The sequence below is a fragment of the Electrona antarctica genome (assembly GCF_951216825.1).
Source record: "Electrona antarctica genome assembly, chromosome: 3".
In the NCBI taxonomy this organism is placed as follows: Eukaryota; Metazoa; Chordata; class Actinopteri; order Myctophiformes; family Myctophidae; genus Electrona; species Electrona antarctica.
Genome location: NC_136808.1, coordinates 17,275,565 through 17,506,154, shown reverse-complemented (window position 1 = coordinate 17,506,154; position 230,590 = coordinate 17,275,565). Strand labels below are relative to the sequence as shown.

Sequence of the window (230,590 nt, the reverse complement as noted above, 5' to 3'; positions counted from 1 at the left end):
TCTGCACACAGTTGAACAGTGGGGAGACGACTGTGTTCCCAGTTATTTCAGGATGCTCTAAAACCTGAGACGCAGCTAACAGTGATGCAGAAGAGGTGATGATCAGCTTCTGTCTCACCTTTTCTCCCCGACACATCAGAGAGCAAGCGAGCATATGGTGTTATAAGCAGGATTAAGGCGCACATGGAGCACTTTAGTGCCAAAAACATATGTGCCCGCAGCACGACGAGCCGCTGAGGAAACGTCAGCGGTGATGTTGAGGAGCCGCCTCCTTTTTATGTCACGATCTCAGTGGGTTGGTGGTCCTTGGGTCTGATAATCTAACCTTGTGTCGTTTGTGTGTAATTTCTAGCCTCTACATGTCATATGAATACATTAGGCTATAATATTTTATATATGTGTGTATACAATATAAATATATACACATACACGCGCTGCTGTCGGGTGGAAACCTTGTATGAACAAAAGAAGAAGTAGGTTGGCTTATTTTCGGTATCATCCGGTAATACGCGGTATATACGAGTCTGTCCCCGTAACAATGTGCTAGACCCCTGGGAGATTGCTGAGGTGGAGCGCCACACCTACCATCAGCTCCCAGTACTTCCCGCACAAATTGCCGCACCCAAGCCGTGCCCGTGCTACTCATGCGCTGAGTTGGCGGTGCCCGGGATCGAACCCATGAACTTGTGGTCCAAAGCCAGGCAAAAGCTCTACCGACTGAGCTAACCAGACACATCATGAACAAATCCATGTATTCTTTTTATAATAACAATAACCATGTAAAAGAAAGTGAATTAGTGAAAATAGCTGCTCTACAAGCGCACTGCATCGCGCCACGTTGTGAGCTTGTAAATCTTCTATTTTCACTACTTTTGTGCAATACTCTTGCATGATGAATTAGGGCATTCATTTACAAAAAAAATAAAGTTGAAATATGGTGATGAATATGGTTTCTACCCAACAGCAGCAGTACAGATATACAGTATAATAGCCTAAGGACAAGATTTGTATGTTTTATCTATGGTTGTGCAGATCAAGCTCCTTTGCAACATTTTGCCTACTATTCACACAGTGCTCACCTCTAATAATAGATTTGCCACCTCCCAAAACAAGCAAACAGAAGCTAAAGCTTCTATTTACGAGTTTTTTTGTCCAAATCACTGCTGCTTCCTGTACTTAAATGACAAAAAATATATATTATATTTCTTTGTACATCTGTATAATTCTATACAGAATAACAACAGTAAACAATGTTGTTCAGTAAACGGGAAAAATAGAACTCAGTGCAGATATACACACACAGGGACTCACAGTAAATACATACAAGCACACAAACTAACATTCAAATATTGACACTCGTACACAAACACATACATCCAAGAGACGAAAAACAAACAATGGAATGTCATTTTTTTCCCAAGATATTATTACTCTTGTATACTGTCATTCAGCCACTTAACAAATGTCTTTGAGGCTTGGAGGAGGTCACATTCACACTCTGGATCAATTAAAACAGACTTACAGTCATGATATCAGTTTAACCACTTAAACCCTATATAGGCCCTACTGTACTTAGTTCAAATCCATGAACGACAACTATGTTATTTTGTTGAATTTATTGATTTGCTACCTCCCTGCATATATAAAACAACCAAAAAATTGGAATTAAATCTGACTTGTCATATTAATCATTAGTACTTAACCTGGTGACCTCCCCAAGGCATTATTTTTCTCTTTGATACATAGAATTTTAATAAAAGCTTATTTTCACTACTATTTTCAAGGGAAGATGATGCGTTCATCATTATTTTAGCAGTGCAAGCCAAATAAACTCACACGAGAGGCATTTCACACAAACACAAACTTTCAATAATGCATGTGTACATGTACACTTTCTCTCTCTTTCTATTTCTCTATTGCACGCACGCACAATCACACACATACATATGTACACATGCATGTGTACACAACTATTTTCTACAATCTATGGTACACACACATGTACACGTCATATGCATGTGTGACGTGCGCGCGCGCACACACACACACACACACACACACACACACACACACACACACACACACACACACACACACACACACACACACACACACACACACACACACACACACACACACACACACACACACACACACACACACACACACCACTTTTGGAAGCTGGCTTTTTGCTTATTTTGTCTCTGGAAGAACATGTTGATTCTCGTTAAGTTCTTTTAAAAACAAAAATATAACACAACATTAATTACTTTACTCTTTACTATCCTCAAGGGATTCCTTTCCCTGAAAATAGGAATGTATTTTTTTGCCATTGTTCTCATTTTATCCTTTTTTGTCAAAGAACTTCATTTGGGTTTACAGCACAGCACCCACAGCACGCACAGACAACAAGGGGTTCCAGCCAAGGGAGAATCATTACAGTGGTGTCAGGGAAAAGAAAAAAGAAAGAAAGAAAAAGAGAGAGTGATCAAACATACACGCTGTCTGGGAGGAGTGACACAGTCCAATTCAAGTCCGATTCCACTGTAAAAACGGACCGTCACTCTTCTATTGCCCGTGACGGTTGTCTTCATTTTTCAGATTGCATTGTGGGTAATAGAGGAGGGAGAACATGAAACAAGACTCTGAGTAGTTTGGCAGTGGTAATATGGAGACAGAGAGGAGATGGATATTTCCTGTGAGTCAATGGCTTTACTCAGGTCAATACCTGTCACACATGTATTTGAAGGCTGTCCCCTCACCCCTTGTCACCTCAGAAGAACAATGGATGGTTATGACATCAGTTTGATCCTGTTTGGTTTGGTTGTTTGTATCCATAGATAACAGTTGGCACTGCTGCTCAGAGCAGTCAGAGCGACTTACAGGACCTGGAGAGAAGAGAAGAGAAGAGAAGAGAAGAGAAGAGAAGAGAAGAGAAGAGAAGAGAAGAGAAGAGAAGAGAAGAGAAGAGAAGAGAAGAGAAGAGAAGAGAAGAGAAGAGAAGAGAAGAGAAGAGAAGAGAAGAGAAGAGAAGAGAAGAGAAGAGAAGAGAAGAGAAGAGAAGAGAAGAGAAGAGAAGAGAAAGAATAATGTGTCTGAGGATTGTTTGAAAAACAATTTTGTCTGTGGCGTGTGGCACAATAAAATGGTGGTTTTGGATGAATGTCCTGCAGCCAGCAAATCAGTCTTGTTCAATAACGCGAGGAAGGGGGAACTGTGTTCAGGCTCAGGTGTGATAATGCAAGTCGCAGAAGTCCAAGATTTAGGACTCAACATAGTAACAGAAAATGTACATGGACTAAGGGCAAAGGGGCAAGAAAGATGCCTGAGAATGTATAAATGACAGTTTGTAGCTCCAGTCCCTGTAGACAGGGACTGAGGGACTGATGCGTGAGTTTAGAGGGGACGTACTGTATTCTAGGCAGTTGTTGCTGGGGTCTCTCAGGCCTTGAGAGAATGCCATTGGGCGACGGCAGAGCGAGGTTTACCCATCATATCTTTCCAGTGTTTCACCTCCGCAGGGCCGCTCTTCCATGACAGATATATCTAGCAGAGAGATGGAACGAGACAGAGAAAGGATGAGAGAAAGAGATGTAACCATGATCGATGATACAGAGATGATTACATCTTTAGTTTTTTTCAACCAAGGTTCATGTTTTAGGTTGTTATTAGAGAAAGTCAAAGATGAGTGTTAATTGTTTTTCATTTGCTGCTTTCTTTCGTTTTAACGATTTTAGCTAGCGGGGCGGGGGCAAAATATGTATTTTTTTTACACAATTTTATAGCGATTTTTTATTTATTATTTACTATAGTCCTACTAGACCCCAGGAAATTACATCTGTCCACAAAAGATCACAGAATCTACTGAATGTGAAGGGGGGTACTATAGGGGGCTGCCATACTGTGTTGTATGGCTCAACATGTCAGTTTGTCACCCCTTCATATTCAGTATAGATCCTGTGATCTTTTGTGGCCAGATGTAATTTCCTGGGGTCTAGTAGGACTATAGTAAATAATAAAAAAAGTAAATCGCTATAAAATTGTGTAAAAAAATACATATTTAGCCCCATGTTCGAATGCCCCCCCTGTCAACAGCTAAAATCCCTAAAACGAAAGAAAGCAACAAATGAAAAACAATTTCTCTAATAACAACCTAAAACATGAACCTTGGTTGAAAAAAACTAAAGTTGTCCTTTAAAGTCTGACGTCAAGTCCTGCTACCACCCGTCATTTAACCTAACGTGAAATTTAATTATCTAGAGCAGGGATGGGGCAATAGTTGGGAAAAAATATATAGTTGTCACTGGAATATTCTGATGAGAGAGATATATCCTATATAGTTTTAACATACAGTATAGTATGATTAAAAAGCAGCCATGTCACATGGCTCAGCAAGGCTTACTACTCGGTGGCTAATTTAGAAACTGACTGACAATATGTTACAAAGTGTATTCCAAAGAAAAAAAAAAGTGCCTGTTGCGCTAATCTCACCAGATCTTATGGAATGGTAAATGGTGCATTACAACTCAAAGGAGTGATCCTGGGCTCTACACACCCTCCGCCAACCTGGGGAGAGCAATGGACTTGAACTCATGCTTCCTTCATGCATGAGTGTCCAAGTTGCTCCTTTACACCTGACAGGGGGGAGTTTCCCTGGTTGGACGTGGAATTATTCCAACAAGTTCCTTTCCCCTCCATCAGGCCGCAGGCGCCCCGACTGGCCAGGGGGAGGCAGTTTAGATTACTGTATGTTTTTTGTGAGGGTACCTACCCTAGGGGACACGGGGAGAACATGCAAACTCCACACAAAAAGGCCCTTTCGCCAACCCCGCCTCGGGTATGGGCACCGATGACGCGGAGGAGAGAACACACCGCCAGCACCCACAGCGTCCCCAGCGGGAATCGAACCAAGGACCTTCTAGCTGTGAGGCTACAGCACTACCGACTGTGCCACCGTGCCCAAAGGAGCAATTTCTGATCAGCTCAGTAGTCACATGTTCACTCCATGTAATTGGGACAGGCTATTTAAACCTCCCTGATCACTGCTCATTCCTTTTTGCTGCTGCTCTGCCATCTTGCTGCTCTATGCTGCTGCTCTGCTGCTGCTTTTGTGCTCTGCTCTACTCCACCTCCCACCACCACCCATGCTGGGAAAGACCTACGCTGTAGTCTATACCATGGGTTTTCAACAGGTGATCCGTGGACCACTGGTGGTCCGTGGAGGTATTGCATGCGGTCCCTGACCATGCATTTAGTAATGTAGGATTTGTTGATTTTTTTAAATGTTCTTTCCACTAGTTGAGAAACCGTGAACTGAATGACCTGGTGACCTCTAATACACAACCCAAACCTCTTGCCCTTTAAGTATGAGTGAGCAGATGTGATTATTTGGGCACATTTCCTATTAATGATGACTCAATCAGGCAAGCTGGTACACTTCCCCTTCTTGAGATTCAGTTTTGTGTGGAATTTCTTGACCTCAGATTTTCCAGTAACTGATAACATTGACGCATCATCATAAGTCATCATAAGTCACCAGGGTTATTTTGTCACTACCCGTATATTCACTTTCACGGAACAGTGCACTAAACTTTAGTGCACTGTTCCGTGGAAGAAAATAAGCAAAAAGGCTTGCCTACATTACTAAACGCATGGTCAGGGACCACATTCAATAACTTCACGGACCACCTGTTGAACGTCAAATATGCCTATGATTATGAATAGTTATGATAAATATATTTATCTTGATGCTTAATAAATATATTTATTCAATCCAAGAGTTGTCTGACTGAAATGGTACCTTTCTTCAAAGCGTTTTACAAGGTGCATTAAATCCACCCATTCAAATGCCTCATTGATCATTGGGAGCACGTGAGTGTTCGGTGTCTTGCTCAAGGACACCTCAACATGCAGCCAGGAGGAGCTGGTGTGATCGAACAGGGAACCTTCCGAGCCACTCTACATCCTGAGCCACTGACACACAAATGGACATAAAGGGGCAAGGCCTTCTACCAACCTATGGTTATATACGCCATTAACCTTCACATTCATATTGGGCACTAGGGACATATTTTGGGTTTCATTGAGGGCTAAATTTGCCATTTTCTAGACAGAGAACGTGCGTGTTATTGCATAAATAAACGAGTAGCCTGCTTCATGCATCTACTACAGTAGCCTATATTTAATCAACATGCATGTTTCTGGAGAGCATTGCTATGTCTGTGTGTTACCAGCAGGTGTCAGTGTAGACTGGATAAGGGATCAGTTGGTGGTGGTCTGTTCTGGTGAGTGAGCAGACATAAAAAGAGAAGGAGTGGAGATGGAGAGAAGGAGGTACCTTCCCAATGACATCATTGCGACTGAGCTTGTCCTTGTCCATGACGGTGATAATAATGGTGGTCTCCCTCAGCACGTGGGCGGGCACGTCGAAGGGGAAGGACTCATTGAAAACGGGGTTCAGACAGCGCTTCATCACCACTGTCTTTTTCTTCTCCACTTTCTTGTCCTTGTGCATCAACCACAACTTAACATATGGGTCTGAGGGGAGGGAAACAGGGCTGTTGCATGATTATACCATTTACCTCACACTGCTGGCCATTACACAATGTAGGCTAAAACTAGAAAATATTTGTATTACCACTCCCTGTCTATGAAAATGAACATAGGCCTACTCTCTAAAATATTATAATTTCCTAACTTTTACTTTTACCATAGTATGAAAAAATGAATGTGCAGACTAGAGGAAACAATAAATGTATGTTTGAAGTTGAAGGAGCTTCTATACCAGAGGTGCCTCCGATGTCCATGGCTTTCAGATTGCGTGCTTTGATAATGCTCACAGTGATGATGTTGGCAGTAGGGTTGTAGCAGAGAGACACCAGAAGATCGCCTCGACTCCCCTGAACCAAATACACACAACAGAACATTATAGTCACTATTCTCAAATGTTTCTTCCTACTTGCTTGTGTTAATTGAATTAGAGAGCACAGCCAGGATGAGAAGGAATTTCTCATCCTGGCTGTGCTCTCTCCATATAGTCCAACCAGCCGCCTCCTCTCTCTCTCTCTCTCTCTCTCTCTCTCTCTCTCTCTCTCTCCCCCCCCCCCCATTTCCTTCTCATCCACTTCCATCTCTCCCCCTCTTCTTTACTCACGCTGCCATCACTGCATGGTTTGAGCTCCTTCCAGAAGGTCTGCATGTTGGCCAGGTCCAGTTTGTTGAGGGGGATGGACACCTCTCCTATAGGATCGTTCCTGCTGAAGCGGTCGTAGTCCAGAACTTGCAGGTACAGGGTCCGCTGGACCACTTTATCATAGGGGAACCCTTTGGGAGAGATAGGCGACACACTATTGTTTAACAACTGTGCTATATAACTTCAACATGGTCACATCTATTAATGCCAGGGGGGCAATTGGAAACACACATGAACACACATTAGATATATATTTTTAGACCTTGTCTTCTAAATCCTGTCTTCTAAATCCTAAAGTTTTCTGACAAACGTATTTATTACAAGATTACATGTATATATATGTATACACACACACACACACACACACACACACACACACACACACACACACACACACACACACACACACACACACACACACACACACACACACACACACACACACACACACACACACACACACACACACACGTGTGTATATTTATATACACACGTATTTATATATATATATATATATATATATATTTTTTTTTATCATTTTTTTTCTTCTAAAACGTTCAAACATTTTCCAAACATTTAAAAAATAATATATATATATACACACGTATTAATATATATTTATATATATATATATATATATATATATATATATATATATATATATATATATAAAAATATTAAAAAAATATATATTTCTATCATTTATTTTCTTCTAAAACGTTCAAACCTTTTCCAAACATTTAAAAAAATATATCACATCTACAATATGTCTATATGTCTGCATCATTTTGCAATGTGGTCCGCAGCCACAGGTTATGGCAGTTGGGATTCCTTGGCAGAACCCCAGTATTAACGCATGCCATAATTACAGAACAGCTTACAGCTCAGTGTGTCTGCCCACGGGTCTTGTGGGCACAATCTGAAAAGGAGTGCCTTACACATCCATACCGTGGTATAATCATAAATACAGTATCACACAGCCTTGAGTGTATAATTACTTTTATAACAGTTGCCAGTGATTACAGTAGAAATAACATTCACCCACATGTATACACAAATCTCTCTTGTGTTATGCATGCAGTGGGTTATCGAGATAGGATATCAAACCTTCAAACAGGAAGGTCTCATTCCAGTGGGGATTGAGGTTCTTTCTCTTGACCTTGGTCTCCAGTTTGTGCTTCTTGTCAGGCAGAAGGTAGAGTTTGACAAAGGGGTCAGATGTGCCAGAGAAGTCTTTAGCGGGCAAATCTTGGCCCTTGAGAACCTTGACAGTGAGGGTGGAGTCCGAGAAGTTGTACCCCACACTAAACTGGATACGTCCTAGCTTCTCTACCTCTGGACCATCGTCCTCAGAGCCAGGAGACAACTAAGAAGGACAGAAGAAGTGAAGATATTTCACTGAAGATATTTGGTCCTCAACAAAAAAGTATATTCCTTTCTTTTGTTTAAATGTATTTATTTTTCTTCATTTATTTTATATATTCTTTATTTATTCTGATGCTGTCTCTTATAGTGAAAGGCTGACTGCCTTGTGATTTATGACGTTATAACGTTTTCATGTATTAACTCCAGGGAGATTTGCAACCACTATGGCGGAAGCTAATGGAGTTCCAATAAACGAGAGAGAGAGAGAGAGAGGGGGGGGAGGGAGAGAGAGAGAGAGAAGACAACTTTTAACAGCATCATTCCCTATCATATTGCCACTGTTTTTCTCAGACTTTCTTAGAGCTTCATGGTGCAGGAAGGCTAGAGCAGAACCTCCAAGAATGAGTGTCACCATGGTGAGCTCAGATATGCCATTCAACAACCCACATAATTACACATGGCTCATCTCCATGCCTGCAATATTCACACAGAACAGATTGCATGTTCTTCCACTGCTAATTAGCCACGTTTGCTGAATAAGGCATATACAGCGTTTCACCCACTCTGTGTCATTCCACAGTGATAATTATGTTTCCCTTTGCTAAGATATTACCATTAATTCTAGGCCTTGTGTTGCTCTAAGGCTGCATCAGCTGAGGGAGGCTGGTGATAGACGGCCCACTACCTAGATAGACGTAGGAGGGGAGGTAACAATTCAAGTAGCCTCTTCATAGGATTACAACTGAAATATATCATGCTGGCACAGAAATCCTTTGCATACTGTATTTTCCAGAACCAGCAAAACATGGCATACAGATAACCTTGCTTGCTTAGCTGATGGCTTTATACTGTATTATCATGTTAATGACAATAAATAATGCTTCAATCAAACTCATTAGTGTGCCCTAACTTCTGTATTATCCGTAGTAACAACAAACATATCTCTCTCTGTTTTAGCACAACCACTTTCTCTCTACGCCAGCACGGAAGGTAAACAAGAGAACAATCCCATAACTCCTTGCCAGCAACTAAAAGGAACATACCACCTGTGAATATAGCATAGGGTTACAAGTAGGAGTATGGTATGGTGTTCATGTAGGCCTACCACGAGCTGTTCGCTGGTGACAGAGTTGGCCAGATCAGACACAGAAGAGTTGGCGTCATGGCTCGGTCCGCGGCGGCGTCCTGTCTCTTCAGGAGCCTGACCCTTAGGGCTGTTGCCTGGCTTGTTACCTGGAGTCCTGCTATTGACCGTGTGAACGCACGCACACACACGTACGCGCGTACACACACACACACACACACACACACACACACACACACACACACACACACACACACACACACACACACACACACACACACACACACACACACACACACACACACACACACACACACACACACACACACACACACACACACACACACACACACACACACACACACGTAACCACCTGGATTAAAGCTTGGTTCTCCTGCATGTGAAATAAAACATTTACTCCTGAGTCAAAGGGGAATTCCCCTTGGCCAAGGAACATTTTAGGCTTATGATCTTCAGACTCTGCTACATTTAAGCCCCTTTGACTCCCCTCCACTGGGAAACCCTGGTCTAGTTCATGGCCCGCACGCACGCGCGTACACACCCACACACACATAGGAAACAATTACCACTATTTGCACACACACACGCACGCACGCACACACGCACACACGCACACACACACACACACACACACACACACACACACACACACACACACACACACACACACACACACACCACGCACACGCACACGCACACGCGCACACACACACACAGTAATATTTAAATCATTATGATATAATCAGAGAGAAAGAATGAGGTAAAATGTGTTAAATAAAAAACACACAATAGCAGAAGGTAAAGGGAATATTTAACGTTACTCCTAGACCACACAGCGAACAGGCTTGGCAAACAACTGGGGACATGCAAACAGCTGACACGATGCTCACTAAGGCACTACGGCTAAGGCTCAGAGAAGGGAGACTGAAAGAGATAGAGTGCAGAGAGGTGAGACACACAGAGAGAGTGACAGTGCAGGTGATCTGTAAAAACAACGGTTGAAGAAGTAAGATTAGGACAGGGCAGAAAGGATGATCTGAGGAGTAGAGATAGATGGATAACGTCTGCGCACAGAAAGTGACAGTGTGAAGGAAAGGATCTATCTGTGTTAAGACTTTGAGGATTAATAGAACAATGTGAGGTTATAACGGAAATTAATGTGAGGTGGAGACGACTAAGCTACGACTATTTTTGCAAGAAGAAAGCTCTAACATAACAAGAAAATAATTAAGCAATGAACACAAAAACCAGCAAAATAGAAGGAATCTGGTGAGGGAGAGGAGAAATGATGGATAGAGATTATCTAACAGTGGGAAAAGGGAACTAGGTGAGTGAGGTAATATGGAGAGCAATGGTAAAAAGCAGCCTTTATGATTCCACACTTTTCTTTTCTTCTTGTGATCTGTCGTTCACGGTAAACATTCCAGCACAGATCAAGAACCGGTACAAAATACCGTATTGTTCAGACAATATCAGAAGTTAATTTGAAAAATGGATTCAACAAGTCAACTAAGAAGGACACTACGGGCTCCATTTTCGTCACCGCTAAACCCTTTATCCCTAAACTTCTTTGCCTTTTTTTTACTATTTTGAAAAACATTTTTGAATAGTTCAACTAGCCAATCTACATTGACACATTGTGAGCTTGTAGACTGGCCATTTTAACTATTCAAAAATGTTTTGAAAAATAGTAAAAAAAGGCAAAGAAGTTTACTACTGAGCTAAATATTGTAATAAGAAGGCAATCTATCAGAAAACAAAGGTCTGATTTTAAAAACTGCTCCGATCATTTCTCCTGACAAGGAAATAACCCTATCACCAGGGCTGCTGATTAATGTGTTCTTGCGCAAACATGCAGTTCATTATGTTGTTATAAACCACTCTTAGCTTCATATTCTGGAAGCAAACCAGTTGTGTGAGATCCGGTACATCCATTTCCCTTCCAGTACAGGTTGAACTGCATCCATGCCCTTTAAACGTTAGCCACTTGCTTTGCACAGTAGATAAATACATACTTGTCAACTGTGTCACTCTCTTACGAGTCCATAAATGCTTCACTTCTAGGTCTGGTTGGGCTGTCATGGAGGTCTACTACATCAGCTCCTAATGCATGAGAGACTCCATAAATCTTGAACAATCTAGAACCTCACATTAACACATCTGACTCAACCAACACTAACCCCAACACACCACGCATGTCCTCCTTCTCTCCTCTTTCCCCAGACGAGGTCCTACAACTAGTGACTTCCACTAGACCTACCACCTGTCCTCTCGACCCTGTCCCGTCTCCAATCTTCCAGACCATCGCACCTGATCTGCTCCCCTTCATCACCTCCATCATCAACACCTCAGTAACCTCAGGCTGCGTCCCATCTGCCCTCAAGTCAGCCAGAGTAACACCACTCCTCAAGAAACCAACCCTTGACCCCTCAGATGTCAAGAACTACAGACCGGTATCACTCCTTTCATTTCTATCAAAAAGCATTGAACGTGTTGTCTCCAACCAGCTCTCTCTCCATCTCTCACATAACAACCTGCTAGATCCCAACCAGTCCGGATTCAAAAAAGCCCACTCCACAGAAACTGCCCTGCTGGCAGTCACAGAAGCACTACATGCTGCCCAGGCTGCTTCCCACTCTGCAGTCCTGATTCTCCTAGACCTATCAGCAGCATTTGACACAGTGAACCACCAGCTGCTCCTAGACACCCTAGCGGATCTAGGCATCGGCGGGACGGCACTAAAGTGGTTCTCCTCTTACCTCACCGACCGGACCTACCAGGTCTCCTGGAAAGGTCTGTTATCATCCCCCCGAACCCTCCAAACTGGGGTCCCACAGGGATCTGTACTTGGTCCCCTCCTTTTCTCACTGTACACTAAATCCCTTGGCACTATCATCTCTGCCCACAATATATCCTATCACTGTTATGCCGATGACACACAACTGTTTCTATCCTTCCCCCCCTCTGCCACCCAGGTGGAAGAGCGCATCACTGCTTGCCTGGCTGACATCTCACAGTGGATGTCCTCCAACCACCTCAAGCTGAACCCAGACAAGACTGAGCTTCTCTTCTTCCCAGCTAAGTCCTGCCCGATGCGGGAGCTAACTATTTCCGTAGACAACGCCCTGGTAACGTCTGTCCCAACAGCCAGGAACCTTGGTGTTGTCCTGGACAGTCAGCTCTCGTTCAAAACTCACATCACAGCTGTCACTCGATCCTGTAGGTTCACACTCTATAACATACGACGAATTAGACCGTTCCTCACCCAGGAATCATCCCAGCTCCTAATCCAGACAACAGTCCTGTCAAAACTTGACTATTGTAACTCTCTCCTTACTGGCCTACCGGCATGTGCACTGAAGCCTCTCCAACTGATCCAAAATGCCGCAGCTCGCTTGGTCTTCAACCAGCCAAAATTCTCACATGTCTCCCCCCTGCTCCGCTCCCTGCACTGGCTCCCGGTCGCTGCCCGCACAGAATACAAAACTCTGATGTTGGCATTTAAAGCAACCAAAGGTATGGCTCCCCCATATCTTGCCAGCATGATTGAACCCTACAAACCCTCCCGCGCACTCAGATCAGCCAACGCAGGGAAGCTGGAAGTACCCTCACTAAAAACGCCGGGACAACGCTCCACACGTCCCAAACTCTTCTCCCTTCTGGCCCCAAAACTGTGGAATGCACTTCCCGTTGCAATCAGAACTGCAGCATCACTCCCGATCTTCCGCCGTAGTCTGAAAACCCACCTTTTCAGACTCCATCATGGCCCATAGCACTTACCCTACCCCCTTAGACAGCACTTCTTAGACTTATATAGCATTTGAAACAGACTTATAGCATGTCATGTAGACAGCACAATAAGTGCATTGTATGTAGTCATAGCACTTCATAGTATATATGTACAGCATAGTATAGCACATATGTGTAGTTTATATGTATAGTGTCATTATATAGATATGTTCTAGTTATAGTTTATATGTATAGTGTCATTATATAGATATGTTCTAGTCACGGTCTTAGCTTACGCATGTTTCGCGATAAATGCATTTTGTTACATATGTGATGTATTCCCATGCTTTTTGTTCTTGCCTATTGTAAGTCGCTCTGGATTAAGAGCGTCTGCTAAATGCCTAAATTGTAAATTGTAAATTGTAACACAGCCTGGCTGTTCCTCCATTATTTACAATAGAGCAACATGCTCTGGGACTGCGCTATATGTGATCGCTTGGCAATATACCAGCTGAACCCGAGTAGCACATGCAATGCCTGGCACAGTTCACATACAAACTGGAGTCCTCTGTACTGTGTGTCTACAATATATTATGCATGCCCATTTTCTTGTGCAGACACTGACTGCTCACTGCATACTGCAGCATACAGAGGATTACTTTATTGTCACATCGGTCTGTGGAATAATTTCACCACATAATGTCAGAGACACACAAAAGCTTTATGGAAGCAATATAGAAGCTATATGGCACTAGCTAAATGGAAGACAATAGACAAAGTTGAATAAGCAGTTAATGCAGAAATCGATCATCTTATCAGTCCTGTCTCTTCAAGATCAGACAGACAGACTTTCAGAGACTGCAGACAGGGACACAGGCACATAGATGGAGGGAATGCAGTATGACATATAATGAATGCTAATGAAGGCAGCCAGTTGGTCAATCGGTCAAGCAGGCAGCTGAATGCAGTGATCCATCAATATCCTGAACAGCCAGAGAGACGATTTATAAATAAGAAATACAGGCCAAACATAACCCCTTAGATTCGGGTGAGTGAGCTATACCCTGAATATGAATACATTATTAACCCAGAGTGTACACTCTATGTATAAAATGATATATATGAACTGTGTATGTAGCCTAATGTATAAATCATCTCATCTTTATTTTGTTAGTAGTTAGTTAAGTTGAAACCAGAAAAATCAGTATTTAATTACAAATTGTATTTATTTATAATGATTAATGAACCATATCTGTTTTTTTTAATTCAATATGTTTCAGTGTTGATGTTTGTCCTTAACCATCCATGTTCTGGGCATGTCATGATAGGCCAACATTCTGCAAATATTAGGTATTCTGTATTTTCAGTCAAGAAATTAGAGTTTAACCACTTATATAATTACTTTGTCAACACACGTACAGTAGGGTTTAAGCACGATTTAATAGTAAAAATAGCCTATCTACAGGCTCACCGTTTGTCGCATCGCAACATGTAGCTTGTAGATCTTCTACTTTCACCATTTCTTAAATGTCTTATTAAATTTAGCGACTGAAATTCTCTTCCCTGACCAACAATGGTAACCTGGAATCCAGCCAGTAACACTGGCTGGATTCCACACACTAACTACAGGAAGGTGTCCACTTGTTAGTGGTCCTTCTGGCTCAACGATGTGACATGAAGCTACCATGGAAGGCATAAGTACCTACTGACTGTGTAGGCAGCGCGCACACACACACACACACTGACGCACACACACACACACATGCACTCACGCACGCACGCACGCACGCACGCACGCACGCACGCACGCACGCACGCACACGCACACGTACACACACACAGAGGATTGCAAAACAGCAGCAGACATGCCTGGCATCAGTGGCATGACACAACAGGACGGAAGGACGAGTGGCGAGTGCAGGTGGGGTCATCTATGTAAATCCACGCACGCACGCACGCACGCACGTACACACACTTCAGCATGATGTATCCTGTTACCTTATTCCAGGCCAGAATGGTTTGTGTCAGATTGGAGAGAGAAACAATGGCTCCCTTCCCATCCCCAAAATATCCACAACACTCATCGTCTCCTCACACCATTTGCCATCACTCAAATTTGATGACACACTCACTCCAGCATAGCTGCACAAATATGCAAAATAAGGCATATTAACACAAACAGATTTGTGTTTACTGTACATAAAGATGTGCATACTGTACATATGTGGTGTTCAACATCCATCCACCACCCCTTACTTATCCACATACACACTTTGAACCGCAATGGTACAGAGTTCATGTACAGGTCACAATGCAGCACTACAATAAAGACAACTTTAGAGGTCAACTTTTAAAGTATGACAATTTGGTAAGAAGATTGTAACCACTGCTCTCTTTATTGCCATGGTGACTAACTAAAACACAAGAGTTACATAATTTATCCTTTAGGGGTTGTAGTAACCATGGCTACTGAAATGTGCACTTCTGAAGGTTGTACCGTCAATGATCACGTATTTTACTAGGGGTAACCGTAACCATGGTAACTGGAGTCTTGAAGAAAAGATGGGTTGTTAAAAAACAAGTTGAGAGTCTAGTGTCGCTTACAGAAAATAAGTGATATATTTTTTTAAATGCTTTTAGAGCAACTTTTCCCCACCATTGTTAATAGTACCATGGAGTTAGACACCAGAGCACCCACAGGGCAAAGGGCCCAGGAGTTTTGAACCTCTCGCATCAGGGTTCGTTAATTTCCACCATACCTACTGTAAAGTCCTCCTTCCTCCCCAACATGCTAAATGTCCTCCTGGGCATGATGTGATCTCATGCTAGAGAAGGCTGATTCACTATAAATGCCAAACTCTATAGAAGAAAAGTGCATGACAACCTCAAGCCATGCTGTCACACTCGAAACAACAAGCAAAATCAACATCAGTGTGAATTCTGCACTGCCCCTTTTCTCACTATTCCTCACACGTCTATCAGCAGTTCAGGTATTAGATGGGACATGGTCTCACTCCTCAGGACATTAAAAGACTATAAAATAATAGAAACACTGACTGAGCACTATCAGTGGCGTGCACAGATAGACACTAGGGGGTGCTAGAGCACCCCCTGCCCTTTTGGCAATGTGCCCTTTTGAAAAAAAAACAAAAAAAATAGCAGACCTACAAGCTCATAGCGCGCCACTCGGTGGCGCGCTATGAGCTTGTAGATCTGCTATTTTGGATTAAGGCAACCGGCCGGTTCCACGCGCTGCACAAGGTGCCCTTTTTTAACTTGAGCACCTGCCCCTCTAAATGTCTGTGCACGCCACTGAACACTATACACATGCAGACACACACACACACGTGCATGCATGCACATATACTGTATGTGCGCGCAGGCAGGCACACAGGCACAAACGCACGCATGCACGCACAAGGTCCAGCACAACAACCCCAGATAATTGACCCTTTAATCCACACTCACACTGTTTAAAACTGAATCCAGACCTCTGACTTTATGACAAGGACTACGGTACCATGTTCTTTGTAATCGACCACAACAGCTGTTGGAATACATTCCATGTTACAGAGTAAAACACTGTAAAGAATGGTCTGCATTCGCCTGGGCCGTGGCTCAGCGGTCCAGGCACCTTGGCTGGTAATCCAGTCTGGCAGTGTGCCGCGGGTTCGACTCCCGATCCCGACGGCCTTTACTGCATGTCACCCCCCCCCCCCATCTCTCTCCCCATTTAGTGTCAGCCTACTATCTATCCCTCCATAAAAAATATAAAATATAGGCGAAAGCCACAAAAAAAAAAAAAAAACATTTAAAGAATGGTCTGCATTCCTTTTCCTATAGTGCATCCAGAGCGCTTTACATTCACCCTGTCACACATCCAGAGCGCTTTACATTCACCCTGTCACACACACTTTGACACACTGACGACAGAGGCCTGACAGCAGAGGCAACCATGCAAAGCAACAACGTGCTCATCAGGAGCAGTTACTGTAGGGATTCATTGTCTTACTCAAGGACACTTTGACATGGAGGAGCCGAGGATCAAACAGACGGCTACACTACCTCCTGAGCCTGAGCCAAGACAATACTAGGTGGAGAGAATTCATCTGAACACTAAATCTCTCTACGGTTGGCCTGGGCCGTGGCTCAGCGGTCCAGGCACCTTGGCTGGTAATCCAGTCTGGCAGTGTGCCGCGGGTTCGACTCCCGATCCCGACGGCCTTTACTGCATGTCTTCCCCCCATCTCTCTCCCCATTTCCTGTCAGCCTACTGTCTGTCCCTCCATAAAACATATACAATAAAGGTGAGAGCCACAAAAAAAAATCTCTCTACGGTGATTTGATTGAAAACACTAGGTCGATAGGTAAACATAACAGTTCCATCTATTTTTCTGTCATGAGTTAAGTATTAATTTACAGGCGCATGTACAGAGCCCTGCAGTGGCCATTGAGAGAGATTTTTTTCTTTGTTATCTCGTGATCTCAAATTAGTAACTTGTGGCCTCGAATTATTAATTTGAGGCCACAAGTTACTAATTCGAGATCGCAGATTATTCATTTGAGGCCACAAGTTACGGGCAGGGGTTGTGCGCAACAGCAGCAGGCGCCATATGTGCGTATGATAGCCATGGATAGAGACAACTTAATCAAGATTTTCTTTGCGTTTTGCATGATTTAGGCAGACATTGTGTCAACACTTGTTTGCATGGGATTATTGTTAGTAAAAGGCAATAAACCAGGATATTGAGAGCATGGGTTATGTCGTCTGCGATATTCTTAATGATGCCATCTACTTTATAGCTGGTCATTTGGAAGGAACTGGTAAACTGCATGGATCAATATAGCCTACCGGCTCGCCCCAAATGTCAAGCTTTTTTTAAAAGTGTTACACACACACTCTTCCACTTCCATGTCTGAACTGTCGGGCTTTCATTAGACTATACGCACGCCTCCTCTGCAGTTCCGACCCCAAAGCGATTGCTCTAATTAAAATTGGGATTTAAATTGAAATGTATCTGATCTACAAGCTCACAACGCAGCGATCAGCAACACATTGTTGTGAGCTTGTAGATCTGTAACACTGACGCCATTGTATGATTAATGACATTAATTATTATTATTATTATTATTATTACCCTTATTATTATTATTATTATTATTATTATTAAATAACTTATCGTTGTTGTATCATCTGCACCACAGCGATCGAGCAGGCTCTGCCTGCTGCATCCATGATATCAGCCTAGGCTACAGTATAGGCGTATATTATGAATTCATTATCGTCATGTCGTCATCATCATCATCATCATCATCATCATCATCATCAATGGACATATCGGCCGCTGTTGCAGAACGTATCCCCGCGTACTGTCAATCTATCTGCCAATCTATCTGTCTGTCTGCCGTGGCGCAGACGCACAGAGCGCGCAAAGGGCTCCATGGATAGCCGGACTGGAAAATCACTCTTTAGTCTTGCTGAGAGAGAGAGAGGGGGGGGGACATATCATTTGATGACATACAGTACAGCGCATTTAGGGATTCAGTTCTCTCCTTTAACCTAGAAGAATAACTCACACAAATCTCAAGATGTTACAATAGTTCAATGTACTCTCTAATCTCTTACGTTACTTCTGTGTAGCCTATCAATTATGATTTGATTACCACTTAATACAACGAATGCGCATGTTGAAATGTAAGTGTCGGGTCAGCCCGCATCACGTTGTATAACTTTGCTGCCCAAAAATAGCTGATCTACCATCTCAGACCGCTCACAGCATGACGCTTTGTGAATTAAAGGAGATCAGATATTTTCAGAGTAGCTCTATAGGAAATAGGAGACTATAATTAAATTTATAAATTTGTAGAGGACAGCTATTATCACAGATCTCTCCTCAATAAAGTAGGCCTATTATGCGTAGGCTGTTTCTATTCTTACTCTCATCTCATGTCTGTGAGTCTGTCTCATCATCAGTCATCAGCTAATACCCTTATTTCTCTTAATTCTCTCCCCTGTGTCTCTCTCTCTTTCTCTCTCTCTCTCTCTCTCATAATGCTCTTTTAACCCAGCACAGCTGATGTGTGCATTCTATCGAAACTGTTTTTGCTGTCCGCACTGTAAAATCATCAGTTTGAATTTAGGCCTATACCTCTGAGAATGTAATACAGGACTATTGCCATGTGTGAGAAATAGCTTTCTTAACACAATTCATCTGGAGATGGCACTTACAAATCTATGTCTTGTCTTTGTTCAGACAGCGAAGAGCAAATAATATCGTATGCAAAGGAAAGGACTGTTCAATTGCCAGAACATTGTCACATTCTAGGTCCAGGCTACATTTTAATAGGTCCTTTAAATGGTAAATGGTAAATGGTGCATTTATATAGCGCCTTTATCCAAGGCGCTTTACATAGATTGTACATTACATTCACCCATTCACACACACATTCATACACCGATTGCGGCGGAAGCCATGCAAGGTACCAACCAGCACATCGGGAGCAATTTGGGGTTCAGTGTCTTGCCCAAGGACACTTCGACATGTAGCCAGGAGGAGCCGGGATTCGAACCGCCGACCCATGGATCATTGGACGACCTGCTCTACCTCTTGAGCCACAGTCGCCCCCGTCCCGGTCCTTTGACTGAATCTAAACAGATAATAATACACAACCTCCGAATTAATGTTATAGAGGTCTAGTGTTACAATAGATGTGGCGTTAATGTGAATTAACATTAAAATTATGTTATGTTTTGATGATAAAAAAAATAACTTCAGATATAGATACCTTTATTGATCCCGCATGTATGTACAATAGACAGTACAGAAGTAAAAGTTACAGATAGGGCAAAGAAGTACAATAGGTACAGTGAAGAAGAATAACATCACAATATAACATATACAGATGTATACACCATATACAAACATCCTGCATGGTCCTGCATTGTGCAGAACAAGAGACACCGTCAATAAATATAAGTATACAGACGTACACTTTAGTTTACACTATACAATCCTCCTGCCTGATACATAAGGCACCTATGACATCAGCACAGACCACATGTACCCTTAAGGTGACAACGCATTGGATTTTGCAAATTAGTCACACAATGTCGTAATGCTAATAAGTCACACAATCAGTTATCGTTGTCCTTGCCTTGTTTTACATTCTCATAGCAAATGGAAAACCTTTGACTAAAGATGCTGAAAAGAGTACGTTATAGTACTGTCACTAACAGGCCAGGCGCTGCCTAATTTATTGCTTGTTCATTAGTCAATGGATCATTCAACAGGGAAAACTAGAAGCTTAATTGTAGAGTGCTAGCAACTATCATCCATTTAGTTCTCTACCATTCTGCTCCAATAATAGCACTGTCAGTTAAAGTGGTGCATGTCCTCCTATTTGTCTTGTCCTGTGAATGCAACTATCCAGTGGGAGTAAGTATACTCACAGCCAAATGTTAACAACATAGACAAACAGACATCTTTTAATCTATAGACAGGAGGACAGATGAATGGCTCTGCCATGTGTCCTATACTTAGTGATGGGAAGTGTCAATTGCATCCATAATAATAAGTGTTTTTCTAGTAACCGAAAGTTGCTTTACATAAAAGGAAAAAAAAGGAAGCAACATCATTAATATTCATTAAAATTCAAGTTCAAATTAACCAAAATCAAAATCAAGTAACAAAAGCAACTATCATTTTTGATAGTGTGATGAGCAGATTAGAATTTTGCTCACCTCAGTCAGTACATTTTTCATTTGGTTTGGCACAAATTACCACTTCGCCTACTGTAGCTCAGACACCAAATCAAAGTAAAAAAATTAGAGAATGAGAAGTGAGGGGCACTTTCATCATCATACATCATCACATTCCGGCCAATCACAATTGGCCTCCTCACTTTTCTGTCCTCATTTTTTATCCTCAAGTCCAATCCGGCTAATCACTTGTGGTGTCCTCCCTTTTTTGTCCTCATTTTTATTTTTTGGGGTGAAAAGATTCTAATAGCGTTGCTGCTTCGCAGCGGCTGATTATGCTGCACGACACCAACATACAATGGCCGTGGTGTAAACTGTATAGTAACTAAGTACATGTACTCAATACTGTACTTAACGGCCGCAGTGTAAACTGTAAAGTAACTAAGTACATGTACTCAAGTACTGTTCTGTAATTTTGAGATATTTTTACTTCAGTATTTACAAATTTCAAAATATTGTACTGTACTGTAATTATATGAAAACTTTAGTTATTACTTACTACCGGTAGTTACTTTGTAGATTTTGATTATTATTACAAAACAAACTAATCACTTCAGCCCTATATTTCAGTCATTTGAAAATAGCAAAGCTTGTATATCGGCTTTTTACAAGAGAGAGAGTGAAAGAGAGAAAGAAAGAGAGAGAGGCAGAAAGGGACAGAGAGAAAATGTGTCTGTGTGTAAATGAGCAGTCGCGACAATGAGTTGCATTGCTGAGAGACAGTATAAGCAGTCATAAAAAGTATATGGGCCATTCTACCGAATTGGTTCAAATTGCAGTCCCACAATGAAAAACACATATTAAAAAACAATTTAGTGTTCAGACTTTTCACTGTAGTAATGTCATAGTATGGTAGAATTATTCAATTATTCAATACATAATTGAGATAATATAAAATTAAATATATAAAAAAACATCCTTTATATGTTACTTCCTATTGGAAGGTGGCTGTCCCAACCTCTAACCCCTAAATTTCAATTCATGAAAAAAGTACTTAAATGATTTTTGTCACTTTCCTAAATATATATTTTTTAATACCCCCATTTGATTTCTTTTATAGGGAAGTTGAAATAATGCAATTGATTTTGTAGATTTTTTTTTAATTAAAAAACTTTATATAAAAAGAGATCCATAGATGGAACCTGGTTTAAGCCACACCCCCACACTCTTCACCAAGAAGTGACATTGGCCAAATGATGAGTAGCTAGTTTACTTCAGTCTGAAATTAATGTCTTCCAAAGTCTGAAAATCAGTGTGTGGTTTTAAGGAGTGTCACTACTGAAACACATCATTTCTCATAAATTATAAACAATTTTGTTTTTTCTGCTAAATGTGATGTTTCTATCCATGTATCCATTGTAGAGTTAAGCTAAAAACTAGATAAAATTGTCACTACCGAAACAGTTACTACCGAAACAATTAGTCACTAATTAGTGACATGATTGTTTCGGTACTTAATTCTGATTTCCATTTCATCATGTGGTCCAAAATACCAAAACAAAATGTAAAAAGTGTGGCAGAGAGAGACGTGATCAAGCAGTAGTAGTAGTTTAGTAGTAGCTTGAGCAAATGTAAAGCATCTTATGAGTTAATATTTAGCAAAATAGTTAAGTGACTATGGCACCACATTGTAAAGACAATGCTGTGGTCACTACCGAAACAGTGCAGTCACTACCGAAACACTGGTTGTTTTGTCTAAAATCAAAGATAGTGAGTTATCAATCAATATTTTAAGATCATGATTGGTTAGGTGTTGTCAACTACCAATAATGCTGAAATCAATATAATCAACTTTATACATTTTACATTTTATTTTTTGATTACTCTCAATAATTCAACCACCTACCTAAATTCTTAAAAATGGTCTGTACAGGGGGGGAATTGAAAGAAAAAATAGATTAAAATAAGTATCTTTAGTCTATGTTTCGGTAGTGACAGATTTTGGGAGAGGAAAGATATTCCAATACATTATTAAAATACAATATGATGAATTGACTGTGCCTTTACTAAATATGTGTCCCTTAGATCTGGTGCAACATGAATATGGTCTGGTAAAAGTTCTTCCAAAATAGCATACAAATTTCACACAATTTCCAACTCTGAATTTGAACCAATTGGGTAGAATGGCCCATATAAGGGCCTAGGTCTAGGTGCTTGCGTATAGGCACATGTGTTTGTTGGAGCTGCATGATGTGCACGTGTGTCCAGGAAGAAATCTCATTCCCTAACCCTGATATTCAGCGATGATGCTAATGTGTCCATGTGCCTGGCTGGGCTGACAGTCATTTACTTTAACAGCGGCGTGCTGCGCTGACATCATCCCATCTCAACCACAGTCAACAGTCACCCAGCACCCCCCTTCGCACAAGCCCCCCCAGGGGACACGGGATTAGATGAATAAAGAGATAGCGGGATGGTGGAGAGCATAGGGTGGGGGTTGGGGGTTGGGGGGAATGACACAAGGGAGAGAGGAAAGTAAGGAAAAAAGCCTTAATAGATAGTTTCAATAAAACACGGAGGAGAGGCCCAGAGAGATGGATGATGGATCAATGTAGACGATGCATACGACAGGTAAGAGACAGGAGGAGCAGTGGAAAGCACAAGGTGAGCATCAGGAAGGTTGCGAGAAAGGGTGCAGGGTGAAGTGCGGTGGATTGATGAGCGGGTAGTTTTTCACAGAGCAACGCAGACGTACGACAAAAGTATAAATTGGGCCTAAGAGCAGGGCCTGGCTCGGTGGCGTGTATCCATAAACACTATACATGTAGGGGGACTGACTGATCGCACACTGCCCCAGGAGACTGTGCAACACAATATAGGGTTCCTGCCGTATGATGGATGACGCCTGGGTGCCAGTGTCAGCACACTTGCACCTCCCACCGATGGGGACAAATCACTCAGCTGCCTCCCCATCACGAAACGCAACCTTAATACAACTAATGGAGTCATCTACAATACTTGTCTACGTTCCTGGTTTTTGAGCACACTTCTCCGGCCTTGTGCCACTGATTAATTCATACCCACTGGGAGTTCCCTGCGATTTGAAATCTTTCAAAAGCTGTCTTTCTTGGTCTCCCACTCTGTTTCTGCAAAAAGAAAGGCCAAGAACAAAGTCGTAGACAAGTCATACGCTTTTTGTAATCAAGACAATAGTGAACATATTGCTTGTGTTCAATCTCTCCCATCCCTCACGTTTCTTCAATGGGTTCTCTCTAATCAGCTCTCCTGTTCTCAGCCACTAGCCTTGGCCAGGAAAATGGTCAATGAGCTCCAGACATAGATCTGACAGTTGTTTAAAAAATGCCTCCTTTGTGCTGACCTACATCGCTGTTCTTTTCCAATCATCTCTCCTCTTGTGCCACTGCCTGCTCCAGTGGCCACCTTGGGGACCAGTTGCCAGCCTGGAGAGTCATTAGGAGGCTCCAGTTATTGTGATCGCAAGCCCAGACACACACTTTAAAGGTTTGGCTGTGTGCTCACTGATAGAGGGTGGCAGACATTTCCTTCTTTGTTTAGACCGTTCAATGTTGTCGTGTGCTGTGCAGCTCAGTCTAAAACTAATACGGTATAGGAACAGAAATGTGATGATCCAAAATGTAGCGACCAATATCCCAAATGTATACTGTTCATATATGTATCAAGAAGATATTACAAAGCACTTCTGAGTCTCTGCATCGGAGTACATTCTAAGGCTGCTCTCTGCCATCCAGTACATAAAGGTTCTCTCAGTTAGTAATGATTGTGATAGCCTCAGAGGAGTTTATGCAGTTGATGACCACAGGCAGGTGATAAAGTCCAGTCAATTGCATGATTACTGTCTAATGAAATGCCTCAAAACCATTGGTACAGTAACTTAAATAGCTCTGTGACCTCAATCTAAACAGCTTGGGAGAGCATTCACATGAGACAGATATAATAACGCTTTCTCAGACAGATCGGCTATATGGGGGTACATCTGCCTTGATCTGACTTGATGTAATTACCAATAGCAATTCCAAAACCTCTAATTCAAATGAGGCTCGTATGGGATCTTATTTCTAAGATGAATAAATAGTGATGTAGCAAGGATCAAAAGATAAGACTGCATTTCTACAGCGTTAGACACTATTACTGTATATATTAAATGTGATAGTAGTTAACAACATTGTGTAGTACATGTGATATTTCACTGTCACTGACATAAGATTTTCACATATTCCAATAATACATCATTGTTCAAGAGCAGACAGACAGAGCTCTTCCTCATGCTGCCAGTAACTGAACACAAGGAGCTAAATAACAGATTGTTTCTCTGCAGTATGATCCTCATGCAGCGTGTGATGATGAACAGGTTTATAACTGGTGCTAGACGACGCTGTCGTTCTGTCAACAACATGTTACACTCCCTCTCAATTCAAAGAATGTCCAAGCTTTAATATACACCTTTTAGGATTTCCTTAGACAGAGAAATCGCTTGGTAAAATGTTTATAATCCATGAAAAATACTGCATAACCTTCAAGACAAAATAATAATAATAATATCTGTTCTTTCATTGGATGTGGTGATACTTATCTAGATTATGTGAATGAATATTTTTTAATGTTCCAATTACTTGTGGGAACAATGCCGTTCTGGCATGGTACGATACGATTTGTTTTCTTTTCAATGGACTGTTTGAACTGCAATACACTTCCGGCGCTGCACAGTGGCGACGAGTGCCTGCAGTTCATCAGGTTTGTTTGTTTGTTTGTTATTTGTTTTGTCTTTATGTTCACTGAGCACTTTGCTCACACCGGTCATAGAATCACTACTTGTATTTGGAACAACCAAATCTGGCTACAATGCATCTAGCCATTGTCGTGTATATTGCTGTTTATGCCATCTACCTGCTGCTGCCGAGGGCACTGACGTTAAACACCGCTGAACACAGCGCCACGGGGGGCCACCTGGTTCTCCGCTATGGCTATGAACAGCTATGTCAGCTGAGGGAATACAGCGATCGTGGCAACTTTCCACTTAATGTACCGGAGGAATGCATGAGGAGAGATCGCCGACGATCACCAACACGGAAAAGGGGCCGAAGAGGAGGGTTGCGGCGGAGAGTTCGCAGCCACGGCTCAAGGCCACCACTGCCGACAATAGGCTACTCCTCGCAAACGTGCACTCTCTCCCGCAGCAATACGACCAGCTACAAACTGCGGTGAGGAACCTCTCGGAGTACAGGGAAAGATGCTTGCTTTGTTTCACTGAAACGTGGCTTAATGATACGATCGTTAGTGATTCCATCCGTATTCCAGGGTTCAGTGAACCTATTAGACTTGACCGAGGCCTTGAGGTAACGCAGAAAGAAACGGGAGGAGGAGTGTGTATTTTTGTGAATGAACGGTGGTGCAGGGATTACACACTGAGAGACTCCTATTGTTCGGAAGACATCGAACTCCTTTCTGTCTCATTTAGACCGTTTTACCTGCCAAGAGAATTTGGTCAGATTTTCATTACTCTGGTCTATATTCATCCCTGTGCGAATATGAAGGCAGCCGCGGGGGTAATATATGAGGCAATATCCAAGTTAATACTGGGGGACTTCAACGGATGTTCGCTTAAACAGACACTGCCCAATTTCTACCAATACGTGACTTGCCCAACAAGACGTGAAAAGACTCTTGATTTATGCTTTGGAAATATAAAGGTACGGTAGCCACCGAAAAATGGAGCTCGGGAGCTCCGATCACAATGCGGTCCACCTGGTCCCACGTTACAAACAGAGACTCAAAGCAAGCAAACCTGAAGTGAAAGACATTCTAAAGTGGAGTGAGGAGTCACTTGACTGTCTTAAGGGGTGTTTTGATTGCACTTTATGGGACATGTTTAATGACACATGTGCTGATCTTGATGAACTTAACTCTGTTGTGACGCAATACATTCAGTTTTGTATAAATAGCGTTATCCCATCCAAACGGATCAAAGTGTTTCCAAATGATAAAACCATGGATGAATAAGGAAATGAAAGAAGCATAGGAAAAAACTTGCTTTTGAACAAGGGGACCTAATTCAAGTGAAACTAATTCAGAAAGAGATCAAACGGATAACTAGTGAATGTAAACACAACTACAAATTTAAGATTGAGAGGCAAATGAGGGATACAAATGTACGTTAAGCTTGGAAGGGGTTGCATACAATGGTAGGAATAATGGAAAAGAAAGAGGTCATTAACACTAGTGATGATATGTCTTTTATGGCAGATTTGATACTTCAGATTTTTCCACTGAAGGGAACAATACAGCAGTAGTGAGTCAATTATTATTACAGAGGAGGAGGTGCGTAGAACCCTCAAGGGAATTAACCCACGCAAAGCTCCGGGTCCCGATGGGATAAGGGGTTATGTGCTTAAGGAGTGTAGGGAGCAGCTCAGCCCTGTACTGAGACACATGTTCCAGTTATCGCTAGATACACACTATATTCCAAAAGCGTGGAAGACCTCGCTTATAGTTCCAGTGCCGAAAATGTCTAATCCCAAAGTCCTTAACGACTATCGGCCGGTTGCCTTGACAACATTGTTAATAAAAAGCTTGGAGCGCATTATCTTAAATAACCTCCATAATAATGAATGAAATGGACCCCTTGCAATTTGCATATAGAAAGGGGAGGGGCACTGATGACGCTCTTCTTCTTATGCTTAATAAGATCTACTTCAGGGGAAAAGGCCCGCTCTACTCAGACAGTTGTATATAGTTTCAGGCGTGTGCTGGGTGCAGATTCAAAATGAACATATAGAAAATGAATAAAATCCGCACATCCAGTCGAGTAAGAGTCTTTGTTTAATGATCAAAGTGCTCCGCAGCAGCAGTCATACCAGACAGACAAACGCGTTTCGGCGCGCAGGCCTTCGTCAGTGTCAAAATTGGCAAGCAACGGAAATGACATAGCTATATAGAATTTTTTGTTCAATTAAAAGGGACTGTACAGCCGTGTCTCATTATTAAAGACATACATAGTAGTGAACATACATATTATTATAAGAAATCAATGTCTCATTTCAGAATCCACATTACAAAAAAAGTTATTCATAGAAAACAGTTTAACACCAATTCTTCATTTAGACCTTTAGGAAATACAGTGTTTAAGAAATGGATCCAAAATGCTTCACGTTGCAATAATAATAATAATATAGCTATGTAATTTCCGTTGCTTGCCAATTTTGACACTGACGAAGGCCTGCGCGCCGAAACGCGTTTGTCTGTCTGGTATGACTGCTGCTGCGGAGCACTTTGATCATTAAACAAAGACTCTTACTCGACTGGATGTGCGGATTTTATTCATTTCTACTACTACTACCATCTAGATAAACCTCAAAATAAACGATATGCTCGGGTACTCTTTGTATACTTCTCCTCGGGTACACAATGAGACCTCATATTTTGATGAGGAAACTGTTTGATATGGGTGTTAACACCAATATCATCAGGTGGGTGGAGTCATTCCTAACTGAGTGGGTACAACATGTCAAGGTGAATAAAGCAATATCTCTCCCCATTACGACCAACACGGGGGCTCCGCAAGGGAACGTGATTTCACCGGTATTGTTCACACTGTACACAAGCGACTGTAGGAGTGAGCCAGACAACACCTGTATTGTTAAATTCGCAGATGACACAGCTATTGTTGGTCTGATTGAGGATGATGAGATAAGCTATCGAAGAACAGTGGATGAGTTTGCCGGTTGGTGCAGGAGTAACTTCCTTCAGCTCAATATAAAAAAAACGAAGGAGGTCATATTTGACCTTAGGACTGGTGCTCATGCACACCAGGAAATAATCATTGGTGGGGATGGGGTAGTGATTGTGGAGGAATACAAGTACTTTGGTACAACGATTGATTCCAAGCTGACATGGAATTCCAACACTCATTCCATCTATAAGAAAGGTCAGCAGAGGCTGCATTTTATGCACAGACTGAAACAGTACAACGTGGAAAAAAATGTTATGGCACTTCTCCATCGATCCTTTGTGGAGAGTGCATTGACATTTTGTTTTGTTTCCTGGTATGGCTCATTAGCATTGGTTAATAAGAACAAACTCGATAAAATCATCAACGTGTCCAGCAAAATAGCTGGGGTACGATTTGAGAGTATGACCTCAATGTATGAGACCCGGGTACTCAGGAAGGGGAAAGCTATTACTAGGGACAATACACACCCGTTACACAGCCAATACCATCTTTTATCATCAGGGCGACGGTACATGGTACCTTCTCTGCAGGCTAGGGCCTCAAGATCGTTTGTTCCTATAAGTATAGGACTTATGAACAAGCAGGCCCCATCTCTGGCAGCGGTGGCCGAACGGATAGCGGAGCGGTCTTGATACCGGAAGGTCGCCAGTTCGAATCAGCGGTCCGACACGTTAAAATTACCACCGCTGAAGTGCCCTTGAACAAGGCATTGAACCACTACGATGAAATGTGTTCTATGAGCAGGGCCTGGCTGGAAACAAGTTCTTGAGCTTAGCCCAGATACCCTGGGTAAATATAGTAATCATTTCATTTCAGTTCCGTGCATAAAGTGTGATTTGATGCCTCTTGGAACTATGACTGGTGGCCTTCTGTTGGTATTGTTTCTTTATTGTCATTGTCAATGTACTGTGTGATCTGTTTGTTTGTATATGTTTTCTGTATCCTGATGATTGCTGTGCACAAGACAAATTTCCGAAAGGACAAATAAAGTATCTCTCTTTACATACAACGATACAACGATACTGCAACACATTTTTGAATATCTATGGCATTGGAACATTTTTCTGGCAGATTGAGAGTGATGGTGTTCCAATTTTCTCTATATGTCTCTCTCAGTGTCTGAAAGTATCTGTCTGTTAAGATAATGTCACCATCCGGCAGGAACCTTGTATCTGCATATTTCATTTTTTTTTTTTTCATGAATGAATTCTATTTTATACTTGTACAACAGTGCTGTGTAAAAGTAGTGAAATGTGTGCGTGCGTGTGTGCGTGTGTGTGTGTGTGTTTTTTACTATACAATAATAAGATGCCGGAGAGGAGAGAGAGGTAACATCTGTCTATCTGTTTTATAAATATGAAACTATGAAAAGCATTAACAAGAGCTTGTGACTAAATAATGACATACAGTACAAGGATACCGCCCCGACAGCAAAGATATATCCATGAAGGGATTATCGGCCCATCATTCTCAGTCTACTGGGTTCTATCAAAAAGGTTTGGGGGGGGGGGGGGGTTGTGGCAAGCAGCTGGGCACACCTCAGGGACCTTCGCTGGTGTAACTAGAGAGACAGAGCGATGGACAGAGATGATGATTGAGAGTTGTTATTAGCTGTGGAAGGACGCTAGACATCTTGGCCATGCGACCCCTGAGGGCAGTAGCTGGCACTGGCAGTCTGTGATTAAAGCAAGGCTTTTGACAGGCCTCCAGGCAGGAGGAGAGAGGGAGTGGATTAGGGGGGGGGGGGGGTTTGTTAGGGGCGAAGGGAAGCCTCACACTACAGCCTAAAGTGCACTGTGGGCATTTCAGGCCTGTAGAGGCCATCGCCGTAGCTTTTAACAATTCAACTCACCTCTTCCTCTCTGACTGATTTTGCATTCATTGCACGTGAACAGTTAAAGGCGAATACTTACTATGTCATTAATATACCTTAGAGCAGGCAGCGGTGGCTCAGGGGTAGAGTGGCTGGATGGTAACCGCAAGTTCGAACCCGGGCTCCCCCAGAGTTAGTGTCGAGGTGTCCTTGAGCAAGACACTGAAACCCTAATTGCTCCTGATGTGCTGGTTGGTGCCTTGCATGGTTTCCTCCGCCATCGGTATATGAATGTGTGTGTGAATGGGTGAATATAATGCACAATCTATGTACAGTAAAGCGCCTTGGATAAAGGCGCTATATAAATGCACCATTTACCATTTAGAGCTGTTGTGTGGAAATAATAAAAAAGTCCTCCCATTCTGTGTTTCCTAGAACTGGAGGTATGAAAAAATCATACAAAATCTAATTTGTAAACGCCATTAACAATAAAGAGGCAATATGACGTAATGAGTTACATTATGACGTAAATCTTCCCTTCATTAAAAATGGCGTTTACAAACTAACTAACTAAAGACAAACATTAAACAAACATTAAACCTGTGTATACACCCCTCAAAAATCATTAACATTGTGAATCACATCTTGATGATGTCATCAAGATGTGATTCACAATGTTAATGATTTTTTTCATACCTCCAGTTCTAGGAAACACAGAATGGGGGGACCTTTTTATTATTCCACATCCAAACAGCTCAAAGGTATATTAATGACATAGTAAAATGTTGAAAATGAATGGTATTCCCCTTTAACAGAAACACATTTAATTCGGAAAATCAGTTTAGACAATCTTAAACCAACAGCCCTTTGCTAACAATTTAAGTCCAGTCCTCTTTCCTGCTGAAGCAGGTGTCAGAGCAGACAATTCCAATCAAGACTCATCATGCAGTCAGGTTTAGTGCAATTACTGAGCCCCAAAAGCCTATGGTGTAGCTCTGCAAAAATAGCTATATCTACAAGCTCACAACGCATTTCATCACGACACATTGTGGGCTTGTACAGTAGATCGACTATTTTCAGCAAGTGAAACCGACATATGATGAAATACAAAATACACAGTATTTTCTAACCACAAGAGCTGCAGTTGTTGTTTTCCTCCAGCAATGAATTGTTGTCACTGACAGTGATTGTGGGATCACTGGCAGATAAGGAGTTGGTGTATTTTTAGGGCTTTTAATGTGAGGAACCATTCCCCTGAATAATGAGCATCCTCCTACCACTGCGCCCTCACAGATCAAACCCCTTTTGAGCTGGTGAGGAAGAGTGGGAGCTAGGCACACTAACGAAGGAGTAGATGCTGGATGACATGAACAAGAATGAGGGGGCATGAAGTGTTGAGTTGGTCAGAGGGAACAGACGCAAAGAGAGCAGAAAACAAGGCTAATTAGGAAAGGTAAACGCAAGCATGAGAAATAAAGCCACTCCCATTGGAAAGATGGGGGCATATTTACACAATAAAAGAATGGTGGAGGCATGGAAGTGAAAAGGCGAGAATGATGTCATCAAGACCCACTTACAGAAGCGAAAATGTCTTCTTTTTGAGGATGCTTTCTAAAGATGGTAAAATGTTTAGGAAAAAGGCTTTTCTTTGTAAGTAATTAAATAAATAGGCAGTAGTAAATCTATAGGTATCTGTAGTAGCCATGATACATCGTAGATCATTGCTGAAACAGCCGAGATGGTAAAAAGGTTTACTTATTGTACCTTTTCTCCCATTTTATACGAAACTGTCTTAGCAACAGATTTTTCACCTATTCATTGCACTCCTCCCTCCCTCTCTCTCTCTCTCTCTCTCTCTCTCTCTCGTCCAGTACCTCATTTCTGGTGAAGACTGATTTTCCTGGCATGCTGGTGCTTCCTGGAGATCTGGGAGGTTGGCAAAGTCATCCTGTTCAGCCACCCCAATTGCTAGAGACAAAACAACCATCTTCCCCTCACTGGGCACACAGACACACAAGACATACGGATATAGGCAAACAGACACCAACATACAGACATACAAACAAACAAACAGACTCGCACACAGACCATACCACGCACACATGCGATGCAAGTACACAAAGAGAGTAGGGAGAAGTTGCATTATTTTGAAATAATAATAGCACAATCCATTCCAGTGTATCTCAACCAGTGGAACAAGGCACACCACTGTGCTGTGGAATGAGCTCAGCTCAGGTGTGCTTTGGGATTTAGCTATCATTAAGGAAATCCATGCCAAACACAATTACTACTGACTACATCTTGGTCCATCTCAATATATTTTGGGTCAAATCCAGTAGTGCATGTGTTGCTTGGCCTTTTGTATACAAGCCTTGTTGTCATGCATCATACAAGCAATCAATAATTCTGTGCCTTGGAAATTTGTTGCTTTACCAAAGTGTGCCTCAGCACCAAAAAGGTTGAGAACCACTGATCCATTCACAGTTCACATCGTCCTCTGTTTTCTGTTTCATAGACACAGAAAAGTGTATAGGGAGTGAAAAGAGAAAAGACAATTGAAATTAACTGAAAACAACAACAAACAACAAAACAGGAAATATATATTATGAATAAAAGGAAAGTAGATTCAGGAAAGTTTAAGCATAAACAAAAGCAAAGAAGCACATCCAATTGATTTGTAATTATTGTTCTCCAGCCTGAAGTAATTTAAATAACGGTTTACTGAAGTATGCTGCAATGTGAATTCTACAGGCCGTGACAACAATGACCTTAACGAATACGCATTTACACGCCACCATTCCTAATGTGAATTCACACAATAACTACACATGCAATGCACTCTCTCACAACACACTCCTTGGGACCTGAGCTCTGTCCTCATTATTTTATCAAGCTGGAAAGCAGTACAACAGTCACTGTAGAGATTCATTCTCACAGTTTCTCTAGCATCCTAGCTTTTACCTCACAAAAGCCTATTTAATCATCGTAAAACGGTGTCGCTGGCTGGAAATAGCCGATCTACAAGAAGTATAATTTAAGCGATATTCGCACTGATCCCATGTCTAACATACATTTACCATGTGTTTATTCCACTCACTTCCTTATTTATCATCGTTGTCATGTGGGGCTCTTTCAAATACACAAGTCGCCGACATGTGTATTCTCGCCGACAATATGTGTATTCTCGCTGTTCTCTGACAATACCGACATGATATTGTCAGAGAACAGCAGTTACAAAAGTAAGTGTGTTGTTTCAGTGTCTCACACTATGGTGTGAAATGTCACTCATATTATCAGTGAACTGGGATTATAAAAGCAACCTCTCAAATGCTTGTTTCAGTGTCTCACTACGCTAAGATTCGTGGGGACCCGAATGGAATGTTATGCCTTTAGACCAAGTCCTTAAGTTGAATGTACTCTGTTTGCAATTCTGTCTAATAAAGTATTCAATCAATCAATCAATGCCCTTTGCACCAATCATTTTGCCCCCATAGCTGTGATTGACATCTCAGAGCTCACCACTCGCAGAACTCTTTCTTAACAGCTGGACTACATGTGCTACGGCAGTTTACCGTACACTGCAGATCTGACCAGTTAGGGACTGATGGATATTTATATTGAGGGGTTGCTGGAGGAACTTTAAGTGATCTGACATAAAAAGACATGACCCTCGATCCCTCTAATAGAAATAAAATTTCCCCACCCAAATTTAACATATATAACATTTTAGATTGAAAATTATGTTGATAAAGATTGTGATCCACACTGATTATAAACGTAGATATATGTAGTAGCCAGCTGTCTGCTTACCCACTAGCATCGGTGGCAGAATGGTTAAAATATATGCCTGACGCCAGATGTAAATATCTTTGGATGTGACAACCAGGTTCACTTCCTGTCCCCGGTTTAACAGTTGTCTGTTTTCTGGTATTACTTGTTAATCATTGTGGAACAGGGCTCGCCACATTACGTGTGACCAGTCCATTACGCACAGCTGTGCATATTTATAGCTTCCAATTAATCACATGTACATCATCCTGAGTGGCTTCAAATGATTATTAATCAGAACCTCGTTATTTTAGCCTTCTACCTGTCATGTGATTCTATGAGCAACATCCTGCAAAGAGGATCTCTCTCTGGGTAAGGGCTGGGATAATTGAAACCTGTTTTGTAACAATGTTGCTTAATTGTCTCGTTGAGATGGGTTAAAACAGCAGTCAATGCCCGTTTGTCAACCAACAATATTGTAGAATATTACAATGTATAGCCTACTGTTTTGATGTTTCGTTTATTTCTAATACAAAGTTACAAACCAATCTTGACTATACATGCTGGGTATGCATGTATAGTCTATGTGCATACTAATGACAACGATGGGGGTGTGGTTCCCAATGATGGGCTGTGTGGTTACTGTTGGTGCAAAAGGCCTACACGCTGGTGAGATACCTGGCTCATATTATTATAAGAGAACAGGGATCATGAAAGTAATCTTAAATTCCCTCACACATATCAGAAAACCGAGGCTAAGAAAGTAACCTTAATTGTCTCACATATTCCCCAATGTCTTCTATTAGCCTGAGGTTTTGCATTACCTGATCATCTTGGGCTGTGCATGTTAACAGAGATTTATCCATTATATATCACCCATTATGAAACGGAAATTATTTCTATCACAGCACAAAGCTGTACTTCATCCGAATATTAAAATTGATTAGCGTAGCAGATGGGTTTTCCTCTAACACTTTAGCTTTTCCTAAATCTTCCTCTGACCCATATACATCTTTCATCTTTACTCCATTGATTTTCTATCTCTTCACACTTATTATCCCTTTCCCAGCTTGTATGTTCTCACACTCTCTCTCTCTGTGTCATGCTTTCTCCGTTTCTTCCTCACTCTTTCTCTCCCCTAACAAAGGGCAGTCTGATGGCTCTTTACTGGTGACACAAGGAATGTGGTAACATTTGAGAGACAACAGCCCACCAGAGATACATTAACGACACCAGCTTGAGTTTCATTGATTGGGTCGAACATAGAATGGATGACCTAAAACAAGGGTGTACTTCAGCTGGGGGGGATAATCATTACCACCTACACTAGTCACATCGATTAGAAATGTAATTGGGGGTGGTGGGGTGACTACACGGTGTGACAGGCCTGCAGACATGTGGTCGCTAGTTGGATAATGGAATCTGTTTGGCTGCTCACACGCCAATGATCCCAAATATATAAAATGGCTCTCTTTCTTTCCAATTTGTGTTTGCTGTCAGGTGTTTGGTCCGGAGAGATTCATGAGCACCGGGACAATGCAGGACGAGGCCACCGCTCCATGCTCTACATACAGAATCTGCTCTGCGTTTATTGAGCCATGATTCACTGAGTAGGGAGGTCACTGGCCTAATGGCGCAGAGACACTCTAGACTAGACTAAAGTATAGGGGTTAGAGCACACCGTTAGAGGGTGTGTGCTACTGTAGGTTCGATTTGACGGGGTGATAGGGGGGAAATCCAGGATTCTGCTTTTGATATCCCCCTCTGGTTATTCATTTTTGTCTCTGGTGGATATGATTTACGCCTGATTTTGGTCAGATTGAACCATAAACGTTGCTTAGCTTCTTTAACTTAAATAAAGCTGTGCTCCAGTACCATGCAGGCTGGGCAGCGTGTGGGTATAATTATTATTGTTGATGATCACTGTATATTTGCCTACACACCTGTCAAATACTCCAGCACAACCGTTTTCTTACCTTAATCTGATGTTATATATCCAAGAACAAATGGTACAGGTGAACAATTATATGACTCCCTCCCGAGCCCACCGCATGCCATGACACTGCAAAGCCTGGCAGTGCTGGTGCCATTGCTATCAATCAGTGTCTTTCATAATGTCGCATATCTCTTCATTGTGTGTTTTTGTCCCAAATGGGCTGCCGTAGTGGGCAATCTGCCGTTAAACCCACCGCGCACGGTCAGGGGGTTATGTAATTTTTCACCTGTACCACTCGTTCTTGGATATAATAAATTAATGCAAAAAATCGGTTGGTCCAGAATTCTCATTTTGGGCAAATTTGCCAAAAAGAATATGTATAAGCACACAATGTAGATGCATTATGAGCTTATAGATTGGCTAGTTTAGCTATTTGTACAAATAAATAGGAGGGCTTAAATGGTTAAGAAAATGTCCACCCCTCTGTTTTTTGTACAAACCGAACCCTGTGTGTGTGTGTGTGTGTGTGTGTGTGCGTGTGCGTGTGCGTGTGTGTGTGTGTGTGTGTGTGTGTGTGTTTGCAGGTGTATGTCTGTATGCTTGTGTGTGGTATAGGCTGTAAGAGATGTGGGGCCGATAACCTCCAGGCTTTCCTGTGGAGCACATCATCTCTAATCTATCATTCCACACACGCAGTAGAAGCAAGCTGTCAGTGCTCTTATAGGGTTGCACCAGTCATCTGTGAATCCATTTGTAAATCCATCACAGTCCATATTAACATCTTAGTAAGTTAGTTTATTTTAAACACAGTGATTTACAGTGAGGGTAGATGAAATGGCATGGATTCATGCATGACAATGCATTGCTTCGTGCATTATATAAATAACCAGGAATTTACATAAGTACACACTACACAGTGTCATTTATGTCTTCATGCCGGAACAACAGATTAATTAAAGCATTAATTAAGATAATTCTATTATTAGGAATGATGACTTATTAATCATGCATGATCAATAATGAGTTATTCATACTAGTTCATAACTAAACGGACTACAGAACTAAAGCTAACCAACCAAGCACAGAGCACATACAGCGTGTCACTGTTGGGTGTGGAACGCTGGTATGTAAAAAACAAAAACTTTTTAGGAAATGGACCTGTGTTCCAATGCATCTACTGTACTAGTATTAAGTCATAAGCTGTTGTTAATACGTTTCATTCGTTAAATGCTTATAGAACCCAAAGACAGACTTAACCACTGTGCTGGCATCCCTATTTTCACATCGCAATGCATTGCGATGAAATGAAATATGGAGATACAAGGTTTGATTTTAGATTTTATTTGATTTATTATCTACAATTCTGTATAAACTACAAGAAATGCAATTACATTTTAGAATGTGCCAGGAAGAGGCAAGAAATCCAAAAGTCATTGAAGAAAAAAAATTCAATGACGAATTACATTACGCAATTACATTATGATGAAAAATTACATTACGCAACTCACCCTAATACTGTAGGCCAAACCCATTTCCACCTAACTAGATTTTTCCAGCAATAATTTGATGATGTACTTTAGTACCTAACAGTCAAAACGAGGGCACACCCGGACCATACCCCCGAACCATTTGGCTATTGGGTCGTCCCATACTTAGTTTACTGTATAGCTAATGCTTTAATAGATGTGTTGTTCATGCATGATTGAGGACATGAATGAAGCACAGTGAATTCATGTACATTCTTGATTATTCATGAGGTAATAATGCATGAAATAATGCATTGGCATACATGAATTCATGTCCCCATAGCGAAGTGTTGGTGTTCATTGGTTGTGCTATTAAGTCAAGTAACATACATAAGTAATAATGGGGGCGGAACATCCTAGTTCTTGCATGCTGATAAACTTGTAAATTTACTTTTATTGTCCAACTATGCCTGTATGTCTGTGGGGCATGTGCACTGACTGAGGACAAAATAAGGCATAAACACTTTATATAAGCTAAAGAAGACATGTTTCACTGATAATAAGTGAAAGGTGAAATACGGCTGGATGCATACCATCTTGCAAAGTAAAAAAGCAGTAGAAATGCAGAAGAGAATACATCATGACACTCACAGGAAAGACTTGACATCCAGACCTCTGTTACGGATCTGTCCCATCACGTGGTCCCAGCTGCCTGGGTTTGACCTGGATCGGCCCGCCCCAGCCCCTCTATACCGCGAAGCTCCGGCCGGACTCCCCCGGACCCCCCGTGGGCCTCCTCGGTGGCCCCCGCCCCCTGGGCCTGTGTGTAGTTGGCCCAGGCTCTGGGAGGTGGCCGGGGGGTCGTTGGGACCCGGCGGGGGCTGGTGGGTGAGGGGCTGTTGGAGACTCTGCTGCCGCACCAAGGGCCGAGGGCGTGCCACAGCTGAGGATGGAATGTGCTCCAGAGTGGAGGCTGAGGACAGGGAAGCGTCCCCAAAACTGACAGTGGAGCACCAGGGAAAGAGGTGGTAACGACGAGGGATACAACAGGGTTAAAGATGGAGAATGAGATGGAATGTAAGGAGGGTGGATGGACAGGAGAAGGATGGATAAAATAGTGACACAGAAGTGATACAGAAGGGTCATGATATGAGGATCAGAAGTAGAGAAGATAAAGAAAGTACCAGCAACACAGACGATCAGGTGAAGAGGAGATGAGAGAGAGGAAGAGAGAGAGAGAGAAACAAAGAGAGAGGGGAAAAGAGCAACAGACAAGTGTCCATCAGCTATAGAGCCAAAAGAAGCAAAGTAGTTGTACAGTAACAGTATGGCAGCGTGCCAATGGGCTGGCATAAAATATGCAAACAGCATATAATATACAGTATGAATTTGGTGCTGGAGATTGACCTCCTCCTTGAGCAGAATGAACTTCAAACTGGAACTGGAAGTGCCGGTCGCTGTCCTCTGAAGCACTAAAGTGTTTCTCTACACTATCTTTCTTTCCAATCTGCCTCGACCTCTTGCTACCTCCCTCCTATATCTATCCCATCGCACATTTCCCTTCCATCAATCTCTCCACTGTCTGCTTCCACTCGGCCGTACTTCTAACTCTGTGCTCCTGATCTCAACTCGTCTCCATCTCATCTGCCCATTAATCTTTTCCTCACCCTTTGGTTCAGCCCTCCCATCAATCTATCTTTGCACCACCTCCAAACCACCGCCCTCAAACCCTGCTCTGTAATCGCCCTGTTGTCTGCTCTTACAATCGTTTAATAGTGCCTCTCTCCCTATCCTCACCTCAATCTCTGCCCTGCCTGATTACTGTAAGCTGGTGCTAAATAGATCTGTCTGGCGCTAATGCTGGGCGGGGGGATTTACTGCCTGTGTAGTACTAGTGGCAGTGGATGTATGGGACGTAGGCTGTGGTGGCCAGACCCTTCAGTGAGAGCTTGGCTGCAATTCTACTGGAGAACAAGTCCCTGAAGTACGCAAGTCATTGTGATCAAATAATACAAGGCCGTATTAATACACACAGATGCGCAGTCACGCAGGCACGTATACAATATATGCACACACACACACACATCTCACATGCTACGCACCATTGCGTGCACCATTTGGTGTTTTATTTGGTGGCGGTTTTGATGAGAATGTGTGTGTACAATGTAACCACTTGTAATGAAACAAAATGCAAAATAATGCATAATATGAAAGGGAGTCGATGCGTATCTGATGAGCAACATTCTGCTGATGCGATTCTGTTGCAAGTGTTATGAGCAGGATGTAAAAAAATAATTATTATGTTGCTTGCAGTTTGACTCTTCCTCCACATATAACTTCTATGACAGAGGTCAAGGATAATGATGAATGAAGATGTCCTTGAAGAGTAATGAACATAGTGGATGAGGGTGACCATACAGTACACTATACTCACTGTTACCTGTTAGTCCAACAAACATTTTATCACAACTGACATCATGATAAATCGTTAAATCTGGTTGGATTCACTACGGCTCTTGGCCAGACATCTGGGCAGCCAGTTTATGTGCTAATACATTTTCCCAGTCTGCTCAGTGTCATAAATTTGGCTTGGGGCTTTTTTCTGCTCATTCTGAAATATACAGAACTCTGTCAAACAGTGTGCCCAGCCATTGCTCATTGTTTTCTTTGGGCTATATTGTAAATAAATACTAGAGGCTCTATTTTCATCAGTGCCTTTACCCACAACACTGCTCACAAGTCAGCCGCTGCCAACAAATTATGGGTATAGCAGCTTGCACTGCCCCTAAATGGTATTTTGGTCCAGCGTTACCCACTATCCATTATGGCGACACCTTTATTTGCTCCTAGAGGTTGTGGGTGTGTTTGGCACGCTTTCCCCAAAATTGCTATTTTGGCCACACACATTTGGGAAAGCTCATAGCAGAGTTTAAAATCACCCATAAGCCGTAATGCCACATCCGTTTGGTATAGAGCGGCAGAAGTGAGTGTCAATTCCTTGTTTCCATTGTGTTTATATAACTAGACCTAATACCCATTCTGAATATATGAACACCAAGTTATGGACAGTGTGGGTAATGCGATGTAATAGATCACATTACTGATTGGGAGGGAATTGGCCTGTCACGTAGGCTCTGCTATCGCAAATATAGCGGAATTATCCCCCAAAAAGCATGTTTTTGCAATACATGTTTTAAAATTCCGCATTTGCGGCGCCCCCTATGGATGAAAATGGAATTGCTTTGGGCTCTCCGTTGGTTAAACCACCCTCGACATGTGAATGAAATTTGGGGTGGATTGGACATTCCGTTGGTGATTTGTGTCATTTGTTGTATAACAGGCCCCTCCCACTAACTTTGGACGCCGATTACAGCCGAACGATACGGACTATGAAAATTCTGCCTGTGGTGTTTTAATCGGATAGGGCCAGAGATCATGTGTACCGTTTTTTGTGAGATTTGCACAGAAGCTGTAGGTGGAAGAGCAAAAAGTGTGTTTTGAAGAAAAGTAAAAATGGCTGGAAATCTATCCTGACGCAAATGGGCGTGGCCCATATGGGGAGACCCAAGGTGAAATTTTGATTTGGCTGACTGATGTAATTATTTATTACATTACTTTTAATAATTATTATGAACCTACCCTCCAAGTGTTGTAACTGTAGCTCCGATGGTTTCTTGATGTGAGTTTTCGCATTTTCCCATGTAAGTGGGATGGGTAATTTTAATGCACTAATAAATTCATTATTAATCAATAATTTGTTAAAGTGAAAAAAGGACTTCGTTAAGACCTCCGCAATATTATGGTCAATGCCTGTGTGAAAAGTCGGATCGATTGGTGCATGCAGTGAGGAGCTACAACAGTGTTTCAGACAGACAGACATTGAGTGAATTATAGTATGATTATCTATTCAAAGAAGTAATTTAATTTGTGCTGTGCATTCCATTCGCTCATTCAGTTTCATCCATTCATTGCGCAGCAAATAATTAGTAGATTACAATAATATAAATTCCCCATAACCAGTAACACGTAGATGATACTTGTGTCAATAAAATATGGTTTTAGTGAAAGGCAATTAAAGGCTAGATGGTAAGGAAGCAACGGGTGTAATTTCCAATGTTATTTTGCCTCAGTTCAGAGCAACTCTGTTTAATTCATCTGAACTTTGCTTTTCGCTTGATAACGTTTCAGAGAGACAATAAAATCATGATCTATACCAAATGAAAGCTGAAACCTCATAGATTACACAGAACTTCAGAAAATGCTTCAGATTTGAGCGAGTGTTCTTGGCTGTTGCGCATTCTGTGAGCAGTGCACGGCACAACATTCACAGGTCTGTTCTCTCCTAATAGTATCCTAAAGTTTATGTGATTCTAATTGTCCTATATTCAGCAGAAATGAGTGTCAATTCCTTGTATCAATTGTGTTTTTATATAATGATAATCTATTAAAAGACAATATTTATGCCGTGTGTCGTGTTGATACCATCCGGTCCGTTCAGTTTCATTAATTATGTGCATTACATAATTAACGGCTTACAATAATATAACATTCTATATAATCAGTAACATGTAGGTGATATTTATCACTATCAAATAGTTTTATTGAAAGGCAAATAAAGGCTTGATAGTATCAAACTAACTTTGGGTGTCCAATCTTAAAGCATCTCAGTGACACCAAACTAATTTGGCATACGGCTTACGGGTGCTTTTAAACTCCACTATGCGCCTTCCCAAATGTGTGTGACCAAGATAGCAATTTAGGGGAAAGCGTGCCAACACGCCCATGACCACACTTCTATAAATATTGGTGTCGGCATAATAGATAGCGGGTGACGCTGGACCAAAATACCATTAAGGGACAGAGCAAGCTCCTATACTCGGAAATCGAGCCCCTCTTGCCCAATGCTAAATCCCCAAATAGCCGCTTTAGCAATCTCTGACCAAAATAGAGCCCTAGATGAACCAGGATACAATTGCTACAATTCAGAATCCAGAGTGTTTTGTTGTGTACATCCTATAGTGTATGCTGACTGTGACTTTCAGAAGAAATATTATCTGCTTCATCCCATCACTGACTAATGGATGGATTTTTACATTTCTGATACCTTGAAAGTCAATTAGACTGACTAAATACTAGAGTGATTTGTAATTAAAGGACCATGAGGAGCAGAAAAACAATAAGACAGAGGCAGAATGAGAAACAGAATCCAACAGAGTTTGTGAGAGAGAGAAAGAGATGGGGAAAGAGAGAGAGAGAGAGAGAGAGAGGGGGGGGGGGGGGGTGAAGAGAGTGAGAAATAGAAAACCAAAAATAGAAACCAATTCCAAGGGGAAATGGAAATTGAGGTAGATCTGAAAGGGGGAGGAAAGCAGAGGAGTGAAAGGAGTAGAGTGTGAGAACTGATCAGTAATTCAGATGAAGCCCAAATTCTCAGATTGTGTTGTGAGAGCCGTTTAAAATGAAGAGCAGTTAAGTGTCTGACTCACTGAGAAGTGTGTACAATTTGGTTCAAGAGCATTCATCAGGGTCCAATGAACCCAAATGAAGGCTCTTGAGCCAAAACGTATTGGTCGTTTTTTTGTTTTTGGAGCGGTGCCTAGCCGCTCCAATGCGAAGCTATGTGTGTGTGTGTGTGTGTGTGTGTGTGTGTGTGTGTGTGTGTGTGTGTGTCTGTGTATGTCCATTTCAGCACAGACAGCTGCAGTACCGCTCTCTGACCTGGGGTGGCACTGTTGGGCGGCTAGTGCTGTGTGACCTGGGGTTTGCACTATAAAACAGTACCTATAACAATAACAGCATAGTTGCACCGCTATTTTGTTTTCTGTTTGCCTTTGTAAAAATAAATGTAATAGCCATATTATTTCTAGCATCTAAAATAAAAAATAATCATCAAACAAGGAATCTATTTATAACTAAATAAGCTTGCTGTGTCAGAACTCTCACAACTGATTACTGTCTTAGTGAATGTTTTGAATGAGTTTTTAGAGCAGTGATACACCCTATGAATAGAATTGACTTGTAGATTCTTTTGGATTTTATAATGTCAGCTAGAAGGGTGGAGAATGGAGGTGTTTGTGTATGAATGACGTTCTCTTTAGTCAGGGCCTTAAACCATGAAAAACATGTTTATGCATAAAGAGAGCAGTTACATGCTCCAAAATGCATTGGTTCTCCTTCAAGCAATCCTAAAAAAGTCAGCTTTTCCATATAAGCACCCCTTCTTTCCTTTAACTGTAGAGCAGTTGGGCTCTGCTCTGCCCCACTGATACAGTACAGTACATGCATATCATTGCAATCAAGGTGCCCTTGCAAACAGACGTTTCCCCTCTGCGTCTGCTCCATGCCGCTGTTGTGTACAATGCTACTCAACATGCATGTCCTCATGCCCATCACTGTCACTCATCTACATAAGACTCACTTGCTAGACCGCAGACCTCCGGCATGCATGTGGCTCTGGATGGTCTGCCACCGCCCAGCTTTGAGGCCCCCAGTCACCATGCTTCGCAGGCTGTCACTGCGACTGGGCCCTGCCCCAGTCTCAGAGCCAACGTACCCACCCCTAGCCTCAATGGCCCCCGGGGAGGCTCCAGCACCTCCCTGCCAACCCTTATTCACAGCCCCACTGAGGGGGGGAGGGAGACGCAGGAGGGATTACAGACATAAAAACACAGACCAACGACGGAGAGAGAAAGAGAGACAAAGGATGGAGAGACAGACGGACAAAGAAAGAGTTGGGAGAGCAAAATAATTATTAGTGATGTTAGTCAAACCAGCAAGTAAAAGCATTTTGCAGAGATAGAAGGAGGAACTTATCCAACCACAAGGGTCCAGTATACATTGCAGAAAGTGAAACGGCAGCCAGCCAAAACAGCTAGCATTTCAGCCAGTCAGTCACCAACTTGTGAATGGCATATGTTAGCAGTGAAGGTACAGTATGTCCTTAGATTAACTGTGTAACCGTGTCACTAAACTGAGAACAGATTTGTCTTCTTAATTTTGGATATCAGACACACATTTACATCTTTCAAAGTAATAGCAGTAGCACCCATATCAAAATAATAAAAGAATAAGAGACTGAATTGTATTCTTAGTTATGCTGCAAGGAATAATATTTTATTGCAGTGGATTAATGAAAAAGTACCAACTGTAAAATGCTGGTAAAAAGCTATATTTAATTTAGTGCCAAGCATAACTTACATAGGTTGTTATTGTAAATTATTTGTATTGTTTGTCTGTGTGTGCGGAGCTAAGCCACGTTTTTCAAATACCAGCCCACTTTACGTTTTGGCCTATAACCGTTGTCGGGCAACTGTCAGAGTACCCGTTGTACCTGTCTGTCTGTCTGTCTCTCTTTTATGCCCATGGAGTTCCATGTCAGCCACGTCCAAATATGGAGTCTAGGGCAGTCGATGTTGATGACATTAGGGTACACCAGGGATACTCAAATAGCATGTAGGCCACATTATGAAAATGGCAAGGGGCCAGGGGCCAGTTGATAAAATGACAACATTAATGTTACTTTTTATTTGCCTTATTTCCACATGACGTATGAAAAGACAAGTGCAATGTGCATTCTTTTATGGCTTGCCCATTTTCTCTCTTTTGAATAATTATGTGCAATTAGTACATTCAACACAAACAACTGTTTCCATAAAACAAACTAACATAGGCTACTTCTGTATAAGTAGAATCATGAATAGGCCTATTTAATTTATGCAAAAGGAGGAGAAGAGAGAGAGCGAGGACATGTGTTTGTGACTCAAACTTTGTCTAATATTGTTTTAGAGCAGTGGTTCTCAAACATTTTCATGCCAAGAGCAAAGGACCCCCAATATTATTTAAATCTACAAAAATAATCCCAAAATCGCTTATAAACAGATTTGGCAACACTGGCCAGAAAGGACCAGTGTTGCTTCTTTTTGGCTTATTTTGTATAGACCTGGTTGCTTGTTTCTGCCATAGAGCTATACTGGCAACACTTCTGGCTTCTAGCTTTGTGGATATGAACGTGCTGCTCCTCGTCGCATCTGTCAGTCCCAGCTCCGTGACTGGGAGATGGGACTGTGGATAGTCTGAGTCAGTCCCAGCTGAGCTCCGTGACTGGGAGATGGGGCTGTGGATGGTCTGTGCCAGTCCCAGCTCCGTGACTGGGAGACGGGACTGTGGATAGTCTGGAGTTAAATCCATATAAAAGTACCACACAAGTGAAAAGTATCGCGACTGTGACCGCAAGTTAGAAACTTTTGTGGCTATAACGAGGCACAGCTGTTTACAATGCGATGCAAAATTAACAGCGGGGGCTTTGCTTTTGGTCTGGATGAATTGCACTGGTTTCTCAAGCGCTTTTTTTGGAGTGGAACGTACGACAAGAGCAAAACTTTTGTGAAATGTAAATGGAATGGAAGGTTGCTAGATATTACTCCACTGGAGTAAACATCCTAACAAGGGGTCTGAGAAGGGAGTGCATTGCAAGGGGGGCTTTGATAATGGGCGCGTTCGGAAATAGCGCACTGAGTGCAATGTGCAATGCAAACTAACTAAGGCCAGTGTGCTCCGGTGCGGTATTTCCGAACGTGCCCGAACAGAGTCGTGTTTGTCAACCCAGATATTTCATGGTGCTGCTGGATCGATACAGCAGCTGCCTTTCTAGAGAAGAAACAACTAGCCCACGTTAAACTAAAGAGGTTTTCAAGACGTTTTGGCCATTATCGCTCAGTGTGTTGGATACGTGACAATCAGGACATTAAGCACATTGGCGGGCCAGTCAAAATTGTGCCACGGGCCGGAAGTGGCCCGCGGGCCGGAGTTTGAGTATCACTGGGGTACACCATATATAGGGATTCATGGATGTATCCGTATTTTTGGGTCATTTTTTAAATCGATCGGTTGGGTGGTCCTCAAGATACATGGGACATGCACTCACACCCACAGAGATTATCTCGCATTTATGGAAGAGAGAACAAATAATTTGAATATGCATTCCACAACAAAACAATTCTATAGGCCTACTACTATTTGAACTATGTAGACGTGCTGCAGGGCTTCTCTTGATCGTAGACATTGTAATCACTGTACATCACTGCCTGTAACCCATGGTTCTGTGTATGGGAAACTGAGACATATCCTTTACTGTTTTCTGTTTTGTGCTTTCTGTATTTGATAATTTGTTCTTATTCGTTTTTGCTTTTGATAATGGATTTGTCTTTTTCGTCTGGTAAAACTGAAAAAAAATGCTTTAAAAAACAAAAACAAACGAAGCTGCCGTTAAAAAAACACCATTACATTTATCATCTGACAGTTAAGACCCTGCGGCTTAGAGTGAAAACAAATATGATTATGATTCAAATGTTTCCACAAAAAAGTGTTAAATGCTTTTGATTTTTAGACGGCACACAGTTAATCTTTTTGATACATACTTTACTCTTCGACCACGTGACCTAGGCCACCCAAGCTTAGCTAACCTAAACCTTGCATCACAGAGATGAGGGCCGACAGCATTGTAACTTCATTAGAGAGGCACTTCGTTCAGTGAAGACCGACGAGACAAGACAACGGACAGGACAGTAATTCTTAATGACAAATCCACATAGACATTCAGACTTCGGACGTGGTGCAGGAAAGAGGATCACAGTGGGGTTCTCTCTAAAAGGTAGCTGGTCTCTGTGCTTATCTGAGAGATCTCTGCTGGCTCCATGCAGGTGGATCTACAGTAGGCTGCTCTGGCATAATAGTGTTAGTGGTGTTATTGTAATTGGCACTATCACAGCATTCTCATTTCCAAAGTGAGCAATAAAATAGAATTGCGATACAATATAAGATTGAAAACCATGGTATCTAAGAGAATGGATCCTAATCACGCCAACCAACGACTGCATAAAAACTGATAATACTGTATATTCTTCCATCATTTAGTCTTCAGGCAATGTACTGTACATGGCTTGATATCATAGAGGCTCTGTAGACCAGACTAATGAGAACTATAAGGATGCCTTATAGCGAGCACAGTACCATGGGTGGCAGTGTCAAATAACCACAGAAACTCAAAGTGAGTGGAGGGAAGGGAGTGAGAGAAAAGAACACAAAACAGCAACTCCTTTACGTTCACTTTCAAACAACCACAACAAGACGACACCCTAACCACACCCCCGTCCCCCCCGTCCCCAGACAAAACAGCAACAATAAATAACCAACGGTCAACCCTCTCTGACAAGCCTTACAAAGTGGAAAGCACCGAGGTTGGGGCACACATGATGGTTAATTGTGTTGGGTAGAAGATCGGGAGAGGGTTAGCGGGTGAAAGGGTTCTGCTGAGGGTTGTCCGTCTCCATGGTAACGCTCCATGGGCTGCAGGTGAGACCTTACAGGTTAGAGGGCTTGATCAAGCTGGCAGGGCTGTAGGGAATGGGGCTATCCGACCTTATCACTGGTATAGCCACTACACACAGTGGGAGAATATCAACCAAAATGTTATCAGTTATCAGTTCTATGAGTGTTTGAGTCATGACTCATGAGGCTTACTGACAATTGTATTGCACTGTCCATTAGGATGATTCTAAAATGTAATCATCAAAATATGATTGGTTCCCGTTGGAATCTTACAATTATAATTTCATATTTTGGGAGCAGTTTTTAAGTCCACAATTGTTTACCGAACAGGTTTTCTTTTACAAGAAAAAGCAGCAGAGGAAAGGCTTGCTTTTATAGGTAGAAGAGATCTGTTGGATAATGGGCATAATTGCTGTCTGCAAAAGTCAGATTAGGGCTGTCATAAAGATCTAAACATCACTGAGAATGTTCTGTACACCTCTGTTAGGTCTTGCGTGGCCGGCACTGCATACTAAACACAAATTACACCTGTCAGTAGAGTTCATCTAGGATGAAAACAGATGTTTGCAATAAGACAATATTATGTGAACTGGATTGTGTTACAAAAGAGGTACTTTCTTCCCAGAATGATGATTAGCTGTGTTGTGAAGTCAAAAACTATAGCAATGAGGCTGTCTGTCTCTGTCTACAGTAGTGTACTGTATGTGTGTAGTGTAGTGTACAGTAACAGTACGTATGTCATTCTTTCCACAATGGCTCTGTATCATCGTCAAATCCAGGCCATAATACTTGATATAATTAGATCTAACTCAGTATCTGACTTTAAATATTTTTTTATATAATTTGGTGGTAAACGGTCAAGGTCAAGTGGGTAAATTGTTAATTAACAAATTGTCCAACTACTCACTGTAGAATGATAACACTGATTACATTTGAAATCTTGTCTCAAGTTATTTAACTTCCCTGTGTTTCCTAGATGATGTAAGAATGATCTTATATCATCGTTGTACACTGACGGCGAACTTTGGCTTTTTTGGCTCAACTTTGCAGTTGATACAGATTTGTAAATAACCACAAATTGTCCCTGGACATTGATGAGCTTCCATTTTTGGCATTGTATGGCTAACTTTGTGTGCAATAAAGAATAATTGTATGATGCTATCATGTCAACCAGAAAAGGTGTGTGGTTAGAAAGCCGGGAGAGACGCATAGAGCTCAAGCCCCTCTTCATTACAGCCCTGCCAAGAGAGAGGGGTCCCTTACCAGCCATGACCGAGACTCACTTGGGCGTGAGGCGAGGGTCTCCGTAGGGAGCATAGGGAGACATGTTTAAGAGGAACTCCTTGGGTGGGTAGGAGCTCCATCTCTGCTGCACGTTTCTGCTGTCATTGTTATTCCAAAAGTCTCCGTCTAGATCACTGTGGCCGGACAGAGAGAGAGGTAAGATAGGTAAGTGAGAGAGCTGAGACAGACAATGTGGGATGTATACTAGTTGCGTGCAGAAGTCACGCACCGATAATAACGGATCTACAAGCTGACAACACGCTGTGCTTCGACACATTGTAAGCTCATAGATGATCTATATTCGGTGCACGACTGAGCACACAACCATGTGTAAATTAGGCATAAGAGCAGTACAGAACTGGTCAAAAGTCACAACAGAGCAACATGGTTCATGTGTAGGAGTCAGAACTGCAATTATCACTGTATCAAAAAGTTATTGTCAACATGTCGGATACAGCAAAATGTACACATATGTTTATTCATTGCTGCATCAATAAAAATAAAAATAGTGTAAAATAAAAATAAACCATTTATATTTGTCATGCAATATCCCATATCCCAATTATTTTAGACCTAGAATCAAGCGATCCAGGATCCTAGTGAATCATGATCATAACACCTTTGATTCTGTGAAGAAAGAAAACTGCTAAACAAAGGGTATTTATTATATGTAGTATATCATACTATCATACATTACTCAAACCTTTTTTTCCCCACAAAAATAAATAATGAATGGCCGATTTTTCAGTGTAGCTGGGAGGGAATTCGTGAAAATCGTGCACTTGGTGAAAAGTTTTTTATTTTTGGCATGGTGTTAGGTATGGGCATAAGGTTTTAAAAAAACAATATTAGTAGTATGTGGTTGAAACTAACTAACCCAAATAAATGATAGAATAAAAATCTCAATGGATTATATTACTATAGGGTATGCTAAATAGCATATTAAAACTTTAGAAAAATCTAAGTTCTGGAAAGGCATCATTTTCAAGATGGCGTCCACGATGGCTGCCAGGAGTTTAAAATGCCTATAATCTGGGATTTAATATGTAAAAAATCGTAACAATTATGCACTTGGTGACAAGTTTTGGATTTTTGGCATGGTGTTAGGTATGGGCTTTTTTTCAAAAACCATCGCAAACCAGTTCGGCTCTCCCCCTAGTGGTCTGTTTGCAATGAATCCAATATTAGATAAGACTGTATTGAAACCCCAAATAATTGATATGAGAGATTTTTCAATAGATTAACAGTATATTACTAATGGGTATGTGTATGCTAAATAACATACTAACAATTTAGGAAAATCTAAGTTCTGGAAAAGCATAATTTTCAACATGGCGTCCATGGCCCATTTCCAGAATGTATTAGTATGTTATTTATCATACGCATACCCAATAGTATAATAATAATAATACATTTTATTTCTTAATGCACTTTACATTTGAAACAAATCTCAAAGTGCTACAAGCAGAAATAGTTAAAGGAAAAATAAGAATAAAACAATTAAAACATTCTGTGATTACCGAACAGCTAAAAGTTTTAAAAGAAGCACACACTTCCATTATAAGGCCTGTGTTCAAAGCTCTGTATATCAGAAAGGACATTGAGGGGGCCGTTTCTGGTAAATAGGGTTTTCAACGGGCTGTAGCAGGCGGGCTGACACTCGCGGTCGGGTTTTTCCAACACCGACCGAGACAACAACATCCGGGCATGACACCACACGCAGTTTGTCATTGTAACATCCAGTTACGGATATTTGCCTCTTCAAAGTAAGTGTTACGCACGATAAACCCGTGGCAATACGCTATCGAGGGATTAATTAATGCTGGCGTGAATTGAGCTAAAAGGAAGGTCCTATTTGGGGTTTCAACCATACTGACCTATCTAATATTAGATTCATTGCAAACAGACCACTAGGGGGGCGAGCTCAACTCCTTTGCGATGGTTTTTCAACTTCCATTGAAATTAATAGCGCGGGGGGCGGGGCTGTCGCTCCGCATGCACGCACGCACACAGAGAGTGGAGACAAAGAGAAAAGACTGGAGCCCACTGGAGTTGGAGTTGGTTAAATAGATGGATGCTGTGTAAAAGCCATGAAAAACAATGCAAGAAAAGGTAATATCCAACACGGGGGCAAAAAAAGAGAGAGAAGAGGATGGACTGTCCATTATAAGGCTCTGGGCAGTATGGTTGCATCCATGAAGGAGGTATATTAATAACATGGCAACTATCAAACACGGTTCACCACACAAAACCATCAGTTCAGAAAATGTACATTACATCCACTGCAGATGCACAGTAAAATCCTCAGTGTTCATTTAACTCTGAGAGTATCACACTCAGAGTTACAAATGGATAAATGAACACTGAGAATATGACTATGTAGGAGAGACAGTAGCTGTATGTATCCACCCAGTGGGAGCAAAGAGGGAAAGGTAAAGTGATACTACAGCAACAATGTATTCTCTTTAAGAGTACCTTTGAAATAGCTTGGCTGTCTTGAATGTCTGACAGTAATATGACAATATGTATGCCAAGAAAATGGTTAAATACACGGTAAAATCCTGTTAAATGAATGCCACACACTGTGTGTTTGATGGCCAAATACACCACCATGCTGTCACCTGCTTCTTTTGGCAGGGAGAGGAAGGAGACAGGAAAGAGGTATTAATTTGAAATATCTTTTAATAGGGCTTCCTGCTTTTCCTTTCCTCGAATCCTACCTCTCTTTTGTGTGCCATTTGTTAGTGACCCCGGTAAAGGTCTTTGACTGCGTATTCATTTGCTCACAATTCACCTGCCCAACCTGTGCAGGTTTCCCCAGTGGATTTTCAAGGCATTTACATAAATAGACAAGGCAATTATATTTCCCTGGCAATATTTTATTCTATTCATTCCAAAATGAGTTCCACTGACGTCCCACTGGTGTTTGATAAACAATAAATATGTAAATAGACACATGCAACACTGTCTTCGAAGCATCTTTCTTCAGCACTTTTTTGATGTATTGTACAGTAGCCTATATGAGGTATCAATGTATGAACTGTGAGTGTCCAAATGTAACCATATATGGACCCGTAATGGTCCATATATGGTAACACATTATTGTAACAACATTTGCAAACATTTGTCAGAGTTAAATTAGCACTCAGAATTTTACTGTGCATGTGCCCTCCAAAACACCCAATACTACCCAGTCTGACACCTACTTGATGGCTTTATTTTCCCCTCTGCCTCTCACAGATTCTGGAGAGCTGGCAGGCTCTACCCCAGGCTTATTCCTCTTCCCCTTGTGAGAAATAGAGGGGGGTTGGGGAGAGAAAGAGAGAGAGGAGACAGAGACAGAGAAAGAGTCATTGAGGTACATCCTTCTGAAAACATTTTTACAAGTGACATTCTCATCCTAATATATCGTCATAAATTTGATGAATATTTTACATTTTACATTATATTACATTATTCTAAGCACAAAGAAGTGAGTGATACTTTGGATGGAGGCCACAAGGCACAGCTTTGCACTCAGGATCAAACAGTGATGGAACAGCCAGGGAGCACTCCATTACAATGAAATACAAAAATATACTCTTACTCCACACTCACTCACGCACGCACGTATGTACACAGGCACGCATATGCACATGCACACGCACAGTATTGGATGAGCTGTACAGCAAACACAGACATAATATCATAATTATTCTGTTGCTAACCACAGGTCTATTAAATACTCAAATAACATACATGTAATATGCAGAGAGATAAAGCAACTTTAATCACAATTTAAATGGAGCTGTCACAACACTGCTTATCAAACTCCTGCAGAGACATGGAGGTAAACAAATTAAAGCTGGTGTCACTTTTCCTTTCTCTGCAAGTAGCTTTTTCTTCGCATTAAAATTTAAAAAGCGATGTGCTTTTGAAACGGACTGAAGAATGTTTTTCTTTTCTTTTTAAAATATATGTTTATTGGTAGCAGGTTTCAACAATTTAAGTTAAGTTTCTCCCTCCCCCCACAGTTATCGTCATCATTAAAACAATATAAAAAACCCACACTGTGTGTTTGATGGCCAAATACACCACCATGCTGTCACCTGCTTCTTTTGCAGGGAGAGGAAAGAGACAGCTAGGAAAGAGGTATTAATTTGAAATACGGGGCGGCGGTAGCTCAGGGGTGGGAACCGCAAGGTTGCCAGTTCGAACCCGGGCTCCCCCAGAGTTACTGTCGAAGTGTCCTTGAGCAAGACACTGAACCCCTAATTGCTCCCGATGTGCTAGTTGGTGTCTTGCGTGGTTTCCGCTGCCATCGGTGTATGAATGGGTGAATGTAATGCACAATCTCTGTAAAGCGCCTTGGATAAAGGCGCTATATAAATGCACCATTTACCATTTACCAAATATCTTTTAATAGGGCTGCTTCCTGCTTTTCCTTTCCTCGAATCCTACCTCTCTTTTGTGTTCCATTTGTTAGTGACCCCGGTAAAGGTCTTTGACTGTGTATTAATTTGCTCACAATTCACCTGCCCAACCTGTGCAGGTTTCCCCAGTGGATTTTCAAGGCATTTACATAAATAGACAAGGCAATTATATTTCCCTGGCAATATTCTATTCTATTCATTCAAAATGAATTGAAACAGACTGAAGAATGTTTTTCTTTTCTTTTTTAAATATATGTTTATTGGTAGCAGGTTTCAACAATTTAAGTTTAGTTTGAACATACCATTTTTTTCCATTTTCTCCCTCCCCCCACAGTTATCGTCATCATTAAAACAATATAAAGAAATAACAATAATAATTGAGTACAGACACACAAAAACAACAACAACAAATAGTCCAGTCCAATCAAACAACCATGCATATTTGACCAAGTGTAAACAATAGGACACAACAAAATAATTTAAACACAGATGACAAAAACAATATAAACTAGAAAAAGTGCCCTTCTGGGCACAGGTCTCCACCAGGAGGATAGGACTGTGTGAGATGTTTGGCAAAATGTTTAGGAGTAATATAAACATGTTTTTTTGTTTGTTATTTTTTTGCAACAATTTTCTTCATTTTGTTGAGGAAATGCAGAGCCAGATCACTCATAGCATGAGGATAGAATTCTGGATGAGCAGGACATGTGCAGCATTTCGTACAAAACGGGCCACTCCTGAAAACTTTGGAAGGCAATGTTAGCCAATCAGTGTAGAATCTGAGAAATCCAACAGACTCGTCTTGATCACATGACTACAGAGATCATGTGTACCGATTTGCGTGACATTTGGATGAAATCTGTGCGACTAACATAAGCAATGTGTTTTGCAGAAATCGGCCTCATGGTGGCGCTATAACCGGCAGATGTGGAGGGATGCAGGGACAATGTTTTTCCATGGCCTCTAGGGAGTGCGCATACATAAGTTGTATACAGATCGATGCAGTTATAGCTAAAAACAGGAATTGGCCTGTTATAGCGCCACCTTGAGGCTGATTTGGGGAAGAAATGAGTGGCATGTCGTCCTCGGCCTAGTGGAAATGTGCGTGTATAATTTCACGGAAATTGCACACTGTTTGTGATTTGTGGCATTTTGTTCGAAACGGACCAATCATGTGAGCTTTGGAAGGCAATCTTAGCCAATCAGGATGGAAGATGGGAAATGGTGCAGATCCGTGTTGATCACATGATACACTAGATAGTGTATACCGAATTGTGTGATGTATGGATAAAATGTGTACGAGTAATCTACAGAAATGTGTTTTGCCTAAATCGGCCTCATGGTGGCGCTATAACAGGCCGTTGAGGAATATTTGGGGCAGAGGTTCATCGTTGGCATCCAGAGAGTGTGTGTGCAAAGTTTGGCATGGATCGGGCCAACGGTGCCGGAGATTAGCTGGTAACAGACGGACGGAAGGAAGGAAGGAAGGACGGACGGACGCACGCACACACACACGCACACACACACACACGGACGGAGTGCAAAACATACTCTCTCCCCATGCCTTCGGCCTGGTGGAGACAAAAAGAGTCCGCTACTAGATTACAGTCAGTGTGGGAGTTGAGACACTATGTACAAATGGAGAAAGAAAAGCAGAATGATGAGAGAGAAAGAAGGGAAGCAAGAGAGGAGATCAGAGGAGAGCATTAGTGAGACATTGGAATCTCATCACTCAGACGGGAGGGCACTGCTGCCAACCTCTCCCTCCAGAGTCCTGGTGTCCTTATGTCTGTCACACAGAGGTACTCAACACCAACCCTTTCTTTGTCTGTCTGTCTGTCTGTCTGTCTGTCTGTCTCTCTCTCTCTCTCTCTCTCTCTCTCTCTCTCTCTCTCTCTCTCTCCATCCTCATGTCCAGATTCCTCCCTCTGCATTCTGCGCTCCCATTTCACCAACTCCTCCCTCGCCTCGTTGTCGTTGTCCTCCTCATCCTCCTCCTCCTCCTCGACCACAGAAACAGTCAATGGCATCAGACCAGCTACCCATGTCTTCATCTTCATTATCATCATCTTTGCATGAACAAATGCTGTTCTCGCTATAGTCCATCCATCAGAGGGCTTCTGGATCCAGGCCACACAATCACTCGCTGGATGATGCTACAGTATGATGAGTCGCAGGATATTAGTTAAATATCTGCTACAGTACATGTTTGCAAATACAAGAACTTCACTTCAATAATCATATTTCCATGTTGGCCATCGGCTTTACAGATGGTTGTGTTGTTTAGTTGAAATTCCATGAAATAAGGACGCCCACACGACTCCAATCCGTCTTAGTTTCTCTGAAAATTCTTACCGGGTGCGCGGCCGAGGAAAGTTAACCTTACAAGAAATTCTCTAAGGAGAGAATACCAGCACTCACGGTCATTTGGTTTAAGGTACTTTATATTCTTTTATAATCATATTTTCTGCAGAGACATGGAGGTAAACAAATTAAAGCTGGTGTCACTTTTCCTTTCTCTGCAAGTAGCTTTTTCTTCGCATTAAAAAGCATTCCATCATATGATTTGGATGAATAGAGGAAACATGAGGTGAGGTTGAACAACAGAGCAAAAAGGACATAATCTGAGTTTAACTGGAAAAGGTGCTTCTTGACAATTAGAAAGGGGCACAACACAGAGCATATATCTCCACCAGGCTGGCTGGCGGCAGCCATGTGACATTGGCAGGGATGATGTATGGCATTGCATCAACCCAAAAAGCTTGTATGTTGATATATTATATCATGCTTAAAGCATGCACTTATAGTAAGACCATAATACATTGTGTTAGTAAAATGCCTGGGTATGTCATCATGACAGGATTGCATTAATCAGAATCTGTACTAGGCATAGGCATACTGTATGTGTTGATAATGTGTTTTTAAGTGGTGCAATTAACCACTTCCTGTAGCTTTGTGTGTGCATGGCTGGGTGGCTGCATGGCTGGGTGCCTGGCTGGGTGGCTGGCTGGGTATGTCTGAGCACGGAAATTGCATTTGGTTGGTTTTCAAAACCAAGTGTCACTGTCGCGCAGCCTAACACACTACATATTACACACTACATATTAACTGTATGTATGATGATTTCAGGTGTATCAGTACAGTACAGTACAGTACAGTACAGTACAGTACAGGGACCCCCTGGGGACCCCCACATGGTAACTGTCATTTCACAACCGTTTTGGACACGGGGCGGATCGCCAGAACCGGCCCGTCCCCTGGGCGTTCCTGGGGGTCTGTATTAAGGTCTGTAATAATTATATTTTATAATCTTTTTTTTTTAAATTATTTTATTAGTGGTTTAAAGTTAAGGGTTAAATACAAATTAATCTTGTGCTTATTCCTAAACTCATTTCAATGGTGCCCCTTTAAAAATTGAGATTGATTTTGACTCTTAATTTTGAAAACTCATAATTCAGATCTTTGATTAATTATTTAATAATAATTAATTCCACTGATATAAAATCTACAGGATTAAACTCATATGATTACTACAGTGTGATAATATTGCCCAGCCTATATGAAAGCAGCATTGGTTGAGTAACGGAGATAAAGCAGTTACAGAGTGGTGGAATAAATGCAATTGTCACAGAAGCATTGGATGGCTGAAATTATACTGTATTATTGCATGTAACAAAATTATATAATGTTCTTCCTCACAGCAAGGACCAGGAGACGCCCCAATAATAATATTTTATGTGATGAGTAATGCCATTCTGCTTTCTCTCTTCCGCTCTCTGCCCCTCTGTGTCCGGTGCACGTGTACCTTTATAGATGTGTGGGGTATGTTGGCATGTTGTCTTGTCACATTACATGGGCTTTACCTGAACGCTGCGTCTGTCCTTAAGTATGCACATGCACGCATGTAATACTGTACAGTAGGTGCTGCGGCCTCTTTATCTCCATCTCTGTCTCTGTGTGGGGTGCGTGTGACTGCAAGTACATCGTAAGGGGGTATGATGCGAGACCCGAAACCCAGATGACCTTGGGATACATCACTGAGGATACGTTTTTTCGTTGTAGTTATTCTATTTATAGTGACTCATATAGGAATAGACTATGTGACAACCAGGAATAGTCAGGTGACCACCGGAGAGACGGGTGACATCCGGAATGTAGATTGTAGATGGCACCCGGGAGGCGACTGGATATCATACAGTATGAACTGGGTTGCGACTGCGCCCCGATAAGGCCTGTATTACAGCCAATGACAGCACACTGCTCACAGCACTGCTGTCTGTCTGTCTGTCTGCCTGTCTACTGTATCGATAGATGATAAGATAAATAACCTTCATTCCGTCGGTAAATCCCTGTGTCGTACATATTGGTATATTAGCCCAATATTGGCGTTACGCATTTCACTTGAATAATGTTGATAAAACCGCATCGGAATCAACAGTGCAGAGCAAACTTTTGGACCTTGTGCGCTGTGTGTGTTTGTTTGTGTTGGCTATTCCTGTGTGTGTGGCGTGCACGCAGAGAGAGAGAGAGAGAGAGAGAGAGAGAGAGAGAGAGAGAGAGAGAGAGAGAGAGAGAGAGAGAGATGCGCCCTGTGTGGGTCTCGCGCTTGTATCACGGCATCCTGCACGTGCGTGAGATGAGATGTCAAAATGAATTGGAATAAAAAACAAATGATGTAGCCTATATGTATCGGGTCTGGATCGCATCTTGGTGAACTCTTGCAGTGTGTGATCCCTAGTCGGCGATCAATCGTTTAGTGTGAAAGCCACAAAGATAATATGACAGCCGATTTAAAAAAAATGACTCCTGTAGTGTGAAATACATAACGATCTGATGACTTGCCGACAACTTTAAAACTCCTACAGTGTCTAGAGGCCATTAGGAGGGCCACTCAAGCTGCAAGCGGAGCCTGCAGCACCACCGTTGCCCAGGTGGAGCCTGCAGAACCATTGCGGCTCATGAATCCACCACTCCTGAATGAAGTGTCATGTGCTGGGAGTCTGGTAACGCACAGGTCCTGGACCTGGTGAGAGCAGGAGTGGACCTGGTGAGACGTAGGAGGGGCCCGGACAGGAGATCTACCTCCCAGTAGTTCCGGAGCAACAGATTCTGTGGCCCTGGTCTTTCGACACAAACACTGAGGGAACTTGTTGTTGTTTGATTAAACATAATGTGCCACGAAAAATAGCTTCCAATAGCTTATTTGGATATTATCGCGTCGAGGAGGTATGTGTCCATAATATCGCCACGAACGGCCAACAAAATACATCTCTCTTCCACAGTGAGTGAAGCGCAGTGATGCCTCATTTGGAATAAAGTCTGCGGTTTTATATGGCTATGGGCTGTGGCAATAATTAAAAAAAAAAAAAAGAACAAAAAATAACTATAATAGTTGATGTGATATGAACGGAACTAGTTAATTTTTGAATTTTTGAACTGTGAACTGAACTAGTTAAAAAAAAAGAACTTTCCCAACACTGCTGAAGATATGTCCCAGGTGCATCCATGCAATGTTTTTTGTTTTCGTTTGTAAGGATTGTGGTCTCTCTGTGTCTCTGTCTTTGTCTGTCTCTCTGAGGAATTGTGAAACAGTGGTGTCACATTATACATGCTCACTGTTGTTAGGATTAGCCATCCAATATGCTGGATGGAGATTATGAATTTACAAAATAACATAATTGTCCTATGTGGGTGTTTCTTGGCCTCATATTTTACTGTGCAAATGGAGAGGAGATGTATGAGTGGTCAAACGGTGACAGTGGACTTGAAACTACGTTGACGTTAGAGAAGAAAGAAAGAAGGGATGAATGTGCTTGCGTGAAAGGTCAGTGACCTTCTCACAAGGATTAAAGATGTAGATAAAGCAGAAAATGGACAAATGCATGCTGTGCTGTATAAACATGGAGTGAGATAAACAGAATCACATACATAATGAGGGTGAACAAAATAAACCATAGGTTAATGGGTTTGCTACTGCATTTAATAAGATTGTTCTGACTGTGCCCACAATGATGAGCATGCATATTTCATCTTTATTGTCTCTGCCCAGCGATTTACATGAACATTTGCACACACATTCCCACTAGGCCGAGGACGAAATGCCACTTGAAAATGTTCAAATCAGCCTCATATTGGTGCTATAACATGCCATGCCATGATTGACATTTTCCCTAGAAGCCAAGGAAAAACCTTTGACCTGCATTTTTCACATAGATCTGCCTTTTATAGTGCCACCAGGAAGCCTTTTATTTTGTATATTACTAGATTCTAAAACATTAACGTTAACTAAAATGTTTTTTTAATTCTAGTTTTCGTTTTTTAGTTCGTTTTAGTTAACTATTATAACCTTTGCCACCACCTAAATCCTTAAAACACCTCCGCTACCCATTACATTATGCATAGGTGTGGTTTGGGCGTTACGCAACTTAAACCAATCAGTGTGCCAGGTGCCATTCCCTTTAAGAGATCTATTATCCATAATCCATTATGCCCTGGATCTTGCCTTATGGAAGAGCAACGCGTGCTGCCTTGTAATACATTTATATTACATAGATACAGAGGGTTGTTTTGTGTGTCCAGTATCTGACTATCTGCCATCCATTCCACGACCAACACAGCCAAGTTGTGCTGCTCCACCGCACACAATGTGCACCAAAAACACACGTCATTTCATTGACTCACAGCTCGCTCAAATCTGGACCATTTAAAAAAAATCTAAGTGCTGTGTAATCTGTAAACTTTGGTCTTTCATTTGGTATATACTGTAGCTCGAGTGTACTGCCTCATCAAGCGAAAACGATCATTCGGGAAATCTGATTAATTAAACAGACTTACTGAACTATGGCGAAATCACATTTGATATTACACCCATCTAGCATTGAATTGCCTTTCTGGGGAATGGGGAAATGGGGAATTTTACATTATTTTAAATCCATTACATATTTGCTGCGTAATGGGGTGATGAGGTGATGCAACTGAACGAGGGAATCGCGCACAGTGCGCCTTGGTAGGCTACAAATCTAATAACTTCTTTGACTAGACAATTAAACACAATGAGCACAAGGAATTGACACTCTGCTGATTAGTAGAGGGAAATTACAATCACAGATTTGTAGAGAATTAAGACAGAACGAGACCTCTGAGCTGTGAATGTTTTGCAACATGCATGAGGCAGCTCCAACTCAGGTCGCACCATCTGAGGAGCACATTCTTTTATCAAACGGATTTGCATTACGGGTGGTTTGAAGAGGCACTTTCCGTTGTCCTAAACCTGTGTACATAAGATAGCAAATATAGGGAAAGCGCATCGACACGCCTACAGACACACCTATAGGTGTCGGCAAAATGAATAGTGGGTTGTGTGGCCGCAAGATAACGTTTACGCACAGTGGAAGCTCCTAAATGCGTAATTCACGGAAAATGTACTTTTGGATAAAGAATGGCACACGATCGAGCCCAGTATCTCTATAGTCATGTGATCAAGAGGGATCTATCCGATGTTTCATATTCCATCCTAATTGGCTGACATTGACTTCCAAAATTTGCAGGATTGGCCCGTTTTGAACAAAAGGCCTACAATCATGAATGCAGCATGCAATTTTGCACACATATACCTAGTAGGCTGAGGAATAAATCCCACCCTTTTCACATTGGCCTGCCAGGCTAGAGCACCACCAGCAGATGGATTTTTGCAAAAGACATTTTTGTAACAAATTCCAATTGCCATCAAAGGTATAAGAAGAAATGGCACCCTTTTCACATTGGCCTAGCCCCATAGCGCCACCAGGAGGCCACAATAACCTACCTGACCTGACCTGTGCTCCGAGGTGTACTTTTTCTAGTTGGTAATCAACTCACTTCTTATGTCTGGTCTCATTCTTTTGTCTTTCTTTGTACGGCCAGTATAATAATTGGATGGGGGAACACTACAAATACAGAACCTATATGGTAATAGTTTGTAACTTCAGGTAAAGGGTATGCAAGTGTGATGTGTTGTAATCATCTGGATTCAAACATGGGTCTCCCATGCAACCAAGAGAGATACTGTATTTCTGGGCTTCAGACTGGACTACATAGACACAAGCTTTACATGATGTATGTCCACTATTCCATAATATTGTGTCAAAGGCTTTGCTAAGTGCTGTGTACCACTGACTCCTCAAATGCAAATAGAGTGAACAACCTATTTTCTTGGGTGGGAGTGTACTGGGCGCACACATGCAGTTAAAAACGCGCCCAGGGGGGCGGCACAATTCCAACGAGCCCACCCCGTCCAAAACGGTTGAGAAATGGCCGACTGACCTACCGTCAGACTTACCGACAGACCGTTGGACTTACCGACCGACCGTTGGACTAACCAACAGACCACTGTACTTACTGCCGACCCGTCGGACTACTGACCGACCGTCGGACTTACCGACCAATGTGTCAGACTACCGACCGACCGTCGGACTTACCGACCGACGCGTCGGACTACTGACCGACCCGTCGCACTACCGACCGACCCGTCGGACTACCGACCGAAATCTTTTGGATTTCGCCTTTGCTGGGAATGTGACTACCTACTATATGCATTTAAATACATACAGAGGATATTTAGCTTGTGACAACAAAGAAACAGAAACATTATTCACTCATATTTGTTTTCTATTGCTCTCCACAACTAAATAAACAATGAAAATGACAATGCACAGTAAAACAGTCCAGACCTACGTTGCATCCCATGACAATTATTTATTAGCATGCCCATAGCCTCAAACACCAGAATACATTCACTTGAAAAACAATGTGGATGCATGCATGATGACCACAGCACCATTGCGTTTATCAGATACAAATGGTCGGAAATTTCCATGTGTAAAATGAATAAACATGCAAGTGCTTACTATTAGCATTTTATTTATTACAGGAATGTAAATATATAGCGAGTGTACGTACACTCCCTATGTTGTGAACAAAAATGAGTGGCACCAAGAATTATGTTATTTTAGAGCTCAGTACGACAGTTCTAAGTCCTACTGTACATTTCTCAAGTGATGCATTCTGGGAGGGCTCATGTCTCTTTCAGGGGAGCCGAGTTCCCTGTAGCTCCTCTGTATTCTGAACCCTGGTAACGAGTGGGAAGAGTCAGAAGGAGAGGACCCGAGAGAGAAAGAGATAGATAAACTGACTCAAGGACAGACAGATAAGGGATAAAAGGGAATAATATGTGCAGAAAGAAGCAGCAGGTATTTTCAGAAAAAGGATGGCACACATCAAATGTATAAGTTGCTCTCAGTACTCGTCTCAGTTGCTCATGCAGGAACCAGCCAGTATATATGTACGTAGTGTGATGACCCATCCTGGTTGTGTTTGCTGTTAATACTGTTCTCTGTTCATGTGCAGGAGGAGGGGACCAGCCTGCAGGGGTGTGTCTAGATGATGAGGCACACCTGACTCCAATTTGGCTCAGGAGTATTTAAGCAGGCTGGTCAAGGCCATTCTCCCTCTCTCCCCTGCCAAGGAACATTGTTTGCTCTTTACTACTTTGGGTTAGTTTTGACCTTAGTTACTGCACTTGCACATACATTACACTTTCACACATCCACACAGGCACTACACTACTGATACAACTGATGACTCACACCCCACGTTACAGTAAAGTATTCTTTGTTTTGATTAAGTTTATAATAAATACCTGTTTTTGGCATTTACTCCTGTGTGTCGTCTCCCATGTTTGTCATGGTTAAGTCCGTTCATGACAAGATGGGGGCTCGCCGCTCTAGCTAAGTTTGTTGGTAGATATGGTTGTTATCTCCGAGTGGAGTTTTTTTCTATCAATTGTTTTGATGAACTTAAGCTTTGTTTGTTTGTTTGGGAAACAAATTGTTTGGGGGACACACATAGGAGTTGGTATTTTGTTTTTGGGGGGGGGAGAGCATTAAGAACCTTTTCGTTTTTCTTGTATTCTCTCTGTGTGCAGGTTTGATGTTTTAAAGTGCTTAGTCCTTGGGGTTCCAACTCCCATATAGCTTTTGAACAGTGGGTCTCCATATGGGACTCACTGTTTTTATTTTCTGGGTTTAGACTGTGTTCCACACAAGCTGGAATGCGGTGGTACCATTGAGAGGCCCTTGTTGGAGGGGGGGACTCGGGAGGGCCACTGAAGACTAGGGTGGAGACAGTCAGTCAGATTTTGTAGGCAGTTTAGGTAGGGGAGTTGGGCTCTGGGGTCTTTTGCTACTTTTGGTTAAAGCCTGTGCACAGTTTTTTTTGTTTGTTTTTTTTGAAAAAAAAAGGAAATATGAGTTCAGTTGAAGAATTTGTTCAGGCTCCATCTGTGGAGCTGCTGGATAGATGCACAAAAGAGCAGCTATTAAAGATAGCAGAACACTACAACATTCCTGTCCGGCCTACACAGTCAAAAGTTAGGGTAAAAATAGTTCTGATCGACTGTTTGGTGGAAAAGGATGTATTATCAGAGGAGGCGGTCCCATCGGAGGATGAGAACCCAATTGAATTGAGGTCTGGTAAAACCTTTTCTTTTTCTTCAGGGCAATTAACTTTTGAACAACAAAAGGAATTGCTTCAAATTAAACTTGAACATGAGAAAATTAAACTTCAACATGAGAAAGAGATTGAAGAGATGAAGCAAAGAACTGAATTGAAAAGGTTGGAACTGGAGCAAGAAAAGTTTAACATGAGTGCTCATGAAGCCAAGCAGTTTAATGTTGGTTCTAACCTACAATTACTTCCCAAGTTTTCAGAAAAAGATCCGGATTTGTTCTTTTCCCTGTTTGAACGTGTGGCAGATGCCAGGAATTGGTCTGATGGTGAGCGCACTCTACTGCTTCAATGTGTCCTCACAGGTAAGGCCCAGGAGGCCTATGCTTCTTTATCAGTGATGGATAGTCAAAGATATGAGGTTGTTAAAGGAGCAGTGTTACGTGCATACGAGTTAGTAGCCGAAGCCTACAGACAACGTTTTAGGAATTGGAGAAAAGAGGAACACCAAACATATGTGGAATTTGTAAGAGATATGTTAGTCCAGTTTAACAGGTGGTGCGTAGCATCAGAGGTTAAAACCTTTAATGGGCTTCGTGAGTTGGTTACTCTGGAACAATTCAAAAACTGTGTGCCAGTTAACATTGCTACGTATATAACTGAGAGGAAAGTGAAAACCCCCCAAGAGGCAGCCATTTTGGCTGACGAATACTGTTTAACACACAGAAGTGTAGTTGGTGACTGTATGTCTCAGTCTGGTGGTTCCCTTCGTACAGGAAAGTGGTTTGGGGGGCAGGGGGATTCAAGTCTTTCCAAGTCTGAACATGGTTCCGGGAAACAGGACGATGCTAATGTTTGTCATTTTTGCCATAAAAGTGGACATTGGAAAAAAAATTGTTTTGCTCTTAAAGCTAAGGAGAAGATGTTAAGTGGTGCACCAATCAAACCATCCGCGTTGGCTGCACCGGCAGTTCCCTCACCGCAGCTAATGGTTAACATGGAAGGTGTTTCTGATATCAGGTGTTCCACTGGGGGTGACCATAACGCTGAGTACACAGCATTCCTTTCGGAGGGTTTTGTATCACTGCCTGGTGGAAAGGCAGTTAAAGTTAACATCTTGAGAGATACAGGGGCATTACATACTTATGTCCGTCACAACGTCATTCCATTCTCCTCCATTTCAGACACAGGCGATGTCATTTTAATGCGAGGTATGGGTATGCAGGTAATTCCGGTACCCCTACATAGAATGAACATTGTCTGTGGGTTGGTCAGTGGGGAGGTGGTGGTGGGAGTCCGTCCTGAGTTACCAGTGGAAGGGGTGGATATAATCCTTGGAAATGATTTGGCTGGGGATAAAGTGTGGGCTGAGGCTAAATCTCCAAATGTGGTTACCCAGGTCCCATTACAGTCTTACACAAGTACCCACCCAGGGGAAACTGAGGTTTTTCCGGCATGTGCCGTAACTCGCGCTATGAGGAAAAAGGATGAGTCTGCTGAAGAGGGAAAAGAGGGTGCAAAAGTGTTGTCAATACCTGTACCTCTTCAGTCCATTTCAATTACGGAGTTAGTTCAAGAGCAGAAAGCGGATACTTCCGTGAGTGTTCTGTTTGACTCTGTGTCCCCTGCAGAAGAGATGGATGCTGCAGCACAGGGTTATTTTGTGATTAATGAAGTACTCTTGCGTAAATGGTGTGTTCAAGGAGAGACTGGCGTGGGGGAGCCCATTTTGCAAGTTGTGGTGCCTACCAAATTCAGAGAAATGGTGTTGAAAAGCTCCCATGATGGAATAGCTGGGCACATGGGGGTTAGGAAAACATACAGTCGCATCCTGCAACATTTCTTTTGGCCACGTTTGAAGAAGGATGTATCGGCCTTTATAAAAACCTGCCACACTTGCCAACTGACGGGTAAGCCCAACCAGTCCATAAATCCAGCACCGTTGTGTCCTATTCCAGCGTTAGCTCAACCATTTGAGTATTTGATTATGGACTGTGTAGGGCCTCTACCTCCTTCGAAATCTGGTTGCCAATACTTATTGACACTGATGTGCCAGGCTACTCGGTATCCAGCAGCTTATGCGCTACGGTCTATTACAACAAAAAATGTGTTGAAGGCCTTGACTCAATTCATTTCAGTCTTTGGCATTCCGAAGGTCATTCAGACTGATCGTGGGTCAAATTTTTGCTCGCATATGTTTGCACAGGTCATGAAGCAGCTTCAGATTAAACACATACTGGCATCAGCCTATCACCCTGAAAGTCAAGGGGCTCTGGAACGTTTTCACCAAACTCTGAAGTCACTTATGCGGGCTTATTGTATAGAGCTTACTCGGGACTGGGAAGAGGGTCTGCCTTGGTTGTTGCTGGCTGCAAGAGAAGTGGTACAAGAGAGTACTGGATTCAGTCCTAATGACTTGGTTTTTGGACATTCAGTGCGTGGACCTTTGGCAATTTTAAAAAGTGGTTGCAAACAGTCTGAACCTCCCAAGAATTTGATAGAGTATGTGAATGGGTTTAGGCACCGTCTGTATATGGCCGGGCAAATGGCAAAACGTAATCTAGCGCAATCGCAAAAGAAAATGAAATCCCTGTTTGATCGTAAGGCAAAACACAGACAGTTCAGTCCTGGAGATCAAGTGATGGTTTTGATGCCAATGGTGAATTCTCCATTTCAGGCGCGCTTTACTGGTCCACTGACAGTGAAAAAGCAAGTCTCTGACCTGGACTATTTGATTGTGATGCCTAAGGGAAAGTCTAGGGTGTGTCATGTGAATCTGTTGAAACCATACTGTGCTCGGGTGTCGGCGTCTCAAAACTCCAGTGACGTCCCTTGCGTTGAGCCTTCATTGTGCGTAGGCACGGTTGGGTTTTCTTCAGTGGGGGAGGTTCAGGGAGGGGGAGATTGGCCGGCAGATGAGGCTGTGTTACAAGTACGCCTGAACAACTCTGAAGCATTAAAAGCTTTACCCAAAGTACTTGGACACTTGGATGAGACAAAAATGAAGGAGTTGGTCTCTATGGTTAATAGCTATCCTTTGCTATTTTCAGATACACCATCACAGACACATCTGATAGAACACGATATTGATATTGGAGATGCAAAGCCAATTAAGCAGCGATTTTATCGTGTTTCTCCCGAAAAAAGAGCCCATCTGGATAAGGAGGTAAACTACATGCTAGATAACAATTTGGCAGAACCCTCCAATTCTAGTTGGGCCTCTCCATGTCTCTTGGTTAAAAAACCTGATTCCACTTTTCGACCTTGCACCGATTTTAGAAAAGTCAACAGTGTTACAAAACCTGACTCCTTCCCATTACCACGCATGGAAGACTGTGTGGACCAGGTGGGGTCCGCCAAGTTTGTGAGTACGTTTGACTTGCTTAAGGGATACTGGCAGGTCCCATTGAGCCCTAGGGCCCAGGAGATAAGTGCTTTCATAACACCTGCCGGTCTGTATTCCTACAAGGTAATGCCGTTTGGTTTACGTAATGCTCCAGCCACTTTCCAACGGCTGATGAACATTGTGGTGTCAGGTTTGTCGGGTTGTGCTGTGTACCTCGATGACGTCGTCATTTTTAGTGACACTTGGGAGGAACATGTACAGAGGATACGTGCACTGTTTGACAGGCTGGCGTGGGCACGGTTGACTGTAAATCTGGCTAAGTGTGAATTTGCCAGAGCTACTGTTACATACTTAGGCAAGGTTGTGGGTCAGGGTCAAGTGCGCACTGTGGAGGCTAAAGTGGCAGCCATCAGGAAATTCCCAATTCCATTAACAAAGAAGGAGTTAATGCGTTTTTTGGGAATGATAGGCTACTACCGAAGTTTCTGTAGAAACTTTTCTTCAGTGGTGGCACCTCTTACTGATCTTCTGAAGTCCAAAGTAAAGTTCATTTGGTCAGATAAGGCGCAGGATGCTTTTGATAATGTAAGAGCTCTTCTGTGTTCTTCACCTGTTTTGGCAGCACCTCAATTTGACAAATGCTTTTTGTTGCAGGTAGATGCCAGTTATGTGGGTACAGGAGCCGTCTTGTTACAAGCTGATGATAATGGGGTTGAGAAACCACTAGGTTTCTTTTCTAAAAAGTTCAATGCCTATCAGGTAAATTATTCAGTCATTGAGAAAGAGGCCTTGGCCTTAGTATGGGGGTTACAGCATTTTGATGTGTATATTAGCACTGGGAGTCCTCTGGTGGTGTACACAGATCATAATCCCCTTACCTTCCTACGTTCCTTGCAAAACCCAAACCAGCGTTTGATGAGGTGGGCATTGTTTTTGCAGCCATACCATTTGGACATCCGGCATATAAAAGGCCATGAAAATGTAATGGCTGACGCTCTGTCGCGTGCATTCTAGGGTAATGCTCTGATCTATTTACAGTGGAACTATATATATTTTTTTTGTTTGTTTCCTATTTGGTAATTTACTGTCATTCACCCCTCTTATGCTACTGCAGGTATCAAGGTTGCAGAGGTGATGATTGGAAGGATGGGTCAGGTATCTGTATAATTGATGGGTAACTGTAAAGTTAAAGTAAAAGTTACGGAGTACCTGCTTGGTCTCCGATCTTATGGGGGGGGGTGTGATGACCCATCCTGGTTGTGTTTGCTGTTAATACTGTTCTCTGTTCATGTGCAGGAGGAGGGGACCAGCCTGCAGGGGTGTGTCTAGATGATGAGGCACACCTGACTCCAATTTGGCTCAGGAGTATTTAAGCAGGCTGGTCAAGGCCATTCTCCCTCTCTCCCCTGCCAAGGAACATTGTTTGCTCTTTACTACTTTGGGTTAGTTTTGACCTTAGTTACTGCACTTGCACATACATTACACTTTCACACATCCACACAGGCACTACACTACTGATACAACTGATGACTCACACCCCACGTTACAGTAAAGTATTCTTTGTTTTGATTAAGTTTATAATAAATACCTGTTTTTGGCATTTACTCCTGTGTGTCGTCTCCCATGTTTGTCATGGTTAAGTCCGTTCATGACAGTAGCGTTGTGCATCAGTAGATGATTAATTCGCATGGGACTGAAGCCTGGCAGCAAACAGGCACGCCACAATGCAGGGCACAGCACCGTGTTTACATAACGTACTGGAGGATTCTGGTCATGGTTTACGGTCATGGTCACACAAACAACATCTCCCTGCCTCCAATGCATCCCAGTGTATTGTGTTCATCACAATACAATGTTGTGAATTGTGTTTATCACACACTGCAGAATCACCAAGAAGCAGCAGAAGAATGATGGCATACACATGCACTGCCAACTTCAGAAAAACACTCTATAAAGGCTTCTTTTCTTGAAAAGTATTTCACAGAGGAAGATGAAGGTGAAAAGTTTTATCTTCGGGCATAGGTGGAAGCCACGTGAGGGAAGGTGTTCAGAACATACATTAATTGTGATATGAAAAATATGCATGGAGAGCGAGACTTTTTTTTACATTTTCTGGCATTTCGGCAGTGAAAGAGCAAACATTCCAGCAAGCCGGGAGTTGAACCTGGGAAACGCAGAAGGCTTTTTGCGTGGTATGTGTCCTAACCATTCGGCTATCGGGTATAAGTATATATACTGTAAGTATATATATATCTCTGCTGTCAGGGAGAAAATGTACCAATGGGTGCGAAGAGGGGCACAACCACGGGCGGGACTTGACAAAGGGTGAATTGTCTCAAGAAATGTGTGTGTCCATATGAAACCACGAAAACACGACACACCCACTGAATACGCCTGTAATATAAATGCCCGGCCTGTAAGTGGCGCAGTAGCTGCCACAAAGCACAAAAAAGAGAGACATGGAGCATGCGCATACAACTCATGCTGTGACGTAAAGAGACAGAGAATGCTGTTGTTCTCCATGTCCACTTGTTGCGGATGGTGGTCGTATAGGTTGCATAGGAGTAAAAGCCCTATCGCGCTCAGTAGCTTCTACAGCACGAACACGCCGCTGATGGGGGGGGCTATGGTGTCATCGGTTCAGGAAATATGCGTATTTGTTGTACACACGGAGACGCAAGGTTTGCGTCTTCAGATTGATTAGAAAATGAGCGTATTCGGTCACCCAACACTGCTTGCTTTAAAGAAATGTCATGTGGCAGCCACACTGGGCGCCCCTCACTTCACACGAGTGTGATTTTTATATAGGCTACATATTGGAAAAGAAGAAATGTGATCATGTAAATGAAGGAATCCCCAAACGTAAAGTAATTAAAAATAAATAAAAAACTGCAAAACTGTTGTGCATCAAACAGCAATCTCAACCTGTGTTGCATGTTCTTGACCCCTCTCTATCCTGCAGTTTCTCTACTGTCCTAAATAAAGCAAAAACTATCCACCAAAAATACTACTACTTTTTATATATCTTTGAGATAAGGAGGAGTAGGCCTAAGATATATAAGCTTTGTTTTGTTTTATGTGTGATGTGACAAGCAGAGTAACTTACCAATTTACGTTGACACCAGGTGCAGATACCACACAGAGCCACGAGCCAAATGGCACATACTGTGAACGCAACAGACACCAGGAATACACTGAAAGACACTGAGCCTGAGAGAGAGAGAGAGAGAGAGAGAGAGAGAGAAAGAGATTATTTAACAGTACTCAATAATAAAATGAGACTAGAAAAGGTGCCCCTCTCGGCACAGGTCTCCACCAGGATAATAGCGTTTGTGTGATGTTTGGAGTAGGCCTAATATAAATTATAAACTATAAACTGTTATGTTTTCTTCTTATTTTTTCCTTTTTTTGCAATAATCTGTCGTCTGGTGGTGGTATAACAGGCCAATAAAAATAAATATATAAAATGGTAAATGGTGCATTTATATAGCGCCCAAAGATTGTGCATTACATTCACCCATTCACACACACATTCACACACCGATGCCGGAGGAAACCATGCAAGGCACCAACCTGCACATCAGGAGCAATTAGGGGTTCAGAGTCTTGCTCAAGGACACTTTGAAGATAGTGTATACAGATTTGCATGATGTATGGATAAAATGTGTGCGAGTAATGTACAGAAATGTGATTTGCCAAAAATCGGCCTCATGGTGGCGTTATAACAGGCCGTTGTGGAATAATTCAGGCAGAGGTTTGTCATTGGCATCCAAGGAGTGTGTATACACAGTTTGGCATTGACCGGGCCAGCGGTGCCGGAGATTAGCTGTACGCAGACGCAGACGCACACACACACACACACACACACACACACACACACACACACACACACACACACACACACACACACACACACACACACACACACACACACACACACACACACACACACACACACACACACACACACACACACACACACACACACACACACACACACACACACACTCTCTCTCTCTCCCCATGCCTTCGGCTGGTGGAGCCAATAATTCAAACTCAAAGTTATTAACCAAAGACGGTTAATAAATAGGTTAAAAACTACATTGTAAAACAAAATATCTTGAGCTGTCACCATCTGGCTGCTGAAGGTAATCCGCATGACAAACATGGATGAGAAAGAATCTGCACCACTAAACACGGTTGCTGTTTGGCAGAATTCACAGATGAGGAGACACTAGAGTACATCTTGGCACAAAGGAACCAAAAACACAAGGCAGAAAACAGAGACATTTGATGGCTGACAGATTGGTTGCATTCCAACAAAGACGATACCCGCCAGCAGCCTGGTGTATAATCATTGTGAGGTTTTGTTTGCCAGTCAGTTCCTCGCACTGACAGTAATGTTGAAGTATTTATTAAATTAAATTATTGATCAAATGCTATTTTCTTTGTGAATATAAGACGTGATATGTGATAAACATTGCCCTCTGAATCCAACCTCGAAGCGCAGCTTTATCAGCCTACAGCTCAGGCTGATGCCTGGGTGAATATACTGTATCATAATGGGAAGAGGGGATTTATGGGTTTGTAATGTGCTTTTCCCTTCTCCACTCTGTTATGGCTGGTAATATGCAACAGGCAGACCAATTTATCTCAGAACAGGGGAAAACATTGCACAAATTGAAATTGCGTTACTGTACTGTATGTGCACAATGCATATTCCCTGCATGTATCAAGGCTCTGTAATAATAATCCACAAGACGCATATAAAAGAACAAGAGGCCACTTTGCCTTGGTGTTGCAAATTGTGTTCCAAGAGACTTATAAAAGAACAAGACCAGGCCTGGAATTTCACCAAGGCCACTTTGCCGCCTTGGTGTTGCAAATAGTTTCAGGGCATAAAGGCCAAACACCTGCAGTGCAGCAAGGCTATCAAGTAAATAAATAAAAAATTACATTCACAGAAATAATACATGTAATTTATTCTCTTCAGTGAATTCTGTCTTGTCTTGTCCTTCTGCCTGCACAATTCATTTATTGTAAGTTTCTTCTCAATATCCCCTCCACCTTTTCCCTTTTCTTCCCTGTCTTTTTTTTGTTTCATTACTTGTACGTTTATCAGGGCCAATGCACAGGAGTGGATTAGTAAAGACATCCTAATCCACCTCCGTCACCCACTTCTTCTCACATCTTTTCATGTGCCTGGGCCTCTTCAACCTGTATAAATCTGCTATCTAACCCTCTCCCTCTCCAGGTCTTGATGAACATTGATTTTATCACGTTTATAATAGTCAAATAATAATAATGGTAATAAAAAATAATAATTGTATCCCCTAGTGTCACTATTCTGGGGCAAATATTCTGCTAAAATAGCAGATCTACAAGGTCAGATTGCAGATCGGCTATTTTCAGCGAATATATTTAGTCTAGTATAAAGCAGTGGTTCTCAACACGTGTGTGCGCGCGCGCGTGCGTGCGTGCGTGCGTGCGTGTGGGGGGGGGGGCTATAGGGTCTCTGGTCAACAAAGTATACGTCGGTCTAAGTGGTTTTAAGAGGCGACTCTTTGTGTCCCTCAGAACAATCCTCATTTTGAACTCAGGGGAGGAGATGAGCAGTGATAATGATCGCTGCTCATCACTGCTGCACTCAAAAAGCCATTCAAGCTCAGGTGATCGTGGTGCTGATATTCATATTAGATGTTCGTCAGCCACATCTACGCTTATCTGGCATCACTGAACCAGATGGCTCTTGTCTTACATATCTTTTTCCTGTTATGACAGCGTCACAGTCAATTTTATTTTTGTTAGCTGAGAGAGAGTTGCGGCTCCCCTCGTGCGGCGGCGGGGGGGAGGGGGAGGGGCTGTATTGATATAGAATTAAACATAGAATAGAATTGAATTAAAATGAACTTTTTGAGGCACAGGCCACTTATTAGCTTTTAGGAGAACAGATCAGAGTAGAGACTGCTTTCCCCTCACTCTGAGAGGTTGCTTTCAAGCTGCCGTCCTAATTTTGGGGCGTCATTATAGTTTATACTGCAGGCGAAAACTTTACAAAATGTCCAAAAATAGCATATCTACAAGCTCACAATTTGGCATGATGCGACATGAGCTTGTAGATCAGCTATTTCCGCTATTCTTCGTACAATTAATCTTAAAGGGTTTAATTAAGTTTTTAATTACTAAAGGCAGTGTGCTTGCCGAAGTTGTACTAGTGTAGGTCTTCAACGTTTTTCAGACCAGTAGTGACTGAGAGATGAAGCATGGACCCACACCAAATTGCATACATTTGTGTTTCAGATTAAACTTTTTCATAGATAGCTTCAATGACTATCATCACTGAGTGTTGTGTAGATTTATGTTTTTGTTCATTTCAGACATTTTACTACTTCAACCTTCAATACTTCAGTACTTGATTTGCTCCTCTTCCTCCCTACACTAAATCACTTTGCCAAAAATAGCTGATCTACAAGATCACAACGCCTTGCAGCGTAAAGCTCTGTGAGCTTGTAGATCTGCCATTTTCGTTAGTGTTCCTCAGAATAGAGGTGCTGGGGTTTAAGTCAGGGGTATTCAACAATTTCACCGAGACAATTTTTGGGCCACAATGCTTATATGAGACGATTTTAAGATGACCCCATGTTATTCTCCATAGAGAAATTACTTCCGTGAACCAGAGGATGAGCGAGGGACGTCAGGACTTCGGCGCTCTATACCACATAGATATTGAACATATCACATGATCATAATACAATCCTTAAAACACATTATAATCACAGATACCCATAACAGAACTAGATACCACATATAGTACAATCCATAAATCACATTTATAATCACAGAATCACCCATTACAGACATATTGCCACAGGGAGGAGGCCGGGGAGGTGGAGGGAATTTGAACGCTGACATCTGAACACACACAGAGTCAGCTAGCATGAAGACCGGGTGGGTGAAGGGCCGGGTGAGATATCGTTGCCCTAAAAAGGGACAAGACATATGTGGTATCATTTTGTTCGTCTTACATCCAGGAGTGCTAAATTGTGTGATAGCAGTTTCAGAAGGGCAGCTGAATATGATTTTAGGGGTATAATCTGATTATGCAAAACCATATAATTCAAAAACATATTCACTTTTATGCACATTTCTGATGTTTGTACCATGGATGGGCATGACCAACATCATAATAGAACAACAGACATGCTGAATTATACTTCTTGTAGCCATACCGGGAAAATCCACAATACCTGCCTCTCTGAAACAGGGTACATCTTAAACTTCTGAATTAAACATCATAGAATCATGAGTGATACGTCTTTTTATGGGTTTATGAGGATGTAGAAACCATTTAGACATTACTTTGAAGAGTCAGGAACTCTCAAACTCAAGGCACACAACGCAACTCAGGAAAACATGTAATAAACGAGTAAATGAGGACCACACAACTAGACTTAACTTAGAGATAGCACACACACACACACACACACACACACACACACACACACACACACACACACACACACACACACACACACACACACACACACACACACACACACACACACACACACACACACACACACACACACACACACACACACACACACACACACACACACGCTGTATTATGTTACTTCTGGAGATACTGATGAAATGGTTCTCTGTTTAGCATTCCAAAAACACATCCCTTGTCCTATCTATCAGAAGTATGGTACACAAAACCGCACACAGTTTGTGGCCTTGGTTTGGGAGAGAACCTCTGTGAGCTGTCACATATTTACAGGATGTGACATTGTGAGTGCCTTTGCTGGTCATGGAAATCTGAATGCACTGAGGTTATTGAAGAAAACCCCTGATTTTCAAGAGACATTCAAACAACTTGGCCAGACTTGGGATGTTTCAACACAGCTCTTTGACCGACTGCAGCAGTTCACTTGTAGCTGTCTGGGACCAACTCCAGTGACGTGAATGAGATCCGCTACCATCTTTTCTGTGCCAGGAGAGGGGAGGCTGATTCCAGTGAAATCCCACCATGTAGAGAATGTCAATTTATCCATGCCCTCCGTGCCAATTACCAGACTAGAATATGGAGATGCTCTCTGCAGACTCACCCATCTGCACCAGATCCCATACAGAGTGGATGGACAACTGTTGATGGTGGAGAGTTAGCAATTCAGTGGATGCGCACAGCCCCTGCACCAGATGTAGTCCTTGAGTTTTTGGCCTGTAAATGCAAGTATGCAAGCTTCCTAACTGCAGTTGTCTCAGCAATGGTTTGAGATGTACAGACCTCTGCAAACTCCAGAACTGTACAAACCAAGCACCTGAGGAAGATTCAATGCCTACAGTTGAACAGGACAGTTCTGATGAGGAAGAGGTTGCATAGTTCAATACAGCCATTGACATCTATAGACATAATTTGGTGTTTTCAGTGTTTACGATAGAGGGCGCTCTTCCACAACCTGTGCAACGTTAATCTACGGCTTCCGAATCAGAGGTAGACAGGAGAAAATGTGATCAAAACCAATCCAAGACATGTGTAGTATTATAGGACATTTTGGATTCAAAATGACCTTGACATTGACCTTTGACACATGACCCTGAACTTGAATTGCTTCAGTCACCTCTTAAATCAACTCAGCACCCCAGAAAATGTATACTTTGATGTCAGAATCATCCAAATCGGCCCATTAGTCGTTGAGTTATGCCTTTCACTATATACCATTATTTTCATCATATATCAGATATAAGGGCCACAAACAAGTAATCAGCTGCCATTTTGACATTGCTATCACATCATTTCATACAGACATGTAGCAATACAAAAATCACATTGTCGCTTTGTCCCTTTTTATGGCAACGATATCCGATAATAAGGCCTCTGGCCTAAGGACTATAGTGACTGCTTAAAAGGAACACCTGATTGAATGTTGGCATGAGTGAGTTAGCTGGCAGCGAATGAGAGTGAAGGGAGTTGACATGGAGAGAGACAGCTGATATAAAGGAGCAGAATGAGTGACTGATAGAGAATGAAGGGGGATTATATGATAAACCTTCTGACTTCCGTGTCTCAATGAACTATCGTTGTGGTGGATTTGAATACCCCTGGTTTAAGTGGTATATGTAATAATAATAAAATCACACGTGTGAAGTGAGGGGCGCTCTTATCATCATACATCATCATATATCATCTCATTCTGGCCAATCACAATTTGCGTCCTCACTTTTGTCATCAATGTTACACAATGTTTGTACACAAACACTCAAAACTGGCCATTCATTATCAATGGGATTTAATGTTTGTGTTACTATGTTTGTGTTTACACACACACTAAAAGCTGGACATAGGAGGGGCTAGCACCCCTCAAACAAATCACACTTGTGTGAAGTGAGGGGCACCTGGCTGGTAATGTTTGTTTAAGGTGCTGTAAACAAACATTAAAAGTGCTCTAAACAAACATTAAAATTCCATAGATTTGGCTACCATATGACATAATTCCATTAAAGCCATTCCTATCACACAAAGATTTGGTAGACCCCCTATAATAACTCTGAGGACCCCCTAGGGCAGTGATTCTCAAACTCCGGCCCGCGGGCCACTTCCGGCCCGCGGCACAATTTTGACTGGCCCGCCAATCCAATGTGCTTAATGTCCTGATTGTCACGTATTCCAACACACTTTAAACTGAGCGATAATGGCCAAAACGTCTTGAAAACCTCTTTAGTTTAATGTGGGCTAGTGGTGTTTTTTTTTCTTCTCTAGAAAGGCTGCTGTATTGATCCAGCAGCACCATGAAATATCTGGGTTGACAAACACGACTGTTCGGGCGCGTTCGGAAATACCGCACCGGAGCACACTGGCCTATTAGTTTGCATTGCACAGTGCGCTCAGTGCGCTATTTCCGAACGCGCTCTTTATCAAAGCCCCCCTTGCAATGCACTCCCTTCTCAGACCCTAGCCTGGGCACCATTTCATTTAGGGTATATGATCCTGTCGGGAGCGGATGATATCGACAGGCAGGAACAACGGGGTGGCAACTTCCTTTTCCCTCACACCGATCTTTCTCAATAAAAGCTACAGGCTACGAGAAAAATCGGTTTGAGGGAAAAGGAAGTTGCCGGCCCGTTGTTCCTGCCTGTCGACTACAAAACAATACTACAACATGACGTAACGATATCATCCGCTCCCGACCGGATCATACAGACTTTTGAAACAGAGACCAGGCTTTCCTTCGAGGTGGTGGAAAGCCTGGTGAGGCGAAGTTACTCAGACCCCTTGTTAGGATATTTACTCCAGTGGAGTAATATCTAGTAACTGCCTTCCATTTACATTTCACAAAAGTTTTGCTCTTGTCGTACGTTCCACTCCAAAAAAAGCGCTTGAGAAACCAGAGCAATTCATCCAGACCAAAAGCAAAGCCCCCGCTGTTAATTTTGCATCGCATTGTAAACAGCTGTGCCTCGTTATAGCCACAAAAGTTTCTAACTTGCAGTCACAGTCGCGGTACTTTTATATGGATTTAACTCCAGACTATCCACAGTCCCGTCTCCCAGTCACGGAGCTGGGACTTGCACAGACCATCCACAGTCCCATCTCCCAGTCATGGAGCTCAGCTGGGACTGACACAGACTATCCACAGTCCCGTCTCCCAGTCACGGAGCTGGGACTGGCACAGACCATCCACAGTCCCATCTCCCAGTCACGGAGCTCAGCTGGGACTGACACAGACTATCCACAGTCCCATCTCCCAGTCACGGAGCTGGGACTGACAGACGCAACGAGGTTACGAGGAGCAGCATGTTCATAAAGCTAGAAGCCAGAAGTGTTGCCAGTATAACTCTACGGCAGAAACAAGCAACCATGTCTATACAAAATAAGCCAAAAATAAGCAACACTGGTCCTTTCTGGCCAGTGTTGCCAAATCTGTTTATAAGCGATTTTGGGATTATTTTTGTAGATTGAAATAATATTGGGGGTCCTTTGCTCTTGGCATGAAAATGTTTGAGAACCACTGCTCTAAAACAATATTAGACAAAGTTTGAGCCACAAACACATGTCCTCGCTCTCTCTCTTCTCCTCCTTTTGCATAAATTAAATAGGCCTATTCATGATTCTATACTTATACAGAAGTAGCCTATGTTAGTTTGTTTTATGGAAACAGTTGTTTGTGTTGAATGTACTAATTGCACATAATTATTCAATTATAATGTTGTCATTTTATCAACTGGCCCCTGGCCCCTTGCCATTTTCATAATGTGGCCCACATGTTCAGATATTTGAGTATCCCTGCCCTAGGGGTCCCGGACCCCCTGTTGAAGACCCCTGCTCTAATCCTAAGAGAGGGCTGCTTTGCACCTTAAAGCAGAGGTTAACCAACCACCGGTATGTGGACTAGTGCCGGTCCACGGGACATATTCCACCGGTACGCGAGAAGGGAAATCCAAGTTTTCCCAACCGTGAATCCACCTTGTGTCACCTGGATTTTCCAAACAGCGGTGAAAAGTTGACTCGGTCGCATGAAGATACTCAGGATTCGTCAGTGATATCACTGACTTTGGTTTATAAAGAGCTTTGAGTCCGTGCTACTTCAAGTAAAAGTTAAAGTAATGCATCACACTGTCTGTGGGTTTAACTACAGTTTTCCACATGCATGTCCAAAGACGTCATTTCTGATACAGACATAACCTTTTTAATCACCATTTCCTTGTTGATATAACACCATTTAGGTCAATGATTTAACATTATGTTGTGATATAATAATATAGCAGCGGGTACTTGTGTCATTGATTGCCAGTCAACTGTCTTCCGTGTTTTGGTGCATGCGCGGGGCACTCACCCCCAACCCCCCACCATAGGGGCGGCAGTGGCTCATGGGTAGAGTGGCTGGATGGTAACCGCAAGGTTCCCAGTTCAAAACCTGGGCTCCCCCAGAGTTAGTGTGGAAGTGTCCATGAGCAAGACACTGAACCCCAAATTGCTCCCGATATGCAGGTTGGTCATTGGTGCCTTGCATGGTTTCCTCTGGCATCGGTGTGTGAATGGGTGAATCATGTAATGCACAATCTCTGTAAAGCGCCTAAAAAGGTGGATAAAGGTGCTATATAAATGCGCTATATATGCCGGTCTGCGAACATTTTATGAACTGTCAGCCGGTTCATGGTAATAGAAAGGCTGGGAACCCCTGCCTTAACTGATGGTTTGCCTCAATTACACACCAAACCAGAATGATGAGCCTTTTAGACTGATAGCAGAGGGGCTGTGTCAGATTGAGTGGAGATGCACAGCTATAATTGGAATACCTCAAGGATAAATGGGTTTTATCTTACCAAGGAGCAGCAGAGGAGGAAAAAAAAGTATGATAAATAATTTAGCCATACAAATATTGTCCATTACAAGGTGTATGAATGATTGAAATAACATTACTGTAACTATCCTTGGATAGACTCCAGTGATTAATCTGATTACAGGTGTTTGTTCATGTCAGGAACACCTCAGTATTTGGACCCTTATGCAGAATAACCCAGGCAACAACGACTTGCACTCAAGCACTCTTTTATTTAACTCAGAAAACCCTCCCAGGGAAATATAACATAAACTCACAATCTCGGGACAGCATTATAATTGAGCAACCTAACCAATAACACAGAGTCCCTAATATACCTCATTAACCAAAGTCTCTTCAGCTTAGAAGCACAGGTGGACACAGTCTCACAATCAGCCAGGGGAAGGGAGAGGGGCAAAGTCAGGGGGGCGACCCAGGCATGGCACACTCGGGCAAGAGTGTGACAGTTCAGAAGATAATATAATGTATTGTTCTGATCAAGTTCGATTAGACCAGTGGTTCTCAACACTATGACTTAAATGGGGGTTGAAGGGGTCCTTGAAATTAAAAAGTTTGGATTATTAGACCATATAGTAAACATGTTGTAAAATATTGTTTAGCCTATATGCCAGCAGTAAACTACATAATGGAATTTGAAAGATCATTGATATCTTCTATTGTCAGTTACTGCTTTTGCTTTTCTACGTTTTGATAAACATCTTGCATCAAGATGCTGCTTTCAGATGTAACAATGCTGTAAAACATAAAAGTAAAATTATCTTTGACAGATTACCCTTGACTTCATCAATGTCAATGGCTCGTGTCATTATCATACATTTTATTTTAAACATGGAAAAAGAGAAAAAGCTAACAGTCGCAGGGCTTAATGTGCCGTCATCATGCACCACTGATTGTTATGAGGATAGATTACAAGAATCAATCTTTACAGTACAATAAATTGCAGTCACAAATGTAGCAGCCGTTACTCACCATCCGTTTTTTGCATCATCCATTATCTCTGCTCTTTACCTCTACCCCTTTAATTGTTATTCTTATCTCCTTCCTTACAATGTATCTATCAATACATTATTCTCAATCTGTGGGTAATTACATAATTTAATACAGAGTTGATTAAAACTACTCATCTGAAAAATAGCCTCCATAAAACACTCTTGCGCTTTACATCCAACCCCCTCTCTCCCCTCCCCTCCCTCTCTCCTCTCCCCTCCCTCTCTCCTCTCTCACTCCCTAAGTCTACTGAGATTGTCGCACCAGTATATCACTGCTGTCGGGCAGAAACCTCTTATCTCCATATGTCATAAAAAACAGTGTCACAAAAAAGTATAACAAGTAGCACATCCACAAGCTTGTGGATCTGCTACTTTTGATACTTGAATTCGATTCATTGACCTGAGATCAGATTCTAAAAATGTCTTCTACATCCTGACAGTTTTCCGAAAAAGCTATGTTTCTATGTCAGTCGTTCTTCGATTTTTCAAAAATAGCAGATCTACAAGCTCGTAGCGCGCCACTCGGTGGCACGCTATGAGCTTGTAGATCTGCTATTTTTCAATAGCTAAAGCATAACATAATGCTAACGCCAAAAGGGGTTCCCGCCCAAAATGGGTTAAAAGTAATAGTTTTGGACATCATTTTATGAGGTTTCCACCCGACAGAGACGATATGTGATTATGATATTACCCCACACTGATGCTGTTATATATGACAGCAGGGCCCACACATTCAAAACCTAATTACAGTAGTAGCGTAGGTGATGAATAATAATACTTTACACGCAGTACAAGATCTCTTGGGGGCTGGAATTTGTATAAAAACAACAATTTCTTATTGTTGTCTAATTATGTGTGTTCTAAGTGTCGTGTGGTCTATGAGCAACCCATCACGCCTAATTGCTTATATTTGCAGATTTATTTGTTCGGCTTCATGACACACTGAAGCATTCATTAACAACACAAAACTAGAAAAAGTACCCCTCGGGGCACAGGTCTCCACCAAGCCAGGTCAGGTTGTGGCCTCCTGGTGGCGCTATAATAGGCCAATGTAAAAAGGGTGCCATTTCTTCATACGCCTTTGATGGCAATTGGATGATTTGAGGCATTTTGTTCCAAAAATGTGTTTTGCAAAAATAAACCTGTTGGTGGCGCTATAACAGGCCAATGTGAAAAGGGTGGGATATATTCCTCAGCCTAGTAAGAAAATGTGTGAAAGATTTCACGTAAATTGCACGCTGCGTTCATGATTTGAGGCTTTTGTTTAAAACGGGGCAATCTTGCAAACTGAAAGCCAATTATAGTCAATTAGGATGGAATATGAAATATCGGACAGATCCGACTTGAGCACATGACCATAGATATGCTGTGTAACGATTTGTGAGATTTTTGGACAGAATCTGGAGGAGTAATATCAAAAAATGTGTTTTACAAAAGTCGGCCTCCTGGTGGCACTATAAAAGGCAGATGCTGAAAATGCAGGTCAAAGGTTTGTCCTTGGCCTCTAGGGAGTGTGCATGCAACGTTTCACGCAGATCGTTGCAGTTTTAGGTAAAGAATGTGAAAAGCTGCCTCATGGTGGCGCTATAACAGGCCGTTCTGGAAAATGTGGGGCAGAGGTTCATCGTTGGCATCCAGGGAGTGTGTGTGCAAAGTTTTTCAACCGGGTTAACGGTGCCGGAGATTAGCTGGTAACGGACGGACGGAAGGACGGACGGACACACGGACGGAGTGCAAAACATACTCTCTCCCCATGCCTTCGGCCTGGTGGAGACAACAAATGCTACGTAAGCAAGGAGGTTTGACAATGTTGTGCCCTAGAAGTTATATACTGTAGGCCTACAGGTGATTAAATAAGGTGTACAGTTTGGACATGACAGACCCCTAACGGCTCCCTCCGAGTGCTCATCATTCATTCTCCAATCTCTCTCTCCGTCAAACATCTCCTCCCTTCTCCCTCCCTCCTCTCTTGCACCTGCTGTGCTTATCTGCATGTTCAGCTCACTCAGCCCCCAGTGTTGGCAGCAGGGCTGACACAGCGGAGCTCACTGCCCTCACTGTTGGCACCAGGGCTGACACAGTGCAAGTGCTATTAGTCACAGGAGACCTCCAGAGGAGCAGCTCAGATTGATACAGCATGTTGAGAGTTGCCATCAAGGGAGGTGACCCCTGGTTGGCTGAGCCGGCTGCTCCAGAATGGTGGTGACGTCACCCATGGGAGGAAAGCAGACATCCATATAGACAGGAAATCAGAGAATGGTGAAGAGGTGATTTCAGTGCACAGTATCAATGCTTATCATATCCTAGTGTAAATCATAACCCATACTCCCATAACTAGTCCCTTATTATTCAACTCAAAGTTGATAATTGAGTAACATTCTTAGGAAGCCCATATATTTAGAATACATTCAAATAAGATTATAACACATTATCGTTTGAGTTATAATCAGTCAATACTCAATACTAGTCATATCACAATAATAATAACACATTATAAATAATTGTATAACGTATAAGGTCAAGTATCACACTGCTTCATAATGTCTGGTTATTAACAGACTCAAATTATTATTGTGACTGCAGGTCACATTTAGCCTACTATGAAATCGTACATTTCCCGTCAGTTGTTTGGTTGGTCACGCCCCCATATATGGTTATGCCTCGTGACATCACGTGATGTCATCAATATTAAGCCCATATATGGAGATCCCTGATGTCATCAGTATTGGCCAGCAACTCTACATCTGACCTCAAACCCTTAGATCTCCATATATGGAGTTGACCTGTTCTGACATCCTTCCTCTTCGATGTCTCCCTTTTGACTGATACCTGTCCATTTAAACTCTAGACGGGCCTGCCCCAAAATTATTAGTGCAGCCGCGCCCGGAAGCCGGCGAAAACTAGAGTTCTCAACAGGCCCGAAAATTAAGGCCCGGCCATACCTGGGCCCTCATCAAACCCTGTACACTCAAGACACTGCCCCGCTGCCACCCTTAGATCTCCATATATGTTGCTGACCTGTTCTGACATCCCATACAGTAAGTATGTAGGACTAGTAGCATGCCAAAGTTTGTGCTATTGCCATTGAGAATGCATTGGGCGTTTAAGTTAAACACTGGGGGTCATATTTTTTTTTTTCAATTTACGTTTTATTGAATTTTAATCAAACATAAATGAAAACGAAACGACTGACAATACATACAACCGAAAACAAAACAAGACAATATACGTACAATACACACAAGGGGAGATGTCTGCCTCTCTTCTCTATCGATGATCATTCATAATACATAAGTACCTCAAACAGGTGCATATACAGGTTAAACAGGTTTAACTGAAACTATACCAAATCAGGTCTTATGGTAGAAACATGAGCAATCCATCTAAACCAGTTATCTGTGAAGACTTCAACTTGACCTCTGAAGCTGAATGTAATTCTCTCCATAATAAATATACTATAGATTAAATCAATCCATTCATTCATAGTTGGTATAACATTTGTAAGCCACTTTTTTGTTAAGGCTTTTTTGGATGCCACCAGCAGTACCCTCAATAGATACTGATCCTGCTTTGCAAATTGAAGTCCTTCCAGATCTGCAAGATACATGGTTTTAAAATCAAAAGGAATGTCAACACCAAAAACTGCTTCCAGACACTGTGGACACTTCTCCAAAATGGAACCACAGAAGGGCAACTCCAGAACACATGAAAATGATTTGCCAACGTTTCCCCACAGAGTCTCCAACAGTCCGACTGATACGTGTAATGTCTTTTCTGGGCTGGAGTGCAAAAGAAACGACTCACATTTTTCCAGCTGAATTCTCTCCATGTGGGGTAGCCCTGAAACATGACTGCCATGATAATCATCATGACAGTCATGACGCAACTGCAGCCTGTTTTACGCGATCGCTACATTTACAGTCCAAACGTGTATATAAACATTCCGTTTTCAAATATAAAGTACTCACAATTTGTCCCACGGGTGTTAGAGATTTGTTGGTACAGCGATTAGCATTGCTGCATCCCGCGTTGTTTAATAAAAAGCATTTGTATCCGAGCTGTTTTTTTGCCATTGGCTTTCAACTACGCGCCCCTATCGGTCGGGAGGAGTGTGGCAGTCTGAAACACTGGGTGTGTTCGATATAGGCACGCTGACAGCACTGCCAATACAGACTAATAGGCGAGTGCGCTCCCGGTGTGCAACTTTGTATTTCCCAAACGAACCCCGTTTGAGAAAAGTAGCCGGGGAGCTCGGATAAAAATGCTTTTTATTAAACAACGCGGGATGCAGCAATGCTAATCGCTGTACCAGCAAATGTATAACACCCGTGGGACAAATTGTGAGTACTTTATATTTGAAAACGGAATGTTTATATACACGTTTGGACTGTAAATGTAGCGATCGCGTAAAACAGGCTGCAGTTGCGTCATGACTGTCATGATGATTATCATGGCAGTCATGTTTCAGGGCTACATGTGGGGGAACTACTCATTTTCCACTGATGTTTACATATTCTTTGGGGGGTCATATTTTGACAGCAGAAACTGCCTGTCATAATTTATTATGATAGGCTATTCCAAAGCCCCCCCAGGTACATTATATATTTAAACTATTTTCAGCAATGGTACAATTGTTTTTTCAGTGGGTAGATCTTGTTGAGCTCGTCATTTTGAAAGTAGATCTCACGTCATAAATGTGTGGGCACCCCTAGGACTAGTAGCATGCCAAAGTTTGTGCTATTGCCATTGAGAATGCATTGGGCGTTTAAGTTAAATAACTCAGAAACTACAAATCACTTTCACCTAGAGTTTCTAGGTGAAAGTGATTTTTTTCGTGCCAATATCTGCCATTGAGCCCCATTGTGAATTTCTCAAATTTGAAAGCACTATATTTCTAAAACTATGAAACATTTCAAAGATTCCTTTTCAGGCAAACATGTCCAAACATGTCCACCGTAAGATGAACCTAAATACGTTTGAATGGGGTTTCTAGGTGTACAGTATGTTGATACTGACCTGACAAAGATCTAAGATCGAAACGTTGTTGTTTATTCAATAAAGTAATTCTTTACCAAAATAATGGTGTGCGGGCCCTACCTCCTTCCATCCCATATGTTGATCTCACCTCATCAAACCCTGTACTCTCAAGACACGCTCCATATACGGCCAGTACAGAATTCATTCCATATGTTGATCTGACCCCCCATGCCAAAGCGCCCAGCAGTCTGCTGTCACCCACGCGGATATGTTGATCAGGGGGCACAGAAAACAAAATAAATTACGTTTAGACGTTCAAGCATCACTTGCAGGTATGTGGATGTGTGTGGGGAAGTGGGGAAGTAGGCATTGGTGATCTATGGTTCAGATTGTAGCTTGTAGATAGTCTACTTTTGATGTGCGACACTGGCGCACAACTAGACTATACTGTATAAATTGGGCATGACAGTATTGTAGGTATGGATCAGCTGTGAGTAGTCCAACAGTACAAACACTGTATGGACACTTTTGTAAAGAGCATTCACTTGTTCCATACTGTAGTGTAAATGCCCAGGTGTCTGTGTGACAGTCGAGTTGCCACTGCCACCCATCCAGTTTCAACAAGCTGTTGAATGTTTTCTTGCGTCAGTCAAATTATAACCACAATTCTGTAATTGCAAAATGCTGTTTACTATTTGCTAAAACTTTGAAAACATCAAATAATCGCAATTTTTTTTTATTTTATTTTTAATAATATGGCATTATCACAAAACACATATCACAGTACTGTGTAATAGAACAAGTGTGGGCCTAAACTGTATGACAGTCATTTCCCATTACTGTTGACAACACTGTAACATGCACAACTCAAGGTACGGCCACGGAGCCGACTTGGGGACCCAACACAAGGACAACACAAGAGACGGTCACGGCCACACAGCCAACTCAAGGTACGGCCACGGAGCCGACTTGGGGACCCAACGCAGCTCCTCCAAGGAAAACAAACAAATTAACGGAGCTGAACGTGAATCCCCCCCACCGCCCACCCCTTTTTTTTCCCTCACTGTATATGTTTCTTTTCCCTTTTTACCTCCTTTATGATGAATTCCTGTTCTGTCTATAGAAGTGTCTATTTGTACGTCTCTAAATGTTTTGATGATTTGAACATGGTGGACCCTATTGGAAACAAGTGTAATGCTTAATTGGGTCGTCCACTCACAGTTAACAGCCTTTGTATTGAGTTTGTGCTTGAAATGTACTGTAATTCTGCAAACTGTTAATACATTCTTCAATCAATCAATCAATCAATGCTGGGAGTGTAAGCAAAGATGGAGCTCTTGGACAGTTTCTAAAAGCACCGTGCACTGAGGATATGTGCTGTATTTTGTCAACACAGAAACTGAAGAGGCTGTTGCTTGCTATGTGCAAAGATCAAACAGCTGCCTGTGCCCTGGCTTTGGCACAGTGACATGCTATAAGCTAATTGATTGACTGGCAGGTATGTTTAGCCAAGTAAAACATCTTAACAGGACACAGGGACTATGATTAAAAGGCACACCAATACACTAATTACTTGGTATAATTAGGTTATGGAAACATTTTGAGCATGAAGCATGGAAAACAGGATGAATACAAAAAAATATTCCGTATCCGTACAGGACTTTGGTACAATGAGAGTTGTTTTTAATGCGCTTCATCAATTAATCAATTGGATAGAGAGAAGAGGAAGCGCTGCTGAAAAACAGGTGTTCAATAGTAGGTAAACAAATGTGAAGTTCCTTCCCTTGTGGTATTAAAGTGGGCCGACATCCAAAAGTGAAAACAAGAGTGAACTCAAAGAAAATCCAGCACTCCGCTCAGTTGAATTTAAAAAGCCTTTATTGCCATCTGGCTAAGCTAGGCAAAGATTTCAAAAACGATTTATGTGTTTCAGCTATAGAGCCTTCATCAGGGTGCAGTGGTCCACTTTTGAGCCCTTTTATAATAATAATAATGATCTGACCAGTAACTTTCCACCAAGTACAACTAAGTACTTTTACTTAAGTACTGTATTTGAGCAATTTTTTTAAAATATATGTTTATTGGTAGCAGCTTTCAATTCAACAATTTAAGTTTAGTTTGAACATACCATTTTTTTCCATTTTCTCCCTCACCCGCGCAGAGAATAGGCTTTCAACACCATAATACCTTTGTTTCAGTGAGTATAGCAAAAGTATATTTCAAATTTTTACTGAAATGTAGACAGACAGTGTGTAACCGGGTCAATGGGGAAAATATGCAGTACAATTGTACATTGGCATACAGTAGTGTTATGGACCATGAGCTGAGTATATCCCAGTAGTAGAGTCCATGCGCAAATGAGCCAGAGTCAAGCAGGAGTAAGTTCAAGTTCTTTATTAAATGTCCCCGGAGGGCAATTTGGTTCGTAGAGGTTTGAAACGTAAAAACAGCAACAGACATGTGACGACATAGCATGAGCACATCTGTGCAATTGATAAAAAAGGATAAGAAAATAAAAGAGTAGCCAACCAAGTACAGTACAAAGTAATTCATCCAAGAATATGATAGAAAGTAGTATGGGGGCTTGGTTGTGGATCTTGGTGGCTACTGGCCCACTTAAACCCTATACCTAGTTGACCAGGGTCGCCAATGGCTATATAATAAGCCCCCTCCTATTTTCGCTCTACATACAGTATCTAAATATCTTCTCAGCAAAAAGCCAGTCTGCAAAATCACAACACGTCATGTTGTGGCACGTTGCAAGCACCGAGAAAAGGGAAGCTAGGGTTCAAGTAGTGGTCATCAGGGCAAGATCAGTGTGTGTGTGTGTGTGTGTGTGTGTTTGTGTGTGACTGTGTGTGTGTGTGTGTGTGTGTGTGTACTGCACGCACGTGCGTGCCTGTGCATGCATGCGTGCATACTGTACATACATGTGTGTGTTTGCATGGATTGTGATCTGTTGTTTGTAAAGAGACGATCCAGAGGTTTATTATGAGTGACAAGGTGGCCTCTGGCTGAATAGTCTGAGGAGTCATTATAGCTCACAAACAGATGTTGATGAGATGAAACCCAACAAAATGGACAATGAAATATATTTCACTAAAGGCCTGTACGCACTGTGCGATTTTAAGCCCGATTTTAGCCCAATTTGTCACCCCTGACAAAATTCCTGCGTCAGACGCGATAATGAACTCCCGAAAAATGAACGTAGGTCTTTTCATCTTGTAGTGCAGGGTTCCCCAATTAATTTTCCTCAAGGGCCATATTTTGACTAGGGTACCAGGCTGGGGGCCGAGTCCGCACGCACGAGGTCGAGGTCTTGCCCTGAAAATTCTTTTTCAGGGCAAGACCCCATTTGAAAAGGATGCCCAGTTTGACATGCATAGGCTACTAACCCCCATTTAATGCCATTTATATCTGGGACCCCCTAAAAATAAACTTTGGAAATTCTTCCAGGGGCCACAAGGGGGCGCTCCGCGGGCCGCAAATGGCCCGCAGGCCGCCTATTGGGGAACCCTGTTGTAGTGTGACATATAAAAAAGACAAATATTCGGCCGCTGCAACACCCACGACAACAAGTCATCAATATTAAACATGTTAAATTTTTTGACATTTACTCGCCTAGTGTGACATCCCCTACGACGTGTTCATTGCGATGGCAAATGCAATGACCAATACAATTACAGCTCTTCGCATATAATTACAGCTCTTTGCAGTGATAACACTACCCGGCCCGTGTCCCCACGGTCCAGAGTTTGGGATCATATCACTGTCCGTGTGCCACTTGGGCAACATTCAATTTCGAGTAGACCTTATATCACTCATTAAAATAATTCTGATTCTGATTGAGAGTCCAAGTAACAAAGTAGCTCCAGCAAACGTATGATACTGTGACATGTGCTTCAAATTTGGGATGGCATTCCGTTCGTGATTTGTGGCATTTTTTGTAAAATAGGCCCCTCCCACTCTGATAACGATTACGGCCGAACGATACGGACTATCACAATTCTGCCTGTGGTGTTTTAACCCAATCCGTGCTTTCCACGAGAGATCTCAAGGAACGGTATTAAGGTCACTTGGGCCATGCACGAGCAACACGAGATTTTATTAAAAATTATTTAAAGATATTTATATAAAGAGCGTACATCCCTTTTAAGTTGTTTATTAATTATTTCTGTGAACATAACCATGTCATCCCTTTCTTTGTATCTTAGTTATGTACTCAACCTATTGGTTTTATACCTGTATATATGTTGTGTGTATCTTAGTTATGTACTCAACTTATTGGTTTTATACCTGTATATAATTTATGTTGTTTGTATGTCTGGCCTCGTGGGGAAAGATGGTGGGTGGGTGGGGAGGATTGGGAAAGGAGTTGTGGGAGAAAATATAAAAACAAAGAGTTGTATTTTCTTTCTGTGAAACTTGCATAATATGATGTCATACTCTTTGAATAAAATTTATTAAAAAAAAAAGAAAGAGCGTACATGATAATCCGCGGTACTCGTGCACGTGGTTATTAAATGGTAAATGGTGCATTTATATAGCACCTTTATCCAAGGCGCTTTACAGAGAGTGCATTACATTCACCCATTCACACACCGATGCACCTAACCATGCAAGGCACCAACCTGCTCATCAGGAGCAATTAGGGGTTCAGAGTCTTGCTCAAGGACATTCTGGGGGAGCCCAGGTTCGAACTGGGAACCTTGCTGTTCCCATCCGATCACTCTACCCCTGAGCCACTGCCGCCCCATATTAGTCTTATTTATGCTCAGAATTGCATAACATGCCATGTTTATAGCTTATTCATTGTTAATCCAAGCCGCGCTGATCAACATGGGGACGATGGTCCGTCCGTTCCCTAGGCTTACCGTAGCAAAACAACACGCGGGCGGAACTGACCCGTTTCTAAGCTTATTTTGGGGATTTTGCTGGCACTAGCGCCACCCTCTGGCCTGGAAGGCTGCGCAGTAATGTGTTAATCGGATAGGTCTAGAGATCATGTGTACCGATTTCTGTGAGATTTGGACAAAATCTGTAGGTGTTTTGAAGAAAATTCTAAATGGCGGATAATCGATCCTGACGCAAATGGGCGTGGCCTAAATGGGGAGGTGTGTCATGAGCCACGGAATCCAGGGAAAAAAATATTTTTTATTTTACGACCTTCGTTTCAAGAGTTATAGGCCAAAACGAGTGGGCTGTTATAGCGCCACCATGAGGCCGACCGATTAATTAATATACATACCTGCTGTATATATTACTTAATCTGTCGGCCTCATGGCCTCCCTTTGCCATCATCACTGCCTCGATTTTGGTTTTTGGTTTTTGTTGGCTGGCCAGTCAAGCACTGTGATGGCATGGGCATCAAACCAGGTTGTGGTGCTTCTGGCGGTATGGGCAGGGGCCAGGTCCTGCTGGAAGATGAAATCTGCATCTCCATACAGATCCTCAGCAGAAGGAATCATGAAGTCCTCTAAAACATTCTGGTAGACTGTTGTGGTGACCTTGGATATAAGAAAGGAGAGTTTACCAACACCTGCACTGGACATTGCACCCAGTCCAGTGGATATTTCACACTGGACCTCAAGCTACTTGGATTCTGTTCTTAACCCTGATGCTTGCTATCAGAAAGTGTGCATTTCGTTTGGGAATGAAGGTCCAAGGGTTTGGAGGAAGACGGGTTAAGAACAGAATCCAAGCAGCTTGAGGTCCAGTGTGAAATATCCAGTCATGTGTCAGTCATATTGATTTGGGGTGCAATGTCCAGTGCAGGTGTTGGTAAACTCTCCTTTCTTAAGGAAACCTGGGCTTCCATAACTCCCGATAAACGGGAAAATTAGCTTAAGTTATGGCAAATCTGGAAAGAATATGCTTACCACTAGCTTTCTTCACAGATGTGTTCATAAAGGTGTCTACTATCACAGAAAAATGTGTTCCAAGCCAACTCCCTTGGGAAATTGTGTGGGAGCCAATCAAAGTTGGGGTACCCGACAGAAGGACATTTTAAAATTGGCCAATATCAGCTTGTGAGGTGTGTAAATAGGTTTTTTTTGGGGTGCTGAATCCGTTCCAACCATTCATTTTCAGTAAAGATTACGTCTGGCCATAAATTTGGCCATGCCTGCTTTTGTATGTCCCAGACATACTAGTGTAATAACTAATAATCCATTTTATGCATATCTCAATGGATGTCTATGGTGTTTTCTTGTTGGTGTGGGGGGCATATAAAAATATAAAAATAATTGTATTAATATAATCACAAATGAAACTAACTGTTGAAACAGAAGTAGATGGACAATCTTTAATGGATTTAACTGATTTATTCTTTTCAGAATCAGAAAGACTTTATTGTCACACCTTAAACCCCAAATAAGGGGGAAATTAATGTGCAGAATTTCAGTTCATTAATACAAATAAATAAACAGAATATGGCTCTATGATATCACAATATAAAAGATCAACACATAATAGAGAGTGCTGTGCTGCGGCTCCTGTTGTTGGGGGCCGATTTTCTGGTTTGATACTCCCAGTAGCGGTAGTAGTTCTGCAAGACTGACAAAGTGGAGAGGGCTATGTAAGTTTCGGACATCCAAGCAAACAAGGAGGACATCATCACAGCCAGCTGTGAACTCAAGTTCATGTTCCATGGGAAATCGCACAAAGGTTTTGGGGACTGGAGATTTGACATCTTCAGCAAGCAGGCCGCTACTGGGAGTATCAAAACTGAAAAACTGCCCCCAACAACAGGAGCAGCAGCACAGCACTCTCTCCGAGTTTATATCCAGACCAGAGATTGGCAGCTTCCATTCATACTCCAGTACATACTGGAGAATGGATAGAAGCTTGGTGACAAAGGTGACATTACGCAGTTATTACGCATGTCTGGGATATACAAAAGCAATGTCCCAATTTTATGGTCAGGAAGTCATTTTTACTGAAAGGTAATGCCTGGAACAGATTCAGCACCCCTAATTACACACCTCACAAGCTGATATTGGCCAATTTTAAAATGTCCTGCATTTATCATAGGCCCTCCGGGTACCCCGACTTTGATTGGCTCCCACAAAGTTTCCCAAGGGAGTTGGCTTGGAACAAATGTTTCTGTGATAGTAGACACCTTTATGAACACATCTGTGAAGAAAGCTAATGGTAAGCATTTGTTTTCCAGATTTGCCACAACTTAAGCAAATTTTCCCTAACTACGAGCAATGCCACAGGCTGATTGCCTCAATGCCACAGCGTATCGAGGCAGGGATGAAGACAAAGGGATTCTCAAACAAGTATTGACATTTCTGTTTTGAAAGGAATCCCAAACGACTCGCCCCTTTACCAACTCGCCCCGGGCGTACAGCCGGCGGAACTGCACGGCCTGGTATTCCTAAAGTAACCTAAGTAAATTATGCTTAAACGGTTAAACCTAACCTTATTCCTAACCTTAACCTCAATAAAACTATGCCTAAACCTAACCCTATACCTAAACTTAACCCCAGTAAAACTATGCCTAAACCTAAACTTATTTCTAACCTTATTCTCAGTAAAACAAAATGAATACAAGAACCGTCGGACCGAGCAGTCGACGTGAGGTCGGTGGAAAAATAGAGGGCGAGATGGTTTAGGGGCGACCGTACCTGATACCTTTGAAAGTACCATATTTTGATTGATTTGATGTGATACTAATTTCTTAATGTGGCACAGATTAAAACATTCATGCTCTGCAAAAACTGAGGAGTAAATGGTGATTTCTTCACAGTATTCAACTTTTTTGAAATTCTGTTTTAGTGGGTTTTTATGAGCTGGAAGCTAAAATTGTGTAAAGATAAGCAAATAAATACTTGAATTGAAATCATTTACATTTTGTGCACTGAATCTATAATCTATGAAAGTTCAACTTTTTGAATGGAATTATGGAAATAAACCAACTTTTCCATGATATTCATTTTTTTTGGAAAGGTGCTATACAGTATAGGCCTATACATGTCATTTGTAATTATTATGAACCTCCCCTCCAAGTTTTGTAACTACTTAAAGTACTTAAAGTGTCAATGCTGCTCACAGATCAGTAGAAAACGTAAAGGGTAATAAAAAGCGTTTTAATACATCCAATGGCAACAAAAGGGGAGTTATTATAAATCAGTGACATTTGTTTTTGAGAACATCATTAAAGATCCAGATGGAGTTGAGTTAACCAATTAGTTCACATAGCATTAAAATCAGTTTAACCACTTTACTTCTACGATCTACAAGCCCACAATGTGTCTCGATGTGGCACACAACCTTCAACATGATAGCCTGTTGACGGTCACATAGACCGAAACGGTGTGTTTTCCTATTAATAATAATACACTTTTCAACCGCATTTGAAGACTTTTTCACTATGCCAGTTTACACAAAGCCCTTAAGTCATTCTGAATATAATAGTTTGTCATTTCTTTATAACAAATAAAGGGATCACTGCAGATAGTGTGTTGTGTGCTGCCAATCACTCCTAAGAGCAGATGGAGCCCAGGGAAGATATGGAGCCCAGAAGATATGGAGCCCAGGGAAGGCAGACAGCTTTTTCACAATGGGCCGTCCAACTGTGAGCTGTATATCATTTACCAAAATGTGGCTTCCATTCTCATTGTGATCACATTATTTATAGTAGTATCTGACTGTACAATGTAAATGTATTTCACCCATAATTTGTGTTACAGTCAAGAAAGGGAATGGACAGAACTAAGGTTCCAGTACAACTATTAACAGGAATTATTAAACAAAAGAAATAACCAGAAATAGAATTTATATTAATTGTATTTTTCTTGCTCTCCTGTTTATACTGTATATCATCTTCCCTAACCAATAGTGGTTGTGTTGATCATTTCAGTGTCGCTATCTTGAATCAAAATGCTAATTCTAATGCACGATAGGATCAGTCTTCCATCTCCGCTCTTCCGCTGTCTGTCCTGTTCATATCTGTCAATTTCTCTTCATCACTCTTCCTGTCTCGTCTGTCTTCCTCTGTCTCTCTCAGACAAAAACACTTGCATAATATTATTGCATGTGTACAAACTCAATCAAAAACACACATGCACATGTGTGTGCGCACACGCACGCGCACGCACGCACGCACACGCACACGCACACACACACAGTACAGTGTCAAATGCATTGGTAGTTGTTGGTACTAATGTGCATTGGTCAAAGATACAGAGGTGTCTACCGCTGAAAGTGAGCCAACACTGAATTTGCTACCCAGACAAACATGACTGCCCTAAATTCAACTGCATCCTGAATCAGTGTAGACTGTTAACAAAAAGAGAGTGTGGATGGGCAAATCTAAAACCATGTTAAACAAGAACAAAGCAACAGAGCAACTGAACTTTGGTCCTTGTTATTGCTGATCCCTTTTACCGTGGTAGCATAGCAACAACAGCACTGCTTATGCTACCTTGTGCCCTGAAGCAGTGTGACTGGCATTTTCAAACCATCCAGTCTGTCTGTGTCTTAATCACATTTAACACAGCAGGAAAGTAGGGTAAGTATAACACTGCTTTCCCAGCCCATTAATTCAGATACCTTGTGGGAAAAGAAGGCATAATCGGACGGGGTGTCATTCTTTCAAAATCGAACCATTCAAGGTTTGATTTTGAAAGAATGACACCCTGTCCGATTATAGGAGGATTTAAAAAGGCATGTGTGGATAAATGCCCAAATGCCATCAGGCAATTGTGAAGGACACAAAAGTAATTGTCATAATGGGAAAACATACACATGCATACTTTTTAATGTAACATGATGTGAATCCTGCCACACCATGGACACATGCTGGGCTTAATAATCCCAGGGCTAGGGTAATCATCTAGTTCATGTGGCTGTACTGAGCTCCGTCCAGTGGTGAACTGTCACTTCAGTGTCCCTGGTGAGCATGTTATGACTTCATTATTCCTCAGAACAGTGTTAGCCCTGCCCTACAGCATGATGGATGATGAGTGCTCATGACAAGGGACTCCGTTAAACCTAAGCCCAAAATGGACTCACCTCCTTTGGCCCTTCTGTGTAGGTTCAGAGATTAGAGAGTTTCTTGAGGCCTGACTGTGTGGCTTTGACAAATCTGGGGATAGAGTGGCATTCCGACACACGGCCATTCCGACTACGTGGCTTCTATTAAGCCAAAATCCAAAAGATATCTCACAATCTAATGGACAGATTGCTTATTCATACTCCCTGATTAGAAGCCTAATGTTTTGAGTGACCCTATATGCTCTTTCCTATAGCGCCTCCCTAAAGCCAAACTGTCAACCTGGCACATAATTACACTAAGATTACAATTACACTGTTGCTGTGTGGCAAGAGAGCCAACGAGAACTAGCCAATGAAAACCTGTGGTCTAAAAGGGGGCAAGGGCATGGACTAAAGTGACGCATACAGTAAATCACTACAACTGCTTTTCTGAATTCGGTGTAAGGTCTAGTTTGATGGTAGTAAACTGATGCAGTCCAGTGCAGAAGAGAGTATTGACTTATATGTCTGTTTAATACTTGCCCCTGGGCTACTGTTACAAAAACCTGAATAAAAAGATTTTGAAAAGAAAGAAGAGAGTATTGACTGATTTGTGTGCGTTGGCAAAATTCCCCAGACAATGTGCAACTTTGTTAATGACGCACATAAAATGCACAGAAAAGTGTTCTGGTGGTGTGTTGCCCCTTTTCATTAGGCCCATCTTTTTAATGTTAGTACCCGCTGTGCCAGTATCACTGCTGTGTGTCAAACTAGCCAAACCATCAACTGCACTGCTGATTAACATTAATGTTACCACCCTCAAACTAGAGGCATTGTCTTGTTGTCTCTTTGATTATCTTTGTGTCAATCCATGAATCTGTTTGCTTGCCTTGAGTCGTATATGAGCGATGATATTCTCTGTCCTTCTATGGTGATGACAGATGTACATGAGAGACAATGTGAGACAGTCAGTGTCAGGACAAGAGACAGAGAAATAGAAACATTGAAGGGGAAGAAAAGATCAAACCGCCTAAGGACCTGCCAGTCATCTTAAGAAAGTGTACTGTCTACTTGACAAAGTTGACAGAGAGGTTATGGAAAGCGAGTGTGGCAATCCACTGCTTAAGTTTACACCCATTAAAGTTATTCTTTCTGCATTTTTATGGTTTATTTTAGATAGGAGAGTATAGCGAGACAGGGAACCAAGGACAGAGACATCAACTTCAACTTCAGCTTTCAACTTGATTTGTCACCGGAGGGCAATTGGTTTTGCAGCAAGACATAGATACAAGACGATAAAGTACAAAAAGCGTACATAGGGTACATTTGTGGGTAGGGGTTTAGTGGGGGTGCACTGAATATAGCAGACTCAGGGAATAAAAAATAAAAAGCTGCAGAGAGAGGAGAGACATGCGAGACAAGATAGGAGTCTGATTTGATCTCAGGTCCTTGTGCATGCTCACAAGGACCTGATCTCAGGTCCTTGTGCATGCTCACAAGGAGTAGGCATACATGGTCTGTGCACTTACTGGCTAGGTCTCGTCTTGGAAGGTCTCGTGACCCGAGGTTAGGTGCGTCTTCTCTTGAAAGGGAATGCGTTCTAGTGTGTATGTGCGTGCACCATTGCGTGTGCACGTCACAATTATTTTGGTATCACAGCCTGGTACTGCGTTCTACAAGCATGACACCACATGGTTAGGTTCCAAATATTCAATAATGGACCTCCTAGACATTGACCCTAGGTATTTATTATTTAGTCTAGTAATTATATCAAGACGAATCATACACCAAATATTGTCCTTTGTTATACGGTATGTTATACCGTAAACACAATTGTTTTGATTTCACATGGACATTTCTGTCGTAGGTTCAGTGGTTGACTGACAACACCATGCAGCATTTAAACATGGAGACTGTAAGAGTTGGGAAACTCTGAAAGAGTCAAAGAAGCTATTCCCATAATGTCCTGTCTCGAGTTGGAGATGTTAAGGTTTTCAATTGCCGGCTCTGAGAAAAAGTTTTACAAGACCTGGGGCCCGTTTATGACATTCTACCACAACACACAAACTGCATAGTGTGCCGGGCCTATGCCTCGGCCAACGCCAAACCACAACAGAAACAAAATCTGCTCTGCTATGAAAAATATATATATTATTATTTTTTGTAATTATGTATGCATGTATTTTTGTGTATGTGTATATAGAGTAGATATATTTATTTGATTTCCTCCAGACTGTTTTTCCGACTATCCTTGGGATTGTGGGTGGGGGGAGGGTGGGATAGGGGATTGAGTTTTATTTTTACATTTTATATGTCTGTTTAATACTTGCCCCTGGGCTACTGTTACAAAAACCTGAATAAAAAGATTTTGAAAAGAAAGAAGCTATTCCCAAACGAAGCAGGAAATCAATACATGTGGCATGTTTACGAATCTGGCAATCATTTTCATCATTGGTACAACATGCTGCCTGTGAAAGCTCAAAGCATTACTTATAAGCAATACTGTACTTACATTTACAAACTGTTGGTATACTGCTGGGTCACAATACTACTTGCACATGTCCTCTATGCTGGGAGTGACACTTGACATTATCACAATATCACATTATGCATCAAATTGGCTCATGTTACATAAGGGACAGGACTCTGGAAATAAATATTATCAACTGAGCAGAGGTTATACTGTAGGAGGAAAGGAAGGCCACACAGAGAAAGGGGAAGGTGAACAGGTAGGCCTACAGACAAACACAGTTCTACCAGCGTCTTCACTAAGCTGAGATACTGGTTCAGGATTTAGGTTTTTCACTTTGTAAATCTCAATATGCCATGGGTTGATACAGCAGGTAGAGGTAGAGCTTAGATATATTGAGCCATGATGCCAAGGCTGAACAGCAAGGCTGGAAAACCGAGACATATGCCTTGTTGTTGATGCAATCTGTCAACAGTTAAGTTATGGAGTTAGAGATTTATGGCCAGGGAGTTAGGGATTTATGGTCATGGTTTATATCAGGACATGCTTCAGAAAAAGCAGGAAAAAAGTGCAACTGCCTCTGGTTGGAAAGGAAATGGAATGGCATCAAATATCTGCCTCATAGACAGATTTGTCTCATTTGGGGGGGATTGGGCATACCCCAAGTTACATGCGTAACTGCGTTCACAACAAGTTGTCTCAAGACACTTTACGTACTGTATGCTGTAGAAGTGTAGATGCACGTGCATGAACGTGTCCGGACAAATATGGCCATATGGACAACAATATAATCCCATACTGTATATGGACATCAGCCCAAACCGGCACTGTTAGGCATCACGATTGCTAGGCAGGGCTGATAACTGCCCCTCCTATGCCCAGCTTTGTGTGTTTCTGTGTACCCCATACTGATGATTTGATTTGCTGAGCACCAAATAGCGATGATTTGATTGGCTGAGCAATGTACGTATTGAGGATAAAAATCACACCTGTGTGAAGTGATTGATTAGGTGATGTAATGGTGATGTAAAACAAACGGTGCAAACACAAACATTAAACGCCATTAACAATAAAGAGACAATATGACGTAAATGACACATTATGACGTGAATTTTCCCTTTATTGTCAATGAGTTTACTAAACAAACTTTGAACTAAAGACAAACATTAAACCCCTCACTTCACACAGGTGTGATTTTTGAGTGGTGCAAACCACTCCAACAACTGGCTTTGTACCCGTGTACGTTCGTACCAAAAAAACGAGCATGGTTGCTATGGTTAGCAACCAAAAAAACGAGCATGGTTGCTATGGTTAGTATGTGACGTCGTAGTTGCACCACTCAGTTCACACGGGTGTGATTTTTACTCTATTGCTTGCTGAGATTATTAGTGGTTTACTGTAGTTTCTGATATGCTGAGCGGGTCATTTGAAACCCACAGCTCTTTGTAATTATTTGTGGGCAGTAAGAGTAGTGTTGATGAAAGCAAGAACCATTGCCTACAAAGTGGCTACTAAAGGAGGTGATTATGAGGCCACAATTGACAGCGGAACATTCCAGGGCAATTTCCCCTGCACTTTCGAATGTTTATGTGTAGGCATGTACTGTACTTTATATAAAAGAAAATCACACTTGTGAGGGGCGCTCTTATCCTCCTTTATTACAAGTGAAAGGTTTGAGGGCACATACGGTTCAGAACCCAAAGTCAATAGCTACGTCATGCCTAACCCGTTGTTCTACCCACTGCACTCACACGTCAGTGATGTTACAGACTTACCCTATGCGTTGTTCCAACGCTATATCGCCTCATGCCGCGACGGGCGCTAGGCCTCAACGGCACTCGCGGACCACTGCTCATTGAACTGCCACCAACATAGACTCCCTTTCACCATCTTCCCCGCCAATAGCTCCCAGCATCGCCATCATTTCCTTCCTCCTCCTCATGTGACACCAGATATAAGACTGAAGCAGTCGATCCAAGAAAACCCCCACAATCACAACAAAACGCCAGGCTCATTGACTGCGCCACACTAAGCCACCACTAGATGGTCATTAACTATGAAAGACATACAGATGACAATGGATACGTGTCATGTGTGATGGGCAATTTACCAATATTTCTGAATGAATAACAGATGCAAGTAGTATGCTTAGGGTAGGCTATTCTAATACAGAGACAGACAGAGACAGAGAGACAGAGAGACAGAGAGACAGACAGACAGACAGACAGACAGACAGACAGACAGACAGACAGACAGACAGACAGACAGACAGACAGACAGACAGACAGACAGACAGACAGACAGACAGACAGACAGACAGACCGACAGACAGACAGACACAAGTCGCGCAGAGAGTCCGTAAAACTTGACAAACACACTTATTACTACCAGTATTATGGAGCTGCCATGTTTGCTTTTCTAAGTAAAAAAAAAAGATGATCACACTCCCGCTATTTCCTTCTTCCCATTTGCGCCGGGAGATGCTAGAGATGAGGGCTGCGAAACGGCCCGAACTTCTAGTCAACATCACATTCCGTGCTCAGCCAATCAAATCATCACAAATGTCATTCGGTGAATCACTTTTGGTGTCTTCACTTTCTGCCCTTACTTTTTATCCTCAATATGTACTTTGCTCAGCCATTCAAATCATCGCTATGGGGTGATCAGCCAATCAAATGATCGTGTTTGTGTTCACACAAACAGACAATGGCTCTTCCAGGTTTTTAAACAGCTGGTGGATGAAAATGACACTCGCGCGCAGCTGCAATTTAACACGTCGGCAAAAAAACGGAAATGCTTAGCCGACGCTGCAAGTAGAAGCTGCGTGCAAGCGCCATTTCCATCCACCAGCTGTTTAAAAACCAGCAAGAGACACCTGGACTAGGTGTCTTCTTTCCGGGGGGAAATGTGTCTTGGGCGTATATGTGCCCGCGCCCAAAGCTGGGCATAGGAGGGGCTAGCTCCCCTCAAACATAAAGGATAGTTAAATGATCTGATGATTATGGTTTAGAAAAAGCATTTAAAAGTTGTGGGATGGTTAGGACTGAAGTACACCTCAACTGACAGTGCCAAATGTTGTATCTCCAGGTGTACTTCAGGATGTCAACTTATCAACTCAGATGCTTTCCCACTCTCAGTCCAGCCAAGTCACTCAGTCCTGCTCATTCTCCTGTTCCCTAGCCATCATTGTTTTCCTACCAGATCGTCTGAATCTGAATCTATAATCTTACCGTACCATGTTTAAAAACTATTGGATCAATGTTTTTAATACAATTTCTACAATACTTTCACTCCAAATTACTCCAGATCCTCAAAACTATCATCTTTCATAATTCTACAACCGTGAGTGGCCTCCCAATGGCTCACAGATGTTTTCTAAATTTTTGCCTCATGTCTGATTCTCAGGGGTTTAGTTTTTTGTTTTGGGGTGTTTTTGTTTTCTGTTGTTGTTTGTCCTTTAATTTCCAATTATTATCTTATATTTAATTAGATATGTATCGTTTTGATTTATGTATAGGGGTATTAATCTCTTTCTTTTCAATGTGCCCACCTACAGCCATAATACCATGTCGTGCCATTGTTACTGTCTGTTATGCACGCACGCACGCACACACCGCACACACACACACACACACACACACACACACACACACACACACACACACACACACACACACACACACACACACACACACACACACACACACACACACACACACACACACACACACACACACACACACACACACACACACACACACACACACACACACACACACACACACACACACACACACACACACCAGCTGCACCAACTGCTCATTACCTTTAAAAACAAAAACAAAAAACAGTACCATGTTGGTCACACGCTAGCGAAAAAGTAAATGACAAAGATGGCAATAGAAAAAAGGAAATTAAGCCCTTGGGGTTACTTCAGCACTTTCACCAAGCCAATGATGTGGTTAAAATTAATTTAGACTAGAGCATATCACCACAAACCTTCATAACAAGAAAATTACTTGTACGTTTTTAACCAGCATTATCTTCCTCACTGGAGCCAAGCTTGCTGGGAGGAGTATAGTGGAAAGTTGTTATTTATTATATAGACAAATAGTTGCAACGAGGCAAATTAACACCAGCCATAATATCAACAATAAGCAAGTTTACAAAAAGGCCTGAAAACTATTATATTTCCTTTTAAAAGGAATACTTCCTTGACCTATAGAACTAGAAAAGTGTGCTCGATCTCAGCCAGGCCAGATTGGTTACCCAGGGCCCGCAAATCTTGGAAGTCAATCAATTGGAATATGAAACATTTGACTGAAAAGTCTTGATCACATGATTCCAGAGATTATGTGTACCAATTTGTGTGAGTTTTGGGCATAATCTGTGGGACTCAGTATTAGCAAAAGTGGCACCATGGTCTAAGGAATAAGGAGGGAAATAAGTCATTGTATGAGCTACGGTTCAAGAGATATAGGCAGAGGCATATATATGAGGCAGATTTTAAATGTTTGGGGTGGCAGTTCTCTCTTGGCCTAGTGGGATTGTGCAAGATTGTGCATGCTAAATATCAGGTTAATCAGATGCTGCGACTGGCTTGTCTGGCTTATACAAGAATCAGACAGACACATGTTGATCACGTGACTACAAATTTGAGTTTTGGATTACAAAAATGTAATCTACGGCAGAGGAAAATATATATCATCCCATTTATAAATCATGTCTAGGAAGTGGTTGCTCAATTTGGAGTGTTCAATAGATAATGTAATGTTCTCATCGTTATTAAGATAATTATGGAAATTTGGAAATCCATCAAATCCACTGTGAAGAAGAGAGCAATTAATTAAAAGTCCCAAATAGAGGCAAGCATTATTCAGGAACAAAGCTAGCTCCCATATTGGTTCCGTATTGTCTGAACAAATTTTCTTAGAATGGGAATGTGTTATTATTATTATACAGTATCAGGCCTGTAAGGCCTGGAGTGTCAAGGACTGACAGTCGGCCATCATCTGTCAGATAGAGAGGGCCTCTCTATCTGACAGATTGGCTGACTGCACCAAGGACATCAGAATGATCGATGACACTGTATACTGTATAATGTGTACATTCATTGTAACCATAAAATCCCACAGTATCATCAACTCGGCTCAATTAATTAAAAACATCTGCAGTGTCTATAGAAGCAGGATTTCAGATGAAGGGCCATGCACACATTTGAATCTGATTATACCAGAGGCGTGGAGATATAAGGTCTTACGGCTCAACGGTGCTTTTTTGAAGGTGATGAGGCTGGGTTGTATCATATGCTTACCAATTACATCAAACAGCAAGATGTGCTAGCCCTGCAGTATAGGACCAACAGCAAGTAGGCCTATACGTACCACTGATATAAATACTACTTTTAGAGAATTCTATGAGACCGTATAAATCTGAATCAGAGTGAGACGAAAGATACATTTAGCTGTGAACCAACTGAACATCCTCTAGTACTTGACACTCCAATAACAACAGGACATTTTAGAAAGTATACACACCATATCCGTAGGCAAGGCCCCTGGTGGTGCTACCGTACACACCATATCCGTAGGCAAGGCCCCTGGTGGTGCTTACTGCTTACTTATGGCTTTAGGACCAAATTACAGCAGTACTGTGGTCCTGGTTTGGTCCTGTACTTGCTTGACATGTACTGTACATGGATTCTCTTGAAAGGGTTGTGCTAAGTCCAACGCTCTTTCAAGCTGTAATTACTCTCATTCTGAGAGACTTTCACACTTCCAGGCCAACATTTTTTTAATTGGCCTCATGGTGGTGCTATAAATGGTTGCTTTGCGTGGTGGCCTGTAACTCCATAGTACAAATCAAAACCTTTAGATTTTTCCTGGATTCCTTGGAGCATGGAACATCATGGATGAATGGCTATAATTTGAAGGACGGGCATATTTTGCACTTGCACTTGACATACACAAAACATACAAAAGTGTATGTCATAAAAATGCTATTTCCCCCTGCAACTTCCTCAAGTCCTAACGGCTGTAACCCACAACTTACACAGCCCTGGGCAGGCAACACAGTGTGCCCCTTTTCTTTACTGCTATTTATATTATTTTGTCATGTTGCTGCAATAACAAGTCGTCAAAACCAAATAATTTTACTCTCGTTATACTTTTTGAGGGATGTAACAATAAAGAATCATTGAGTCTTGAATTTCCTGGACGTCTGTTACTGTAATAAATCCCTCAATGACAGCCCTTACCCGTTTTCTCTTTTGAAATATTTCATCGAAATACGCCCCGCATCCGAAACGGTCGAGAAATTGGGTCTTTCAAAATTATTATTATTTTTTTATCCCACGATTTTGTAACCCAGTGTCAATTATCTAACGCTACACTTCCTCTGCCAACCTGGGGGGGCAGCGGACTGACTTCATGCTTCCTTCTATGCATGAGGAGTCCAAGCTGCTTCTTTTCACCTGACTGAATTTCCCTGTGCCCCCTTCAAAATTATTTGTAAAAAGTCTCATATTGCAATAATGAAAAAATAAGAGTTAATTGAAAATAAATGTGATATAAATAAATATGATATACTGTATATAGTCTATAGCAGGGGTTCTCAATGTTTTTGGCTGGAGACCCCCGAAAATGCTTTGGCTGTGTCTCGCGACCCCCGCCCCACCCCCCTCCCCACCACCAATACAAATTGGCCGCTACAATAACCTTAATAATGGAGAAAATACATCATAAATGAGTACTGAAACCAGATATAATCATTAAGGAAAGTTTATGCATGTACTCTATGTGTACTATGCAAACTCTTCATTTCCATTTTCCAGCCATTTAGTTGCAAAAAAGGAAAAACAATGAAAATAAATTGAAAATAATTTGGGGACCCCCCCCCAAAGAATTTGGCGACCCCCATGAGGGGGTTGAGAACCCCTGGTCTACAGCGATATGCAGTACACATAAGCATTCTCAACTAAGGACACAGGGAAGTCACACTGGTTTAGACAGCACACACAATGGCTCCATATTATACCCCCAGTTTCACTTCAACCTACTGCTTAGAGGGCTTTCTCCTTATTGGGCTACTTAAAACAAGTGATGATGAATAGTGTCAAATTTACCCTAATCTATAGCCTATTGCACTGTAATTCAATGATGCGCGCCACACACACACACACACACACACACACACACACACACACACACACACACACACACACACACACACACACACACACACACACACACACACACACACACACACACACACACACACACACACACACACACACACACACACACACACACACAACTGCAAACCGAGAGCTGTTGATTTTATCACAGATTATGTGCTTGTTGTATTGTAAAAGCCTTTTGTGCAGTTGGAGAAGCACAATCAAAATATAATAGTGATCAACCTTTAAAACATTGTTTCCCTAATAAACTGTATATTTTCTTTATGAGCAAACAAGCTGTGCCTTGCTGTGTTTGTCTCCGTGTGCATGCCTGTAGGCGTGTATAATTACTCAAACATGCAAGGTGACTCACCAAGCTGTCCTCTAAGATTTGAGCATGGGCCAAAGGGCAGAGAATAGATAGCGAGAAAATATTGGAATAGAGAGAGAGAGAGAGAGAGAGAGAGAGAGAGAGAATGATGAAAGAAGTCTGAAGCAATAGAAGTAGACCCTGAGGTAGCAGAGGTCGCTCAAATAATGTACAATCAGTTAGCCTTGACAGCATGCTGTTGGATATGTTCTTACAGGAAAAAGGAAACAAATTATTGTGAGGTGCTAAAGCCACATGTTGTATGACGATTTTGATTGCGGACGAGAACAGATTGACAAGCGAACTGTTCTCGTCTGCAAGAAACAACTCGTTTTGTTCACACACCCAGTCAGTAATGTATCACAATAATTAAAAGACAGTGGAAATTAGGAATGTATTGATACAAAATAATTTTAATCGGAATCATCTTTATTGTCATATCACAAGTAAAAAGGTGGGTGCAATTAGTTTTTATGCATAGCTCTCATTATGTTATTTTTCAAAGAAAACAAAGACTTTGAATAAAGGGGGGGGGGGGGGGGGGGGGGTGCTAGGAGATCAAGGTAAGAAAGAAAAATGTGAATCTTGTTCCGCACGCACGCGCGCACGCACGCACGCACACGCACACACACGCACACACACGCACACACACACACACACACTAGGTCATTTACAAACAGCACAACCGTAGGGTCTCTCTTATCTTATTTACAGGCTGTACAGCCGTAAATAGTAGAGTCGCTACTTCTTTGCCTGGAAAGAAGGTTCGGGCATCTGGTTAGGATGCCTCTCGGGCGTCTCCCTAGGGAGGTCCTCGAGGCACGTCCCACTGGGAGGAGACTGGCCTTCTTCCTTTCCTTGCATTGTATTTTTGTTTTTTGATATATATTGTCTATTTTTTGTACTACATGCTAAATAAATAAACGTCTTGGGATCCTCCAGGAGGAAGTCACTAATGTTGCTCTAGAGAGGGAAGTCTGGAGCACTCTGGTGGAGCTGTTGCCCCCGCGACACGACTACGGATAAGCGGTTGAAGATGGATGGATGGATGGAGGGGGGTTCAGGAAGAGCAAAAAGAAGGTCTAAGGCTATCGGCATTGCCTGTCAAAAACTTGAGTCAAAAAGTCTCCAGGCCATTTCCCCGTTCCTTTCCCTTTTGGCTTATCTTATTCTATTACATCTATCTATTGCATTAAGTGTCTGACAATAACAGCCAAGAGATGAAAGGGTAGTGTCGAACAACAGTAAAGAAAAGAAAAAACAGACAGCCTTTAGTGCTTTTAAATGCATAATCTATTAATCTTTAGTGTTGCCAGAGTTTGTGAGAGAATTAAGCAACCAGGAAATAAAAATATTTGGAAGATTTTTTGGACACATTCTAACAAGATAATTCTGGGCTCCCTAGCACACATTTTCAGATGAGGTTTAATAGGGACAAATGTATTTTTTTTAAGCAAGCCCCAATAAGCAACTACTCTTTTGAAACTACAATCCGCAACTACCAATATTTACAAGCCACTTTACAGAAAAACAAGCAAGTCACATATAACTAGAAAAAGTGCCCCTCGGGGCACAGGTCTCCACCAGGGCAGGTCAGGTTGTGGCCTCCTGGTGGCGCTATAATAAGCCAATGAGAAAAGGGTGCCATTTCTTCTTTCGCCTTGGATGGCAATTGGATGATTTGAGGCATTTTGCTCCAAAAATGTGTTTTGCAAAAATCCACCTGTTGGTGGCGCTATAACAGGCCAATGTGAAAAGGGTGGGATATATTCCTCAGCCTAGTAGGAACGTCTGTGAAAGACTTCACGTAAATTGCACGCTGCGTTCATGATTTGAGGTTTTTTGTTCCAAAAAATTTGAACGCCAATGTTATTAGCCAATCAGGATGGAATATGAAATATCGGACAGATTTGTCTTGAGCACATGACTATAGAGATACTGTGTAACGATTTGCGGGATTTTGGGACAAAATATGGAGGAGTAATATCAAAAAATGTGTTTGGTGGCGCTATAACAGGCCAGTTCTGGAAAATTTGGGGCAGAGGTTCATCGTTGGCATCTAGGGAGTGTGTGTGCAAAGTTTGGCATCGACAGGGTTAACGGTGCCGGAGATTAGCTGGTAACAGGCAGACGGACGGACACACACACACGGACGGACGGACACACGGACGGAGTGCAAAACATACTCTCTCCCCATGCCTTCGGCCTGGTGGAGACAATAAGCGGACATGGCAACATTGCTCACCATCAGAGTGTGAGAGGCCTTCAGAAAAGTAACGGGCAGTGGTGGAAGTACTCAAATGTAGTAGCAATATAACAATACTGTTACAAGTAAAAAGCCTGTAGCCTATTCAAAATCTGACTTAAGTAAAGAAAATCACACCCGTGTGAACTGAGTGGTGCAACTCCCCTCTCCCCTTAAAAAGGTATTAAATAGCATAGGTTCTTAGCATAGGCCTACGTATACTTCATAATGACTATTTTTATGTATTTGATGTATGCATGTATTTTGTTCCTGCTTCCTGGTTTATGCATGATTTGAATTAATAATCGGATTCTGCAAAGTTAGTAACTAACTAAGTAGAGTAGAAATATAAAGTATTGAAAAATTGACATTCTAGTAAAGTAAAACTACAAAATTGTATAGTACTCAAGTACAGCACAGTACTGCACTTAGTTATTTTTCACCACTTGTAACGGGCCGCTGAGGATGGAACCAGACATTCTCCTGCTGCTAGCCAGTCTGGGAAGCCATTCAGTTGGATCTGTCTTGAGAGATTAGCTGCTAGCAAATAAATGTGAAGATATACTTTGCATAGCAGTAGCCTACATGCAGAGAAAAACAATCCTGTAGGATCAGTGTGTGAATATTATTGCTATGCAATCACATTCCTTGCTACCTGATTCTAGGGGAGTTTGAATAAATATATATGTGGATGGTTATGCAATCCCTGACCGTCCACAGCATAGTGACCAAGACACTATACATCAGTGTGTTCGGACAGATCTGTATTGATCACATGACTATAGAGAAGATGCCGTGTAGTGTGTACAAATTTGTGCGATGTATGGACAAAATCTGTAGGAGTAATATAAAACCAGTAAGACGCCTGAGGGCGAGAAGCGTGCACGCATGCGCCTGGGTAACTGCAGACTGCTGGGCGAGTGCTGGCGCTTTGGAATGGGGGATCAGATCAACATATCCGCCTGGGTGACAGCAGACTGCTGGGCAAGCGCTGGCGCTTTGGCATGGTGGGTAAGATATGGAATGAATTCTGTACTCGCCATATATGGAGCGTGTCTTGAGTGTACAGGGTTTGATGAGGTCAGATCAACATATGGAATGTGAGAACAGGTCAGCTCCATATATGGAGATCTAAGGGTGGCAGCGGGGGAAGTGTCTTGAATGTACGGGGTTCGATGATGGCCCAGGTAGGGCCGGTCTAATTTTCGGGCGTTTGAGAACTCTAGTTTTCGCCGGCTGCTGGACACCGCTCGCTGCACTAATAACTTTGGGGCGGGCCCGGCCCGTCTAGAGTTTGAATGGACAGGTCAAAAGGGAGACATCGAAGAGAAAGCATGGGTGGGATGGATCAACATATGGAATGTCAGAACAGGTCAGCTCCATATATGGAGATCTAAGGGTTTAAAGGGGAGTTTCGCCCTAAAACGGTTTACCTTTAGCTGTCATCATACAGTCCTCTAAAGACATGCAGAGGTGTTTTTGTCCACATTGCTCCTTTCCTGGCTTCTCCCCCAGACTCCTATAATCAATTTTCAGCTTAGGATGGAAGCGGACAGGACATCGGCTACTTTGGCTATAAAAACGTCACGAAAATAAATAAATATTTTTATATTGTGTCATTAGCATGTGTATGCTGAGTATTATGCGTTCACATTGTTATTTGTCCAGAGTGTGCTCCCGTAGTGATGTTCTGACCAGCTTGGACTTCCTGGTTCCTCGTGAAGTCTCGCTCTGAAATCTCGTCTCATCGCAAGACTCCAGCCCAATAGCTCTGTTATGATTTCCAGAGCCAATTCCTACTGTGCGCCTATCCGTTGTATTGGTTGCATTCAACGCGCACCTCATGGACCTTGTTTTATACATTTTATGAACATTTGAAGACCTCTTATTTGATCAAACACTGTAGTTTATATTCGCTTTTATAAGCTTTTATTATGCTTCGGGTCCTTTCCCTGTTTTGCTTTATTTAGTGACTTAATTTCATACTGACATATTTGTTTCTGGCCATATTACTCGAACATCAATGGTGTAACTGTTCCGCCGAGTATGGTGTTCGGCGTTTGGTTCCTATTAATAAATATGCACTGTATAACTTGCCAATAGTTTTCAGTTACCACTAAGGTGAGTATTATCAGCCACCAGGGTGGTACGGATGCAGACGTACATGCAAGAATAGGCAAGGCAAGAACAGCTTTTATACTTCTCAAGAACATCTGGCGCTCTAGGGAGATACTAATCAGAATATTCAACTCCAATGTTAAATCCGTCCTGCTCTATGGGGCAGAGACATGGAGAATTACAAAGACCACAATAAACAAAGTGCAAACATTCATAAACAAATGTCTGAGGAGAATCCTGAAAATTCACTGGCCGGACAAGATAAGCAACAACGATCTCTGGATGAAAACTAAACAACTCCCTGCAACAGAGGAAATTGGACAAAGAAGATGGAGATGGATCGGGCACACACTGCGCAAGCCAGTATCAAACACCACCAGACAGGCTCTGACTTGGAACCCTCAGGGAAAGAGAAACAGAGGCCGGCCCAAAAACAGCTGGCGGCGGGATCTCCAGGCAGACACCAAGAGGCTGGGATGCACCTGGTCGCAGATAGAGACGAATGCCAGTGACCGAGAACTCTGGAGGACCCTTGTCGACGGCCTATACCCCAGTAGGGTTGTCAGGCGTAAGTAAAAGTAAGTAACTAAGGTGAGAGAAGTGAAATGTACTACCTGGTCTCTCAAAATGTCAGCCCAGCACTTCCTGGGGCTGATGCAAGCAGCCAATCACAGGGAGAGCTGGTGCCATAGTACTTCAGCAACCAATTGAATGACCAAGGGTTTAACTAGACCTGCCTTCAGGGCGGTCCTTCCGAACGGTTTGTGCCGGTTTCAAAGGCCAGATTCTATGCAACCAACCAACCAACAAGAAAGAATCCACGCCTTGGGTGTAATACACTGCACGCAACGGAAACCATGCGCCAACCGTTCTTAAGAAGTTCCTAAGAGGAAATTTGTTCTTAGACCCACTTAGGAAGTTTTTAAGAAGGTTTTGGGATCCCTCAATCTTTTCTTAGCTGTGATTTGTTCGTAGGTAAGAACAGAATCTACGCACACTGTGGAGCACTCTTAGGGTTCCTTTTTCGTTCTTAAGTGCAATCTGAAAACATAAAGGAAAAACAGCGCCATCTGCATGATGCTCAAAGTTTGGTCTGAGGACCTCAAGGGGTCCTTGAGGAAGTTCCAGGCAGTCCACAGCTAAATATGGAACATTTTACCACTTTAATCCCATTTTATACTTTGAAAATAGCCAATCTACAAGCTCACAAACGCGTCCCATTACTGCCCATTTTGAGCTTGTAGATCGGCTATTTGCGAAACATTTTGATAAATCTTCAAAACATTTCCCTAGCAGAAAATATTTTCATATGGGGGTCTGCAGAATGCATGTCAATTTGGGGGTCCTTGACATGAAAATGTTTGAGAACCACCGGTTTAGAGTTCACAACACAACCCAAACAAACGCACCATACCCCCCCCCCCCCAAGTTGACTATTGTGAGATAAATAATAAAATACATTCATGAATATTGAAAATATTGAAATATTGAAAATGTGAAAAATTATGTTCACTTCAGTACCTCCACAGTATTATTGATTTTTAATGTTTAACTTTGGAGTCTGTCTTGACTTCACTCAACTTTATTTCTATGTGTGAGGTCCTGTGATTTCTGTGTGCTGCAATCACACACAGGTGTGACTGCAGGCAAGGCCATGGAGTCATGCAAAACCACACCCACCTGGGTGAACACAGGTAGGAAAGTGAATTCCCAATGCCTTATATGGGATTGGTGGGGCGGTTCCCTATGGTAATTAGGATGCTAATTAGGATATGTGGGGCGTCTACCTATGATAATTTGAATGAACTGGCACACCCCTTCAAGTTACGAGGATTTGGATTCATCATCATAAGAACATGCTTACGAACAATTCTGCCTACTTAAGAACGTTTCATGAATCTGACTGGACTTCTCTTAGGAATTCACTTAGGAAGAAATGTAAGAGGAAAAGTTAGGAACTTATTGGCGCATGAGGCCCAATGACTCTGTGTGTAGGCTGATCCCTTCCGGAGGGGGTAGCTGACGATATGTTATCAATTAGCTAAGAAGCAAGCTATAAATCTGGACAGTAACACTTTGAAGACGTCTGTTTTTCTCTCCAGTGTGGCACAGAATTATGTGCCACATTTTTTTTTGGTATTAATTTATAATAGTCTACTGTAGGCTACTACGTTCAGTCAGTTCATCCATTGTGAGAGACTCGCTTGCCAAAATAAGCTGATCTACAAGCAAACACATGGCCGGCGAACAAATAATAATTTTTTTCAAAACACATTTTTGGAACTAAATGCCTCAAATTATGAATGCAGCGTCTGACTGTCGTCCGTGAAAGGCCTAAGAAGAAATGGCACTCTTTTCACATTGGTCTATTATAGCACCACCAGGAGGCCACAATAACTATACCTGTGCTGTGAGTGAATCATGTGGGGAGTGGGGACCCTCCTGGGGATCCCGAGTCCTGACTCACAGGTTGAGAACTACTGTTGTACACTATACATCACTCTTTGTTAGCCCTTTTTATCCACTGTAATGTGATGTAATCCTTATCACAACATTACTAGGTAGGGACAGTAGGTTTATTATATCTCTAATGGGTGCAATGAGACAATCTGACATTAGACCAGACAGGATAATTCAAAACTTGCACTGGGGTTTTATCTGCAGAGGCCGAATGGATGATGTAACCAGTTGCAACGTATTATGTTGCTAAGCCAGACAGAAGAAGAATCAAACAGTGGGATTTGAATCAAACATTCAAATCCCACAGTATAGGGCTGGGCAAACTAACAGATGAAATTTAGAACCTCTAACCGACTTCATCTTCACCTACAGGTAGGTAAATCAAATAATCGAGGAACAGGTTTATTTTTAATCATTTATATTTCAACATGAAAATATTTCGAATAGATTTTTTTATATAATCGACTTAGTCTATATGCACTTTGTTGTACAATGATGGTGTCGCGTGCAAAAATAGTGAAAATAGCCAATGTACAAGCTCACACTGCTTTCTTTACTTTTTAAAGAATAAAAGCTCATTATCATAATTGAGGCAAAATTTGGAAATAAATTCAAATTGATATGAAGTCATATCGCCCAGCCCGCCCACTACAGTACCACCATCAAATAGACTGCAGACCGCTTTTAAATAATTATAATGAGTGCTTCAGAATCAGAATAGACAGAAGTGGCAGATTGCAGCTTTACTGCAATATTTAGTTTTAGTAAGCAGAGACTGGAATAAAGCACAGCTTTGTTGTTTGGTTTGAGCTTAATGCAACAATGGTGCACTGAGCTTTTGAGCCTGCTCTCTACGTCTTAAGTTGCGGTTGAGAGCCCTAAACAGTCAAATCCGGGTGTCAAAATGGTATGGCACCGGAATGAGTGCCAACCAAAAAAAAAGATTAAACTTGTCTTCTTGCATTTCTCTCTCACACACACACACACACACACACACACACACACACACACACACACACACACACACACACACACACACACACACACACACACACACACACACACACACACACACACACACACACACACACACACACACACACACACAACTGAGCAAGTGGAGAATAGCAGATCTGCAAGCTCACAAGCTTGTAGATCTGCTATTTTCGGCACGCAACTTGGCTTATCACTGAACTGAAGTATAACTCAGGCTTTATTCTTCTCTCGGCATCGCTGTGATTGGTGCCTCCTGTGATCCATGCACTGTGATTGGTGCCTCCTGTGATCCATGCACTGTGATTGGTGCCTCCTGTGATCCATGCACTGTGATTGGTGCCTCCTGTGATCCATGCACTGTGATTGGTGCCTCCTGTGATCCATGCACTGTGATTGGTGCCTCCTGTGATCCATGCACTGTGTCATTATGTTATGGTTCACTGTGATTGGTGCCTCCTGTGATCCATGCACTGTGTCATTATGTTATGGTTCACTGTGATTGGTGCCTCCTGTGATCCATGCACTGTGTCATTATGTTATGGTTCACTGTGATTGGTGCCTCCTGTGATCCATGCACTGCTGTGATTGGTGCCTCCTGTGATCCATGCACTGTGTCATTATGTTATGGTTCACTGTGATTGGTGCCTCCTGTGATCCATGCACTGTGTCATTATGTTATGGTTCACTGTGATTGGTGCCTCCTGTGATCCATGCACTGTGTCATTATGTTATGGTTCACTGTGATTGGTGCATCCTGTGATCCATGCACTGTGTCATTATGTTATGGTTCAGGGCGCTGGTGCCACAGCAATCTAGGACAGGGGTTCTCAACCCGTGGGTCGCGACCCCTCGGGGGGTCGCCAAATTATTTTAGGGGGTCCCCAAATTATTTTCAAAAAAAAAAAAAAAAAGATTTTTAAATTTTATTTTCACGATTTTTCAAAAATAGCAGACCTACAAGCTCGTAGCGCGCCACTCGGTGGCGCGCTACGAGCTTGTAGATCTGCTATTTTTCAATAGCTAAATTATAACAATGCTTAAAACACCAAAAGGGGTTCCCGCCCAAAATGGTTTAAGGTTATTGTAGCAGTCAATTTATATTGGGGGTCGGGAGGGGGCGGGGCGGGGGTCCCGAGACATTGCCAAAGCATTTCCGGGGGTCCCCGGCCAAAAACGTTGAGAACCCCTGATCTAGGACGCCATTTACCAACAGCAGGCAGTGAAAACACTGTGTCACAGGTAGACAATAAAACAGAGAAATAAAGGCACAGGGGTAAACAGTGGCCAAATAGAGAGAAGGCCATCGCACCATTACTATTACTGTTTATTTTTGGTGTACAATCAATTCTAACAGGTTCGCCTATTAACAGTGGTGGCCAAAGTACTTAACCGCACTACTTGAGTCAATGTATAGATATAGAGCGTCGCAGTCCCGCCCCCTCGAGAGACCCGGAAAAGAAATTCTCTGTTCATTTTCCTCATAGACTTTTCAAAAAGTATTTATTTAAAGACGTTTACGCTGCGGACAACGCCAAAGTTGTGACAAATCATGACAATAAACACGTTTTGTGCCGAACAAATAATTAGAAAGAAGAAAAAAAACGTCGTTACTTTTTTTGTTGTTTTTCTTAAAATATTGTGTTTGTTGACATGATTTGTCACAACTCGAGTTGGCTTTGTACGACGCTTAACACTTAGACCGCTATCATTTATTGAAAAATTAGGATCTAATTCACGCCAGCATTTTTTTAATTTGAGCTCTTATTTTGAAAAGCCGCCATTTCCGGTCCACAACCGGTAGTCCTAAATTAGGAGTTTTCACACAGCTGGATGGGCCTTGTTTACAATGTGAATCCAGGCCGGAGCTCCGGAGAGCTCTAGATTGTCAGCTCTGTGCCGTCAAAGAAACGCTGTTTTGACCCAAAATGCCATCTGGGACAAGGAATAGGAGTTACAGGCGATTGAAAGAAATGGATAGAATGGATGCTTATGGCGACGACGATCTAAGATGGGCGATCCAGTGCTGCGCTAACAACACAGCTAGCTAACCGGCTAACGTGAGTAGCATTTTGGCTCGAGCAATCGAACGCGCTATAAAAGCTCAATTGCCGAAGGCCGTCGGCAATGGCGTTAAGCGCCAGTATCAAAATTAGGATTCAATTGACTTTAATCGTCGGCAATGGCGCGGAAGCTGTTAAAAGGTCTTTAAATAAATACTTTTTGAAATGTCTATGGGAAAAATGCATTGGGAATTATTTCCTGGGCCTGGTGTCATCATGAAAGGGGGCGGGACTGCGACGCTCTATTCCATGGTCACTGAACTACAAATGAAAGTTGCTCAGTCAAATTTTATGTTCAGACAGAACACGACAATCATCATATACAATACAGAGCATACAAATACATCTCAATATAGATAACCGAGTGAGTGAGTGAGTGAGTGAGTGAGTGAGTGAGTGAGTGAGTGCGTGTGTTGGGGGGGTGTATGGTTCAGGCATATAGCCTGTTCTCCATATATGATCAATAAAAGTGAAAATAACTATCTAAAAGTTTGCTACAGTATTCGTTGCGATGTGAGCTTGTTGACTAGAGCTGCAATAGCACCCGTTTCGACTGGTATCAATGGACAAGACCGCAGTTATCAGTTAGGATCAGCACGACTTTTTCGGACGAGTATGGGCATGCTCTGCCGACCCAACGGCTCAGTCGGTAGTTCTCCGTGAGTATTTCGCTTGATAATCACTGATGTCCTGACGGAGGCGTGCTGTGTCTGGTGGCCTTGAGCTACGTGAGGCACCGCCGAGCGAGGCGCTAGCCGAGCGAGTCGCCGTGCCGAGCGTTGCGATAGTTGGAAATGACACGTCCACCAGGGGGAGCGCCGACAATAGTTGGAAATGACACGTCCACCAGGGGGGAAACCTTGACCAGGACATCAGTGATTATCAAGCGAAATACTCAAGGAGAACTACCGACTGAGCCATGGGTCGGCAGAGAATGCCCATACTCGTCCGAAAAAGTCGTGCTGATCCTAAATGATAACTGGGGTCTTGTCGGGTGATAACGGTCGAATCCGCTAGCAATAGTTGCTATATTTGAAATAGGACTTAAGTGATTAATTCATAATGTACTTTTTCCCAAGATATGTAGTGGAGTCAAAAGTGCAATATTTATCGTTGAAATGTAATGTAAAAACACAGTAGAAGAATGGATCGAGATAACTCATGGTATACAAGATGGAAAAATTGACATACTCACTAAGATCCCAGGAAGAAAAGTTCTTCTGGATTTGGACTAAATGGACTGAATATATCGCACCTGTCCGATCAGACAAGGGAAAACAGTATTGTGTTGCTATCGCTCATCCCACGCCCCTCTCTACTCTTATTTTATTTTTTATTCATTTTTTACTCTCCTTTCCTTTCTTTTATTGTATCTTGCTGAATGTATGACCCTGTATTTGTTTTCAAATAAGTGTAATGTAAGTTTGTGAAAGTGTCTCTTTTACCCCCTTTTCCTTCAGAGCTGCCCAGATGTTCGTCTTTTGTTTGTTTTTGTTGTTACCAAGGGGAAAAAAAGAAAGAAAATGTTGTAACTTTGGTCACCATTGAGAACAAATATACCTGTGAGAAACGAGCGATTGTAATGCACTAGACCACATGATGAGTTGTTCACTATGCTTGTACACAATGACCAAAATAAAAACATAATTTCAAAAAAAGAAATGTAGTGTAAAACAAATCACACCTGTGTGAAGTGAGGGGTTATCATCGTACATCGTACATCATCTCATTCCAGCCAATCACAATTTGCGTCCTCACCTTCGTCATCAATGTTTGTGTTTACACAAACACTCAAAATTGTCCATTCATTGTCAATGGCATTTAATGTTTGTGTAGGACAAAGTTTGTGTTTGCACATACACCAAAAGCTGGACATAGGAGGGGCTATCTCCTCTCAAAAATACACAAAATGGATTAAGTACAGTACCCAAGTGTACTTAGTTACTGCCCACCACTGCCTATTACCTGCATCACTCTGTTTGGAAGGTAAATTGACTAAGTAAGTAGGCTATGTTTCCCACTGGAATCCAATGCAATTGCACTTTCTGAGGCACACCATTTGCAGGGGATTGCATAACAATATATATAGGTCCAGCAAGTGGTATTGTTCCCTGAATAAATGTGGGTTTGGTTTTTTGACCAACCCATGCTTGGTAAGATGTTCACTTAATGCTTCCTCTGAATTATTCAGAACATTTACTTATAAATAAACACAGGCTGGTCCTACACAGCTCTCTTTCTCTCTCCGTCTCTCTCTAGCAGCTCCAGACCAGTACCACCAAACCATCAGTAAACTCACCCACACTCTTCCCTTAGGCCCCGTCTTTACCAAAAACCCTTACTGTGTTTTTGAATATTTTATTAAACAATATACAAATGGGTCTTCTAATTTCTGATGTCTATCACAAACATTTCACTGCATATGTTCGTATAGCCCTGGTCCAGTGCTTATAGTGAGTCTCTCACTAACGTCCTGTCGGTAAAGTCTGCGCACACAGGTAAACATTCCACTGCTGTGCGAGGGGTCCAAATTCACCAAAAATAAACAAAACTACTCCGTTCATCACAGAAACAAAGCCTGTTTTGTATTGGTGAAAGTCTATTCTCCAGGCTGGGAAGTGTCTCAGGTCCCCAGCTTCTCTCTAAAATGCACTTTGTGCCATTTTAGGAAAGTAATGTACTGTACCGGACAGAGTAGTTTTTCAACTACTACATTTCCAGGTTACGCCTGCGCCAATCCAGTGGGATGCATTTTATTTCATGACAAAAATAGTGCATTTTAGAGAGAAGCTGGGGACCTGAGACACTTCCCAGGCTGGAGAATAGACTTTCACCAACACAAGACAGGCTTTTTTTTGGTGATTAGCGGAGTAGTTTTGTTTATTTTTGGTAAACTTGGACCCCTCGCACAGCAGTGGAATTTTTACCTGTGTGCACTGCTGCGCAGACGCTTTCCCGTTAGTGAGAGACTCGCTATAAGCACTGGACCAGGGCTAATGTTCGTACATGTACGTATATTACTGTATTTATCTGGCTCAGCTGGTCTCTCTCTCTCTCTCAGTGACAGGGACTATACAAACATAGGAAATTGGTGTCGACTCAATTGGGGAGATACGTTTAAAGAAAAAAAGAAATAATAGCAGGTGCTGCCATATAAAGACTGATAATCGCCGACATCACCATCAACCTTTATTTATATCTTGGGAGACATATTGAGGGCGAGCCCTCATTGTCAATGGTGGCGGGTTAACATAACCTGGTGCCAAGTTAACATGCACACATGCCCTTTAATATTTCTCTATCTCACTCCCCTGGAGAGAACTAAATGGACAATTGGCTGATGACAATAGCATAGTAATTGCAATTATAATATATGAAACCTAGTGCACAAGGATTGGGTGCAGAATTAAGCATTAGTCAAAATCTGCAATGCATTAGCTGGTTCTGGTATTGTAAGGGGAGCGGATGGTAATCGGAGTCCTTTGTTACACCAGGGCTCCACCGGGCGCGTCAGCGTCGCGTCTCCGTCACCGTCAGGGAATGTTCCCTTTTTAATCAATGAAGGGTGGCTCCACTGCCCGCGTTGCGTTGACGGAGACGCGACGCGACGCGTGCATTAAAATTGAACCGGTGCGTTTTTTGACGCACGTGACGGAGACGCAACGCGTCCGGTGGAGCCCTGGCGTTAAGGAAACTATGTTTCAGCTTCACCCAGCTGATGGCTGCTCAGATGGTTATGATGAGCACTCTGGGTGGAGCAGTTAATTAAAGGCTGATTGTCTTTCTCAGGGACACCTCGACACATACTGTAGTGTAGACATGTGCAGGCCAAGAGGTGAACTGGTACCCCAATTCCCACACAGCATCTCTTCCCACTAAACTATGGCCGCCCTGCTAGTAAGAGTAAATTGTTGGTTGTATTATATAGAAATTTCACGAAATACCTTTCGTTTACGGGTAGGTTTCCTTCAAAACCTAGCTGCAGAACATTATTTTATGTACTCCCAGGACAGAAAATTCTAGAATTTTCGCTGTCCTGGGCTCTAAGGGTGACGTAGGAAGCCACGCCTATCCCGTATAGATACCTGCGTGGCTACGTCAGCCCTCATTCAACTTTTCTTCTGCTAAGCTGCGAGAACGAACTTTAACATTCCAGTGTGTGCAGGGTAATATATCTCGCAAACTCGGCCGAGAGATTAATTCTTTAGGACCGTGAGATCTCTGGCACACTCTCGAAGCAAACAGAAGGATACTTCTCGAGAAAAAAAGCCGAACTTCGACACAAGTGAGTTCTAGGCAACTTGTTGCTACGCTAGCTTGTCGAAAAAACAGCTCGTGCCTCTTTTTCTCTCTCGCTAAAGCTAGCGTTTGTTAGCTTAAAGCTATCCATAGTTAGCTTAGCGCTACTAGGCAGATACGCCTGTGGTCTACTATTACACGCCACGAGGAAGATAAACCTGTGGCTGTTAAGCACTCGGACTCCTCTCTCTACAAGCAACCATGTCGCTGACGAGGGAGACCCAGCCCGGGGAAAGACGCCATCGAGGACAGCCGGTGCCCGCCGACTGTCAAGAAGGCCCCAAACAAAAGACGTGCTCCACCTGGGGATGCGGGAACACGATGTCGGGCAAAGACGGGCATGACGAGTGCATGTATTGTCTCGGCCTCACCCACACCCGTGAGTCCATGGAGGAAATCGGTCCCGTTTGCCTCCATTGTGAGAAAATGGACGACGACGTCCTAAACAACAGGCTCGGACGTGTCCAAAGGTATTATGACAACTTTGCCGCCCACGGACTCCGAGAGAGGAGCCCCACTCCTCCCCCGCGACGAGCTCGCATACAAGTCCCGCCAAAGGGGCTTTGGCCCCGCGTCACCACCGGAGAGGGACAACGAGCTACCCCGAGACAGAGGCTCGACTACTCGGGCAACAGAGCCCCAACCGGAGCCTCTTCTTCAAGAGCAGCACCTGCCGGCGCTAGCCGAGACAGGTACGCTACTTCAGCCTCTGCAACCAGGGCTCACGAGGCCACTGATTACGAGGCTCATGGCGCGAGGCCAAGGGATACCTTCGCACCGCGCCGCTCTTCCCCAGCTCCACGTGCTCGACAACACGTCGTGCAGGCCACCATTGAGTGCCCGCCCAGACATACAGCTAGACGCAGACAGCCTGCCGTTGCACCCAGCTATATGGTGGACCGCCTGGACCCTTCCCCAGACCGCGCAATGTCTCCCGGTGGGGAGCATTGGACTACCAGGGAGGAAGGGGAGCTTCGTGATGACGAGCTCCCTTCCTTCCAGGAGCAACTCCAGGACTACCACGTCCTGGACGAGGCCTACGCGGACGAGCGAGATGGCCATGATGACCTCTCCCCCGGGGACTACGTCAGCACCACTCGTCGCCCCTTCGACGACCTGGATGCCATGGACATACAGGAGCACCAGCAAGCCAGGGCTCCTGTCCCCCCGCCTCCTGTACCCCCCATGGATGACTCCAATATTTACGAGATATACAGGAAGGCTAGTGCACGTTGTAACCACACATGGCCTAAGTCAACTGTCAAGGTACTACCATGGGAAGGCAGGACTGATGAGTCCGCCCCCCCCCCTGCACCTAGAAGACAGAAGCTCCCTATGGCACAGGGCTTCGAGGAGGCCATGATGCACGCCTGGGACGAACCCCTCCTGAAGGTGGATTTTCCCAAGGCCAGCGCCAAGGGGCCCAACGACATACCAGATAAACAAACCCTCGCCATAGACTTCATGCCAGCTATGGACAAGGCTATAGCGGCCTACCTGGCCAACCCTGCAGCTCCTAGAGTGGATCACCACGTAAAGGAACCGCAGCTCCTGTCCAGCAGCGTGAGGGAAGCCTCAAAACTGAACAAGTGGCAGTATGCACACATGTCATTCGTGGCGAAGGCCCTCAATGCAGGAGCACTTCTCCAGGGTTCCATGAAGAGCCTCCTCATTGAGATGGGACAGAAGTCCATTAAAGTCCAGCTAGCGGAACTGCCAGAAGACCTGGCCGAGTTACGCCGCCTGAATCACGAGATGGCCACCCTCCAGAGGGACTCCACTCTCCACAACGCCAAGGCAATGGCATGTTCCATCCTCCAGGAGAGATGGCGTTGGGTCGATCAGACCAGCGCCATCTCCCTGGAGACAAAGAAAGAGTTTGTGGCTGGAAATATCCACCCAGACAGTATGTTTAAGGACGCTCTGGCCAAGATGTCAGAGACCATCCAACAGCTCGAGTCCTCCACCAAGACGATGAAGGCGCTCGAACCGCTGGCCAACCAGGCCGCCCCGGTAGGCCGCCCCAAGGCTAAGAAGGCACCCTGGAAGGCCAAGACCGATGACAAACCCAGGTCCCAGGACCGGAGCGGAGATAGACAGCGACAGCCTGCAGGCCGAGGCAGAGCAGACCGCCGCACCTCTCCGCCGCCCTACAAGGCCAGGAGCGCTCCCAGAGGCCGAGGCCAGGGGAAGCGCAAATGACCTGCCCGGGCCGGGTCATCTTCCCCACCACACTCAGAGTTCAAGGCCAGAGGTGGGGATCACAGATCTCACCTCAGAGCCTGCGCTGAAGCGCTTAAGGGGGCCTGTACACAGTGCTGTGAGCACCGTTGTACAGACCCCGAAAATTGTTATGTGCAATTCACATGTGTATGTTTTTCCACGTTGTTCAATAAAGAAAACAAAAAAACAAAAAACACAAAAAACAATAAAACCAACTCTGAAGGGCATAGGCCCAGTGGGAAAGATAACCCACACTGTGACAGCTTTAGCTGTCACAGGCCAAAAACTCCACGCCAATTTTTTCCAAACTCAATACCGAAAAAATTCACTAGAGGGAGACATTTCACACAAAGTAAGTCTTCCCCTAGGCAGGCCATGCACCACGCTGACAAGCACAGGGAACCCTTTGTCACGTCATCTGTCACAATGGCGGATATCCGGGGCTTCCCCGTGGATAATCCGTACAATTCAGACAGGATACAGGCTACAGTTCGCCTCGAAACCGCCCACTTCCAGGAAAATTATTTTCTCAGAAGCGAGCGGGCAAAAGGCCGCCATTCTGCAAGAGGAAATCAATTCATTAATGCAGAAAGGCGCCATCACAGAGGTGGCCCTCGACCAATCAATGAACGGTTTTTACTCCCGCTATTTCTTGGTAAAGAAAAAGGGGGGCGGACTCCGTCCCATTCTAGACCTGAGGGCATTGAATCGTCACTTAAAAAATCACACCCGTGTGAACTGAGTGGTGTAAGGTTTTATATAGCATGATCAGCTGTGGTCTGACGTAATGTCTGACGTAATGAAATAAGGTAAGGTATTATGTAGCCTGATCAGCTCTGATCTGACGTAATGAAATCACACCCGGATGTGATTTCACAACTGGCTTTTTCTGCGCAGAGAAAATGACCACGGTTGCTACGGTCATCCAGTTCACCCGGGTGTGATTTAATTACGTCAGAAATTATTTTGAACATAGCAACCATGGTCATTTTTTTATGCACACAAAAGCCAGTTGTAGGAGTGGTTTACACCACTCAAAAAGCTGCGATTCAAAATGCTTACTCCACCAGTCCTCCTACGCCTAATTCGCGAAAGGGACTGGTTTACGTCAATAGACCTGCAAGACGCATATTTCCACATTCCGATTTACCCGCCGCACAGAAAATTTCTGCGCTTCGGGTTCAGAGGAAAAGTGTACGAGTACACAGTCCTTCCCTTCGGAATGTCACTGAGTCCCAGAGTCTTCATAAAGTGCACCGCGGCAGCTATCGCTCCGCTCCGACAGCAAGGGATCCGTCTCGCTACATACGTAGACGACTGGATCCTACTTGCAGACTCTCCACGAGAAGCACTGTCGCACACACATCGTGTGCTCAGCCACCTCGACTCGCTTGGGTTTATAATAAACCACGAGAAGAGCATGCTTATGCCAACACAGTCAATAGACTTTATAGGCATAACACTGAACTCAATCTCTTACACGGCCCGCCTGAGCCAAGAGAGAATAGACGCAACACTGCAGTGCGTGGCGTCATTCAAAAGGGGACGCTCGATTCCTTTTCATGCATGCCTCCGGATGGCGGGGTTAATGGCCTCTGCGGTCTATTTAATCCGCCTAGCAAGGCTACATATGAGACCTTTCCAACGATGGATAGGCTCTCTACATGTACCAATGCACCGTCGGCACCAGAAGGTAACAGTAACATCACAATGCATACTAGCCCTTCAATGGTGGTCAGACAGGAAAACCCTCTCAGAGGGCGTCCCCATGGGAAAGCCTCTGATCAGGAAAGTCATCACTACAGACGCCAGCATGACAGGCTGGGGAGCCACGATGGAAGGACTCACAGCCAGAGGTTTATGGTTGGGGCCACTACGTGCCCTTCACATAAATTACTTAGAGCTCATGGCAGTCTTCCTCGCCCTGAAACACTTCGAGCAGCGCATCCTGGGTTGCCATGTCCTAGTCAGGACAGACAACACCACGGCCATGTGCTACATCAACAGACAAGGTGGACTCAGGTCCCCTCGTCTTCATCAACTGGCTCAGAAACTGATCCTGTGGTGCAACACACGCGTCCTCTCAATAGTAGCGTGTCACGTCCCAGGTCTTCTGAACACAGGGGCAGACCTGCTGTCCAGAGGACCTCTCCGCTACTCAGACTGGTCACTACACCCTCATGCAGTGGCCCAGGTCTGGAGCAGGTTTGGGAAATCCAAGGTGGATCTCTTTGCCACAGAGGAGAACACGAAGTGTCCCCTCTTCTTCGCAATCAGGGGACCATCAACGTTGGGGCTAGACGCTCTGTCACACCAATGGCCCAAAACCCTTCTCTACGCCTTTCCCCCGCTATCCCTCATCAGCCCCACTCTGGACAGAGTGAGGACTCAGGGTCTGAAGGTGCTCCTAATAGCCCCGTCGTGGGGGGTCTGGAGGTCGGAAATAACCCCTCTCCTCTACGACCAGCCGTGGAGAATTCCCCTTCGAGCGGATCTCCTCTCTCAAGCGAGGGGGGAGATCTTCCACCCTCACCCCCAGGACCTAGACCTATGGGTCTGGCCCGTCAAAGGGTGATGTTGACTGCCGTGGGTCTACCTCCGAACGTAATCGAAACGATTCAGAAAGGCAGAGCCCAGTCAACAAGGGACCGTTACGACACAGCCTGGCGCGTCTTCGAGCATTGGTGCTCACGAAGACCAGACCAAACAGTCCCCTACCAGGTCTCAGTGATCGACGTCCTGTCATTCCTGCAGGAGCTCCTAGACAACGGTCTAGGCCTCTCCTCAGTCAAGGTCCATTTGGCGGCAATCTCTGCCTGCCACCCAGGCTTTGATAACCAGACGGTGTGGAAGCACCCGCTGGTAAAACAATTCATGAAGGGTGTACGCAGGGAACATAGGACATGCAGATCCCTCGTTCCCTCGTGGGATTTGTCCCTGGTTCTAAAGGCGCTGGCTACAGCACCCTTTGAACCACTACAAACCGTGAGCCTCAAGCTCCTAACCCTGAAGGTGGCTCTCCTGATCGCACTCACGACAGCAAAAAGGGTCAGCGACCTACATGCGCTCTCGATCTCTCCAGACTGCATGAGGTTCGATGAGGGGTCGACCAAGGTCACCCTAAAGGCAAACCCCGCCTTCATTCCCAAAAATGCTCTCTCAGTGTGTGTGCCAGTGAACCTACAGGCTTTCCATCCCCCGCCGTTCTCCTCTGACGAAGACAGCAGGCTTAATTGCCTCTGCCCAGTCAGAGCTTTACGCATATACGCGGATAGACTGGCTCCCCTCAGACAAGGAAGCCAACTCTTTGTGTCCTGGGGTGCCAGGACCAAAGGAAAGCCCGTCACGAAGGTCACTATCTCTAACTGGATAGTGGAAGCCATCCGTCTGGCCTACACTAGCCAAGGCGTGGATTCCCCTCAAGCCCTGAGGGCCCACTCCACAAGAGGTGTGGCAGCTTCCTGGGCACTCTACAAGGGTGTCTCCATTCAGGAAGTCTGCACAGCAGCAAGCTGGTCTACACCCTCGACTTTCGCCACATACTATAACCTAGATGTGGCAGCGCCTTCGCTAGCGCACGCGGTCTTGGGGGCCGCTGCTCAGTAGGGCATCAGGGCAGCATAGCGCTGCCTCCTGCTCTCCACAAGGACTAGGTTCTGGACCCAAAAGGGTCCGAGCCCCTCCCAAAAGGTGTACCTGGGACCCACTGGAAGTTCAGGTCACGGGAGTTCATAAAGTCCCATAAACGAAAGGTATTTCGTGAAATTTCTATATAATACAACGTTAAAGGTTACTTTAGTAACCACGGTTGTATATATAAATTGAACGAAATACCTTTCGTGGAACGCCCTTCTGTTCTCTAAAGCAGAAGAAAAGTTCCGAATGAGGGCTGACGTAGCCACGCAGGTATCTATACGGGATAGGCGTGGCTTCCTACGTCACCCTTAGAGCCCAGGACAGCGAAAATTCTAGAATTTTCTGTCCTGGGAGTACATAAAATAATGTTCTGCAGCTAGGTTTTGAAGGAAACCTACCCGTAAACGAAAGGTATTTCGTTCAATTTATATATACAACCGTGGTTACTAAAGTAACCTTTAACGTTATACTGGCACAGAATCAGTGGTGTAAGTATAAAAAAAGTATAAAATCCGCAGTTTTTTACTGAATTCTGTTGATATGTGTATGTGAACCACTGTTACTGGTGGGAAAAAAGAAAATACATTTATAGGGCGCTGGGGCTCTAAAAAGGTAGGTGGGGTCAAATGCCGTTCGAGGTGGAAGACACAGCACCAACATCCAGTGATCAATGGATACAGTGTCATCATCTTAAAAGTCCCATAGACTTGGCTGCCATATGATGTAATCGTCAAAAGCCATGTATTGGAGGGAATCCCTTAAAAATAAACAAACAGAAGGAAATATATTATGTATCGCTTAAGCCCTATATACTTTGTACAGAAAATAGCAAAAATAGCTGATCTACAAGCTCCCAATGTGACGCATTGTGAGCTTATTGTGATCAGATATTTTTTGAATAAAAAGACAAATTGTGACATTTGGAAAAATAGGAAAGCTAGGCTTAATGTGGTAAAGATACAATTTTGACTAAATTGTTGGGGTGCTGGATGCCAGTAGTGGTTAAGGTGTCCGCTTAGTGTGCTCTGATGCCTGACAAGTTCTGAGTTCGATTCCTGCAAGTCATTCTCAGACTCTCTCTTCCCGTTTCCTGTCTCTCTACACTGAACTATCAATGAAGGCCAGAAGACCCAGGCAAAATGAACCCTGGTTGTGCCATTGCACAACCTTACAGTACATGTGCATCATATAAGGAAACTTAATATCTTAAATATAAGAAAGAGATGGGAAAAGTCGAAGGGCAGAGGGTGCTCACTAAACGTTAAGCACTTTGTAAATTTGTTTAAAAAGGTGCTATATGAATAAAGTTAATGAATTAATATATCATTAAACGCATTACTATAAAAAGCTCTGATGTTGAGCCGGCCGGCTCTGAGACACTGCCATGTCCGCTGGCTGTGCCTCGGGAGGACACCGGAGTGCATCCTCAGCACAGTGCGGCCCTTGCCTAGAAGCCACAACCAGCAGGTCTATGAACACAGCATCCACGGCAGGTCCATCGAACCACCATGACATCCATCACTTTAGTCACAGTGGATGACTAGTGCCAGCTGAGACTGTCAGTTAAGCTCCTCGTAGCAGCACAAGAGTGGCAGCTGACATTGACCCACAGGCGGCTCAAACTCTCAGACAGAGTGACAGTGTCCACACTTTGGCCAAACACTTTCCTCCCTCTTTGCTATATTGACCTAAATAGTACAGTAAGGTAATTTGATGTTATGATACAGTAATTAACAACTTTCAAAATAGTGAAAATAGCCCATTTTGGTAACTTTTTTTTAAAGGTTTTATTCCCTATAATCTGGGGTTTAATGTAGCAAAATGTAGCAACTGTTGGCTGGTTTGGCTAATTAACTGTTCTGGATCTCATCAGGTTATGAGCTTTCTATCTAGCACCTCTGCTGGAACACTCCATCGCAGTTCCTGTTTACACTGAGCATGTGCAAACCTCCCGCAGGAGACCGGGCCACGGCCCCGTGCACATTCCTCTTTAATTTTCATAGGTAAAAACAAGGAAGTGTGGCTCGCCCACCAGAGCGAGTGTCTGAGTGTCACCTCTCAGCCATATAAAATACCTGATAACCTGAGACCTCTTGTGGCGTATTGCTTTATTTACTGTAAGTGAAGGTAATGGAGAGAGTGATGGCAGAAAGGTGGAACATTGAGAGAGAGAGAGAGAGAGAGAGAGAGAGAGAGAGAGAGAGAGAGAGAAAAGTGTTGCCGCACTCTTTGGGCACTTACAGTACTTTTACAAGTCCAAGACTCTGGATGTGTGTGTGTGTGTGTGTGTGTGTGTGTGTGTGTGTGTACACACACTCCTGTCAGTCTTGTATTGGCAGCAGGTGCCTGTCTGTGGGTAGATCTGTCCCTCCATCTGTTCCTGGCTGGGATGCTGCTATCTATTCCAACAATATCCTGTTTGCTCTGCCATCAGTCTTAACATGGCGTACAAATTACCTTTTATGTAATTGTCCTTTTCTTGACCATTTCCTCTATTTAGCCATCCGTCCATCCACCCACCCATCCATCCATTCTTCCATCCATCCATTTGTCTGTCCATCCATCTATCTATCCTTCAATCCATTCCTGTCCATCTATAGTAGAAAACTACTATTGTTATTGTTTTAGCTTATTGTTCTGTAATGTGGAGAGGGCCAGGTAGTATATTGATGTGAAAGTGGTTGTAGTAGTTATTGTTATACAGTTTATCAGTAGTGTATCAGTATTCTATTGATGTCTCTCTGTAGTTCTGGATAGGAGAACCGTACTTATTCATCCTTAAAGCTCCTCCGAGTCCCACATGGCCTCTATGTACCAGGCTTAAGAGCAGGGGACAGACGGAGACCACTATGTTTTCCTTCAAAGTTCTCCATTTCTGTAACCTGACTCTGCCAGATTGCGGCAGTATTGAGTTCACAAGTTCCCTCCTCCTGCCTGCATCTGGTCTCTCTCAAGCAGAAACGATGAACCCGAAGCAGCAGGACAAAAATCTGATATCTCCATAATAATTTCGAGTTGTAGTCTTGTTAGGTTGTGTTTACATTTGAGCTGTAGCACAGCTTCAATATGTCATCAGTCTCACGTTGATCCTGCCTCTAGCGGCCGCATATCGCTCCGATCAGCATTTGATCGGAGTACATCGTCTCTGCCCGAGAGAGACCAGATGGGAAGCAGGAGGAGGAACTCACTACTGCCACCATCTGGCAGAGTCAGGTTACCATTTCTGTACAGCACCAGAAACCTACACTTAACAGTTTGACTGCGGAATTAATTAAATCGCAATGCTACGTTCACTGCCTGGATTTCACCAACCTTTGAAGAATGACTGCACCGACATCGTTCCTTTTCATGAAAATCCGCTTTAAAATGGTTTGATTCTTTGTCCTAGTGTTGAAAAATAATCCAAAGTGGCGATGACAACAACAGAACGGAGGAACACTCCCGTTGCGTGCCACTGCCGCCATTGAAATGCATTGGGCCTCAATTTCCCAGAACCCTTTGCATGCCAGTGCAACGGATGTTTTTCCGATGACGTCATCAAAATGCGTCACCTATCCCACTCTGTCTGATGGAAACCCGGTAAGTCTTAACACATTAAAAACGTGAATTAAACAATGAAATGTAACTCATGTATTGGGAGGGAAGCTGTTCTACAATCAATTAACTCATGTAACTTGTGAATGGGGGGGGGGGGGGTGTAAACTGCTTACAGGTAGTTCAAATTAGTTCAACTCTGGCCAGGTTGACTGCTTAAAGTCCCTGTCTTCATGTCCCATGGTGTTGACACTGCAGCATTGATTGCATACAGCTGGCCTACAGGGCACGGCTCCGTGGATGAGTCTATAGCCGTAACTTTCAACAACACTATTTTTTTTTAAATACCACTTTTGGCGATACAGCAGACACACACAGGACTTTGTTTACATTCCGTTGTCAACATGTGTGTTGACAACAACAAAGATTGACAAACATTGGGAGAAGACGGATAGTTTATCCTTTAGGCTGTGGAAGTATTCACACTATTCTTGGATTTATTGGGAAAGGAGGAGATCAACGTCAATGCAACAACTCCACAACACTGGGCATGCTGTTTTTTTCTCTCGAGGGTGGGTTTAATATTTTTTTTTTTTTTAAATATATGTTTATTGGTAGCGGGTTTCAACAATTTAAGTTCAGTTTGAACATACCATTCTTTTCATTTTCTCCCTCACCCCATCCCTCCCCCCACAGTTATCGTCATTATTAAAACAATATATTAAAAAAAACAATAATTATTGAGTACAGACATACAAAAACAATAGCAACAAGAAAAAAAAAAAAAAAAAGATCCAGTCCAATCAAACAACCATACATTTTTGACCAAGTGTAAACAGTAGGACACAAAGATTTTAAGTACAGATGACAAAAACAATAATTCAAGCACAGATGACAAAAACAATATAAATAACAAAAATAAATACAATTATAAGTTGGGTTATTAAAGTTCAAAAGATAGTCACAAGTTGTTAGAAAAGATTGCGTTGAATCGGAACGTTGTCATACATCACCCTCTATAAATGATACTCATAGTATTGACTCAATTAGTCTGTCGGAAGTACTCTCAGATTCTCAAAGTAGGTAATAAACGGTTGCCAGCTAGAAAAGAACTTTTCTGTTGAACCTCTAATTGTAAATTTAATTTTTTCCAATTTTAAAAACCCCATAATATCCTTAAGCCACATAGCTATAGAAGGGGAAGTTGGGGATTTCCATCCCAACAATATTCTACGTCTTGCTATCAGCGTGGCAAATGCCACCATATTAGACTGTTTCCGGGTTAGAAGTTCAAAATCTGATGGTACCCCAAAAATGGCGATCTGGGGAGACGGCTCCAAACGGACCTCAAATATATCAGACAAAATCTCATATATAATATTTTAGTCCAATAGTGTACCAGCTTGGGGCAAGACCAGAACATGTGTGTGTGATTAGCTGGTGAGAGAGCACATCTATCACATTTGTCATCAATTCCAGGATATATTGCGGCAAGTTTAGATTTGCAGTAATGAAGTCTATGAAAGACTTTGAATTGAATAAGGCCTAGTCTAGCACATGATGTTGATGTGTTGACTCGATCAATGGCCCCATCCCACCATTCATCAAGAAAGGTTTCACCCAACTCGGTCTCCCACCTATTTCTATATTTGTCCATAGGGACGACGTTTAATCTCATAAGAGATTCACTGAAGTCACTGAAATATGGCCTCTTTGCCCAGGACGCAGTATTAGGAGGTTGTCCCATGGTTTATTCGCTGGTTTCTCAGGGTAGGAGGGAAATTGATTTTTAACAAAGTCTCTAATTTGAAAGTATCTGAAAAGATTATTGTGGGGTGGTGCGAATTTTCTCAAAACTACTGAATATATTCCTCTCAGAGATCTGAGAATTTGACAAGACCTTTATCTTTCCACTGTTTGAAAGCTAAGTCTGACATAGAGGGGGGTTTAAATTTTTAACGCAAAAATAATCTAACAAGTTACTTTTCTCCGAACGTAATCTTGTAACAGGATTATATCAGTAATCCAGTAACCTATCGAAGTTATTTTAGAAAGAAACGATACCCAACACTGGTGCGGCGTGGTGCCCACTAATGTTGTCAGGGACCGGGGCCTTATGAGGGTTTCCATCTCCCTTGGGTGAAACTCTTGTCAGTCGCTGCATTACACAGGTTGGTGGTGAGCCCTCCCTTTCCTGCGTGAAGGGGTGTGTACCGTGTGTGTCTCAAACCTGCAGTAAAAGGGAGATGCTTTGTTTCTTTTTTGATCGTGAGCAGGCAATGCATCCTCTCATGTCGTGATTTGGGACAATGTCAGCCTTCACTGTGGTGTCCAGGATAAACAATTGGTATAACATTGTGGTTATACCAACAAGTGGTTCACAAATGTTTGCCTTCCACCATCCAATTAATGCCCTATTTTATCACACTACAATCTGTCACGAAAGTAGGAACAATAGCCTACCTACAAACGCTGATGTAGCTACCAAAGATGATACAAATGTTACACAATACCTCCCTGCACCCTGCTTGGCACTCAGCATAGATTTGGAGTTAAGTCCCTGCGACATAGTAGTGTCATGGTAGTGACATAGTAGTGTCATGGTAGTGACATAGTAGTGTCATGGTAGTGACATAGTAGTGTCATGGTAGTGACATAGTAGTGTCATGGTAGTGACATAGTAGTGTCATGGTAGTGACATAGTAGTGTCATGGTAGTGACATAGTAGTGTCATGGTAGTGACATAGTAGTGTCATGGTAGTGACATAGTAGTGTCATGGTAGTGACATAGTAGTGTCATGCCTGTGCTGTGGTGGGAGGATTTGTCTTGCACATCAAGCTGCCTCATGCCACGGAAACAGGAGACAGGCTCCTGACCTACTGTATAATGGGCCCCAATATAAAGCCTTATGCCACTTTATCCATGTTGAGCCTCTGGAGTCCTGTGTTGCTTCAATGAGCTGACTGATTAATGCTACTGTGCATCTCTGCCTCTCTCTTGTTCCCTCTTCAAAATTACTCACTTCAGGGAGACCAATACTCAAAGCGCACTTTAGACTCCTGCTCCCTTATTGCCTCTGCTCTGCCTCCAGTACATTTTCCCCTATTTCTATCTTTCTCCACTGGCCTGAGTGGCCTCCATTGTTTTTGCCAGTCCTAATTTTCAACCCACACTGCTGGTAGTTGTTACTCTGTCGAACCTTCAGTAGGCATTTGCTCTTCCTTGATTGGCTGCTTCTACAACAAGTAAAACACAAAGTAACAAACAGCAGGAGGAGGTTGAAGATATAGACAAGTCAATGAGCATGTAAAATCACACCTGTGTGAACTATTACTCTTACTGTACTACTGTAGCGTCTGTGACGGGGGGTCAAACCCCCAATACCCCTTAAATGCATAGAAAACTGCATTTTGGCACAGTATACCTAACCTATAACACAATACAAAGTACAAACACAGGTCTTACAAATCATTAGACCAAATGTCTCTTGCAATGTGCAATGTCTTCTTCTGAAGAACTATTTTCCCCATCAAAGCAAATTAAATTAATATAAGCACACATTATATCCTTGTTTTATATGATGTCCATGCATACGTATTCTGTTGTTGCTGTTGTTTGTGTTTGTTTTTTCTGTGTATTTGTAAAAAATCCAAATAAAGTACTGATCATAAAAAAAAAAGAATAAGCACACACCAAAAGATGTTGAGAATGGAGCAGAACATACTGTAGTATGTAGTTTATAGTAGGCCTACAATCTTTTGGATTGCAGTGACCCCACATTGTTTCTTCGGGAACAATATTTCTAGTTATTAATAATAATAATTTCTCGTTCTGAACCAATCAGAACTAAGTATTTCGCTGTGTCAGTCTGTCAGTCAACCAGAAACTGTTTTGAACGTTGGTGGAATTTAATTTGTCGTAGAGCCCGCCTACTATATCCGGTCATATGCACGCAGGGAGATGAACGTCCGTTTCCGTATCCGCTCTATACCGGATTTTCAACCTGCAAAGTGAACTGGTACTCCCTACACAAATCATGCGAGCCGAAGGGAGAGAAACACTTCTCCTGTTCCTTGGAGTGACTAGCACCACGCAAAAACTGTAATCTGTACTGTACGTACTGTACTCGTACTGTTCTACTCATACTGTACTGTACTAGTCATACTGTACTAATCGTACTGTACAAGCCCTCCTCCCTGGTCTCTCTGTGTGTGTCTGTGTGTGTGTGTGTGACGCTGCTCAACAGTGCCATCCAGTGGTATTGCCGAGGTGTTTCAGCTGTCCGTGCCCAGACATACATAGGGACAGACAGCCACACATAGCTGCGTATTGGAGCGGAGACACCGCTCAAAAAGACAAGTAGGTCAAAGAGAGGAAACAATGATTAGAAGAGTGACTTAAGCACAGAGTCTAGCTTGCTTATATGAGATACTCTGAGCACATCTCCACTGAGCATCATCTCCACTGAGCTACAGTTATGTAAGAGAATAGACACTTGTGTATGAGCTTACACCTACCCTGAGGGGTGGACATGCACGCGCGCACAACTGTACTGTACACACACACACACACACACACACACACACACACACACACGCGCAAACATACTGTACATGCACACACGTACATACGTACACATGCACACACTGACACACTTTCCTTGATTCCTTCCTTTCAAATTGGGCTCTGTGGGGTAAATCAATGTGACAGTTCACTGGCAGTGTAGAAAGAAAGTGTCCAATCCCGGACTGTTCTGTGGGCCTCATAATATTCATACCCTGATCTGACACATACATATTCGTCTGACTATTTCTAGACATTCTGTTTAGTACGTCTTCATCCCAATTTGGAAGTATAGTTGTGGATGTATAGTGTGTGTAAATAGAACATACTGTAGCAATTTACAATCTGTAGAACCTTAAATCTGTACATTTTATAAGTGGCTCTCTCCAACATACTGCCTGCAGTCATGGGATATAAATACATCGATCCATTTCAAACGTACCAAATGACTACACTCTCAGTCTTCTGTCTGCCTGTCTTTCGCACGCGCACACACACAATCCAATAACAAGAGTTGCTTCCCATTATGTTTTCAACACTTAAGAACAAATCTGAATAATGCCATTAAGATAATAATAAAATATCAACTCCGACAAATATGCTCAGTCTGGGCTCACTGGATGTACGAGAATTAACCTGACTCCGCCAGCTGGTGGCAGCAGTGAGTTACTCATCCTGCTCCCATCTGGTCCCTCTCGGGCAGAGACGATGTACTCCGGGTAATTTCTGACCGGAGAGATATGCGGGATCAACGCGATACTGATGACGTATTGAAGCGCTGCCACAGTGCAAATGTAAACACAACCTAACAAGACTACAACTCGAAATTATTATGGAGATATCATAATTTGTGTCCCGCTGCTTCCGGTTTATCGTTTCTGCTTGAGAGAGAGACTAGATCCAGGCAGGAGGCGGGAACTTGTGAACTCAATACTGCCGCAATCTGGCAGAGTCAGGTTAATGAAGGGGGTCCCCAGCCCAAAAGGGGACGCACACACGCACGCGCCCACACACAGTAGCAGATGGTGACTCATCTCCTGTCCCTTGTTGCGAAACTATATCTGGAAATGAGACCATTAGGGATTTGGGGTGTAGACAGGGATCTGAGGGCATCTGAGGGCATAACAGATCTCACATATACAGCTTGAAAAATAAATAAATAAACACTCCAGCTTATACAGTACAGAAATGGTTAAGACAGACATTCAAGATATGAGGGGGACAATCAATCAATTGCTAATGATAGCATGTGTGTATAAGTTCATACTACAATTCATGAATGGATTATGAAACAACAGGTCATCGAGCTTCCTTGGTCTACTGTGAGTGTGCTTGCAAAGTTTCACGGCAAATGGGCCGGGCTCATGGTTTGTGGCTTTTTGTGCAAAACGAGCCACGCCTGCAAACGTTGGAAGCAAACAGCCAATTGGAATGGAATATGAGAAATCAAACAGATACGTCTTGATCACATGACTACAGAGATAATGTGTACTGATTCGTGTGCCAAACATCGGCCTCATGGTGACGCTATAATAGGCCGTTAGAACAATTTTGTTTTTTTTGGGGGGGGGGGTCGTCCTTGGCATACTGAGAGTGTGCATGCATTGCAAAGTTGATCGGTCCAGGTGCTTGTGGCATCTCTGGCAAAACGGGGCCCTCCCGAAAACAATGAAAACCATTAGTCAATCGGAACTGAATCTGAGAATGACTTCTCATCTTGATGACATGACCACAATAATAAGGTGTACCAATTTGGGTGAGGTTAAGATGGACGGAAGGACACAAGCGAAAACAGTCTCCGGCCGTCTGACCTGCTGGAGACAACAACACTTTATGGGGTCTTCAAGAACTGTGACCTTGTCTACTGTATTTCTTAATGTCCACCACTGAGATGTCCCTTAAGACAGAGCTTCTAATGGAAGTATTGTTTTGGATTTCTTCCTGCAGAGTTGGAGGGCCCATATTAGGATTGTGTGATGGAGCACTTGGCCCTGAAGTCTTACAAAACATTCAATTTGAAGGTGTCATGGTGGTTTTTTTGTTGTGACATCTTCAATGTGAATGATAGGCTAGTACTTTGGCTTTTGCTTTTTTTTGCAACAGGTATTCGGGCAACGAATGTGCTGTCCACAGAAGAAAAAATAAAGACAACCCTCCGACTGTGGTGAGAAATGAAATGTTAATAGCAAACTGAATTAGGTGCCCTGTGCTGTGTTTTAATAACTTAAATTACATATGTTGGATTTTAATTATTGCACCTTTATACTCTAGTATGGCATTGCTTATCAGAGAAAATTGACATGGAATAATGTATGGTGCCACAGCGGATTCTCTGGGAGTAGTTTATACAAAAAATAACCCTATGATGAGTGGAATACAAGGAGAAAACGCCATTCTCCAGGATGACAAACGTTCTCCCCCACAGAGCCAGGATCATCACAGTAGCCTACCGCCAGCATTTTGGAGTGGAGAGGATGGAATGGCCTGCCGTGAGTCCAGACCTCAACCCATTTGAACACTTGTGGGATCAGCTTGGGCGTGCTGTACGTGCTAGAGTGACCAACAGAACCACGTTGGATAACTTGGAATGGGATGCCATCCCACAGCAAAATGTGGCTAGGTTCCATAACATTGAGTGTAAAATTAATAAAGTGTAAAAATGTTTCCCCCCCCCCCCCTTATTACTGTGGGAGAGTGCAATCATCCAATCCACTAAGCAACTCAAAGCAAGGGTTGAATACCAAGCACTTGCCATTTTGGCAAATGTTTTGTAGGCGCTACCCAGACGTTTAGCGGTGTTGCTCATTCCACGAACATGTTGCTGAGTTTATATTACATATACATATATTTTGTATTCACTTCTGGTTCAAACTGGAACATGTACAGTTAAGTACAAAGTTATAGGTACAGAATGAGTGAAGAATGCCCCAGGGGGCATGCCTGTAGGGTTCAATAGGATCTCAGGGCTCAGAGCGCCCGGGCATGTGCGTCACTCATGCATGAGACAATTTAGTAGCCTGGGTTCCAACCCGATTTGCTGCATTCCGTGATTTGTTTAGTCACTTCGCTACTCAGTCTGGACAGAGTCCTACTGTATCTCCAAGGTAGGTGGGGCATGTAAACGGGTGAAACCGACCCGTGGCTTCTGATTGGTCTGTGGGTTGGGAAAAACACACCAGTTTTATGTCGTATCAATGTGCATTGTGCACCGATGCTGTTGCCCTGCCTGTATCTATATGTATCAATATTATTATTTTGTTTTATTGGAGTAGCTCTGTGCCCCTGATGTTTTTGTTATTTGGTTATTTTGTTTTTTGATTGATTTATTGTGCAAACCAATATGATTATGGCCAAAGAGGGCTTCTATATGCCCAGCTTTGTGTGTACCACATTTGTGATGATTTGATTGGCTGAGCACGGAATGTGATGTATGATGATGTAGGCCTATGATAAGAGCGCCCCTCACTTCACACAAGTGTGATTTATTTAGGGGCGCTAGCCCCTCCTATATACAGCTATAGAGATTTGTCCTAACAAACATTAAATGCCATTGACAATGAATGGAGAATTTATGTTTCTGAGCAAATCGGCTATTTTGTAACAAGTTAACACAAACATTAAATGCCTTTGACAATAGAGAATTGACGTCATATGTGTCTGAGCAAAAGACACGTTACGTTACGTCATGATGAATGATAAGGGAGAGCAAGTCGGCTATTTTCGTCCCACACAACGATTAAATTCCCATTGACAATGAATGGAGAATTTACGTTGTGTTGTACGCTGATAAGAGCGCCCCTCACTTCACACAGGTGAGATTGTCTGGGTGTGCCATATTGATAGTCGTACAGGTGATTGGTCACAGGTGTAGGCTTGTAGTGGGGTCTAGTGCAGGTTTGCTACTATGACTGCATGCTGAATTGTGTGTGCATTTCCTTTATGGCTTGCATTGTGTATACTGTAGTGTTAACAATATGGTTGTGGTTTACAGACAGTGAATATGACAGTGTATGGTTTCTGGTGGTGAAACTATGATTCCCCCCTCACACTTCCCTCACTCACTGCCTTGCTCCATTGTGTGGACACTGGTAAAAGTACTGGACAAAGGACATAGTGTAATTGGGCATTGGTGGCTATAGCCACTTTTCCAGGTCATCACATTATGAAGGCTATGGACGTTTTTAGACCAAGGAGTGTTCAGTATCATGAAAAACCCCTAGTTTACTTAGTTTCACCCCTCAAATGCTACTTAAAGCAGAATGTGTACATTTTGCCTGCATGCATGAGGTTATTAATGGTACCCCAACTTTCATCAGCTGTCACAGAGTTCCTGGGGAAACTGAATTGCAGTCTTTGTGAGATGTTACTAGACACCTTTACAAACGCATTGGTGAAGACATTTCTTGGCCTCAATTAGCCTATTCATCAAGTATTTAAATTCTTCATTCTATTAATTTTATACAAACAGAAATTCTCCTTCTATTCAAGTCATCACAGGTGGGTGAGTAAACGATAGAAGTAAAGTCATTTTTGGGTATGAACTATTAAGACTCGGTGCAATGGGTTATTAGGCCTGTAGCTCTGGTCCATACAGAATGAGTTCTATATGCTATGGACTATGTTTCAGACTTCACTGTCATTCAAATCCACAATGTCACCCACAATAGGCTATAGCCTACTTAATGATGATGATGAAGTTAAAGACAATGGAGAAAATATTAGAAAAGTTTACGCTTTACTGTTCCACAATAACCTAAAATGTTCAAGTGCATCACGCAAATGTCGTGATCCATGTGTAGGCTATTATAGATTATATAGCCCATAGAATCGCGGGCACAAAACTCACGACTCATGCTTTGCATCATGACACACAATAGATAGCTTACATCGCCAGGTAGCATTTTAAAGGCTACTTTATATAAGGACATGATTCAGTCAGAGGCAGACCTCCAGCATCAGGTGTTTGATCAGTACCATTCGATAGCACAGCAACATCCCGCTACACAATAAGACAAAAAGCAACAGATTACTGCCTCCTAGGTGGAGCAGTTTCCCCCTCCCAACAATCGTCCGATCACCAACCCCTTTCCTTTCCATCCATGATCCATCCACTATGGAGGATGCCGATCGTGGCATGTCTAGGCTATTAGGTGCGGCGTCAACACAAATGGGGGCGCGTCAACACACTTGCACGGACCTCGTACACGTGAAGACACAAAACACGGCCGACTACTCCCTCATGGGTAATGGGTATGCTGGGAGAATGGATGACCTTGTGCGTTTCAACCCAGGTCACCTCATGCGAAAACCGCGTCTGTGCGTCTGTTGAGCCACAATAGAGCACAACAAGTGCCAAGTGTCGTTCACAGCACCGTATCCTGCCACGCCACACTAAATCAAAATATCACACCATTTAGCACGTTTATATGTCCCATCCTTTGTGAGCGCATGCTATTACAAAATCGCCAATTTTAACACCGGTGAGTGATGGGCCTGTAGACAATAGTACAATTAGCAATTATGACAATTGTTTGTTGGAATGACCCAAGCATGATGAAGCATCATTACTTGAGCCCAATTGTCACATCACATTCAAGGACGTTTTGCAGCCAAACGCGACAGCTGTAAACTAAATCGAGATTATAGATTGAAATTGATTGCTTATTATTCACCGAAGACAATTGGTATGGAATCTCCCACTCACCTTTGCTGTTATCTTCCTCGCTGTTCAGATGCATGTCTCTTCTTTTCGTGTGTGCATTTATTTAAAAAGCGCGTGCTTCCTATGAGTTTTTAAGTTACACTCTTTATTCCAATTTGGATTCGTAGTTCTTGCCGTTTATTGCCGTGCTCTGCTCAGCTGGCTGGCGCGCCCGAACGCGCGTTGACTTGTGCGTCCGGTCCTCTCCGTATCTGTCTGTGTAGAGATGATGTTGTTGGAGTGTGCATGCATTTAGCTCACAACCGCTCAAAGGGATGGATATAGTCGCAATAAAAGGTTGCTGGGAGGGACGACAGGCGGGCGGGGTGACGTGAAGAAGTCGGTAGGAGGTATTAGGTATATAGCCCTACTCGCAGCTGGAGATGTGAATCCGTGCGCCTTCAATGTTGTCCATTTCCCCAAAGGTTCCCAATCGCCATCACACTGCTCTGTTCAGACTGAATATTGTCTGAATAGTCACACTGCACTGTCACACAGAACACAACTTCATAAAATTCCTCGTCAGAAAATGGCTATAATTGTAAATAATATATGCCAATCACTTCCTTAAGAAATTCCAGACCCAGACGCTGTCTCAGTCTGGTGGCTGGAGGAGCGCGTAGCTCAGGCTACTACTACCAAGCACATCTATAATGTGGTCACGTTGACAGAGTAATGTTTAAATAGTAGGAACAGTGTAGACCACGTGAATAAATAAATGAGAAAGAACAACGCGCTTCGGTTTTAATTGTAGTGATGGATTGGATGCGACAGGTTGGAGTGATTCACAACAGCCAGCCGTCATTTAGGTGATGGGGCACAGCTGAGCTGAAAGCCGAGTTTCCCTAAAAACGCCCCCACAGTCCACGCATCAAAACAGACCGTTTTCCACGTTGAATCTTACTATGCTGTTTACCCCCCTTCCAAATGTGTGTTGTCTGATGAAGTGCCTTGCTATTTGATCCATTTATGGAGCTTTTCATTTCAAAAGTTTGGATGAGGAACTGATTGATCAACTTGACTGTGTGTGTGTGTGTGTGTGTGTGTGTGTGTGTGTGTGTGTGTGTGTATATGCGCGCGCGTGCATGTGCCACAGTGTATGTGCGTGTCCACGACTCCACGCCACGGTAAACAACATGCTGTTACAGCCAGAAGGCAGCAGACCCAACCTAGGCTCGGAGGCGCATTTACTCGCCACTCACGTTTGCCCGGAGATACGTAAATGACACGGCTCACTGGCGGTCTCTAGTGTTCCACATAAACCAAGGCATTGCCCTGGTTCGTGGGAACACCGAAAACGACACTTAGTCAAACCAATCAAGGGGTTCATTGAACTAAGTTCGAAATGTGTATCAGCATTTTATAGTGTATCGCCTACAGTATGTCCGGGCTCAAATAGTAGGGTAGAGGCAAATAAGTCTTTCTTACATGCGTTTAAATTTGTTTGAAGAAAGTTGTAAGTCACAGAATATGATGGTTCACCATTCACATAATTTTCTATTGTGTTGTCCCATGTGAAAATTAAATATAGGCTACCATAAAAGGGTAGGGCTAACATGCCATTTGTCCAATGTCTGATTTTAGGCTATCCTATAAATATAAAATAATATCTAACAAGCCTTCCTCAATTAAACTATTGGTACAGCTTGCTTCATACAGTACATAGGCTATAGCAGGTCTATTTAGTTAGATTACAATGGATGAGTTATCATAATATCAGTGTTCAGTTGTTCAGACCAATTCAGCAGCATCTTTAAGGACAGGTTAGGAAGGATGCACTTTAATGGCATTCAAAGATTATATATTTCCTGTAGGCCTACACTTCCTAAGTGTGGCATGGTTTGTGATCTAGGCAGCCTAGATCACAAACCTGAAACAAATCTGTAGCCTAGACTAGGCTACAGATTTATCATCTATTTAACTCACGGCCATGTTCACATGCTATGGAGCACAGATTCATAATGGTATAGAATAAACAGTATACAATACATAATACATACAGACAGACATTGCAAAAGGCATGGCATTCATTATTACTTATAACAGGTAACAGCTGAAGATTCTTTTTCTAGAAAAGCACCCAATTTACAGATAACCTTTGACTTTCAGATTTCAACAATAAAATTAATTTTAACATAGATGGGTGGGTTATAACATGTGGTATTCTTACAACTATCATTACATAGGCTCTGGCTTCTTTTCAACCCTTTATATCTGCCAGAGACCTTTGGGATTCTCGTGTTATTCAAGATTACAAATTACGTGTCTGTACTTTGGTGTGGTTTTGTTCTAATTTAAACTAGTTTGTACTCACATGATGTCATACTATTATGTCCACTTTTGCAAGAACTGTGCTGATCTTCAACCTTTGTTTGACAGTTTCAACCAGTTAATGTTATTACAATTCTGAGTCAGCCAAATGTAAGACACACCAGAGTCATTCATTTTCAAATATTTACAGGAAATGTGAATATTTTGGACATTGTGTCGAAGTAATTTTTCCAGAGGTTATAAGCAAGAGCGGACATGAATAAAACATATGGGTTGAATGACATTTATCACAGCCATCTGTCAGTGGGATAAGCCATGCCATTTCTATGTGGATCCTGAGATGCACATTATTTCTTAGCTATAAGCCAAATTAGGGATAGGGTTAATGTGGTTAACATATTTTAAAATAAATTGTTTAAGTAAATATTACACATATCAGCAGTCTACATTTCAAGGAAATTAATTCACTCTGATCAGAAGCATGGATAAATCATCATATCTCCACCGCCAGTGTTCAAAATGAATGACAAGAGGGGCATATCAAAAGCATACGCATGGATTTAGCCAGCAAATACAGCAAATCCAACCCATGTGTACTAAGTTAGCCTACTGGCAGTGTACAGTACACAATAAATTTGGCATTGATCGGTCCAGTGGTTTGCAAGATTAGTTCTGGACACGCATGCACATGTCGCGCACACACACACATATACATATACCAGAGCCCTTTAAGGGCAATGGGGCAGAGTCCCCTTGGGCCCTGTCTATTCGCAGCACATCTCTGCTGGCACATGTGAGACATCCTTTAGCAGCACACATCAATGTGACATTGCTGGTGTCACCAGTGTCATATGCAGTACATACAAAAATACTGTTAGGTATTTCACCTTTTAAATTCATTACACAAAGTTAGTTCATCTGAATAATGGTTCTTCATATTACAGACTAGTCTCTATGACACTTTTACTCTTTGTATCGGCGGTTTGTCACAAATAAAAGTTTAGGAGCATTCAAAAATGAGTTGCGAGCCCCTGCCTTGTTTTTCATGATTCTGTTTTTGCAGTTTGTCTCAGCACCAAATAAACAGACAGTGTGCGTAATTTTCCCTTTCACATCTATGCGTTCTATTGGATCATTAATTCATTCGTCACATTGTCTTTTATTAACTAAAAAAAATAACTTAATTGAAGCAACTGACTGCAAATCTTTGGGTTTTCAATGTAACCAGCAGCTTTCTCCTCTGTTGTGCATGAATTGTTGGAAGTCATGCCAATTGAATATAATTCCATGCTGGTGAGCATTTGAAGAACACAAATCATTTTCAGAAACTTTCCACACCAACAGACCCTAGACATCAGTGAGAATACTTGGGTTTTTAATCGCAATTTTCTCCATCTATAAGAGTGGCAGGCTGGCGGTCCAGCTGGCATCATTATGCAGATACATCATCTATTGCAATCAAGAACAGTGGAAATGTAACATGACCTCCACAGAACTCTGCAAATTAATGTGCTTATAGGCATCGTTTTGACATACAATAAGCCCAATTGATATTTAAATATAACTGAAATATAACTAACTCATTTTCAGCAAGAAACACTGTTGTGCACTGTCAAAGTTAATTTCCTGTTCAACTCCAAAGGACTAGAGACAACTCAAGATTTCCAACTCAAATCCAACTTTTTTCTTTTGAAACTCCATTTTGTTGATTGGTTCATTAATCATGTAGTTGGCACTTTTTAAACACTTTTCCAATCAATGTTTTCCTTTCAACAATTGTTTAATACAGTATTTTAAACAAGCAAATGTCTTTTAAACAATGAAATGTATTTTAAGCAATTCAATGTTAAATGAAGACTTAAACACTAATGTATTTCATGGAATTAAATTGAACAGAAATGGGTTCTAATTTGATCCATATGAGAAGAATGTTTTTCGTTTTATAATTATGTATATATTAATGTTAACCCAAGATCAAAGAACCAGCCAAATGTAGAAAATACCTTTTAGTTATAAAGTTTAGAATTAGCTTTTAGCAGGAATACCCTTCATGAAAATGTTTAGTATAATATTACACCTTTTTAGAGAAGTTTATAATGTACTCAAATTAATTGAAAATTAGTGAAATGCCCTTTACCTTTAAGTTACCAAGACAGCATAGGAAATACCTGCAATACCCTTGTAAATCCAAAAATCACACCCGTGTGAACTGAGTGGTGTAAGGTTTTATATAGCATGATCAGCTGTGGTCTGACGTAATGTCTGACGTAATGAAATCACACAAAATATGTTAAGTAAAAAAAGCTATCATTTTTGATAAATGTATGTATCACACCTGGATGTGATTTCACAACTGGCTGTTTTTGCGCAGAGAAAATGACCACGGTTGCTACGGTCATCCAGTTCACCCGGGTGTGATTTAATTACGTCAGAAATTATTTTGAACATAGCAACCATGGTCATTTTTTTATGCACACAAAAGCCAGTTGTAGGAGTGGTTTACACCACTCAAAAATGTAACAAGACCCAAAAATAGAGATGGACACATGCAAAAACGAGGAGAGTAATTTAAGGTTTTAGGGAATATATATATATAAATATATAAATCTCTCAAATCAGACAGTTATTACAAAGTTCCAGGTATCACATTAATCCATTGTACAAGTTTCAAAGGGGTCCTGGATACCATTCTCTACCATAAGTATACAGTTTATAGTCAAAATGACGCAATGTTGTTTGTCTATGGCATGGGTTTTCAACAGGTGGTCTGTGGACCACTGGTGGTCCGTGGAGGTATTGCATGTGGTCCCTGACCATTCATTTAGTAATGTAGGATTTGTTGATTTGTTTTAAATGTTCTTTCCACTAGTTGAGAAACCGTGAACTGAATGACCTGGTGACCTATGATGAGTCCATCCATGTAGTCATTTACTGACGTTAGAGTCATTTACTGACGTTGGAGTTCAAGGAATTCAACAGAAAAAGAGAGTTAGAATCTCAAGAAGGAGGAAGTGCACCGGATTGTCTGGTTGAGTCATTATTATTAGGACATTTTACCAGTAGTAGTCAACGGTTGAGAAACAGTGGGATGTATCCACATGGGATGCATAGCAAGTGTTAACTTACAAAAGCACTAATCTTAGCCCATATCCCCACCCAACACAATAGTGGTCCCCAGGTTGATTCTAAGTCAGGGTGGTGGTCCCCAGGTTGATTCTAAGTCAGGGTGGTGATCCCCAGGTTGATTCTAAGTCAGGGTGGTGGTCCCCAGGTTGATTCTAAGTCAGGGTGGTGGTCCCCAGGCTGATTCTAAGTCAGGGTGGTGGTCCCTGGTTCACAATCAGTTGAAAACCCCTGGTCTATGGTGATTGGAGGATGTCCCACGTTGTCGGTCCGCACCCACGTGGAGTAGATCTCATTAGTCCAGCACATTGAGGGAGCTTTAGGCCGGGAGTGCATGAAGGCTGTGGTCATCGTGACCTGATAAAACCACCCCATTCGACTGGTATCATACCATTGAATGGGGCCAGTATGTCCGTTATCATGATAGTGTGTTGGTTTTGTTTACACCTTCCAAGAGTTGCTATCAAATTGCCAAGGCTGAATACATGTAGGCTAAAATCAAAACAGGGCTACATATTACGAGTTCTGTTAACTTGCTGGTGAAATACAGTGAGTGTTATAGAGACAGGATGTCGGCAGAGATGTAGCTTATAAATGATAATATAGGGCTGTGAAATGGACAACAGGATGGCACATAGTGACATGACATTAAGTAGGGGTGGGATGAAAACATTATTATTGTCACAAACATGGGGAAAAACAGGGAACAGGCCAAAGATGATTAGGGATGTGCAAGGTGACAATGTGAGTGACATGGAGAAAACCTTGACATTAATTGTGGGCAAATTCAAATCTATCCATCAGTATTAAAGTCATTTTAAACAAATTAACACTTTTAAACCCTTTAAAATAAAGAATAAAGAAAGAATAGCTGATCCTTGAGCTTGTAGATCAGCTCTTTTTTAACATAGTAAATAGTTGTCCACATTTTAGTAGTAGTCATTCAAATTCTTAAATCATTTCTAACTTTGTCTTATTCTTTTGTAATTTATACTTTAAGCACAAATTAATTAATAAAACACTGTCAAGTATTAACACAGAAGGGTGCCCAACACACACACAATGAATGTGTTCTACAATGTGTTCCTTAACCAATTTAAATTGTAGTAGTTAAACCATGAACACATTAAGCAGCATTTCAAACATACAAGTAAAACATTTAACAGACCATTGTCTTTGGGCTGAACTCCTGAAAGAACTTGGAGCTTCTTCAGTCTTCTCTCTGGTTTCTGTTTGTTTGAATGCCCTTTTAAACATCTTCAGGTGCTTCGAAACTTCATACTCTAAGCTTCGAAAGGGCAGCGGCCATTTTGCTGCTGCACTCTGGGAAGTGTAGTTTAAGTGTGATTTTGGCCGTATATGGAAGGTGCCCAGCAAAAGCTCCATGCACTACTGAGTTTTGACTCAACATGCACAAAGTATAAATTAGGCTTATGTCATTCTGGTTTCTGGGGACAGGCAGTTGCAGGCCTTAAATAGAATATAAACACACTGTACAATATCTCCACCATCACTAGTAAAACCAGAGGATGTTAAACTTAAGGACTACCTTTCATACGTGCATGTGGACCTGCCGTTGTGCTGTTACTTTTTGCACCTTATGTCTAACCTGTGTGGACCTACTCTTTTGCATCTTAAGTCTACCCTCATGTACATGCTGCAGATTTTTATGCTATGTTCATTGAAATTCTTTATTTAGGAATAACCCTTTGAGATACAGTATCTAGTTTTAGAGAGGGTCCTAACATATACACTTTGCACATACAATACAAAACAATTAACAATAGAAAATAAAATGAAAAAACACAAAACAAACAAACAAAAACAACACAAAAACAACACAAAATCAGGGTATTAAAGGGATATTTAGTCATTTCATCTTCTACTCAGGCTTATGTAAACACCCCAGACAGTTCTTAAGTTGCTCGATTCAGTATTTCGATATTTGATATTAATTTCAGCTGCCCCACCCGCTTCCTATTGTAGCCAAGCAGAGTTTGAGCCTCAGGGGCCACCATACATTGCCTGCACTGTCATTTCCTCATTGTTCAATCAGAGTGAGTATTTAAAGGCCCTGCAGTCAGTCTACCGTACTGACCCTGATCCGACTGTTTCCTGCTTGATCTGGGCTGATCATAGATGATGTTTCCATCGCCATCTTTATTTACCCACTTCACCATCGGGCGAGGTGCCTTTGCCTTCTTTGCTCGTGGGGGTGTCTTCCATTGTGACGCAGCCTCAGGTGGAATCAAGTCATTTACCTCTTTTAATATTTCCTTCAGAGTTTTTCCATCACGATCATTGTTCACCAACTTTGCCTTCTTTGCTGGTGGAGGTTTCTGCCATTGTGGAACCAAGTCATCAACTTATTTTAATATTTCCTTTAGAGTTTTTCCATCATCATCTTTGATCACCAACTTCACAATCCGCCGAGGTGCCTTTTGGCTTCATTGGTGATGCCTTCCATTCTGGTGGAACCAAGTTATCAATATCTTGTAATATTTCCTTCAGTTCTGGATGATTCGTGGGCAGATCCTTTGAAGCACTCATAGTGATGAGTAAAACACAGACAATGGCTAGATGAGACAAACTAAAGTAGAGAAACACACAAAGGGGGAGAGTGCGAGGGAGAGGACAGTTGACCAAACATAGGCTTTGGGTGTTGCTGGCCTGGCTGTGGGTCTTCTGACCTGAGCCTCATTTGCCCTGTGTTTTCCCTGACTGGGTGAGTAACATGATGTTGTTTTTGAGCATTGTGTGTGTGTGTGTGTGTGTATATATATATATATATATCTCTCTCTCTCTCTCTCTCTCTCTCATTTTAATTATTTTCTCTCTCAAGGCTGGTCGACTGTAAGCCTGTTGGCTCCAAATGTAACGTGTGGTTTTCTTTATCATTAGAGCATTGATCTGTGTATTGGTGTGACTAAGGTTGTAGTAGATTATTCCCTACCTGGGGTTTTAAGATATTGTTCACATTTGTACTGCAGTTTTTATGAAATTGGACATTGATTTAATAAATATTTGTATTCCATACTGTTCTTAAAAGTTAATAAATTCCTTGTTTGGAATTTTGTCTCAAGTCCTTAGAACAACTTGCATTCATTGGGGAACCCAATTTACTGGTCTGTTCATGTAATTCCTTGGATCTATCTCAAGGTGGCGTAGTCATAACTATATTAAAAGTAAATCCTTTGCTACACTTGGTTACACTATACAAACCCATTGTAACTTCTAACTCCATTTTAACCATGATAGATTCATCAAACACCCGTCCTTTTTTTCTGGTGACTGATGTTGTCCTAATACGTGAGGGGGGTGTGCTTTTTCATTTACTGTTTTCATTAATTTTTAAATATTGTTTTTGGAAAAGGAGGACCAAGGAGGAGCTGCTGCGGGACCGAGGAGCCTAAAACATCAGTAGAGCCACTCTACTCCACTCACCCCCCCTTTTGACCTCCTCCCACGAGGAAAACCGCTCCCGGGTTTTGGCACAATTGTACCGCCCGGGATTCGAACTCGGGTCTCCCGTGTGAAAGTCCAATATTCTAACCACTAGATGAAAGGAGTATCCCCATTCTCCATGGACCTGGGGAGATATTAGACTTTTGAGCCTGATGCTATCAGGCTGAGGCTCTGAGCCACTCTGCTGCACTTGCACAAAGACAAATTTCACCCACTGATTTAAACCTGTGATGTGACAATAAAACTGATTCTAGTGCTGGGAGAACATATGGTCCACTAATCTTGTGTGTGCGTGTGAACCAATAACAATTGTGTGGCTCCATCAGAGAGAACATCACCACAAGTTCTTTCACAGTTTGTTTAGCGGCTGCCTCCTCTTATCCAAGGGAAAATCTGCATTGTGTCTTAATTCACACGATTGAGAGGGTCACCATCTGCTCCAACAACCAGAAAACGATAAGGATGTGACCACTGACTGTGATTACCGAATCAACCACTTCTTTGAATCAGTGTCCCCTGGGAGACTACACACTGGGTTCCCTTGGATGAAACACAAGATGCCTTGAAATTAGTTTTTGAAGCTTTGCTTTTGTAATCAACCATTTACTTTATCTTGAACAACAATGTACACTATCAATGTCCTTAATAATGATAAGAGGAAACCCAGCCAATTCACTTTAAAGGATCACTGGCTAATAATACGTATATGCCTCAATAAAGTGTTTGAGTTTGGAAGCGCTCGTTGGATATCAATCAACAGCCCTGCATAGTTCATACCACCTGTTTTGAAATTGAACATAATGCAGGAGGCAGCAGGATGTTGCTTTATCGAAAGCGAGCGCTTCCAAACTGGGTAGAATGTACATCTTAATTTGGCATTTAGGCCCAATCCGCTCCCTTGCTGACTCAATGAGCCCTCACTGATTTAGCTGTGCGTTTTTATATTGTCTATATAAGTCTTCGAGGGCTTGAGGGCTGTCCCATTTGAAGTCAGTGAGGGCTCAGCCCACCCCTTTATGCACCCTTTGCCAAAGTCAGCTGACTTTATCCAAATTCCAATAACCAAAATCTCGACCACTCACTCACGGTGACATTGGTGACCTGCTGAAATATGTGACAATCGTGCAGACGTCACATAATGTCTGTCTGAATGCAAATCGTTGCAGTTTGTTCATTAGCAGAGTTCAACCTAGCGGCATTTAGGCCATGTATTTAAAAACCTCCATGTACGTTGTGTGTAGTCCACAAGATGGTCACATATTTCGGCAGGTCACCAATTTCACCATAATTTTACCATGCTGGAGAGACCGAGTGTGAGTGAGCGAGTGGCCGAGATTTGGGGTATTGAAATTTGGCTTTAGGCTGACTTTGGCAAAGAAATTACCCACAGTTCATAGCGTTACCAGGGGAATGAGGGGGATCCTCCAAACGTCAATCATTTAAGTATGCAAATTAGTCATGCATCCGTGCACACATGTATATGCACAACAGGTGTTAATGCTATTATTTTAATGTTTAATGCTTTCCCTTTTTCTTTCTTTCTTGCTCTGTAAAGCACTTTGACCTTCATTTCATGTCATGAAAGGTGCTATATAAAACGCCCAAATCGGGACATCTAATAGGTATACTACACAATGTATGTAGTATAAATCTAATGTATGTATGTAGCTAAATCTCCTGATTTCTGGTTAGTCTTTTCCTAATCCTTGTGCATTATTACCTGCTTACAGTAGGCCTAATCTTTGTTTGTATTGTCTTCGTCAGGCCGGAGACTGTTTTCGCTCCTGTCCGTCTGTCTGTGTGTCTACGACCAGCTAATCTCCGGCCCCGTTGGACCAGTGTGAAACTATGCACGCACACTCCCAGTAGGTCAAGGAAGAACCTCTTCAACCTAATGGTGGTGCTATAACTGGGCCATTCATGTTTCGGCCTATAAACTCTGTAGGTCTTTGTACGCCATACAATCAAACTTTTTTTTCTCCCTTGGATTCCTTGGATCATGGACGGTGCAACTTCCCACATTATGGGCCTGATACTTTTTGTCCAAAACTGTGGTCGTGTGATAAAGATGTATCTTGTCAGCTTTTTGAGATTCCATTCAAATTGGCTATGATTTAATAGCTTTCAAAGTTTGAGGGAGGGGCACAAGATGTCAAATGATGAGCATTTGATTGCCTTGAAACTTTGTATGCACACTCACAGTAGCCCAATGAAGAACCTCCACCACAAAGGTTTAAAATCAGCCTCATGGTGGCGTTATAACAGCCTGCTTCACGTTTTGGCCTATAACTGTTGAACCTATGTTCGTATGTTCCATAATTCCATATGTTAGTGTTTTCTCCAATACACACTTTTTACTACAACTCCTACAACCTTTGTCCAAAAGGCACTTTACCACGTCCCAAACTCTTCTCCCTTCTGGCTCCAAAACTATGGAATGCACTCCCCATCACAATCAGAACTGCAGCCTCACTCCCAATCTTCCGCCGTAGTCTGAAAACCCACCTCTTCAGACTCCACCATGGCCCGTAGCACTAGCCCCTTAAATAGAACTTCATGTAGACTTAGATAGTATTTTAAATATAGCACTTTATGTAGACTTAGATAGTATTTTAAACAGACTTATAGCATGTTACGTAGACATCACTAGAATTGCATTGTATGTAGTCATAGCACTTTATAGAGCGTTGCAGTCCTACCCTGGACCAGGAAATGAAACCCAATGCATTATTCTCATAGACATTTCTTAAAGTATTTATTTAAAGACCAAACAAATAATTACAAAGAAGAAAAACAACAAAAAAAGTGTTGTAACCTGCCGTTTTTTTCTTCTTTCTAATTATTTGTTTGGTCCAAAATATTGTTTGTGTTGTCATGAGTTGTCACGACTCGAGTTGGCTTTGTCCGCGGCGTAACCGTCTTTAAATAAATACTTTAAGAAATGTCTATGAGAATAATGCATTGGATTTCATTTCCTGGTCCAGGATAGGAGGCGGGACTGCGACGCTCTATAGTACAAATGTATAATATATAATATAGTATAGTATGTATAGTTTACATAGATACTCCACTGTTACGTTCTTAGCTTACGCATGTTTCATGATAACTACTTTTTATATATGTGAATGTAAATCGCTCTGGATTAAGAGCGTCTGCTAAATGCCTAAATTGTAAATTGTACCACTGTGCCACCGAGCAAGGTGCAGTGGTGCACCTTGTGGTGCATGTGATCAAGATATATCAGTCAGATTTTTCATATACCGTAACCATTCCAATTGTCCATAACTGCCTTTCAAAATTTGCCCGGCCTGTCAGAGACCTGCACTCAGAGGAGTGCACTTTTCTAGTTTTTAGTATTAGTGTCTAATGGTTACTCCAAGCTTTATCTCATTTTCTGTATCTATTGTGTTTCATGCTGTACTGCCATGTCAATTGAATTTCCCCCACATGATTAATAAAGGTCTATCTATAGCTATAGTATCTGCAACAAATTGAATTGAAGAAAAACAATAAAAAAATAAAAAACTTAACAGGAATTGCAGTAGCAGGCTCAACTTGCAAACATTTAGAAAACTAGGAGTCCCTTGACTTGTATGGTAAATCAATGACAATACTGACCTGACGAAGATCTGTCAAGATCGAAACGTTGTTGTTTATTTATTCAATAAAGTAATTATTTACCAAAATAATGGTGTGCGGGCCCTACCTCCTTCCAAAATAAATGACAATTAACAAAAAAACAATCACATGGCTGTTTGAAGGGTTTGATGTCAAATTAATAAACATCTTATTAACATGTAGTGTCATGCAGTAAACTAGACACACTGGAAGGGGTTAAGTATTCACCAGCCCACCAGATAGCATAAATTAGTAAATAATGTATTGGGTATTTCTTGGTTGCCATGGAGATGCAGGGCTTGCTAAAAATAGCCAAGGTATGTCATATATTTATAAAACTATGATGAACTGTGGGAGTAGACGCAGCCTTTATCCAAAGACATTTATTTCCTACATCAAATCATCGTAATTGAAGTTTGTGCATGCTGGTTGTGTACCTCACTGTTACAGATCTTACTGCACATTCTATAACGCAGACAATCAATTATTTAACCCAAATGTATTATGTCCCATTGCTGCTAAAGGTGTTTTTACCTGTACTATTGCCAAATACAACCCTCTTGAATCTTGAATCTATGATGTACTAGGCTTAAGCCTTAAGGGGTACATTTCTGGTCCTCTTATGAAGGCAGGCTCTGGCCTCTGGCCAGGTCAATATAGCTCACACCAATCAATCCTTCCATCCCATTTATTACAGTAGCTTAGTTAGCAGGCAGACGGACTTGTGCATGTTGGCTCACAGGAAAAGGCTCATGAAACTGAACTTGTTTGTTTATAAAAGAGCTGGAGACTAGGGTACGTTCAGATATAGGCACTGAGCCAATGCTGTGCCAATACAAACCAATACGCGAGTGCACTCCTGGTGCACATATCCGAACGCACCCATAGAGAGATCCCAGCTGTTACTGGAAATAAAAGAAGAAAAAGAAAACAATCTATAGCAATGATTACTGTCAGAATAAAAAGCTTTGCGTTATAACAAAATAAAACTTGTTTTAACAAAGAAAATATCACTTATAGAGCGACGTAGTCCCGCCCCTTTCATGACGACGAGAGGCCTGGAAGAGAATTCCTGATTTATTTTCCCCATAGACGTTTCAAAAAGTATTTATTTAAAGACATGTAAGCCTCGGACAAAGCCAACTCTTCTTGTGACAAATCATGACAATAAATAAATAAAATGTTTTGGGCCGATCAAAGATTTTAAAGAAGAAAAACAAAAAAAGTGTTGTACCCTGGCCTGCCCTTTTTTTCTTCTTTCTAATTATTTGATCGGCCCAAAACATTGTGTTTATTGTCATGATTTGTCACAACAAGAGTTGGCTTTGTCCGAGGCTTAAAAGGTCTTTAAATAAATACTTTTTTAAACGTCTATGGGAAATATTTATGGGGAATTCTCTTCCGGGCCTCTCGTCGGGGGCGGGGCTGCGACGCTCTATAGGCCTACTACTTTTAAATATACTGTATATTTAAAAGTAGGCTACATCTAAATAATTTATATATTTAGCGAGTCGAGGACTTCAAGTACCTCGGGGCCTGGACTGCCTCAACTGAACAGGATCTGAAGGTTCGGAGAGCACTTGCCTGGAAAGCCTTGCACGGGATGAGGAGAGTGTGGAAATCAGACATGGGAGAAGACCTTAAGAGGCTGTTCATAGCTACTGTGGAGTCAGTACTGCTGTATGGGGCCGAGACATGGACTCTCACAGTACAACAGGAAAAAGCCCTGGATGGAGTCTATACAAGAATGCTACGAATGGCACTAGGTGTCACATGGACGGACCGCATCAGAAATGTGGACCTCTATGGGGACCTACCACGGGTCACGGACAAAGTCAGAGAGAGAAGGATGAGGCTGGCAGGGCACTGCGTCAGGCACCCAGAACTTGAGGCAAGTAAATTGACTCTATGGGAGCCAACCCAGGGCAAAGCCAGGAGGGGAAAGAAGCGTACCACCTATGTAGATGTGCTGCGGCGCAACAGCTTGGCTAACAACACTGCAGAGCTCAAGAACCTGATGTTGGATAAGAATTTGTGGAGGGCAGCGATCCAGGAATCCCGAGTTGGTGTTGGCTAGACCTCACTCTCGCAGCAACGACAACGAAGATATATTTAACTACTTAAGTAAACTCTCGTCATGGCCCATGGGGGCCCCTGGTATTCAAGGGCCACTGGGCAATATGCAGTAGAATGCACAAATCAACCAAACATAATCATTATCTATGATTAGCTACAGAGTAAATATGCCTTGAAATCATTACTTATATAATATTTGTTGAGGACTGGCACTGTTTCTGTCTGGCTGGTTACTGGTCCTGACTCCTAACCCCATGCATCAACCATCAACCATCCAATTGTGCGCTCTGTACAAGCTGGCCCTTTGCCATGCCATGAATGGCATCATTGTCAATAACATATTCATACAGTTCTGGATCTAGATTAAGGTTATCTCAGTAGTTACAAATCCATACATAGCCCATCAATAAAATCCTTCCCAAGTAAGGGGAAGGCCACATTCATACCCAAAGCACGATGTAGTACTTCACATGAACTTTCTTAATCTAGTTTTGATGTTATATCAAATGCTATAAGAATAGTCGCAGACAAAAAGCAGAAGAAACAAAGAAAAGGAAAATCATGGACTGAAATCTTGCAGCTCCACCATGCTTTTGCAAGTGGTTAAACAAAATGTCTGCTTATAGTATGTTATAGAAATTACTATTCATTTAATTTGTTGGTAATAAAGAAAAAAACATTGAGACACTAATTGCAATCCAGTGTCAAGGCGTGTTTTGTTCTTTGTTTGTTGTTCTGTGTTCATTTCATCATTGTATGAATGTTGTCAAATTGTAGAATATAGTTTGAATCAATAGTGTTGTTTTGCGAACAGATTGAGAGCAGAAATAAATAAACTGTAGACAATAGTAAAAGACTGGGGGAGGGGGACCCCTAGTGGCAATAAAATATAGTTTATTTATTTTTTGCTAGTAGTAACAATTTTAAGAAAGAACAGTCAGCATGTAGAAAGCACAGGAATTAGGAAAAGAGTAATTGTCTCCACCAGGCCGAAGGCATGGGAGAGAGTATGTTTTGCACTCCGTCCGTGTGTGTGTGTGCGTCCGTCCTTCCTTCCGTCCGTCTGTTACCAGCTAATCTCCGGCACCGTTAACCCGGTCGATGCCAAACTTTGCACACACACTCCCTGGATGCCAACGATGAACCTCTGCCCCACATTTTCCAGAACGGCCTGTTATAGCGCCACCATGAGGCAGCTTTTCACATTTTTTACCTAAAACTGCACCGATCTTCGTGAAACGTTGCATGCACACTCCCTAGAGGCTAAGGACAAACCTTTGACCTGCACTTTCCGCATCTGACTTTTATAGCGCCACCAGGAGGCCGACTTTTGTAAAACACATTTTTTGATATTACTCCTCCAGATTCTGTCCAAAAATCTCACAAATCGTTACACAGTATCTCTATGGTCATGTGCTCAAGTCGGATCTGTCCGATATTTCATATTCCATCCTAATTGGCTATAATTGGCTTTCACAGTTTGCAAGATTGCCCCGTTTTGAACAAAAGCCTCAAATCATGAACGCAGCATGCAATTTACGTGAAATCTTTCACACATTTTCTTACTAGGCTGAGGAATATATCCCACCCTTTTCACATTGGCCTGTTATAGCGCCACCAACAGGTTGATTTTTGCAAAACACATTTTTGGAACAAAATGTCCCAAATCATCCAATTGCCATCAAAGGCGTATGAAGAAATGGCACCCTTTTCACATTGGCCTATTATAGCGCCACCAGGAGGCCACAACCTGACCTGCCCTGGTGGAGACCTGTGCCCAGAAGGGCACTTTTTCTAGTTACAGAAATCTTGCTAGGCCCCTAGCTATGATCCATAGCTCTAATGCCTTTGCAAATGCATTAGAGCTATGGACCAGAGCTACTAGGCCCCCAGCACTTGGACTGACTGCATGGACATGGCCTGGTGAAAGAGCAAGATTAGTGTGGTCAACAGTAGGCTATATACAGTATTGTATCAATAATAATAATAATTGTAATAATAATAATACATATAATCCAAAATATACATGCACAGGCAATTTACCCCAGTACTGTGGGTAGAACAGAACAGTCTACAGTAGATAGTCAGGAAACTGTTTCTGCTGGCTTCACTTTCATATTATTTGGGAACGGGCGGATTGATTCATTGTCATTTTAATTGACAAAAATGCATGCGCTATACAGTTAACTCATGTCCATAATTCCCTGATGTCTTGTGTAAGGGTACCTTACGATCTATGGTCCCCTCCATAGACCAGCAGGCCTATTGCAGTCTCACATTGACAAATACCCTGCTCAGGTTATATGAAACTCCACCTCCCCATTTCCACACACAGTGTACGTGAGAGTAAAACTGAAACTGTGTAAAAGGTTATTCTCAAATAGACCTCAATGTAAGATATGCTAATGCTGGTGCTGGTATAGAGTGGATGAACAGATGTTCGCTCTTTGGATTGCAGTTTATGAATCATGTCCCTTCGGGCACTCTCAATATGATCTTGTTTCTCCATTATCTCAGTTAAATGAGAATACATGACTTGGTTATCCTTCTTTAGCAATTGAAGAACTTGCAATGAAGGCAGACCTGCTTCCAACAGCCAGGTTAAGTTAGGTGTAATAACCCTCACCCCAAGTAGGGATTTCACTCCAGTTATGTAGTTTCAATATACTTTAGCATCACACCCATACAAGATAGCTGATAAGAAAACAGCCTAAAGAACCTTATGTTTTACACAAAACGGAGCATCATAGTTGGTGGACAGGTTGTTTAAGTGCTTTGTCTTCTCTTTTACATGTAGGGCAAGTGAGTTTTGGGCATTTCCATCCGCAGTGAAGATGGTTCCAAGATATGTATAACTGTCACAACTTTAACAAAGCAAGCCGAATAGGTTGTCTGTCTTCATCAGATCCCAATATAACTTTGTTTTACTTTGATTAACAAGCATGCCATATTCATCACAATATTCCTTTCTCTTGATGTTGCCAGTATAACAGTGTCATCCATTAGAATTAAAACATGATCTATTTTAAGAAACCATCGTCACACTGTTGTTTAATCTCTCTGATGAGCATGTTGACATACTGTACATCACAGACAGGAAGCAGGGTGTAGGGAATAGGATCCTTGCCTCACTCCGCTGCATGCTGTTATTGTGGTGGGGCCCAGGATACTGTACATTGACAACAGAGCCAAAATCATAGTAACTCCACAGTCCACACCCCATAGTCCGGCAGCCGAGGTGGACGGGTGGGAAATGTGGTATTTAGTCTTTTTTATTGGCTTAAAATATTGTCTATATACATACATTCGTGAATCCACTTGCCCCTACCATTAACATCCTATGGCAGGCAAAGATGTCAAACTTTCATTTTGCTTTGCTAGGCTTTGCTTTCCTTTGGTAGGCTGCCGGACTACCAGGCTCTTTGAACAGTTTACCTTTTAGGACCCTGTCATATAGCCATATGCTTCGGAAAAGTCTATAAAGGTAACCTACAGTTACAGCTTCTTTCTGACACAATGTTCAATTATAAGTCTACTCCTGGTGTATAATGACCAGCAAGGTGACACACTAGTCACTAGTGTGTCACCTTGCTGGTCATTATACACCAGGAGTGAGTGTTGTCTGCAATTTTTTGTTCTGCTCTAAACACAGGTATTGCAGAATGCTCAGACAGTAGATCTAAAATGAGGTGCAATCGATATAATTTATTTTTAGTACCCGCATTTTTGTTGCTTTAAGGTATTCTTGTTTTCTGTAAAGCATCTTTGAGTACTTAGTAAAGCACTACATACATCTGATGCATTATTTATTCACAGTTCACATTGTAATCAAACTAGAGACCAATGCTTGTCCTCGTGTTGTGATTTGCTTCATGGTTTTATGCTGTAACCAATTTCCCCTTGCATTTGTAAAGAACTGACACCTTACAAAGAAACACATCATAACTATTCCGAGTCCTAAGAAATGATGTTTCACTTCCATTTTCCTCACCATTCAAAAAAAGAAAGAGAAATGAAACATGAAGATGACAAATTTACTCACTATACGAGTAGCTTTGTTCTTCTAAATGGCCATCTGGCCCTTTCCTGGTGGTTTTTAGACCATACAATTCATGCAAGGTTTTAAACTGTAAAACAATTCTTCTGATCTACAATATAATTTATACTGACAATTATTTCCTCTGTAATTAAACTAAACTCATCCCTATACAAGTATTGAGATAAGATAAGACTGGAGAAGATACTTTTACCATTGGAAAACAATACACACTAATGACAGACTTCAGAATCCAGACGGTTCAGTTTATTTGGTTTGATTACGACTGCTGTCATACAACACTGCAAACGTGATGGTAGCAAACAGGACGCAGAACTTCAAGGAGTGCAGATCATTTTAGGGCATGGCTTGGAGATCTGAGAATATTTTATTGAACTAAGTAATAAGTCATAGGAGAACAAGGAGATAACGGCAAGCTATTGAACTGTAGATAATGGTAATGCAAGAAAGAGCAGAGTAATATGAGTGACGTGCCTGTGAGAAGACAAACTAGACTTTAAAACATACTCCAATAAGCAAGATATTAAGATATAAATATAGGTAGCATTCATTTGGTGTGAAGCGATCTAGCTGCTTTCCTTGCCCAAAGTATGTTTGTCAAACAGATACTCTGCCATGCCGTTCTGGGGGGCCCCCATGCGTCGCAGGTTGGTCACCCAGTCCGAGAGCTCCTTTATGGACTTCACCTGCTCGTCCAGGTAGTGTGTCTCGATGAAGTCACACATCTGTTAAAAACAAGAACACGAAGGGGAGGGGAGGGTAAGTTATAATATTATTTTTAAATCTGAAATAAATACTTTCAGTCATCTGAAACCGCTTTGTGGAAAAGATATTCCACTCTTAATATTACCGGTATTGATTTGCCTGAATGCCTAGCTTCAGCGGCACTGAAAATAACCTTTATACTGTATATTGCACGGCTGAGACAATGATGAATGTGCACTGTATTTTCCACAAAATGAAGACTTCACTTATCAACTTTGCTATCACACTTTGTATTACACAGCTAATACGGGTGACGCAGTTCTCAGCAAAAGGCTTTCTGTCATTTTAAGTAAGACTGAGCCCATTTGGTAGATGCAACATTAAATCAAAACAGTTGAAAGATCTAAATGAAAGAAATTATACTAAAAAAGGTGGAGTTAATCATTGATCTGACTCTGCTCTCCAACTTGGCTGTCCTGGAAAAACTCCCAGGAATCGATGTTTAGAGAGCAACTCAAGGACTTTGTTGACCTGAATGCAATCCATCCACATTACTAATCAGGTTTCAGGAAACAACACAGACCATACACTGTAAATAGCATTGTATAAATAGCATTGTATATCATTCATAGAACCAGGAGTGAGGAAGCCATCATGCTTCCATGTTAATATCATCTTACATCTTTAAAAAAAGGACTCTCGCTTAAAGCAGTAGGAGATTTGTGAACCACAAAGTTTGATGATTCATTTTTCTATTATATTGATTGTATGTAAAGGCTTGTCTTAAGGATGAACTAGTGCTATCTGGTCTTCTTTATTTAACAATCAATATTAATGACCTTGACAATTATTGTATCAAGTGCTAATCTTTATTTATATAACTATAATACTACAAACTACACTATACTTTATTTGTAATGATGCAATAAAACATTTAAGCCACAAGTTTAACACAGCACAATCCACTTGATGTGGACAGAAGATGGTTGTGAATGTGAACATTGACCTGCTACCAGGTTCATTTGGAAGCAGTCCAAGACCACTCAGAACAAGAACACCTCAGAACACCTCAGAACAAGTCCCAAGTCTTTCACCTTCACAGATAAACTTAAAATATGATAAGATCTTAAATATTCCACCTTACACTGACAAAAACAAGTTGTGAACACTGACAATACAAAAATGGTCCTTGACAAGGTTCACTTGGAAGCAACCCAAAACTATTACAGACTATTTTCCAATCTTATCGCAATGTTTTATTTAACAATCAATATGTGATGGTGATAAGACCATCAATGCTGTCTATTGCCAAGGCAGCAACATCACGAGCACAGCATAAGTCATGGAGAGCTTTGCCACAAGGGGCAATGGCCTTGACAACTGCTTGAGAATCAAGCCTTCACTGTGAATTCTGGGTATTGTAGAATCATCAAGCACCATATGTTATATGTTTAGTATAGGGCCAGAAAACTGTGATTATAACCCAAAAACATTTTTGCCTCATTTTATACAGCTAAAGTCACAAATTGACTAGACATCTACAAATTTGGCAGTGGAGCATTCCATTTTCATTTACGTTATGCAAGTGATACATGGGTCTCAATTGCCCGTTGTGAAAAAATAAATATGCATATCATCAGCAGGAACTTGCAATTCATAACACACACAATTATGGGAACTACAGTATGCTAGTAAGTACTAATTTTCATGATCTCCAGTACTCGCACATACCTTTGTTTTGTTTTTGGGGTTTTTCAGCTTCCTGTTTTTTGGTTTACCATCACTACCATTACACACTGAAAGGTTTGTTTGTTAACCTCTAGCCTTAGATGCCCAGTTCATTTGGGGTAAGCTTGGTGTTAATTTTATGTCAACTTTCAAGTAAGGATAACACTCACATGTGGGTCATTATGTTCAGTGGAAACCTTGTGCAAGTCCAGCAAGGACTGGTTGACGCTCTTCTCAAGCTGGAGGGCACACTCCAAAGCCTCAACACCACTGCCCCACTCGTCCCTCTCAGGCTTCTGAAATAAACAAAGAAAAGGACATGGACAAAGTCAACAGGGATGAAAAGTAACCGAGAGCTAAGAGTGATCAAGGAAAAGTTATATTCCCCATAACATTTAATTGAATTTCTTAACTGAAGCTGTAAGGCAGTCAGAAACTGTGAACAATTAGATATGGGGCTTAACATCTAGTCTGCACAACAAGTTCACGCTTCTATCTTTCCAAGCAAGTTTGCGGTTTAACGTTTCAGTCATAATACTCAATGACATGTCTGAGAAAGATAAGAGCTCTAAAACCCTCACACCCTCTCTATCTGTTGCCCCCCAAAGTTGTCCTCCCAAGATAGGCCTTATGCCAGGCCAAAAAAAACCCTCAGAACTGAAAATATTTGCACATTTAAGTAACAGCCTAGTTTTTACCTCCCCACATATACACACACACACACACACACACACACACACACACACACACACACACACACACACACACACACACACACACACACACACACACACACACACACACACACACACACACACACACACACACACACACACACACACACACACACACACACACACACACACACACACACACACACACACACACACACACACACACATACCCTGATATCTTGCAGGAAGATCCTTCCTCCCCTCTGATTCTGTAGTTTCATGAGTTTCTCTGCGTGATCACGTTCCTCGTGGGACTGGTTAAGGAAGAACTTGGCAAAGTTGTTCAATGCTTGGTCATCACGTTCAAAGTAGTATGCCTGGGAAGTAAACCAGTGGGAATGGGGTATTTGCATTAAAAGCTTGTCTTTATCTTCTCATAACAAGTGATACCAGAAATTGTGGTGAAATATCAACTGAGATTGTAGAGAGAATGTTCCAGAAATAAAGGGTGTTGTGCCATATTGACGCAGAATAAATGGAGAAACTACGACCTTCAATAAATAATAAGGAAGAAAATAAAAAGGAACCACATGAAAACAGATCATGTACTACACACACGTTCCGTAATTATTTGGTTCCTTTCTGTTATACAGTAAGAGCCAAACTCTGTTTTTTTCTTTTAAAAATAACAACCCGGTTATGTGTGTAGCTAGTAGCTACATGAGATCAATAGGTGAGGGTTATATTTGTGAAGCCAGATTACATTCCCAAAGGGCAGGCAATGAACTCAGACATTTTGGTGTACATTGCCAAATCTCTAAAATAATTTAAACTGAACATATACATAATAATGTTAAAAGGACACCTTTTTCAGACTGTAAAGCAATGTTGGACCAAACTGTCTCAAAGATACCAAAATTGTGTTTTTGTCTAAAATGGCTAGCCTGACTAGTTACTCAGTTACTAGTGCCTGCCTGTCTACCTTTAACCGAGTCGTCCGGCTTACCTCAATGCCCTCTGTGACACATCCGACCCATAGTTTTCTCCATCTCTAATGGCATTAGTATTAGTTTTGGAACCTTTAATTATTTGTTCTCTCCCTAGTCTTGCTAGGCGTCAATATAATTTGCAATTTAAGTCTCCCTTTCACCTCTAACTCAGACTTACCATGGACAGGTAGACATAAGAAGCATACAGCTCCAGGTTGATCTGCCTGTTGATGGCTGCCTCACAGTCCTGATGGAAGTTCTGTCTCACCTGGGAAGCCATGATTCTACAATGAAGGAAAGAGAATTCATTATATATAGTGTTTTTGTTTTTTTGGTGATGGTATTGAATTATTATTATTATTATTATTATTTTTCATGCCATGTCTATGAATTGATTGCATCATAGGGCCTAAATTGGAATGAAACCGCAAGGTCTTTTTTTGGTGCTATCTCTTTTAGACCAAGTGACCAAGTGTTGAGTGGAAAACTAAACGGATACATGTATCTCGATAATTAAGGTGAAGTCAGTCCAGAAATGAGGATATTAGCCTCATATACTGATAGGGAAATGATGATGGCGCAAGCTACTGTAGAAAATCGTATTGTTAATATTGATGACAATTACGTCACAGGAGATGTTTGTTGTCCGAGGAGGAATTAGACTGGTGTATATTTTGACCCTCATTTACGCACTTACTGGTCAGATTGGTCATGAGCACACTATACTATGGTGCCACAAACTCTGGCTTAAACTGTTTCAAATTGGCAGTTACAAACTGTTAGCTCAGCAGGAAAGGCATTACTTCACTAGGTTCAGTAGCTGCTCTTTTAGTAGAATAGTAAGAATACACTATACGGTGTCATTAAGTAAATATAAGCATTTCTATTAAATTTCTGTTTTTGTAGACATCCAATTGTTTATCAAGTAACCGCTAATAAATACAATTATTTTTGAAACGTAAAGAACGCACATACAGTAGATGCAGTACACTCAACTCCACACTAAAATTGTTCAATGACCATTTAATCGAGCTGCAACATGTGCAATTACTTAATGTGGAAACTTGGTCTAAATAACGCAATGCAAAGGCCGCAGAGCATTGATGACAATGCACAATGATGATATCATATTACAGATTATAAAAACGTGTCTTGACTGTAGTGCGTTTACACTGACCGTGTGTAGCTAATGCCCGCGGACAATGAGGCCCACGAAAACAAATAAACAATACATGTATCTCTTATTTCACATTGTTTAGGCGCGTTATCAAGGCTCTGGTAATAGCTGAAATTAATTACAGGGTAGCTCAATTCTAGTGTTTATTTGAAGGAGTTTGTAAATAAGAATCCATCTTACCGTTGAGTTGTCTTGTAGTTTTAGATACAAATTGACTTGCGTTGTTTAGCAGAGAAGCAAGCTATCAAGCTAACGGATGTTCGTTCTTCTATCAAATACGATCAAATGGTCTGGATGATTTCAGAAGTGGACGGAGGTTTCTTGATTGGTGATGATGATGTCAGTCTGGATGCGATTTGTCAAATAATTATGATTTTTTTGACAGTAGAAAGGTTGCCGTTCAAGCACTGTTGAAGCAGGTAACCTTCACTGTCCGCTAACGATCAGTATGATATTGTGTACTACGAGTGCTGCAGACTACTAGAGACGTTGGGTTGGACCTGAAGCAAACAATGACGTAGACGAGGGAGGGGCTCTGCGCCACAAACCAACGAGCACATATTATGGGCGTGGGGCGTTCGCAAATCCTGGATGCTGCTCGGAAATTGCATCACATAATACACTCACTGCTGAGTCCTGACTGCTTAGATGTCATGAAAACACTGGTGGAAATTAACTAGGGCTATTAAAGTACAACATGTCCCCAAGCACTTGTACTTAAGGTGGCCTTAAGGCCTTCTGTCTCCTTTTGCCAACTCTGAGCTGGGAAAGGCTGCTTTCAGAATTGGTGCACCCAATTCTTGGAATCTTTTACAACAACTTTCAACAAGAGCCATTTTTAGGAATATACTTAATAATCGTGCATTGTCTGTATGTAACTGTTTAAACTGATTGCTGTCAACATGTAACTTTTTTGTTGTAATTGTTTGTTGTTATCTTATTGTTTTTCTTTGTTCTTGTGTATCATTGTTGTTTAGGAAATCTCAGCAACATTTTAAATGAGGGTCTCCCTCAATGATCTCTCAGATAATTGAAATAAATAAAGGTCGAATTAATGCCCCCAGGCAGTCTAGATTAGAATGTCCCTGTAGCAGTAGCATTAAGATTTCCATTCATGGAACAAAAAGGGTACCAATTAGAAACACTAACGAAGGGTGCACTGCCCACAGACATTTGGTAGTGTACAATACAAATGGGATCAAACAACTATAATGACATTACAACAAGGCTCACCAAAATGTGCTTAAAATCAAGCCAGGAAGTATTACTCACAAGTAAAGAGTCAGACTTCAGGCTTCAAGTTGAGGCTGTTGACCATAAGCTATGATGAGAGTTTATGGATACAGTATAACGTGGTTTAAGATATAACATACAATCAAATATATCATATCATATCATAATATAGCCTACTAGTTCTTTCCATGGGAAAGATGACCGTGAGTTCGTTAGTTGTTGTGCCGGTGAGGTAAGATTACAATTTGATTACAATTTGAGTTTATTAATAATTAAAAACAAAAACAAAAAACAAGATGATAAATGTTACCTAGGTCAACAAACCAGCAGCATTTTGTGTTATAGTGTTACATTTATGCAAATGTGAATTTTACTGTGTAGTACCATGTGAACCACATATCCTTTTGACAGTAATCACAATAACACTAACAAGACATTAAAAAAAATCATGTTTCAACATCTTAGTGACTAAGCCAGTAAAATCACTAACCATAAGCAGCTTGTAAATACATCAAAGATGTGATTATAATCCATCTATAATGGATAAAGCCTTGACCTGGAAGAGAGGTCATCAGGTGGTCCCCAAACTTAGAGTGTTTCGACCCTTAACCACAACACTCTCCAGTTGGCGGGTCAGCAGTGATTGGCCAAATCACTGCCCCTCTCATCCAGGCTTCCAGCTATTGTCCTTTCTCTATGCCAGATCCAACAGTCCACCTGTCTTGTGTGTTCTTGGGGATTGCAGGCACTTAAGAGGTCTCTAGGACTGTGGTTTGCGTCTTGCCTAGGGTCCTCCTACGTCTCACCAGACTATAAATCTGTGCGGTGTGCATGCAACTGTCCTTGTCCACACTTACTCTGGTGTTTTTGAGTCAAAGTGGGTTGTCCAGGGAGGTCAGTTTTTAAATACATCAAAGATGCGATTATAATAGTTGGAACCGTAGGTCACTGTTTACTATGAAAACCTGCATTTTAAGTCGGTGTCACTCCTCCATATATGGTCACACCACATGCCATCACGCCTCGTGACACATCACGCCACCATATGTGGCTGTCTCCATATATGAAGATCACGACACTGACCTCATCAAACCCTGGATAGGCATACATGGAGAAGACTGGATCATCACCTAGATCTGCATATATGGAGCCGGCCACCAACTCTACATCTGACCTCAAACCCTTATAGAGCTGACCTGTTCTGACATTCCATATGTTGATCCTACCCCACCTGTCCTTCCTCTTCGATGTCTGCCTTTTGACTGATACCTGTCCATTCAAACTCTAGACGGGCCCGCCCCGGAGCTAGCTAGTAGAGTTCTCAACAGGCCAGAAAATTAAGGCCCGGCCCTACCTGGGCCCTCATCAAACCCTATACACTCAAGACACTGCCCCCGCTGCCACCGTTAGATCTCCATATATGGAGCTGACCTGTTGACATTCCGTTGATCTGACCTCATCAAACCCTGTACACTCAAGACACGCTCCATATATGGCCAGACCTCATCCATAGATCTCAATATATGGAGCTGACCTGTTCTGACATTTCATGTTGATCTGACCTCATCAAACCCTGTACACTCAAGACACGCTCCATATATGGCCAGTACAAAATTAATTCCATATATTCTGACCCCCCATGCAAAAGCGCCAGTGCTCGCCCAGCAGTCTGCCATCACCTGGGGCGGGCGTCTTACTGGTATATCAGATGTGTAGTGAATAGTGTATTGAATGATCAATGATGTATGTATATGTCAAATTATGTGTATATAAATACATACGTGCAAATTAAGCATATTGTGTATACATAATTATGTTTATGACAACAGAAGAATAGCTGGTGCCACTGGCAACTAGCCTCACGAGACAATATGGACTTTAAGCAAAGACGGATACGGCAGTCCGCTCCGGCAACCGGAAATGGATAGATAAACTCGATAAACCTGATCATGTCCACATGTAAGAATTAAGCAATATTGGCAAGTTAGCTGATGCGTGATGGGGTGTTTAAAAATAATAATGTGTTTATGTTTGACACATGCTGCATAGACGCGTCACCCTGGGAACCAAAGATGGATTTGGGAAGTTCCCAAACAGCTGTCTGCGACGGTCGCAGACAGCTGTTTGCTTAACGATTTTGACAGCTAAGGCAATTGCGTCATAGCAGCCATACTTCCGCATAGCGGACAAGGTGGGGGACCCCCGGGAATGCTTTGGCCATGTCTCACGACCCCCCACCACCATACAAACTGACTGCAAAAATAAAGAAAATATATAAATTAATACTGAAACCAGATATAATCATTAAGGAAAGTTTATGCATGCACCAGAGCCATAGAGTAAGACATGTTACTATATAAACTCTTAATTTCCATTTTCCAGCCATTCAGTTGCAAAAAATATATATATTTCTTCTTTTTATAATTTGGCGACCCCCCTGAGGGGTCGCGACCCACGGGTTGAGAACACCTGCTCTATGGCTCTGCTGCATGGGTTATAAACCCTAGACAACTTCAAAACGTATTAAAGAACAGCAAAGCATGGTGCCAAACTGCCAATGTGTTACTGGCAACATTACCCAATACCCTTCCTTGAAAACAAAAAGGAATGCATATGGTGTACAGTACTCCCTGCGGACCACATCCTATAATTACATATCAATAAAATATTGACAAGCAGGGAATTTAAATTAAATTACTAATATACCTCTACTCCACACATTTTGTAGTGAAATACACATTTTACACCACTACAATGGTTTGATACATATGGCTACATTGCAGATTGAGCATAACAATGCACAGTAATCAAATTAATTTGAATGTATTACAGAATAAGATACTGCCCAAGTCTCTCCTTTACCAGCTGTCAACGCTTCCTTTCCTAAGACAATTTGTACAATTCCTGTCACAGACCACACAGAAGATTCAACATTTTGCAATAATGGATTTTCATTCCTTGATTAGGCAATAATTAGTATTTATAGGCTACGGCTAAAGCCATTACGTGGCAATCCCATAAATGGTTATAAAACCTAGTCATTCTCTTAACTGACATTATGCAACTTCAATGTTGCTGTGCATTACAGAACAAAGCATGCCAGCTTTAGTGACATAATTTCCTACCCTTCTGAGCAGACAAAAAGGAAAGCATAGGGTGAACAGTGTTCCCTGCTGACCACAACCTTGAATTACACATAATACAAAATGACAATCACCAGTGAGTTTGAAATTAAAAATAGTGTTTTAAATTTATTTTGCCTGGTGATGTTCCGCCATTGGCCTACTTAACGAGATATGCATTTGCTTTTTTGTATTTTATTTAATTATCAAATTGCTAAACAGACTTGGAAGGTGCTCCTTAAAACAATAGAGGGCAGTGTTAATCTGAATAAATATATCCATGCACAGGCGATAAAGCCTGACATAGCACAGGATACAGTTTACATGTGTGAGACTTAATAACTCAATCTAGCCCAAACCACAATATACACAAGAGTTAAGCACCACACCAAGTCAGATAGCCTCTTGAACGGTCAAGAAATGGTCCACCCAAAAATGTTACTCACATCCAATCTCTAATTACATACCTCCTATAGACTTGTGTTTAAGTTCCAATGTAGACACCGGGGCTATCTATACATAACAAATCCACCAAATATGGCTATTCTCTTAAATTAGTCATTTTAAGCATTCATTTTGCAGTCTTTTAGAAAATCAATAAAGCCATTAAAGGACTAAACAGGGACGGATTGTTTTATACAAATTTTTATTTATCTTGTTCTGAAATGTTTAGTCAAACAAGCCAAATCCCATGTCATCATCTGACCCCTCCTCTTCAGACTCTTTCTTTTCTTCCTTCTTCTCTTCAGCTGTAAAACATGTTCAACATCAAGGTTAACTCTAGTAAAGTATTAGCCAAGGTGAAGCAAGGTAGTGTGTCAAGTGTCAATGTTACAGACAAATTACGTGCTAAAGTAAAAAAATATATATGCTCACCTGCTGCTGCAGCAGCAGGGGCGGCTGTCGCCGCAGCTCCACCTGCCGTAGCAGAGCTGGCAACTGCCACAGCACCACCTGCGGGCATGCTGGCCAGTTTACCATAACCTAAGAGGGGAAGAGTATTGCCAGATGTAAACAAGAATCCTTTTCAAATCGGTTTCTGTTGTGTAAAATCTGTATATGTGAACTAGTCTTTAGTTGACACTGGTACATTAGCAAGAAATTTAGGCCAATTACAAGAATGCCCAGGTGATGGTTTAAATCAATAAGATTATTTCAAGCTTTTGCAGTGATTCATTACAATTAATTAACTATTATATTATTTGAATAGGGAAAATTAGCACATCTGTAAAACGAGATTGTAGATCGGCTATTTTTGTTCTATATACCAATGTCACAATGACGTTATTTTTCAGAAAGGAAGCCATTGAGGGTTAAATGCGTTATGCGTCTTAATGCTTCCAACTCGAGTAGAATTATTAATGTTCTGTACAAGTGTCCATGATATATATGATGTGGAGACAATAAAGACTATCATCATTACCATTTGCTCAGTACAATATTTCGGGGGCAAATTTAGAATGTGTGCAGGGTTGAGTATGTTGAATCTAGTTTGCATTAATGAGGATTTAGTTGACACAATTAAATAAAATGGCGATAGTATTCAGTGTGCGGCGTGTCACAGCCAGATTTGGGAGACCAGTAGCTTTGTTGTTGCAAGGAAAGCGGTAAAATTAGACTTTCGTGGTTGTTTTCGTCTCAGATTTAGTCCGACGGAGGGACACAGTATGACTCTACGCCACAAAAGTGGAACCCGGAAGTATCTCTGGAGGGGGCGCTCACATCACGGCTAAAATACTGAATGTTTCTATATCAGGTGCTCAATATTTCATGTCAAGGACCCCAAAAATAATTGGCCACCGACCCCCATCTCAAAATATGTTGTTCCAGGGACCCCTCAGAAGCAAAGATTGGAGTTAAAAACGTTCGCTCTGAAATAATATATGAGGCAAGGAAGCAACCAGGTGCTCAGGTATATAAAAAAAAAATGAAAAAATAGTAAAAAGGTGCTCCTGGGATCAATCGGGATAACAACTCTATAGAACAAAGCGGAGATCCAGGCACACTTAAGGTTAGGAAACCTTTATTCAACAGACATGTTTCGACCTATACGGTCTTCATCAGCCCTGATGAAGACCGTATAGGTCGAAACATGTCTGCGAATTGAATTTAACATTTAATGCATGGAAAGTCGTTTTTTGCCACTCAGTATGATGTCACGTGCATACCCTCTATAGGCCACTAGTTTACACAGCAGAGGCATGAGTAACAAGACAGTCGCTTTGAAATGCAAAATACATATATGGACTATTGAAATTAAAGTAGCATAACTAGTAACAAAGACATTACCTTGGGCAATCACCTCATCCACATTTTTTCCATGGAGTTCATTGATGACCTGTTGTGCAAGAGAGCATATTTTAATATGAATCATCACAACAGAAAAACAGTACAGGTCATACAGTCAAAGGTTATGCTAAAAGGATAACACAAAAATCCCCAGGACCATCATACCTTCTCCATGCGAATATCGTCAGCCTCAATGCCGACACTTTCCAGGATTTTTTTAATGTCCTTGGCCTCTGGGTTGTTATTGCCTCCCAGGGCAGACAGAAGGTAAGCAGCAACGTAACGCATGCTAAAGGGGCAGAAAATGTCACATTTAAGAAAAAAGACCCAAAGATATCTTATATACTGTAATATGTGGAGTCACTGGAGTGGCCAAGAAAATACCAGAGATTCAGTTCAGAGTTCAGACAAATGAAACACTTCCGTGCATATTTTATGCTTCAAACTATGATGCTATAAAGATGAATGTTGCAGCTGATTTGAGGTAAAAAAAACAAAAACAAAAACGGGTTACATTATGCAGTCAACGATGATAGATACTAGCAACATCAAATTTGAGATTAAAGACTTGCAGTGTGCTAGAAGGATTAGATTAAATTGATTGAAACTGGTTTACTTGTTAAATCGATACCAGCTATGAGTTTGAACACATCGTGTCTGACGTTCTCAGGTTATTATAATGGATAATTATGAATGTCATATACATAAAAATAAGTGAAACCACGGACAAGGAATACAAGTTATTCATAGTCATGCACTTTCCAAATGAATGCGATGACTAATCCATCTAGCTTTAATCTGTACACCTACAGAATTGCATGACTGATAGTATGGCAGTATCTTAATAAATGTAAACGAACCAAAGGCCAGCAAATTATAGTTTTACATGATCTCCACCATGCGGCGTTTGATCCAGGGCACATCAATGCTAACTTGCTAATGCTAGCATGTCATGCGCTGCGCTGATAACACACGAAATGTCCCCACGGTACGAGTATTTGAAGTGAATCTTTAGAGTTGTCTATAATTCATTGAGATGTAGTTGTACTTCTGGGGTTGATTTACCACTCATATAGCTATTTATAACACTTTATTAAGACACTCACTTGAGCTGGAAAGGCGAACGCGTGTACACGTTGAGATTGACACAGGCAGAAAGGAAGTTGCGTAGCAGGCTGGAAACGGATGTAGCAGCCCAGGAGCAATGGAAAAATAAAATAAAAATAAAGAAAATACGATAAATGAATACGTTTCGGAATATCTTAATAATAGCAGTAGTGTATAAGAAAATAAATATATTTTGAACCTTTTGGACAGTTTCACTTTAGTTTGAAAGAAAGAATGTAATGTTTTTATTTATTCGTGTTTACATGTACAGCTCATGAAAATAAAATATTAGAATATTTTACGAGACCACTAAAACATGATTTTTTTAAAACGAGAAATGTCGACCATCTGTCAAGTATATTAATAGTCTGGGCTAGTATCAATGGGGCGTGGCATGGAGGTGATCAGCCTTTGCTCAAATTGAGGTGTTATGGAAGCCCAGGTTTGCTTTAATAACAGCCGTAAATTAATTTGTATTGTTGAATCTACTGTCTCACACCTTCCTCTTGACAATACAACATAGTTTATCTGTGGGGTTCAGGTCAGGCCAGTGAAGCTTATCAACATACTGAAACACAAAAGAGGGGTGTGTTGAAACCAGTGTTAAGTTTCCACTGTCAGTGGACCAACACCAGCCGATAACATGGCCTAAATCATCACTGTGTTTTATCAAGTCCAGAGTCTCAACACAACCGTCTATTATGATATTTTACAGCACTGTGTGCCTCCGTACATTGACAAGCTTTATGTTGATTCTGATCTTCCTTTTCCAGCAGCACTTGGCACCTGCCCACAGAGCCAAAACTACTATTCTAAAACGGTTAGTCCCAATACTTGATTCTGATTGGCTGGTTACCGTCACGTGACCGGTGTAAATTTCACCGATAACCCACACCTTCAATCACTTTATATCATTCGCACCTGATTCCGCATCTCTGTAGCTGTACTGGGGAAGGGAGCGCTTGATTACCTTACAAACCCATGCCGTGCGGGCGTCTAAGCACCGCCCGGCTCATATGACTGTGAATGTGTGGCTCCAGGCAGCCCCGTAAAGACACCAAGCGCTATTCTCCCGTCACATAGCCTACTTGCCGAGCAAAACAACAAGGAAGTGATGTGGCTCGCTCTGGTGGCGCAAAGCGTAGCTACTTTTGTGAATTTAATAGTTGTATTAGGTTAATATTGCTATACGTTTGTAACCGTTTTAGAAAAGCAATAAGCCACTCGAGGCCCCAGCTTACCGGGTATTTTACAATGGCTGGGGGGGGTAGAAGACCCTCCGCTCCGCGTCGGGTCTGCCTACGCCCCCAGCCATTGTAAAATACCCGGTAACCTGAGACCTCTCGTGGCTTATTGCTTAAGTAACTGGTGTATGGTATTACTGTGCTTAACTGACCAGCCAACTGGCCTGATCTGAAACCCACAGAATATCTAGGTTGTATTGTCAAGAGGAAGGTGTGAGACAGTAGATTCAACAATACAAATTAATTTATGGCTGTTATCAAAGCAAACCTGGGCTTCCATAACACCTCGAGTCAACAGTGGCTGATCACCTCCATGCCATTGATGAAATAATTTGTTCAAAAGTAGCCCAGACCAAGTATTGACTGCATACATTAATATACTTGACAGATGGTCGACATTTCTCGTTTAAAAAAAATCTTTTAGTGGTCTCGTAAAATATTCTAATATTTTGAAATTGATTTTTTTTGATTTTCATGAGCTGTATGCCATAATCACCAAGATTAAAACAACAAAAGGTTTTAAATACTTCACTTTATGCACAATGAATTGAGAATATATGAAAGTTTCACGTTGAATAGAGGAAGGAAGCGCTGCTGTGGTCCTTTGTTGAACTGAATACAGGTGCTCGTTGGCGAGGTTTAATCATGCAGATAAAGAAGAGGGTCCAAGGCACTCTGTTCCAGTGAAGTGAAAAAGCCTTTATTATATTTTATGGCATGGCAAAGATCATTAAAACGCGACCGAAACGCGTTGGTCCTCCCTTTTTTCCCCCTTTGTCATGCCATAAAATATAACAAAGGCTTTTTCACTTCACTGGATCAGAGTGCCTTGGACCCTCTTCTTTATCTATATGGAAGTTTTACCTTTTTTATTATATTTGGGAAGAAAATGTACTTTTACACAATATAATTTGTTTTTTAAAAGGTGCTGTATATCACCTGGTTCTGCAGTTCCTCTCACAGCATGCCAAAACCTCTCTAGTCTCTAGTAGGGGGCCATTATGAGGATGATGTCCCCTTTGTCTTGACTCTCCACTTGACCTCTACAGTTTCTAAACACTGTGGGCTCTATTTTCGTCCATGCTAAACCCGTTATCCCTAAACCTTCTTTCGATCTACATCGACACGTGTGCTTGTAGATGTAGGCTATTTTAAGTATTCAAAAATGTTTTTCAAAATAGTAAAAAGAAGTTTAGGGATAACTGGGGTTTAGCATGGACAACAATAGAGCCCTGTGTGTGTTGCACAAATGCACAGTAAGGATGGATGGATGTACAGATACTGGTGCACCTGCTCCTGCTGCTGCTCTGGCTCCTGGACTAGTCCCAGCTCCAGGATGCTGTGCTTGCTGTGAAATGTCATCCATTCTGGTTGTCAGATAAGATGGAGTGAACAATTCCCATGCAAGACGTATAAGTGTGGCCAAACTTTGGAAAATGATGGCAGCCATGTGAGCCACAGTTCTCATCCATCTCTGTGCAACTCCACAGCGTTGTTGCCATCTGCTTCTGGTGTGAATATTCTAACAGTGAAAGGTAAAGCAACCGACTTGAATGTCAAGATGGCCAGGCAGGGCCTCAGTATGTGACTACTACAGGTCACACAACACAACCAACAATAACTAACTTTTAAGAGTGTCTTCACTGCACACAAAGTTTCCCGCAAGTCTGCATAACAATTTTAGAAGATGTTTTGCAGAGGCTGTTTACCATTCCTATCAAGAGTTCTTAAATTCTGCCGGAACCCGACCCCACCCGTCGTTTTCGGTCTTTGTCGGGCCCAACATTTATGGTAATTAGTCTGGCCGGGCTGAGTCTCAGTCGGGCCGGCCTAGTCAGGGCCCGGCCATATTTTTTCAGGCCCGTTGAGAACAATTTCACACAACCACTGTCTTCCTCTCCAAAGTGGGAGCATATTATTGAGCACAATTTTACCACTTAAGCCCTATTTTAATGCCAAGTCAAAAATTAGGGGAGTCAGTTTGATAGTGATTAAAGAAAACAACAAGCAGCATGAGTGCCTCATGTCCTTGAAGTAGAAAGGTCACCATGCAAGCAAATCTGCTGCAACATCCAGACAAGTATGGTAAACATCTGATGAGAAAAGGCCTTGTAATTTCTAAAGAAATGAAAGAAAATAGGAAACCACTAAGGCTACTCAACTGTATACTACTCACTTTTCTATTGCTGGTGGTTTTTTGGTTTTGTTTTTTTATATTATATATTATAACAGTTGAGATACTTAAAAGGACAACTTTCTTTTTTTTTCTCCAACCAAAGGTTCATGTTCAGATTCAGATTTATGGGGATTTTGAGTGATACACTGACTGACGGGAAATGCATGATTCATGAGACTGTCACAATATGGCATTCCCATATATTCGAGAGCGGCACCATCGTCTGACCATGGAATATGTAGAAGGAAGGCTCTGGAGCAAACTCGGATATTAAAGCCTTTGATTCGCAGGCGTCTTACTGGTTTAAGATGCTAATTCCAATGAAATATGACTGTATTGATTGTATTGTAAACCCTGAATAATTTCAATAAAGTTTATTTAAAAAGTGAAACGCTGTCTCTTCGTTTGCCTACACCCTGTCAATAAAAGGCTTTAATATCCGAGTTTGCTCCAGTGCCTTCCTTCTACATATTCCATGGTCAGACGATGGCGCCGCTCTCGAAGTTTCAGATTCTGCTCAGCAGCTAGTCTGACGGCAGCGCCTCTGGCGTTCCCTGGCCAGACGACAGCACCACTCTTCGGCAGTCTCCTCCGTGAGAGTGTGGAGGTCGTACTGCTGGGGCAGATCGGCGTGTGCACGCATCCACCTGGGTGATGTCAGACTGCTGGCGAGTGCGGTCGCTTTGGCATGGGATGAACTTTGACCAATAAATGCACAATGAAAACAGGTATGGGGACAAGGGTTCCTGGCCATGGCTCATGGCCATATATATGGGGATTAGTGAGTGACGGGGGATTGCATTTAGGTGTTGTGACAGATCACGTGATGTCATGATGACCTGGGCACCTGGGGGCTTGGCTGGGGTGACCAGGGGGCTGATGTCATGATGACCTGGGCACCTGGGGGCTTGCCTGGGGAATTGCGACTTCATGACAGAGTGATGGGAATTGTGTGTGACAAATTGTGACAAACGCAAGATTTCATAGGTATCTGCGATCTTCGGTCGCAATTACTATTATTTCTATGTTTAATTTTAACTTTTTTTGACAGGGGCATAATGTGGCTAAATATGTCTTTTTACAAAATTGTACAGCTTTTTCTTTATTATTTACTGGTACTGTAGTCCCACTAGAACCCAGGAAATGACATCTGGCCACAGTAGTTGTTTTCTGTGTGTCTGAACGGACTACTAGGGGGCTGCCATACATATGTCATAGGCTCAAATAAGTAAGTTTGTCACCACCCTCTTCACATTCAATAGATCCTGTGATCTTTTATGGCCTGATGTAATTTCCTGTGGTCTAGTAGGACTATAGAAAATTATAAAGAAATAGCTGTAATTAAATAAAAGACATATTTAGCCATTTATTTGAACGCCCCAGTTAAAACAAAAAGCAGCAAATTAAAAATATAATATAAAACCTCTAATAAAATCACACCTGTGTGAACTGAGTGGTGCAAATCCACCCCCCCCCCCTCTCATTAGCAGGCAACAGTGCAGCACTATCTCTCTCTCTCTGTTTCTGGCACAACAGCGCCACTTTTGGTACTCATTGGTACTGGTGCTCATTAACGTCACACACAAACATAGTTGAACATCACAGACATTGCTGTTCCTTGGAGTGGTTGCACCACTCAAAAACCTAAAACAAAAAAAATAGTACATCATAGAGACACACGGGGACTACAAATTTCACGCCCCCAAATGAGACAGCGTCCCCACTTCTGGTCCGTTGGCACGGATACTGCAGGCCAGCCCATAGAAGTCTATTGAAATTCAACTGTAGTTAGCCTACTTTTAAAATAATATGAAATGAACTGAAGACTATATTGATTTGAATAAAAATGTTTCCAAATGTATGAAGTGTCTTTGTCAACATATATTGTTGTTTTCTCAATAGAGGATGTATTTCACATTTAATTTACCACTTGAATGAGTTAACCATAATGTTAACGGAGCAGAGGGTTGACAGCAGACAGAGAACCTGTCGCTTTTACGGGATGTCACTGCCTTTACGAGGCTACGAGCACCGTCTTTGAAGAGTGGAATTCTCAATATACATCCCGATCCCGACTGACTTTGTTATTCATGTCTATATTTTGAACATGTCACAGGATTACTATATATGTTCTACCTACCACGGAGCTCCGACGGTGTGTTTTACCGCTGTCAACTTGTTGTATAATTAACTTTGCTGAATAGTTGCATGGGAAAATAACGCAGCTAAATGGAGGAGTGACATCCTGACATTTTCAACTACCTAGTGAATTCTCCAGATGAGTATTAATAATAGTCTTGCAAGATGCTGTTTAGATCATTTTCAACAAATACATAGCATATAAAACGAAATACAACAAATATATCTGGGTATTGAAAACCTCAAGGGATGCATCCGTGGCGTATATACCGTGCGACCACTTTGACTTGAGATTTACAATGCTAGCACTTTTCACAAACTGATGGAGTATATTATAGTACATTGTAGGATGTATATTGAAATGGCAGGTATGTGACATTGAAAAGGACAAATTAAACATATGGGACACTTTATTAGAACACAAAAAAAAATCGCTATAGCCTCAGTAATGAACCAGTGAAATTAGGGTATTTTATGATGCCTCTCATAGGGATTGCATTGGCAGCTGCAGTACACAGTTGAAACGGACCAGAAGTGGGGCCGCTGTCTCATTTGGGGGCGTGAAATTTGTAGTCCCCGTGTGTCTCTATACACAGATCAGATCATGGCTCGCTAGACTCGAGAGCTTTTTCCTTATTTTTGAAAGGCAGACAGGCAGTTAGGAAGACAACCAAGATCCATAGGCATTAGGCAATAAACAAATTTATTTTGTGCACCCTTCAATCCCAATGTCTTTAATCTACGTGACACCCACTACATTGCTGTACATTCCACATTAATGTAATAGTAAATATATTGGACGACATAGACTAAGAACACAACACAGTTTAAACATAAAAATCCGAAACAAGCAGTAAAACATTCAATATTTTATCAAAATTTCACCAATGTTGCAAGGTTGGTATTGGTACTCATAGGCTTATAACATGGAAGTATCTCAAAATACAAGCTGTGATCTATGCCTGTTCACTTCCTTGAAATGGAAGGTGTTGGACCTAATCAGTGATGCTAGATCACTGCTGTATCAATTCTGAGAGCCTTTACATACAGTATATAAGGCCCTGGAACAGTCAAGTGGGAGCACCAATCATTCTTGGAAAATTCTTATGAAAATCACTTATAAAAAAGGGAGAGAATTATCAAAAGAAAACTATTATAAAAATATTCTATTGACCATAACAATATATAAACAAGAATAACTGTTAGAAACCTGATCAAATTTCATCATGGATTAAGTCAGCAAATACATGTAACATTCTAAGGACAGCAAGGCCAACTAACCAATACAACAGGTTGTGGCTAGTTTACGTATTTTGTGACGTATGTGAAGTATTGTATATTTAATATCTAACTGGGAAATTCAAGGGAATACACAACCCATATTTCTGATATTTTGAGAATTAGATGATTAAATTCGTTTTTATTTAAATATTAACTCCACTACATACTATGAAAAGTTCACGTAGAAAATATCCCTATTCCATTGTGAATGTAGTAGTTTTTTACATTTCATGCACTTCTGTTCTTATCTGATCTGTATTCACATTATCTACATTTGCATGAAGACCAATATTCCAATATGCCGCCCCCCCTCGTCATCTACAGTTTATGGCTAATTTGATTTCATTATGAAAGTTATTATTGCAACAAGATCTCGTATACATCTCATCTGAACTAGAGTACCTGAATTAGCCAGAGCCCAGGCCATCTTTTGAACGATCCATTCAATTTAAGATTATACATTTCAAATGCCACATCATGTAGTATTCCTTTAAACATTTCTGCACAAGAGGTTGAAGTCCTAAATAACTGCTTACAGTAAAAAGTGATGTTTAATCTGCACTATTAAAGTTGACCTTGCATAGATGCTTGATTTAACACCTCTCAGATATATTGTCTTTAGTGATTATGCAATAGAAATGTTTACTAAATTTAAGCATTTCTTCCACTAGATTTCAGGTACAAGGTATTTCATGTCACAAATATTACTTAATTTAATTAAACTTTCTCGACTCGGAAACATTTACAAACGGAGAAATAAAAGTTATGTACAATAAGAAGATGTTCAGGTAACTGGGTAGATGTTTTGCCACCATACATTTACTACCATGGATGTGAAATGGGAGTTCAAGAGTGCAAAATGCCTCCGAACAATTTTAGTGATTTCAAAAGTGACATACAAAACCTGACAATAATAAATTAAAAGGGATATTTCACTTTCAAGCATGTTCGGGGTAATTTAAACATCTACTCAGGCTTTTGTGAGCACCCCAGACAGTTTTTGTTGCTTGATTCTATTTAGACATTTTCCATTTATTTGATGGTGCCCCTTCCTATACAAACCAATTGTAACTCCAAACTCCATTTTAACCATGTTAGATTAATTGAAAAGACCTTTTGGTCCATGTGACTGATGTATTACAGTAATGTAAAATATGCATAAATTATAGTTAATTCAAATTAAGATAATTTACAATCCACTAACCATTGTGTAAAATCATACTTAACATGGTCACATTAAACTCCATAGTTCAGTTACACAGATCTTCAAATCAAAAGTGAAGTAAGAACATAGTTTGAAGTGGCTTATTGTCTGCATATCTATCCATCCCACCTACCACCTTGTAAGGGTGCTAGACCAGGGAGATGGATTGCTGAGGTGGCGCGACACTGCCACAACTAGTCTGGTACCACTACTTACCTCGCCTTGCTTGCGGAAAATAACAGATTTTCAATATTTTCAGCATAGGTAGTGAGTCGTTGGTAAAACACATGCCTTTGAATCACAAGGTTCTGGGTTCAATAACAGGCAATGCCAACTCAGTGTATGAGTAGTATGGCTTGGGCAACTAAAGTGTGGCATAATTACTGGGAGCCTAGGATAAGTGTGGGATCCGTCTCAGCAATCCATCTCCCGGGTAGACTAGGAGGCAGCAAAAAAAACCTGTCATTCAAACTGCCCTGTCTCTGGGCATTTGGATCCTGCAGAACAGGACCCAGGATCAGTTTCAGTGATGCAGTCGAACAACAAAATATAGTGCGTAGCCGTAGACTATTTCAAATTACAGAAAACATTTACGTCTACAACGTCCATATTTACAAGTAAGTGGGAATTAGACACACTAGAATTCGACCGGCCTTCGGCTGGTCTCACTCTAGCGCCACGCCATCCAGGTGGCCAGTGTACTGTACAGTACCATACTGTAGCAGGCTGTACTGTACTGTAGCATACTGTACTGTACAATACTGTCCCATACTGTGCTGTGCTGTACAATACTGTTCTGTGCTGTGCTGTACTGTACAATACTGTACCGTACTGTAGCATAATGTGCCGTACTGTACCGCTGCGCCCTGTGTGGTGGAAAGGGGAATGGCCTAAAACGTGATGTAATTTGCATCACTGTGACATTTTTCATGCAAATGCAAACTGTACAGTAATTATGACAGTTGCATGGATGCAACATAGTGCGTTATGTCTGGACAGGCATGCAGTAGGTATTGTGCATGGAGAGATTTGTGCAGTGTGGTTTGGTAGGAGAAGACGAACAAAGGTGCACGTATAAACGGTGGACCCCTTTCAATTAGTGTAGCAAGACAACCTTTTAAATTTAGCCCGTTATCTTCATTTCCAGGGGTATTACCATAATGTGGTTTTATATACACATGTGAATCCTTTAACCAGCAATTGCTTATTTGCATTCCACATAACCTATAACTTTAGTTTGTAAACTACAGTAACTCTTCAGCTTACTGGTAGCAGTGCCAGTAAATGTATGTAACAAATGCAAATCAAATCATGCTAAAAAGCTGGTTTAGAAAAACTAACATTGTTCTTTAATATCAGATAATGGCAAGGAGAAAAAAAATGTTCACTGAAAATGTCATGGTTACCCTAACATATTTTCATTTACGCCAAATGGCTCACATATTAGTGTCTCAGGCTTTTTTGTTTATTTAAATCAGTGGTTCTCAAAGTCGAATCTGGGGGCCCATGGGTCCTTGAGTGTTCCAGGAGGTCCCTAGTGTAATGTGTTAACACCATACAAGATGTAGTGTTAGAATTCTTCAATATAGAGCGCCGAATACTGACGTCACTTGCTCATCCCCTGGTTCCAAGGGGTCCACGGAAGTAATTTCTCTATAGAGAATAACATGGCTCATCTTAAAATCGTTTCATATAAGCATTGTGGTCCAAAAATAAAAAAAGCTGTCTCTGCGCTATTGTCAGGGAGGGGTGTCTGTATCGTTTGCGACAGTCAGTCACTCATATATGATAGTCTGTTTCTAGCAAAAATGTAACAATTTTTGTAGCAGTATCAATAGCGTTTTCTCTCAGTCAGTTGATTCTTCATATCCATATGAGTGAAACGGCCCGGATGACATTTTTCAAACACAGTTCTTATATGAGGCGATCTAAAATCCCCTATGGGGATTACAATGCAAATAAAAAGTACATGAACCCATGGATTTGCGCCCTCTACCGATATAGACGTCAGACTTCGGTGCTCTATATACACATTTCTTCCGTGTTCTCTTTTTTTTTATATTTTAAACTGATTTTGAAGCCATATTTTCTTGGTTTACTTTAAGTGATGTGCATATTCGTTTTTTGTAAAAATAACATACATTCAATTTGGCCTTAAAGGACAACTTTAGTTTTTCAGCCACAGTCCATGTTTAAGGTTGTTATTAGAGAAAGTAAAAGACGAGTTCTTTTATTTAGTACCCCCTTCACATTCAGTAGATCCTGTGATCTTTTGTGGCCAGATGTAATGTCCTTGGGTCTAGTAGGACTATAGTAAATAAAGTAATAAATAATATAAATATAAAATGTATAAATAGCCAAATGTTCGAATGCCCCCGCCCCCGCCCCCCCTGGCAAAAATAGCTAAAATCGCTAAAACGAAAGAAAGCCGCAAATGAAAAAAAATTAACACTCATCTTTTACTTTCTCCAATAAACTAAAACATGAACCTTGGTTGAAAAAAAACTAAAGTTGTCCTTTAAACAAAGACCATGAAGAACAGAATGTGTGTTGCCCTGAGGCACTTAGCGACTGTACACAAACAAAAAACATAAAGATACGTAAGCATAAGGAACATTTGTAATGTGAATTAAATAAACCAAAATGTTAATTTAAAAATTATGATCAGTTTAGTGTTCAGCAGTGTCAAGTACAACTTCAATTTGTGGATTATAAAACTCTACAGAAAAAATCATTAACATGTGACTACAAACTGAACTCAGTTCAATATCATCGTCATTACAGGGAGTTAAGTGGGGGACAGGGACAGATGAGGCAGATAAAATAATTGAGCATTCATTTAGAGCAGGGGTGTCAAACTGGTGATCCGTGGGCCGCATGCGGCCCAGGGAGAGGTCCAATGCGGCCCTCGAGATGATTTTCAAAAAGGAAACAACGCTGCTACTCCCCCTCCCCCACCCGCCCTGCTAATGGCCCTGCTGTAGACGGCTTTGTCTCTGCCCAGGTGCGGAATGTTGTCACTGATGGGCTCGTTAAGTCTATTCAACTACTAGTTGAGTTGTTGTGGATTACTCTCCTCACACTCTGATACAGCAGGACATGGAGAGGCTAACCATAGTTGTTACAGCTCATTAGAGTTTAATTTCAATGATTGAAACCCACTATTTTCGAGTGGTTTATTGGGTATTTTTTCCACCTCTCATACCAAACGTCTTGTAGCCTACAATACAAATAAAGTCAATTTATGTCAAACAGTCTAGAAAACAAAGCCAAGTGACAACTGTGTAAGTCAACGCACGTGAGCTGCAACTGGCTGCGGCCCTCATCAAGTCACCTTTCGCGCAATGTGGCCCTTGCCCCAAAATGAGTTTGACACCCCTGATTTAGAGGAAAACACTACTGGGGATAGTTGTTCTGTTGCCGGCGCTTTGCCGACCTCATTTTCTCAAAACGTGACTCCATTTCCTCTAGGACTTTAGGGGTGTACCTTACTACCAGCTTGACTGTACCCTGAGCTGCCTTGAGGAGTTCCACAGCTTTCTCGTGATGCTCCCCTTCCACACTCTGTAGAAAGCAAGAGAAAGTCATGAGAGTGTGTGTGTAAGGTGAGAGATGCAATAATATAAAAGCAAGAATGACACTCAAGTCATAACTGCCAGGTGCAACCAGCGTTGATGCTTGGCTGTCTCCGTCTCTTATCCCCTTATTTTTATTTGTCCCTGATTTTATTTAATTGTCTTTTTTGGTGTTTTTACTTGTTTCTCTGTCATAACCACCCAGCCGTTGTTTTCGCTCGTTTCCGACATTCTTTTGTTGGTTCAAGCACCGCGTTTGAACTAACCGTGAGTTAGCTCCAGTTAGCTCATAACATTTGCTGCTGTAGCTACTTCCTCCGCGTTGTGGCGTTCAGAGTATGGGGTTTTACTCCCATTGGCGTGGAAGGCAGCCAATCATGACTAGGTCGCTAGTAGTAAGGTCGTGAGGAGGCAGCCAATCATGACTAGGCCGTGTTTAGAGTCGTTTATACGGTCGCTATAACCGCTTTTCCCCCATTCATTAATCACAATTGAGGCAAAAGTTGGAAATAATTGTGATATGTGACGTTGTCAACCACTTCTATTCACGTGACAATGAGGAGTTTCACCAGTAGGGCAATCAGGGCATGATGCAAGGAGAGAACACACCATCGTTCCACGTTCCGGTCCTCGCTGAACAGGGTCCCTGACCAACCTGTAGGAGTTGCCTCTCCACCCGACTATCCCCCTGAACATGAGCAATAGGCTCTGTGCAGAACTGTAAGGTGGTGTAACAGTTTTCTTTAACGGTTCAGTTTTCCGTAGCTTTGTTTGATTGGCTCGGCAGCAGCTTTGAACCGGAAACATGTGTTTGTTTGCACAGAGCCTATTAGTGTTCATTGGAGCACCCGACCACGTCCAAGCCGGATGCATCATGGTGGTGGGCAGGAACTTTATCCCTGCACCACCCGGACCAACAGGAGAGCATTGCCCACTTTGAAATGTATCGTTTACCCCTTACCCATTGTTTTAATTAATCAGGTGCCCACTCTGTACTGACATTTTACATTTATTTTGCTCTATGATTTCTGAACTTTATGATAAAAATATCAGTTATCAGTATCACATGAATTTGTTGTATTATGAACAAATCAAATGAGAGGCACATGTTGTGGATCATATCATTGTGTAAAGCTGAAACAACAATTTGTTATGAACATACCACTCCATTAACAGAAAGAAGCTGATCGCCTCTCTTGAGGCCACCATGGCGGTCAGCAATGCCCCCTGGGATGATCCTTGATATGTAAATAGGAGAGTTTTGTTCTTTTCCACCCATTATGTTAAATCCGAGGCCTTCTTCCGTCTTGGGTAGCTCCACAACACGAGGGTGTGAGTGACCCTCACTTGCTGCGAAAGCTGCAACAGTAGCCTAAAAAGAGAATTAATGTTGTCAATACACAAAGGAGTCTCAAAAATCATGTATTTTGTTCTCTAGTCTAGTGTTCAGTTTGATTCTACCTTGGCTGTGGCATTGGCCCTGATCTCAGGACTGCTGTTGATGTCCACTGTTTCATACACATGTTCATACACCTGAAGAGACATTGAATGTATTCAAGATGGAAAATGTTACTCTTCAAAATAAAACAGGTTTACAAAAAGAACATTGGTTTGTAAACTTTGCATTTGTAATATGCATAAGGGCAATTTACTAACTGGAGCCGAGTGTGGAGAAAAGATAAATGACTAACTTCTCGAACAGCATTACAGAACTCGCTCTGCAGAACCCTTTGCAGTGCCTGCAGCTTCTGAGGAGGCACTTCTCCTGTTCTCTGGAGCTTGTCAAGAAGTTCAATAGCACGAGAAATATCTGCAGAAACAAAGGGAAGAACAACAGAACAATCAGAGATCTTCCCAACAACAATGAGGTGTGTTAGCATTTGTGAGACCAGTTCAAACATGTATGCTATGGAGGAAAGTGGCAACACTAGGGGTGTAAATCTTGGACCACAACGATTATGATTTTTTTTAATAACAATTCATGCAATGAATCACAAAATCGCCAATTTCACCATGATGACTATTTGATTATTTCAATAAAGATTTTTTTTCTCATGCAGTTCTGTAATACAATACTTTAGTATTAGAAAATACGTTAGTGGATATAGCTAGGCAATAACAATTTATAACAAGCTTCATGTTCAACAAAATCTTTTTCAAAAAGTGCCACATTTGACATTACAGTTGAATTACCACCTTAAGATCGACGTTGTGGACTCTGTATTGATTGCAAAATATGATATCAATAATTTGATCAAAATCTTAAAGGGAGGCCAATCATTTTCCAATATTTTTCAAAGGGTGTGAGAGCTCAATCAAAATAACAATCATATTCCCTTTTATTTGCCAAGTAAGTTTGTGCATACTAGATAGGAACGTCGCTGACGATTTGGTTGCCCTATTGGCATATATTTGTGCTGCCCCTCCTCCCGATGAGAGTGCTGCGTTATATCATGCAGATCGGCTACTTTCGCCGTTTTCGAGAACGCACACAAATATGAAAACTTTTTTTACGATGAAGGGGTTGTTTGTCAACGCTGTAGTCCCGCAACCGGAGTCAGACTCCATTGGCATGTATGGAAAATGGTAATGCAATTTCTGTGACGTGGCCAAAAAATTTATCGAGCAAATCATAATTTATCTAGGGATCTGAAGGTCAGAGGTCTTTTGATGAATGAGTGTGAGCTTCAGTTACTGAGGGATCCACACAGCCCTCAACCATATTGCCAAATTTCGTGAAAAACGATAGCTCAGAACTGCCCAAACTGCTAAAACAGCGGATACGATAACAAAAGGGGTCTATGCCCTTTGGGCTTGACCCCCATTAATAAAAATAAAAAAATCACACCTGTGCATGTGAAGTGAGGGTCATCGTCATGACCCAACATGTCGATTTGCTCAGACACATATGACGTAAATTCTCCATCATCAATGGGAATTTAACAAAAATACCGATTTGCTCAGACACATGACGTAAATTTTCTCAAATACATATGATGTCAATTCTCCATTCATTGTCAATGGCATTTAATGTTTGTGTAAGGACAAAAAATCACACCTGTGTGAGGGGTGCTAAATATATTAAAGTCTAACTTATGTTGGTTAGGTGATGTAATGGTGATGTAAAACAAACGGTGCAAACAAACATTAAACGCCATCAACAATAAAGAGACAATATGACACATGACATAAATGTTCCCTTCATTGTCAATGGCGTTTACAAAACAAACATTGAACTAAAGACAAACATTAAACCTGTGTATAGGAGGGGCTAGCGCCTCAAAATCTAAACTATAGCTACAACCCTTAACAACTTGATTTGTTACAAGCAGGGATGCAGCGGTTCTCTTAGCCCCTTTCGGAACCCTCCGTAAAGCTTTTCTGAATTTTGATCTCGCTTTACGTAGGGTCCCTGTGCATTTCTTCCACGCGCTATGGTAGGCAGATGTACATACCCTCCGTTCAGGCCGTGCTGCGGCCTGGTGGTGGTGGTGAGATGTTTCAAAAGATGCATAAAGCGGCTATAGGAGACAATGGAAACGTGGGAGAAATTGAATTTGTCGCAGATGCCGTTAAGTAAGTTTGTTTGACCGTTTTGGCTTCTCTCTTCCTCACTTCCTTGACTTCCTTATTGACTTCCCATTGTACCGCCTCGCGCACTGAGAGTGGCTAGCTGCGCGTCCCTACGTTCCTGCCTCTGATCTGCTCTGTCTCAGCTAGCCACTAGTCTCGGTGCGGGAGGCGGTACAATGGGAAGTCAATAAGGAAGTCAAGGAAGTGAGGAAGAGAGAAGCCAAAACGGTCAAACAAAGATTAAAAATACTTAACGGCATCTGTGCCAAATGAAATTTCTCCCACGTTTCCATTGTCTCCTATAGCCGCTTTATGCATCTTTGGAAACATCTCACCACCACCACCAGGCCGCAGCACGGCCTGAACGGAGGGTATGTACATCTGTCTACCATAGTGCGTGGAAGAAATGCACAGGGACCCTACGTAAAGCGAGATCAAAATTCAGAAAAGCTTTACGGAGGGTACCAAAAGGGGCTATGGAGCCTATGGTTCTCTCAATGTGGAGTGCAAAGATTATGTACAGGTGAATTCAACTAGGCCAGTAATTCTGTCAGTAATTATGACAACCATATGAGACCAAATCATGTAACAGTAAAAATGTTCTTAGATTGGGGTCCAGATAAAAATAAAAATATTTAAAATTAAATTGAAAATTCGAATTGAGACTGGTTCCCTTCAATCGTGCAGTACATTTTAACCACTTAAACCAATAAAAAGAAGAATGTAACATTTGCCCAAAATAGGAACGTCAGTGGATACTGGACAGTGGTTAACCTGTCCAACCTGTCCATTTTTTGCAAATTCTAACCATCAACCTACTAACCTAGCCCCTTCAGGTCCCAAATACAGAAAAAGTGAACTAGAGTCCCCAGCGTCAGAGAGAAATCCTGCTCAATTAACATTACATCACGTACCGTTTACATCATCCGTGGTTGTCCACACCATAAACCAAGTTGAAGCGAAAACCAAAATATGGTATAATACACAACTGGTTGAATAATAAGCACAAAACAACAATGGCTTCCCCCCAGCTCGCGTATGCTAAGCTATCGTTTGCAACTTCTGGACAATAACAATTAAATATGTAAGCTAGCTTGTTCACGTTACCTCTTTCCAACCGCACAGGTTCGCCAAGCGACGCCATTCTTTGACCGTGGAGGCAGTGGGCGCTGGGCAAAGGTTGCGTTAACAATTAAATGCGAGTATAAAAGCTTTACTTGGGCGTCAACCATAGGCGTCAAGTTGAAGTGAGTCGAAAATCTGATTAGATTAGCTGTAGCTCATTTGGTTAGCTTGCTAGCTATTTTCCAGAACATCATGATGGTGCGTTCGCGTAAGCCTTGTAAAGTGCCGTGGCAGTGGACGGTAAACAGAGAAAGAAATGTCGGTCTATACTATACTGCCCTCCACCGGGGAGTGTGTGTAGAACAGTAGACACTGTGTGTGTGTGTGTGTGTGTGTGTGTGTGTGTGTGTGTGTGTGTGTGTGTGTGTGTGTGTGTGTGTGTGTGCGTGCGCGTGCGTGTGTGTGTGTGTGTGTGTGTGTGTGTGTGTGTGTGTGTGTGTGCGTGCATGCGTGCGTGTGTATAATCCCTCCAGGGAACCCCATAACTGACTGAGAGTGTAAATGGAACCAAATGTGGAACCAAATGGTCCATATGGTTCCTTTTATACACTGTGCAGAGTTGCAGGCCTGGCTGTAAGGGTCCATTTACCTCCCTAAGGAACCCTAGGGTTCTTGGTCCCTATACTAGTTTGAGTTCGAGAACCACACATAAGGTCATAAATAGCTATATATATATATATATATATATATATATATATATATATATATATATATATATATATATATATCAATCAAAGGAAGTAAAGAGAAATAGCTAGAGTAACATGGTAAGGGAGCTATATCTTTCCTCCATGTTAGAGACCTTAAGAAAGGACCATTATTTTGGAAGGTGTGGGGATATGCCCAATTTAAAGTTTTCTGTGCAACTGAGCACATATTCTGGACCACATTTTTATTCAAACTTGGTGAATATTCTTTTTGCAGACCTGTCAGCCACTGCTGTTGTCAACTACTATGTCTTGTTACAGTGCAAACTGAAGTTAAGTTACCAACAGTCATTAAGACATGCGAATCCCTTGACTCCTTCAAAACCGCTCTCAAAGGGCACCTACGGACGGCTGCAATTCGAAACTGTCCCCCGTAAAATCTGAATCCCCAACCCACCTCTTTTACTTTCCCCCTCACTGTATATGTTTTTTTCCCCCTTTTTACCTCCTCTATGATGATTTCCTGTTTTTGGCTATATAGAAGTGTATATTTGTATATGTCTAAATGTTATGATGAATGATGAAACAAAAGTGCAATGCTTTATGGTGTCGTCCACATTTAACAGTTTTGTATTGAGTTGTGCTTGAAATGTACTGTAATTCTCCAATCTGTTAATAAATACTTCAATCAATCAATCAATCAATCAATCAATCAATCAAAGCTACTTTAAACTAACTGTTGGTTTGTTTCTTAATTGCAAATAACTGGTTGGTCAATATTTAGCAGTTAGCTTTTAGTGTTCAAAATATCAGTGGCGTGCACAGATAGACACTAGGGGGTGCTAGAGCACCCCCTGCCCTTTTGGCAATGTGCCCTTTTGAAGAAAAAAAAAATAGCAGATCTACAAGTTCGTAGCGCGCCACTCGGTGGCGCGCTATGAGCTTGTAGATCTGCTATTTTTCAATAGCTAAAGCATAACATAATGCTAACACCAAAAGGGGTTCCCGCCCAAAATAGATTAAGGCAACCGGCCGGTTCCACGCGCTGCACAAGGTGTCCTTTTTTAACTTGAGCACCTGCCCCTCTAAATGTCTGTGCACGCCACTGCAAAATATGATAGGCAGGTAACTGGTTAGTTTAAGAAATTAACATTTAAATGAACAGAGATGAACTCACCCCTGTGACAGTTTCACATGATCTAGCAGCTATGGAAAACTAGGCAGATGTATCTTGGCTACCTAATGGGTGTACTCTTTTTATGATACAGCCATGTTGTGCCAAGTCATCATCCTAAATTAGGTACATACCCATTCATATGACAAGGGTACCCCCAATGAGACTGCATTGGGAACTGCTGAATAAACAGTAAAGTCCTCAGTGTGAATTTAACGCAGAGTGACTGTACAAAGTGTACAATCTGTTAGATACATTATTTTTTTCCCCCAGTGTACATGCCCTCGTTCAGTTCTATACTTCTTCTCATGCAGTTCCCCACATTAAAATCTGTGACTTGCCCTGTAATATTGTTATCTACTCTACTGTAGTGTCTACTGCTGTTGGCTATAACATCTGGGAAAATCAAATATACAGCACTTCGAAGGAACATCGCAGTCTATCTTTCAGTGTTTGTTTGGGTGAGAACTTATAGGTTTATAGGTTTATAGGTTTAACCATTATATTGAGTGAACCTCTGTATCTCTTTAAAGTAATGGCAGTGGTCAGAGATATACTAATCTTGTCATCATTCTCAAAGATGGCATAGAAACTGTTTTGTCTTAGTTCACTAATCATATTAATCACTTTCCACCTGTTGTCCCTTATTTTGGCATGTAATTGTAGGTGGACTAAATGGCTACATACTTTTTCTCCATATGTACGTAACGTTGAAGATTAGCGTCAAACTCAGAAATTTTTCATTTGGAACCGTTTCATGACTCAAGATTTCAAGTACGTTTCTCTCTAAGAAAGAAAGAAAGAAAGAAAGAAAGATTATCAGTCTATAACTACTATTATAATGAAACTCCCTGGGGTATGAACTGAGAAATACATGGATTCTTTACAAAGTTAGATATTGAGTCATTATAGCAAACATTACTGATGTCCAGGAATGTGACAGCAATTTACTTGGTGTTGTTCCATCCTCTTTACCTGTCAAGTGATCACAGCGGTTGTCTGTGAAGCCCTGCATTGTCCCAATACCCACCATCTTCTAGCCTTTAGATCACAATGGCCATATAATCAAAATCCTTGAAAATTGTTTACATATATGATGTACATAACTCCAATCCTAATCCTATACACACATAATTTCTTAGGATTTGTTATTGTACTCTTTCAACAATTTTGTGGATCATTGCTACTAACACTGTATGTATGTATGTATGTATGTATGTATGTGTGTATGTGTGTGTGTGTGTGTGTGTGTGTGTGTGTGTGTGTGTGTGTGTGTGTGTGTGTGTGTGTGTGTGTGTGTGTGTGTCTCTATCTATCTATCTATCTATCTATCTATCTATCTAATACGTTTTAATGTTATGGTAGTGTTCAAATATGTTCACATATGAACTGTGTTACTTGAAACAATTTGATGCATTTTTGGAATGCAAGTGTCTTTAACAATTAAGGTTAGTCATTCTAAATTAAGCTGCTATACTTCAGCAGTAGAATGTGTCCATTATTGTGGCATGACTGGCATCCTTAACACTACCTGTCAACAAGATTATTATTATTGTGGGACTTGCTGAAGGATAGTTCATTTCATTTCGCAGGAGATTGTGTGCACATCTTGTACCTGTAGTTAGGCCAGGTGCTGGACATCAAGGCAAGAATCAAGGAGAAGGTAAAAACATCTGCACACTGGTTTAAAGCTGTTGTTAGCGTTTTACGTTCTTCTCCCTATTTAATTAGATTTTAAATCCCCATACCATGGCAACCAAGGATCTCTATCTGTCTGTCTGTCTCTGTCCGCCCGTCTGACCGCCCGTCTGTCCGACCATCCTATCGCATCCGTCCATCCGTCCATCCGTCCATCCATCCATCCATCCATCCATCCATCCATCCATCCATCCATCCATCCATCCATCCATCCATCCATCAGTTAGCTATCTAACTTTCTAGTTCCACTGGTAAATTTATTCTACTTAAAAATACATGATCCAAACTTTATCAACATTATTTTTGTTTTTCATTTGCCTATAGTCATTTTTATTTCTTCAAATATTTCAGTTTAATATTGCAAACAACTTCACAACATACAAAATGAATAATATTAACCCAGAAACATGTCAATGAATAAATTTTATATATATGTATATATATATACTCTTATATATCTTGTCCTCTGGTGGGGATAAAAAAATAAACAGCAAAGCTTTGACAACAGCACCTTGACATAGTATGTAATTCCAACATTACCTTGAGAAGTTTAGAACAGTAAACAGATAAATTACTTGAGAGGAAAACCGTTTTCTTTTGAGTATGTAAACGGAATGTTTTGGTCAGCTTCATATCATTTTTTTTCCTTAAGTGGAGAATTTCTCAATTCACAATTGAAGCAGCATGCAAGCTTTTGAAGATGGAACTGTCCTGTCTCCTTTCTTGCCTCTTTGTTCCTTCATTTTCAAATTCTTGGCAACGTAAACAAATCACAATGTCTTGAGGAATGTGATATAGTAATTTAAACTGGGCGCAAATGACTGATCAGATTTTTTAAAATTGTTTACAAGGTCATGGATATGTTCAATAAATAGACTGTAGTATCACTTTTACTGTATAAACTTTTTTTTACATGCAGTCCATAAAATTTTCATTTGACGGAATAATTTACCCTGTTATGTATATATACAAATAGATATTTTCTCTTTATTCTCTTTTTTAAACTCTTCAATAAAATCTATACATTGTATACACTATCTCCCTCTTTTAATGGTCAATGTGCATACACATGAAGTGTCTATCCTTATGAAGCGCCAGCCAATCTTCTTTTTGCTATCCATGGTAAGCGCTCGCACATAGGACTGGGTTGTCCTGCATTGGGAATTATAATGCCGTTTGTCTATTCCTCGGCAGCCGTCCTTCGTATACCCCATGGGGTTGCATTTGGTCTCATAAAAGTATTGCTTGAGTTGGCCATTGGGGACAGGGACCTTTTCCATGACGGTAACTGTCTGCCCAGACATGTCTATTGCCGTCTTTTTATCCACAGCGGTCACCCACTGGCTAATACTGTCACACACGCTGAGCTCTCCACGCCGCGAAGGGTCAGAGTGTCGCCGCACCCTCATGGACATGTTAGCGGCATCCAGATAGTTTTTGTATTCCTCCAGAAGAAAGAGCAACGGCGGCTCCAAAGGCACTTGGTTGCTGATCATCACCCGCGAATCGTACAGGTCATCATCCTTTGTCTCTGCGCCATTCACAGAGGACCGGCCTCCACCACCCTGGCCTTTATCAGCCCCCGGTCCCAATTGGGCCTCCTCTCCCTCCACCTCCAGCAGCTCTTCGATCACCTGCTCAAATGTGTCTGTGAGTGAAGGCAATGCCCCCCGTTGGCCTGGCCCACCCCCACTCTGCGGAGTCCCATGGGCTCGGGCAGCCGTCGCCGCGGCGCCCAAGTAGCCTTCCGTCCGGTGGCCCCGCATGCCCAGGGCATCTCTCAGGGGCGCAGCTCTCATGCAACTGAAGTATGAAATAACCATAGTAAGGAACAGGATGGTCATCACTCTTCTGACCTGGTGGAACTGGATAGAAAAGAAAGAGAGATAAAAGACAGGACAGGGAGAGAGGAAGAGAACATTAGTCACAGAGTCTATGAAGCAGTTTCTTAAATATATTGGCTTTGCTCTGTAATGCACACTGTAAGGATCTCCTGTTGTTTACATTCTCCTGTCTTTACCTTCAAGTCAACAAAAGAGCCAGTAGCAACACTCAATTCAGTCCCCTGACAACCTTCTATAGCTTTGGAAAATATCACACAAATATCTATTTGGAAGAAATAATTTGTGCAAGTTAAACATTGGAAGCTATCATTTAAAGCAAATAAGCAATGCTATACAAGTTTTCAAGTTGACCGTGAGCAGTGCTTTCATTCCACTCCCAGTTCCTGTTAATCTCCCTACACTGTCATAACCACAATTAACTCCAGTCCATACCAAAGATTGTGAGAAGACTGCAAGACTTGAAGCAATACTATACTATACTATACTATACTATACTATACTATACTATACTATACTATACTATACTATACTATACTATACTGAACTGCTTAGAAGACTGCAAGAACGCTGCAGAGGAGGGAATGTTTTTGCCCTGACACATTTCAAGCAGGTACAAAGCCTGATGCCTTCAGTGGGATTGGCAGATCATATCCCGAACCATGGCCCTACCAAGAACCACCTCTAACTGAATCCTAAACATTGGGGGTGGTACACAGCTTGGGATCAAAGTGCTGCCTGAGATAAATGCAGGGTAAGAAAGTCTTGTAAACAAGTAACTGTAGGACCTACAGTGTAGGTGGCCGCACCTAACCACTTTGGGGCCTAGCAGAAACAACTTGGTGTATTAAATTGCGAGTACATAGAATAACTTAATTAACTAGCCTAATTTTAAATAAATTGTAGTGCAGCTTTAAGTGTCATTAATTGTCAGCAATTTGTTTTATTTTTTTTTAGTTATGTAGACTTGTGTCCCGTTATCATTCTTTTCTTATGCATGATGTAACTTTTAAGTTGGTTATCATGCAAAAAATCATGCAAAACAATTGGGCCTTTGTAACCTGATCAGGTTACAAAGGCCCAATTATTTTCAATTCCACTTCCACTCCGTATTTAACAATTTAACAAACTTATGATCTAGCTCTTCCATTCCTTCACTCAAATTCCCTAAAAGGGAGATTCAAAAGAAATATGAAGGAAATTCTATATGAATGAAACAAAATATGTTTTTTCAAGAGTTCATAAGAGTGATTTCAAAACTGTGAACATATTATTGTTTACACAAACGCGTGCACGCACGCACGCACGCACGCACGCACGCACGCACGCACGCACGCGCGCACACACACACACACACACACACACACACACACACACACACACTACCAGTAAGATGCTGAGGGCCGCGAGAAGCGACCTCGCCCTAAAGGTCGAGACGTGGCACGCATCCGGCGAGCGCTGGTACTTTGGAATGGGGGGTCAGATCAACATATCCGCCTGGGTGGCAGCAGACTGCTGGGCGAGCGCTGGTGCTTTGGCATGGGGGTCAGATTAACATATGGAATGAATTCTGTACTGGCCATATATGGAACGTGTCTTGAGTGTATAGGGTTTGATGAGGTCAGATCAACATATGGAATGTCAGAACAGGTCAGCTCCATATATGGAGATCTAAGGGTGGCAGCGGGGACAGTGTCTTGAGTGTACAGGGTTTGATGAGGGTCCAGGTAGGGCCGAGCCTTAATAAAGGGCCTGTTGAGAACTCTAGTTTTCGCCAGCTGCCGGACGCGGCTGCACTAATAACTTTGGGGCAGGCCCGTCTAGAGTTTAAATGGACAGGTATCAGTCAAAAGGGAAACATCAAAGAGGATGGATGGATGGGGAAGGATCAACATATGGAATGTCAGAACAGGTCAGCTCTATATATGGAGATGTAAGGGTTTGAGGTCAGATGTAGAGTTGCTGGCCAATATTGATGACATCAGGGATCTCCATATATGGGTTTAATATTGATGACATCATCCCTGATGATTTCACGTGATGTCACAAGGCATGACCATATATGGTCATGTCTGGGGTGACCAACCAACCAACACACTGACAGGAAATGCACGATTCCTTAGTTAAATGCAACCTTCAGTTGCAACAATATGTGTTTACTATCACCTATACTATAAACTAAGTAAAACTAATCAGGATTGTGTCCTAGTAAATTTGTATTACATGCTTTAGTTTAAACCAAATGGCTCATATAATAACGTTCTAACTGACTCATTACGTTACTTATTCCTGACATGGTGAATATTATTATTACGATGTTATTTACAGTGCAGCCTGAGTCCTGTGAAAGCTACCATACTAAATCATGGGAAGCAAGGCTTATTGAGGGACAATTGTTTTGGCAGATGAATGAAGAGCATGATGGAAACAACTAACAGGGTGTCAGGGCTTAGGAGTGATGGCAGTCTGAAGAATTGGCATCTTTCTCTCACTCTAAAGAGTACAGTTTTACACAGTAAAATCCTCAGTGTTAACACCACTCTGAGTGTACAAATGTAACCAAAAAGGCAATTTGCTTACATTCATATACACTCTGATCAGCAAATGGATAAAATAGCTCTTTTATAGCAATAGCAAGTTTCGAGCAGCAACTTCAACTCACATGATAAGATGTGAAAACGGGGAAAACGTTTAAAAGTTTTGTGAGATTTGCCAAACTATTACATATCGTATCCCTAGGTTACTCCTGTGCATACGGTAGATGCAGCATCCCTTACCTTTAAGTAGGTCTAAGAGCCACAGCAAATTTATGAATTGGTAGATATCCCATGCAGCCACAGTTATCGAAAGCAACCAAACTGAGAAAAAATCTAGATCTAGAGCCTTCCAGAGGGGGAATTTAAAAATAGCCCGCATGCAAGGCTTTGACTGCACTTTGAATGCCATCCTTTTTCATGTCCTGGAATATGCACAGAGCAGATTTTTACAACTAGTCAGAATGGACAGGAGGACCATAGCAGAACACAGGAGCAAACCCCACCTAAAACGCCTTTGTTTCATTCTTAATTGGTGTCTTGGGCAATTAACCAACACCACGGTGACTGCCATAGAGATATCTTGTCTATAAATAGGCGGGCTGGGAGTCTCACAGTCTCTATTCAGAATATCACATCCTTCTTCTTAATGAGCCACTCAGTCCCAGAGCTCAGTGACGCACTCCTCCAGTGTGAGAGAGTGTGGTGGTGGTGGTGGTGTGTGTGCGTGCGTGCGTGCGTGTGTGTGTGTGTGTGTGTGTGGGGTCTTGCATGTGTATGCAGGGTAACGGGGGGAATCTTTTATAGTAGAAACAAAGGCGAGAGTTTTGATATGAAATGCAAAGCTGTTAATGTTCTAAACTACACGTTCCCAGTCCAATTCAGACTTCATGTTGGAGATGCTGCAGATGAAGTGCTGTATCTTCCCTGACAGACCACAGGGGTAATATTGCAGTAGCAGGGGGGCGGAGAGTGTGCCAGCGTCATTTCGCAGCATAACAACTGCGAATGACGTCCCTCCCAGGTATCCATTGGGGAGAGAATTGAAGGGGAGGAGGCTGTTGGGGGTATAATGCTTAATTTATGCTGTCATGCGACGGTGTCGCACAAATGAAAATAGCAGATCTACATGCTCACAGTGCGCTACAGCCACGACGGGTTGTGAGCTTGTAGATCAGCTATTTTCGGCATGTGACACCACAGTACGACTAAATATAAATCAGGCTTAATGCCACTCATCAGTGTGCAATTGCTTGCCAGTCCTCTGGGTATCCCCACGCCGAGAACAACAAACACTTTTATTTCTATCTCTGTGATTTCCTGTTTCCATCAGGAGAATCAATATGGCTTATGCTCTCAATCAACATCCTGTTAAAATGCAATATAACCAACGAATCATTTAATTGCTGTGGGACCAGCTCGGAATCGCTATGCTCTACCAGAAACGATGTGTGATGACTCCTTTGCTCTCATTTTGTACATTTAATGTAAGAGCATTCTGTGTGCTATGTTTCCAGCTACATTTCCTGGTTAACCATCAAGCTTATATGCCTAATGATAAGATATATCTGTGATCTAGAAAGATCAAGCTATATATCCACAAATGTAGTCAAGAAGATGTAGCCACACACAATTGTATGTGTGAAAAAGCAAACCACTCAAATGTGAGTGTCACACAGCACATCCAAAGAATGTGTAAAAAATAAAAAACATACTGCAAAATAAATTAACACTATGTTACTGTGCAATGCAGGCTAAAACCATGCACTGGATGGAGGTATAGAGCTCTGCATACCAATACTCAAACACACTTGTATTTGTGAAAAGGAGCATGTGTGAATCATAATAAAGAATAAAGGTCAGTGTGTAGACCCTGTAGAGTCTAAAATCCTGTTAAATTAACTCTGAGAATGTATGGAACCAAATTGAGAGTCTTTTCTGCCTCCACACAAGCACCTGTTGGGCTATGTATGTAACATACCCTTGCATTTAGTCTTTATATGCCAGGTGGGGATTATCCCTTCTTTGGCAGAAATCCTTCCTTTGACAGATGCCGAAAAGTTTCTCTAAACATCAAAGTACTAGCATGCCAAGTGTTGTTATACACCCAGACTATAATGGGTTGTACCTGTGTGCAAATGTCAGCACATTACTGTATGCATCGTCTTTACTATAGTGTACACTGCTGTTTAGAAATCGTTTAATGAACATCAATCAAGAATCAGTATCACATGAAAGTGAACAATGATGTCTGAAAACAACGATACATTTAATAGAATGTCCTACTTGCACATTTTATCTTCTATTTCTGTCACAACTCCCTCGGGGGCACGTCTTTTCGTTAAAATCTTGAGGAAAAGAGTTAGCTTCACAAAACGTGTATTGTCATGTCTGATCTGTAGCACCCAACAGATTGCATGCCAAATGTTCATCTTTGAAGAGAGATATACCGAAAACCTACTTTCACAACAACCAATATCATACTTCTTACAAGAAAGAAGCAATGTTTGAGATTTGTGAAAGCTTTTATTTGTGAGATCTGCTTCCATCTGATAAACACTGACATTTCAAACAATAATTAAGAAATGGATGAGCATTACCAGAGATTAGGACTAACGCCTAAATACTATAACTCCAGGCAAACTATGTAAAATCACACCTGTGTGAAGTGAGGGGCGCTCTTATACGTCATCATACATCATCTCATTCTGGCCAATCACAATTTGCGTCCATCCTCACTTTTGTCTTCAATGTTTGTGTTTACACACTTCTGCCTTCAATGATTGTGTTTATACAAACACTCAAAGCTGGGCATACCGCCCCTCAAAAATAAGGCAAAACAAAATAGTTGCTGGGTGATCTAGGTTACCTAAATAAGTTCTGGCTTCCTTCCTGCAGTAAAAGGAGATGTAGTCCGCACAATGTTTAGCAGCTCCCAAGGTAGTTTTATTTAAGTTATCCTAACCTAACTAAAATAAAACTACCTTGGGTAGTGTGCGGACTCCTTTTCCTGTACGTATCTTTTGTTCAGCACCTGAAAGTTTTTTTTTTAGATGTGCGTAGGCCTACTTTCTTGTGGATTATATTTCCCTCCTGCAGTGCCATATAAGTGAATAAGACAGAAATATGTCATCAAAATATTTTGTCACTCACTTGTCTACAGCACGGATTAATCCACTATATCAACATGAATTCACGGCTCATGTTCCTCAACGCCAAATGATCCAAACATTACAAACATTTGTTACAGCTGAACAAGAATAAATGCAAAAAAAATCCATTTTCCCGTACCCACTGACTCCGGTAATGTTATGCAATGCTGTGATACATTTATATCACTAAATAATACGTCACATCACATTGCCTACTGGCCTGGGTCTGACACAAGTAATTGGCATGCGATTATATCCGCGGGCCATTTTTTCCAAATCAACGTTATTAGGCAGTTCCCAAACATGTACGCTAGATGGCAGTCGAGACCATGACATTTTTAAGCAAAGCCTCTCTTTTCACTCCCCCCATCTGTTTATGTGCCCAACACAGACAGACAGACAGACAGACAGACAGACAGACAGACAGACAGACAGACAGACAGACAGACAGACAGACAGACAGACAGACAGACGCATGCAAACAAATATGGCCTTCATACATAGGCTACTAATGTATAATTAAACCAAACAGGATACGTGTGTAAGCTGCACACTGTGCACACTATAGGTAAAGTCATTCACACTCACACGTTAATTTAGCCAGTGGAAGGAATGGACGGGGACCCGATGAGGTGTTCTTTGGAATTTGCAGCAGACAGTCATGTAACCTAATTGAGTTTTCCTGTCCACTGTCACACAGCGGGAAAACTCCAAGACGTTTTTTTTTAAAATTCATGTTCATTCTCGCCTTTTGAGGTCATCCAGTAGCGACTAGACCATGAAGTAGCGTAGACCAACGCCGTGGGTCTCAAATGTCTTATAAAGTCTTAATGAGTTCATGAAACTTTTTTTTTATCTGCAAAAAAAGGAGTGGATGGGGCGAGCGTAAGTGGTCTTACTTTTCTAATTTAGAATATTGAATAACCTTATGGGCTATACAAGTTAGACTACTTTTATAAGTTAAGTGCCAAGTGGCGGATTCAATTGTTTATAGACACATCTATTGTTTCTTGACAAATAAACCACAAACATTGTTTATCATCATCATAATAAAGCAAAACTGTTTGCGAAACTACACTGAATCCTACTGGGTCTCTCAGTCATAGAAACTCAATCAACATAATAACTCCGTTTTTTATTAATGAACGAGAGGATAAGATTACATATCCCCTCTCTCGTGCTGCGGCACCGTCTGTGCGTTTGTAGGATAACCCAACTTGATCGGGCTACTTTTAGATCTCCCCGACTCTGAAACGGCATCGAACACAAGCGAAAGTGATCAAACAAGTCTAACAAAAACATACCTTTACTGCCCAGTCGTAAAAGAGACCATTCAACAGGACAGTGTCATCTGTGGTGTTTTGGACAACTCCCTGAGTAATTACTTTAAGCGTTATTTCCACTGTAGGTTAGACTCTCCCGACAGCTTCAGGATATCTCTTCAGCTTTGGAGCAAATAGATTAAATTATTGATGGTGGAAATTGCATGGATGAGGTAATGGACTCCCATGGCTGCGCGGCTCCTTTGCAGATCGCTTGAAACAGAAGTTGTTCCCTGCCATACGCTGCGTCGCAGCAGCACCAACGGGATGAGAGACCTCTTGAGCTTGAAATGACGATCCTTTGCAACTACAGTAACTTACTACACACATTCACAATGACGTTGCAACATGTGACCCGCCGCTTGGCTGACTGGCCACCAAACTCAGTTAAAGAGCCCTGGCATCCATAGGCTACCTATATCTACTAGGCTACAGCTGGAATTATATACTTTAACACAGGATATAGATAGGCTATAGCCAACTGTAGCTACAATTTTCACGGGATATATATATACACGCACGCACGCGCACGCGCACACACACACACACACACACACACACACACACACACACACACACACACACACACACACACACACACACACACACACACACACACACACACACACACACACACACACGTATACATATATATAAACACACACGTATACATATATATAAAGGGTGAGTGCAAGGCATATACCTGTCATCAAGCTATACTTTTGTGTCATCAAAATGCTTTTAAACACTATGGCTCTTCACTGTTATTTCAACCCATTTTGGTAAAATTGTTAATCGCAAAGCTTATGATCTTTATAATATACTTTGATATAGTTAGACCATATCTATCTATCTATCTATCTATCTATCTATCTATCTATCTATCTATCTATCTATCTATCTATCTATCTATCTATCTATCTGTCTGTCTATCAAAGAAGTGCTATGGTATTCATTCATACTGTGATCCCATCATCCATGTCCCCGCGCTTCGGACCTTTGATGTGTCGGATCTGCGTGTGCACCCCGATCCTCTAGTACAATTAAGATGAACTAGAATTAGTTTTCAATTTCACTTTGATATGTTCACAATTTGAGTTCAGATAAAGTCGTTGCCAAGAGGGTAGAACGCACGCACGCACGCACGCACGCACGCACGCACACGCACGCGCGCACACACACACACACACACACACACACACACACACACACACACACACACACACACACACACACACACACACACACACACGCTCCCTCAAAGGGATACAAGTCTAAAATAATAAAGAAAAAATAAGCTCATTATCCTTGGGGCTTGGACAACCTCCAATGCAAAGATTTATTGTGATGCGTTTGCGATATTGCAATGATGATTCTTCTCTGCACGAGCTAATGAGTTGGAGGGCTCTTGTTTGGCGTATAGCAGTATGGGAGTGGATGCTCGCACCTGCTCAATGAGTCACTCCCACCTCCAACACACCCGGGGACATGCCAAGATGAATATAGCCCTCCCCGAAGGCTCACAGGAGGTGAGGGCAAACTCTGGATGACAAAGAGTTGCATCAGCAATCGCTGAGCGACATGACTCCAAAAAGAAAGGAAAAAAACTTGCGCACTGCACAAGGGGGCTGTTCCAACCAAGTAATTCATAAATAAATCACTTGGCATCTCATTAGAAGAGCAAAAACAACAACATGGTCTCTCATTTCTGCAAAGACAGCACAATATAAGGTAGCATGGGCTCTCAAGAGTGAGCTAGATTTGGCTCACATGCAAGAAGAAGTTTAATATAGGCTAGCTAGCCCATATAAAATTAGGTATAAATTGCCCCACGGGGGTAACAGAAACCCTGGAATAGCGTTGGATAGGATATAGGATACACGTTTCATCATTATATATTAGCGCGACACCGAAATATGAATCGGGATTAGGATATAGGCAAATTTTTTCATTGAGCAAAGATAATTAATGCCTCCAATATCTCATGGAATCTTTCCCACCACAAAACTATATGGCATAGCCATATGGAACATATAAAAAAGGGGATTCCAGTCTTTTGAACTATAGATTGTGATTAAGTCACAAATCATAAGCGTTGACAGGTGTCTGAGACTCAGAGCCCATGTGAATGAAAACCTCCAGTAAACTATATCTATAAGTCTGTATACCAGATATTTAACTGCTGCTGTCAGGATTAATGTCCAGCTCTCCAAATAAATAATAGCCTACAGCAATAATGTCTGACGTAAGCATCGAGCAGTCAACAAGCCAGAGCACTTTCTCATACCTTATTATCAGGTCTTAATACAAGGGTTATCTCTAGTGGCATAAGCTACAAATCACTCCAAATGAAGCCCCCCCTCTTCTGATTCTCTCTAGCTTCCTCGCACGCGCACGCAGTCACGCAGACGCGTCACACAATCAACAACACATTACGGTTGAATAAACACTGAATGCATAAATTGCACGTCACCACAAAAACAAAAACATTCAACTATTTCCTGTAATAGTCAAAAATATATGCTAGAAAATATAGCCTAATAAAATAATGATATGCAAGTAGGCTGAAAAGCAAAATCATTAAATGGACTAGCCTATATTTCTACGCCATTAACTTGTCAAAAACGTTCTATGAAATGTAATTTGTTAAACAAACAATCTCAGCTATAATGGCAGATTTATAGTCATAGCCCATGTAAAAAAATGCAAGAACGATACAAATCAGCACAGGCGTAGCCTATCAGTTCTATACCTCCCTCTGACTGACTCACCATGTTCTAAACCTTCATTCATAGGCTCAACATCACAGTGATTTCGGAAAGAGGACATCATTTAGCGATGTAGGCTACATTAATAGACTCCCAAATTTCAAAACGCGACATTGTGAATCCTCGCCCCGCAGTGGCGTCTTGCCACTAGATAGGCTACCTGGTCTGACACGCACGCCAGCATCCGTGCAACTTGTCATAGGATTGCACGTTAGATGTTTCTAACGTTATCGCAAAACCTAAAATTCCAATGAAGAAAAATAAAATAAAAGAATGAAATGAAATATGAAAATGAAAATAGGCTAATAGAATATTAAAAAAAATTGTATAGCTTCGTAACAAGATGTTATGCTTCAGCTTCACTGCGCGTCCGAACTTGTTTGGACGAGACTGTTAATTGGTTGAGGGTGCTGATGCTGAAGAGGTGACGATGATAGCAATGATGACGGCGATGTAGGATACATTTTCATTTTCATTAGGGGTTTCTCGAGAAATTATTCTCGTGCTATGTGGGTCTAATTGGTAACATAGCCTACATTCATGCGGAATTTCATATATCCCGCACTAAATAGTATAGGCTACAATTAGACAGACTCACAGACATATCTCACAGAATAAATAAACATATGCTTATTAGTCTATTTAATAATCACACAAAGAATGGTGAATAAAACGAACTTGACACCCTCGAATCCCAATTAAGCTGTTTTAGATCCTTTATTGAAAACAAAAAATGAAAAAAGAACTATTGCCATAAAATAAGAACAACACGGTTTCAACTAATTCTTAAGCCAAAGACCATGGTGGTCGGAACCGAAAATGAGACATAAACCCAATATAGACTATATATATATTTATATAGCCTATATAGAGAGAATTGTTGTTGCTGCGAACAGTAGGCTATAGGCCTAACGAATATAATAACCCTATAGGCTATGAATCTTTTGAAGAATGCAGTATGCATATTTTGTCAAGTGCAGGTGCCAAAAGCATTTAATCTTATTTGGAATGAAACCTACCATCAGATTTGTTATTGCCGCCCACCCCATACCAACTCTGCAGCGCTAAGAGTTGGTATGGAGAAAGAGAGAGAGAGAGAGAGAGAGAGAGAGAGAGAGAGAGAGAGAGAGAGAGAGAGAGAGAGAGAGAGAGAGAGAGAGAGAGAGATGGGGGGTGGGCGTGCAGGCAGGCAGGCAGGGAGATTCTCAGTAAGATAACACAGCCCCATTTATGGACTGATCCGATGACGTACATTGCAGAAAGTTCTATAAAAAACCTTCATACATACAAAGTGTGTCGTGCCACCCCACAGACCCCTCCTAACCCGCCTCCGCCTTCCCCTCCCCCACCACGTTCCACGCCCACGCCATAGTCCCACGTCTCGGGACGAGTTTTCAGCAAAAAATTAAAAATACAGAAAAAAAGCTACATTGCTATAGAAAGATATAAAAAGGCAGAAAGAAAAAAACATATAGAATATGGGGCCCAGAAGATGAAAACACCACAAATGACTATTATCATGGCCAATAAATCCTAAATCCCAAGTCATACATTATTATGTATCTAAAAATATCTGTGTCCCTAATGCGAGTTCCCCCGAACCTTAAATAGACTATATTACTTTAATAAGTTAAATTAATTAGGCCTATACGCCTATTGTTGAATGTAGCCTATTTTTTCTATAGGTTAGTCTACATGTGCACATAACAACCTATCGCCATGGTTAAAATATAATTGAATTGTGCCCAATACAGGACAGGTGTTACGCAGCCTCATCACCTGATAAGAACTTACGAATGTCACTTATAACCTATTTTGATTAACCATCAGATATAGGTTACAATTATTATTAACAGGGAATCAATCGCTCGATGTCTTTTCTGTGTGTGCATAAAATGGTTTATGAAGGCAAAAAACAATATTGAAAGACGATGCTGAAGAAGTCATAATTCAAGCGCAAAAAAATGTTGGATAGGATGAATAATTCTTTGAAATGCACTTCTCCGGAAGCGTGCTAAGGGCTGCCAGTGGGCGTTGGGGTTTTCTTGCAGCTGTTTGCAATGCAATTGCTTCGTTCTGATCCAAATGTGGTCAAGAAAAAAGACCGACAAAGCAGGCAATATCCACCGCTTCTTTCACTGCTGCGGGACGGATTTTAAAGTCCTTCAGGAAGGCGGGGGGAAACAACGCAAATTCTGTCTTTTAGACCAGACAGTTTAGTGATAATCGCAATCTAATATGCCTGATTGTATTTCGAACATTTCTACACTGTCCAAACAATTGCATATCAAGCTATCCAATCTCCCCCGTCTTCAGCCATAACATCTGTCAATAGAGGCACTTTGACCACGCCTATCTGTATTGTAATGTTATACAGCATAATGTCACAATTTGCATACTGTTGGGCTCCCATAGGGTATCCCGGTGAATTATATTGCACTAAATGGTTGAGGGTTTATATTTTTGATTTCATTTTTATTTTAAGTTGTAGGCTATATGTGGCAGGCAGGGAACGTGGACTGCACAGAGAAGCGAGCGGACAAAGGGGTCGGGTGGCAGGTGAAGCCACAGCATGAGTGAAAGCAGTGAAGCACCTTATGAATGAAACCGAGGAGCGGCCGTAGTAAAAACACAAGTGATTTGATCGCGATGACGGGAGATAAGAGTAGGCTATGAAATCCAGAGTGCAACAAAACAGCTTAATATTAACACAAGCAATGCATGTATGCAGGCAACTGAAACTGAAATAGATAGTTGTAGCCATATGGGATGTTCAGACGCTATATGTGTATCTGCATTATTATTTCACTTCGTGCGGGGTAGAGGGACCACTGCAGCGCTAAAGTTCCACATTGGGAGAATGATTAGGCACAACGCAACGATTACGCAAATTATGTTGCAGTGTGTTTGCAAACTCCAAAAAGCGCTTGAAAAAGCTTTATCTAAATCCGAACGTCTCCATTTTGCATGGTAAAGACCGGCATACGCAACCTTTTGAAAGATACATTCATTTAAATGGAACTGACTGAACATTCAACATGAAATTGTTATGAAATTTCCATTCAGGGTATTTTGTATATGGCCTGCCCTACATACACCTAGACGAAGGTGCATATAGTCTACTAAATTGAACTTAATCTTATAAGAACAAGCGTAAAGACGACAAAAGCATGAGTGACATGAAAACAATGGATTGTACTCTTACCTTTATAAGGGCTGATAACCACTATATGTGGTTAGATCTCCGCGATCAAGACTTGCATCTCCCAAAGTTTAACACGGTAGGCTATACCGAGAATGTAGCATGTACAGAACGCACGCCCTACAGCGGCTCTAACATTTCAACTTTCACATGCTCTAGAACTGGCGCAACAAATTTCAAAGCACAGGCTCTTTTATTGGCAAGCGCTTTTATCCCGTTTTCCGTTATAGACCACAGGACTTCCTCAGTATAGGCTTACCAAAAGTTGAAAAAAGAATCCCAGGTTTGGCAAGGGGTTGCAAAAGAGAGAGTTGGCGTCCACTCGGTGTTTTAATCCATGCACGAGTCCGGTGCCTCTGTCCAACGTGCTGAAAGCATAACACAGCGAGGGTAACTATGGGGCAAAAATCTATAGTTTTGTTAAGTGCCACTTGAAACTGCTTTACACTGCTGCTTCCCCGAGCCTTGTCACGTGAATTTCTCCTTGCCAAGCCAGTCCTGTTAATATTTGATCACATGTTGGTCGGACATTTCCTTTAGAAAAACAGCACCTATACCAAAAGCCGGTCACATCTGTTTAGTCGCCTCAAAATGTGTCAATTTCACACCAAATTTGCCCCTACAAAACTAATAGGCTACTGTTGCACTATGTATAGGGTAGTGCGACAGTCACGCACATGTTGCTTTTTTCAATGGTCACCGCACTCCAAAACATGCATAAAAATAAAGCTCTTATTGCCGAAACACAACCGTCCAAAACACCACATCCACAGATTCCACACATTGCGCGCAGAGACAATGCAATATTTCCCCCACAGTCCTTACCTCTCTCACTGTACCGGCATATCCTGAGCTGAGAAATGCCACACAATCTTTTTTACACAAGCTTTGTCAACATCAGCCTCATCAGAAACTGGGTCTTCCTCAAGTAGCCAATGAGTCGAACCCATCCAGCATTTGGGGGAGTAGTAAGCACGACTATTTTTATTGATAATCATTCCTTTATATGATGGTGTTTCAATGCTACTTACCATTTTCCCTTACGCTGTCCTGGAGATAGAAGTGTCTTAATATCCACTCACTCCAACCACTGCTGGTTGGTAATGTGTCTTGTTTGAAGTCATCATATGATAACTTCTGCTGCGCTCAGATCGCCCACCATTTCGGTGACTTATGAATCTAATAACCCTTTGCAATATCCGCGTACTTAAACTCCTTTACACCTTGGTGGCTCTACAGCTGAGGACAAATATCAAACTAGCCTCTATTTTCAGAAAACCTTGTATAGATATACGCAATATATATACCCTAGCCCGGACAGCGCCATTATAGGGGTCTATTGAAATAAGGCAGGCTACGTTTATGGGGGATAGTGGTTCTTGAGCCTTGACTGATCACCCTGCATCCAATGATTTAAATCCTTTAATCTGCATATTGATAGATCCCTAAAACTTCTGATGTATGTTTTCACGTGCGTAATTGGAGGATAACCCCCCTCTTTGGCGAAAGGCCATAGGCCTTTACGCATATTACGCACAACTCTTTTCCCCCAACGAGGTGGAACACAGTCAGGTAGGCTAAAATAAGACATTTCATTCATTGCGTTCCTTGTCTGTGAGATCAAGTTCTTGGGAAACTTGTTGCTACTTAAAAGAAAGCTGGCTGCGCTTAGAGAACGAAACGGTCTCATACTTACATTGTACAATACTGTTAAGTGCTTCATTTTCATGTATAAAGAAACGGAAAAGTTAATCCACGTCTTCGAGGGGCGTAACTGGCCAAAGCTTTACACTGTCAAAATTTGATTTGAATCGGAAATGATACGTTTCCAATCACAAATATCCGAAGTTCAAACGCGAAATCTGAATGCAGTGAAATTCCATCAGTTGCATTGCGAACACTGAGTAGGCCTATCTAATTGTTATTCAGTGCACGTGTGCCACAAATGTAGCCTACTCGGTAAGTAACATGATCGTAATTGGTGATATTTGACTGCCTGTCTGTGCTGTGCCAGCCAGGAATCGAACTATATCGGGAGTCCTAAAAGACAGTGTAGGCATATAAATAACTCAGAGTAGGCTACATGGAAACCCACTGGATAAGTGGTGGAGCTCGCTCGAACACGCACCAAACTATTCCGACTAATTTGGCAAACCGCCGGATCATATAGTGCATGATGCCATTAAAGACCGGAATGCGATCGCCCCACATATGGACGCTCAATAGCCTATAAGGACACTCTTAACTCACCTCAGGTATAATATGCATTATGTGTGCATGCATGGGAGGATACTGTTAGTAGAACTGTAGCAGTGGCAATGAGTCTAATAATAATAATAAAAAAACATGTTTTCCTGTTTCAAAAGTCACATTAGAAAATATGTTGACGCACAGCAGCCTCAGTCTATTGGGGCTTAAGGCAATGGCCAAAGTGATGTGCAATAATGCATGGTACATCTTTTAACAACTATTTTCAAAATGCTGCCCAAAGATATCGTGGGCTATAAACAAAAGGGAGTGACGCAGAGAGGGAGAGAGAGAGAGACATAGATAGAGAGAGAGAGAGAGAGAGAGAGAGAGAGAGAGAGTGGGGGGGGGGGGGGGGGGGGGGTACGAGAGAGACCACTTAAGTTTTTGTTGACAACAGAGATGTTACTACATGCACGCACCTGAGCATCCGAATATAAGTTGCCCCTCTACAAGTTTAAGCGAGCTATAATAACGTTTGTACTTTCACACAGTCTCCAATACTCTCACAGCTTTTTGCCTTATGACGTACGTGGTATGGTAGCCCGACCCGCTTCTTCTACTTATGATGTTGTTAACGCTTCCTCTGCTCCCACGTCTTTCGCAGACTCTGTCACTGACTCATGCTCGCCCCCATTCCACTATCCATGCCCTCCCCCACTCTCTGCACCACAATATCTTATGGCTGAGTCCGAGGTCACAGATCGATCACTCCATCCCCAGGGCTGCATATGACTACAAGTACATGGCATTCTGGCTCTATAGTCTGCAATAGGCTATATACTTCACCTCTTTTGAACCTACTCTGGAACTTTAAAGCGGTGATTCTCATTTCAAATTTTCGATCAAATTTGGCCACGGCTGGTAGACCCCCATTTGAAAAGATATTGTGCCATGAGGATCTCCAGAAGAGAACATTTGTGTTAAAATTATTCTAGATTATTATTAGGGGACAAGCCCGAAGGGAAGATGACCCCTATTGTTTTTCTACCGTCTTTTCTTCTTCTGCCACGTTTTGCAGTTCTGTGCTCCCTCCTTACTGGTCTATACCGGAATGCGCACTTAAGCCTCTCCAATTGACCGCACTGCCGCACAGAGTACAAAACTCTGATGCTGGCATTCAAAGCAACCAAAGGTATGGCACCCCCATATCTTGCTATAGTCTGATTGAACCCCACAAGCCCTCCCGCTCGCTCAGATTAGCCAATGCAGGGAAGCTGGAGGTATACCTTCACTAAAAACACCAGGACAACGTTCCACATGTCCCAAACTCTTCTCCCCAGGTCCCAAACTCTTCTTCCCTTCTTGCAATCAGAACTGCAGAGCAGACTCACTCCCAATCTTCCGCTTTAGTCTGAAAACCCACCTCTTCAGACTCCATCTTAGTACTTGCTGTAGCACTTGCCATTGCCCCGACGACTTTACAGGCGTACGCAAAGGCTCAACTTGTGTAACTTAGATAGCATTTTATGTAGACATAGCACTATATAGTATATATGCATATTTCATTATATAGATATTCCACTGTAATAGGTTCTTAGCATACGTATGATTCATGATGACTATTTTTATTACCATGTCTTTTATTCCTGCTTACTGTAAATCGCTCTGGATTAAGAGCGTCTGCTAAATGCCTAAATTGTAAATTGTGCTGTCGCTTTCCACGAAATTCGACAATATGGTATAGACTATGGGTCATGCATGGAAACGGTCAAGAAAAGATGCTCACAGTGATTCGTCAAAGGACCCCTGACCTTTAGATCTCCCAATTATATATGATTGTATGAGGTATATGATCCACTCCTGACCTGAGTCTGGACCCTACTAATGCATGGTTGGATGCGGGAGTACAGCGCTGACAGACAGCCCCTTCAGCCAATCAGTGTAACAAAAAAAGTGACATCATCTCCAATCTCCAACTTTATGGCTTGGAGTTGGCCCCATTTTATCGCTGCTTGCAGCTGTATTTATTTATTTTTGAGGGGCGCTAGCCCCTCCTATGCCCAGCTTTCTGGGTTTGTGTAAACACAAACATTTAAGACAAAAGTGAAGACGCAAATTGTGATTGGCCAGAATGAGATGATGTATGATGAGTAGCTTACAGTATAATGACACACGGTGTATATATATACAGTATAATGATAAGAGCATGCACCCCTCACTTCACACGGGTGAAAATAGCCTGGTGTGTGCACGTGAGGTGTGTCGTCTGTTCTCTCTCTCTCTCACACACACACACGCACACACGCAAACACATGCACACACGCAAACACGCAAACACACACACACACACACACACACACACACACACACACACACACACACACACACACACACACACACACACACACACACACACACACACACACACTGACACACATGTAGGCCTACAGAACTATCAGCTTGCAGTCCTGGTCTGGTTGCTCTATTTCAGGGGTTCCCAAACTTTTTCAGCTTGAGACACAAAAGAGACATTTGGTGCCTCAGGACCCAAACGTACAAAATAACATTAATTAATCACTTTAGCCCAATTTCATGAACTGCGAAAAAAGGCCAATCTACAATCAAGAAGGTATTATTTGTCACTAACTTGTAGGATATTCAAGTAGCGAAATGTTGTTGGGACTCAACATGCTCACAACCTGTCGCATCACAACGTTGGGAGCTTGTAGTCCAGTGTTATGGCTAACAACAGATAGCCATCCGAAGCTAATGTGAGTAGCCTTTTCGACTAGATCGGATCAAAACATTTATACAACTGAATTAACGTAATTTACGTGAATTGGAGCTTGCCAAGATGAGTCAATTTTGAGTCAATTAACGTAGTAATGTTTTTCGGCGGGGATTGTTGCTTTCAGCATACAAGAAGGTTAAAACGATAATGTTGAAAAAGTATACTCAAGTAAAGTAAAAGTACATCGAAACTTTACTTGAGTACATTTACTTAGTTAAATAAATGTTCCACCACTGGTGTCAACATACAAAAAAACTAAAGTAAACAAAAGCATTGTTTAACCACTTGGGATTCTTTGGGATTATGTAGCACCTGTAACATGTTTCTTGGGTCCTAATTACATTTGGGCCCTGTCTGGTCTCAGGAATCATTACCAAATGTAGAGTGCCAGCCTAAAATTTTGAGTCCATCAGCACTTTCCTTCCCTCCCTGTAATGACAACTATTAAGGGTGAATGGATCCAGTGGGGACTGTGTATCATTACTCTCTCTTAATCTTTGTTCCATAAATATTGATAACAATGGCACCCACGTCATGGGTTACTAGTACCTGCAGTTAAAAATAGCATAGACTCGCTGATGGCAGGTTATCTCTTATAGTCTGATCTCAGTATACGGTATATCCCCTGTCTCTAAGTATGTGTTTGTATCTACAGGAAGCAGGGCTACAGCACAAACAAAAGCAGACAACAACTGCTCCAGTTACACATCAGTAAATCAACCTACTTCATGTCCCTTCTCTTGCCATGAGGTTTCACATATCTGATCAAATATGTTTGTGAATAAATAAATAAATAAATAAATAAATAAATAAATAAATAAATAAATAAATAAATACAAAAAAATAATAATAAAATAATAATAAAGTAAAGTAAAGTAAAGTAAAGTAAAGTAAAGTAAAGTAAAGTAAAGTAAAGTAAAGTAAAGTAAAATAAAATAAAATAAAATAAAATAAAATAAAATAAAATAAAATAAAATAAAATAAAATAAAATAAAATAAAATAAAATAAAATAAAATAAAATAAAATAAAATAAATAAATAAATAAATAAATAAATAGTGTGTCTATTGTCTGTGTATTAGTGAAATAATCAATAAAAAACATAGGTGGCGTAAGTTATTTGAATTACTAACATATTTTCCCATGTTGAATACTTAAAAAAGTATAAAACATATTGTATGTGAAAAGAAACATAGTTGGAGGTCTGTAACCTACTGACAGTGTGCGCACAAGACATTTGGTGCTGATCGGTCGGTCCATTGGTTCGAAGAATCTGCTCTGGACAGTGGACACACTGACCCTCGTATACACTGTTACTGTAACAGGCAAAACATCTTGTGCACACTGCCATCGGGATAACTTAGTACCTCCAGTGAATTATGTTTTTATTGACAAAAATCAGGACACCAATTTTATCCAATCGGGAGGGAGAACTCCACAAAGGTAATTTATCAGCTTCAGTTTTATAGTGTTCCAGTTCCAATTTTGTGTGCTCATTTGCATTGTTCTTTATTCCTGTATCAGTTTGCTCTCCTGATTGGATGGCATCCCGTCCCGACAATGTGTGTTCTGTTTACTAAAGAGCTGAAGAGGTGGGTGACTGTTATACTTGATCATACAACTGTGTCACCTTCCAAAAAGAACAGAAAAATGTGACACATTGCATCACGTTTTTAAGTTGACATTTTTAAAGATGGAGTGCCACGATTTTTTTCCACCCTAAAACATGATCATCAGGTATTATCATAATATAAGGAGGAAGAACAAAATGTGTACAGTATATGTTAAAATCATGCTTTTATGTGGACACGCCAACCAGTTCATTAAGTATGCCTGGTTTGCCTGGTGGGTGGTGATGGGTGGTAATCCACCTGAACTGAAGCCGCACCCACAGCTGTAGTTGTATGATAAAGGGGGGGTTAGGGGAGGGGCTGATAGTGTGATGTCACTATATTACTGTTTATTTCATTGGCCCGTTTGACTGTCAAGGGTTCAGCCTCCAGGAAGAAACCCTAAATACAAAGTTAATACACCATTGCACATAAAAACGACTCCAGGGTGTCTAATGAAGTACTGTCACCTCATAGACACATGAAAAACTGGAAAAATACAAAAATTGTGGCACTCCATCTTTAATAATTTGTTCTACTTCCCAATATTATTAATCCATTATTCATACATGGCAGACAAAAACAATCCAGTAAGCTGGACCTTTAGCTGTTTTGCCAAAAAGATCTGGGGCTGTGTATATGACTTGCAGGTGTGGACTTTAATGATCTCTTAAGCCTGATTTGGTGTGTCTGCTCGAAGACAGAGGTCAGAGAGGTGGATGTTGCTACATGTATGTTTATCGAATAATCAAAAAGCAGGCTTTTGTTGTTGTTGAATTTCTTTTACATTTCCTATAACGACAAATACGACATGAACACATTTTATAGATTTTTATAATCAAATAAATAGATTAGTCTGATGAACCACTTAACCCTATCCCCTCATTATACAATAATGATGTGGAAAAATAATGACAACTGAACTACAAGAGAGTCCGCACACAGGATTGCTCCAATGGTGTTCTTTTATTGAAACACCATAGTTAAGACACAACGTTTCGACCGCAGGCGGCCTTCATCACCTGATGAAGGCCACCTGCGGTCGAAACGTCGTGTCTTAAGTAGGTGTTTCAATTAAGCAATATTACACGAGAGGGTGTGGGTTAACGTGATTATTGCCACGACAGGGATGCGGTGAGGAACGAGACGAAGTCGAGTTCCGCAAGCATCACTGAAGTGGCAATAATCACGTTAACCCACACCCTCGAGTGTAATATTGCAATTATACAACAGTTACCCTTAAAACTAAGAAAATCGCTGAAAGAATATATTTTTTTAATGACAGATGTAGTCACTACGACCACAAATGTCCCAAGAAACTAGCTAGCCTAGCCACCGAGTTTGCTAGCGCTCTGGGAGAACAGAGCAGCTGAATTCTTTGTTTTGATTAGGTGGTGAATGGTGCTGGTTTAACCCACGGCTAGAAGGTTGTTTCAACCAATCAGATTGCTTCCTCGAAACGACCTGTGGTATAATAAAAGAACACCATTGGAGCAATCCTGTGTGCGGACTCTCTTCATTTCACTGTACTTGCCTTGGTCCGGCACCAGCCAGGAACTGGATGTGCGCAAGCCACCTGCCTTTTAAACTGAACTACGTAAGGGATAATATCTGGCTAGGTGGTCATTGTCGGGAGATAATTCACCGACAGGGAGTTTAACCACCGAGGCGAAGCCGAGGTGGTTACACTCCCTGAAGGTGAATTATATCCCGACAATGACCACCTAGCCAGATATTATCCCGCTTATTACATGGCTAACTAACATAAATTAATCCATTGATCCAAAACACAACAAAAAAAGTATTCCATAACTTCGCGCTGGCTGAGTCTGCCCAGCTGCAGGGCTGAAGCACTGTCGGAAAACAAGGAAGTGAGTTGATCAAATAGAATCAATTTTCGGGTCCAGCTGCTTCGTCTATTTCTCGCTCAAATGTTTTCAAAAACAATGTTTTAAGAGCAATGTTTAGCTGTAAATTACATTGTGTGTCAGTAGTGTGTGTGTTTACATGGCTGTTATGTTGGAAACGGCAGTAAATCAAGCGGGCGCAGCCGCGCAGCTGGTGGTGCTCAGAGGGTTTGATTAGGCAGCGGTCATTATACAGCGGAGCGGTCATTATCATGAGATAACTCACCGCTGAATTAAGCGATTGACCAATCAGAATCAAGCATTCAACCAAGCCATGTAATAAAAGCTCATAACACGCCACGACACATTGCTTGCAGATCTGCATTTTTTACCATTTGAAAAATAATAATCATTAATTTAATCGTAATAGAGGCAAAAGTTTGGAAAAATCATGATATTGATTTGAGGTCATGGCCCAGCTCCAGCTAGACTCCTCCGGAGTGTTCAAATCCATGGAACTAATTGGACACTAGCATGGGTCTATTTGTACTCTCAGAGTTACAAATGGATAAGCTAACATTTAGGATTTTACTGTGCATTCATAAAATCTTGAGCAGTACAGATTAAATTGGTCTAGGAATGATTTTTAAGGTAAACCCGCAGGCTTATTGTAACTTTAACGTGGGGTCAAATATTCTATAGCTTTAAATATGACATGATGAGATGAATGTGTCACATACTCACATTCTAATTGTTTAATGAAGTGCACTGAGATCTGATTACATGTGAACATTTTGTATTTGTGTGGAGTGGTACAAATTTGAATAGATGTATTTGCATGTTGTTGCTTGTTGCTTAGCATTATTGGTTCCCTGTGGCTCTAAATTTTGCATGCACGGCAACTCTGCAAATGGTAGCACTTTATGACTTCCAACATATTAGAGTACACAATGAAAGTGTGATTTATTGGCCTTCAATGCAACACAATGAACACATCTTGACAAAGAAAGTTATAATTCACTGGTTATGGTTCTGTACTTATGTTCCCAATCAAAGCTAAAGGGAAATATCTGAGGGTAAACAGCAGTTACATTTACTAATGTCTAATAGTAAGGCATTCAGAGGTCTATTTGATAACTTAAACCACTGTCCTTTATAACGATTTAGTAGAATATAGGCCTAATTGGGTGCCAAATCAGTGTGGACCAAGATAAAATGTAAAATGACTGGTGAAAAAACTAACAGGATCAGGAGCTTAGTGATGTGTATGGGTGCATGGCAGTCATTATTTTGACCGACTGACCAAAGGTCGCAGTTTACTATGAAAACCTGCATTTCCCGTCAGTCATGCGGGCGGTCACGGCTCCATATGTTCAAAGTGTGCATTTTCAATTGAGTGCTATAGCGCCACCCTTTGGCCAATGGTCATGGGCTTCGCGTCCTCACCGTCCTCATCTAGCCCTCTACCATATTGCCAAGTTTAGCGAAAACCGACTGCACGGTTAAGTCAGAACTGCTATTTTTGGCGAATACCGGAGAAGTTGCCGAGTTACGAACTCGCCGCAGCGTAAAGTGGAGAGAAACAAGTTTCAAAGTCTTCATCAACATGCTAACATGCTGTCTTCATCAGTATAGTATGTGAAACCCACTGATGCTATAGTTCATTTCCAAAGTGATCAAATTATTTTGTGCAATTAAGTGGTCAGCTATAATGATAAAAAGGTGAGTCTATACTGGTATGTGAATACAATAAAGTAATGATCTGTGCATTCTTCAGGATTATTCCTAAATCCGAACACTTACTAAATAGCTCATGTAGTGTACATTCTAAACAACTATCCTCTCTCTCTCTCTCTCTCTCTCTATCACTCTCTCTATCACTCTCTCTATTCAATGCAATTACAATAAGTGTAAAGTGTGTTCACTAGTGAAGTAAAACTAAAATGCACTGAACCGCGGCGAGTCGGAAAACCGGCGACTTCTCCCGGTTACCCTTTTGGCAGGAGAAGGAGGAGAAGAAGAAGAAACTAGAAAAAGTGCTCTTTGGGGCTCAAGGTCTCCAACAGGCCAGGTCAGGTTGTGGCCTCCTGGTGGCGCTATAATAGGCCAATGTGAAACGGGTGGCATTTGTTCTTACGCCTTTGATGGCAATTGGATGGCAATTGGATGTTTTGCATGTTTTGCACAAGTAGGCCATACATGGCCTACTTGTGCGCAGCAGAGCGCGCAAGTACTGCTACTAACTAATGTCTATTACAACTGCTGTTCTAAATCCTTTAGACCGGAAAAACTGGAACTGGAACACTATAAAATAGCTGCAAGCAGCGATAAGACGGAATCAAACAATAAGAAAAACCACACCTGTGTGAACTGAGCAGTGCAGGCTGTTCAACAACACTGCTGGCTGGCTGCAGTTATAGTTATATTGCTCAGTGTGAATGGCCCTTTTAGGCTGCTCAACAGTGCCACTTTAGGTCACCCAGTGGTATTGCAGCTGTTCCTACCCCAAACATACATACAGACAGACAGACAGACGAGGCATGAGTTATGCCTGTTCAAAGCGCTTGTTATCGCTGCTTGCAACTATATTTATTTTACGTCCTTCTTGGGCGCGAGACAGAAACTTTACATACACTCACATACTCGCAGGAGTATGGGTCCTTGCGTCATGACGTAGTGCGCAACCCCTCCCCCTGAGGGCATAAGTGTGCGCACTCGGCTACTGACGCTATTCGGCGACTTTTTCTTCTGCCGTAGCAAGTGAGTAGGGTCACCTGGCGAATTGTTCCCTTATTCTATTTATATAACCACGGTTATTTGTAACCCCCATGTCTGAAAGACGTCGCCACACCCTGGTGTAGGCTAGTAACCCCCATGTCTGAAAGACGTCGCCACACCCTGGTGTAGGCTAGTAACCCCCATGTCTGCAGCTGTGTACGGTCTAGTCTTTGCAGTAGCCTCTTTAGTCTTCTTAGTTTAAGTATTTTCCTCTCCTTTATCGTCACACACATAGTCTCCAGTGCACACACGTATGATAGGCACACGCTTTTACAGATCAGATAAGCTCACTCACCAGAGTTCCAGGAGACAGATCCTCCATATGGCTTTAATGCAAGGGAGGATCCTTGGCTGAACGGTGCGGTAACAGTGCCACACCGTTCACCGTTCACCGTACGACAAGACGCGTAGACTACGCGTCTTGTCGAGAGCTAGGAGAAGGAGAGAGAGGAGTGGGTTCATTAATAGGTAAACACTCAGGGTCTTTGTTACCATGTGTTACTCCGCTTGGAGGCTGTGGGCAGTTGTTCTCACCCCCTTTTTTCTTGAGAGAGAGGTGTCTGATACCTGGCCCATGATATTGTTGCTGCGAGTTGGGACCGTAGTCCAAAACACAGCTATAAGGAGACGCCGCTACGTTGAGGCTCCAGAGGTGCCTCAGATTATGGGGTGCCCGCCCTTGAACTAGCAATTGATGTTAGTGAGCGGGAGAGAACCACTAGCCCTGCCACGTGCGGTGCCTATTGAACCTTAGGTGGCAAGGGGGGGCTATTTGGACCAGCCCTGTGCCGAACGGGGTTGTTTATTACCCAGGGAGGGAGCTTTAGCTCGCGCCCGAGTGACTGTGGCGTGCTGTATCGGCAAACCGATGAATACCCAACCTATCTGTAACCAGTTGGCTACAGCGTGGGACCTGGGAAATACGTTGGGTACAACGCGACGTCCCAGTTACTGGGTAGTCTATGATTTGCTAGCCCCGTCTATTGTTAGTCGCCACGTGTTGGTAAGATAAAAGACTAGTCGGGCTAGGCTACACGCTTCTGTGTCGGTATGTCCGCAGGATCCAGGCCATAGGATACTGCGTTTAGCGGTTAGCACCACCGTATTAACGTTTAGCTGCTGTGTGCCAGCTTATTAAGGGTTTTCCCTCTCTTTTTGTAAGAGGAGCCTAGCGCTTCTGCACTGGTAGTGGTGGGTTAAGCTAGCTGCTATAAGCTAGCGCGATAATGGATCGGCGGACCGGCTACCCGCACTTAGTCTTATAGTGCCTGTAAGCCTTGGCTTGGAGGCGCTATAGTAGCTGTCGTTAGCTGTTAGGCTAGTACAACCAAGGCAAACGTAACGAGGAAGCAAAGAGTCCACTCACACAACCTTATTGCCGTTAGCTGCTAGGCTAACGCAACAGGGAAGCAGAGAGTCCGTTAACACAACCTTACCGTCGTTAGCTGTTGGGCTAACGCGACAAGGAAGCAAAAGAGTCTGTTTAATACAACCTTATTATTGTTAGCTGTTAGGTTAACGTACAGGCTACACGCCTGAATAATTACAGTAGGAGCTGTTGACCAGATGCTAACCTTGCTTTGGGGCTCTGAGCCCGGTGCAGGGTTATATCATTGTTAGCAGGTTACTCGCCTGCAGATAATGTGAACACAGGTCTTAGCCTATGTCATATGGGCCTCGTAGTCTACTCGGCTACGAGAACCACTAGCCCAGCCACGTGCGGTGCCTATTGTTTCCCCCCAGCATGCTGGGTGCTGGTATTATTTTCTTTAACAATTTTACGGAAGCAGTACTGCGCATGCGAACAGGAGTTGACTGGCCACAGGCTGACTAAATATGCAATTTAAGCCTGATTTAGCAGTTGTTTCAGCCCCAATTTCTACAAGCCTGTCCTAAATTTATCATCTATAGCTAGCCAGAATAACTAAAAAACATTGCATGGATGCACCTGGGACGTATCCTCAGTGATGTATCCTGAGGTTAACGGGGTTTCGGGTCTCTCAACATCATACCCCTCACTCAGGCGACCCAGCCGGGAGTGATCAAGTCCCGACTTACGTCCCAGTAGCTACCCTCAATCAGACCCACTAGGGAAAAACCAGGGGCACACAATCCGTTGGAACTACTCCAGAACTACTCTGCCAGGGCTGGGAGGTACACTTCTGGTGCATGGAGGGACTAGGCTCTGTGGGTTGTCTCCTGTCCGGGCCCCTCCTACGTCTCACCAGGTCCACTCCTGCTCTCACCAGGAGTAGAGCGAGGACCTGTGCGTTGCACCAGAGTCCCAGCACCAGACAGTTCATTCAGGAGAAATATCTTTACTTTTTGTAAATGATAATGCGAAAAGGGTTTTTGCCACTGTTTTTGAACGGCTCAACCTCTTCTCGGAGCATAGCGTGAGGTTCCAAACGGAGCTTGGAAGATCTGTTACTTACTCTAGGACCTGGCTAAGATATGTATGCGCTTATCATTTAGCGGAGAATATCTCAACTGTTCTTTGCTAATATGACCGCTGCGAACAACATGGGAACTGTGAACAATTGTCTATCTGGGGCGAAATACCCGGAAATGACCACACCAGACAGCTACTTCAAACATATGGCTCTATCTTCTAAACTGTTTGTGGGACTATCTAATTGTATTAAATGATGTCAAACTCACTAAAATTGCAGCTGTACGAAAAGCTTGAATGATGCTCTTTCTATCTGTTAAGTGTTTGTTTCATAAAAATCCACCATAGACATGTTATGAGATACTTTATGTCAAGAAATTCCTTGCAGGTGATTTTTTTAAGTGTTGGAGTTTGGAAGCGCTCCCTTTCAGTAACGCAACATCCTGCTGCCTCCTGCATTATGTGCAAATTCAAAGCAGGTGGTACGCAGGGCTGTTGAGTGATTAATCAACGAGCACTTCCAAACTCCAATACTTAGAAAAAAATCACCTGCAAGGAATTTCTTGACATAAAGTAGCTCATAACATGTCCGTGGACTTTTATGAAACAAACACTTTGCAGATAGAAAGAGCATCATTCAAGCTTTTCGTACAGCTGCAATTTTAGTTTGACATCATTTAATGCAATAGATAGGACTTTGTCTGTTTAGATGTATGGGCATGTATGGGTCATTGGCAAATGTGCACAAACTATAGAGCCATGTTTGAAGTAGCTGTCTGGTGTGGTCATTTCCGGGTATTTCGCCCCGGATAGAGAATATTTCACAGTTGCAGCGGTCATATTAGCCAAGAACAGTTGAGATATTCTCCGCTAAATGAAGCGCATACATGTCTTAGCCAGGTCCTAGAGTAACTGAACAAACACTCTAATCTATAGCAATGATTACTATCAGAATATAGTGATTTAACCTTTTAACAAAAATCATTTTGTTTTAACCAAAAATTATCACTAAAGGCCTATTCATACTCCCACACCCACATGACATCACTTTTAGGTGATAAGGTGACCACCAAAATGGTGGTTAGTAAAAACAGAGAGATGTGTACTATACCTTTAACATTGTCTAGTTAGTAGCTGCAATCAGGTATGGCTGCTGCGTCGTGGCAAGAACACGGTACACCTGTGCTCTGTGGAACCCAAAGTTTGGATCTCATACAGTGGGTTAAACTGAGGGGGCCCGAAGTACAATCTGCCTGGGCCTGGGCCCAGCCCGTAGACCACAGCCTGACAGACACATGGCACTAACAAACACACAAACAGGGGTGGAAACCTCTTAATCTTGTCTCTGCCGGGCAGAGACAAGATTAATATAAAAAGAGTACAAATAAAATCCAATTCCAGTGGGTTATAGACGCCAATCCTTTGTTTCTGGGGTCAGGTAGAAGTTAATGAAAATTAGTCTGACGAAATTTGAATGGAGTGAAATAAATTCCTACAGCTAGTTGGGAAGAAACTTAGGCATTGAAGAAACGTAATGAAAATGTGACCCTAAAGTTTCACACTTTCTGGTAATCTCTCTGTGCATAGTCCATCTTAATCAGAGCATAGCCTAATGCAGGGGTTCTCAACCCGTGGGTCGCGACCCCTCGGGGGGTCGCCAAATAATTTTAGGGGGTCCCCAAATTATTTTCAAAAAAAAAAAAAAAAAAAGATTTTTGTGTTTTCATTTTTTTTTCACGATTTTTCAAAAATAGCAGACCTACAAGCTCGTAGCGCGCGCTATGAGCTTGTAGATCTGCTATTTTTAAATAGCTAAATTATAACAATGCTTAAAACACCAAAAGGGGTTCCCGCCCAAAATGGTTTAAGGTTATTGTAGCAGTCAATTTATATTGGGGGTCGGGAGGGGGCGGGGCGGGGGTCCCGAGACGTTGCCAAAGCATTTTCGGGGGTCCCCGGCCAAAAACGTTGAGAACCCCTGGCCTAATGTATTTCTTCTATACACTGTCCTATGCATGGGGAAGCTGTTTGAGCCACAAGAGAACTTGAAAAACCAAACCAAAAGGCACAAATGGGTGGCTCAGAGAATTATGCTGCCTTAATTACTATAGATAGATAGACTCACAAATGATGAGTTAAGTTAAAAGACAAATGGCAAAAGTCTACTTTTAACTCACAACCTGTAGAAATGATGTATATAATCATCAATTTATTTCTAACAATGAAGTCGAAATAAGAACTATTAAAACTGGAAAACGAATTTACATAATGAACAATCAAGAAAGTAGATTTAAAATAATAAAGAACTGAAAAGCTATAATTGTGTTGTTATCAGCTGTCAACAGCATTGCCCATAGCACTGGAAAAATCCCCTCTACAATCAAATCAAGCAAGATTCCCCATGACATTGTGCGCACAACGTTTAAAGTTAAGGTCTTAAAGGGAATAAAGGCTCTGTAGTGAATGGAGAGGGAATTGTTAAGGATAATATGAAGGAGTGGGATTTCTCATGCATTTGTCTGTGAGGGATATCCCAGCCAAAGTTCCTCTATACATCAAAGGGCCGCCGCAAATAAAAGCACACTTGTCAGGGGTGAACAAACTGCCTCCTTTGTGCATTCTACCAGCCAAATTCAGAGACACAAAGCCTTTGGATGTACTACACTGCAAAGAAGACGCACTATTCAGATGACATGCTTTGCTCTCTGGTGGTTTGCTGTGTGCTTTTGTCTGCCCTGACCAGGACAGATATATAATATCACTGGATCAAAATCCTTTCAGTCCCTTTTACTCTCTGTTAAAGACTCCCATTACACTCCTCCCCCATACACTCCACTATTCTTTCTATTCTTAAACAAAGTAAACTTGATGCAGCCAGATAACACTTGCGGCCCTCAGGCCTAATGCCCAAAATGAGTCTCAGTTTCTTTCTGGCTTTAGCAAAGAAGCCTCTCTTTACACTCTGTGGTCAGACAGATTGGACATGTTTCTCCCTCTGTTGCCCGGGGAAATTTACGTCCCTTTTGGCTTTGTAATTCTTTAAACATCTGTCATCTGAATCTCTTACATCTCTATCGGTGATAAATCTATCACGTACGAAGGCTTTTCTAATGTCACAGAGCAAAACATCAATAAAAAATCACACCCGTGTGAAGTGAGGGGCGCTCTTATCATGCTATGATTAGGTGATGGAATGATGATGTAAAACAAACGGTGTCAAAACAAACATTAAATTCTCTTTATTGTTAATGGGATTTAATGTTTGTCTTAGGGACAAGATGACGTAAATTTTCCCTTCATTGTCAATGGCGTTTTTAAAACAAACATTGAACTAAAAACAAACATTAAACCTGTATATAGGAGGGAAAACCCACTTGTGTGAAGTGAGGGGCGCCTTTGTTTGCTTTTGTACGTCACAGGGGGCATGCTTAAAGCAAACATAAAAAGTCCAAAGGCTGCCACATGACATCACAGGGTCTTGCTGATTTTTGGGGCCGCATGAACAAGACAAACATTAAAAGTCCATAGACTTGGCTGCCACATGTTCTCATGTTTGAAAGCCAGATGAAAATGGGACTAATGCTCCACATTAGTCCCATTTTCATGAATCACACAAGCTGTTGCTATCAGTGTGGTCATCTCCAGGCTGAAAGGCATGACCGAGACAGTGTTTTGTACCCTGTCCGTCCGTTCGTGAGTGTGTGTGACCAGATAATCTCCGGCACCGTTGGACCATGCATTCTCAGCTAAACTGATCACGCACAGTCGCACACTCCCTGGATGCCAGAGCAGAACCTAGCTCCACTTTTCAGATCGGCCTGTTATATCGCCACCAGGAGGACGATTTTTGCAAAACAATTTTTTTTACAGTACTCCTACAGATTTAGTCTAAAATACAAAACAGGTCTTTCATATTTTTCATATTTCATCCTGATTGGCTAAGAGTGGCTTCCAAAGTTTTACAGGAGTGCTCCGTTTTGAAGAACAAAAATGCCTCAAATCATGTAGCCTGAAAAAGACCCATGTTGTTTTGGCTTTTTCTGCCTTTATTGATAGGTTGAAAGTAATCTGACAGGACGTCATCACATTTTGGCAAGTTGCTATGGCCAAATTTAGCCCAATGAGTGTTTTTATGCAAAACTAATGCTAGGAATGGATTCAGCATCATGAAAACCCCCTAGTTTGATATGTCACATGCTACTTAAAGCATAAGGAAATTTAGAAAATATTGCCTTATAATAGGATGTCAATGGTGGCCATACTGTACAGGCCATTTCAACACTTTCCCCTCAGACAATTCCAGGCAACGTTTTTTCTGTTATTCAGGATATATTGAAGATGCAAAATCAGTTGAGTTTGGTTTTTTTGCAATTAGTTAGAGGTTGATCCTGTATTTTCCATAGATTTCCTGTACACACTGCGTTGCTACCACTCAAGTGACTACTTTTGAAAATGTTATACCGTTTTGAAAAAGTGGTTTATACCACTTTTAAAACGGTATAACATAAAGTGGTATACCACTTTTAAAAGTGGTAAAGAAATTGGAAAATTAAGCTCACGCACGGCTTTCACTTGCCGCGGAGGCAAGGGTTTCCAGTTCTCTGGCCGACGCTGCAAGTTGCAGCATTTCCATCCACCAGCTGTTTAAAAACCAGGAAGAGTTGCCTGCCGCTCGCGGCATTTGGCATCTTTGTGAATCTACTGTGTGGATGCAGTCAGAGAGAGACAAGAGAGAGGAGTGTGTGTGAGTGAGAGATTGAATACAGGTGCGCAGGGCATGATCTAATCAAGGAGAAAGAGAGAGGAGTTTAGCGCTATGCCACATTTTCAGGGGGTCTCTCCCAGGCTTTTTTTCCTTTTTTAAAACAAAACGACTGCGGTCTCTGAGGCTATACATATCATGAACATAGCCTGCAATTTCTGTGAAATTTTGCACGTATATTCCCACTAGGCAGAGGAAGAAATGCCACCATTTTTAAATCAGCCTCAGGGTGGCACTATAACAGGCCGATTTGTGTTTTTACCTATAACTGCACCGAAGAATCTGACAGTGGACTACTGAATCGTTTACGTTTTACCGTAGGTTTTTACTCTCGAGTCACGGGGCTATTTTTTCAACAGTGCAAAGCATGGACAGAGTGGCGTTGGCTGATGACATATCAGCAACAACGTGGCTACGTAACAGTTGACATTATGAAATGCAAGTCAAGCAGCCTCTGTCCAGACTGGGTAGCGCGTGCCAATTCAGATTCATGGAACGCAGCGATGCAGGCTGGAACCCAGGCTACCCATTTTGAACAAAATGCTGCAAATCATGACCGCAGCATACGATTGTGGTGGAACTTTGCACGGACATTCGCACTATGTTTAGGAACAAATGCCACCCTTTTATAGCCCCACCACCAGGAGGCAGATTTTTGTAAAAAGATATCGGAACCTAATAATACCCGTTGTCAACTTGTGATAGCACCCGTTTTAACTATCTGTCTGTGTCCCTTTTGTCCCCATACTGTATATGGATATCTCTGTAGTATGCAATACCCATTGTCATAGCACCCATTTTAAAGATGGAGTGCCACAATTTTTGTATTTTTCCAGTTTTTCCATGTGTTTATGAGGTGACAGTACTTCATTAGACACCCTGGAGTCGTTTTGATGTGCAATGGTGTATTAACTTTGTATTTAGGGTTTCTTCCTGGAGGCTGAACCCTTGACAGTCAAACGGGCCAATGAAATAAACAGTAATATAGTGACATCACACTACCAGCCCCTCCCCTAATCCCTCCCCTTTTATCATACTACAGTTCAGGTGGATCACCACCCATCAGGCAAACCAAGCATACTTAATGAACTGGTGGGCGTGCCCACATAAAAACAACATTTTAACAAATACTGTACACTTTTTTGAAAAAAATATACCTCCTTATATAACAATAAGACCTGATGATCATGTTTTAGGGTGGAAAAAAATCACGGCACTCCATCTTTAACTGTCTGTCTGTGTCCCACATGGAGATCTCTGTATCTGTCTGTCATGGAGATCTTTTGTGGTGGTTCTGGAACGCGTGTGTCGAATTTGAAGTCGGTGGGGCAAACGGTTCTCGAGTTATGTGCATTACAACCGCACACACTCGCACGCACACACACGCACACACGTGGCACATTTATAGTTAAGTAGGATTATCTATATCTCTAGTCAAGTGATCAAGACGGATCCATCAGATTTGTCATATTCCATCGTGATTGGCGAATTCCAAACATTGTTGGCTACCTGCCTGGCGGACACCTGTGCTCTGACGAGCACTTTTTCTTGTTACTTAATGTGAAAATATCAGTCTGTTACAGTGTTACAGTATGTGTTGTTTAAACAGTGACAATACCAAGTAAAGTATATTTGGAACTAACTGAAAGTATCATGTGCACCTATGGATGATATATCACTAAAGATTTTCTCAAATAGTCTCTAACACATTTTTTTTGTGTGTTCTGAAAATATTGTATTCATGCAACAAAAGCCTCATGAATTAAAAACACATTTAATTTGTTATCATCGTTAAAATACATTTTAAACTCTCTTTCCTACCATTCACTATTCAATTCATCCCTCATTTGTTTTAATGTCAAAGCACATTTACAAAACACACACAAAAAAGGCACACCCAACTTATTGATTATTTGTAAATGTCACATAAAAGCCCATGATCATGGAAGGAGGCATAGCATAATATAAACAGCTACTGCACAACGATGACATTGCATCAAAGGCTTAAGGGAGGGTATGTGAAATCAAAGACTGATTTCAAGGATCACGTTAATTTGTTGTTAATATGCTTGTTCTTTTCAACACTGGAATTATTCAGTGTTTATTCAATGTTTCCAACACTGAAATTATTCAGTGTTGGGAGAAAAAAAAACAGGTCTCAGAGTGAATGCAATGACTCATCACCAGGGTCATTTGCCTTTCACTGCAAATGAGTGTGGGTGTCTTACTAACTTGGAGATATAAGGTGGGTATTGTTTTTTCTTTTTTTTTCATATCGTAGGAGAGATATCTGTACAAGAAAAGAAAAAAATAGAAAAGTTAAATAGTTGAAAAAAGTTTACTTTTTCTTTTCTTTTTTACATCTCTCAATCCAGTAAGATCTTGGCGATGTGGATACATGGCAGTCATATGAATCTCACCCCCACATGATATAATTAAACAGAGCTAGGTAAAATAAAGTAAGATCAATTTGTTGTGCCCAAACAGGATATGGAATGCTTCTGCAACATGATGACACAGAACTGATTCTTTGACATTCACATTCTCGTTTAGTCCAAATGGTTCTTAAGCTTTCTCATCTAACTTGGAATAAATAGCTGTTGGGGGAGGGGGGATTATGTTGCTTTAAATGTAATTGAAAACCTTTGAAACTCACTCAAGATTACCCTGTCTCTGGTGTGGTTATAGGTAGAGGACACGTGTATGCATAATACAAGGGAGAGAGTGCAAGGCATTTATGCAAATAATACCATGCTATGACAAGAAACTACTGAGAAAATGAAGCACAGTAGTCAGGTCAAAGCAGGCTAGTTGACATACTGACAATATCTTTCAGGGTGAGATGGAGAGTAGATGTGCCAGTCCGCCCTTCATCAGGGCATCATAATGCTATGATAAAGGCTATATGAGTTGGTAGTGGTAGCGCAATAAAAAGGTGAACCTGAGCCAAGTCTTGAATTTTTGTATAATCCTTTGGAGTTCCGCAATAGCTTTTGTTTTCTTTGAAACATATGTAAGTCAAAGAGCAACACAGGCACAAGTCTAGAGGAACAGGAGTAATGGGTGAAGGGCCACACAGGCACAAGTCTAGAGGAACAGGAGTAATGGGTGAAGGGCCATAGCACTAGCACTGCATAAATGGAATAAGGTGACATGAAGGAGGTAGCCCCCTGCAATCAGTATCGAAGAGATTGAGATGCTCACAAAAAGTTGGTTTGGTCTTTTAAATTTGATATTTAAACAATGATTCAATACATGACACACAACCAGTACCGTAAAGCCATTCTTTTTTGTTCACTAGTCAAACATCCATAGCGGATAATGAACTCCCTATTTGTCCAACAGAAGTGAGCTAAATTTACTCAGAATTTCATATATTTTGGCTACTAGCAAAGTGAGTCCAAAATGTTGACCTGACATTTCACAATCACACCTAAATGTCTTGAATACAATACAACACGTGCAGTTGCACAGGCCAGGTGCAACCTAATATTCATTGTTTGAATGGGCAGTGAACAGTGTGTACAGGCTTTACAGTACTGTCACAATGCCTTTTCATTAACAGACACAGTTCCTCAGGCTTTTCATTCAACATGTATTAATGTGGTCTCTGTGGTTTAAGGGTTATCATTACAGGTGGAAAATCATAAATGAACTGACCCTGCAGCTATTATTTTAACCTCTATGCACATATAAACAGCTTTTAACCTCAAATAATGTACTACTAAACTGTCAAAAAAGAGCTTCATTGAACTCTGCTAATGGTACCTTTTTTCCCGTTTCTTTTTGCAAGGCTGCCTGCACCATACAGCCCATTCCTGTGAGGATGAGTCATCCAGACTCCATACATTTAAGGTAGGCTTTGGCTAAAATCTGGCGTAAGAAGTGTGGGGTGGTGGAGAACAGTGCTGAGCCATCAAAGCAGTACTGATTTTCTGTCACATTATTTCAGAACAGCAGACATTACCTGGTAAAGGAGGCTGTAAATGCTGCCCATCCCCCACTACACAGTTCTGTCACTGATCAACATTGTATTGATAAACAGATGCAGTTTTTTTTAAAACTGCCCTTGAAAAAACACACACACACAAAATTATAGTAAGTTTAACCTAAAATATTTTTCCACTCAACATCCGCCTGAGTCAGTAAGAATGGCTATGTGCTTTATGTTAAAGTATTATAATAATATAATTAGTAATATTTTAAACTAATTTATCCAGTATAATGTACTTTTCTGTTCTGCAATAATTGTCCTGTAAGGATGAATGTTTGTTTACCACAGATAGTCAGGGGCCATTAGATAACAAAATAAAATGATTGAAAGAAAGATAACAAAATAACGTTGTGAATATTCAAGGATATATACCGTATATTCAACACAAGTGTAGAATATGGAGGAAATATCCAGTGCTTTAGAAAACGAAGGTACTGATCATCACAAAAAAACAACAAAGATAAACTAAAAATAAATATTTATTCATGTTCGAGAACCGCTATGGCTCTGACCTCTGTACTCCTTACAATTGTTGTGAGTTGTATAGTGATGAGGAAATTGAAGCTTATGTCTAGTTTAGGCTTTGTCGTATGACAAATTATGAATCTGACTTCATTCTTCAGTTTTACTTGCTCTTGATAGTATTATATTTAAATGCCTAAAATCTAAATGTATCAACGCTTACCTTATCTGTAGCCCCAAATCCAGTGGACAACAATAAAGTCCTCAAATAAATTCCTGCTGTATCTTTGCTCTCCACTGTTGTGTATGTGAATATGCTGGACAAGGATAGAGTTGGTATGAAAACAATCTTTGTAGTCTTGTTTTACATGTCAAATTCAGGTTGCATCCCAAGAATTTCCATAAACCCCATTTACATTTGCATCAAGCATCACAGGAAAGTGAACAGCAAGTAAATATTGTAGTTTTTCTGAGTATCCAAAGACGCTTTACATGGGGCATGGGAAAACAACTTCAGTACTCAGACTTTCATTTCAATAAAAGTACATCTGCAAAGTAACTAAAGTTTTCAAATAATTAGAGTGGATAAAAAGTACAATATTTGCCTCAGATGAAGTCAAGTATAAGTATAAACAAATATAAATCCTCAAGCAAAAATGCCACAAATGTATTAAAACTAACGATAATGCTGTGAGGGAAAGTTCTATGGGTAAAATGCATAAGGAATACAGGTGGCAGACTATCCTAATGCTTCATGGATGTTGTACTAAAGTGAAGTATTGCTTTAAGATATCTCTAATTAGCCAGGGGACAAAAGGATCATAGCTGACGTGTTGCCTTGTGGGAGTCAAAGTATTGTAGGAGAGATTGCACATGTTTAGGCCAATGTGTGGGAGTCTGTGCATGTCTTACTGGTCATGAGAAAAAGTAACTATTTTTAAACTCTTGGAACCCCCAACATATTAACTATATCCATAATTAAAATAATACTTGGATGATTGTAGTCTGTCCTGTTTCATTAAACTACATAGAGGTTGATCTTTGTCTAGTACTAATTGTTTCTGTATAACTACTATAGTGACTACAGAATTGAGGATCATTATGTTATTATGTTATGTTATTAGCCATTAAATTAGTAGCAAAAAAATCACAACTTATGTTTAATTCCAAAGGATAGGCAATTATGGTAAAACTGCTTCATGTAGTAACTTAAAGACAAGATAATAAGTCCTGTCTTAAAGCGGAAATACCAGTCAAGTCAATATGGTCGTTATTAAATAATACAAAAATAGAGTTCTCAACTTTGTGACGCAATTGCAGAGGTATGTTTTCCTAACAAATCACAACACATATCATGTAATGTCTCTCAGGGAGGCAACACAAGAATGGGTCCGACATGATCTGAGATTCTACCTGCAGTTGCTAAGCAACATCCACCTCCAACCTCTGAGTCTGCCCCATTGGTCAGTGGGAAAAACGCACAAGGCAACCCATTGGCTAACAGAAAGTTAATAAACTTTAGCCAAGACATGCCTCCCTGTAAGTGCACGTGCGTGCATGCATGCGCGCGCACACACACAGAGAGTGAAGAGATTCTTGTGAATGAGAGCAGGAGAGGGTGTCAGTACTTGCGCAGTACAG

The 230,590-nt window shown here is 41.8% G+C and overlaps 5 protein-coding genes and 2 long non-coding RNA genes across 9 annotated transcripts; 1 reads left to right on the top strand and 6 right to left on the bottom strand.

The window, feature by feature from the left end:
- Nucleotides 1-2,188: 2,188 nt before the first annotated feature.
- Nucleotides 2,189-140,388, bottom strand: syt7b (synaptotagmin VIIb). Its single transcript, XM_079497513.1, has 13 exons — nt 139,839-140,388; nt 70,798-70,901; nt 52,658-52,737; nt 49,451-49,585; nt 38,493-38,840; nt 32,546-32,668; nt 9,663-9,798; nt 8,300-8,558; nt 7,154-7,323; nt 6,785-6,899; nt 6,338-6,537; nt 3,412-3,546; nt 2,189-2,888 (listed from the first exon to the last, which is right to left on the bottom strand). The coding sequence occupies exons 1-12, from the start codon at nt 139,870-139,872 to the stop codon at nt 3,442-3,444; spliced, it is 1,809 nt and encodes a 602-aa protein (XP_079353639.1). The 5' UTR covers nt 139,873-140,388; the 3' UTR covers nt 2,189-2,888; nt 3,412-3,441.
- Nucleotides 140,389-147,447: 7,059 nt separating this feature from the next.
- On the bottom strand, nt 147,448-147,718 carry LOC306920279. The gene is made up of 2 exons (XR_013789636.1): nt 147,596-147,718; nt 147,448-147,490 (listed from the first exon to the last, which is right to left on the bottom strand). It is a non-coding gene; the product is annotated as an uncharacterized lncRNA (long non-coding RNA).
- A 95-nt stretch (nt 147,719-147,813) lies between these two features.
- On the top strand, nt 147,814-148,962 carry LOC306920278. The gene is made up of 2 exons (XR_013789635.1): nt 147,814-147,954; nt 148,603-148,962. It is a non-coding gene; the product is annotated as an uncharacterized lncRNA (long non-coding RNA).
- A 9,707-nt stretch (nt 148,963-158,669) lies between these two features.
- Nucleotides 158,670-164,229, bottom strand: fth1a (ferritin, heavy polypeptide 1a). Its single transcript, XM_079498002.1, has 5 exons — nt 163,899-164,229; nt 162,720-162,825; nt 161,783-161,929; nt 161,049-161,174; nt 158,670-159,170 (listed from the first exon to the last, which is right to left on the bottom strand). Exons 2-5 carry the CDS (start codon nt 162,819-162,821, stop codon nt 159,012-159,014), a joined length of 534 nt encoding a protein of 177 aa, XP_079354128.1. The 5' UTR covers nt 162,822-162,825; nt 163,899-164,229; the 3' UTR covers nt 158,670-159,011.
- Nucleotides 164,230-168,700: 4,471 nt separating this feature from the next.
- On the bottom strand, nt 168,701-171,623 carry rplp2b (ribosomal protein, large P2 b). Of its 2 annotated transcripts, none has more exons than XM_079497202.1 (5): nt 171,469-171,623; nt 170,528-170,651; nt 170,363-170,411; nt 168,950-169,057; nt 168,701-168,822 (listed from the first exon to the last, which is right to left on the bottom strand). In XM_079497202.1, exons 2-5 carry the CDS (start codon nt 170,648-170,650, stop codon nt 168,743-168,745), a joined length of 360 nt encoding a protein of 119 aa, XP_079353328.1. In that variant the 5' UTR covers nt 170,651; nt 171,469-171,623; the 3' UTR covers nt 168,701-168,742. The 2 variants fall into 2 exon arrangements, with proteins under 2 accessions (XP_079353328.1, XP_079353329.1); XM_079497203.1 differs by lacking the exon at nt 171,469-171,623 and adding an exon at nt 171,223-171,375.
- A 6,089-nt stretch (nt 171,624-177,712) lies between these two features.
- On the bottom strand, nt 177,713-188,035 carry lin7c (lin-7 homolog C (C. elegans)). 2 transcript variants are annotated; one of them, XM_079496676.1, is made up of 6 exons: nt 187,769-188,035; nt 184,780-184,898; nt 184,550-184,621; nt 184,251-184,460; nt 182,903-183,077; nt 177,713-182,358 (listed from the first exon to the last, which is right to left on the bottom strand). In XM_079496676.1, the coding sequence occupies exons 1-5, from the start codon at nt 187,803-187,805 to the stop codon at nt 182,910-182,912; spliced, it is 606 nt and encodes a 201-aa protein (XP_079352802.1). In that variant the 5' UTR covers nt 187,806-188,035; the 3' UTR covers nt 177,713-182,358; nt 182,903-182,909. The 2 variants fall into 2 exon arrangements, with proteins under 2 accessions (XP_079352802.1, XP_079352801.1); XM_079496675.1 differs by having other exon boundaries at nt 177,713-183,077.
- A 4,128-nt stretch (nt 188,036-192,163) lies between these two features.
- Nucleotides 192,164-193,149, bottom strand: bdnf (brain-derived neurotrophic factor; the record flags this gene model as incomplete). Its single annotated transcript, XM_079496674.1, has 1 exon — nt 192,164-193,149. The coding sequence occupies one exon, from the start codon at nt 193,147-193,149 to the stop codon at nt 192,340-192,342; it is 810 nt and encodes a 269-aa protein (XP_079352800.1). The 3' UTR covers nt 192,164-192,339.
- Nucleotides 193,150-230,590: the final 37,441 nt, after the last annotated feature.

Excerpts from the sequence above, each read along its gene's own strand:
- syt7b (XM_079497513.1), bottom strand. The coding sequence starts at position 139,872 with ATGCATCTGAACAGCGAGGAAGATAACAGCAAAG. Across the intron at positions 6,538-6,784 it reads GGACATCGGAGGCACCTCTG|ACCCATATGTTAAGTTGTGG; the intron begins GTATAGAAGCTC and ends CCCTCCCCTCAG. Across the intron at positions 3,547-6,337 it reads GCAATGATGTCATTGGGAAG|ATATATCTGTCATGGAAGAG; the intron begins GTACCTCCTTCT and ends TCTCTCTGCTAG.
- fth1a (XM_079498002.1), bottom strand. The coding sequence starts at position 162,821 with ATGGCTTCCCAGGTGAGACAGAACTTCCATCAGGACTGTGAGGCAGCC. Across the intron at positions 161,930-162,719 it reads CTTATGTCTACCTGTCCATG|GCATACTACTTTGAACGTGA; the intron begins GTAAGTCTGAGT and ends TTTACTTCCCAG. Across the intron at positions 159,171-161,048 it reads CTGAACATAATGACCCACAT|ATGTGTGACTTCATCGAGAC; the intron begins GTGAGTGTTATC and ends TGTTTTTAACAG.
- rplp2b (XM_079497202.1), bottom strand. The coding sequence starts at position 170,650 with ATGCGTTACGTTGCTGCTTACCTTCTGTCTGCCCTGGGAGGCAATAAC. Across the intron at positions 170,412-170,527 it reads ACGATATTCGCATGGAGAAG|GTCATCAATGAACTCCATGG; the intron begins GTATGATGGTCC and ends CTTGCACAACAG. Across the intron at positions 168,823-168,949 it reads CCCTGCTGCTGCAGCAGCAG|CTGAAGAGAAGAAGGAAGAA; the intron begins GTGAGCATATAT and ends CATGTTTTACAG.
- lin7c (XM_079496675.1), bottom strand. The coding sequence starts at position 187,805 with ATGGCGTCGCTTGGCGAACCTGTGCGGTTGGAAAGAG. Across the intron at positions 184,622-184,779 it reads TCTGTAATGCTGTTCGAGAA|GTGTATGAACATGTGTATGA; the intron begins GTTAGTCATTTA and ends ATGTCTCTTCAG. Across the intron at positions 184,461-184,549 it reads GGGCCAATGCCACAGCCAAG|GCTACTGTTGCAGCTTTCGC; the intron begins GTAGAATCAAAC and ends TTCTCTTTTTAG.